The sequence below is a fragment of the Lutjanus erythropterus genome, chromosome 15 (genome assembly GCF_056507025.1).
Source record: "Lutjanus erythropterus isolate fLutEry1 chromosome 15, fLutEry1.hap2, whole genome shotgun sequence".
Lineage (NCBI taxonomy): Eukaryota > Metazoa > Chordata > Actinopteri > Lutjaniformes > Lutjanidae > Lutjanus > Lutjanus erythropterus.
This window is the reverse complement of record NC_139331.1, coordinates 2,921,809-3,210,166: the sequence shown is the minus strand read 5'-3', so window position 1 is coordinate 3,210,166 and position 288,358 is coordinate 2,921,809. Positions and strand designations below refer to the sequence as shown.

The 288,358-nt window shown below is 38.9% G+C and overlaps 8 protein-coding genes across 8 annotated transcripts in view; 3 read left to right on the top strand and 5 right to left on the bottom strand.

Moving 5' to 3' along the window:
• The first annotated feature begins 10,697 nt into the window (after nt 1-10,697).
• On the top strand, nt 10,698-27,273 carry ufl1 (UFM1-specific ligase 1). Its single transcript, XM_084737863.1, has 18 exons — nt 10,698-10,896; nt 11,123-11,268; nt 11,691-11,719; nt 11,881-11,978; nt 12,926-13,040; nt 13,245-13,375; nt 15,502-15,560; nt 16,317-16,463; nt 18,454-18,893; nt 19,011-19,137; nt 20,970-21,092; nt 21,317-21,437; nt 21,519-21,685; nt 23,529-23,659; nt 23,865-23,945; nt 24,037-24,122; nt 24,441-24,621; nt 26,670-27,273. Exons 1-18 carry the CDS (start codon nt 10,820-10,822, stop codon nt 26,886-26,888), a joined length of 2,478 nt encoding a protein of 825 aa, XP_084593989.1. The 5' UTR covers nt 10,698-10,819; the 3' UTR covers nt 26,889-27,273.
• A 30,258-nt stretch (nt 27,274-57,531) lies between these two features.
• gpr63 (G protein-coupled receptor 63) lies at nt 57,532-65,622 on the bottom strand. The gene is made up of 2 exons (XM_084738010.1): nt 65,138-65,622; nt 57,532-59,289 (listed from the first exon to the last, which is right to left on the bottom strand). Exon 2 carries the CDS (start codon nt 59,169-59,171, stop codon nt 57,939-57,941), a length of 1,233 nt encoding a protein of 410 aa, XP_084594136.1. The 5' UTR covers nt 59,172-59,289; nt 65,138-65,622; the 3' UTR covers nt 57,532-57,938.
• A 4,884-nt stretch (nt 65,623-70,506) lies between these two features.
• On the bottom strand, nt 70,507-75,328 carry ndufaf4 (NADH:ubiquinone oxidoreductase complex assembly factor 4). The gene is made up of 3 exons (XM_084737938.1): nt 75,089-75,328; nt 74,845-74,936; nt 70,507-71,064 (listed from the first exon to the last, which is right to left on the bottom strand). The coding sequence occupies exons 1-3, from the start codon at nt 75,222-75,224 to the stop codon at nt 70,759-70,761; spliced, it is 534 nt and encodes a 177-aa protein (XP_084594064.1). The 5' UTR covers nt 75,225-75,328; the 3' UTR covers nt 70,507-70,758.
• A 9,799-nt stretch (nt 75,329-85,127) lies between these two features.
• Nucleotides 85,128-123,883, bottom strand: dse (dermatan sulfate epimerase). The gene is made up of 6 exons (XM_084737932.1): nt 123,714-123,883; nt 117,346-117,808; nt 104,557-104,810; nt 91,245-91,484; nt 88,440-88,647; nt 85,128-87,113 (listed from the first exon to the last, which is right to left on the bottom strand). Exons 2-6 carry the CDS (start codon nt 117,762-117,764, stop codon nt 85,367-85,369), a joined length of 2,868 nt encoding a protein of 955 aa, XP_084594058.1. The 5' UTR covers nt 117,765-117,808; nt 123,714-123,883; the 3' UTR covers nt 85,128-85,366.
• Nucleotides 123,884-132,862: 8,979 nt separating this feature from the next.
• nt5dc1 (5'-nucleotidase domain containing 1) lies at nt 132,863-237,913 on the bottom strand. Its single transcript, XM_084737124.1, has 12 exons — nt 237,502-237,913; nt 234,253-234,344; nt 231,308-231,379; nt 231,079-231,188; nt 230,867-230,946; nt 230,702-230,783; nt 179,760-179,934; nt 174,428-174,525; nt 158,469-158,590; nt 146,948-147,121; nt 142,130-142,298; nt 132,863-133,396 (listed from the first exon to the last, which is right to left on the bottom strand). The coding sequence occupies exons 1-12, from the start codon at nt 237,592-237,594 to the stop codon at nt 133,284-133,286; spliced, it is 1,380 nt and encodes a 459-aa protein (XP_084593250.1). The 5' UTR covers nt 237,595-237,913; the 3' UTR covers nt 132,863-133,283.
• Nucleotides 224,291-230,591, top strand: col10a1b (collagen, type X, alpha 1b). Its single transcript, XM_084737123.1, has 3 exons — nt 224,291-224,439; nt 224,983-225,115; nt 228,180-230,591. Exons 2-3 carry the CDS (start codon nt 224,998-225,000, stop codon nt 230,036-230,038), a joined length of 1,977 nt encoding a protein of 658 aa, XP_084593249.1. The 5' UTR covers nt 224,291-224,439; nt 224,983-224,997; the 3' UTR covers nt 230,039-230,591.
• A 704-nt stretch (nt 237,914-238,617) lies between the features above and the next one.
• frk (fyn-related Src family tyrosine kinase) lies at nt 238,618-259,422 on the top strand. Its single transcript, XM_084736824.1, has 8 exons — nt 238,618-239,252; nt 243,473-243,594; nt 247,879-248,042; nt 248,186-248,354; nt 250,123-250,281; nt 255,826-256,007; nt 258,541-258,706; nt 258,895-259,422. The coding sequence occupies exons 1-8, from the start codon at nt 238,870-238,872 to the stop codon at nt 259,101-259,103; spliced, it is 1,554 nt and encodes a 517-aa protein (XP_084592950.1). The 5' UTR covers nt 238,618-238,869; the 3' UTR covers nt 259,104-259,422.
• A 28,456-nt stretch (nt 259,423-287,878) lies between these two features.
• Nucleotides 287,879-288,358, bottom strand: part of LOC146313875 (uncharacterized) — a 1,203-nt gene continuing 723 nt past the window's right edge. Inside the window, exon 1 of the mRNA XM_084738193.1 lies at nt 287,879-288,358. This exon is cut by the window's right edge and continues 723 nt beyond it. Within this exon, the coding sequence (XP_084594319.1) occupies nt 287,879-288,358 (480 nt within the window).

The following is a 288,358-nucleotide window of genomic DNA, read 5'->3' as shown; positions in this document are numbered from 1 at the left end:
TTAACCAAGTAGAGTTATCGCAAAAATATTAACAAGCTATTTCAATTGACAAGTTAACTGCAGGGGATGATGACTCCAATTCACATTTCTAATTCTTTTCATGAGGCTAAGCCGTTCTTGTTTTACACTTAAATAAATCAATCAATGCATCAATAAAATTGACATACAAAAATCTGTAACAGTTCAAGTTCAAGAATGGATCTATACAAGCTGTCAATAAAACTACTAGGTTAGAGTTCGGAAAAGATCATTGTTTGGGCTACCTATGTCATGTGACTGAAGTGACGTCACTCCCACTGTGATGTAGCTCAGGTGACATATAGTTTACATTGTAAAATGATCACAGTAAGGTTTGGTTTAGGCAATAAAACCAGGTGGTTAGGTTTCCGAAAAGATCAAGGTTTTGGTTAAAATATCTATGTTACATATTTCAAATGATGTAACTCACATGACACATGTAGTCTTAGTTAAATGTAAAATGGTTGCAGTTTGGTTAGCTTCAGGCACAAAAACTACTTGGTTAAGTGTAGGAAAATATTGTAGTTTGGGTCAACATAACTACATTATGTATGTCATGTGACCAAAATAACATCCATAACAAAATTTTAAGTTACTCAAAACTTTAAATAACTCTACTTTTTCTTCCACATGGAACTCAAACCCTGGTTTTCCTGGGTGAAAGTCCAGCACTTGTTTGAGCCATTCATCCACCCCCCATTTCATGTCATGTTCTCTGCATCCACTAGAGGGGCACCACCTAACAATAAACAGATATATCAGTCAGAATAAGCTGCTTGCATGTGTGGCCAACACACACATTTTTCTTGCAAGGATGGGTTGGTTTTACTATTTATTTTGTAGGGTAACCTTTTCAACCTGTGTGTTAGCATTTGGCACAGTTAATATGGTTACTCCCACAGACTAAGGCAATGTTGGACTAACGTTAATGTTGTAATAACAAGGGATCCGTCAAGAGAAACTGTGTGAATGTTAGGCCTCATTTGACACAACTAAATAACTAGAGTAACAATTTTTTCATGATGCTTTTTGTGGAAATTTATACTGCAGCGCTAACATGGACTCAGCTTGCATGAGTTAGCTTTGTTCTGCTCTGCAGTAAATTTACTTGATAGACATGCCCTGAATGTGATGATATAGCTATGTTTTAAAAAGACATTGTTAAAATGCAGGAACTGATTTGCTTGACAAAGTTGTCATTAACCCTGAAGTAATTTACAAAAACAAACCACATATCATGCAATGAAATCAATGTACCCAAAAATCTGACAGACTATACAACGGACTGTAACAATTCAAGCTCAAGGATGGATTGATACCAGCTGTCTGGGAACCGACTTTGGACCCAACCCAAATTTGGACACTCTTAAGTTTTGTCGTGTTTTATGTTGTTTTACCATTTGTTTTAAAGGTGAACCTGTTGAACTTATCGTTAGCATGTTGCATGGCTAATGTGGTTACTCCCAGAGGCTGGTGCAATATTGGATTAATGTTAATGTTGTAATATTGAGGGACAGTCAAGAGAAACTGTTTGAATGTTAAGCCTCATTTGAAGCCAACTAAATAACAAAAGCAGGAGGTTTGATGCCAGTTTTTTTATGTTGCTTCTTGTGGAAATTTATACTACAGTGCTGTGTTAACTCAGCTAGCTTTCGCTTTAAGCCTGCTCTGTTCTGCACCAGTATGGCTATGTGTGTGTTGCTGCTGTAAATTAATAAACATTCCCTAAAGGTAACAACATAGCTACGTGTGAAAAAGAAATCGTCAAACAGCAAGAAGAAATTTGCTTGGCAATGTTATGATTAGCACCCAGCAACTAGCCGGCTCACCCAAAATGTTATTTATATTAACATGTTGTCCTATTTCTGACATATCCTGACTTGTGAGTGTTTACCTACTGAATGTAACACCTTTTGCATGCATTTAAGAAAACAAAAAGGATTAATATTAACAAGCATGTTGCTTTTTGTTCACTGATATCTTCAAAGCAAATTCGCACACAATCAACAGTACAGTATCTTAAGTTCAGCTGTTTGAAGTCACAGGAGAGGAGTGTTCACCGCTGCTGAGACAAACGTGTTTACTTATGGACCTCGACTTGATTACAATTCAAAGAAGCAGTCTCACAATGCTTATTCACTGTGGAAATATGACCCAAATTTTTGTCAGGGAAGCGATGCTTTGAAGTTTGAAATTAGACTGGGGAACTTTTATTCTTCCTTTTAGAAGAAGGCGGCTTATCAAACACTTTTTTTCCATTTAATTCTCAGTATCAAAGCTTTTGAGGACTCAATTAGCCACATCTCTGGTCTTGTCATAAAGCCACTTTAGTGTTAGATTTAAGGGTCATAGGGAACAGAAGGGTAGACTGATATAACCAGGCTGTTAAGAGTTGTTTCTGGCTGATATCTTTTAGGATGCACACCAGTCTGTTTTGGGAATGGAGCGTGTTTGTAAAGTGTTACGGCTCTGTGAATGACATCATTCAGGATTCCCGGGGCCATCACACAGCAGCATAAACCGTGGAGCATCTGGTTGTTGGGTATGTGCATAAATCCAATCTGACTCCAATCTGTTGAAGAGAGCACTCTGCTTACACTGCTGCAAGACAGCGTGACAGAGAGCTGTGTAAGGCTCAAAAAATCATAATAGTTCTACAAATACATCCTTCAGAAATCTGTACATTTTTAAATAAATTGAAGAATCATGGATATTAAAACAAACATGTTTGCTTAAGTTTAAGTTTTATAAATGTACTTTTTGGAAATTGTACTAAAAAGGTAACCAGGTTGATTTGATTTCCATCTTATAGAGGCTTTGACAGCAGCTGAGTGTTTTGCACATTCGTGCACAAAGTTCATTTAAAAACTGGTCTCCGCTTCCTTCATAATATCCTGAGATACAACTGAAAATGTTGAGGATAAAAATGTAATAAAACCAAACATTTATTTCCACCACAGTTTTTGTTGGAGAGCTTAAATTCAAAAAGGGCAGTGCTTTATGTCAGACACGCAGTTGTGGAAAGATTACTGAATATCTGTACTCAAATACAAGTACTGTTACTAAAATATTACTCAATTACAAGTAAAAGTACTGGCATTAGAAAATTACTTAAGTACAAAGTATTCTTGTCAAAAACTACTCAGAGTATTAGTTACTTCTTAATCGCTGACATTTAATGAATAATCAAGCATCAGTCAATCAAATCTTCAGTCTAAATTACTCCCGACTCTCCTGCACTGTTCTGCTCACTGGTCACACTCACCTTTCAAACTAGGGCTAAAGATTTTGTGATCGTTGTAAAGACTAATAATCAATAATCATTTTTTCTGTTTTTTTGTCATTCTTCATTTTCCTTATTCAGCAAATGATGTGCAAATTATCATAATTTCCAGACAACTGATTAAATATTGATTAATACATTTTTAATTGGTCAAATTTCTAATGGCAATTAATCAGTGAATAATTGTTAACATTCTTATTCCAAACCTGTGTCTGCTGCAGTGTTCAGGAGGGTTTTCATCCACACGTCCTGATTTTAATAGGTCCGTTTGTGATCAGAGCACCTTATTGACTACAAAACAGCAGATGAACGGTTTGGATATTAATTCAAATTGTACTCAGTACTCATTTGTGATTTAAAAAATAATTAAGTAGATTACATAGTGTAATAAATACTTAAGGTACAAGTAAAAGTACAGACTTGAAAATCTACTCATAAAAGTACAAGTATCAAAAAAAAGAAAAAAATACTTATTTACAGTAATTTGAGTGTTTGTAATCAGTTACTTCCACCCCTGAAGATAAGACAGAGCCACACGTGAAATGTAAGGTAACAAAGTGCGTTTGAGTTTAGTTTATAATAATCATCATTATAATAATGATAACAATAGTAACATCATCAATAGCAGTAATCGAGCAGCATGCACAGCACCTCTATCTGTTGGGAGAGAAATCAGCAATGATAATAATTATTATTATTCTAATATTTAATCATAATGATACAGAGATAGTGACAATAATTAAATTACCTCAAACAGTATGCAAGTGCACTTAAATACAATTTTGGAGTCATTTTACTTTACTTTAGATGAATTTAGATGATGCTGTTATGCAAATTATTCCTCCACTACATTTATTCACAGCTGTAATTACTAGTTAGAGGAAGAAGATTTGACATACATACATCGCCTTTGATCTATGATTCACTGTAAATTTAAATTTATGGTAAAGTGTTGACACTCTCATCAGTAATAATAATCTAATTACATAATGTAGCCCATAACACTAGAACATTCACAGTGGTTATTAGTCTACATGTGCGTGTCATTTTGATATCTTTTGCTTAAATAAAATTGTGAATAGAAAGAGTTTGACATTGTCTACTTTAATTTAAAGACCTGATTACCACAGCCAACTGTACTAATTAGGTAACTAGGCTGATTTACTGTTGAATATAATTGCATTGAAATTGCTCTGCACCTTTGAACATTTGCTTTATTTCATGTGTATTTTTATTCTGGCACAAGTATACTAGTATGCATGAACCTATGTCACATACCACAGAGCTCAAGCTGTTTTGCAATGCCTGTCCCAAGAGGAACATATATGCACAACACAAACGCTGTTGCAGTCAAAATAATATATGAATACATAACTCATCCATTTACATTATATTTAAATCCTATGAGACACAATATAATATATATCTTTATGTCTGAAATGTATAAATGGCTGTGGTACCTATAATCATCTCATGTGGTCGTTGTAATTTTTGGTTGTCAGTCCAGTGTGAGATTATGAAAGAATTTGGGGGAAACTTTACGTCTAAATCCACATTATTTTATACTGGGATTAGACTCTAATTATGAAGGTATGCATAAATGCATTCTTAGAATCATTTTGTATGATGCAGCCTTTACAACATTACAAAAATGGTTAGACAAAGAGCGTGATATGAATGAATGATAAGATGGTTAAAATGAATAAGTATGGGGTAAAAATATAACACAATAAGGACATACAATTCACTTGTTGTAAACTCACCTGGTTGTGACTATTGCACTTTACTTTTTGTGTGGTTGTTGTTGTGTGTTTGTTCTTGTTTTGTGGTTGTCATTATATTTTGTCTTAAGTGTAGGTCTTTGTATTGTATCACTTCAGTATTAAAATGAAAAAACTTCGAAATAGAAAATTATTAACAAACTGCTTGAGGGATTTATCTGACAGTAATGAAGATAAACGCAAGACTGCAATCACCCAGAACCTAAAACTAAAATTATTTAGCCTAAAAATATAATGAAGCCAAAAGATTATTTTCGGTGCGGTTCTCATGAGGAAACTAAAAGATGGACGTTCAAGTCAGGAAAGACAGAGTAAAGAAAAACAAACTAAACAACTCTCTCTCAGATGATTCAGAAATCCTTGTGAACTGTTCCAGAGAACTGCAGCAGTGAATTGAAGTGTCTTTTTCCCACGGTAGTCCCAAATCTAAAACGAGCCTCAGTAATTGAGTAATTGTCTTGTTGCATAATTATGGCAGAGATATTAATTTACAGTTTTCTCAAATTTCCAAAGGGCCCCCAAAAAGACTTGACCTGATTTTGTTTTTAATAATAAAGAACCCTCCAGTGACACAAAGCTGCGGTCATTTACTTACAGATTCATACATCCTCACAGTCACAAACATTATTTTACTCATTATGGAATAAAAGTACATTTACTCAAGTATGGTACTTAAATACAAATTAGTTACTTGTACTTTCCCTCTCATACCACTTTATACCTCTACACCATTTAACTTATCTGACAGTTTTAGTTACTTACAAATTAAGATACTAACATATGAAAATATACAAATGCTATTTGTCAGTGGATCAACAGAAAACTAATTTGCAGTTATTTTGATAATAGTTTCAGCCACTTCTCATGCAAAACATTTCATGGTTCCACCTTCTCAAATGTGAGGATTCACTGATTTTCTTTTTAATTATCCTAATTACTGATTTTAATTTTCTTAATAATTTTGAGGTGTGTGCTGTTGGCTGGACAGAATAAGCATTGTGGAGGTGTCACTTTGGGCTCTGGGTAATTGTGATGGTTTTCTAACTATTACGAATCATAACAAACCAAACAATGAGATAATTATCAGCAGATGAATCCATATAAATTAATCTTTTAACCAAAACACTCAAAATGACCTCCACCCCAACCAATTACAGCAATAAAATCTAAATTAATGCACAAGTCACAATCATCTAATGATATCATATCACAGGGGACACTTTTCTGCATTAAGTACTTTTACTTTGAATAGTTGAAGTTTCGCCCATTCTTGAGAACTGAGACAAATCATGTTCTACTAAAAAAAGGTTTAAAAATTATAAATACTTTGGTAATTTAACACTGTGTTAAAAGACTGTAAAAACAGAAACTAACCATACCCTCTGATACCATAGGTGTACACTGTGCTATTATAATTATGCAAATCTTGGCACTTTAAATTTTGTCCCAGATTTTTGTTGGATTTTTCAAAAACATGATTTAATCAGGAATAAACAGGCTTAGCTATACCCTAAGGACCCCTGTTTCACTTCCTGGTTTAAAAAAAGACAGGAATACTGCTCAAACACTGGTAAACTTTCTATTTTTAGACAAATTCATTAAATAATATTTCTATCAGATGTGTCTCAGCCATAACATGTCGACTCTGTAGTCCTTCTAAATCAAAGATAAATAAGAATTATGGTTTTAAAATGTGTATTTTGATTAACATTAAGAGAACTCTAGGACACTTTAAAAAATAAAGCGGCTGCTCACTACAACTATATTGTTAAATGAAAAAATCTAGCATTTTGTCAACTGCATCAGATTTTTCCATCTGATGAAGAATAAAAATCAAAACCTGTAAAAATATGGTTTAGTTCTAATTCTCGAGAGTGAGTGACTTGCATACGTTTACTAAAGTAACATTTTCAGTGCAGGATTTTTAGTTAAAAGTATTTGTACAGTGTGTTATTAGTAGGCTACTTTTACTCAAGTGAAGGGTGTGACTTTCTCCACCACTGATTTTACACCAAGAATAAAGCGTGTAGAATGTGTAGGGCGCTGATGATTAACTGAATACCTTCATCTTTCCTCAGTTACGTGTGCCCTCTATGTGACCAGGTTTATGTTTGTTGGCTGCACTGAGGCGATGTAGTGGGATGCTTAATTATTAGCTGCCCACTTTGGGTCCAACACACTGCAACGTGTGTGGAAAATTCCATTAAAAGGCCCTAACGGGGGGAAATATGCACCATCCCACCTTTTTTGCTTTTTACAGATGATCTAATATTCAAAACGGGGGAGATCAGGACATTCCTCAGCTGCGTTTTCTCCATTTCCAGTGAAGATGTATCCCACCCACACAGTCCTCTGAAACCAGCCAAAACCCCTCCATAGTTTACTTTAATCTCATAATTTCCCTTTACCTTGACTGGTCATTTAAATCTGAGCTTCAAGGCAGGAATTACAGGGAGAGAATCATATAATATATCCTAAAGTTTGAACAAATCTACTTACAACTTTTCTCCTGATTCTCAAAACTTAGCTGGAGGCTACTGATTAGTTTCCTCTTTACTCTCGTGGAAAGTGTGTATTTCATCACCGTGGCTATACAGCCTCAGCATACACTGATGTGGAGGCAGGTGATGGAGAGAAGCTCCTCAGCAGCAGGTTATTAAAGCGTCCGCGGCTGTGAGACATAGTTCACTTTTGTCCGACACAGAGGGACAGTTTTCTCATTGAGATTGTGCTTTTTTAAAAATTAACTTGCTATTAATTACATATAGGCCTGCAGTGAATATGCATCTGACATATAATTACAGTATTTCACTCCTACCAGGTCTTTGCTGGCATGATGGAGTGCTTCATACAGTACAGCACCATCTGTTAAGCTCCATGGAAGCTGTTTAATAGCTTGTAGTCTACTGCTCCCTAGAGGTGACACAGGAGCACTGCAGTTTGTGTTTAAGACCAGGTTTCTGTGTATGGAGGCAGGGTGGACGGTTTGAGAGGGGGATTTCTAAATGTCTTCATGTCAGGGATTTTCAAATCAAAATTATTACAATATTAATCTGTAAACTGTATGTAAATCTGTTTTATTTTTTTCCTTGTTTAACCTTTGTTTAACCAGGAGTAACAGACTCATTGAGATTAAATTATCTTTTTCTGTCCTGGCAAAGAAAGGCAGCAGCACAAATAACACATATGCAAACGCAAGAGAAACCTAAAACTATATCTAAAGGGATCGTTCACCCCAAAAATGAAAATTCAGTCTGATTGAAGGTCAGGTTTAGTTTTTTAGTCCTCAAAACACGGCGGGAGTTTCACAGGAAAACGGTGTTACAGAATCTTCCAAACAGTGGAAGTGAATGGTGACCAGTTTTCAAATGGGGAAAAATAACAAACCAAAAAAACATAAAATGCCTCCATTCTGCTCGTCTGGTGTAATCCAAGAGTCCTAAAGCCTCACTTGTGTGTGCACACTGTCACACCACACACATACACACACACAGTTCAGACAGTGTGCATGTAAATGTGGCTCCAAGCTACAGATCTACAGTGAAGATTCAGGCTAAAAAACATGGTGTAAATGATATCTCTCAAGTCATCTTGTCATGTCAGGGATTTAGAAGACTTGGATTACACCAGACGAGGAGTATGGAGGCATTTTATGTTTTTATTCTGTCGTTTTTTTACTTTCATTGTTTGGGAGATTCTGCAACACTGTTTTCCTGTGAAACTCCAGCAGTGTTTTGTGGACTAAAAAACTAAACCTGACCTTCAATCTGCATGACGGTGAGCAGATAATGGCTGAATTTTCATTTCACTTAAGGGGACAGTTCACCCCAAAATCAAAAACAGGTATTTTTTCCCCTGGCCTGCAGTACTGTTTATCCATCCAGGTAGTTTTGGTGTGAGTTACAGAGTTTTGAAGATATCGGCTGTAGGGATGTCTGTCTTCTCTCCTATATAATGGAAGTAAATGGCATTCAGCTTGTGGTGCTCAAAGCACCAAAAAAATAAACTTGAAAAATTCAACACCAGTGTCTCTTTCTATTTATGTAGGAACTACTTTCTTTCAAATGTTTTTTCTATGTGTGCATTGTTATGGCCATATCTACTGCTCCTATTCTTCAGATAATGTATAAAAATAAATGCATTCATTAAAACACAAGTCATGTTACTTTGTCCTTTTGGTTTGGGGTTGTTACATGGATGATTTAGTGTTGTAGTGTCTTTGCATATAATAAAACTGTAAAATTCTGCATTATGATGAACATGAACACTTTTTCCCTTATGTTTTTTCTAATATGCGTGCATGTGTGTGTGTGTGTGTGTGTGTGTGTGTGTGTGTGTGTGTGTGTGTGTGTGTGTGTGTGTGTGTGTTTTCCCAAGGTGTTTCATTAACCACCTGACCTAATTTTTGAGGTCCTCTGGTTGGATGACTTTGACCTTTTCTCTTTGTTGGTAAAATGTCACATTGTTCTATTTTACACCTTATTTCACTTACACCTTACACCTTATTTAAACTCTGACCATGCAGAGACTTCTAACCCTCCACGCTGCTAAAATCAGTGCATGATTTAAGACTTAATTTACTGTAATTGTAACTCAACTTGCCTGTTTTCTGTGTTATGATGTGCACATAACTATGTCCATATTATTCCTCTTGTCTATTAGACATCTGCTGGATGATCTTTTTCACAACATGTGTCAATCAATTAATCAATGCCATCAATAAGAGTCCCTCTATGTAATTGTTCCAGAGAGTCGATGAAACAGTCAGTAAATGTTACAGTATATCTTTACATTAGATTTTTAGGTTACCTCAAACTTTTTAGCTTCTACAACTGTTTAAAGTCTTTTTACATGTAAAAAATAATAATAATAATAATAATAATAACCTTAGCATAAACAGTAAGGGTATAATGCCTCTTTTCCCTTTGTGGGTGTATAATCTATATTTAATAATATAATATAGTCTACAATTTATATTACATATATATATATGTATATATATATATATATATATATATATATATATATATATATATACACACACACACACACACACACACACACACACACAATGGGATAGACAGGGATGAATAAATGTAAAAAGGAAACTGAAATAAATATTTTTTAGGAATTAACAGGGGGAAATCTGAAGGGGAAATAAGAAGGAAAGAAAAAAATAAAATAAAATAAATTTAAATCTAATGGGTATGTAAATTAATTAATACTAAGGTGAATAAATACATAAGCGAATTAAACAAAAATATCAATTTATGCCAAATGTTATAGATAATTAATGCCTTACTTATTTTTAATATTTTTTGGTGCATTTAATGGAATAGTCATAGTATCGTTTATTTATTTATGAATAATATTGTCAGTATTGGTCCTCTGTACACTGGTTTGATACAGAGAATTGATCTGCTGGTCTCCAGCTTCAGTCTGTCCCATTTTAATATGGATTCTTTTAGAAAAAAAAAAACCTCAAATACCCACCAGGATCTGAAAACTCAAAGGCACCACGTTTTGAGTCAGTAAAATGTAGAGTCTCTGGTGAACTCAGTGCGCGAAAGGTTGAAGGAGGAGATTTGGTCCTCGCGGCTCTCCGTTTACGTCACTGTATGTTGACGTGTGTCTTCTTAGCAGCTAGCTGTACAGTAGCTTCTTGACAGTAGCAGGTTAACGAAAACACTGACTGACGGCTGACTGGTTTTGCCAACACAGAAACATTTAGTTAACAATGGCGGCGGACTGGGAAGAAATCCGCCGGCTGGCTGCGGACTTCCAGAGAGCTCAGTTTGCTGACACAGTGCAAAGGTAACTAAACGCACCACTGTATAACCAGTTGTTAGCTGCAGAGCTAATGTTAGCTGACATCAAAGTTTCATTTAGGTTAAAACTAACTAAAGCTAAAGCTGTTCAGCTGTGAATTGTCTCCTGTCTGTTAACAGCTGTCGTTAGCTACAGTAAGAAAAATACGTCAGTAAATTAACTTTTAGGGAAACGTCACTTGTGACACTCTTGTAATCCTCTGTTTCCACAGATTATCAGAGAGGAACTGCATCGAAATCATTTCTAAACTGGTCCAAGACAAGAAGCTGGATGTGGTGCACACCCTGGATGGGAAGGAGTACATCACTCCAGCTCAGATCAGCAGGGAGATCCGAGACGAGCTCTACGTCCATGGAGGTCAGTGTAACAGTCAATACAACATGAAACACATGAATCATACTGTGATCTATTGAGAAAGCTAACAAAGTAAGATGTGCACCATTCATGTATGTTCACTGGAATTTAATCTCTATTCCTGTACTCACTGCAAGGTCTGCATTTAACGATTATTTTTATAGTTGATAAATTGGTAGATTATTTTCTTGATCAATAGTTGTTTGCTTGTAAAATGTCAGAAAATAGTGAAAAATGTTGATCAGTGTTTCCCAAAGTCCAATATGACATCATCAATTACTTGTTTTGCCAAAAACCCCGAAATATTCAGTTTACTTTCAAAGTGGAGTACAGAAACCAGAAATGATGATTAATTATTGTCAGCTATAACAAATTGAGACATGGACATGCCAACAGTGAATTAATGGTGTTATTGTGTTTCACAGGGCGGATCAACATCGTGGACCTCCAGCAGGTGTGTACTATTAGCAGGGTGAAATACTGCTTTGAGCCCTGTGTGTGTGTGTGTGTGTGTGTGTCAACATCTGTGTGCTGTACCATATGTCACTAGGCAGGTGGGACACAGTACTCATGTTCTCTAAGTTTTGAATTATGTCTTGATCCTCTTTCTTTCAGATTATCAATGTGGACTGGGTCCATGTTGAAAACAGAGCGGGTGACATTGCAAAGTCTGATAAAGGGGTACAGCTTGTACTGGGGCAACTTATTGATGAGTGAGTATGATGTGACACACACTAATGATAGGGCCCAATCAATATTAGTCAGTCTGTCAACCTCTCTGTCCGCTCCGGCCAAATAAATTCTACATGACCCTGATATGGCATGTGTTGAGCAGAGAAGATCTACTCACCAAAAAGCTTGTGTTCAGTGTTGCGAGACTTTTTGAGCTCCAGGCTCTTCCCCAGACTGCTTATCATGTATACAGAGTCGCCATCTAAAATGCCAGTAATTCATCATATATCCACCATGTGGTACATATCCCATAAGTAAAACAAAACAAATCAGAAAAGTACTAATTTCTTAAAGAGATCCTTTCAAAAATGCATACATATTCAAAAAGTAGAGAATAACAGCCATTAGAATACTTATTGCACATACACCCATGTTGATCTATAAAACCTTGTAAGGCAAGTCTTAACTAGAGTTAAATCTTTTCAGAAGGATTTTAAAAATATATTAGATCTGTAAGAAATATGATCTCATACAGAATTCATGGTACATTTCCAGCAGTAGTTAGAAAAGTATCATCTACAGTAAATATAGATGTGTAAGATCTAAGCCTGTATAGAACCATACTATTAGAAGACATTTGGACTGTTTATTAGATCAGGATTACCCCGAAACATAAAATGATATAAGTATCTAAAGAACATAGTTAAACACTTAAAGGGACAGGCCAGATTGTTTGAAGTGTGGTTGTATGAGCTACTTCCTACACTGGTGCTCCTTCTGCTTCTGCAAACTGGGAGTGTGTCGACCTCCATCTACTGTAGCTAATACACTGATCATAGGTAAATACCTCATACAATCACACTTCATAAAACACAAACTGTGCCTTTAAGATTTAACCAGTTAATTTCCCTGAAAAAGATTCATTTAAGTGTAAAATGCAGATCTGAAATGAAAAGCAGACATGTTTATTATGTTGTGTTGTGAGCAGCACGTACCTGGACCGTCTGGCTGAGGAGGTGAATGACAAACTGCAGGAGGCTGGACTGATCAGTATTGCAGAGCTGTGTAAAAACTACGACCTCCCAGGAGATTTCTTATCTGAGGTGAGTCACGCTGTAGCCAGCTTTTATTTGCGTATGATAATCGATGAAATCTCATGAGAAACTGGACTTGTCCCATATTTGTATTTAGATGATTGATTTCTCTTGGCAGTCTACGATGATCTCAGCTTCTTTAATATGTTTTTACTTGCTGACTTCGCCGTTGATAAAAATCTGACAAAGTGTGTGTTTCCTGATACGTCTCAGGAGTTGTCGAAGCGCCTTGGGAAGCTGATCCAAGGAGAGATGGACCAGTACAACAGGGGCGTCATATTTACTCCAGCGTTCGTTGCTCGTCACAAAGCCAGGATACGAGGGCTTTTCAGCGCCATCACAAGGTAGATGTTGTTCAGCGGGCCTCATGCAAGAACCACTTAAACAAACAGATCTGTGGTGGGAATGCATGATATAAAACAGTGTTTCTCAACCCTGGTCCTCAGGGACCCCTGCCCTGTATGTTTTCCTGCTCCAGCCCACCTAATTCAAATGATCAGGGCCCCGTTTCCCAGAGCCTTCGTAGCGCTACGTGCGTCGTAAGTTGTATCTTAAACATACAACTTACAACACCTGTAGCACTACAACAGCTCTGGGAAACGGGGCCCAGGTTGTTATCAGGCTTCTGCAGAGGCTTGATGATGAGCTGATCATTTGAATCAGGTGTGTTGGAGCAGGGGAACATTTAGGGCAGGGGTCCCTGAGGACCAGGTTTTGAGAAACACTGATATAAAGGGACAGTTTGCCCCAAAATCAAAAATCTAGATGTCTATGACTGATATCTTCAAAACTCTGCAACTCGAGGTGGATAAAAAGCATGACAGGCCAGAGGAAAAAATATATCCCTTTATTTTTTTCTACAAACCAAGTCTCTGAGAGATCTGACCTGTCCAACCTGTTGCTATGTACACATAAACAAGGGATCCCACATGTTGTGTGATTTGAGAATTATATTAAACTAAATGCAAAATGCCCATTCTGTTCTCTAGATTATCATCCTAATGGTTTTTTTGTCATATTTCGGCACATTTACTAGAATATTCTCTCACTCCAACAGCTGCATCTCCATCTGTGCTCAGATCTCTGTGCAGCATCATCCTCTGTTCCACCCGACAGTCTAACATCACCTTCTGTAGGCTATAGTTTTCTCTATACGCCTCCTATCTTACAGCTTTGCTTTTGAAAGATAGTTTTAGCATCTAACTTCATGTTAAACTACTACTATTTATGTCTGTCACAACACAGCACTGCTCTGATTATGATATTTTATGTTGTTGACAGCTAAATTAATATTTTCTAAATGGCCTCCTAATACCAGTACTGATACGGCTAGTAGTGCTCTTCTCTTAACACTTTGGTATTTCATTTGTGAATGAAACTCATTCATAAGCAGGGCAGAGCGGGCAGCTTTATATGGCAATTTAAGGATGATCACCACATCTCACAAACATGCAATTACTCATGAGCAAGTGGCAATCATCAGGCTGAACCGAGTGATTTAGGACAAGTATGAGCAGTTCAGAGAGTCTGATGAATCTGACTTGAAACACTCGTATGCAGAGCCTGCCAATGCCAATACCTTTGTGATGACATCAATACCAAACTTTAGGCTGACTACACTGAACAAATAAGACACATTTCTTCTTTATTGGATTTTTCTATTAATATTTCTTATTATAATTTAAGATTACCTGTCGGTACCTGATAACTGGTCACATTGGAAAGTTATTTTCCTTAAACATTCTTGTCTTGTATAAAAAGCTCTACTAGATGCAGTGATTAATCGATTATTAAATTAGTCACCCAACGTGATGTGAATGTGACTATTTTTTGTTTTTTCTTTACTCCTCTGTGACAGTAAACTGAACATCTTTGTTTTGTTAGTAAAACGAGACATTTAGGGGCCTTTGGGCGGGGGGGGGGGGGTTCTACAATTTGTAGAATTGTAAAATTCAATAAAAAGAACTCTGAAAGAAAGAAAGTAAAACGAGACATTTTAGGACGTCATCTTAGGTTTTGGGAAACACTCTTTGATATTTTTTCACAGTTTTCTGACATTTTAAAACGAACACGTATTAATTGTTTCATCAAGAAAATAACTGACTGATTAATCAACTGTGAAAATAATAGTTAGTTGCAGCCCTAGTGCACAGAAAGATTGCACAGTCTGCAAATGAGTGTTTTATGTTGAGCCCTGTGCCAAAATACACACTGTCAGTTTTGTTTCATCTTGGTATAAAATTTAAATCGCTATGGGCACTATGATCTGTTGAATTGTGATTTTGTCACGTAAGCACACTGCATACACCGTGCATGTTCTCCAGCCTTTGCAACCTTTCAAAAACATCCATTGAAAACCCTGATATGAGCAAAAAAAGAGTGCAATTTACATCAAGAATACTAAATGGCCTAATGTCCTTCATAATAATCATATTGTTCTAATGGCCTCCTGTTTTCTTTTATTCTGCAGGCCGACACCCATCAGCAGCATGATTGGAGCGTTTGGATTTCAGGAGCATCTTCTCTACTGTAAGGAGATGTTTCATAGTTCTCTGTTTGACTGGTTGTTTCACGGTGTTGTTTGCTGTGATGCTGTTGATGCTGCCAGCTCTCAGCCGTGTCCTGCATTTCAAACCATACTTGAGTAAAAGCAAAGAAGTATTATTCACTAAATTTTCTTAGCATTAAAAGTAAAAGTATTTGCGTTATTAATAGTGATGTAACATTTTACTGTTCTAGTTACTTGAGGTGGAGTTAGATTGAACTATATTTTATATATTTAGCTCATTTAGTCCAAATCACAATTTTTTGAAAAATGAAAAATGTGTGAGAAAACAGCATTATAATGAGATACTGTAGCAGTGCATAGAAGCCCTGGCCTCAAAATCTTGTTCATCAGATGAAAGAAAACATGTTTGTTTGGTTCAGACCTCAGTGAATATTATATCATCATCATTTACATAGATTTTTTTTTCAGTGAACATGAAAATTGTAATGCAGAACTGATCACTAATCTCAATTTCAGTCAAAAAGGTTGGGGACCAGTGGCTTAATCTATAACAGTGTGTTGTACTTTAAAAGCTCATATATTCTTATGTTAAACCTTCACATAAAAAGTAACTAGTCACTAAACTTAACAAATAAATGTCGTGGAGTAAATGGTGCAGTATTTTCCTCTGAAAGGTCGTGGAGTAGAGGCATAAAATGGAAATGCTCAAGTACAAGACAGTGTACTTGTGAACAGTACTTTTGTAAATGTACTTAGTTACATTCTACTGTTGCCAGCTGTCTTGGAGGAGCTGGTGGACAGTGGACGCCTGAAGGGAAGCGTGGTTGGAGGTCGGCAGGACAAAGCTGTGTACATCCCTGATATCTACGCCAAAACACAGAACGCCTGGGTGGACTCCTTCCTCCAGCAGAATGGATATTTAGGTATGGACTTTTTAATTATCACCCTGTTTCTGTCACATCTTGTTTTCTTTCTTCGGTTCTGAACCTCATTTTTCTAACTGTGAAAATCGACACATATTACAAAACAATTGAATCCAAAACGTTGCTCTGTGAAGTGACTGTTCAGCCCTGTCTCTAAATGGACATTTCCCACCACTGTACTGTTTTAATCAATCAAGATAAAAGATGAACAGCAGATGAGAGTAATGACAAAATCACAACATTCATAGAAATGTTAAAAAAAAAAACCTTGAGTCTGCAGTATTGTTTAATCCCTGCAGATAATTCTTAGATTCTCCCTAAAATAATGCAATTAGAAGTTAGTCAAGTCTAGAAACAAACCATCTTACCTGCAAATACAATCAGGTTTAAAGGACTTTGTCCCCTGGAGGCGTCTTCTTATTCTTCTTTAAACCTTGACAAATTTAAAGTTGATTGCACTAAAGTTTTATATACAGTATATTATATATATTGATTACAAGCATGACAACTTTAGACGTTCTCAGAGAGCAGGTGGGTGTGTTTCCATGAGCGCATTTGAAGCTCTGATTTAATTTAAAATATACTAGAGGAAACTTTAATGTCCCTATGGGGACATTTGTCTATGATTCACAGACCTAAAACAATACGAAAGACGATGAAAAACAATTACAGGAAATAGTTACACAACTAGATTCAGTACCACATAAAACTGTACATGAATATAACACAAACCCAAGGACAGCTGCATTTTACATTTTACATTAAAGGGTAACTTCACCATTTTTCAACCTGGACCTTATTTTCCCATGTTTTTGTGTTAAAGTGAGTAATGGAAACAATATTTATTTTTAAGTTAGTCCTTTTCTGAGCAAAATTGCTGCAACATTCAGACATGAAAATGAATGATGTAATTCTTATAAACAACTGCACACGTCAGAGTCTGTCAGATTGTTATTCCAAGTGTCTGACAGCATTATGGACAGGATCCCCACAGAGACAGACCATTTTTTAAGAGTAAGATCTTTTTTTTTAACCAGAAGCAGTCAATTTATTGCTGTCGCCAAACGCACCAGATTCTGTTTACAAAAACAGTAATTTTATCATTGCCATCATCATCTCCTTTCAGACTTGACAGAAGCCAAAAAAAACTCACCAAAATCATCTTTGATCATCTTTTCACTGTTCCAACAATCATCAAATCTGCTTGTTTTGTCAAAGTAAACTCTTAACCGCCTTAGATGTGAAAATACCAGGAAAGAGCAAGAGGGAGGTTGGACATGAGTGAAGCAGCGGGAAATTACTATTTCTGTAAATGGAGTTTGGTGGCAGTTTGCATTTGCCCATAGCGATTATGTTGTAGCTCGTTTTACGGCTGACGGCTACAGCAGTCTTGTCTCAGTACTGAACCAGTTTCAAAATTGTTCACTCCATTAATCACTGGGACACAAAACATGGGAAAATAGGGCCCAGAATGAAAATGATCAAAGTTAACCATAAACATTACTTGACTTCCACTTTTTCTGAGCCTTCACCTCACCTGTGAAGTGTGAAGCACTTTGTAATGTGAATTTTGAAAAATGCTCTATAAATAAAGATTATTATTATTATTATTATTATTATTATTATTATTATTATTATTATTATTATTATTACCTGCTTAGGGTTACCTGAAGAGCACAAGTGAAAAGTGATTTTTCTTTTTAAACAATCAATGCAATTAATAAATATAGTTGGAACAAACAAAAAAAACAAAGATCACAAATTGCATTGCTATTTTCCAGTGAGTCTGACAAATTAAGTCATCTGACGTGTCTGATCACTAGCAGCTCTTGTGAAAACACTCAGCTCTTTGCTGATAATGGTTGAACTTTTTCAACTTGCCATCAAAGCGTGCACTGTGACCATGGCAACCACAGAAATCTGTATCAGTATGTGTGACTGTGGGGTTCCAGTAGCAGTGTGATGTAACAGTGTGTTGTAACTCCTGCAGAGTTTGATGCGTTGGTCAGACTGGGGATCCCCGACCCCAGCAGCTACATCAAGAAGCGCTTCAAGTCCAACAAGCTGCTGTTCCTCCGAGCGGCCTGCGTGGGTCAGGCTCTGGTGGACCAGGTAGAGGCGTCTGTGGAGGAGGCTGTCAGCTCCTCCACGTGGGCTGACTTACAGGTGCACACACAGCTCTGTCTTCAGTTACTATGTGTTAAAACTATGGAAGACTTCAGTTTCTCATTCTCACTTTGGCTGTTTCAGCCCATTCTGCCCAGCTGTCTGTCCACGGAGGACGTTGGGATATTGATTAACCAGGCTATGAGAAACACTAATGTCCAGTCCTCTGCCAGAGTGCTGGGAGGCACCGTCGTCGTCAGTGAGAAGTTCATCAGCAACTGCCTCTCTGTGTTTGATGAAGCCATGCAGCAGAAAGCTCAGAAGGTACCACAACTTCCTGTCACACATCTCCACTGAAAACTCCAGACTACAAGCAGTTAGATGTCAAAATGAAGTCTTAAAAACATAAAAAGTACTGTTTTTTTGCGGTGTGTCTCTCAGGAAGTGAAGAACAGTCCAGTGTTTCTGATATCTGAAGACGATCTGAAGCAGGCGTCCATGTTGACTGAGAGCTCAGCACCTTCCAAAAAGGAAAAGAGAGAAGCAGAGCGCAGGAAGAAGGCGACAGGTTGGTTAAATCCTCCCCACCTTACCACGAAACTACACACACACATACACACACATACACACACACACACACACACACACACACACGCACGCACACACATGCAGTGTCAAATCTAGTGGAGACTACAAGACTTTTGCCACAGACAGATGTCTCACATCTGAGGCAAAAACCCCCTCAGGTCAGCACTGTATTCACCCCGGTGCCCGTCACAATGGATTCTCTACTTCCAGACATGTCTCCAATTATTGTTATATACTGCTGGGAAATACTGCAGTATACTGAGGCTGATATGACAGAGAAGCAGGTATTAAACTGCATTCAGTGTGGTATTAAAAAGAAGCCCTGTGGACAGCAGCTCAGAGCGCAGCAGGTGAAGGTGGAAATGATTATAATACAGCTCATTTCTCACTAGAATAGTGAGCGCTAAATGCAGTCGCAAAATATTAAGAGCACAATTGCGATTCAAACCCTCAGCAATCAGTTTTTAGTTGTTATCTTATTATTCTGTTTTATTTCCATTGTTTCCTTGTGCTTTCTGTAAATTCATTCTGTGCTATTTTTATTATATTTTCTGTGCTACATACAGCACATGTATGGAGGGCCGTAAGTGCCAAAATCAAAAATAGATAAATGACTCACTAACGTTATGTGTCATTAAATGTGACAGATGTCTGTCAACCAATCAGGGAAAAGTTGACTTCATGATGACACAACAGTCCCCTCATTTGCATAATTAGGCAGAAATGTGTAAAGAAATGTACAAAGAAAATACAAAGAATGTCTATTTTTTTAGTTTTACTTGCTTTTTTAGTAAGTTTGGGAAAATAAATGGGGGGTAGAAATGCAAAGAGAAATAATAAACTTTAATTTAGTTATTAGTAGTGTAATTTTATTTTGCACAATTGCACAAAAATATATACACAAAAAAGGCAAAAAATGACAAATAATCTGCAGTACAGGGAGAAACAAAAAATCCAGAGGGCTTATTTGAAGCCTTCACCTAAATATTATTTATTATTAATCATTATAGTTATCAAGAACTTAAAAATACACAAAAATACAGAACAAAATAATAATACAAGTGATGGAAAACTAACAAAATATGTTTGATAGTAACAACAATAAATAACAGTGATAATTATATCCATTTAAAAGCAGAAAATGTGAGTAAGTGTAAGGGTGTGTGTGACTGTGAGCGTGCATTAGTGTACTCAGGCGTGTGTGTGTGTGTGTGTGTGTGTGTGTGTGTGTGTGTGTGTGTGTGTGTGTGTGTGTGTGTGTGTGTGTGTGTGTGTGTAAGTTCATTTGTTACTCTTGTTTGTTTTGGGTTTTGTTTTTCTACTTTCATATTTTATTTTAGCTTTTTAGCATGTTTGAAATAAAAGCTAATTGTTATATTTTGGCAATTAATTCCCATTTTTTGTATTAATTTTGTTGGATTTAATGGCATTTTCATTTATTTATTGAGTAAGTTATCATGTTTTTTGATATTATTTATTTTTATTTATTAGTAGTAGTAGGATGCATCACATCTCCACCTGAAAACAGCAACATTCTGGCTGTTTTCATTGAATGTCACATTGTAATTTCATTTCATTTCATTTAGTCTTGGATTTCTGCAAGCACAATAAAATGAAATCAGAAAACCAGGTCTGAGATCAGTTTTTTAGTTTGTTTCATCAGAACTTGTAACATCATAATTTTGAGACTTTAAAAGTCTTATAGTCTTTACTCAGCATTTAGTTTCACAAACTGTATCTGTGATATTTGATAAACTGAAGAAAGGTTTGGTTCTTGGATTCGGTATCATCTGTTAACCGTTTGTGTCCCAGAGGGCAGCGGCAGCGTGAAAGCGGGCGGAGGAGGCAACGCCAGAGAGATCCGGATCCGTAAAACCAAGAAGAAAGGGAGGAAAGACGAGGACAGCGATGAGGAAACCGGACCTTCACAGCAAAGTAAAGTCCCGGCCACAAAGCAGTTTTATCTTCATGGGGACATCGTGTCTCTGTATGCACATTAAGCCTGTTCAGTGAGGCATTTTACTGTAACAAGAGCGTAATGGCTGGTTGGCTAGAAATTTCTCCCCTGGGTTGTTAAGGGGTTTTTTTTATCCGTGGAAGACAAAGGTAACTGTAGCATCCCTGTGAGACTAATTAGCTTGTGTTTTACCTTTGCCAAGATCGCAGCAAACAGACTGCAGCCCCCTTTATGACCGAGGAGGAGATCGTAGCTGTTTTAGAGGAGAGAGTGAGCGACTGTCCCGAAGAAATCCTCTCTGAGCTGGCAGAGCACTTAGTAAGGTAATACACAGCTTTCTGTCTAAAGTTTTCCCTGCCAACAGTTAGAGAACAGCAAGTCCCTCACTGTTCATGTGTCTGCAGGCCTCTGAGTAAAACCTACCAGGAGGTGCTGCGGACAGTGTTCATGTCCTCCACCAGCTCCCCGTCAGGGGCCAACAAGAAGCAGAGCATGAAGGAACTACAGGAGGAGATCACCAACCTTTACAACAACATCCGACTCTTTGAAAAAGGAAGCAAGTTCTTCTCTGGTAAATCCTGTTTTAAATCACCAGTGATAGGTTCCTTGAAACCGTCAGGAAGATTTCAGTCTCCAAATCCGCCCCCCTTTTTCTCAAAGTCATAAATCAGACACATACTGCTGAAAATAGTGCGACACAATCCTTTCCAGTGATTGATGAAGATGTTTAAAAGTCATATCAAACACATCCTCCCTTTAACTTTGGATCTTGCCTTTCAATCATCATGAGCATCAATGTTCAAGAGTAATTTTTCCCATTTTTTGTGAATAAGTGGAGACAATAATTATCAAGTGTCTGACAAGATTATGGAAAAGGATCTACTGAGACAGACTGATTTATCTGTCTCGTCAAAGCCACTAAACTCTATTTACAGAAAGGGCCATTTTATCACCATACAACACACTTCATTCAAACCTGACAGAAACAAGAAAAAATCATCGTCTTTCCGCTGCTCCAGCGATCACCAGCTCTAGTTGTTTGATTAAAATAAACCTTTAATTCACCATGTCAGATGTGAAAATATTCTGGCTCTACAGGCTGTTTCTCCTCGCCGCTTCTCTGAGGTCCAACTGGCATCTCACTCCTCTGCGGATATTTTCACATCTAACACGGTTTATTAAGAGTTTAGTTCAACCAAACCAGAGTTGGTGATCGTTGGAGTTTCTATTAAGTATGAATGAAGATGACAATAACGATGATAAAATTCTGTTTTTGTACATGGAGTCTGGTGAATTTATTAGGAATAAACCAGTTTATTCTGGTTAAATGAAATGCATCTTACTCTTTAACAAAAAGGTCTATCTCTGTATGAATCCTTTCCATAAAGTTGCCAGACACTTAGAACAGTCAAAACCTGATGTCCCAATTAATAGGTTGAACACTAAAATACCCAGGTTGAAAAATACTGAAGTGACTGTTTAAAACCCTCAGAAAAGTTTGAAAAGTTGCCCCCTTTCTTCTGAGAGTCACAACTCTGTTAAATCAGACTCATACTGAATCCTTTTCAGTGATTCATAAAGCTGTTAAACTTAAGATCTTACCTCACAATCATCATTAGCGTCAAGGTTAAGCTGGATACGGAGCTTAAACAAAGTGTTACCTCACACATTGTTGATTAGGTCCACCCAGCTAAAGCTAATGCAGTCTAATTCAACAGTCCTACAGTAAATCCTCCCTTCATGAAGGTTCATTTTGTGTTTAAACTGTTTTAGAGCAGCACTGATTGATCATTCTAAAGGCTGTTGTATGTGTTGCTGTTTAACTGGTAGGATTTATTGCAGCTCAGTTGTGTTAGACTGCATTAGTGTTACTTAACCAATCAGAATAAACTGAGTGTGTGTGTACCACTTGTTATCACATGTCCAAAGTTCAACACATCGCTCATGACAACTGAGCAAACTGTGGGAAAAATACTGAGGGGATCTACTTGTTCAATTCTGTTTAGACTTGTTTAAAGCTGCAACGGCTAATTGATATAATTGTTAAATTAATGGCCAACTGAAAAAAGTCAAAATCCTCTCATTTCAGCTTCTTAAATGTGAATCTTTTTTGGTTTAACTCCTTTAGAACAGAAAGTGAAAAAAGTGAATATCTTTGGGTTGTGAACACAAACAAAATCTTAATCTTGGGCTTTGGGAAGCACTGATCAACATTTTTCATTATTTTTTGACTTCATTATTATTATTATCTACATTATCTAAAATACTCAACCCATTAATTGTTGTTGGTATTAAAAGTAGTAGTCCAGTTGAAAGTAAAATATATGGCATGTCTGTTACATGTGGAAACTGTCACAGATGTGTAAATAAAGAGGAAACAGCCTCAGATTCAAAGTGAATTTTTGATGGTGCAGATGAAACCCAGATCCACATCGCCAAGCACGTCTTGAAGACTCTGTGCACAGACGTCACCAACATCCTGGTCAACTTCCTGGCCACTGACCTGATGATGTCCGTGGAGAATCCCAGCACCATCAGCAACGAGGTGAGAGAAAGCTCCTGCTCTGTTTCTGTCTCTTCTCAGCAGTCTTAAATAACCGTATTCCAGGAAGAGAGCATCAGCCGGAGAGGCAAAATCACATTTAAATCAAGTTAGATTTAATTAGGACTGTGTGTCATCGTTTGAAATGCACTCTGGGACTTGTTAGAGTCTGGACTTCATCATGAATGTCTCTGATGTGTCGCCTCAGGTCAGAGTGAAGATTTTGGGCAAACTGTCAGAGGAGACCAAAGGACCTCTCATGAAGCTGCACAACTGCCTGAACGGCAAAGTAACTATGTTTCCTGCCGCTTACATCATCAGCTGGAGGATAAAACAGAAAATACAGACACAGAAACTTGCTCACTGCTTGTTCTCCACAGACTATTGAAGACTTCCTGACCAACCTAGAGACCTGTGCAGAGGTGTGTGGCTTCATGCTGAAGAAGGGAGACAAGAAAAAGGAGAGGTAATGACAACATTGATCTTTAATTTTGGATTGTTTGTTTCTGTGGAGGACTGTTATGGCCAGGAAGAAAAAGAAGAAATGAGAGGAGGAAGAATTTTTCTTTTAATTTTGCATTTCGACAATAAAGTTGAAATGTCAAGAATAGCGCTGAAGTGAATAAAGTCAGAGTATTGAGAATTGAGTCAAAGTGTCGAGAATAAATCAAAGTTGAAGTGTCGAGAATAAAATGTGTTGAGAATAAAGTTTAACTTGGAAGTGGAGTTCCATAAATAAAAACAGTTTTTGAGTTTTTGCGGTGTGTGAATGTGTGTCATCCAGACAGGCCCTGTTCTTGCACCGTCAGGCTCTCACTGAGCAGCTGAAGGAGACGGAGGATCCAGCTCTGGTCCTCCACCTGACCAGCGTGCTGCTGTTTCAGGCCAGCACCCACTGCATGCTGCACGCTCCCGGACGCTGCGTCCCTCAGATCATCGGCACCCTCACAGGCAAAATCCCCACGGTACGTCCGACGCTCACCGAGCGGTAGAAACCACACTCAGCGAAGTGGCATTGTCATTGTTAATTAGAGGAGGGATGGACTGCAAGACAGGACGAAGAGACGAGAGGCAGCTCCACAAGTTAAGGAGACGGAGCAGCTGTCTGTGTTGCCAAACAACAGTAAACTTTCCTCCGTTTTGGCTAACATTAGCTAGCAGCATACTGCTGTTAACAGACTGGCAGTTAAATCTCACCTCCTGTTCTGGCTGAGGAGTAAACAACCCATGTTGATGCATCTCCTCAGACATTTTCTCATCCAGACTTCTGCTTGTATTTACATGTCACTAGAAAATGTTACTCCAGCAAGTCATGATGTGTGGTTTACATCTGTTTCCACATGAGATCACATTCTCAAATGAGTTCACATGAGATCATGCTCCCACTGGCACTGTCATCTTATTAATGCCCTTTAAGTGTGTGATGTGTCAGTATTGTCAAGTCTTGTGCATAGAGAAAGAATAGAGGGAGAAATAGAGGAGAGGACATGAGAGGAGAGGGAAAGAAACTGAGAGAAGAGGGGAGATGAAAGATTGGAGAGAGAAAAAGGTGGAGAAGAAGAGAGGAAAGAGGAGGCCGTCAATTCAAGTTTTTAGAAAGAAAGAAAGAAAGAGATCGGAATCAGCAGGTCAGGCTTAAAAAAAAAAAACAGGAAATCAGAATCAGCCATCACTGACAATGAAATCACACTACACTGTAAACACAGTGAGACAGCAATACTCAAAAAAACTGAGACAATCGGTTCCCACAAATTTTGTGAGTTGATAAACTGAAAAGTCGGGGATTATCAGAGTTTAAATATAGTCAGTGTTACATGTGAACAATGAAATTAAAATGATTGATTAAGGCAACTCAAATATTTACAGTAACACTGTGAAAACAAAAAAGTTGAGAAAACTAATTTCAAGACAATTTGATTCAACAGATTTAGAGTTTTGAGCAAAACCCCAACTGAAAAAGTTTTGCCAACTAATAATGTTTTGTTTTCTTCTTTAGATAAACTTGTAGAGAGTAAAACTCTTTCAAGTGAAAGTGAATAATGGTTAATAATTTCATATTTTCACCTCCAACACCTCCAATTTTAAAGCACCCAAACAATGACAAATTAGGTTCATAATTCACGATACAAAGATTAATTTAATGTAAATAAGAAAAGTAAATTATCCCAACAAAAACTTACAGGCCAGTAAAACAGCAGTTTATTTCATAACTTTGAGTTTTGTGTTTGAATCAAAACTCTTAAGATCTGTTGACAGCAGTTGCCTTGAGTAGTTTTCTCAACTCTTTTTTGCAGAACTGATTAATTTTAAATATAAAAGGCATCATTGCATGTTCAGTAAAGTTTCTATTAATTGAAAATTCTGAGTTATAGTTTTACTTTTTGACTACTGATTAATTTGAGGATTTGGTTTTACAGTGTAGGAGGGGATCTCCTCTGGGCCAATAAGGGGGAACAACTGACTACTTTTTAATACATAAATGGGCAGGTGTTTTATGATAAACTTGATTTGTGTGTGTGTATGCACACACATACAATGAATATCAGCCAATATATCAGTTTCCTAATTTTTTTTTTCACCCTAGTAATGGGTATTGGCACCAGCCCCAAAAAATCCAGTATTAGTCTGTCTTTAATTTCAGCACATCACTGCAGAGGACTGCAGCAAAAAGATTGAACTAATTTAGTCAAACATCAAATATACACCTCCTCAGGAGTGTGGGGGGATTTCTTGTGTTGCAGCCTCAATTTGTGACGTACAGACAGTTGTGTATTTCTATGAAACCATATAATAGTGCAGCTTTAACTCATAATGGATGTATTTATGTGTGCTTCAGTGTGGTCTGAAAGCTTCAGCACATGTTGGCAACACGCTGCTTCATCTCAGGATTGTTTACATCCAGTTTTCAGACGCAGCAGCTGGAGGTAATCTCCATCTGCCGCGGTGTCAGTGTAACAGAGCGTTTGTTTGGTGAGTTAAACGGCTGAAATGTTTGCGTGTGTTGTCGCTGCAGGAGCAGCAGCAGCTGCTGTCTGCCTACCAGAGCCTGGTGGTGAAGCAGCTGGTGAGCCAGAGCCAGAGCAGGAAGCAGGAGGAGGCCGAGGGCGAGGCCGACAAAGCGGAGGAGCAGGACGAGGAGGCCAGGAGCGTCCGCACCCAGCTCATGGACCTCACACCAAAAGTCAAGGACCTGGTGCTGTCCCAGAAGAAGACGCCTGGTGCAGAGGACTGAATTCTTCAAAAGATAGAGAAATGAATGTCAGAAGTATAGAAGCCCTGAGAGGAAAGTGAGAAAAACAAATCTGCCTGAGTCTAGTTTCTCTGCTGTGTTTATGACTGAAGAACTGCTGGAAATTAAAGTTTGTCTGGATAGATAGATAGAAGTTTTTAATTTTTATTTTCTTCTGCAAAACAGGTAGAAAAAATTGGGAGACGAGAGAAATTGGGTCACGTAAAAAATATTTGACTTCAGACTTTTTTTCTCTGAGTTTTTTGGAGAATATCCTGAGAATTCTGACTTTAAATGCAGAATTAAAATTTCTTTAGAAGAACAAAGTCCGAATTATGAGCTTAAAGTCAGAATTCTGAATTTAAAGTTAGAATTTTGAGTTGTTAAATTAAGTCAGCATTACAAGTTTAAGGTCCAAATTATGAGTCCAAATTACAATTCAAACTTTTAAAGTCCAAATTCTGAGAATAAAGTCAGAATTTAGTCAGAATATCCAGTTTTAAAGTCCGAATTCTGTGATTAGGTCCATTGCAAGTTTGAAGTCATAATTCTGAGAAAAAAATCAGAATTCCAAATTTAAATTCAGAATTCAGGACTCAAATTTTCCATACGGCCTTAATCCTCTTCCATAGGAAAAAAGTCTTGAAAAGATATTTTGGTTTATTTTGTGGTGTAATTTTTCAGCTGTGAAAATGACAAAATGACAGTGACAAAAAGGGTTTGGACAGATGAAAAAAAAGAGAAAAAAGAGACTTAAACAAATGATCCTGGCAAAAAAAAAAAAAAATATTCATTTGTTAAAACTTTTTCACTGATGGAAACTTTTCGTCTGTTCTTCAGCCATGAACACAGGTGAGAAAATTTATATCAGACTGGATCACTAACATCTTTTTTTCCTCACTCTCCTCTCAGAGCTTCTGTACTGAACTGATCTGTGATGAATCTTTTTATGGTCTTACATGTTCAGATGAATACTTTTAACTCTGCGAGATCAGCTGTTAATAATGTATTTTTGTGTTATCCACGAGGACATTATTCTAAAAGGAAATTCCTGTGTGGGATGTCTCCCTGTAAACCCGATTAACATGAAAATCCTCAATGAGGTTCTGATTTTCATGCCGTCATTAAAGCTCTCCCCTTCCTCACATGTTGAGTTATTTCTTGTTAAAGGTTGCATGACTTCCTGTTCATTCATGCTCCTGCACAGACCTGAACAAAGCAGTAGGTTGGAACGTTCTGGCAACTGAATAAATGTTAGTCTTCTAAGGAAGATGTGATCTGGATGAAAGCACCAGAACGAGCAGGTAAAGGGACTATCAAGTGAGCTGAAACTGTGAGACTGTGGCCACAGTAGCGCCCTCTTGTGGAACTTCACATAACTGTTCCATATATGGTTTGTCTTTCCATGTGTAATTCTGCTTTGTAACACTGGGGGGCACCAAACACCAAAGTAACATTACAACAACCAGTTTAGAAGGCCAGAAAAAGATGCTCAGCCTGAATTTTTAACTCCAACCAAATTTAGATTACACCACAGTTATAGTATCAGCATTAAAGCTTCAGACACTAAACAGTCAAAAATGTGTGGACACAAACTCCTGTCTGCTGGGAAGGTCTCCCACAGGATTATGGGGCCTGGCTGCAGGGATAAACTCAGAAAATTGTTATCAGACTTCATCAGTTATCAGTTCTGCTAAGCTTTTTAGCATCTTTTAGCTCACTGCTTTGGTCTTCCATCCACTTTAATGTTGTGGTTCAGTGTCACTGCTCTCATCGGCCGTGTTTCCATCAGTAGCAGGAAGCTGTTGTCCTGTCTGGTGCAGGACAGACAGTTCACAGTGGGTTCAGTGGGTTCATTAAATGCAGACAGACAAAGTTAGCGTCCAGCTGGTGAACATGGTGGAGCATTTAGCACCACATGGACGACAAATGGAGGACAGGACTGCAAATAAATGTTGATGTTGCACTGTGTTTGCTAACACGCAAGCCATATCAACTCATCATGGAGATAATACATCAGTATTGTGTTTGCAGCTTGTTCAGTTGACTCCAAGTGGGCAAACAATCAGCTAATGCAGGTGAACTGCCTCAGTTATGTTACACAGCAGCATCTATCTAAAGTTAGCTTTCATTAGCAGTTACAAGGCTGACTTCAAATGGGGTTGTGTTTACTGTGTTCAAAAAAAGTCCATATTCAGTATTCACAACCTCTGAAGTGGAAATGTTGCTGTTTGCTGACGTAATCAGAACTGACAAAGACATGGAAGTTCATTTTTCAGTGTTAATATATTGTATTTTGGTTGAATAGAGTTTTTCTTTGTACTCTTATAATAATATGTCAGAACAAAAATGACGCTGATAGTTTTGCGTCTCCGTTGTTGATGCCATGCTGCTGTGATCTCACAACTTAACTTCAAATAGAGAAGTGAAGTCACGCCCCTTCCAGTGGACCACCATGGGATCTAACTTTGTAAAAAAAAAAAGTTATGCACTTTTTTTTGTGAAATTAATGCAGAGGTGATAGGTGCGGAAACTGACTTTTTTCCTTTGAAAAAAATAAATTATTGCAAGCATGACCATTCTCGGTTTCTGTATCTAACTCCTAGACTTTCACACTGTGGTCCTTGTACCACAGGTGGTACACAAGCTCCTTCTAGTGGTACGTGGAGGAATGTCAAATATTTTTTTAAATGAACACTATGAAAATACAATCTTTCTTTCTTTTTTTGTTTCAGTATAGTTTGCATAGCAACCATGCATGCATCATCCATGGTTACTGGTAATTGCAAACTGTACTGTAATTACATGATAGTAAGCGGAGATAAAATGAAGAGACAAATGATAAGAAAATGGCGCAAAACTGTAAGGTGGTACTTGGAGAGCTCAATATTCTGTGAGGTGGTACACAGTAAAAAGTTTTAGAAACACTGTTCTAACTCGTTCCTGGTTTATTAATATTTTGCACTTCAGGAAAGTCAGAAAAGAGGGAAACAATATGGGTCATTTCTACAAAATGATATACAAAATTAAATGTATTAAACAACTGAAAACTACCAGCAAATATACTGAATATGTACACTGTAGCACAATATGTTTTGCAAACTGATGAGAACTGATCAATCTGATCTGGAGAAGAGCTCAATGAAATCTAGTCACCTGCGCTGGGAACCAGGTTTAAATACAGAAGGAAACCTGAGCGATGAATCTCCTCGCTGCTACACCTGAGCTGCTGACTTTCTCCCGTGGATTCCTCACGTTTCAAACATCCAGTCCTCCTCTAAACCAGAGGCTGACATGTGACTGCACCATGTGCTGTGTGGAGGCAGACACACTGTCTGCATCCTGGCAGAGGAGGAGGCTGGCGAGGAGAATATGCATGTGTGAGGTCATCATACACACAAGCACATGCTCCACATCGCCATGGAAACAAGCATCTCCTCACCGGAGGCCGGATTCTTTTTCTCTTTTTTTTTTTGCTCGCTGTTTTCCACCAAGGCCTCAGGCTTTGGCAAGTGAGAGATGTCAAACGAGGAATTTCATTCTAAAAGCAGAGATTCAAAAACAGAACCTCCTACTCTCACCAGATGATTCATAGCAACACAAAATACTGATGCAGAAGAAATCCCTTTAGAATATAGAAAAATACACTCAGGGATAACATACATATTTCTGTTTTCTCTTTCCAGAATAACAGATACATATACAGTGCATGCAATGGTGGATTAAATATTATAATCTGTACTTAAATAAAACCAGCTGCACCACAATAGACCCTGCAAATATTATGAAACCAGCTGAACATATTAGATTAATGTTACTCCACAAAAAGAGAGGCATATTCTCTGTTTAAAACCAGTCCTTTGGGTTCATTAAAGTCTTCCTTGGGATTCTGTACGATTGCTTTTCTCCAACTTTTGCATTAAATGGTAGATGAAGCCATATTTTAAGACAACAATCTGTCCCAGTGTTACAGGAAGTTTTTTTCTTTATTATGATCCATTCCAAACCAGTATTGAGGTCATGGGAACCAAAGAAGACTTCATATTACACATCTGTTAAATGTCCCACCCATAAAATATTCAGAAGTTCTTCAGATGTCCTGGCTGTGATGCTGGTTACATGGGCAGATTAAAGGACCAGTGTGTAGGATTTAGTGGCACCTACCAGTGAGACTGCAGACAGCAAAAACCTTGTTTCACTCTCCTTTTCCAAGCGTGTAGGAGAGCCTACAGTTGTCATGAAACTCTTTATCTAGAGCTGGTGTTTGGCTTGTCCAGTCTGGGCTACTGTAGAAACCTGGCAGACCTGAAGGAGGGGGACCTGCACCCTCTGAAGATATTTAATGTCTCATTCTAATGCAGCGTTTCCCAAAAGATTTTTCTGAGGACACACTTTTTAAAAAAGACAAATCTCCACAACCTAAATCACAATACTTTTTGCATCATCTTATATTATCTTGATGTGTTATTGAAAACATAAGCATGTTAAATACTTTATAATTGAGAAATAAATGCATGTTTAATTAACAGGACATCTCATTGTTTTTATTGCTTCTCATCAGGAAAACAATATAGACCATTTTAGCCAAAATAAGTGTATTCAGGTGAAATTAGCAGGCTTTCATTTTTGCCTCATTAGTAAAACATTAACCCTCCTATTATCCTTGGGGTCAATTTGACCCCATTCAATGTTTATCATTAAAAAAATAATTATTTTTTTTGCTTTATATTTGATTACTTTTCCTAATTTGATGGGTACAATTGATTAAGCATAAAGTTATCATGATGATATTTTTTATAATGTGCTGAACACATATTACACGCATCAGTGTTCCTCTGGGGTCAATTTGACCCCAAGCTGTTTTAGCTGTGTAAAACTTGTTTGTCTGTGTGTGACCTAACATCCCCACACCTGCAGAGTTTGTCCCACCCAAAATGAGACCAGCATGACCTGTTCACTATGCAACAAATATGTCTGCAAGGAGCATTCACACACTCTGTGTAAAGTAGTGCACACTAGAAGCTTGACTGTGGGCATAAAGAACTGTTCCATGTTCTGGCTATCTGACTGATGTTCTCATTATGATTTTCTGTCCCACAAATGGGTGAATTTTCAAACATGTAAACCCCCTCACACACAGCAAAAAAACAAAAAAACAACCAAAAAAACAAAAAAAATCCTATCCCCCCCCCCCAAAATAAAAAAACAAAAAAAAAAACTCTTTTTGAAGAGATGACAATTTCAAATGTCGAGATGCAGCAAAAATATGAGGCTGATGTCAACACAGCCAGACAGCAGGCCGAGGCCCTCCGGCAAGAGCTTCTCACAAAGCTACAATTGCAGAGGGCCAGATTGTCATTGACAACATGAAGGCTGAGCAGGACCGCCGTTGCCAAGAGCTGGAGCAAGAACTCAACATCCTCAAGCAAAACGCCTCCGAGAAGGAAAAGTACTTTGAAAAGCAGCTGGAGGAACTGAAAGCTCAGCTCAACAGTCAGATCTTACTCAACCTTGATCTTTCTGCTGAGCATGAGGCTGACTGTTCTCCCCAAAATCATGAGGAGAAGAACCATTAACAGTGTCAGAAGGAGCAGCCCTGCTTGAATGTACCAGCCACTGAACATTCAGTGGAGTCTGAGTTCTCAGAAGAAGAGTCAAGCAAGCAGGAGGAACCCATACCAGTGGAACCCACCATCTCACCCCAGGCTGAGGCCCCAGAGAGAGTGCTTCCAACAACAACAAAGGCACCCTCATTATGGAAAAGAACACACCACTTCCTGGGACTGAGAAAGCCAGAGAGCTGGAAGAAAGAGAAAGAAAATTGAGGAGTGAAACACATCAGATTCAACTAAACCAATTCAAATCAAATCAAATCAATTCCATTCAAATCAATTAAATTCAAGTGACTGTAATTCAAATCAATTCAAATCAATTTAATTTAATTCAATTCAATTTAAATCAATTCCATTCAAAGAAATTCAATTCAAATCAAATACATTCCAATTGAATCAAACCAAATCGAACTGTTTCAATTCGATTTGATTCGATTCAATGTAATGCAGTTCAGTTCAATTTAATTCAATTCAATTCAAATAAATTTGATTCGATTTGATATGATTCAAGCCCAGCCCCCCCTCCCCCGCCCCCCCCCCCACCCCCTATCCATCCATCCCATTCAATTCAATTCAATAAATGCTTCAAATTTTATTCATGGTTGTGTTGTTTGTCTTGTATGTAATGTGTTGTATTTTGCTGTACAGCCAAGTGTTCTGGCATCCTATTAGGTTTTCAAGTATTTGATTACAATTTGTCATTTAGAAACAGGTTTAAAGTACAAGCTGATAATAATTGCACAGGACTGACATGAATGTCTGGTTGTGTAATGTGGTCAAATCAAAAAAAAAAAGGATAGTGAAAAAACATGTAACTAAAGAAAAATGAGTTAATAAGAGAATCATTTGTTTGAAGGGAACATTGTTAAGGTGCTGATGTTCTACTGTTACCTCTGGTGGTAATGATATTCTCTTACAGCACTTTTAATTGACCAACATTTATTATGTTTAATGCACTGACAGCATTAAGAGATTTTATTTAATACACATAAGGACAGTGAAAAATCCAAGCAAACATTTGTGTCAAGTTCTAAGAAATTCCCTCAAGGTGTCCCTGAGATATCATGTTCACAAGAATGAGATGGCCTGAAAACACAAAGGCATTAAAACAAGAATTTAATAAAGGGGTTTTCAAGGTTTCTTTTAAAGAATTCTGAATCACAGAGGTCCTTCAGCGTACAGCCACGAGTGCACAAAAAAAGAGGCCGATCGGTCCAGTAATATTTAAGATTAGCTCTGGCTAAGATGTACGTCCAGTGATTACACATCCATATGCACACACAAACAGAGAAATTAGTTAATAAGAGAAGTGTTTGTTTGAATTTATTATGTTTATTATATTTATTATTACATTTTATGCACTGACAGTATTAAAAGGTTTTATTGAATACACAGAAGGACAGTCAAAAATAGAATTACTGTCTCACAGTTGTTCGTGTGCAGCAAGCAGTCAAGTTACAGTTTACATCCATGTGTGTCCAGACTGATATGATGTCTGGAGTGAAGACTTGGAAGGCATTTTATATGGAACCCACCACTATATTGAATTTAATAAAAGATATTAAATGCTTTATACTGCAGATATAAATCCTCCATAATCTTTTATGTGATTCAAATAAAATTTCCTGCAACCAATTTGTGGGTCACGACCCAGTGGCAATGATTAATCCAAAACACAGTCATTCTTATTTTCAAGTTATTTTACACTAATGAAAATATACTTATGAATAATATTAATTTCTGCTGTACTCTACCGATAAATTCCCCCTAAGCCCCCCAGCCCCCCAAATCATACACAACTTTAAAGCTGGGCATACAATGTACAATTTGAGCCCATTTCTGACCCAATTTTTCAGCACTGGTTCAAGGTTGAATCCCATTTTAGCTTCGTCAGGTGTAGTCTGACCTTTCAGATATTTTTGGTCAGCTGTTGTCAGGCTCTCACACAGTTCAAGTGAGCCACAATTCGATTTCCTGAGGTCAGTGTCTTTTTTTCCTCACTAATAAGGACAGTTAAATGTAGCTAAATTACCTCCAGTTCCCTCTGCAAAATGGTCATACTGTCTAGCAAACAAACTTTTACCTGCCTCAGAACTTTTACACAATCTTTATTGACAGTTGTCAATAGTCAGAGTGGTCCACAGGGGCTATTATATTTTCTACACACTATAACAAAGGATGTGACTAGTCCACACAGTTTGGACAGTTCTTACTGTGACTGTACTGCCCTTGATTTCAGTCTTCAAACAGCTAATTAGTGAACTCTGGTGTGCTGTAGACTGGTTGGATCAAAAACCTGCAGCCACTCAGCCCTTTATGGAATAGTCACCACTGTCCAGCCCACATGGGGCTGGCGGAACAGGGTTCTCCTCTCTACCCTAACATAAACAAACTACAACCTAAACAACAGAAATAAAGCTACAAAAAGTGAACTAGTGGACTCACCAGGAACGCAAAAGACAGAGAAAAAAACCCAAAAGTAACTACTTGGGGTCACATGACAACCACTACCAAATCAACTGCTGCAGCAGCTGCTGCCAGGAGGCAGAACGAGAGTGAACTGCAGTCCCCTCCCCCTCTTTTTAAGTGCTCCAATTACTGAGCAGCCTCACCTGTTAGGACGGAGGCAGACAGAGTGAGACAGGATCAGGCTGATCAGCAAAAGGCGAGAGGCATGTAACAATGAGTACTCTTTTAATATTGCTAATAAAATGTACCTAAAGCTGAGATGAAATGAAAAATTCCTTCTTAACCCTGTCAGATCACATCCCTGGTCACACTGTGCAGCAATTTAACAATATATATTTTTTAAAACTAAAAGACATTTTTTTTAAATTCATTAATACATCAAAATCCAATCGTGCTTCCATCCTATAGAACAAAACATGATGTGTGCTTATGTAAGGTGGAACCAGCCAGTCCCATATCATGACATCCACCCACCAATCAACCTTCGACTCTTCACTAACCTAACAACCCAGATGAAGTCGTCCTTAGAAACTATTGGAAAAGGGAAGGCACTTTCAAAAAAAACAGTTGGCAGGTCTATCACGTCCATCCACCGTTTTCCTTCAACCAACCAGGGGCATGTTCAATCTGAAAACGTTTTGAATACATTTTCTCTCGTCTGCAGGGTGTGCCACAGGTGTTATCCAATCAGCAGCAATGTGGATGTAAACACTGGCGTATTAAAAATGTGTTGCAGTGCAGTGCACATGTGTGCACAGCAGGGTGTTTGTATGTATATTTTCGTTTGTCATGGCAGAACGCGGTCCTGATCATCACTTCCATGGACTATGATCTTGTGATCTCACAAATCCAACCGCCTTGCAAGGTAACATTTTAGCAGTACAGAGCCAAACTTCGAGACACAGACACGCCCATTTTTCAACATTTAAATTCCTCCCAACTTCATGTCCCACCTACCTGTCCTGTTTTACTCAGAGATACATCACTATATGGAAGCTAGATACTCTCAAAATACAGTAACAGTTCCTTTGTTGTTGCTGCTCCACTCATGTTGGGTCTGTGCATCACTCTTCTCTATGGAAGCTCATTGCATTCACTGGATTAAAAAAAAAAAAATAGACACCTTATCCTGTTCAGACTCCTCATCTTGACTTTCTCTTGCTGTCCTTAGTTTCTTTCGAAGTTTTTCAAGAAGGGACGTCCTTGAACTATTGTCTTTTTGTTTTTCTTTGTCCAGACAGTATCGCCTCAGAGCAGTCCTGTCCCCATAAACTGGTATATAGCGTGCAAGGTAGGCATCTTCTATTTCTCTGATAAACGATGAGTCAATCTGTGAAGAAACATTAAAAAATATAAGCTAACTTTAAATGAACTGCCAGTTAATGTGTACCTGAGTATCAGTATACTGTTATATACTACTAACTCCTCCTCTGCTTCTCTCCTGTTCCAGGACAGAGATGGTCTGATCTAAAATCATATTTGACATATATGACAGTTTACAGGATCTGTTTGGTACAGATCCCTGTATACATATATACTTCAATGATACATATTTCAATTTAATTTTACCCAAATCATATTACATTTTGAATATCAGTCAAAATAATTGCAATTAGATATATTTTGGTTTAAATTGTGCAGCCCTATTATATACCAAATAACCGCAATCATGACTTTTCCACACTTTTTTTTCAACATTGTCATTTCACAACTTTTACCAGCAAGAAATATTTAGCTACAGTAAGACACAATTAAGCTGTAAAACTACACAGTCCTGGATTATTAAGTTCTTCATTGTGTCAATACTTGTAGGCTGTAGAAGCCTTTGTAATCATACAGGAGAATTTCAGGTGTTCAGTAAAGCCTTTTTTTTCTATAACTCCAAATCTTCTCTCTCCATATTCAACAACTTCACCTCTTCACCTCAGGCTACAAAGAGTAATACACAGACTTTTAGTCCACAGACTTTGTCAACTCATAATTCAAATTAACTTGTTAATGGATAATAACGTTAATAACGCTAATATCTGGGTTCTTGCCATGAAAAGTGGAATTAACCTTATCTTGTCTTGTTGCATTCGGTCAATGTTTTCCTCAGGATCAGGATCTCGTAATTATGAGATAAGGTGTCTATTTTTTTTTATCCAGTGATGCGCTGCCGCAATGCGCTGCCGTACTTCTCATTTCTTTCACACGCAAGTTATTTAGTCCATCAGTTAAAGGAACAGTCCACCCAAATTCAAAAAATAAATAGTAAATGAATGAACAATTTCTGCAGACAGTCAGATAACTTATTTTAATTATTGATGTATCTGTTTATGGGGTTCTCAGTTAACTGATTAAATATTTAGTGTGCTGTTTAAAACATCAGAAAATAGTGACAAATGTTCGTCACAGTTTCCCATAGTCCAAGGTGATGTTCTTGAATGTCTTATTTTGTCCAACCAACAGTCCAAAACCTTCAGTTCATAGTGAAATAATACAGAAATAAATAACACATCCTCACATTTTAATCACTGGAACCAGAGAATTTTGGCATTTTTGTATTTAAAAACAATTAGCACTTTAATATTATGTCAGTAAACAAAAGTAATCATTGCAGCTCTGCTGTCAGTAATTTGAACAAATAACTGTACAAATAAATGAAATTCTATTTATTTATATTATATTTTGTAGTAATATTTCCAGATTAATTTATTGTTTGATTTATTTCTCTTTGCATTTCCTTGCTTGTGAGAAATAAACAAGGTTCTTATTTTGAGCTTACTGAAGTCAAATTAAAATCTTATTAAAGAAAACCAAGCTTTCTTTTAGATCTCACTGCTAATTATTTAAGAAAAATTTAAAATCAGTGCAGTGAGACAAAAAAAAAAGAGAGAACATATTACGATCTTTAATTGGGCTCAAATTAGTCTCAGGCAAAGGCCATTTCTCAGGAGCCGAGAACATATTGGTCTTAAATTGAGCTCATTTTAAATGCATCACATTAAAACCTGACCCCCCGACACATTGTATAATATGTGGACTGAGAAGGTATGGGAAATTTAGCAGATGGAACAGATAACGTACTTTGAGACTCAAAAAATATTAAAAAAAATGTATCTTTATCTTCCCAACCTGACTCACGTCTTGATACACTCATGCCACTGCACACACACATGCAGGATCCCTCCCTGATCTTTCCCTTTTTTCTTTAATTAATTAATTTATTTATTAACTTTTCCTCTCCTCTGGGTGGGTCCATTTTAATCCCATGTGGTCCCAGTGGGACTCAGGCATTAATGACAGCAGTTAGTCCCTCAGTCTCACCATGAACTCATACAGGAGTGTCTCATGCAGTCAGTATAATCCATGTTTATCCAGTCAATAGAATTGATGTTGTTTACATAAAACCCTAAAAGCTCCTCTAAATTCATCTTTGTTCTGCGAGTTCTAATGGTTTTTTAGGGACACTGGGTGACTGTGGTTCCCGCAGCAACATTATGTAGACAAGTGTTTGTAAAAATCCAGCATTAGCTGAGCAATCACAGCCCTTATATTGATTCAGGAGCTAATAGAGCATTGTTCAAGCAGCACAATCTTACATTTTCTTGACCTTTCAGTCCTGCCCTTGCGAGATCATTTGAATATTGCGCGACTGTCACCATGGGCAACAAGACGATGCCTCTCTAAACTGAAAATGTATTCCAAGGCATCTTCATCTCATGGAGAGTACGAGGACACGAGCCCACACAGAGGATTTAAGACTCTCAGAAGGAGCGAGCTCAAGGTTACCCAGACATCCCAGTCGCCTGTTCCTGTTAGAACAGCAGCTTCACGACACAGCAGGTGTGAAAGCAACAATCAGCTGCTTTTTGTGGAACATCACAGCCTCAGAGGACGACTCTTACCTCACTTTAAAGTGCTGCAATTGGCTGTGATATGACAGGAGAAACAAACATGGTGGTTAGTCTTCTCACCAGAGCAGCGTGCTGTGTCAACATCAGTTACCCCCTCAGTTTCATGTCAGTGTCATGAACTTACTTTGAATTTTGGAACAGCAACAATATCCATATTCTTAATATAGACATGTTTGAGGAAATGCACTGAATGTAAAAGTATATGTTGAATGGAAGCAGAGACAAAATTAAGGTTTTAGCCTTTAAATTCAAACAGATCAATGGAAAACAGACTAATAGATCAAAACCATACAGAACAGTAATACCTCGCTCTTATTTTTATGTTCAAAACCATAAAACACACAACTGGCATCAATGTTGGACGAGTAATCTGGCATCCATACATACAATCATGAGTTTGTGATGGTAATAGTAACCATTATTCATTTTCACTTTAATGACTTTACATAATAATTACAATCAATTCTAATTAAATACATAATTTTTTTGCATTTCAAAACTTAAAGGGACAATTTACTCCAAAATCAAAAAATACATATTTTTCCTCTGGCCTGCAGTGTTATTTGTCCAGCTGTACTGTTTTGGTGTCAGCTGCAGAGTTCTGGAGATGTTAGCTGTAGACATGTCTGCCTTTTCTCCAACATAATGGAACTAAATGGTAAAAGCCGTGTGTTGCTCCAAGCACCAAACAAATACATTTTAAAAATTCAAAATCAGTGTCTCTTTCCAAAAATCTGGATCTGTTTGCTGGAAATATTTCATAGACCTTGTTGTGAAGTAGTTAAACTGTGTTGGAGCTGTGTTGCTTTCTTTCTGCAGTAGAATCTACCAGAACTACTTGCTTTCTAGTCGCAAAAAAAGTAGTTCCTACATGAACAAGGTCTGTGATTTATCTTCAGTAACCAGGTCATGATTTCTGGAAAGAGACACTAGATTTGAATTTTTCAAAGGTTTTTTTTGTGTGTGTGCTTTGAGCACCACCAGCTGAGTGCCATTTAGTCCCATTGTATTGGAGAGAAGGCAGACCTCTCTACAGCCAATATCTCCAAAACTCTGCAGCTCACACCAAAACTATCCAGATGGATAAACAACACTACAGGCAAGGGGAAAAATAAGTATTTTTGATTTGGGGGTAAATTGTTCCTTTGAGTTTGATACAAACCTCCTTGAAATTATGTTTTTTTTCCCTGATGAAACCCTCACCTGTGATTCATTGTATGAGGGATAATCACTGATTATAAGACAGCTGCTGTCAATATTAATATAATTTGAGATTTATAGATCAAAGGTGCTTCAATTAAAAAATGTACTTCTCAGAACCTGCATGAGCAAGGTTTTTACGCTCAGTATCTTTAATAAATCAAACTTAAGCACATCATCCAAAACAATCTTAAAGGAATAGTTCACTCATAAATGAAATTCAGTCATTATCTACTCACCCTCAAGCTGACTGAAGGTCAGGTTTAGTGGACTTGAAAGATGTTATTTACACCATGTTTTTAGCCCAAATCTTCACTGTAGATCCTGAGCTTAGAGTCACATGCACATGCACACTGTCTGAACTGTGTGTGTGGTGGAACAGTGTGCACATGCAAGTGAACAGAATGTCTGGGCTTTAGGAGACTTGGGGTGCACCAATCAAGCAGTATGGAGGCATTTTATGTGTTTTTTCGGCTGTTTTTTACATTTGAAAACTGGACACCATTCACTTCCACTGTTTGGGAGTGTCAGGGACCCAGCAGTGAGGCAAAGTTTGTTGGAAAAAACTGGGTTATTCTTAACCTAAAAAAAATGCAAAACAAGAACTCAATAACTAGGCCTATAAAAGAGGTCAACAAAATAGAACTACACTCAAAATAGCAGCAACGCATCAAGGTGTTAACTGAACAAACTGAGACCTGAGGGAACACATACACTGGCTTGGGCAAACCAAATAACACAAGAGGGAAAAACAAAAATGGATGTTAACTAGAAATAAAACAAAGGAAAAACTAACTAAAGCCAAATTCCCCTCTAACATGGCAGCACATGGTACAGCCTGAGGAGCTGGCCACGAGATTGAAGAATCCTCTGCCCTTGGCCACACGTCATGCAAAGATAAAAGGAAAAAGAAAAGGACAAAAATGATTAATAGAACAGAAAATTGCTTGTTTTAACCTTACAATGTAAAAATGGGTGCACTCCATTTAAATAGTGTGAGGCTAAAAGCAAATAAAGACGTTACAAGTCAAACAAAATGTGTAATATTGACTTATGTGAATATGCCTAACATGAATATGAATTGGTGGTTGACTGCAAATAAAATTAACCAGTGTACTTAACAATGTAGTGAAGTGAGTGTGTGGACAATATGACCATTTCTGCGACACTGTTTTCCTGTGAAACTCCAGCAGTGTTGTGTGAGCTAAAAAAAACTAAATCCAATATTCAATCGGCGTGAGGGTGAGTAGATAATGACTATCATTTTTGGGGAACTATCCCTTTAAGACTAAGCATAAGGACAAATTTAAGACCATTTTGCCCATAACAGTCATATAGTTTTATGATGAACGGAGAATAGTTTAGGTCAAAGCTGTACTCTGCAGTAACACCTTTTATTTTTGCGTTCAAAAACACAAAACACGTCAATCACAATCTCACTGTTTGTGCTGCAGCTCTAAATCTTTATCCTGCATGAGTGATGATCACTGGTTTGACAATCATGGACTGAGCGACACTGTAATAAGAGCAGAGTGGGACACACACAGATGGATAACCACAAGTGCCTCTTTGACTGTATCTTATCTCCTCAGGTGAACATCACTCCATCCGCCGTCACCGTGCATCCTCCTGAGACATGTGCAAGTTCCTGTTGCTTAGTAATAGTGTTCAGTGCTATGATTAAAGTGAGCTTCAAAGCTCTGGGCACGCTCATTACTCACTGCTGGCTGCATAATGAATCCCAGGGAGGAAGCTGATTAAGAACGCCATCCTTTATAATCACAAGTCTGCAGTGGATCACACTCTTAGAAGAATGTGGAGCTGACCGGCTGCAGAGTATCTCAGAGGTCAGCGTGGGTCTCAGAGGCGTCTCAGCAGATGTGCTTTAAAAAAAAAACAGGCTGCTGACATTTTGTGGACGGGCGGTGTCTTCCACGTGACGCTCCCAGCAGCCAGCGGCCTCATTTGCTCCGCTTTGATGTCTCAGTCCGCACAGATTAACTTGTCTTTGATGTGTCTTTTGGGCTGACATTAAAGGTGGGCAGTTCTGAAAGGCGTTCAGTTTCAAATTAAACATTGACTTACAATCACATTCATGACACAAGGAACATGAGATGAGCAGGTAGCTGCACCAGTATCATATTACACAGTGGCACAGGCACTGGTGGAAAGTACTAGAGTACTGAAGATCTGTACTCAAGTGCAAGTACTGTTACACTGCTTAAATTTTACTCAATTACAAGTAAAAGTACTGGTGTTAGAAATATACTTAAGGATGTACCACTGGTTCAGTGGCCCATGTACAGAGGCTGTAAGTCCTCAGCAGCAGCCATGGGTTCGATTTCCTGAATTTTGTTCATTTCCTGTGTAATGCTGTTCTATCAATAAAGGCTAAAAAGCCCCAAAAAATAATCTGAAAGAGGAATATATATATACATAAGCTTAAGTAAAAGTACAAAGTATTGGTCTCAAAAACTACCCAGAGTGTTAGTTACTTTTAACCAGGGGTGGAAGTAACTAATTAAACTAATTAAACTAACTAAACTAATTAAAATTTGAAACCCTAGCTAAATGAATGGAGAGTAATTTGGGTGAAAACTCACGAATGACTGAGCTTCTCACTCTGTCCCTAAGGAAGATGCCAGCCACCCTCCTGAGAAAATCCATTTCAGCCGCTTGTATCTGTGACCTCATTCCTCATGACCACAGGTGAGAGTAGGAACAAAAACTGACCGGTAGATCAAGAGTTTTGCCTTCTGGCTAAACTCTGTTTTCATCACAATGGTGCGGTAAAGCGAACAACATACCACTCCTGCTGCTCCGATCACGCTCCATTGTCCCCTCACTCGAGAACGAAACTCCGAGATACTTCAACTCCCTCACTTGGGGTAAGGACTCTTTCCCTACTTGGAGTCGACAATTCTCCAGTACTGACCCTCATCACAGCTGCTTCACACTCAGATGCAAACCCATCCAGTGAATGCTGGAGGTCACAGACCGATCATCTGCAAAAAGCAGTTTCACAATCCTCAGCCCACCTAACTGCAAACCCTCCCTTCCATGACTACGCCTCAAGATCCTGTCGATGAATATCACAAACAGGATTACTGAAAAGGTGCAGCCCTGACGGTGGCCAACCCTCACCGGGACAGAGTCCAATTCATCAACCCCTATTTCTTTACTTTTTCTACATAATGACACCAACTGTTGATTGGTATAGACAGCATGATTGTACACCTGGATGTCCAAGGGATTTGGGCTGCTAATAGCTCAACAGTGAAGTGGTTTTCTTATCCTATGCACTTAAACTGGCAAAGACTTTGTCATTTATATTGACTGCAATCAAATTAGAGTGGTTGTTGAGCACTAATAAGGTATCTTAAATGTGTTGCAGTTATGTCCTGTCACAGCTTATAGCAAATACTGTCTGAACTCATTAATCCCTAAATGAGAAATCGCATTCAGTAGGACACTCGTAGCCAAATACTTGTCTGAATACATACTCTTGTTTTGTTTCCTATAAATATCAGTGTTTTCAGGTGATCACATTTGCCTCCTGAAGCTCTCTAACAAAGGCGATGTAGTGTTCGATAATGACGAAGCTCCTCATTATTAAAATCAGAGTGAGGTTTCATCTCTACAAAGAGCTTCTGGGGGTGGTAGATACTCAAGAGGCTTTTTGTGTAAACATCCAAGGTTAACAAGAGTGTGTGTGTTTCAGAGTCAAAGTGAGTGATGCAGAGTGCAGAGCTCAGACACACACCCTTTGAAACTGATTGTAACTCATGAGTGTGTGGATTATACATCAAGCTGATACACAAAGTAACCAGCTGTGTTTCTAGAAGTAATGCTGCTGTTTTTTAATGCTTTGTGCATCACATACAGGCTTCCATTTATCTCCACTGTACTGAGGTGGAGGCAGAAACTTCAGAGACAGATTCAACACACCCTGGACAAACAAGCCTCCTGCATGGCTTCAAGCTGTCATCAACGGTCTCTTCAAAGCCGGCAGACCTCTTTAAAAAACAGTCATTTTACCTCACAGATCACAGGAGTTGTTGGTCTACCACTACCTCGATGGGTTAGTCAGGCAGCAGTAGACCAACAACTCCTGTGTTCTGTGACATAAACTGACAAAAATGTGCCCCGTTGCCGAGTTGGCTCAGACAGCGGATGATGCTGGAGCAGAGATTTAAATGGGACAACTGACATTGTGGATTTTTTATGATTGGTTTGCAACATCAGTTGTGTAATTTTTGAAATAAATGTGTTAACATAAATACACCCAGTTCAAACTCAATATTGGTGTAAAATTTCATTTATTTTTTAAGATTTACTGTATTTTGTAGATTACCTTATTTTTCTCAGGTTTATTGACAGAGTTGTTATAATCTAATCAATGTAAATACATATAATATATGCTGCCTGGCCCAAAAAAGTCACACTGTACACTGCATGCCAAATTATTATGCAAGTGAACTTTTCTTGAAAATCTGGAAGGCTGCTGTTCGGACAAAATAGTGTTTTAGTATGATGTATTTTAGTATGATGTATTTAAGGCCTTGTGCTTTAACAAAACACTTTGTTTGAATCTACAAAGTTTTCTAATATCCTTTATCACAGACCATGTGTATATAAGTGTGCCACATTATTACGCAAGTCCTATTCAACTTTGACCATGGGCAAGAAAAGTGACCTGACCAAAGAGGAAAAGAGTCAAATTGTCAAGAGTCTGAGCAAGGGGGAATCTACAAATGATATAGCCAAGAAATTGCAGCATGACCACTGAACCATAAAAAGATATGTCCAAAATAGGATGGGAGAAAACCCAGAGCAGAAAAAGCTTGTCGAATATTATCAAGCTGAGAACTGTCAAGAGTCAAATGAGAGGTTGTTTAAAGACCCTTAGCTACCAGTAAGACAATTTTTTAAGCTGTGGGGCTTGATGATGTACCCAGGTCTACGCGATGTAGGATGCTAAGATGAGTGGCAAAGGTCCAAAAGGCAAAGACAAAGACCTCCACTGAAGAAAATACATCGGGAAAAATGATTGGAATGGGTTACAGTGTTTCTCAACCCTGGTCCTCTGGGCCCTGCATGTTTTAGATGTTTCCCTGCTCCAACACACCTAATTCAAATGATCAGGGCACCGTTTCCCAGAGCCTTTGTAGCGCTACGTGCTTCGTAAGTTGTATTTTAAGGTCGCCCTGGCTGTTTCCCAGAGTTGGCGTAAGCTTAAGGGAGACCTTAAGATACAACTTACGACGCACGTAGTGCTATGAAGGCTCTGGGAAACGGGGCCCAGGTTGTTGTCAGGCTTCTGCAGAGGTTTGATGATGAGCTGATCATTTGAATCAGGTGTGTTGGAGCAGGGAAACATCTAAAACATGCAGGGCAGGCATCCCTGAGGACCAGGGTTGAGAAACACTGGGCTAAACAATACATGAAGCCAACTTTCCTTGCATGGTGGAAAAGGCAATCAGCTAAAGTGAAGAAGGTGCTGGTGTTCATGCATGACAATGCACCGTCACATGCCTCATGTTATTCACAAGACTGGTTGGCATCTCAGGGCTTTAAAGATGATCACCTTATGAAGTGGCCTGCCTGCTCACCCGAATTCAACCCAACTGACAACTTTTGGTCAATAATAAAGAAGATGATTTATAGTGATGGCACACAATACAGCTCAAAACACCAGCTTTGGAAAGCCATAAAAGGGGCAGCACAGTGTCAGCAGAGAAGCCATCAGAAACCCAACTAAACCAGTTGACCAGCAACTTCTGACCCTCTGAAAAGAAAGGAAGTTATACTGGACATTATAGAAACACCTTATTTTTTAAAAAATATTTCAGACATTAAAAGTTTTATTTTGTAAACAATTTGTTGAACACAGTTGTAGAAAATATTTTTATTTTCAATCAATAAAACATTTAAAAGGTGCCTAGGTTTTATTTTTCATAAGTTATATGCTCTTATCACCAACACTGACTTAATTTGGCATACTAATTTCTACAGATTCTGCATTAATTTAAAAATACAGCCAACAACACTTTGATAAGCATAAAATTAACCACGCATTTGAAGAAATATATTCACTTTCTGACTTCTTAATAACTTTGAAAGTGACCATTAACATAGTTTTTAAAATATTCACAAAAATACAACTTGCATAATAATTTTATCACACAGTGTAATATTTCACTGGACTACCTTTAGCTGTGATTACAGTATTCATTCATAATGGCATCATTTTGATAAGCTTATACAATGTCACAACATTTATTTCTGTCCAGAGTTGCTTTAATTTTTCACCAAGATCATATATTGATGAGAGTTGGACCGCTGAGTAAAGTCTTCTCCAGCACATCCCAAAGATGCTCAGTGGGATCTCAGTGGGTCTGGACTCTGTGGTGGACAATCCATGTGTGAAAATGATGTCTCATGCTCCCTGAACCACTCTTTCATTATTTGAGCCTGATGAATCCTGACATTGTCATCTTGGAATATGTCTGTGCCATCAGCTTGTACAGTAGACACTAGGCATGATTCATTCATTCCATCACTCTAGAACAGGGTAAATCTGGACTCATCAGACCACATGACCTTTCTTTATTGTTCCACAGTCCAATCTTTATGCTCCCTAACAAACTGAAGCCTTTTTTTCTGATTATCCTCACTGATAAGTGGTTTTCTTAAGGCTCCACAGCTGTTTAGTCCCAAAACCTTGAGTTCTCTTCACATTGTTTGTGTAGAAATGCTCTTACTTTCACTATTAAACATAACTGTGAGTTCTACTGTTGATTTTCTATGATTTGATTTCACCAAACGTTTAAGTGACTTTTTCTGACCACATTTCTTCCTTGAAGATGATGTTTCACCACTATCCTTCCAGGTTTTAATAATGTGTTGGACAGACAATAATTTGACTCTTCTGAAACAGAGTAACATCTTTTCCACGACCACAGGATATGTCTTCTGACATGGTTGTTTAAGAAATGAGAAGCTGCTCACTGCATCAGTTAGAGTTCAATAACTTGTTACCAGCTGAAACATATTAATCACTGCAGTAATTATCCAATGGAAGGATCTTAAATATTTGACTAGTTAAATCCAGGTGGTGACTTTTTGTTGGCCAGGCAGTGTACATGTTGTATTCTGCACCTTCATTTAGATCAGTTACAACATAATGTGGTGCACCTGGCCTGCAGTGCTGGTTAAGATTGGCAGAATAACTGATATATCTCATTTGTGGTCAGTTTTCAGTTGTCTTACTGTTAAAGCTGACATTAAAGTGGACCAGGTTTAACAAATAAGGCTCTTGCTTTACTCACAGCCTGAAAGATGTTTGATTGAACTTGAAAAAGATTTAAATTCAGGGTGTTTCTCTTGTCATGATCAAAAAAGGATGAGCAGAATTTTTTTTTAAATAGTTTGATTTTCACTTTATATTTTGTATAAGTTTTTTTTCATATTCTGAGACCCTGGCTCGACAGCTTTTTAAAAAATGACTGTGAGATTTCTGCTGATGACAGGCCTTACTTTGTCATGTCCAAAATCATCTCAGAATTCCAAAGGCATTTTAGCCTGGACTGAAGCAATACCAGCCTTTTTTTTCCATTCTACTGAGTTTTTGTTATATGAAATAGAACATGAGAATACAATCATTTTTTAAATTGAGCTCATCCCTTTTCGACCATGAAAAAGAAGATCCTTCTGAAGGACAACTCAGATTTTTTTTAAGTGTGGTATTTATCAGTGTAGTCAGTCAGTGTATTACCTGCAGTAGATGGTGGCTGGTACACTGCCGGTTTAGAGAAGCAGCAGGAAGCTAAGCAATGTACTGCAGCGGACAGAGTCAGTATTGCTATATTACCACACATCACCACTATATAACCCAAATATTACTCTCTCCAAACCAACCAGACTCCTTTGGCCAAAACAGTCATTTTACCATGAAGAACACAAGAATTGCTGGTCTGCTGTTGCCTCAATTGGTTCGTTTGTTTCTGTGATTGTGTGACTTCTGTGAATCCAAACTAACCTTTTAAAACACAGAGGTCACACAATAACACAAGCAAACTAACCAACCGAGGGAGCAGTAGACCAGCAGCTCCAGTGTTTTGTGAGGTAAAATGAGCATGCGCCCCGTGTACTGAGGCTATTAGTCCTCAACTTCCACCCATTTACTGCATGTCATCCCCTCTCTTTCTTTCCTGTCATCTCTTTGCCTGTCACTGTTGAAAAAAAGGCAAAAGCCCAAAAAAATAATCTTAAAAAAAAGATACATGCTGCTGGCGATGTGCTGCTAAACTAGCTTCATAGCCAAAATACACAATTCTTTTTTTCAGTAAACTTCCAGCTGCTTGTGCTTTTCCAGCCCATAACCCCCTGCTTCTCCTTTTCCCACTGCAGCAGGCATGACGTTCCAGGTACTGGCAACAGGCAGGATTTAAGCCAACGCTGCACCGCTGGCGCCTGATGGTCATGAGCAAACCCACCATGCCACCAAGTCCCCTTTGCATCAGAACCTTCTCTTAGAGCACTTTTACATCTCCGCTTTCATGTTGGACTACAAACTCACTGGGCCTCATAAGGATTGATGCCACAACCTCAGAACTCCTGAGCAACTGGAACAGATAGTTGGACCTTGTTTCTTAGAGGTTTTGAGTCTTCTTCCGGGTGCTGCACTTCAGAACACATCAGACTGCTTGAGGATTGAACCCCTGACCTCAAAACTTTAGAACAGTTGTCTTACTTTTTGAACCATCCAGTCCAATAAGCATAAAATCCTTTTTTCAAGCTTTTTAATCTTTTCTTTAGACATCAGGCTATAAAACTTCAGTGAGTCACATGGAGATTGAATACTCAACCTCCGAGCAGTCCTCTATCATCCTGAGTAACTGGATCAGACAGTTGGACCTTGTTTCTTAGAGGTTTCATGTTTTCCTCTGGGTGTTGCACTTCAAAACTCAGATTGTTTAGAGATAAAACCTACAACCTTGAATCTTCTGAACAGTTCTTTTTCATCTTGATCCAATCAACCCAAGACACTTAAACTCTATCTTTCAATCCTTTCAGTCTTTTCTTTTAACATCAAACTTCAAAACTGTCTTAAACCCACAACCAAAGACACAGCAGCAGGCCTTTAACAGCCAGATACTTGGTCCTGTTTGAATTGTGCCAAGAATCACACCTATGATGTTTGTCCATTTAAAGGATCATTTTATATTTAAAGAAATTTACAGTTTGTCATAAGACTGTTGAAGTATGAGACCATGAAGAAAAAATTTGGACAGAAGTTTATTATTGGGTAGCCCCAATGAGATGAACCATCTCATTTTCAGTTGGAAAGACTACATACCCAGAAATCGCATAAGTGGCGTCATGACTTTCTCACTCTAAAAGCTAATTTTAGCTGCTGAAGCGTGTGTTTTCATACCGCAACAGATCAGAAGTGACCGGATAAAACACTTCAGGTAAGATAATGTTACAGAGACAGAAGGCTGGTGTTGATGGCTTATATTGTATATTTTTAAGTTAGGTCCCATGGAGCACACTGGAAGGGGTGTGACTTTGCCCCTCTATTCTTTTTTCTTGACAGCAATCCATAATGCCTTCGTTCTGACACACACGCCCTTTAAGTTGGGAAATGTGTGCTAGCCACCATGATAATGTCGGTTGGTGGGTCCATCATTTTGGTCCAGATTGAAGTATCTCATTAACTGTTGACCGGTTTGCCGTGAAATTTGGTAAATTTGGTATGTTTTCACCTATTCTGTGAAATATCTCAATGTATCTTATTAAAATGGAATGACTCTATATGTATTCATGTATCTATGTATGTTAGTATTTATATCTGTCTCTCCTTTAATTTTCTTCACACCTGGTGGGTGTACTTCTGAGGACCCAAGGGAGTGCTGTGTGGAATTTGATGCAATTTGGCCACATGGTGGCGCTATAACAACAGACTTTATGTTTTGGACACAACTATGGAACCACAAGCCTCAGAAACAACTTTTTGTTTTTTCTGTTTTTTTTTTTGTTTTTTTTTCCAACTCTATTTTTTTTTTACTACTTCTACTACAAATTCTGAGTAACTGTCACCAAAATTTAGTACAGAACATCTCTGGACCAAGCCAGAAAAAAAATTACCTTTTCAGATTTTTGAAAAGTTAAAAGTTTTTATTTATTATTAATAGAATTATTATTATTATTATGTTTACTCATACTCTAATTTATTGCTTTGTGAGTATGCAATCTTGCACTTCACTATACATATCTGATGTGCATGTGACAGATACAGGATTTAAAATCTTTGATTTTGCAGGACTGGAGAAACCTGCTTGGAAGCCCTGGAGGCAAATATTAGCTGCAGGGCACCTAAAAAGCCTGTTCCTCCCCGTCTCTTTGCATTTTGTACAGTACTCTTAAGATATTTGATGATTATTCCTGCATGGATCCAGGCTTGTTGTGCAGTAGTCTAATTAAACACAAATTCATTTATGAATATGTGCCATGTAAGCATAATACACCTACTGCCACACAATGAGCTTGGAGCTTTTGGGGGTCACTGGTGGTCTGGGATCTATGGACTTTGCCCAATTAGTAGACCAGCCTTGAAAATATAAAGTGCAAATTCACTTTAATCAAATTCTGAGTGAACATCTGTGGTGTAAGACAGAGCAAGCAGAAATCTGAGCTGAGGCTTTCTTTACAACAAACAGAGCTGTGAGACTGTAAACAGACTTGAGGCTGGTTGTCAGGCACTGCAGCTAACACTGCAGCTTCCTGCCATTTCTATTATCAGCTGCATTGCACAACACGCCGACGACGTCGACTCGCCTGCGAGGCGTTCGACTGGCAGGCCTGGTCAAAGTCAAAGCAGGCTTAGGGAAAATTGTTGTGTGGAGGAGTGATGCATGAATGCACCGCGGGCGTATGTTTCTCTCGCCAAAGCACTCAGCAGAGACGATGACAGGAAGTGGAGTCCCTGGGTGGATAGAGGAGACACAGGTGACGCATTGGGAGGAGGATAATTAACGCAGAGCTTATTCACATAAAAACACTATGCTCCCAAACCTGACACCTTACATATGACGTATGTATTTACATGTACAGAGCAGTGCAAATGTTATTATACACCAAACACAAATGAATCAAATATCTGACACAGTACTGATGAATTACATTATATGGAAGCCAGTTTCCACCAAAAGATCCTGTAAGTCATTATAATGAGAAATGTTCTAAAATTAAGACTTAATATCTCAAAATAATGATTAAGCACTTAAAAATAATGGCTTAGCATCTCAAATAATGACTAAGTATGTCAAATAATGACTTACCACTTAAAAATGATGACTTAAACCCTCAAAATAATGACTTAGCACTTGAAAATAATGACTAATAATGACAAACTATTTTGAGCTACTTATTCATCATTTCAAGAAAATCTGTCATGATAATGACTCACAGGATCTTTTTGTTTCATCACATTGGTGTGAAATATGTTTCTAGAATACTGGACACAAGGTCTCTTGGGAACTCAAACTCATCATAAATATCGGGGTGTGTGAATCCCACAGCCTCGTGACCTACTGTACACACATATAAGTGCCTCATGTTCAATCTGTGCCACAAATATGGATCATAAAGAGTGTGAAGTGTCTACATGCCTCAGTCTCTCAGCTTATAGGAACAGGGGTTTATCCACATATTTAGGTATCCAGAATAGCAACACATTAACATTCAGGTAAGGACATCCAGTGCTGTATGGAAGATTTACACAAGAAGATAAACATTTGCCTGGAACATGGGTTTACAAATTATAATACTACCTGCAGGCAGACATTCTTTGTCCTGACCTTGAGAAGCTTTTTCAGCTCTATTATTCACCTTAACAGCCAATACTTCACTGTAGTGAGCTTTCAAAGAAGGTACAAAATGTCTCTTCAACACCATGAACCAGGGGTTAAAACCTCTTACAGTATATGTCATATACTCAGCCTTTTTCAGAAGCAGATATTCTCATATAACGATAACGAAGGCACAGGTGTAAATACAAAATGAATGATGGCTGAATTTCATTTAGCTGCTTCAGTGTCAGATTATTCATGATGACATAACTTACAAGAACACATTGTTAATTTTATTGGTAACACCAGTGATTTTACTACTAGTACAGGTCAAAATGACTGCTGTGAATGAGACCTACTGAAAACTGTTGATAGTTAAATAACCATATGAGGATGTCTTTGACTAATTCAGTGAAGTAAATACCTGAGAGGGTCCATTTGTGAAAACTTACAATTAAAAAAAACCCACTAACACGTATCCAGTTGTATCCCTACAAATGCTTTTTTTGCATGCGCATTTTGAGATATTTGTGAGATTTTTACCTCCACCCCAATAAAACAACAGTGAATGTAGATTACAGTTCTCACAGCAGTGAAAAAATATTTCTATATTATACAGTGGATATTAAAAGTCTACACACCCCTGTTAAAATGCCAGGTTTTTGTGATGTAAAAAAAGAGACCAAGATAAATCATTTCAGAACTTTTTCCACCTTTAATGTGACCTATAACCTGTGCAACTCAATTGAAAAACAAACTGAAATCTTTTAGGGGAAAAAAGAATAAAAAACTTAGAATAACCTGGTTGCATTAATATGCACACCCTTAAACTAATAAAAAACTTGGTAATATTTGCCCACTCTTCTTTGAAAAAACGTTCTAAATCTGTCAGATTGTGAGGGCATCTCCTGTGCACAGCCCTCTTCAGATCACCCCACAGATTTTCAATTGGGTTCAGGTCTGGGCTCTAGCTGGGCCAAAACTTTAATCTTCTTCTGGTGAAGCCATTCTTTTGTTGATTTGGATGTGTGCTTTGGGTAGTTGTCGTGCTGAAAGTTCCTCTTCATCTTCAGCTTTCTAGCAGAAGCTTGAAGGTTTTGTGCCAACACTGACTGGTATTTGGAACTTCTCGTTTTTTCATCAATTTTGGAGGGACGTCCAGTTCTTGGTAATGTCACTCTTGTGCCATATTTTCTCCACTTGATGATGACTGTCTTCACTGTGTTCCATTGTATATCTAATGCCTTGGAAATTCTTTTGTTCCCTTCTCCTGACTGATACCTTTTAACAATGAGATCCTTCTGCTATTGCAAATAACTGTGCATGTCTAATTACAATGAGGTATTACATAAAATAGTAGCAATGTGCCCACTAATTTTCCATTATTACTGTGAATATGACAATATTCAGAATTTGACACGGGTCATGTAAACAGCACGTTCCAAATTAGGCCTTCTTCCAACAGTAGCATTTTCTGATGAAGACATATGGGATATATTACGTGGGATTCTTTGAACACGTTTACAGCGCATCTGAAATATGTTTCAATCTGTGTTTACGCCACAGTTTTCAAGGCTGGGGTAGAGCTGCACACACAAAGGAAAAAGCAAAAAAGAAAAAAGCAATATTAACTAGCTCAATAGGAATATAACCTTTTTCACAATAAGGGAAAAAAGGGATATTTTGTGCATCTAAAGGTGAGGTATTTCTTATAATAGTGACAATGAAATAAAGAAAGAAACTGGAATAAGAAACTCTACCCTCCTTTCTATCTCAGCCCACCAAGAGCCTGACTCTGCTCGAGTCCTCTGCCTGTTGAAAGGGACTTTTTCCTCACCACTATTGGCAAATGCTTGCTCATGGTGGGGCAAGTTCAGCCTCTGTAAACAATATAAGGAGTACAGTCTAGAACTGCTCTATGTAAAAAGTGCCCGGTCATTATTGATTATTGATTTGACTATACATCATCATGTCAGCCAACCAGTCCCTCCAGGATTTCACAGTCTGTTTTGGGGATTGTTGCGGCCTAAAAGGGTTGATTTAATGGCAGCTTTTCTTACAAAATTGTCATCCATGTTGCAGTGTTTTTAGGCATTTTTTGCAAAGAAATTGTGGAAATTCTTGAACTCAGTTAAAACACCACAAAATAATAAAATATTAAAGTGCACAGAGCATTGATAAATGTCAATAATACTGAGAAATGTTGTGTTCCATTTTAGTAAATATGATAAAATAAAATAAAAAAACTGAATAATTAAACAAAACATTGAGTTGACATTTGCACAGGGGCCTGCTATGATTGGTAGAACTCTTGGGAGGCAACAATGATCAGTCAAATTTGCTCTGTTGCAGAGCTTGGACAAAATTGCAATGTCGTGCAGAATTTACAGGGATTGGTTGAAATTGCGTAAATAGTTCCTGGAGGGCCTGGCCAACAAGGGATGACAACAAATAGAAACAAAAAAGCCATTTAAGACAGTTTACCAAGGTAAGAAATGTCTATTTCTTTATTACATTCAACAGTACAGTACACTGAAATTGCACATTTTCACCAGATATAGCAGCATTCTGACTGGCAAATGGACTAATCAATAGGCACATCCAAAACATTTAAATAGAAATACACACGTTCAAATGTGTCGCGGCCACTTTCGACCACGTTCAAATTCCATTTAAGCTGTTAATTTACATGCCTCATAAAACAGATTCTACGCAGCTAAAACACACTGTCCTTTCCCCACGACTCGTGATTCCAGTGGCAAGAAAAGACGTATGGTCAAGTCAAACCCAGCAGCGCCTGTCCTCTTAGAACAATATTATTAAAGGAAAAATTCACCCGTTTATTTTCTCACACAGTATGTGCCATTCAGTGCATTCCAGGAGTTATAAAGTGTTTTCATTTACTTCTATTGTTTCCTTCAGCTGACCACTTCACTTGAAAGGTTTGTTTTATTACCCAGAATGACACTGTATCACCCTCAGAGAAGAAGTGTGTGCTCTGGGTTGCCATAGCTATAGTGATAATAGCAAGAGAACAAGACAGCAAGTTTATCCAAGGTCATATTCTTAACAGGAAATGTCTTGTTGCTGCACTGCATTCTGGTCTGTTGGGTAGGGCTACCTTTTGTACCGAAAGCAATGTGTTGATAGAACTGACATTTAAAATCTGTCATGTATCAAAATCTGGCATTAAATATTCAGACATTTTTGTGATCTTGTTGACTTTTACCAGATAGTTCCTGACTTACACAATAATTTTGCCAATTTGACAGTGTTTAGGTAAAACTCTTGTGCGCTTGCTTGTGTTTCAACAACTCTGATACCAAATAAAGCATTATTCTGGTTTTGGTACCAAGACTCGGGTATTGTATCAACACTAATCAACAGTTTGTAAAAAAAATACACAGCCTGACTACTGTTAGTGGAGAGCAGTCTCTCCACTTCTTTTTTACAGGAGTTTTGGTAACACTTCATATTAAGGTGCAATAAGTGGTAGTTTATAGGTAATAGAGCCTTTATAAGATTCTTATTAAAATGAACATGTTAGACTAAGTGTTAATAATAGCATAATAAACCAGTATCAGATCTAGAGTGTGAACAAAGCTTATGATAGTTATGTAATCCTTTATTATGCACCTATTAATAGTTAATCATGATTTTATTTTCATTATTATAAATATTATTATCATTATTATTATTTTTTATTATTTTCAGGCTTTTTGGGCAGTGACACCTGCAGAGAGAAAGGAGAGGGGCGAGAGTAAGAGGACGTGTTCCAAGCTGGAATCCGTTTATTGTTTATTGTGCTATTTTTAATACTTACATAGTTTTATTAACACATAATAAAATTAATAAGCATCTTATGAGGGCCTTATTACCTATTGCCTAAATAAGCACCTTAATTATAAAGTGTTAGTGGATTTTTTTTTCCCCTGTACGATTGTTTATCTACAAGAACTAAATCAACAGAGATGATCTGATATCATTTTTTCCTCCCTTATTCCAATTCTGATATCTGAACTTTGAGCATTGGCCAATAGCAAGTACCAATCCAATGCCAGTGCCTTGAAAATACATATCTGTATATTGTTGTTATTTAACATCTGTATAGTACTAACCCTGTATGAATCTGATAAAATAGTTATCATTGTTGTATGGCCTGGCTCAGGTTTTTAAAAAAGGCATACAGGGAAATAAGAAGGTCCTGTTTCAGGGCTAAAAAATGATGTGATCTCAATTTGGTGCAACAGACTCACATGTCCTGTTGATACCTAATCCAGCATTTTAGGCTGTATCTGATGTATTCCTCTGGGGCTTTGAAGGCAACTGAACTTCCAGCGGTGACCACAAGACAAGCTAAGATTTTTTCCCCTGACAAAATGGGAGGCAAACACCAGAAACATCTTCCACACCGAGTCCAGCTGCCTTTTGCCAGTTTGATATCTCATGACCTATTCAGACAGTTCATACACACCCTCACTGAACCTCAGTGCTAAATAGAAAATCAGACCGACTTTGGCTTTGTAAAATGTAGCACACACTGGTAGAGGATTCTAACAGCGTAATTCTACTCTTTATCTTGCAATCATCGAGATTGAGGAGAAGAGGACTGCTGTGATAACTTTCCAGAGTAGGGCTGGGTATCAAACCTCAATACAGTCTAGTGCCAGCTATATTGTGTCTGTAGCACCGTTATCAAAATCTGTCAAGTACCTAAAGCTGACATTAATGTCTGATGAGATTCTTATTGTTATTTGGAGTTTTTAACCATTTTCCTAAGCCTGAACAGTGTTGGGGTTACAATCTCCCACCATATACAACCACCTGTTTTCATGTGACTTAAGTTCTGTGTACAGGTCGCACCTGAGCAAGTTCCATTACTAAAGAAGGCTGCGGCTTATGGTCAAAAAAACCCCAAAAAGCTAGTATATGATCTTTGAATCTAGAATATTTTTTCATAGACAAATTCCATTAAAATTGTGCTAATTTTTGCTGTAACTTATTTAAGTTCTTTGTATTTTATTTACTACTTGTCAAGTTTAGCTTCTTTTGTGAAATGAAATGAAATGAAACGAAACAATAGTTTTGTAGAAAAATTGTTTATATTCCTCAAGTAAGGAATCAAAAAAGTCCTATTTTTCCACTGAAACTATGGTACATTATTGGAACTAGTGTTGAAAAATTTGAAAGCATACCCAGCTTCATTCCAAAGTTGTATCCTGTTGAAAAGACTGCAGTGCACAGATGTTTCGTAACTGATAAGCCTTGAAATCTCATGGTTGTTTGACATAGTCTGGACTTCTTGGATTGTATTTTCTCAGTCATGTCAGATGGGAACCCCAGACCCACAACAGATCTCGCGAGAGTGATCATTTTAACCCAAATAATGATTGTTCCCTAACCTTAAACCTAAATATGTTTTTTTTGTCCCCAAATCTAAGTGTTGTCATATTAAAAAAGATAATTTGTTTGTACAATGTGACAATGTTTGAGTTTTGAAAATCTTGGGTTCCTATCTAGACATGACCTTTTGTCACTAGTACCTAGGGCTGAGTATCGGTACTCAACAACTTTAAGGTACTGAATGAAATAACCCAGTACCAAGTCGTATTAATTAAACGGTACCTGCATTCAATCTTCTTGGTACCCAGATCTAGAAAAAATCACTATAATATATGGTTTTGCTCCCAGCCAATGGCCTCAAGCATTCTTTATAAAAACCTTCGAAAAAAGGTATCCAATGAAGTAGTCCACTGGTATCAGTATCACCTTAAGGTAACTGGTATTAGTACTGGTATCGCAATTGTTTAAACGATACCCAACCCTTCTGGTACCTGGAGCAAAATGCCCCCACCAATGCAGTCTCTGGGCTTTTTTAATGCTGTGCTGTTTTACATATTTCTCAAAATCTCCAAAGAGAAGTCTACCACCAAACAACTAAACAGACCCAGAACTGCAAGATAGATTATATAAATATGTTTTTAACAGTGCTGAAGTGTTTGAGGGTGTATTTTTCCTTTAAACCACAGAGCGATGCTCTCCACACACGTACACTGCGCTGGGCTGTATGCGCCTCTTGGTGTTGCCTGGCAGCTGAGGAAGAAACTTGAAGTACTTAGGCATCAGATCAAGGCAGGCGTCACGGAACTTCTTGATCCGCCAGTAGTAAATGAGAGGGTTGAGGGCCGACTTGAGGTAGCACAACCACAGGACCCATGTGCTGATTTGAAAAAAGCTGTCTTTGTGGTAAAAGCCATCGCTGAAGGTGGCCACCAGACTGTAGGCAGTGAAGGGTGCCCAGCACACTGTAAACACGGAGAAGAGGATGAGGATGGTGGTGAAGGCACGGGTCTTGAAGCTCATGTCTATGTTCATTTGGAAGGGCCTCTGGAGGCTAAGCAGGCCCAGTTTGCTGGCCTGGCTCAGACAGATGCTGTCTGGGTGGCTGTGGATGCGGATGGCGTTGTGTCGGATGGTGTTCAGGATCCCCATGAATGTGTACAGCATGACCATGAAAGGTATGAAGAAGAAGACTAGCATTAGTATCAATACATAGGCGTGGTACCCAGGCTCAACGCTGTAGCCAAAGACACACTGAGGGGCCCTGGGAGGGATCTGTAGGGGAGGGGAACCGACAGCCAGGGGGAAAGAAAAAATGAAAGTGAGTCCCCATGTGACCACGATGAGAACTTTGGCTCTCTGTGGGCTCAGCTTATCCTGCTTCTGGACAATAATAAGAAAACGATCTATGCTTATTATAAGCAGTATAGCCACGCCCTCCATCACAAAGAACCAAAAGAGCATGGCTGAAACTCGACAGAAAGCGTCTCCAAAAATCCACTTGGTGGTCACAACAGTAACCAGAGCGAAGGGCATGTTCAGGATGGCCAGCATCATGTCTGCGAACGCCAGGCTCGCCAAGAGAATGTTGATGGCCGAGCGCATGGCAGATCTCTGGTACACCATCAGGCACACCACCACGTTTCCCAGCAGAGCCAGGAGCAGGATGGCGACCATGACGAAGCAGAAGAAGACCTGCAGAGGTAGGCCGACGCCTTGCGGGCCCCCCGGGGCCTCCGCCGTCGGCGTGGCCGGCTCCGAGGGCGACCGCGAGCCCAGGGAAACGTTCGCCATGGAGATGTTCGCCATCGACGGCCTCTCGGAAAGGTTCAGCAGCCCCGTAACGAGGCAGCAGAGACTGGCGTTAATGTCCCCTGCCTCTGGAGGGGGAACAGTCGTGGAGTGAACCATTCTTCCCCAGGGTGAACAGGCATCGTGGCTGGTGAGCTCAGGCTGAACATGGTGCCGCCGTAGATGCAGATATTCCCAGCTCAACACAACATGGCGGCATCCTCATGGCTGCAAAATCCTAAGGCGTACACAAAAATGTAGTGAGTGCCAAGTAAATTAAAAATGCCATGTGAAAGAGCATTATTGTGAAAGCAGCATCATTCCTATCAAATTTCCCCTTGGAATTGTAATGACAGTGACAGGGAGGTGTAATCCACTCCGGGTTATATGAGAGCATCTCCCCAATTAATTCACACCACCATCATATCTTCCAAACATGCAGTCAACCAGAATGAGACTAATTACTAGCACTGACACCAAAAGCAGGGTTCCTACACCTTTTCCAAACCAAGTTCAAGCACTTTTCAAGCATTTTTGAAGTGAATTTTCAAGCTTTTCCAGCACTTTCCAGCTCTGGTAGATGATTTATTTATATACATATAAATGCTCAAAATGATTACACCCCATTTCATTTCTTTGTTTTTCATTTCTTTAATTGTGGTATAAACAGAAGGGTGAGAGATTAAAGGAAAACACCACAAGTTTGATGCTACAAAATGTGTCACCTGTCTGTAAGTAGACTTGGCATCCAATATAACCTGGCTGAGCCAATAACAACAACAATAATAACAATGATAATAAATAATAATGCATTAATCAATAGTCTAGCAGTGGTAGTATTTGTGCCTCATTTGACATTGTTTTGTCTGGTGCAGCTATTTGTTCAATAAGGAAACTTAAAATAAGAAAAAATGTGAAAAATCTATTGGTTAAGGAAGAGGCACAAGCAACTGCTTGACAAATAACTTCAATTTCAATACAATCCTTTTCATTTTCTTTTCATTTTTCCTTTTCAAGCCAACCCTCATTGCAACAGCAACCTCCTTTTCATGCACATGGCAAAAGCAATAAGGCTCTCTAACTTATTTTTCTTTATTATCTAAAAGCAAACGACTCAGGCAAAGAGCAATTTATGATAAAAGTAAAGCAATTACAGTTTCAAGACGTTTCAAGCATATTATCCCGAATCAAGGCACTTTTAAAACCTTAGAAACATTACATTTAAATTCAAGTGTTTTCAAGGTTTCCAGCACATGTAAGAACCCTGCAAAAAAAACTCTTTAGCCTTCAGTCTTTAGATGCTAAAACTGGTTTCAGAGTGGGTGAATTTGCACTGCAGCCATTTCAAATTGATTTACATGCAAAGTACTTCCCTTCCTCTAACAGAAGCGAATCACATTTTATTCAATTTACAGCGACAATCAAAGCATGACAGACTCAATTACAGCGTTATGATTACAGGTGAAAATGAACCATGGAACCGGCACACTGAAGTCTTGTCTTTGTTTGTGTGGACTTTTCTAAAGCTCAGAACGTCAGAAAATATGTGCAGCTTGAATCAGTCTGGTGACCTGAACAAAGTCAAAATCAATATATTTCACAATCAATTATGTATGTCCTGTCTTTTTACTAATTTACGACAAACACATTTCCCATTCGTTTGATTTTTTAAAATGGGGACAATAAAGTCTAAAACTCTGCCGCGTCCTCTGGTCTTGTCTCCCTAGAACTAACGCTGTTACTCTGCTGCCACATCTGGATCAATCATCAATCTTCAGTAAACTTGCAGGAACACATAACATACTGACAGAACGCTCTGTCTGTGTATCTAACATCTGGCATAGATAACTCTTTAGAGGTAAGTCAGAAGAAGTCAGGTGATGGAATCAATTTTGAGAACATCTCTTGATACAACATGTTAATTTGTTAGACTTGTTGCTTGGCATATGGATGAACTTTGCCTTTTCTCTCTGCCTCCAGTCTTTATGCTAAGCTAGGCTAACCTGGTCCAGACTACAGCTCACTGCCCAACACACAGATCTTCTCATTTCATCTCGGGAAGAAAAATAATGACTGTACATTTCAAAATGCTGAATTACAATATGATCCAAAAAGAATATGAAACAAAATCCAACTGGAAAGCATTTGTCTAATAAAAAGAAATTTAAAAATATCTCCTGTTTGCCTGAAACGTGATAAGAAATCCTGTTAAAGTGCTTTTCTTAACCGCTGCCAGTAACCAACACCAGTGTTCAACTGGGGACAAGTCAAATACTGCAATAAAACCCTTATCACTTGTGTAAACATTGGACACTGTTATTTCAGACTGCCTGGTATCATTTACAATGGCGAAGCAGCAAACGCCAAATAATAAATGTGCAGTAGAAAGAAGAGTCCATTTGTAAGTCCTTAAAATGATTAATTTTCACACAAATGGAGCTTTTTCTTTTTTTTTTTTAACCTGTGTGGGTGTAAAATTCAAGCAAATACAATTAAAGGCAATTATTATGAGAACAGTACGTGTGAGCTTTTTATGTAGCCATGTTAAAGAACAGGTTGGATCCTTGTTTGATACCTGGATATGCAGCTATTTAACAGACAGTGTTATCACACGTCACCAAGACAGCCAAGAGAGAGAAAGCTGTTGTAAGGAGATAAACAGGCTGTCAGCAGTAGAGCTGGGGAGACTTTGCTTTATTCATGCGGTGATGACGAGCTTATTGTCTGCAACAATTACCCACTGCTTCATCACAATGAAGACCTGCTGAATGGGAGCAAATAAGAAACTGGTTTCATCTTGGCCTACTTCCTGCTCCGTTCACCTCACAGTGCATGTTCTGAGGACATTGGCCTTGTGGATCACAAATACCGAACACACTGAGCAGCAGTCTACCTCTACAGGGAAGGTAACGCCGCATCTCTTTTCCTTTCCTTCCTTTAGGGGCGGAGTGACCTAAAATGTTAAAATAGCCACTTGAGCCTCCAAGCAATCAAGTAAACCTGCAGTAAAGCACGGATGATCTGGTACTTGGTGTTCTAAAAAGACTGGGAAGTGTTCAAATGCTGCGCGTGGCAACACAATTATGCAACAGAGAAATGCAGAGAGAATGTGCTGAGAGCTTTGGAGCCACATCTTGAAAGCTTGAATTGTTAGGAAGTAGATTTAGGAGACAAAAGACATAGTGGAAACATGCCAACAAAGTCCACAATTAGCAAGATTTACTAGTTTATGGCAATAAGAACCTGTCAGTGTAACCTTATTTAATTCAGGTGGAATTATTAAACACTGATGTTGTGTCTGTGAGAGAAATACCTACTGAAATATACACACACATATATACATGTACATATAGAATCAATTGATTTTGTTATGTTCAGTGGAACTGGTTGATCAGTCTGTCTACTTGACAATCTCATTTGGCTGAAAATGACTGAAGTGAGATACACCAGACTGAAAACTTTATCAAGATGAAACAGATGATGTTTTTCTTCAGCGACATAATTTGCAGTAAGTAAATTGTAGTATAACACAATGTATGTTACAGCGCTGCAACAATTCATTGATTATCAATTGATTGTTGATAATCGATTGTTTGTTTTCAGTGATTTTTTTGAGAAAAAAAGTCAAAATTCTTTGACTTCAGTTTCTTAAATGTGAATTTTTTCTGCTTTCTTCAGTCCTCTCTGACAGTAAACTGAATATCTTGTCAGTAAAGTTGTAATTAAAACGACATTTGAGGACATCATCTTAGGCTTTGAGAAACTTTTTTTTCCCATTTCCTTATATTTTAAAACAAACAACTATTTATCGTTTAATTGAGAAAATAATCGACTCATTAATAGACTATGAAAATAATCATTCGTTGCAGCCCTAGTATGTCACCACAGTACTCTTACTATCCCAACTATGTTTAAAATCGCAATAATATCACATGGTGACATATGTATCTTGATAAAATCACATCATGGGGAGAGTCGCAGCCCTAGCAGTTATAGCAGATTGAATAATATAGTATCTGTGAGGAAAAAACACACTTTCAGAATGTAATACACTGAAGGTTAAAACTGCTGTAACACATTTATAGACATTTAGTCTAAACTAGTGACTCCAAAAGTGTGGGCCACAGCCCACTGATCAGCCATGGAGGCCTTGAGAGCTCATTAAAAACTCTATTATAGTCTTGACTGGACACAGAGAGCTGTGGACACAATGGACAGCTATTAGTTCTAATTCATTTCACTCACAGATGCAGAAAGCATAATACTAGCTTTACCGTAACCATAAGTAACTTCTAGCCCCAGGAACAACATTTCAAGTAACTAGAAGGTTCCTTCAACCTGTTGTCTGTTTCCACTGAGGTCTACAAATTAGACAAATTATTCTGCTGACGTGTGAAAACGTGACAGCCGTTTTTTGTTTTTGTGAGTGTCTGTACAACAATGATGATGCCGTCGTCTGTCTATCTGTCGTATGCTTTCTTCTGGAACTTAGTGTTGATGTGTCGAAGCAAAATGCAGAATGCAAAAACTGGTTTGCGGCTGCATTTTTTTTTATGGTTGCTGAATAAAATACTGCAAATACTTGAGCAATCAGAAATGTTCATTGATACAAGCCACCCTTTAAGTTTCTGTTCTTTTGGAAAGGACGACCCCCCAAGCAGGTACTACCTGAGGGGTAAAATAATGTCCTGGGAACTTAATTTAGACCCTGGTCCCTGTGGTGGAAACAGCATTTCTCCAAAGGTTCCTAGTCCCTGGGGACTAGAGGTGGAAACACGCAACATGACATAGTTGTTTATCCAGAAAGAGGTAATCCCGTTGCCTAACTAGACTGTTGTTCTCTTTGCTATCGCAAATTAGACCAAAATAAAAGCAGTGCTGAGCAGAAAATCATAACACCAAACCACGAGAGGTGACATTTTTAAAAAGTTGTACTTCAACTGCAAATCATCAGAGCCGTGTTAACTGGTTTAAGAAAGGCTGTGAGATAAGTTTAAATTTATTCAAACAAATTATGGTATTTGTTAAGATTCATTATTTCCAAGTTAAATTTTTTGAGAAATTTCACAGCCCTCATCACAACTTATTATGTAAAGTTTTTTTTCATTTTAAGTAGCATTTAATTTATAGCCATGAAATATTTGAATTTTTAATCTTGAATTTTGCTTCTGAAATTCAGTAAATCCAATATTACTTAATTTTTTTGAGTAACTGGACACATAAGCCTGTATTTTTCAATAACGCTGCAATGGTATGAGATTTTCACAGTATATATAATAACGTCTCAGAAAATATCACGGCTTCAGACATTTTACAAAATATTTTGCTCTAACAAACATGAAATTTGAAACAATTCTTAAAGGAAGTGTGTGTGAAGAGTCTCCGTTTGTAAGGCAAATGTATAATAGCCATAAATTTTCATAACACTGTGTACCAGGAAACTGGTAAACCACTGCAAACATATTGAATTTGTGGATCTTCTTCAAAGAATACTTAAAGTCATGTTTTTGAATTTGCTAAAGTGACCTTTTTGAATTTTTAGAGCGGGGAAATAAAAAAAACGTGTTTCAAAGTATAATATTTCAGTGTTATAAATTCAGTAGCATTTTAACTATTATTCAGTGGTGATTTAATTCCATCATTGGTTATTCAGTTGCACATCCGAGAATCTCAGCAGCTGATGGATAAATCTGGGAGATGAACTCAGAGGTGTCCTGAAAATTGAGCCCAGTGTTCTAGAAAATCAATGACAAACAGAATTACACCTCATTCACACTTTCACTCCATCGACCTGAAACAGGAGTAATTGAGGCCAAACTGAGCAGCAGCTCTCTGCTGCCTGTTTAATCTGACAGGGGATCAGCTTCTTTACAAATGATAGGAGCCTCGACTTGAGAACCAAAATGGTTGAGACGGCAAACTGGGAGATTCATGGAGAGTTCCATCTGAGGACGACGAGAACACAGCGGTGGGTGTTTGAACACAGAACCTAGCGTTACATTTACGTCTTCATGTCGAGATTTAACCAACAGAAATGAGGACTAGTGTGTGAATAGTGTTGTTGCTCGGGGTTCTATTCATATTACCTGCTTCATTCTCCCATGTTGGAGCTCCGGAGCGGCTCAAGTGCTGAAGCTCAGTCCACCAAATGGTGCATCTCGCCGCCCAAAATGCTCTGTCCTCCTCGGCGTAGTGAAAACAGTTATTCACCAAACCAACAGACCACTGATGCTTGTTATCACTGTGAGCTCTCAGCTGGTGTGATTTGAATCACCAGTGCGACAGACAGACAGCCGCTGGTGCCTCTGCCTACACAGCTGGAGCCGTTGGAGATGAAGTCAAATCCGCATTCGGTTATTCTGCCGCTTTGTTTCCAGAGGAGCTCAGAGAGGCTGAGCACTGATTAATATCCAGCTTTAATGGCGGCACTGAGTGTTTCCCAGCCTTCTTCTTCATCCTTCTCCTTCAGACAGATGTGAGGTGTTCGCGGCCCATCCTCCAGCACCAAATGTATCAGCTTGTGTTCTATATGTGGCCCAAATTATCACCACACTGTTACAAACTACACTCACTATGGGCTACCTGCGACAAGCTAGCGAGAGTTAGCTAACACCGCTTCCTGTCTGGACTTTCAAAATAAATGGCACGGAGGATGCAGACGAATTAGAACAAGAAATATTAGTTTAGTTTATTTTAGTGATCCTGGGGGAAATTGTTTGCATTACAGTCGAATAGAGGTATACATAAGCATACAGAAAATATTATATTATAAGAGCATATAAAATTAGGTGCATTCTATTACTACATACAACAATATAGAAAAAAGAAATAAGGGGAGTAAAAATATGTAAATAACGATGTATACAACAGTGGAACACTGTTATAAATAAGAGTAAAGGTTTGTCTAAACGCACAGTATAAATAAATAAATGCAGTAATAATGCCAGTGTGACCTGTGTTTTGCAAACAAAATAAAAGACCCATAAATAAGTGGTGATGTGTTTGGGTTTGGATGGTTTTTCAGACTTTTGCAGAGTAGGTTTTGCTTAATATTAGCAATTCCTTCTGATTATAGAAACAAAAGAAATAATGCATACTTGTTTTTATCACTTTTTGTGAGGTAATAAATTCAATACAGTGACACAAAGTGACAGTGGCATATCTTGGATAATATCACTGGGGCTATTTGGGGCTTTTATGACACACTTGGAATCTATATTTATATAGTATATGTATATAGAGTTTTTTTTTTTGTTTGTTTGTTTTTTTTTTTGCTTTTTTTGTGAAAATAACTGACAAATAACAATGGAATTGCATTTAATCAAAGGCAAATATTTTCCATGAATTACATGCCTGTCAGCATGGGGAAGGGTTTATGTAACATTTAGACGATAATGTAGAAAGATATGGTTTACTGAACTGTTTAATGATGTATTTTTATAATTTTACCCATGACCTCAGAAATGTCCAGATCCTGGCTATAATCTTGGCATATAAATAAACAAGCCATCTCAGTAAAAAAAAAAAAAGAAATAAAAAATCTATGTAAATTAACATTTGCATATAGCCAGTAAAGGCCAGGGCAGCAAGAATGTACTATACTTTCTGACTATTGTGCAAGTGAAGACTAGTAGACTAGAATACTTTATCACAGTGGTTCCCAACCTTTTTTGCTTGGAGCCCCCCTGCTTGTATCTAAAGAAAGATGAGCACCCCCAGCCTGGACGCAGAATTCTGTATAAATTGCAGGGTTCATAAAAAGGTGCTGGAAATCCACGAAAACACTTGAATTTTGAATTTCAAGGTTTGAAAAGTGTTTGGATTTTGGATAAAGTGCTTGAAAGGGCTTGAAATTGTAATCACATTACTTTCATAATGAATAGCTGCCTGACTGAATAAGTTAGTTAAATTTTATTTGCTGAACCAGATTGTAGAGGAAGTTAATGATTAATCATTTATGAATTAATTTCCAAATAAAAATTGAATAGATTAAACATGTATTTATTGCATTAACTGTGCCTCATTTGACATTGTTTTGTCTGGCAGACCCAGTCACTGCTTGAAATTGTCATCACATTACTTTCATTATATACATATATATACACATATCTTTTTTTTCCCATTTGGTTTTCTGGGTAGTTCTCTTCCGTGTGAAATGTCTCTTATTTTGAAGGCGAGCCAGCAGCGCTTCAGCCAGCGCTCGTGCTCTATGTCGTCACCTTGACGCAGCTTTGTGTTCAGTGATAACTGACACCTCCAGAAGCCAGTTGCATGGGCAAAAGTGGACTTTTTATTGGGCACGGCCCATCTCCAGCGAGGCCCAATAGAAAAGACGGACTAGTGCAAAGGGGCGTGGATTGGTCGGAGGAAGTGCTGTTTTTGGGCACGAGCAGGCTCCGTGAGGTAGGTGGTGAAGATGACAAATGGTCCCTGTGATTGCAAAAGTAAGATCAATGTTTTTAAAATGTTATTTTGTTCCAGCAGTGGTCAGATTGTTAATGAACACTTTTAGGTGGTCTGATGGTTTTTATTGTTATTAATTTTATTTGTTGTGTAATATGAACGCAATGATCGGCCTAGTGTTTGTTGTCCGTATGAGATCATGTGGTGGTAAATGAGTTTCCCCACCGGAGATTAATAAAACTGTCTAATCTGATCTGATTTACTGTGTTTATGCTGTGGCTCAGCTATTAAAATGATTTTACAGTACAGAAAAAGGAACTACTTTACACAACCCATAAAACTACTTTAAATCACTTATGCAACGCCTGAAATAACAGAAAAGACAAAATGATCTTTTATTTTAAAGAATTGTGCGTATGTAAAGCAAATCGGTTCAAGTGCCACAAGATGATTCTCATCATCCATCCATCATGTTGTTAAGTCACATGACTTCCTTTTAAAGTTTCCTTGAACTTTTGTGCATTGTCAAACACTGTGTACACTGGCTGCTTTTCAAACCCATCAGAATAAATACATAAACTCATGACTCAAAAAGTTCATCCATATGTACGACCTCAGTTGTTTGGAAAAAAGCTCCCAAACATTGTAGATGATGGGTTGATCATATGAGGAGTGTTCAAAGGATCCTGCTTTATGAGCTATAACAGACAATGCTTTTTCACCAGGTGTTTTTTAAATTCATGCAGAAAATAAGGTCTGTGTTTCACAAAAATAGCCACCGTATGTTAAAAAAAAAAAAAAGAAAAAAAAAAAAGAGTCCAGCAGTTCAACAAGAGTCTGTAAATTAAATGGGTATAAAAATAATCCTTTTCCTTGTTACTTTGAGAAACAACTTGCTTAAACCATAGATTGTGTATCAATCTATGGTTTAAGCAAGTTGTTTGTCATAAATTAACAAGCGATGAGTGATCCACTGCAAGTTGATCAGCTGTTTATAACTCTCACTTATTTGTCAAGATGAAGTTAAGCCTGCTATCCAGAGAACAAAAGCCCACTGCCCTGAAATAACACTCTAACACTGGACGATCACTGCCTGCCAAACTCCATTAACATTTTGTTCAGTTTAACAGTTATCAACATCTACTCCTTCTACAAGGTTATGAATGATTTATGACGACACATAGCCAGACTTTTACTCATTCAGCAAAAATTCTGCATTAATTGAAACTGATTAATGTGAAACAGATGAAATTTCAAGGGGGCATTCATGTCGAGTGAAGTGAGTATTTCAACTTAAAATGTTTCCTTGATCTCTGGTTACACATCGTAGCCATTTAATTTATTACAGTAAATATGTCACAGATTTCTCCTTTTATTGTGAGTTACAGCCTGATGGACTGAGGCTGATATTTGAGAGATATTAAAAAGAACATTTCAAGATATACACTGTATGTCCTTTTGTTAAGGAAACCTTACATTTGTTGTGATCAAACTGCTCAGCAGGATGTCTTTCACTTGTCTGAGCTCTCTGAGTGACAAAGTATGGAATAGGCCTTTTTTTCCCAGAAGATATTTTGATATTAAAAAAAAAAAAGCACAGGATGGCGGCTGAATTCCATTTAGCTGCTTCAGTTTCTGGGTATTGTTCATGCTGGCTCACTGTCACACTGGCATGACTGACTGGGGCGCTTGAATACACATGAATCACTGTTAAAGGTGCTATGAGAAATTCGTGGAATCCATGATAGCAGTTAGTCTTTGTTAGCCACAGACCTTATTTTCTGTCTTTATCTACATCCAGGTGAAGAATACGTATTAGAGATCTGCCATCAGAACCCTGAGTGGAGCAACAATAATGTTTGTGTCAGCCTACAAAAACACATCACTGCTGGACAGACACCAACTACCTTACTGGAATATTTCTCCCCTCTGCTACGTGCTAATATTTGCACTGTAATCAGAGGGTGCTTCGTTTTTAGGCTGACAATCAGACACTCACATATATGGTGAACAACCAAATATGAAAATGTAGTGAGAATCTGACACACCTCTACAACTCAAAAAGAAAGCTCAGTTGAATCAGTGGCTGACAAACATCATGCTAATGCTAACAGCTTCAAATTGAGAATATTTCATATCTTGGCTAAACAGTTAAGTATAAATTATACAGAATACAATTCTTCACTGGACAGAAAAACATAATGTCTATGGTTTTCTACACCATAAAGCAATAGTTCAACATTTTAGAAGGTACACTACTTGCTTTCTTTATGAGAATGAGCTGTGAAGAGTACGACCATATGGAGCTAGAGTCAGATGGTGGTTAGCCTAGCTTAGTATAAAGAGTGGAGGAAGGGGGGAACAGCTAGCCTGATGAAAACAAAACATCTCTAAAGCTCACTAATTAACATGTTGTCTCATTAGTTTAGTCTGATAGAACTGTAAAAACAACAATTTGCCATTTTAAAAGAAGTTCTGTATGTGGGTAGCATAGCTTAGCATAAAGAGTGGAACAAGGAGGAAACACTTAGCCTGATTCTCTAGAAAGTTTAAAAACCTCTAAAGCTAATTAACATGTTGCTGTATGAGTTGAATCTGACATAACCTAAAAACAATAATTTGTGGTTTTAGAGGAGGTTTGGTATGTGATTAGCCTATCTTAACATAAAGACTGGTAGCAAAGGGAAAACAGAAAGCCTGCTTCTGATCAAGGAAAAATTTTAGTTTCCCTGGTCCAACCCCAAAGTGTTGAAACTCTTTCTTCCTACCAGTCTTTCTGCTGAACTAGGCTAACTTTATCCTGGACACAGCTCTGTATTTAACATACAGACATGAGACTGGTGTCCATCTTCTCATCTCACTCTCAGAATGAAAGCTAATATGTATATTTCCCAAAATCTTGTACTATTCCTTTAAATCAGGGTTTCTCAACCCCTTTTTGGACCTCTGGCCCCACTTCAACATCCCCAAAATTTAACAAGAATTTGAGTATGAATTCTTTTAAATGTCATAGAGGGATCTTCAGATGGATTATAAAGACACTGTTCTTACATTAAATATTAGTTCTTATTTATTAATTTCATTTCTTTCACTTTTAGCATTCATTTTTTTCCCACAGATATCAATATATCAACATTATAGATATCCCATGATTCCGTCAATCCCCCATAAGGTCCAACCCCCAGGCTTGAGAAACTCTGTCTGATCAGGTGTCTGGTCACTTTTTCCAAAGCATTTTATTGATGTACATAAATAAATCAGGTCATATTTTGTCTCTTGTCTACCATCCACCCACACTCTGGTCCTAAGAAGCCTTTATCTGCTTGGCCTTTTCAGTCTTGGGTGGTATGATCTTAACCTGGAAGGGGATGAAGAACTCCAGGAGAGCTTTTGTGTCTTTTAAGTCCAGGGAATATTCCTGAGAGATCTTTTCTGGCGTCCATGTCTGAGGCTCGCGCTGGTGGCTGCCCATGGCCTTCAGAGCCTCAGTGATGGTCAGTTTGCCTTTAGGAACGTCTGTGAGCTCCACCAGGCCGTACTGGTCCCCCGGTAAACTATACTTCAATGGCCGCCGCTGCGCATCTTTACCCACCGTCACTTCTTTTGATGCCTGTTGGAATAATTAAGCAGAAGGAAGTGAGCCTTACAAAACAGTGACTGCTGTTTTTTTTTAACATTCACACTTGACTGGGAAGAGATTCCCCTGTGACCAACAAATTATATCAAAAACTAACTGCTGTATACCCATTAAATTCACTGTAGATATCTGTGGTCCTTTGTACCATTTCTTCTAATAACATCACCAGATTTTCTAAGTTTAAATAAAAATTATAAAGCTGCACTGATCAATATTTTTAAATCAACAATGGAGAAAACCAATAAATAATTATCAACCAAATCTGCAGATTCCCTCAATTCTATGGAGCGTTTTAGCTTCTTTCAGCTCTTTGTTGTGGTTTTCTGAACCACAACTTTACTTTTCTGGTTCAGTCTCATCATTTTCATCAACTTTTCTTCTACCAGAAGAAGCAGGCAGCTGTTTTTAACAAAATAGCTCTAAATAAACACACTGTACACAACCTGTCCAGCACCAAACAGCAGACTGACACAATTAACAACTAGCTGGTGAACATAATACGGATTCATGATAAATGATGGAACAGTTATATTATTATTTATCATTCCAATAAAAATTATAACTGATACACACTGGTTATTATAGTATCTGATATGACAGATTATGTCAAAGCATTTCATTAGAATTCTGCAAAATTCTGTACAAAATCACATTTGTGAATTTTTTTCGATGATCAGTACTCAACTTGGGCCTTCAATCAATAGACACTATCATATGTCCATTTAATCAGTCAATTCACAAAAAGCAACTAAGTTATGATTTGACAATTTTAAGACTGAACTCTTACACACATTTCACAAAAACATGCCATAGGAATTTCAAAATAAAAGTTCATCTTAAAGATGACAATATAAATCCATGATAAGACATTTTCACCCTGCACTGATAATACTGGATTGTCGAACATTGAATCGATGTATTCATCCCGATCTTTTTCTTTTTTTATTACTTTAATGCAATGATTAAAAGTTAATCATTCCAGACAACTGTTTCTGTTGTGTACATTGCAAACTTTTTTGTATAAATTAGATAAATTACAGGACAAAAATTAAATGACAAAACCAAACAAAAAAGAATACAAAAACAAAACAAAAATTGATTTGATTGATTCATCCCATTTGATGAATCATTACACACTTAATATTTCCCTGATAATGCTACACTGTGAAAAACAATGACATAATAGAAATGCATGTCAATTAATGTGTGATACACCAGATGTATCATCATATCTGAGTTGTCAGCGTTTCTCATAGTCACCAGTAAGGTGTAGTTATGTTACTTCAGTAAGACACAAAGTCTGTAGATAAACTCAGGATGCAGTATAATAGTTGCTGAAAGGCTGCGTGATGTGTTTGTTGCCACAGAAAAGAAGGTGCTCCAGACTTTTAAGTGAATTTAGCTAATAAGCTGCTATGAGTCAGACTAAAACAGCCTAAAACCAGACATCTGCCAAAACACAGTTCAGACCTGCAGAGCTTTAAAATGATGAAGAACTCAGTAACTCCTAGCTGCTAACTAACTCACTTTCACAACAGACAAACAACCCCGCTACACACACTGTCACACACACACAATCCACAAAGCTATCTTCACTGAAGGAGAAGGCTCAGCCAGCAACACACAACTGCAGGCAGGCTGTGGTTCTGCTAACAAGAGGTATTCAGGTCCATGACTAAGCAAAAATACACCAACTCCACTGTGAAAATACTCAACCACAAGTCAAAGTTCTGCACTCTGAACCTCACTACAGTAAAAGTATGCAAGCATTACAGAAAAATGTGCTTTAATATGAAAAGTTAAAGGAATCTCTGTGCAGTAAAATGTTAAGATCATTACATAGTTTAATACTATACTAGTGCTGTCAAAAATATCCACAGATCAATAATTATTGATACTGAATATTTCAAATGCCTTCGATATCCACAGTATCAATACTCTAGCTGCAGTTTTTTATTCTTTCTTCTCTCCAGCAGTGAGCTGACACACACACACACCGCTGCAGTTCCCACAAGTCCCATCTCCTCCAACTTAACTCTCAGTGCTCTCTTCTTCATGTCACTTGTCTCATTTTCTATATCCAGTGTCATGCTACATCCTTCTTACATTTACCTTTTAATAAAAATCTAAAATTTTATGCCCTCAACCTTGAGTCATGGTCCCCCATGGTATTGAAATTGGTATCAACTATTGATATATTTCAAAGTATTGTACTGAAACTAGAAATTCCAGTATCAGAAAACACAAATTTTATCAGGGATCCACTCAAACAACCGCCTGTGGGTCCTGGAGACTCACTACACTGAAAAACCTATCAACAGCACTGAATGCTAATGTTGCTCTGTGTCTGCTGGACGTGTTAACAGGCCACTGTTTGCTAACAAGCAGCTCTATCATTTCTATGAAGTCAAAATATGTCAAATGTGTGTGACTCGAGAGTAAATGTGCAGCAGAGCTTCAAATAACAGAAACTTGAGGAGCCTGATGTTTTTCCTGTAAGGCCTGCAAATGACCAAGAACACCACACTGTTGCATCATTCTCTCTCTCACTCACTCACACACACACACTCACACACACACACACACACACACACACACACACACACAGTTTTTAGTTTGTATTTCTTAGTTCTTTAGTAGACACAGACTTCGATGCTTTCTATAATTTCAACTATTTGGAAGTCATTTTAATTGTTTAGCATTAGAGGTGCAATAATTAATCAAGTAATTGATTATTAAATTAATGGTCAACTACTTTGATGATCAATTAAATGAGTACTTTCTAAAGAGAGAAATGTCCAAATTCTCTGATTTCAGCTTCTTAAATGTCAATATTTTCTGGTTTCTTTACTCCTCTCTGACAGTAAACTGAATATATTTGGGTTGGGGACAAAACAAGACATTTGAGGACGTCATCTTGGACTTTGGGAAACACTGATCAACATATTTCACCATTTTCTGACATTCTAGAGACAAACAGCTAGAGCACGAAAAGCAAAATCGATTCATGTCAATTAATCATTTTGTTTAGTTTTTTTAACCCAGCCATAGTTGGAAGTAATAATCCAGGGTGTGGCCCTAAGCAGACATGCTAAGTGTGTGTTGTGTGTAACCAACAGGCCCAACACACTTGACCCTTGCCCAGCCCTAGGGGCGCCTCTAATGATGGTGCCCACATCCACTACAATCCAGATTTTTTAAATTATCATTATTTTTTTAATTAATATTATTTATTTTGTTTCCTCCCACCCTCTCTCTCTTATCCACTACTTAATTGCTTCCTAATTTAACAACTTCATCCCTTAATCCTCCTTCTTACTTCTGTCTTGATCCATTTTGTTTTTACTCTGTGCCCCACCTATTTTACTTTGTTGTTGTCATCACAGCTTTTTTGGTGTGTGTTTTTTTTTGTACTAATATTTGTTTAACATTCAAATTAACTTCTTAATTTGATGTACAGAATGCAATATCCTATATAATACCACTCATGATATTGCTCGTTTTTTTCCTGATGTTACCTGTCAATAATGTCTTTATTGATAAGGTGACTTCTTCATTTGAACAGCAGGGACTCTGCTATAGACTCACTGAGCTCCTGTCCTCTGTCATGGCAGAGTCAGAGTGAGGACAGAGACAACAGAAGACTGACAGTGTTCACAATGACACTGTAGTCTATTAATAAGACAGTCTTATAATGCACATATCATCAGAGGGATAACTCAGGGACAGACAGTGTGTGTGTCCTGGTCTGACCTCTGCTGCTGCTGCAGGATCAGTGGACTCCACATACACAGACTTGAGGAGACTCAGCAGAGGGTCGTTCTTCTGATGCACTGACTCCACCGCTGAAACACACAACATGTCAGTCAACAGGGGAACAGTGTCCGAGGTTTCACTAAAAACTCAACCCGTCCACCCGGTGCTGAGGCTGAGCCTAACGTGACCCCGGAGCAGCACACAGTTACACAAGTTAGCGGGGTTTGTTTGCTACACTCACCTTCAGAGGAGGCGGCCGGCGGCGGGGAGCTGACCGTGTGTCGGGGCGCTGCTACCGGCTTTTCTTTTGATATTTCTCGCTGTACTCGGCTCTCCAGGTTGAAATTTCTGAACATACGCGCTACCCGTGCCCCCATGTTCGAGAAGTTACCAAACACTGCTGCCAATAAAGTTTATTCAAACTGTCGACGGAGAGCGTGGAGGGTCATTCCACAACCGAAAGGCGAACACGGAAGTTAGCAGCGACACCGTGTGGCTGGAAGGTACAAGGGTTCATTTGCAGGTCATTTTATAACATGAGGGGGTTGTATAACGAAATTCACCGTGTAATCATTCCACATTTCTTTATTTTCATTGTACAAAATTGCAAAAGAAATTTGAAAATGTCGGTTTATCTATTATAGAAGCACACAAACACAAACAAAACACAGAGAAGAGGTTAGAAAATAGGTCAATTAAAAAAAAAAAAAAATACAGTAAATGAAGGAAGACTATATGACACTAAGTCAAAACTGCAAGTCATTTGATTTGATTTGATGTGGATTTCCTTTAGCCATTGGTTTATCTGACAAGAGTTCACATAAAAAAGAGAAGAAAAATAAATAAATAAATAAAAATAAAAACAATTAAACATACAATAATATGTAATACTGCACAGAAAATCATATACATACATGCATAGACACACACATATTGCCTACGTACATTGGTACATTCTGTATACCACATATACTACATATGTACCCATTCATCCAAATGTCCAAAATATTAATTCACATAAAATACTGATACTCTACAAACCTACTGACAATACAATACTGTAACATTTAAAATTGAAAATCTTGCAATCAACAATCCAACTGCTGTACCACAGTCGAATAAGTTACTGTAATGAATTCCATAATTTAATAGTTCTGACAATGAAAGTCCACCTTCCCATTTCAGTTTTTATTTTTGTTAGTATAATGATTTTTTATCTCTTGTTGTTATGATAAGAGTCAGGATGCTGCTATTGTGCATGCTGGCTCACTGGAAAGACTCTACTACACTAAATGGAACAGGACCTTGACTTGATTACACTATTATTTCATATCAATATGGCTGCCATGGAACAAAGGTATATCTGTCTTTTTATCTATTAAATAATACAAGTAATACAAATTTTAACACACAGTAGACGGTAAGATGCTTTGTCAAAACTGCAAGTCATTATGAGTCATCAACAATATAAATTGTGAGGAAATTAGTAATATTTATAAGAGAATTTTATCAATATCAAGTCAAAACTGAGCTACGCCCTAAGGCTCAGAATGTATGCCACAGTTCTGACTCAATAACAAAATTATCGCAATATCTATGCAAAATGAGAAAAATAAACCTGATGTCTATTGGTGTAATATCCTTGAAACATCTGACTGTATTACTCTCAACTAAACACAGACAAATACAGTTTAATATCTTTAATAGAACCTATTATGTTCCACATAGACAGCACAAAACACACCACAGTGCTCCTCTCATTTCCCAGAGAAGTAAAACCTGTCATGGAGATTCACTTCCTATTCTTTAGAATTGCTCTTATCAGGAAGAATTTTGGAAATATGTCACTAGAATAACTTCAGATATTACAAAAAACAAAACTACATCTGACCCTGTACGACAGTGAAACTCAGCTTGTGGTCTCTGATTGGCTCAGATGACGTAGGACCAGACGGTGAGCTCTGCAGGGGAAGATGAAAAGGAGCAGAAGTTACAGAGAAAACTGAGGATAATTCTGATCCCATAAATGTGTATTTCATACTAAAAGAGCTGTAATATGCTGTTCATTCTGACCCTGGTTGGAGCAGATTATGTTTATAAATCATTCCAAGATTTCAGTGATTGCAGGATGATGTTCCAGCTGTTTGTTCTATAAACTTATTCAAATGTTACTAAAGCATTTATAACGAATCTGTCAATCAGCATTAAGTTACATTAGTTAAGAAGTTAATAAGTAAGTTAGTTTGATAATGTAGAATTTCAAATACATTTATTACTTATACCAGATAAATGTCACTATTAATGTGAACTAATAAAAAATACTTAATATTACTCACAGGCACTGTTCAGGAAAATCAATTGCATTAATTATAATAGTACATCTGAAAAAGAGCTTCAGTTGTGTTGGAGGAAACCAGATACATATGAAAAAATATGTGGCTCATTTCTGGTCTTACTGCCAGCATTACACCTCCATGACAAGTGAATTAGTCTGGACACTTGTCCTCCTGTGCTCCTGCTGTTTACTGAATGTTGTAATACATATTTGATTATCATATATTAGGACAGAATGAGTGAGGGGTGGTGGGGGCCGCTTTATTTATTTTTCTGTCTGTCTTTCTCAAGTGTATTTGTTATGGAAAATTGAAGCTATTTTGCTTTTTCGCTTCAATAAAAACATTTCATATTTTAAAAAAAGAAAAACCGTGGCAAAAGGCAGAATAAATAGATAAAATAAAATTAAAATCAATATGTCAAGATGTCTGGAATTCAAAAGACAGAAACATGTATGTAATACTTTGCTAGTGATTAAAAATCTAATCATCATCATGGCTTATTTTAATTATTTAGAATACCAGGGGAGAGCGGGGACAATTGTAACCTTTTTTTTAAACATTTTTTTTTTTTAACATAAGAAGCATATATATGTGCTCTAATTAACACAACTGATATAGTTTCACTAATAAGGACAAGACTATATTCACTTTAATGCAAGATGTCAAAGTGTTACACTTGCCCCCTTGGTAGGGGCAGTTGTAACGGTGAAAAAAAAAGTCATATTAACTCAGTGTACCTCAAATAAAAGCACACATCAAAATGATCACATTAAATCTGTAGTTTAAGATTATTTGTCGACCCTATATGGTTCAAATTCTTTGAGATGTCAGGTATCGTATGCATTAGGTGATGATTCTAGTGTTAATTAGATTTAATTATTTGAATCGTGAAATACTGTATGTTAACAAATGAGGTGCTGACACTGGACCATGTGGCTTATGGGTAATTGCAACACTGTGTTACAACTGCCCCTGACCTTGCAGGAATGATAAAATGCTAACTACCAACACCTATATTAGCATAGTTTGTACATGTTCAAAATAATTTCACAAGAAAACAACTGTATTCCGTGACTTTTTTTTTTTTTTTTTTTTTTTTTTTTTTTTTTTTTTGCATTGACCTGATTTATATGTATTTTGTTCTCAATCTACGTAATAAATCATTGGCTCCCAACCTGGGGTCCAGGTCCCTTTTAGGGGACCCAAAAGTCACAGGGGTCCCCAAGACTTTGTCTGTTCTGAGGTTGTCAAAATTAGATTTGCACATGTTAACTAAAATCACAATTTATATAAAGGTCTGTATACAAAACTTTCCTCACTAATAAATGGTAGGCTACTTAAGGGCTTTTCACACTGCTTTTAGCCCCAGGTTAAGAGAGCAGTTAGCCCCGGGCTAAGGGAGCTGTTAGCCCTCAGCTAAAAGAGCTTTCACGCCTGCACAATCCTGGCACGCTCCAAGGTGGGCTAACCCTGACTTTAGCCTAGGGCTAGTTGGCCCTGCTCTGGAGCAGAGTTAGCCCAGATTATCCCCTGTAGATCGACTAAACCCAGTACTAAAAGCTGCCGGTATGAAACAGGGCTAACACCTGTGTGGGTGTACAGAGGGTTTAACCCAGAGCTAGAAGAAGGGCAGTGTGACTCATACAGCACTGGGCTTAGCTTCACCCAGGGTTAACAATGTGTGTGTGAAAACGGGTTAAACCCAGGATTAACTCTTAGCCCAGGACTAAGGATATGCAGTGTGAAAAGCCCTTTAGTTGCTGTTAATGAATCATTATAATTCTTTTGGTAAGGATGAGTCAACTCTGTTGGGTTGTTAAAAGAAGAAATGTTCCACTTTTAGAAGAAAAAGAAGAAAATGGAAACAATTATAATTTCTGTTAAGTTTTGGGATGAATCATTTATTCTTTTGGTTTGTATGCTGTGTATGAACTGTGTAGGGGGCTTCAAGGAAAAAAGGTTGGGAACCACTGTTATAGATTATTCTTTTCATGAATGTAAAACATACATTTCTACAGTACAGTTTAAAACAAGAGGAGCTGTTGCGCTGCCAGCAGGTGGCAGCATTTCATATCACATTCCAAAAGGCCTCATGATAAAAAAAAACGTGGTTGGCCTCATTCTGAGGTTCATGTTTTATCAGCGCTGCTCTCACATACAAACAGTTCCTCAGCCTGTTTGTCACAGCGAGGCTTCATTTGTTAGAGAGACAGAGTAAATGAATCAGTTCTCACTTCCATCCATCTGAGCCGCAGGCCTGACATCAGAGGTCAGTCACTTTTTATATAAGGGACGCACATATGGAGCAGCACATCTGGAAATGATTATCTGCTCAATCATAACAAAACAAGCCACAGCATTTTTGTGAGGAGAGGGAGGAACGGAAAGATATTCTTTTCATTTCACTCACTCACTGACTCCTGAGCGAGGAGCTGATGAAAGTCAACAAAAGGCCAGAGGATCTCAGCCAATCACACTTCTCCATTACATCAGAGCTCAAAAACTGAGGAAGACAAAACAGCGGCAGACAGAAATGATTCAAAAAGAAAGAACACCAAATTTGTGCTGTGAAAATGAATTTATTCCACTGGTGACTAAACACAGCAGTGATCCCTGACAGGGTCTGTGCCTGGGAGTGTTTTTGATTACTGTTTATCATTTTAATCCGATGTTATTTACTGCGTGGAGCTCTGAGGGCACGTCGGTGCATGTGAGACTCGAAGGCCGAGGAGGAGCTGAGTGTCTAGACCGTGTAGACTCGCTGACTTACAACAGATGTGTATCAACATTGTCATTAAATAAATAAAAACCTTCCCCTGTTCGGGAATCCATCAGTGTTTACACAGACTTAGTGAATCACTCAGTACAATCTGTTTGTCTGCAAACACATTTTGTACATTTGTATTTTTTATAGAGCAGCACTGATTCCACCACCAAACACAGTTAAGGGTCTGTTTATAGATGATAAAACATTGCGTCAAAGCCAGTATGACTAAATGACTGCAGAGTTCTTCATAACCATATTAGTTTATGGCAGCGGTTCACAAACTTTTGCAGACATTCGCCCTGACAGACGCTGAAAAAAGTTCACGCCTTGGGGAAGCAACGGATAAACAAGGGTTCAAGTTGAATTTTAGTGAGATAAAGGTCAGCATCAGCAAACTCTTCTTTATTTTCCCTACATAAATCAAATTCATCATTCAGCTTTGTTTCACTCTGTATTTCTCCCCTGGTCTTATGCCCCCCCCCACTGCAGTGGCTTTACACCCCCTCCAGGGGGGACCCACCCCTCAGTTTGGGCACCACTGGCTTATAGAGAACCATTAGAAATGAGACTAAGTTGGCCAAGAGAGCTCAACACACTGCAAAGGATAGGTTGGGTCATATTCAATATTTTTTATTACATCGTTTTGTTAAATACTCGATTCTGATTGTTCAGTGACAACATTTTAAGGTCTGATTTTTCTGTATAGCAGACCGTTTTTGGTACATGACAACGTAATTAAGCAGAATAATGTGCAGTAAGCAGGTCGCTGTTGCAAAGTAAAACCACAAAACTATTTTAAAATTAATATTTTGTCTCAATTTCTTGATTTTTGGTACATAACCATATAACAAGCAGGATGATGTACAGTGAGCAGGTCATTATAGTGATTTACTACATGGCTTTATTGAATACTCAGTTTTGATTGGTTAATATCAGCATTCTAAGGACTATCATTATTATTATTATTACTATGTTATTTCTGTGTATGGACAGTTATGAGCATATACTCTGGAGGAACAACAAAGCCATTGTTAAATCACTAAAATCATTTTAAAATGAATATTTTGTGCCAAATCTTTGAGTTTTAACCATGTAACAAGCAGGATAATGTACAGTGAGATGGTCTTTATTGCAAAATAAAGCCCTAAAATAATTTTAAAATTAATATTTTGTGTCATATAAATGTGTGCCAAATATTTTTAACTTTCCTCTGGTAAGTAACCGTGTAATAAGTGTGATAATGTACAGTGAGCAGGTCATTATTGTGAAATAAACTCCTTCAGAATGATTCAAGACCTGTAGTCAAGTCCTGCATCATCCTGTCAGGATTTATTTCACAACAACCTGCCCACTGGACATTATCCCTTCATTAATAACCAGCAGTGAAAGTATCAAGTCTGATACATCTTCTTCCTCTGTGCCATAGAGCTCCATTGTTGTCCATTGCCCCTTCATTACCATGAACAGACACACTGTAGTGTATTTTCACTCAGTCTCAGACAGACACCATCCTGTCAACACAAATGCTCACTAGAGCAGTGTTTCCCACACTTTTTTTCTGGGAACCCACTTTTTACAAATGACAGACCATCGCGACCCAGTTTAGGCCCTAACAATAAATCTTGGGAGGAGTTCATTTGTGCATCAACAAACATTTATGGCCATTTCTGCATCACTTTGTATTATCTTGACAATATATGGGCCACCTTAGTATTTTATTTCCTAGAAAACAGAACATTTAAGCCTCCTTCATAAATGAGACAATATAAATGCATTTTGGCAGAATTAAGATTATTATTTTTTCCTCTTAAATCTGCTGAAAGTCCATTCTTTTATTTATTTATTTGATGACCCAAATAAAACCCACCTGTGGGTCCCGACCCAGTCTTTGGGAATGACTGCACTAGAGCACCAAATGTGGATTAATCCGCTGCTTAAAATAGTCCCTGACACATTCTGTATTTCCTCTTGTAATGGATATTTTCATGGGATTTGTTGACAAAAATTAAAATAAAAAATGAATGTCGACCTTATTCTTTAAGAAAATACAAGCAAATGCGGACGAGTTTGTCAGATTTTCCTCCAGAAATCTGATGTTGTTTTCTGTTGGACTTTTGCATTTGCTTATTTTCAAAGTTAATTTCTATTCAGCATTCATAAGCAGTATGCAAACATTTAATAAACACTTTATATCACACTATAATGTAGCTATAGGCAGCTATGTTTATTGATGTACAATATTTTTGAACAATTATCCTGTGAAGGAATATTTTATGAGATTTCAACTGTGTGTTGTTCATAATGTTGATACAGCAGCTCCACTTCTGGGTGTCCACATGAGGGGGTCACTGTTGACACTTTGCTATAAATGTTTGTATACTGCTTATAAATGCTAAACAGGGGGTTACCCAAAGGCACTGTAAAAACATTATAGATATTATGTACATAAGTTCAAATACCTCTGAAGTTTTGCACTAAACTTAAGCTTTTGCCACCTATAAGCTTTAGTTGAAATAATTTACTTTTCTTCTTTAGATAAACTTGCGAACCTGATTCATCTTTATTTATTGCCTGAAAAAGGAATTAGTTTTAACTGAAAATATAAAAATTTTAACATTTACTTTCACTTTTTTTTTAAAGAACAAAGTCAAAATTCCCAGATTTCAGCTTCTTAACTGTGAATATTTTGGTTCCTTCACTCCTCTCTGACAGTAAACTGAGTGTCTTTGGGTAGTGAGTAAAGCGGGACATTTGAGGACGTCATCTGAGGCTCTAGGAAACACTGATTGACATTTTTCACCATTCTCTGACATTTTAAAACAAACAACTATTAACTGATTAATCGAGAAAACAATCAAACGATTAATCGACTGTGAAAATAATCATTTGTCACAGCCCTGCTGAAGCTGCAGTGTGACTCTAACATATATTTTCTTTTATTTCCGAGTTCAGACATTCACTTGACACAACACACAGTGGATACACACCTATGCACGTAGTAATTTTATTTACAAATGGTAAAAAAGAGACCATAAAAATATATCTTGCTTTCACATATATACATTTAAATGTATTTCTATGAACTATGTCGACAGGACAAATCTCAAGTACACATGAGGCAACTGTATTATAGTGGCTAACCTTGAGATCTTCGATACAAGGCAGGACCTCTGAACACTACAAAGGACACACTTCACACAGACTCGGTTCTAAAGCTCCACAGAAGCTTATTACATCAGAGGTGGTCTGGTTTCATCTTGGCAATTCATCAATTCCTATTTGGAATCAGTTGTTTTTCCTGAACACCCGTTAGGTAGATCTAAAGGGAAAGTCAGAGCTCCTGTTAGGAAAACATCTGAGATTCAAAGAATAAAGGCATCAAATGTTAAAAGATTACAAGTCATAATGCTATGATAACAACAGTCACAATATTATCAGAATATAGTCGGAATTTATAGATTACTTTATAGATCCTGAAAGGATATATAAATTAAATTAACTACAAGAATCACAATATTATGAGAGTAAACCTGCAATTTTAAGGGAAAAAGAGATGAATGAAGGTCATATTTTGAGAATGAATGTCAAACTATTACGAGTATAAAGTCAGGCCTTCAAGGAAAAGTCAGAAAGTTTTAAAATTATGAGAATAAAAGTCAATATTCAAAGCACAAAACTCACCATGTTATGAGAAAAAAAAAGAAAATAAAACCGTAATTTTGAGGGCAAATAAAATTACGAGAATAAGGTCACACTATTATGAGTATGAAGTCATGTTTTAAGGAAAAAGTCAAAATGTTACAATAAAAGGTTTTAAAGTTAAGAAGAAAACAGTCACAGAATTCAGAAAATAAAAATCATAACATTACAAGATTCTACAAACAAAACTCATGTAATTTGTATTACATAATTTGAAGGAAAAAGTCATTTTACAAGAATAAAAGTCAGGGTCAGGATTGTAATTTTATGACAAAGTCTGCACAGATGAAGTAAAAATAAGTATTTCAACAAGCATCTCTGAGCTCTTTCTCATTTCATTTTGACTTAATCTCATAAAATTTAATTTTTTTTTCTAGAAAATTTACAACTTCATTCTGAAAATATCACGACTTTTCTGAAATAGTGTGACAAAAAGGCGGTCATTTATTGTTGTCAGCTATTACAGTTTTTCTCATTTGCTTTGGCTCAATTCTCAAATGAGATTCACGTTTCTCAAAACAGGCTGTTCAAATCTCTGAACAATTCACACCAGAGTGGAACTTCTCATTCATTCAAGCAAATTGAACACATTTTGACACGTGTGTGCAAAAGAGTAAGTACAACTGTCTACATTTTGGCTCAGTAACCACCTGCACCTGGCTGCTGATCAACACTGAGGAGCTGATTCTCAGTGAAACTGTCAAACTCCTCACAATTTCTAAACATCCTTTCAGTCACACATTTTGTGTTATGTTTTCTATATATGACTTTACATGGACAGTCATATATGTAAAAAGTAAATTTTCTGTTTGCAGTAAATGTAACCAGGGGTTACTCGGGGATAAACCAAAGTAAACTCAGATCATCACCTCTTTGAAATGAAGCTGAGACTTTACTCATCTATTTTCACATCAACTGGATCAATCAATGAGAGGTGGATAAACTACAGTTTCATACAAATGTGTATGAAGGTAGACTGAAATGTGTGTATCCCTTTTCTGTGTACTACAAACTGAAATTTGAGTCTAAAGAAACTACACAACAACATTCATAGACAAAGTTTACATTCTGCTGTTGTGTACACACAACTCAAACTTTAGACTATAAGTGAGCAGTTGGCGTCACAGAACCATTTCCAGGTTTGACCGTCACGGTGAAAAAAACATCTAAACATTTTGAGTAGTGCGGGTCACATGATGACGGAACAACTTTTCATTTTGGTGGCATTAACCCATTCACTGACACAAAAACTAGGTTTTGAAACATGAGCGAAAAGTTTTGGGTGCACTTACAGTTTAGAGAAAGTTAAGACTGTTGTGAGAAATGAGCCAAAAGGACTAAGAAAAACTGCAAAATAATCACCAACTATTGACAACTATAAAGAGTCATTTTTAAAGAATAAATGTCTGATTTCTCTGATTCCAGCTTCTATGACAGTAAACTGAGTATTTTATGTTACTCCGGGCTTTGGGAAACAGTGATCAATAATTTTCAGCTTTTTATGGTATTTTATGGAACAACTACTACTCAATTAATCAATAATGAAAATAATCATTAGTTGAAACCCTATCCCGTAATCTCAGATGTTTTTCTAAAGGCAGTCCTAACGCTCCGTCTTAAGATCTGGCTCAGACTGAGGTGTGGGGTGCATTTAGTTCACCGTCAATGTACAGCTCATTGGATCTGCAGTCGGATGACCCCTCACCCGCTCCTGATGTTAACACTGAGTTCGAGAGCATGAGGAGTAGAGGTACAGTAAGATGAAGCAGTCGATCAGGAGGATGGTGTAGAAACACCTCTGCGTGTGCAGGCTCCGAGCCCTCTGGAAGCGAGTCAGTATGACGGCCAGCAGCAGAAAGAAGGTGGCGGTGTTCAGGAGGAGGAAGAGCCTGATGTAGGAGGCCGTGCTGGAGAGACCCTCGCTCCCCGCCGTGGCCACCATGTGAACCTCCTTGAATTTACGGCCCTTGATGAAGGCCCCCTTTCTGTTTTTGCGGCCGTCTGGATAATCCATAAAGGCCCGCGAGTCTCCGTCTCCCTCCTCCGGACTGTCTTCATATGTCCGCTTTGAAGTCCTCTGTCTCTCCTTCTTCTCGTTCACCTCAATCTGTCCAAAAATGTCAGGTAGACTCTCCGAAAGCTTCTCTCCGAGGTTCACTTTCTTCCCCCCTTTGCTCTTGCCCTGTTTCTTCGACATCGCGAACATCTTTTCGATGACCTCCTCCGTCTTCTTCTTGTCGGAGAACTGGAGCAGGCGCTCTGCAGTCTTGCGGAAGCTGGCAGTGTTGAGAACTCGCCCCAGGATGTGTCTCTCCATCTGCTGGAAGACGGGCTTGACATGCTGGAGGTTGTCCTCCATCACGTTGACATATTCCTCGACTTCATCGGGCGAGCTTTCCACCACAGCTGCCGCCTTCTCAAAGACGATCTTCTTGTTGTCCAGCAGCACCATGGAGAACAGAGGCTTACTGGTGACCTCACCAGTCAGCAGGTAGATGGTGTAGGTGTGATCCTTGGTAGCCAGGTAGATATCCACCCTCTGGTCGTCGCCTCGCAGGCTGAAGCTCTGTACATCCACGCCTGGTCCAAAGAAGATGTAGGCCACCCTGGTGTGAGGGTACCTCAATGGCATTGTGACATTCACATAGTTTGATCCGTTGTATGGGTACCCTCGAGGGTAATTCCAGTACCCCACCACTCCTTTGTTACTGAAGCCTGTGTCATCCATCCAGAACATCTTATATTTATCCTCACCATGTGACACAAACGCTCCATGAACTCCGTCTATCTTTGTGCCCTGGAATGGAAGTTCTGTGTTGTGGAAGAAGGCGCTCATCGCCCTCGTTGGACTGTCCAGTTCCAGGTGGATGTGGTCCACGAGGAGCAGGAGCTGTGGGTGAAGAAGGAGCAGGTTCCTCTGGAAGTTCCTGATGTTCAGGTCTGGATGGTAAGCGAAACGTCCCTCGCCACGGATGAAGACCATCCCTTGTCTCTCTATGGCAGCTTCCACTCTGCCCTGGGTATCAGCCGCTAGACCCACCTTGTACTTCAACCACTTGGAGTCGCAGGCCTCCGTAACTTGTCCAGCCCATGGCTTAAAGCAACTCCCTGACATAACCCCGGAAAACAACACTGCGTTGTTCAGCAAAGTGTACTTGGGTCCATACAGTGCCTCGGTGATAAATGGGACACCGTTTGGTGCAAAAGTGAACGTGTTTTGATCAGGGTGCTCGTGTCCGGCGTTAAAGTTCCTCCACCCTTTGATCCACTCTTTGTATTTGTTCTTGTGGACGATGTCAAAGATGGCGCGTCCCCCCAGCTTCCCCGACTTGAAGGACAGGAAGGTGCGGTTGGTGTCTGCAGGTAGAGCGCTGCCGTACGTCACCACGCCCCAGTCCTCAAAGAAGTGGAGTTGGGATGTTCCAAAATCTGATGGAGGCTTGGGATACAAGCCTGGGTCATACCTGCAGGATATCAAGAGGACAGGTATCAGACGGATAAACAGCAACTACCAGAGGAAATCCTACAGTCTCATTTATATGTTCAGCACTGTTTTCTCAGAAATCCTTTTGAGAACCCTAACAGCACAGCACGCCGATCAAACATTCTCCAATAAACACACGTCTGTTTGGTGTTCCATGGCTGTTGGAGTTGTTTGGAGATGTTCGGTCAGATCTGACATGTTCACTCTGTGTCTGTTCGTATTTGATGAGGTTTGCCAAGCTTTCAAATTCTGTAGAGTTGTAGAGTCATGTGCAGTCACTCTGCTGTTATCCAAACTGAAGTTTTTCACTAATTACTGTATATTTCATTAGTACGAAGACATTTTGAGTTTGAAAAATAAACTGCACTTCAGAATTATATCGGCATTATCCTGTTTGACTGCATTTCAAATTATCACATAACTGTAAATTTACACATAAATCCTATCATCAGTAATTTAATGATGTATTATTACCTGCTGTCAGGTGTTTTGACTGTATATTTGCACATAAAGGTCGTCTAGGGGAACATCCTCACTTATTCTGTCTTCTCTCTCTGTGATGGAAACTTCCCCTCCTCCCCCTCCTCCCTCTGCAGTCATTTAACCATCTTGCTGTGGTGAGGCACTCGCCCATCTCAGTCTTTAGCAGGTCTTTTCATTCCACTGCTGACACTGTTAAAATGATGAACTTTCCTTTATGGATCTCTGAAAGCAGGACGCCAAAGTCCGATTTCTAAACTTCTTCTTTTTACTCTTTGATGCCATCTGTATGAATGAACACTTCCTGACGTGGACCAAGAAGCTTAGCCTTACATGGTGTTACTGTGGCTTTAATTATGCTAATTTAAATCTCATACACATGCAGTCAAACACATAAAGATGAATTATTTACACAGTATCACAAGACTTTGGTGAATCTGATGTGATGTGTTAGTATGAGCCCTTTGTACGAAAAAGTAAGAGAAATTTAGGATGAGAACACGAAAATGTTCTTGCATGGGGACCACTGTGATTCTCATTATTTTCTGACATTTTTGAGATTAAATGACTAACCCTAAAAAATAACTGACCATTCCATTATTGACTCATAAAAATAGTAGGTGCAGCCCAACAAGTTGTTTGACCATGGCAACTTATTGTATTTAACACATATAAGCCAACATGCAAGAAATGAAAAAATACAAGTTATTTAGATAGACTGAATGGTTTTTGGGTTGACTTGTCCTTTAAAATTAGCTCTGAACAGAAAAAAACTGTAGTCAGACATTTCCGGCCAAAAGTTGCGAAACTAAATTCAGCAGCTCACCAGATGAACTCTGTGTGGAGAGTACACCATCGCTGGCCTTTCCCAGCCTGCCCTGGCCCTTCTATCACCCTGTTTTGATGAATAAGATCTGCCAGCCAGTTTCCACTGCCATTACGCAACACGTAGCGGTCCAAGAACACCAGCTGGCTCTCCGGCCCGTAGAACCAGTTGTAGTTGGAATCTGCGATGGCTACAGTCCGCTGAAACCCTGGCGAGACGGAGAAACACAGAGAGGACAACTTCAGTGGTGGCTGTTCATCGAGGTGTCATGAAGAATTATTTGACACTGTAAATCATGGGCATGCATGACAAATAAAATGCTGATGTGCAGACAGATGTTGAAGCTTGTAGCACCAAAAATGCAGAAAAATATCACTTCAACCAAAATGTGAATTCTTTGTAAATTCTCACACAGAGCCCAGAAAAAAACTATCTGGCCTGTGGTCACGGATGTGTGACAAAAGTGGCCCCCCTGCATGAACCTCAGTCCCCTCTGCTGTGACCCAGCTCGGTCCCAAACCAGGCGCAAATTGTTCACGCTGTTTTGTTGTCTGTAATTATGTAAGAAAAGCTCGCACTCTGGTGGTGAGAGGGTTCTTAGAAAATACAGTATGTAATCACAGTCAATCATTTGTAAACCATAAGTGATCATAAACAAAAAGGACTACAGACAGACTGTCAAGTGAAGTGTCTGCACTTTTCCTATAGTATAAGTGTGACTGAACAATGAACAAATTCTTTAAATTGAGTTAATGTTATTGCAGGTTCAGAAATGGCCAGCTGCAGAGCAGTGTTGCTAAGAGCTAAGATGTTGTTTCCTGTGAGATACATGTGAACACAAAGATACACAGACAAAAGCAGTGAAAGGACAAGAGCTGACAATCCATTCAGTACTTATGTTGTAACTGACAGATTTTCACTGCCTCAAACTCCCTGAAAAGGAAAAAGAGAGCTTTTCTTCTAAACACATCACACATGCTGGAACATGGAATAGTTGCTGAAAACACTGAGAACTATGTAGTACTGAACTGTGGAGTTAGACTGTTATACTGATGTTCACGATCTCTGTGTTCAGGATTTTTTGGGCAGACCTGAAACATGGCTTGATGACGTGCCGGAGCCATGGTCGACACCGCCTCCCCACCCCTTCACCCCCTGTATCTGTCAGTTCCGAACAAATCAGCCAAGCATTTCACTTCAGCTCGCTTCAGTTCCAAAAACATTACCATCCCATCACTGTCCTCTGGCCCTGGTGGCACAAACATGCCTAGAAAGCATTTCAGAGCAGAGAAAATGTATTAATTATTCAAACTTTGTTTATTTGCAGTGACACTTGCCTTGCTTTCACTTGAACTGACTTACACATCAACTGAAATTTCAGCTCCTTTTTCGGTACTTACACTTACCAGTCCCTCCAGGACTTCACAGCCCTTTTTTCTGGATTTTGCGGCCTAAAGTGCCTGATTTCACAGCAGCTTTTCTAAAAAAGTTGTGATCCATGTTGTGTTGTTTTTAGGTGTCTTTTGCAATAAAATTGCAGGAGCAAATTGAATGAACTGAGAAGTTTTTTTGTATAATCCTTTAAAAACCATAAACAAAGAAGTGCACCTGGGGGATATTCTAGCATGAATAAAAATCTTCTTGGATCTCAAGCTCAGTTAAAACACCAAGCACAAAATGATCAAATATAAAAATGCACAGGGTATTGATAAATGTCAATAACAACAGTTTGTGTTCTTTTCAGTGCCTGTGACAGCATAAAAAAATAATAAAATGAAACATTGAGTGTGTTCATTGAGACACTCCTGTGTGACGTTTGCACAGGGGACTGCTAATTCGTACAGAATTCATTGGAATTGGTTGGAATTTGTGTCAACTGTCGCGATTGCAACATTGCAACTTCCTGAGGGACTGACTTACATCAACAATGTCACGCTCTTTTGACCATTGGCTTCCTGTCATCTGTCAGAGGAGAGCAATTATCCAACTAACATTTCATTCTCCTTTTAGTGCTTTAATGTAAGGAAATGCTGCTACACTTCAACTGACACTTGACCCGACATTAACTTCTTTGAGTTCTTCAACTTATCACTCACACTTACAACTGGCACATCAGCTCTATTGAGAAAATTTCACCTTTTCTAGTGTTGCTAACACTCTGATTAACAGTTGCTTTTTGTCAACTGTCTACAAACACGTACACAGCAAGAGGACAGCAATCAACTGTTCTGCTACAGGAGCAGTTTAGGAAAACCTGGCCATGGCTTCTTGTCTTGGGGCGGGGGAGGGGGGGGCTGCCACTGTGGCTCCTTCTCCACGGCTCTTCCTGGCTGATGTAATTAGAGGTGCTCTCTGAGTGCAGCGGCGCTGCTCGGCCTCAATACAGAAACTGTTGGCAGGGGGCTGTGAAATGTCCAGGCCTGACCTAGGGGCCCCTCCTCCGCTGCTGCCCTCCCCCTGACCTTCAGAGGAAACTTCCAGGACACCACAGATCCCTGCAGGTCTCAGCTTTGAAAGGCATCCAGGAAGGTAATAACTACACGCATGCATACCCCATATCAGCTCAGAGGAGAAGCTATGCTCCAATGTGGAGGCCTCAGGTTATTTTCACGTCTAATCTAATGTAACTTTTAGGATTGAGCATTCAAGTAAGGAGCCAAGCATTCATAGCTGAGTAAACACTTATACACGGATTGTTGACCTGCTGTAATATATCCATCGTAGAGAGAAGTGTATCACATAAATTTCACAGCTTTTTAAAAAGTAAACACATAGGCCAGCTGCAGCAGGTGTAGCGCCAGTTACCGGGCAGGATGGTTCTGTACAGGAAGGCGAAGTGCTTGAGGAGCCAGGGGTGGTCGAAGTGGCCGATGGCGAAGTGGCGCTGCACCAGGAACATGTACTGGAACAGAGAGCGGGTGGTGTAGGTCCCGTAGGCCACACCTTCATACAGCGAGCCGTCTGTCACGTCCTGCAGAAGGATCATGGACTTCTCCATGATGGACAGCACCTGCTTGGTCCACAGGTAGGCCTCCTGCAGGTAACCTGGAACACAGGAAGAGGTGGGTTCACAGGTGAGATACAGTCTGAGGTCCACACCCTTTTGGCTGAATGGTTGCACCAAAGTTTATGTATGCTTTTGTTGAGTTTTTTCCCCATATACTACAATGATGCAGACTTCACACCACTGATGACCATCTTCCAAAACACACTGTAGAGTTCTGGATGTGTGATTGTGTCGTTGTAATATGAAAATGAACTTGCAGAAAGTAGATTTTAAAGCATGGGTGCTGACATGTATTAATGAAGTATGAACAGATTATTATTAGAATATTTTTAAAATTGAAGGGCACTTGGAGAGCACAGATGTCTTGCAATGTTAGCTTAAGTGAAAAATAATTTGTGTATCCATCCCGTGATTCAGATCTGCTCTAAAATTTCATGGGTTCTTCCTTGGGCCTTGCAGCACCCTTCCATCAAGTTTAATGAAAATCGGGCCAGTAGTTTTTCCATAATCCTGCTGACAATCAGAGAAACAAACGGCACCGAAAACTAGAGGTACAACAATTGATCGAATGATCAATTATTAATTGATTATGAAATTAATCATCGACAATTTTGATAATTGATTAAATTGGTTTGAGCACTTTTTTAATGAAAAAAATTCTCTGATTTCAGTTTCTATTTTCAGGTTTCTTTACTCCTCTCTGATAACAAACTGAATATTTTTGGGTTGTGAGTAAAAGAAGACATTTGATTACGTTGTCTTAGGCTTTGAGAAACACTGATCAACATTTTCACAATTTCTTAACATTTTATAGACAGATGACTCAACAAAGAATTCAATCATTAGTTGCAGTCCTACCCAAAACACAACCTCCATGTTGGAGGTAATTGTGGCTCAACATCCCATTGTTCTGAAAGTAAAATGTTTGAAGTGCATCTTCAGCTGTGCAGCTTTTAGATAAATGTTGAGTTTGACCAGATGTTCCGTGTGTTGGACGTGTTGCCCTGTGTAAACCCACTTGTGACCGCTTTTGGCTCATCGTTTCCCTGACTCACTGTGAATCTGTGAGTGTCTTTCTCTCACACCCAGATGTGCTCTCAGATTGCTAAATTTGGCAAAGATTGATTTAACATTAAAAAGTAGGTTAAATTGCACAGTGTGGCACATGACTGTTAAAAATGATGTCAACAGCAGGTTAACTGCAAAAAGTCTCATCTACTCTGTTCAAGCTAGAGAAAACAACTGCATTTTTGTCACAAGCAGGAGCTACATTGTTTCTACATGGATCAATTTAATCTGATTAGTCCTTTTAATTTAATTGTTGACACTAAAAACCAAATTTCCACATATCAATGTTACCAAGCTCCTATGGTCCCAGGATACTAAATTCCCAAGGTCCTATGTTCCCAGGTTACGAAGGACCTATGTTCCAAGGGTAGTAATTTCCCAATGTCCCATGTTCCCAATGTCCAAAGTTCTTGGGGTCCTAAGTTACCAAGGACCTGTGTTCCCAAGGTCTTAAGTTATCAAGGACCTATGTTCCCAGGGTACTAAGTTCTCAAGGTCCTATGTTCCAAGGTCTTACGTTACCAAGGTCCTATGTTCCCGGGGTACTAAGTTCCCAAGGTCCTACGTTTCTGGGGTACTAAGTTCCCAGGGTACTAATTTTCCAAGGTCCTATTTTCCAGATGAGTCCTTTTTATATTAAAGAATCTTTCCAAGTAGCCCACCATGACATTAAAAACCTAATCCTCAAAACTGACTATCAGACAATTCTGACAGTCAGGAACACTGCAGAATGAAAGAAAAGTATTTTTCTATTGTTTTGCACAAAATGGGAGAGCAGTACTCCTCTTTGCAAGCAGGAGCCTTGTTTTAGAGTATGTGAGTGTCTGTTATGTCACAAATGGAATTAAGAAAAAAAAAAAAACAGCATTACAGCAAACAACGACCTCTCAGTCTGTTTCCTAAAGAAACCTTCCACACACAAGGTCCAGCTGCAGGTATGGAAAGCATGACACCACTATGGTACACTACACCATGTATACTCACTCACTCACACATACGCACGCACACACACACACACACACACACACACACACACACACACACACACACACACACACATAGACTTTACTATAAGAACAAGCGACCACATAAACACTGCAGCCACAGTTCTTTGAGGAATCCCGGGACCATCAGTGGTAACTGGCCGGCACCCGCCCAGCTGGCTGAGTCCGCCCACTGGAGCCGTCCCCGACACTGTTTGGTTTGGGACCGCTGGCCTGCACAGAGCAGGTATTTACCATCAAACAGGAACTCCTGGCACGCACAAAGACCATATTTACACAAACAGAGCTTCACCAGCGTTCACCGCCCACAGCCCCGCTTCAGACTCTTCGGTCACTTTCCTCAAAAGTAAAACATCAGATGAACATTTGAACGGATTAGGTTCAATTCTTATGACAGCTTTGTGGGAAAAATAAACACCACTTGTCAGTGTTCTGGACAAGCAGAGCCTGAGACGTGCTCAGCAATCTGGTCCAAGTTAATTAAATCATTTATTTAAAGCTGCATTCATTAATTTTATGGCCATTTGCAAGCAAATGAACAAGTTGAAATGACAAACTTTATTGCCTTTTAGGTTCTGGCTTCTGTTCTTGGCTAAAACAGCAGAGTTGGAGAAGCTAATTTGAAACTTGAACATTAGCTAGTGAAGCGACATTCTTAAGAATTGGGCTAAAACCGTATTTTGAGCAGGTTTTGATTTTTACTCCTCAAATATGCTGGAAAATAGATTTTAAAAGATCAAGCTCTTGGATATTAAACCTTGTAACAGGCCAACTTCCTAGTTATTAATTTTTTTTATTAATTATAGATGTCAGCTCCATCAGATGGAAAAGACAGACTTGATGTCTAACGGAGTTGATAAAATGTTATATTTTTTTCATTTCATTTTTTAGTCAGCAGCCATTTTATTTTTTGAAGTGTCTCAGAGTTCTCTTAATGCTAAACAAAATACACATTTTATGCCACAATTCTTATTTAGCTTTGATTAAGAAGGACTATGGAGCCGACGTGTTATGATTGAGATCTGATAGCAATATTATGAAATAAAATATATATTTTACCATTGCTTGAGGATAGGGATGTCCCAATCACATTTTTTTGCCCCCGAGTCCGAGTCATTTGATTTTGAGTATCTGCCGATACCGAGTCCGAATCCGATACTTCAGCAATGCATTAATAATAATAAGAAAAAAAGAGAACACATCCATATTTCCACCACGTGAAATGCCCAATTTGCACACATTACAAGTGGCTGTTGCACTGCCTTCACTGTCCAGTTTAAAATACCTCCAAACTGCTGACATTTTCGCTGTCCCGAGGTGACACGTTTGTCCTGCATTAGCCTACTAACTACCAGCTCACTACTATTATGTTGTCTGAATTTCCCACCTGCCGTAAATTGTGACGTTTACGGTGTTGTTTCCGTCTGTGCAACAATGAATATTGATGTTGCTGAACTTATTAAAATTAAAACTAAGCCATTGTCATTCCATTTGACAATCTCTTTGTACCTCAGGATGAATTTAAAATGTGAACATGGCCATGCTTGTTGTTTTGTAACGTTAAATCCAGTAATTTCCACCCGATTCCGATCATTTGAAAATCACGTGATCAGCCCCAATTTCCGATCACGTGATCAGATCGGCACATCCCTACTTGAGGACAATACCCTGCCTTTTTATAAACCAGGAAGTGAGACAGCGGTCCTTACGTTACAGCTAACCCTTTTTTATGCCTGACTTGAATCATGCTTTTGTAAAACTCTAACAGAGTTGATTGAAATTTGGGACACACCTTTAAAAGGCCAACATTTTCATAAAAAATATATTTTAAAATAAAGATGATTACAATAGCAAATTTTTATACCTATGTTATCAGTAGGTGTTGAAGACTTTTAATACGTTTTTAAATTGTTTGAAGTTGTGAATTCTTGACTGGGACAGGAGTGTTTTCTGTCACAGAGCCAGTTTAGAAATGAAAAACATTGAAGCAGCCGACCAAAACATTTCATAAATTACACATATAAATCCTAAAAGAATGAATTTTCACAATCCAAAATCGCAAAACAGCCCAATAAATCCTGGTGGGACTGTTTATTGTATTGACCAGTGGGAAAATTTCCTCACTGGCATCCCTGCATTGTTACACTGTAGCTGTAGCCACTCACAGAACTAGCAAACAGTTGCTATTTACACTTCTACTTAACACAGAACAACATTAGCATTCATGTGTAGTCACTGCCACATTAGGAATGTAAGTGAAATACTCTACTTTTACCTCAGTTTTGGTCTCCACCAACCCTGTAACACCTGGTTTTTTAGTTTGATAAATGTTGGGCTTCACTAGCTCGTTGTAACCTCTGCTGTTTGACAGTAGTAGTGTAGCTGTCTGGAAATGATACAGATAAGAACAGTGTTTGGGAGGCTGGAGAGCCAAAACAGTGAGGCAGAACAACTAAACACGCTGATGCAGCTGTTGAAAATTATATTACCACATCTTCCCCTGGAAAAAAGATAATTACGCATTTTTTGTTTTCAGCAGTAGCATCAACAGCTTGTTAGGGGGGAAAAGTAACCATTCAGTTACCATAACTGAACAGAGAAAACGACTGAACATACAGTAACATAATTGGACCACAGCGATTACTTAAAAACCAAAGATGTCAACAAAAAAAAAAGGAAAATTATCACATAAACCCACATAAAAGCTAAACACATACCAGACAAACTACATCACATGCATGTCGTGTACAGTAACTCTGTGATTCAGCTCAAACTTGTTCTGTTTTCCCAGAATCTGATAATGTGGCTGGTTTGCCTAATGACTAGCAGAGGGGATAATGCTGCTGTCAGGCCTGACTGTCTCCCGAGCTGTTAGCCGTGGCTCTGGGTCCGGACACAGTCTGACGGTTGGGAACTGAGCCTGTCTAACTCCTCACAGTACCGTCACCCTGCAGTTCAGACAGGACTGTGAGAGGTCAGGGAATTTGTTTCCAATAACGCTCTTGGACTCGCCCTCTGCTCCTCCAGTGTGTCCGCACAGTGGAACATCACACACGGCTGATGGAGCACAAATATAACTGACCAGATGGTAATTATTTCCTCATTTATTTCATAATAGGGGTGAGACTGAGTCAGAATCAGTAATGAAACACAATGTTTCCCACAGGCTGACAGCTCAATTGTTGGGGAGGTGTATTAATGTGATGTGGTGTACTGTAGGTTCACCTAATGTCTATCCTACTCAGACAAATTTGCCATTACCAAATTCTCATGAAGTTTAGATTATTTTTTGTCCCACCAGCTTCATTTTCCAAAGGCCTCTGTGGGCACAAATGATAATTATAGGATAATGGTAAATGCTAAGAAGTAGAGAGGAATCATTAAGTCAGAGAAATAAGCCAGGACTGTCCCTTATGCAGCAATATTTATTAAAAGTTTTCTACCATTAGACACCAACTCACACCACAAATTAATCTGTCGGCCTGCAGCACAGTTGCATACTTTTCCTGAATATGGCACAGAATTATTTTACACAATTAATAGATAAATTTGAGCTGCAGTTTCACTTCTCTCCTTCCGTCTGTATGCACACACTCTCTGTAGACTTAAATGACTTTCAAAGATCAATACTTGCAGTGTTTGCTTGCACTATGCTTCTACGTTGTGGTAAAAATGGCTTGTAACTGGAAACTAGTGCTGAACAATTCAAATCAAAATCTTATCGAAATCTCAATACGGTCTACTGCAATTTTCAAAACTAAGGAAGTGTAATATTTGATAAAACTCTATTTTTTTTTTCTTGGAATCTGTTGCTAATACCGACTTCATGCAGGCATGTGTCTGAGTGTGTGTGTGGCTGTGATGTTACTGTCTGTGTCTCTGTGTGCGTGACCTGACCATCGTGTGGAGTATGTGAGTGAATTATGACCGGTACAGAAACAGATATATGACACTGACCGGCCTTTCACCAGTCAGGGGCGGTCAGGGCCGGTCGGACCATCCACTGTGTAAACATGATTGACACAATGTGAGGTCATATCCATTTTCATTCTATAATGTGACAATTTCAGATGAAAACTAAGAATTTAGTGTGCAAAGGGCTTTACTCTCCTTTTTTTTAAGAAAAGATTTGTTTTGGCATAATTTTCTTTTATTGGAAAGTGACAGGTGAACAGGCAGGCAGGAAACAGGGAGAGAGAGAAGGGTATGACATGCATAACACACCAACCACTCAGCTGACACAGCGCCTCCTTATTTTCTTATTTAACTAGAAATGTTGGATGTGGGGCTTAACATTACAGTATAGTTTCTACGAGTGCATCACAAAATTCACAGTTTGGATTGTGTCACAGTTTTGAGTCACAGATCAGATCTTTTTTTTAGATCAGCAAAAAAGAAAAGAGGCGAGATTAGGGTTAAATTATTTTAAAAATGCACTAATAATAATACTAATAATAATTAGAATAATATTAATCATATATAATAAAAACTACACAATACTACTACTACTACTACTACTACTACTAATAACAATAATAATAATGATAAACTTTGAATACTATACTCTACTGTATTACACAGTACTGTACTCTATAGTACATATAATAGGTAATTATACACTGTTCAGTATAATACGGTATTACACTCTGTAGTCTGGCTCAATGTCCCGCCCACAGCATAATCTTATTGGTTAGAAGTCACCAGTAATAGCCAATCAACGCAGACACACTGTGTCACAAACAGGCAGACACAGAGCTGCACTGCTGATCTGAAAGGAGCACTGTAGAAAGTAAGACAGCAGATATCGCCAAAGTCTCAACAAATATCACAATCCTATGATCTGTTTCTATGACGACAGCATAGCTGCAGAGTAAAACACAGCACACATCTGTCCTGTCCTTCACTGCAACTCAGCATAGAAATTTCAGGTATTATTACTTCAATAAAAGTCATAGTAAACCTGTGTTTGACACTATGATGGTTACATCATCATCATCAGTCCACAGATCACATGCATGCCGAACTGTGAAAGGTGATCCGTACGGGACAACTGCGATCCATAGCACCCCTCATAGTAACCTGACTTTTCATATTTCAGTGTGCCAAGTTGTTCCATGATAAGCACCTGAGCTCACAGCATCACCTGCAACATTCCTTGTAAATCATGTGTCACTCTGGCAGACACTACAGGAGGGCTGCACTGTTAATCACAATTGCAATAAAATCGCAATATCGCCAAGTGCAAATCATAAATGTGTGAGAAAACAGCATCAAGTACTGTAGTGCTGCAGAGATGACCTGGCCTAAAAATCTGGTTCTCTAGATGAAAGAACATGTTTAGTGCAGATCTCAATAAATACAACATCAGTGAACATGGAAATTGTAATGCAAAACTGATCATTTCAATCGTATCACATAACACAATCACAATTAGGGTTGCAAATTGTAAGCTCTTTCCTTAATCGATCATTAGTAAAAGTAGTGATCAATTAATCAATTAATCATAGTTCTTCTATCTTCTAAATTTTTAAAATTTTGCATTTATCAAACAAAACCAAATTATTTTTTTCCCCTCAATCAGAGCTTCATTTCAACAGAAACTTGCTGCACACTGTCTGACAGCCCTTAGAAAGAAAGGTGCTAACTTGAACCACAGGAGAACCATTCTTGGTTCTTGTTTGAACTTTTTACAAAACTTGGAAACCTTTCAAAGTGTTCTACCTAGAACCCAACATAAAGGGTTATATCTAGAACCATTTTCGAAAGGTTTCACGTAGAACCCTCTGTGAGAGGTTCTACAGAGAACCCTTTTGGTGCAATGAGTCCACCTAGAAACCTCTCTGGAGGTTCTATCCAGAACCTTTCTACCTTTCCAAGGTTGCTAACAGGAATCCACCCAGGGGGATCTAACAAAAACCAAGGGTTTTGTCTAGAATCAACCCAGGGGGTTTCAACAATCCTTGAAGAACTCTTTCTTCTAAAAAAGGTTCTTTGGATGAAAAGAGTTGTTAATGGAACCCTTAGTCTTACAAAGAATCCTTGACAAACCCTTTCTTTCTTTCTTTGATCAAATTCTTAACAACCGACTTGCAGCCCTAATTAGAAATGTTGGACGTGAGGCGTGACATTACAGTATGGCAACATGACTTTTTATATTTCATGGTGCCGGGCTGTTTTCCGTGATCAGCACCTGAGCTCAAAGCATCTGCTGCGACATTCCTGCTAAGTCAGGCGTCACCCTGGCAGACACTACAGTGCGGGTGGCCAGTGTTCCCAGATGTAACAGACAGAGGAGATGGGCTTCACTATACATGAAGTGTGCACAGTTCTGTCCAATTAAACCTTCAGCTCCAAGGCACTAACAAGCAAACACATGCAGCTGGAATGCACCTCTCTGAGCTGCTGCTGCCTTCTTATCTGGTTATCTAAACTTAAGTCTGACAGAGCTCCACACACGTCATGCACATTTCTCATCTCACTGAGCAGCACATGAATTGTTCATTATAATGGCATGTTATTTTAGGGCACAAAATAAGGACAAAATAACAACTTTGTCTAAAATGTCAGCTTGTCAGACAACCAGTGAAGAAGAAGAGTTTGTTCTTTTTTTCTGGCAGTGCTTATTGGAAACTTTCCTTTTATTCACAGCCATCTTGACAGAATATTTGGACCTAATGTCCTCCTCTTCGCTCAGGAAATGAATGATGCATATACGATAATGGAATGCAGTCAGGCTCCTGCACAGTGTTACACGTGACACCTGAGTGAGGCCGCTGAACGGAGCAGCTGAAGCAAGAGGTGTTTTTTTTTTTGTTTTTTTTTTTATCATTGCAAATACATCATGTGTTTGCAATCTTTTGAGAGGTGTTTTTCTCACCCCCCTGCTAGGTATGAAACTATCATCTCTGCATGAGCTCAGCTGTAAAGCTGTAACTTTAACAAAGCGTCTGAGCAGTAGCTGAGCAGGATCTCTTCACAAGGTAAGACAAGGCAGGCAGAGCCGGAGGAAACTCACTTTTTCCTTCAACACAAAAAAATGACACAAAGCAAAAAAAAACAAAAAAAAAACAGGTCAGGCTGCGACTCTCCTGAGCATTCACAGAGCTTTGAGCCTGTTGTTGCCCTCTGCAAAAAAAGCCTCAAATAAAACCACTGTGACCACTGTGGTTCTCTGTAAGCCAGCTGTCATTTAGTTCACATCAGGACTGGATCTTTTGTACCAAAAATCAAATCCCTGTCCTAAGCAAAGCAAGCTGCACTGCAGGCATTCACCTCCTGATGGCCTTTCTCTTCAGTGCAGGATATTGAGGCTAAAAAGAAATATTAAGCGCAAAAGAATCATGTCAGGTCTCACAAGGGAAGTACTGGAGAGAATAAGGACTGAACCTTAATGCAGAATGTGACAGAGTTATGTGGAGAACCTCATCTGGAAAACAATTACAAAGGATTAAGTGCAGTTACGGCAGATAACCTCAGGCAGGTTAAACTGAAGCTCCAGTCAGTTTCTCTCATAAGCAAATTGATTTGCTTATGAGAGTTTGGCAAGTTTCACCAGTCAGTCAGTTACTAGGAGACAAAACATTAAAATATGTGAACCCTATTTTAACTAAAGAACAAAGAATGAAATAGTCCCGAAGTAGGGCATAGTAAATAGGCACATATCCATGTTCCAAAGGTCCTATATTTCCAGGGTCTTATGTTCCCGGGGTCTTAAGGCACCAAGGTCCTATATTCACAGGGTACTAAGTTCCCATGGTCCTATGTTGCCAGGACCTTAAGGTACCAAGGACCTGCGTTACTGGGGTACTAATTTCCCATGTTTCAATCTCTCCAGGGTCCTAGGTCACCAAGGTCCTCTGTTCCCCAGAGAATTTCATATACTAGTATGTGGACCTTGATTTAAGAGATTATTTTGGTTAAACTATTTACACATCTGCAAAAATTATGCAACATTTTAAAATAGTAAAAGGACCGAAATGAGTAAAATTAACATTTCCAGTTAAAAGTTATTAGTTGATTAAATAAATGTATAATCTATTTCCTAAACAATGAATAAATTATTATTTTTTTAAGCAAAAATGCTAAATATTTACAGGTTCCTGCTTCTCTTCAATGATTTTTTTCTGTTTCATATAATTCTCAACTTAATATGTTTGGGGTTTGGACTGTTGGCTGAAACAAAACATCTGGGAAACTGTGACATTTTTAACTAATTTCTGCTCTATTACAAGCTTTTTTAATGCAACCTGTCTATCTTAATCTACCAGTTATTTCACAAAGCTTTATGTATGTTGGTGTATGAACTGTGTCTTGTGAGTAAAATTGTGAAAAATTAGATAAAGTTAAACGTTCAATGAAATGTTTAATAAAACCCTCAGAATGCCACAGTGAGTACTATGGACAACCCTCCTCAAGCGAAGTAGCTAACATGGTCAGAAAAGAGTAGAATCTGTCACCAAGCTCCTTTACAGAGTTACTTAATCTGCTAAAAGATTTGCAACATCTGATGAGAAAGTATCTTGCAGGTGAATGAGTGTTTCTACAATAAAGCTACAATTATTACTCTGAAATATTAATCATCTCAAAATCTGGTGTTCTATGCCAAAAATGTCATTTTTCATTGTAATCCTTAGCAGGATGGAAATCCTCTGAATCAGCCTTTAGACCATGTGAGACTAAACCTCTACAGTGAAAACCGGACTAATGAAATTCCTTCAGTTGAGTGGAAGCTTGTTAACGCTCAGCAAAGTTTCTGTGCAGGTTTTAATTCCACAGAGCTGGAATGAATGAAGGAGGTCAAGAATCCTTTGTCACGTCATATCAGACAGTTAAAGGCAGCAGATATACAGACTTGATAAGAGACACAAAGGAAACTAAAACATCAAGTGTTTTTTTGGTCTAAAAAGGTCTAAAACCTCCTCCAGTGACCTGCACAGTCTACAGTAGCTGTGGGCACACAAACTATTCCAATTCAAGATTTCAGGTCAGCTCTTTATATGGGATGTGATTTAACATGGCCTGGTGGTCACACATGCAGAGGCATTTAATCAGAACATCTGTGTGACATGTGCAGAAGTGATGAAATCATCATGCATTCATCTTTGTCGTCCTCCTCCCATTACTTCCTCCATGCTTTTCAGATGGGAAACTGGTGTCAGATTCACTCTGCTGCTTTGGGATTCAGTAATAGTACTAGTTCTAGTTTGAGGCGGTCTTCAGTTTCTCCCAGCGGTTTTTAATTTGTTCAACACCTCGATCTATTGCAGCTTACTTCATTTTTTCAAGGACAAGAATAGTACATCAGTATTTCTTATTTTCCTGCCATCTCTAATAATATTTGAGTCTTTAAGAGTTTGTATCAGAAACAAATTCTCCTCAGACATTGAGCTCAGTTTGAAAGGCACAATTTTTAAGAAATCGAGAAAAGTCTGGCACCATGCATTCACGTCAGGACAGATGGCAAGCACAACAAGAGCAGAGTAAGAAAGTCATCAGGTTAAATTGTTTGCATGGTACGATTTTTCTTTTGATCGGTTTACCAAAAGGTTTAGGCCTATTTATTCTCATAGCAGTGTTAATATAGAGCATTTTTGTTCTGTTTGGGCTTTTAATTCAGTTATAAGAATATCAGAATATTAGGCTCCATGTAAAGGTAGATATCTAATGATACAAAAGTGTTGGAGTGGTGAACACTATACTGATGGTTTTGTCATTTTTTTAAAGTTCAGGTTCAGTCTGGAGGGGAACACTAAAGGGAAAGTCATGGAGTTTTCGGAAAGCAAAGCTTCCATCTTGTGTGGAGTAAGAATGAGGCTCAATGATTTTCAGGTTGTGCTGCACATCTGAATCAGATATTTCTGGCACACAATTGGGAATTTTGGTCACATGCTGCATTCACATGATTCAGGCAGACGGTAAACAGCAGACGAACAATACCTTCTTGACAGTGACAGTCCAATGGTATGACAGGACAGCAAAATGAAACACGCATGATGCTATGTTACTATGGTGACGTTGTATTGTTTAGAAAGAATGGAATAAAATATGCTAGATTGAAATAATTTCATTTTCTTATGTGACAAATCTATGAAACAACAGGTTGTAAATTCTGTTATGGTGGCTGGTCATATTTTAACTTTGGACAGAAATGCTGTCTGTCGATACTGTTGCTCTCTGTTGACTTCACCTAATTTTACCACACTGCTCTTGTCCACTAAAACAATATCTGGTTTTCAGTCTACTGTCTGCTTGAATCCATGGGAATGCAGCATTAAGGTGGTGCTAGATGAAAAGTTCAGGGATCACAGAAAACACTGGGAATCATCCTTTGCGTGGAGGTGTGGGAAAATATGTATAAAACAAATGCCATTCCAATTTTCATACTTCAAAAGAGAGCCATAAGAACTGTGAACAAAACTTCACACAGAGAACCAACAAACTCACTATTTATCAAGCTGACAGCTCTGAGATTTGAAGACTTGGTCGACTTTAAAATAACTCAAATTATGTAAAGCGCAAAAAAGTATCCAAAAGTTGTTTAAAAAGAAAGAAACTCAACACACTTTCAGACGTATTTTTATGTTAAAAAAAAACCGGTGAGGATCAGTGCAAACTTGTATCTCAGTTAAAGGAATGAATTTATGGAACAGTTTTTTGTTTGTTTTGTCTTATTTGATTTTTCCTTACTAATTATGACGTGCTGTTAAAAGTGTAGGCTGTGTTTTAAGCTGGAGCTTCAGCCTACACCTTTTTCAGTCTAAGTTATGTTAAATTACTTTACTGTGACATTTTTCCCTGCATAATTTAGTATCTGCCATTTTTCTGCAAGAGGCTATGCATTTATTGACATGAATTTGTGGATTATATATGATATTCTTATTTGTACTTGCAGACTGAAATCAATTCTAATTCTAATTCTGCTGACTATGAATATCTTTATCAAATTACATGACAAATTTACTGTTAACTGTTTGTAAAGATTTTTTGCTCTGGACCAAAGTGTTGAACAAACACAGGACATGAGTCTCTCTCCACTGACCTTGTGTCATGTAAACCAGGCTTCCTGTGAGCAGAGCCACACAGTTGGTGGGCTGGTGGTTGTGCAGGTACTGGAACCCCCAGCCTCGGACGTAGGACTTCTCGTACATCAGGCGCGACGCGTTGCCGATCACCTGCAGGAAACGCTCCTGCTGGCCCTTGTTCAAGTACTCGTACAGGAAGTCGTAAGCGGTGGCAAACCCGACCAAAGAGTGCGCCAAAGGAACCTCGTCCCAGGGAGCGTCTTTGACCAACCTGCGATACAAACAACACAAGGCATCACACATATGTGGAGCATGTGGAAAATAAGCATTCGATGCTAAGCAGGTGTGAAATTTTCACTCTTTAAATGAAATCCTGGCAAATGGTTTGTCATGAACAAGGAGCCTCTTTCTTTGCAAAGCCTTTTAATTATCTTTAACACAGCTGTAAAACATCTTTGCACTTTGAAAGCAAAATAAAGAAGTTAAGTAGCATTTTACACCACAATTACAGCTGCACCATCACTTACCAATAAAGTTTCACTTATAAAAAGACATTAAAAGTGTAGAATGTGCAAATTCTCTCCCAGTTAACAGGCACGAGAACGCTGACTTCTGTGAATTATAGGAGTGCAAAGTGTGTGTGCTGTTAAAAAAAGTGAAAGGTGTTCTGTAAGCATTCTGCTCACTTTAATTAAAGAGAAACAGACTTCAGATGTGGTGATAAAACCAAGCGCTGTATTCTAAACTGCCATGAGCTGACTCCATGAATCACGCTGAGAAATACACATGAATTCTGTTGAAAACTAACAGAGCTCTGAATCTCATGGCGTCATCTCCAGTCAGGGAGTTTAGCTTAGGTCAGACACCTTCTCAGCTGTTAGCTTGTATCTGCCTCAGCATTTGGTGTTAGAAGTTAAAATCTTTATGATCCTAACAAAGTGCAGCAGTGTGCGTAATATACGTCAACATGACGGTTTCTCCCACATTCATGATATCCATCCATCCAAGGCTGAACGAGTCTGAAAAATATCTAATTGTAGTTATTTTGACTGATATTGCAATTGCAATCTGATTTGAAATATTACAGGTAATGATAATTTTAACATCATCATTCTTATACTGATTGGAAAACACTTTAAAATGACTATGGTGTGATTTTTTTGCAGGAATCTGTACCAAATGAAGATGTTTTTTAAGACAGGACATCCCTGCCTCACTACACTCATTCAGTTAAAGTATTTTTGACAGATTTTTCCTTTAACAAATATTGCACCACCTGCGGTTTGAAAATTGCAGAAAGCCATATTGCGATTTAAATAAAATCTGATTAACTGCGCAGCCCTAATCCACACTCTTCCAAACTTTTAATTAGTTAATATCCTCTTCTGTAAAAACACCAGTCAGGAGGTGGAATGGGACACAAAAATTCATAGTTTGGTATGTACCTTGTTTTTGGAGTTACAGTTAAGTATGTTTTCAGTAAAGCACACCATTTATGTGGCTCATTGTCCATTATTCTTACTTACAGCTGCAACAATTAAATTACTAATTGATTCTTTAGTCATTATAAAATTAATCACCAGCTATTTCGACAATCGATTATTGTCATTTTTTAATGAAGAAATGTCAAAATTCTCTGATTTCAGTTTCTTAAATGTGAATATTTTCTGGTTTCTTTACTCCTCTATGACAATAACCTGAATATCTTTACACAGACTTTTTCCACATTTTTCACCATTACAGACCAAACCACTACTTGATTAATAATTGACTAATCCAGAAAAATAACCGATGGATTTACTGATGATGAAATTAATCATTAGTTGCAGCCCTTACTCAAATACTGAGACTGAGTCTGGTCACATATCAGCAGAGAGAAACACTCCTTTATCATTAGTGATTGTTTTGGAGTGGACGTGTAGTGAAAGGCTGCCTGATTGCTGTAACTTCCACTCTGTTTGTCTGGTTCTGCTGATTGAAACATTCAAGGGATGAAATCATAAATGGCATGTTTCCACGTGATTCTGCAGACAAACCCGACTTCAGCTGAACAATGTGGGCTCACAGTTTGACACTAATCTTTGTCCACTTTCACTGTAACAAACCAGGAAAGTGTAAAGCTCCCATACAGCGGAGCAGCAACTGCATGAGCTTGATTAATCGGCCTAACCGGGCTAAGCTGACTGGCTGACACACAACAGCTGGTGCACTGCCAAAATGTCTCAGCTAAAACTTGTGTTCTAAATGTTCTGTTCCACAGGTGTGAGCAGTAGATATAAAGAGACTGTTTTGACAGTTTGGGTCAAAGGGCGTACGGACCAAATAAGCCAGATACCAATCCAGACATCACACGAACACACACACAATTACACCCCTGATATTTGACATATGTTTGATCTTTGTTTAAAGGTTATCAAAAGCCTTTTTAATATATAGTACTCAGTAAGTCACTGGGATAACCTTTCAGGTACCGCTAGTGATTTTCACCATTCACTCATGCAGCTACATTCAGAGACGAAGATCTCCATCTTATGTCTTTCCACAAATGACATGTTGATGCCAGAAAAGATGGGGCAACCGAAGGAGAAGATGGAACGAGGCTGGATGTACACTGATGATTACATTAAGGAACACAAGGGGAAAAGAGCTGTTTGCGCTGGTGCTCTTGTGATGCATTTAATATTTTGCAAATTAGCGAGACAGTATGTTTTTTCACGATCAGCTTGAATCAGAAACACATGTTCGACACATTCAAAGAAACACTAAAAGAACGCTGCATGTCTGGAATCTTTGTGACTCCAGTGGAGTCGCTCCGTGTGAAAGTGTCTTTCGTCAGATGGACAAACAGTTACGTGCTTGTCTCCGCAATGTTACTGCTTTCATTCACAACACAGCTGTACCGACATTTTCCTGAAGCACTTCTTGGTCCTGGCGTGGGAAACCGGTGGTGCAGATTTCCGTGAATATTGATCCTGGCTCCTATTGACACGTGATCACGTGCAAGGAGTGTTCCTGAACATTTCCACTCAGGTGCAATTAAACCACTGCAGCAGAAAAAGGGGGAGCAATGAGATGATTAGAAGAGTGCCAAGGAAAACCCAAACGGTGGAAAATGTTGTGGAAATGTGACATTTCTGTTAGTTTCATTGTTCAGTTTCATGTCAGTGATTATGCAGGTGAATGGAAAATTTGATCAAGCGAAATTATTTAGCTCAAATACTCACAATCAGGTGATTATGTAATAACTGTGACATGGCTTGGTAATACATGGTTTCCACATGTGAACTGGCAGCTGAGGTTTATTTGAAAATCACTTCCTGTCTGGTCATGCAAATGCACACCAGATGGATTAAAAAGCCTCTTCATGCTGCAGTGTGCCCATGTGACTGTAATAAAAGAATGCCAAGTCACTGTTGGGCTGTAGGTTGAAGTACGCCAAAGCACATTAAACTACACTTCTGTATGTTTGCACAGACTGTGTAAAAAGCGAAAAGAGGGAGCAGGCACCAGTATGCCACAAAGCACCAGTTCTCCATCGGAACGTGGTTCCTGGAGTTGTCAGAGACATAATTGAAGGTCATGAATACCACAGCTGACTGATTCCTGGAGCCGCTCTGCACAAACCCTCAGAGGTTCAGTGACCATAATAAAAGTGCGGCCAAGGAGAAAACTCACAGTGTGCTCTTAAGATGTGAAAACACATGCTCAGTGGCTTCACGTTTCTGCACTGCGGCACACATCCTGAGATTGTGAAAAATGTCCTGCAAATTGCACTAATACCACGCAGCCTGAAGCCCCCGAGAACCGAGCTGCTGGAAAATCCCCTTCCTCCTGTTCAATGGCTGGAGGCAACGCAGCAGCCATGCAGCAAAATGAGAGGGATTAAGCTGCTACAAACACACACACACACACACACACACACACTGAGGATGAAGGAGGAGGGGGGTATCTGTAAGAGAGAGGGGACTGTCCCAGAGTTCAGTCAAACAGCAGAGCTCATTTAGTGATTTGTGTGATTTACTTTAGGATCAACACACCCATCCGTCCTTCTGCTGCTGTTATATTCAGTCTAACATGGGAACAAACAATATGTTTTATGACCTGTCAGCTGGTAGAAAAAAGTTAAAAAAACTGTTCATAGTGTGAGCAACATAACACATCACTCTCTCCTGACAACTGGGAACAAACTGTTAGACATTCCAACTGTATCTGTTCAGACTTTTGAGCAAAGTTCTATTCTGTTCCTCCAGACCAGAGGTGTCGAGGTCAGCAAAACTTTGTTTAGGCTATTTTAAACAGTTAAGAGTTGATTCAAGCAGCTGCCTTAAAATAATAACTTTTCTCAACTTTTACCGATTGAAGAAACACTTTTGGTCTGGAACAATGATAAATGAAAATTAAAACGTTGCCATTTCCATACAGTTCTTTGTCAAAGTCACAGGGAGCCACTGGAGAGGGGCAAAAGAGCCACATAGTGCCCCGGAGCTGCAGGCTGCAGACCCCTGCTCTAGACAGTCCCTCCAGGAAGTTGCGATTACAACAATTAACGAAATTCAACCACTGTGACTCTGCAATTTTGTCCAAACTCTGCAACTTTGACCAACAATTTGACCAAACTTTGTTGCTTCCTGTGAGTTCTACCAATCATCGCAGGCCGCCATACAAACATCACACATATACGTCTCAATAAACCGATATTTTGTTTTATTCTTCACTATTTTTTTTTTTTTTAGCATTTATATCTTTTTGTGTTGTCACAGGTACTGAGAAGAACAGAAGGTTTGTTTTTATTATCAACATTTATCAACACTCTGTGCACTTTTCTTTTAGAACTGCTGTTTTGCCTGAGTCTGAGCTCAAATAGATTTGTGGAACACATGTGCACCTCTTTGTCTACAAATAAAACACATTTTGTTTGAGTTTTTGTAATCCTGAGCCTTTTTGGTGAAGTTACTTAGTAAATCTCCCAGGAACAAAATGCCTTTGATTTGCATGAATTCTACAAAAAAATGCAACTTTCTTCTGCAATTTTCACTCGCTCCTGCAATTTTATTGCAAAAAAAAAAAAAAAGCCTAAAAACATCACAACGTGCATTGCAATTGTTTCTAGAAAAGCCATGAAATCAAGCATTTTAGGCTGCAACAATCCTAAAAACAGCCTGCAAAATCCTGAAGGGGCTGTTTTGAACTATTTTAGGACAGCCAAAGATTCTACTTGATTCTAATGATCTAATCTTTTTTAAAAAAAACCACTATTTTCTATAGCATCAATAATAAACTCTTGTAATCAGGATTAAGGAATAAAAAATGTCTCGATGTAGGTGAACTGTTCGAATAGAACAAAGAATATAGAATAGAGATGCATGATATAGATTTTTTTCCACCGATAACCAGTAAATACCTGCTTTAATGGACAATATTGATAAATACTGATAACTAATAATAACATTTTTGTATTTAAAGGAGTTAACATGTCATTTATGCACATCTGAGGTAACAAAGACTGAGTTACAGTGATCAAAGATGGATGATTTAATGTTCCATAACTCTGACAGAACCAAATCTAAATAAAGAACAGTTATGACAGTTCTTAAAATGTTCTTCTCTTTTAGTAAAGTTCATCAAAAAACTTCATAAATATTTTGCATGAGTTCAAATTTCAATGCTTCTGATATCACATGTAAAATCAGACACATCCTGTTGTTTTCTTCTGAAAGTGTAAAAAAAAACAAACAAACAAAAAAAAAACATCCACACCCTCACTGACACATTTGGCTTCAGTCTACACTGTACCAAGTCTCTGTACCAAGTTGACTGTTTCGGCTTGTTGTTGTGATACGATTGTTCCTGGCCTGTGAACAAATACATGTAAATGGGGTAAAGTTTTTTTTTCTAACTTACTCCAAATAGATCATGAACACTTGAGTATAACACAACTCATTGAGATTGGTTGAAAAATAAACCTTATAGTGATTTTATCCAGAAAAACAGCAGCTCCTCTTTTTACATGTTCTTGTTCATGGGTCTGTTTTAAAAGCACCAATACATCAGCCACTCTGACGCACAATCCACACACCAATGCAGGTTCTATGTACACGGGTCTACAGCAACAACAGTGTGTTGCACTTCTTCTTTTCTGTGGTCATTGATGGATCACAAACCAACTTTAAAGGTGCATAACTCCATCTACTGTATCATGTAGATGCTGCCATTGTTAAGTCAATTAAAGCAATTTGGCTTCATATTATCATCTCTATTCATCAGAGTAATATACAGTATTATCACCTCTATTTACTATTATCAGGATGATAATCTATGTGCATCCCTAATGTTCCTGAACACACAACAAAGGATGTATGTAGTCAGTGGATATCCACATTTAATCCTACAGTATATCAAACAACAGTCCATAATAGTATGATTAAGATAGTGTGAAAATATCTGTAGCTACAGATATATTGATTTATGCTGTCTGTGATTATCACAAATATAATAAAATACGGCCTAGCAGAGAGCACTGCCTTACAAAAAAAACACTATTACAGGACAATAGTGAAAGCTGAAAAAGAGAAAGTCCGACACCGGCCCCACAGGCCACTAAACCCCTAAATTTAGGTGGCCAAAGTAAAGTTTTGGTAGCCAAAATGTAAACTTAAGTAAAAACAATTCAGAAAAGGCAATTTAACTCAGCTTAACACGCGTTCCTTAACTGTTTCACTTGTGTTGTTGAAAAATGTCCTCAGATGTGTCAGATTCAACTTAAAGTCCTGCTTCCTTTTATTTCTAAATTTCTGTTGTTGTTCTGTTTTTTTCATAGTCCACCTTTTGTGTGTCTGGTTCTTCTGTGAGCATTGTGTTAGCAGTGTGACTAGGCTCACTAAAGCCAGACTTTGGTAGACCCGACATATCTGGGGAATATGGGATGTGTGTGAACCTGTAACACTGTGATGGTGAAGGCTCACAGTATGAGGATACAACTTGTTGGCCACAGGGGGCCACCTACGTGAAATATTGGGTGGCCACTGAGTCACCTTTTGTGGCCCCTGATAAAATAGTAGCATAACAGCAGCTCAAGCAGAGAAGATTTGTGAAGGCAAAGAACTGACTCACTGTCAGTTACAGAGCAATACATCTACCTGAAGTTAGTCTGCTAGCATTAGCTAACAACAACTAGCTAGTGAACAGAAATGATGTGAGATCATGTGATCATATGTGAATGAACAGTAGAGGGTTACCATGGACACCAAGGCTGGATGTAACTATTCTCCATGAATCATTTCTGAGCCCTTCAGTCCTTCAGTGTTTGAAATAAAAGCTGTGGAGAACAGGAAGCAGTGACTGGCTGTAAACCACTTCTCAGTTACTTTGCACTTCCCAGGCAGAACTAAAGTTCTTTGAACGTAATCAAATTGTTAGGGAAATAAGGAAGCACTGCTGATGGCTGCATCAAGTTCAGCCATGGTGGACTCTGAGAAAGCTGAGGAACATGAGCTGAAAGGTTGCATTCAGTTCCCTTATTGATCATACCTCTCACAGTATGAGGTATGATCAGGATGTTTCAACTGGTTCCCACAGAATATTAGTTTATCTGCATATAAATCTACAAAACTGCAGTGTTTCAGGCAAAAATATAGATCTTAACACACAATACTCTGTTCTGTTAACTGTAATTTGTTCCATTAGGACCTACTGTGCATATTACTGTGAAATAAAAGAAGGAGATTATGAGATAAAAAGTAATAATTATGAAATAAAAAGGCGTAATTATGAAATAGAAAGTCCAAAGTATGGAATAAAAAGTCCAAATTATGAGAAGAGTCAGATTTCTGCAATAAAAGTCAATTTTTTTATCTAATTTCTTTCCCATAGAAAATCCATTTCAAAAGTCACAATTCTGAGATAAAAACAGATAAAACATTGAAATTATGGGGTTAAAAAGTCAAAATTAAAAAAAAAAAAATCACAATTATGAGGTAAAGAGTCAAAATGAGACGACAAGTCAGAATTACAAGAAAAAATGTTGAAATTATGAGACAGTCAAATTTATGTGAAAGAAAATAATATCCCAGTTGTAAATCAAATTTATGGGATAAAAAGTCAAAATCATGAGATAAAAATTGAGATTAAGAGATAAAAAGAGATATTAAGTCATAATTATGAGATAAAACATTGGAAATTATAATATAACAAGTCAAACTTCTGAGATAAAATGTAAAAATTCTGAGATAAAAAGTCAAAATTCTGAGCTAAAAAGTTGAAATAATGAGCTACAAAGTCAAAACAAAAAAACAAACAAACAAAAAAAAACTGGGAATATTTTTGTCTGGAGGAATTGGGCTTCCATCGATGTGACCTTTGATTAGGAGCTAAATAAGATCATCTGCCACAGCCCACAGTTTCACCCTTGAGATGTTCAGACTGAGTAACTGGGTGTAATTTAACACACACACACACACACACACACACACACACACACACACACACACACACACACAGTTTGGGTGTCTGAATGTTACGTCTGAATGAATATTAATCTGAAAATCTGCACTTCAATTTCAATAACTTTCAATAAACTTTTTAATTAGAGATCAACTTTTTTTTTTAATCATTTCTTCTTTCAGACTTTTGTGTATCTGCTGATAGAGTGCCAAACTGATACAGTACATTTAAAATATATATTTATATTATTATTTTTAACCAGCTGAATATTACAAACCCTGTATGGATGTGATATGACTGCTATAGTTGTTGTCTGGCCTGAATTTGGTGTATGGGACACAGGGTCTTAATACATTCTGTGGTATCGACTGGGGCAAAGACTCAGTGTTGATTCTGGTATTTTTAGCGGAACAACCCTACTTTTAATATGAGAAAATATCAATGCATTTCCAAAGCTCAAACATCTTTAAAAAATAGTTTGAACGGTCTGGACTGTTTCCGAGGTCAAGAACAGACTTTTCAGCCAAGATGGATGAGAAGTGCTGAAGTGCTCAGAAAAACTGAAATTTAAACTTTTGATTGACTTCTGATGCGACTGAAAGTTCAACAACAGCTACTAAATGGAGCTTGTGGTGAAACTTCTTTGCCAGCAGTTTCTTTTTCTTTTCTCGCCAACAGACTCACAAGTTCCAGACAAAGGAAGCTGAAGTTGACATCACATTTACTAAGAATTGCTAAATGGTTTAGTCAGCCATGTGGAAACTGAGTTTACACAATTTCAGCCTACAACTGGAATTTTCTCCCCCCCCCCCCCGGTGATATCCATGGTATTTAGATAGTTTTGGCTTGATTCATCAACAGGTCAACAGAGCTGTGTGCCTGACAATCACAGAACTGAAAAATGACATCTAACAAAAGTCAGTTTCAAGAACCTACCCTGAATAACTCACACTTCCTCATTCACTAGTAGTAGTTTAATTTGGAACTACTCAAGAAATAGGAATGAATCCTATGAAAAATGCTGACAATGACCTGACTGTATTCTCCAAACCTGAGCAAGAAAAAAGTATCTCTGGGGATTGTTTGTCACTTGGGTCAAAAAGAACATTCCCAAACATCTGCATGCACTGGGTAGACTAACATCTTAAAAACTGTGGTGTCATGTTTGCACGAGTTCATAAATGATGTTGCATGCTGACATTTTTGAGGACAGCAGAGTCGGTGCAAGTTAGACATCTGCATCATCTGCTCTTTTCTTATTTCTCACTGTGCAGAGAAACAAAAGTCACTTGGTATGTTCACAACAAGACAATTAGACTCATGGCAGCAATTTATTCAACCACTTAAACACCAAACCTCAAAAATACAAACTTCCAACTTCCACATGAAGACACTTAATGTCCATGTCACACTAAAACTAACTGAGAGATTCAGTCAGTCATGACTGTAAACTGTAGTTAGTATTAGAACTGACCAATAGATCAATAATATATTGTGATTTAAGATTAGATATCATGATAGATTTTAGATATCCTGATATTGTGACATGATATAAGTATCGTCTTTTCCTGTTTTTAAAGGATGTGTTACTGTAAAGTGATGTTATTTACTGAACTTACAAGACTCTTGCCTTTGCTCACTTAGTCACTTAGTCTCCACCCACGCTAGTCAGCACGAGAAATATTAGTCATTTAAAATATCTATCAATACTTCATTCATGCATGATGCCAGTTATCTGTTGCCTCTAAGATTTTATGCAGCTGCCTGCCTCTAGTCGGGGCTGCGGCTCTGTCAGACGCCAGCCCATCTCGCCCAGCGTGTGGCGTGTGGATCGCCGTGGCAACCCCAGATGTTTATATCAGGAAAGTTGGACACATGAATGTAGACTGTGACAGAATAAGCTGATATATATTCACTCGACTGGAGAAACATGTGACCACATTAAGCACATACACAGACATAAACCTGCAAGCAGAGCTGCTGCTGCTACTAGCACTGCTAACGTTAGCCACACTGTGTGTCAGGCTGGCAGCTAATGTTAGCTCTGGGTCCTTTACCTGAAGACACTGTGACTCTCTTCAGTCTGAAAGGTGAAGCGTTTATTGAGTTGTTGTTATTTTTTGTACATTAATGTGTAAGGTTTGTATTGCACAGCACAAAGTAACGCGAATTTCAGCTGCATTTAAAGTACGATTTGGCGATTGTGATTAATACAATCTTAGTACACACAGTATTTTTTTCGGACAGAGTTTAACATTATAAATTAATAAATTCTGATATAATTTGCAATATTAGAGGGAATGCTAATTTTTACATCGTTATTCTCCTTCTCATTTCAAACATATCATTATGGTGCGATTTTTGCAAGGATCTGTACCAAACAAAGATATTTTTTCATAATTTAGTAAAAATGTGATGTGCAGACCAGGACATTCCTGCAACACGACGATGTTTAATTTAAAATGGTAGCTTGCTTGCCGTAGCCATATTGTGACTTCGATAAAATTTCAATTAATTGTTCAGCCCTATAAGAATCCATCTACACAGGCTGTAAGCTATGTACTTGTGTCCCAACAACACTGGTTTGGACCAATCAGGAAGTACAGGCAGCTACAGACATGGTTTATCGTAACTGTAGGTGTAACACAGCGAGAACCAACTGTTCAAAAACAATGGCGGCTCCTTTGCAGATGCTGTTATAGCATCAGTCACATCACAACTGGAGAGTATTAAATAAAAAAATTGTCTTTGCTTTTCTTCTGACTGTTTTTAGCATGACTTTGACTACGTCATATAGTTTGTTGATCTGATTGGTTGAAGTTTGCCCATGACAGACGGTGATAGACAGATGGTTCATCCATCCAATCATCTGCTCAGTGTTTTTTGACAGCACCTGCCCCTCCCAGATGATTTATCGTGTTAACTGTGGAGTAACTGATAAGCAATAACATGATCAATGGTCAACTGGTTGGGAGTGAGCATTACTACAGTGCAATATCAAATGTGATTATAAGGACCTTAAGGTGGCTATCTAGCTTGAATCTTTTCATCATTTCCCAGAGTAATCTTCGGCCAAAGACTGATGAGGAGAGAGAAGTGTAGCTCCTCTTTGGCATTTTATCAGCCTTAAATCCTGCATACATGCACGTGATAGCAGAGTACGGTATCAGCGAGTGGAAAACCATCCTCGCGATAGAGCATTTCTGCTCCGTCAGCACAAAGCTGTGACTAGCTACCCTCCCGACACACTCACAACTCCTCAAGACTCTGTAAGTGAATGAAAATTGTGGTTGATGTTTCCTCTCCTGTCTACAACTTTGATTAGACTCATAATTCCAAGTATGAGGGCAGAGTTTGAGGACAGAATGACAGCTTGTATCTCATCTGTTAATGTAAAGGTTCAGAGACCCAGAAATGGTATCCAGGACAGCCCTAAATAAAATGCTTCTTTTCCAAAAACTCCAGACGTTTTTGGAGACTACTAAAGGATGTGTGGGAACCCTGGTTTACATCATTTTGACAGTGAGAGCAGAGTGAGTCAATCTCTGTCTGCTCACCTGGACGCTGAGCTTCAGTCTCAGCCCGGGCCAATGTAGAGGGGCTATTCAGCTCACATCTGAACTTTTCATTTCCTTTCATGGGGGTTGGGGGGTTAGGGAGTTTGGGGGAGGGGGGGCATGCTCAGCAAACAGCTGCTAAACATATTTCCTGGACCACAGAAGACTTATCGGACCACAATGCTTCTTTACCGGAGCTCTGCCCACAGAGAAAAATGAGAACGCTCTGGAGACAGAGCGACTAGAAAGCCTCTCAGGGGGAGGACTGAGCCTTAAGACCCAGCTGATGCACACAGATATCAGGTACCAGCCGTAAACTCTGAACACATTTCTACTTTACTCTGCAATAACAAAAACAGACAAAAAGGAAGTAAATCCTGATCCCTTCTTATGTAGAATTTCTCACAATAAACAGGCTGAAATCTCATCGTGTCAAACAGAACTGCAACGATTAGCTGATTAATCGATTAGTTGTCAATTACTGAATTGATACCCAACTACTTTGATGATTGATTTTTTTTTATTTTAATTTTATTTTGAAGAGAAAAAAAATCCAAATTCTCTTATTTCAGCCACTAAAATGTGAATATTTTCTGGTTTCTTTACTCCTCTCTGACAGTAAACTGAATATCTTTGGGTTGTGGACAAAACAAGACATTTGAAGACATTGTCTTGGACTAAAGTAAATGGTGATCAACATTTTTCACCACATTTTATGAACCAAACAAATGATCAGTTGTTCATTAAATGGTATTTGCAACCCTAGTGTCAAAGGAAATAGATGAAATAATAAAAAGACAGAAAATGTACCAACTAGGCTGAGCCGCCATCCTCTCCATGTAGTCCTTGGCGAGTTCGAGGGCCCCAGCCCTGTGGGGGTACAGCAGGCAGAACATGGACAGCACGCCCAGGTTGTTCCCGTACACCTCGTTCCAGCGGGCGCTGAACTCCGCGGGGCTCCAGGGGGGCAGGTACTCCTCAGGGTGCTCCAGCATGGTTTCACCGGCCTCACGGATCCTCCTCGCCATGTCCCGGTGACTCCCCGTGGCCGCGTACTGCATCTCCTCCACGTCACCCCGGTTGAAGTACAGCATGGGATGACCATTGTAGTTGCCTCCCATGAAGGGGATTCCTCCACTGGGGTCCACTTCCGCCACCGCCGGAGCAAGCAGGGGCCACAGCAGATTTATGAAGAAGACTGTGGGGGCCCCGCGGGTGTGGGTTCTCATCGTCTCATAAGTAAAGGGACCGTGGCATAGCCGAAGGAGCTCAGCTGAGAGGGAGAAGTGGGGGGAAAAGAAGGATTTGAGAAAGCCAGCCCATATTCTGCACAGCCTTTTCTTACAAAAGCCCTGCATTCCTTGAATAATGAGATACAGCTGTAGTCCTGATGATGCAGGCTTTCCATACTGGTGTAGGTCATTATTGAGCTGCACAGTCAAAAAATAATCACAGTACAGTCCGACAATGAAGGAGTCATTCTTAGTTAAACTGAGTTTACATTTCCTGGTACGCTGTGTAAACCATAAATAAATACAGAATTCAACAATTTGCAGAAACTTTGATCTATATTCAGTTGAATAGAGTACAAAGACAAGACATTTAATGTTCAAACTAATTAACATTATCGTTTTTTGTAAATACACGTCGTGACACATCAGCTTTTCTTTAAACAACACTCAGTCTTTGTGAACTGATGACAATAATTGTTGAAGTTTTGAAAGTTGTCGTAGTTTGTGCTTCATAATGCACCACACATTTTCAATGGGAGACAGGTCTGGACTGCAGAGAGGTCAGTCTAGTACCTGAACTCTTTTACTACGAAGACACACTGTTGGAACTAGGGCTGCAGCTATCGAATATTTTAGTAATCGAGTATTCTACTGAAAATTACATCGATTAATCGAGTAATCGGATAAAACATATTTTTGTTTAGTTAAAGAGCAATTATAAATATACATGAGAAAATAAGACATTTCACCTAATAATGAACCATTGGTTTCCTTTTTTAGACAATCAATGTCTTTATTTTTAGATGCACATTGTTTAAAAACCCTGAACTTACACCAGCTGACCAAATTCACTGCCTTCACTCAAAAAACTAAGGATCTTACCAAGAAATTTTCTTATTTCTAACCTAAAAATGTCATTACACCTGATAACACACATCACTTAAAAGGTTAGGTGTTTTTCCCACGTGTTTCAATTGAACTTTCATTTGTGTCAAGCACATTTTAAGTTCTAGTTAAGTTTTAAGTTAAAGTCTTGATAAGATTTTGAGTTTTTGCAGTGCTCAAAATAAAATTATGATACCTGCTGTACTGGAGCACATTAGGCACCAGTGCTACTTGATGTTTTATCCATCAATGACTACTGAGCTAAAATTGAGAACTACCCAGTTAGCTTTATAATGTTTTTATTTTTCACCCTCATCACTCTACAGCGCTGTGTTTTTACAGATTAAATAAAGCCTGTATGAAAGGCACGTTAGCCACGCATCGACAGTAGTCATAATTAATAGAAACCTAGTCCTCCGCAGGGCTAACGTTATGTTAGCAAGGTACAGTAACGTTAATCTCATTAATTAATGCAACGTGTCCAGCTTGAAATGCTCCCACACTTTTGACATTTTCTGCCTTTTCTTTGTGCCTTTCTCTTCGCTTTCGTCGCCTTCTTCGTCGTTACCTCTACATCCATGGTTAAAACCGAACATATCCGCCGCCTCTTTCTTCTTCTTTTACGTGCGTGACGTCAGCGCGTTGTGCCGCATTAAAAGTAGTCCGGGCGAAATACCATGCTTTGAGCTGGCAAAATTAAACGATTCCTCGAGGCAGAGAAAATTCCTCGATCATTTTTTGTAATCGAGTTACTCGAATTATTCGAGGAATCGTTTCAGCCCTAGTTGGAACACGTGTCCAATGTGTCTTAGCATTGTCTCACTGAAATAAGCAAAGACGTCTCTGAAAAAGACGTCTGGATGGCAGTATATGTTGCTCTAAAATCTGTGTGTACCTTTCAGCATCAGTGCTGCAAGATGTTGGCATTTGAACTTTGCACTAGTGACAAACTGGATGCTCCATCTCCACTTTAACCCAGAGGACTAAACGTCCATGATTTGTGAAAACAATCTGACATGTGAACTCATTAGACTACAGCACACTTTTCCACTTTGTGTCAGTCCATCTCAGATGAGCTCAGGTCCAGAGAAGTCTGCAGTGTTCCTGGATGTTGTTGATATATGTCTTTCTCTTTGCATGGTAGAGTCTTAACTTGCATTTGTAGATGCAGAGTCAAACTGTGTTTACTGACAACGATTTTCCAAAGTGTTCCTGAGCTCATGTAGTATCCTTTATACAATGATGTGGGTTTTTAATGCAGTTTTAATGCAGTGCTTCCCCTTATGTGCTGAGATTTCTCTGGATTCTCTGAATCTTTTAATAATATTATAGATTGATGATGGTGAAATCTCTAAATTCCTGCAGTTTTGTTTTGAGAGACATCCTTAAATTGTTGGGACTATTTGCCCACGCAGTTTTTCAAAGGGGTGACCCTCACCCCATCTTTGCTTGCTATTGACTGAACCTTTTGAGGACACGCTTAATTTAAACTTCCACAGTCTTTCGTTGCTCCTATCCCAACTTTGTTTTAAAAGTGTTACAGGCATCAAATGCCCTCTGCTAATTCTACACTTACTATATCCACAGAACAGCCAAATGTGGAGGTTGTGTTGCACCTCTGCACACTGTGTTACCCAATATTCCCTTCCCAAGATTTATTTCTGAGTGGCTGTTGTCAGACAAGTCTAGCCATGCACACCCAGATGGCCAGACGAGCGAGCAGGCCTGGAGGTCATAAATGGCCCATTACTGCAGTAACATTACTCTGGTCTAGTGAAACAACCTCTAAACCAAAGTGCTGCGCTTCACAGAAACACAGGAGCTGGCCCAGCGGCTCCGCTCCGAACATGAGAGTAAATTCCATGACCTTAGTGGAGCTCTTGGCAAAGGCCTGGTGGAAAAGCCTTTGGTAGTGATTTAAACGGCGTCTAGACTGGAGTCCAGTCTGCAGCAGTGAGCTGTCCAGGGTGTGCATGTATTAAGAGTTGTGTTTGATTAACAAGGAAAAGCTCGAGTTGGTGAACAAAATGTTGCCTCTCTCCTGACGTGAAGTTTGACATTTGACCTGAGGAGGAGTCACATTCCTCTGAGGTGATGAAGATGAGGGCAGTGGCCAAGACAAAACCATCAAGACAACTTGGGACTAATTTATCACACTAGAGCTGGAAATGTATCAGCAGCCAAGGGACGCCTATAAGCCTGAATTAGACTGATAGGATAAGTTAGACTGACTTGCACTGAGCTATGTCTCTACATTCAGTGAATGACATTTGAGACAGCCCAGTATCTTGGCAGTTTGTGAAACAGTCACAAAATGTAATCTAGACATACCAGATTTCATATTGATTAAAGATTCGACACAAATTTTTCATGTTAATCAGCACGACTTTCAAAGTAAAAAGGATGAACGTATTATAAAGAGTGAGAAAGAGTGAAAAAGGGAGGAGACTGGGGTGGACTGGAGGGTCAAACACAGGACAAACCAGGGTACGGTTCCCCTGTGAGACCAAAAGTCAATATTGATCGTATAAAGGAAGTAGTTACTTTAACCCAAACTATGATCGTGTTCCTAAACCAAGTAGATTTGGTGCCTAAACCTACCCAAGACCTTTCTTTTGAAAGTCTAACAGAATGTTACACAGAGTAGTGTTTCCCAATGTTTATTTCTAAGGACACACTTTTTAAAAACGAAAAACCATCCTGACCCGATTCATTATAGGCCTTATAATAACCTAAGAAAAAAAAGAAAAGAAACAAACTATAAATAAGCTAAAAAAAAAAAAAATTGCTGATCTAGTTGGATAATTTACTTTTCTTCTTTGGAGTTTAGAAAAAACCATACACACTTTTAAAATACTTTATTATAGATGTACTTCACATAAATCTGCAGAATTTCCTCCATAGTCTTTTTTTTTAATTGGTGACCCAAATAAAATCTCCTGTGACCCAGGAAATGACTGACATAGAGTATTTTGGAAGTCACGCTGTCATGAAAAAAAATGGAAAATTCATTCCCATGTACACAAATCTAATAGATTTAATTTTGTGACTATTTCACAAACTTTTTTAGTCATCTATAATAGCATCACTGTAATGAGTTTTTATGAGTATTTATAGCCAAGGCTGTAGCTGACATTTCAGAAATACTACCATAATAATTTATTATTATGTAATGTGATGATTTATTATTACTCTGCAATAATTTATCACACAAAACTGCCAAACATGCAGGTTCCAGCCTTTCAAATGTGAGGATTTACTACTTTGCTCTGTTTTATCTCATTTGATATGAAATATCTTTGGGTTTCAGACTGTTGATCCAACACAAGAAGACTTTTAAGGTCATGTCTTTGGGCTCTGGAAAGTTTTGATGTTGTTTTTCTTTCCTACATATTTTCCTTTCATTTCATAGACTTAGTGATTGGTTAATCAATCAGTAGGACAGTTAACAGATTGGTGGAAAACAACTTTAAATTGCAGCCTTAAGATTATACATTTCAAACGAAAGGTGTAAATGTGGAGGTTTCAAAGCTGTCTCCACAAAGCCAGGAATAAAATTCTAGGGGATAAATTTTAATTCAAGGAGGATGGAGGATCAATGAGGATCAAGCCTCAATATTTTATAAGTATTACCTGTCATTTTAGATAACTGGCACTGGAACAATCCTAACAAGAAGTAAGGTGTTGTACAAGGAGCTCTAGTTCATTATTCACGGATTTTTTCATGTTTTTTAAATTTTTTCCTTCATGTTAGCTACTGATCGGTTTTAAATGTGTCTGTGCTAATCAGTTGCAGACATTACTCATGTTGTAGTACTTGTATTGTTACTGGTACTGAGTCATTTTATAGTATGTAGTATTACAGCTGGGGATGTAACAACAAGCCTATCAAGTATTGTGATGCCCCCCCCCCCCCAAAAAAAGGTACCTTGATTAGAGCTACAACAATTAATCGATTATTAAATTAACTGCCAACTACTTTGATAATCGATTAATCATTTAAGTCTTCTTTTTTTTAGGGCTGAACAATGAATTGAAATCACAGATGGTCTAAGGCAATTTTCAAATTGCAGGTGTTGCATTATTGTTAAAGGAGAAATATGGCACAAATTATCATTTTATTTTAAAGACTGTTGTGTTGTATGGCCTAAATTTGATATCACAGTATAGTTCAGACGGTGTTTTACGGACTAACAAAATAAACCTGACCCTCAATCTACATTAGGGACTGAATTTTCAGTTTTGGGTGAACTATCCCTTTAAGAAAACATATTTATTGGGCACAGATCCCTGTAATAATCACACCTTATTCATTTTTCTCAATGAAATTATTAAATCTCTAATATCACTAATCAAATTACAATTGTCAAAATAATCACAATTAGATATTTTTTTCAAAATCGTTCAGCCCTACGTTTTTTTTTTTTTTTGAAGTTGTCATTTTTCTCTATTTTTGTTGATTTTTTAGTGCTGTGGATTTTTTTGTACTTTGAATTTATGGTATCCTTATCCAGCATTGTCCTATTTTTGCAGGAACTTCTAATTTATAGCAAAAAAAGACTAAAAACTAATGTAAACTTAAAGTAAGATTTAGGCTCTTTACTAGCTACTTCTAAGTTCTGATAAAGTTACTTTAAAAAAATGAAGTTTTATTCAAATAAATGATAAATAAATGATCTGTAGGTCAAGCTTGTGTTATAAGAAGGTAGAGGTTTTACATTGTCAGTGTTGTAGCTCTTCCCACAGAAGGCAGTCCTCCCTCTGCTGACACTGATGACTCTTCTGCTAAATGAGAATAAGATCCTACTTTTACTTTTTCAGACTAACTTTTCTTTCATTAAGTCTCTGAACTTTATCAAGAAGTCTCCCAACACAAGTCTGCGTCTCTTCTACTTTCAGAAAGCTCCGTCCACCGAACCTTCCAGTAAATTCTAACAGTAATATCACTTATCGATGGTATTGATGATCCAAATCTGCGCACAAAAGTCGCCTTGTTCCTGTCGACCACCGAACAGACCTGAGAGCAGTGAAGGAGGTGGGCAATAAAAGCGTTTACGTTACCTGTCAGAAGTCCGTGTTCCCGCCGTCACAACCGTCATTTCTCCCCGTCAGGACAGAAGGCTTTGATAAAGATTATCAATGCTGCTGAAAAGTTGGTTTTAAAGACGAAACCAAGTCGGAGAGCGGAGGGAAAGAATGTGTGCGCGCGGAGGGAGCGTCATGCTGGCGAGTGAGGAGGGGCGGCTGGGAAAGAGAGGCTTAAAGGAGACCAGCTAATGAACCAAGTGGCTCAGTGCCCTCCTCCTCCTCCTCCTCCTCCTCCTCCTCCCACCAGGCTGGTTAGCAGGTACTCAACACACAGCTACAGACTGTCCACGCTGGAGACTAGAGCTGAACATTTCAAAATATACAACTTATTTTTTTTTACTGATGTATCAGTTGTGATATGATCATTTTTACATCATTATTCTAATTTTCATTGAAAGAAAGATGTGATTTTGTGCAGGGATAGAAGCAACTACTTACAAATACTCAAATTACTGTGATTAGGTAGTTTTTTTGGGGTACTTCTACTTTTATGAGTACATTTTCAAGTGTGTACTTTTACTTGTACCTAAGTATGCACTGCAACATGTAGTGTACTTAGTTACTTTTAAAATCATAGTTGAGTACTGAGTATAATTTGGATTAATGTCCAAATCTTTCATCTGCATTTTTGTAGCCAATCAGGTGATCTGATCACGAACAGGCCAATGAAAACAAAGAAAAACAACATATGACAACATACAAACACAAAGCAAACATCTGGAGTAAAGATGTTAACGGTTAAGCATTCATTGATTATTTGCTGTTAAGAATTTAACTCATCAGAATGTAAAAATTGCACCTCATCTGACATTGTTTTCTCCGACAGAGCTGTTTGCAGCTATTCTTAGACTTAAAATGAGGAAAAAATGACCCCCCACCCCCCCCCAAAAAAATTAAAAAAATAAAATTTATTAATGACAATTGATTAATAGTATTTTCAACTATCGGTGCAGGAAAACATACAAAATTTGCAGCCCTAGTCTGGAGAGGTGACTGTGACATCAACAGTTAAAAGTAACTAATACTCTGAGTAGTTTTTGTGCTGAATATTTTGTACTTTTACTTAAGTATATGTCTAACACCAGTGCTTTTACTTGTAATTGAGTAATATTTTACCAATGTAAACAGTACTTGCATTTGAGTACAGATTTTCAGGACTCCTTCCATCATTGTTTTTGTACCAGACCATGTAGAACTGCAATTATTTGTTGATTTATCAATTAATTGATTAGTTGACAACCACAGTTTGAATTATGGAGGAGCAAAGTGGAGCTCAGCTCCCCTGAAAAGGACATAAGCTGCCCTGAAAGTTTACTTTGAGACATTTAAGGGGAGCTCTAAAACATGATGTTCCTGAGATAAATAATATTAGTACAAATATGCCAATGTTGTGCGTTTATTCACTCTTTACATTACAATTTCTGAACATTGACATCATCTTGGGTTTTGTGAAACACTGATTAATATTTTTTCTGACAATTTATGGAGTAAACGAGTGACCCTTCTCTAAACCCCACCTCCAAACAGCAACTGTCCAATCATAGATCAGTGACTGTACCTGGGGTTGTCAAGCTTTTGATTTTTCTGCACGTTGGCGTCTTTTTCATTGTCTCTCAAAAACATGAAACACAAGAGCACATGTGTGGTGACTGGATTAAACTCTGTCTTCATCTGCTCTAATATAAGCTGTGAACATTAGCATGTCTGGCTAACTAACACTAGCTTACTAGCTACAGTAAATTCACCTCCAGACAAACTTGTTAGATCTCACTGCATCTGCATTTGTTCTGTGGGGGTTTGAGGAGGAGGATGTGGACTGATGAAGAATCAAAGTGGATCGACAACAATGCATCTCACTCTGGCTTGCTGTCTCAGGTCTAAGCCGAGTTAGCTTAGCTTATCCCAGCTGTTGTCCTGTGCCAATCGCAGTTCGGCTGTTCAGGCTGGGTGACCTGTCTCAAGGTCCACTGCACCAATTGAGTCCCTGCGCTTCATTTCCACATGTTAATGAGTGTATTTCTGTCATCTATCATGTAGATATACCTGCTTTAGCCTCAGTCTGTTAGCATTAACATTATATCATGTATGCAGCTGTCAGGTAACTTTACATTAACACTTTAACAGAGTTCTTGTTTTAAAACATGTCAGATGGAAACATTAAAACGTCAGCTGGAGACTTCTCAGCTGACTCAAGTTGAGTTAGCATTAGCATTAGCTTACATCAGCCAACTACACTTTTGACATCTGCTTGAGTCATTATTTTAGCCATCACAATCCACCGTCATCATCAGCTAGAAATGAGAAATGAGAATGTTTACTTCTCTAAAGAATCAGTGACCTCATGTTTCAAAAGTTAATCCCTTTTTCAATGTTAAATCTGCCACCTTTATCACTGTAAACTGCATAAATGCAGTGTGAGAATAAAAAGCATGGCAGCCATAGCAACAGTAACTAAGGAAGGCAGTGCTTAGCCAAGGGTCAACTAATCCATTAAAAATAAAAATGATTGACAGATTAATTGATAAATGACAGCACGTCTCTGCAGCAACACAATCAGTTTACACACAATTTGTTGTTGGGTTCTTATCAAATGTGGCATAGTAGTACTGGAGTTTTATATATGTATATGTGTGCATGTGTGTGTGTGTGTGTGTGTGTGTATGTGTGTGTGTGTGTGTGTGTGTGTGTGTGTGTGTAAATAAAAACATGAGATAAGAGAGAAGTAAATATATATTTTTGTGTAAATAATGAGATAATGGAGAAGGACTAGGATTTAAATAAGTGTTTGCTTCTTTATCCTTCTTCAGTGACCTTGTCCAGGTTTTCTGTTCTTTCTGTTTTTATGTTCTTATTCTTAACATAATTTTGATGTTTTAGTGTTTACTTTCTTTTTGACATGTTCAGAATTAAAGTCTATCTATCTGTCTTAAGCCATAAGACTGCTTCAAAAATCCACCAGCATCAATATTGGATCAGGTTATGTAGAGTAAGGAGTTTTGCTTGCTCCGCTAATTATGTTTCCGTAACTTATATATAAAACCTTTTTTTCTACTTAGTGAGTTTTAGTTAAGTAAAGTGAGCAGGTCACTTGACAGCGACAGTGTTTTGTTTTAATTTAAAACTTGAGTCTGACTCAATTTACCATTATCCAATCATTATTACATGTGGCCACAGCGAGCACTGTGCCAAAATAATTTAATAATGTATATTCTCTTTCACAGTGGCGGACTCAGACTGTCTGAGGGGCTGGGGCGAAAAAACTTAAAAAGGCCACCTGATAAATGTGAAGGGGCAACAGCACACCAAAACCTGATGCATTTAAGGTGAACCAGTTCTAATCCCTGGTTTAGATGAAACTTGTTTTATTACATGTCTTAAAGTACAATTACTATTTCTGTAATAAAACACAGAGAATGATAAAATATTAAACCATTTACAAGCATGTAGAAGCCAACTAATTTTCTAGCATGAAGGGCAGCCCTCTGTGTATGGCACTGCATGCATTTTATCTACCGAAAGGGCACCCTGAAGGGCACTTCATCATGTTTTATCTACCCAGGGGCAACTAAGAGGGGACTTTTGCTGTGTTTTGTGTCAAACATGGGGCTGTTTCTGTATATTTGTTCTTAATATCTGCCACCGGGACAGATTCTCTTTGAAATCAGATGAAACAAGCCTGTTTTTACTTTTTCCCAGGCAGAGTTACAGTGAGGACTACATTAGCCAGTTAAAAAAGGATTTTAAGAAATGTTGTCTGGTGGACAGAAAGGTTTTGTCTCTTTTTCTTGCTGGCTTTACTTAACTTTAAAAGTCCCATATGTCCTTGAACATGATGCAACATGTAAAATAAACAGAAAACTAGATCCTCAAAATTGAACCTGACTATCGAGGACAAATCACATATCACTCCCCTCTGATATAAACTCAGGTACCAGGTTAAAAGGTCCACCTATCTATAACTAATGCAGTCAACTCTCTTTAACTGTTTTAGAAAGGCGTTGATTCACCTTTATGCTCTTTCTGGAGGCTGTAGTTCATGGTGTTGTTGTAGACTAAGGACATGAAGAGGAAATATTGCAGAGTTGTATTAGGATGTATTATTTTGAGCTTTGTGAACGTGTAATAAAATGGCAACTGGGTGTAGTTCAGGATAAGAAGCCTCTCTTGAATGAGCCTCTGAGGGACTAAATATGGCAGCTCTGTTATCAGTTATTCTTGTAGCACGTCATTTTTGAGGGTTCTCAAAGGAGCCAAAATCATAAAACGTGAAGTAATAATGAATCAACACGCTCAACTCCCACATGCTTGTATGTGCGCTGAATCCTCAAAAACAAGCAAACAAACCACATCAGTGGGACTTCAGTCCAATTTTAGGATTAATTAATGCACAGATGTTTCAGTCTGACGTCCTCCCTCAGAGGACAACCTGGTACCAGTGTTTCAAACACATAAAGGTGTGTTCAGGGTTTGGTTACATGCTCTGGACAGGAACAATGTAACCAGAATAAAAATATTACTTATCTGTAGATAAGGCAGAACATTGTTTATACTGTATCATTGTCCATGATGTGTCTTCAAACAGTAATAAGGGTCAGAAAACCAGCCATGCAGGATCCTTTTAACATGAACATGTGTAAAATCTGTACAGGATACGATTGTTTTCACAAAAGTAAAGTAAGTAAGTAAAATAAAACATGAGTAAAATTAAACATAATACATATTTTAATTGTGAAAAATACAGTTTTGCTTATCGTCCCACTTACACAAATTTAACACAAATTTATTTAGCTAACAGGCTCAAACCTCAGTCACAACATCATGTGTTCCTTTTTCAAGGAGCTGTTATCACCTATTCTTGAGAACTGGGACAAATCATGTCCTATCAAAAAACTACTACTACTACTAACACTCTCATTTCTTTTCTTGGTGAAAATGTAATTTAGAAAATGTTTTGGTCTGCTTTAATTTTGTCTATTTCTAAATTTGCTCTGTGCGTCTGTGTGTCTTATCCCAGACAAGACTTCACAATTTGTTTGCAGTTATGAATTCTTTGTGTCCGCACCAGCGGCAGCACAGCCAATCAGTGTCCTCGCAGGGACTACTGGCAGCTACAGACGTGGTTTCAAGTGTCCATGGAAATGACTTGTCTCAAACAAGCAATGGCGGCTCCTGAAGAGGTTAGCATAGATACTGTGATAGCATCAGTTATATCAGAACTGGAGAGTATTTCTTCATTGAAAGAAGAGCAAGGAACAACACTGAAGTCTTTTATGGATAGAAAAGATGTTTTCTTCTTCCAGCCAGCTTTGGTTCAGTGAATAGGTCCAATTGGTTGAAGTTAGCCCGTGTTACACGTTACAGATAGCTCATCCAATCACCTGACAAGTGTTTTTCAGCAAGAGCGCCCACCCTTTTCCAAACAGTTTCTATGGACGGCCTCCCAGATGGTTCTGTGTAACAAACCATCTGACTTGTCAGGTTAACTCACTACGACTGTGCTGTGAAGTGAAAAACTTTAACACTGTGTCGACTCCGTAAGACGTCAACGTCTACATTCAATAAAAAATGTAGTCACTGAGAGGTTGGCCTGTTATAAGGTTTGATAGCCAAGAGTTTGATCTTTTAAAATATATTTTCCTAGCATGACTGAAGAATAAAAAATACAGTTTTGACCCAATTCTCATTTTAGTTTAAAATAGTCATTAATAAACTACATTTAAAGAAATTCTTGCCATTATGTTGGAGACTTCTATATTTTGTGTTGCAGATAACTACTAAAGTTATCATGCTTATCAACCAGCTAGCCTCAGTTCATAATGTCTCAGAATACTACTTAGTACCTCAAGAGGCATTAATGAGCCTCTGTAGTGTCCAGTTTGCCTTCAGTCCAACATGAGAGGATGAAGAAGTAGCACTCTCAGTGGGCAAGACACCACGTTTAGCTGCAAAGAAAGAAGTGATAGAAGTTGATGCAAAAAAGAGTTAACATTGGTGTTGCTTTCCATAAATGAAGACAGCTCTTGGTAAATAAAAGGATGAAGTCTGATGCTGGTAAACAAACAGATGTCACTGCTAACTTTGGGTATTTAGCGATGACTTTAAGGTAACTGTATAACGTTACAGTGTTAACATGTTTGCTAAGTTAGCTGTTTGTTGAAAGACGGAAAGACCTACTGACCTCTAGCTGTTTCCTGTGACAGCAGTCAACGCCCCAACTGTCTGGTGATATGTTGCCCCAAATTTGTTTGGAGTATGAATTTTGACAGGTGTTGAATTCTTACATGTAGATCCTTTAAACCTGTAGCCCAATGTGTGTACTGTACAGGTCTTAATGTGTTGTAGTTTGCAAAGAAAACTCACAGAGAGAAACTCATATTAAGAAAATTGTATAACATTTTATTTAATCGACAGTACTTCAACACTAGAACACAGAACTGAACTTTCCCTGTGTTCTCAAGAACTTAAGACCACAAATGAATCCAACATAAGGCAAATGTGCATGTCAAATTTTCCAGGTTGGATGAGAAAAGAAGAGTACAATCACAACAGCTGTATGCATAAAACACTTGCACACACAGCACAAGTAATAATTCACTTTGGATGACCAATCTCACATACATGCTGACACTTGTATGCTGCTCATTGTTGAGATATTCTCTCTTCATTAGTGAGATGATGGTCATCTTTAAGGAACACTTTTGACATTTGGGAAATCTTCTTGTTTGATCACTTACTCAGAGCCAGATAAGAGGATTGAAACCAGTGTCATCATTGTGTGGTTAGCATAGCTCCAGGATGTTTAGGCTAGCATAGCACAAAGACTAAAGCCCTGAATATACTCCCAGATGGACAGGGTCACAGACAGTCAGCTGCAGACACCGTGGAAATGCAGTAGTTCAGATTTCACCCTCTGATGATGAAATTTGCACCATGTGAACCCTCATGTACTCGCTGATGTCTTAAGTATGATTTCAGCTTGAAAGAAACAGGCTGGCAAACTACCGAGCCAAGAAGTTAGTCTGGCTCCATCAAAAGTACTCAAAGAGCTATTTGTGACTAACAGCACCCACATGCAGTAACCATACACAGTAGGGCTGATGCTTTTTCTTTGAAATTCAAGCTACAGGTCAGTGTGTAACTGTCTCTCTGAAACTATCATTCACAGTGCCTTAGTGCAAGAGGCCAACCTTGTACTCCAGTGGGAAGGCGTTTGTAAAATGCCCCTTAGCAAACAGGGCTACTGTTGTTCCCTTAGCTAACAAGATGGAGTAAACTAGCTAACTGTGCTGAACAGATGACACCAAAACATCTGTGAAGTAAAAAAAAAAAATGTATTTGGCACTGAAGAGTCATGGAAAAAGACTTTTGATCAAATTATTCAAACTAATTATTTGTTAGCTGTCATTTGTTTGAATTTGACTTTCTGAGAAAGTGACGCCCTACCATGTAGAATTTACATCTTAATCTTTGTGGCCAAATCCAAAACGGAAACCACTGAAGACCTCCCTAAACATAACTTATAAATCAATTTTCAAAATAAAGGAAGGAAGAACACGGAGGAAGTTCAAACTTGACCTGAACTTACCTGTAATTGGACCTGAGCCAAAATGCGCTGGAACTGACATACTGACATGCTGACCAAAGACCTGGAAATGGGACAGGACCACACCCACACTCAATAAGATAAATTTGGACCTGACTTTGGACCTGCTGTCAGTTACTATGAACCAACCCGACCAGGAAAGACCTCTAGTTTGCACACAGTCTAACTTTGCTGTCAAAACTTCAGTAACTCTTGATGTTGTTGCACCATGTCTGCCCAAGCTGATTCTACAGAATTTTACACATTCTACACATTTTTGACGGATTCTGCGTTAAGCTGCACAACGTAGATAGAGTGGGCAGGAAGCCAGACACAAAAAACCCACAGAGAAACCGTTCAATTTTCAAAATAAAAGACCCTGTGCAGATTCTCGATCATGACTACAGACAAAAAAGTAAGCTATTTAATGTTAATGTGGTGCTCTTATCCATAGAAGAAACACAAAAAGCATGCAAAGAGGACTAAATCTACAAAATCTGAACATGAAAATAATCGGTCGGGCAAAAGATTCAGCTGCTGAAACACTTCTGGACATGCAGCTGTATTGAGGACAGATTAAAACTGTGGTGCAGATGTGCCATCCCCAGTGAAATCAATGAGTTAAAGCCTGAATATACTTCCAAACTGATGTGCAAGCAGATGGCTGCAAACATCATGGCCACGTAGTAGTTATGTTTACATTACTTTTTGAAATCTGCTTACAGGAGCGCTTCACACATGCGCAGTAACTATTCTCAACAAATTGGAGGTATACAGATGTCTGCAAAAATATTGTGCTTAGATCCTCTCACATGAAACTGATGTTATCTGGACCGTGGCAGACGCTCGTGTAATTAAGTAAAAAAGTATAATTTCAGCTTTAGTTCTAAGCTAAGCTAAACATTTCCCAGATGCACAGAGATGAACAGGAAATCAATCTTCTTTGACTTGACAGGAACGAGGCAAACTTCCAAAGATTTCTCCCAAACCCAGTGTTCCTTAAATATTATGGCACAACTTGTCTATGCACACCGACAAAGTAACCATTCAGAGGTCGGCTAAAGCATATCTCAGTCTGGTACTGCATATGAATGAAGCACAAGTAGTCCACATTTTTACACAATCACTCAAAAAGCACATGTCACTGTTGCACCAAAAAATAATACAGAGAACATCTAGCATAGTCTTCATCATCCATTATTATTATCATTATTATTAGTAGTAGTATTATTAAGTGTTTCCCAAAGTTGTGTTATTTGAAACAGCCAACACAAAGGACAGCATTGTGCCAGTTCTTTAGCAACAATGACCTGAAGATTAACACCCTCTACGAAACTGACACGGGGGAAACATTAGACCTTAAACCTCATGTTAAGGTTACTAAAATGCATACAGTAAAACTATATTTTTTAAAAAAGTAGACTTCACAATAACAGTGTTATACAGAAATACTGACACAATGATTCCAAAGGGATTTCAGGGGGCAAAACACACTGTGACCATCTGGTGTATCACCATCTTGAGGTAATCACTTCAGGGGTAAAGAGACGGTAAAATGTTCACTTTATTTCGGAAAAGTTAGAAGAAACTGGATTTACTGTGGAAAATAATAAGGGGCCTCACACGTTAAACAATAAAAACACTACATTTCCTATTATTACTGTATGCAGACACACACACACGCACTTATTATGTCGTATTTCCACGTGTACAGTACACTAAACCACGAAACAACGTTCAAATGTAGGCGTTATTACAGAGAGATACTGTGGCTTACATTCACATGGTTTCTCTGAATGGGTGAGGAGTGTATGCTTCCTGTGCTCCACAGATGGCGGCGGGGTCAGGTGGGAAACTACAGGCAAAAATGGAGGCACATTCCTCTCCTGAGGCAGAGGGGTAAGGGAGGACTTTTTTTTTCTCAACTTTTTCCCTTCTTTTTTTTTTTTTTTTTTTTTTTCTTATGACAAACTCTCGCACCTCTTCAGCAAAGAATCCGGGGGCCGGGGGTAGTAGCCGGTGGTGCAGGGCTTGTCGGGAGAAAACCTGGGGAACTTGTAATCCAGAGGCAGATCTGAGAAGAGTCAAACCAAACAGGAAAATCAACAGCAAGCCTTCCAGTTCCATGTGTGTGTTTAATGCACCACTACTGCTCAAAAGCAACAGCAAATGCTCAAGAGTAATAATTCATGTTCGCTGGAAAAGCACGCTTTGTTCTAAACAGCAGGTAGTCATCACTCAGACCAGAGAATGTTGGACTCATTTGTGTTTGATCTTCTGTCTCCAAAGAGACAACTCTGGCCTAAAACAGTCATAAATTAACGACATGTGAACTCAAGCAGGATGAAAAAGTGAAGCAGAACCCTTTCTAGGGGCCCAGGGGCACCCACTCCCTAAAAATATTTATAATTTTAACATATAATTGAAGCAGTCTGGTTCACTCAGAGATGAAATCAGTTGTTTGTTCAGTTCAGTTTTGTATTATAGCATGACGGACATATTCACCCTCTTAGGCTGACAAACAACAAGTAATTCTGGATTATGTTACTAGTAGGAATGATAACGATTAACTGATGATCAATTAATCGTAGGGCTGAGCAATATATCAATATTATATCATATCGTGATTAAGGATGTGCGCTATTAGTTGGCTACATGATTAAATGTCACCACCCTCGCTAGTCGGCACCAGAAATACTAGTCAGTTAAACTATTTAATATTTTATTCATGTACAATGTAACTGTTACCTCTAAGGTGTTACTCTAAGATGCAGCTGACCGCCACTAGTCGGGGGTGTGGCCCCATCAGACAGCAGCCACACAATCCTGGATGTTTTTTTTTTTTTTTCAGCAAAGTCGGGCAGATGACGTTCGTAAAACCAGCGCGGTTTGTCAGTGTTTTAAACTAGAAGGTGAAATTAAGGTTGGGTGTAGACTGTGTCACAATAAACTGATATATAGCCACTTGACTGGACCAACATGTGACCACATTCAGCACAGACACGGACAGTAACCTGCAAGCAGAGCAGCTGCTGCTAGTACTGCTAACGTTAGCCACACTGGTTAGCAGGCTGGCAGCTAACGTTAGCTCTGGGTAATGATGTCGTCACATTCCACCAGCATTTCAAGTACGATTTGGTGATTGTAGACTATGATTAATGGCTTCAAATGGCTCTTAATACTTTATTCGGACATTGTTTAACATTATCAATTAATAAATTCTGCTCAGTTTTAACTGCTCTCTGAGTGTTTTCTTACTGTAATTATCAATACTGAGCAATATGAATATATCACCCAGGTCTGATTGATCGGTCATTAAGACATCAAGTAAAATTTAATCAATCTACTATAATGAAACGAGCTAAATGATGATCTGAAATGTAAGAGAGGTTATCTTTAGTGTGCTCCGCATGTTATCTGATATACAGAAATGAATTGTGTCTTGGAGGAGAGGAAACACCACCTTTCTTGGGAAATTTTGGAAGTTTTCTTGCCAGTTATCGACCCATGATAAGGATTTAAATGGACACAGCATGTTGATCAAATTCAAAATGAATCATCTTGGCTGTCGATTTATACTCATTAGGGCTGAAACTAACAATTATGGCATAGTCATAGTCAGTTGATTATTATCTTAAATAATTGTTTGTTTTAAGATGTCAGAAAATGTTGAATCAGTGTCTCAGTGTCAGTGTCTTCCAAAGGCTAAGATGCTGTCCTAAAAAGTCTTGTTTTACTCACAACCCAAAGATATTCAATCTAATGTCATGGAGGAGTAAAACAACCAAAAAATATTAACATTTAAGAAGCTGAAAAAAAAACCCTGACTTTTTTCTTAAAAAATTACTCAAACCGATTAATGGATTATCAAAATAGTTGGCGATTTATTTAATAATCAATTAATTGTTGCAGCTCCAATACCCATTAATATGTGATCTGTTAAATTTTAACCACATCATGTGGTTTGAGGAGCCTTACAATCATAATATTTTGTGTTTGTGTTCCCCATCTTCACTGTTATTTCCATACAGACCTGTCAACAGTGGTGCTGCTATTTCTGACAGTTATTTTGAATTTAGGACTGGCTCCATGCCATCCTAATTTAGGATTCCTTACTTAGGAAATTCTTCAGTGAAGACGCTTCTGTAATAGTTAAATTCCTGTCCTGAGATAAGATTGGATGTTTTCCTAAATGTAGGCAGGAAACAGGTTTCAGCACCAAACATCCTTAATGTCATCCTCAACTGAGATAAGAGAGGATTTCTGATTTTGGACGTTTCTGTAATGAGACCCCAGGATTTTTTTTAGTTGCAATTGTTGCTTTCCAGCCATGTGCCTTCTTCTTCAGACACGTGTCTTGGTTGCACTGCAGAGAGGCTGGTGGTGAATCAAAGGTCAGTATGCTTCAAATGATAAACATTCAGGATCATTGAACAGCATTTGACAGACCCTGCCCTCACGCCTCTCTGATGCTGGAACTGCACATATTTTTCTTAACTTTTCAAACCATCCAACTTTCACACACCCTTCATTCTTCAACCAGTCGTCGGCCAAGTATGTGGAGATAAGAAAGTATGCAGACTTTGAACTTTTCCTTCAAGCTCTCTTTTACTTTTTACATAACTACTTCCATCACTTTACTTGTATGACAGAGGCCAAAACCATGAATGCCTTTAAGGGACGACTGTCATAAAGTATGTGCTGTTATAACCATATTTAAATTGCGTCTTCTTAGTAATGACCTGCTTTTCGTTCGCACTAGTTAGATTCTAGAATAGTAGTATTTGGGATGCACAAATCCAGGAGGCAAATGTGATGAACTGCTGCTTTTCTGGAGAACTAACACATCTTTCGAAGCGCACCGAACAAACGCTGCGTCTCACTGGTTCTTCAGAGGCTGCCTATTGTTTGGTCCATTGTTTTGAAAACCTCAACAGTCTGAAAAATGTCCCATTGGATCAAAAGCCCATTTGTCTGACAGACCGTTATACCAAAAACAACTGGCCACTCCCCTTGTAGTTCGGTGACTGTCAACCCTGTCCTTGGTACTGAATCGGTTTATTAGGCTGTCTGTCTGGTCCTACACCAAGCAACATTTCAATCGATTTTACCCGAGTCAGTGGCCAGTTCAAGTCCAGCTTAGACCAAAAAGTAGCCACCTCCTGGGCACTGTCAATGTCAAGGCACCAAACCCCCAACTGCTCGGGACGCCTGTTTCTGGGCAGCATCCATCACTCTACCACCTCTCCCACAAAACTGCATGTTAGTATACAAGCCTATGAGCGTGTAAAATAATAAACAATGGAGTGGAAATAATTTGATTTCCCCCAGGGTAGACTAACAAAGGACATTCTTCTTCTAAAATTCAATGGGAGCTATCTTATTGGCAGTATTTTTGCTGTCTTTGCTTTTCCAATGAAATCACACAGGTTCTAGCTATTTTCAGAGCAATGGAACATTTTTTTTTTACTATTGGGGCTTGAAGCAAGGCATGGAACCAGGTCATCATCCTGACAATCCCACAATTGTTGTACAAAGTTACAGCCACTTTAAGTTTGCGGTTGAAAAATGATTTGAATGATGAACAGTGACATTCTGTTTGCACTTAGCTGACGTTACACAACATGACTCCTTGATATTGATTTGGCTTGCTGGTACTTTCATTTTTTAAATGGCAAGCTGTCAGGCACAGCTGCCAAAGTTTACTTTGCCGGTCTGCCAAACCAAACCTTCCAAAAATGAAGAAATGGCCTAAAGTGTTTTTTCAATAAGGCAATGATTAAAGGTGGTGAAACAGGAGGCTAAAAAGAGCTCAACTCATTGTTTTCAAACTGGCATGTCAGTCCAAATCTTTAAGCAGTTCAGCCAAAACAATATTTGGTTAGCTTGGTTAGCTGGTTACAGGTGCAGACCAAGAAACTATATCCCTTGAATAAAGGCCTCAGTTTACTTAAAATGAACTGCTTGTCGGATCTTTAAAGCATTTTTGCAACTTCCAAAAGCTGAGGACATGGAGCCAACTCGCTTCAGTGCACAGGATTTAAAGTTCTCTCTCAAGGTCTCTTATTTCATTTTTTAAACAACTAGTGCCCGTTCAAATGTGCCTGTTTGGATAGGAAGGACATTTCAAGCAAAAAGAGCTTTCAACTTAATAGCAAATGTGTGATAATCAACAGGCTGCTGTCATTGCTAACAGCTAGCTAATTGGACCAGGCTATTTCCGCTAACAAAAGCATCTATTCTGAAATTTACATCGCTGATGCTTGAAATGTCTGAGTTTGGCAGTGTCATAGGCCATCTACACCAAGATATATAACTAAAAAGTATACTGTTCTTAAACTGTTTCAACTCCAAGTGGATGGTGGTGTCCAGACTGCAGCTTTATTATAGTTATGGTGTGGAATTGTTTTTTCAGAAAGATTTTTTAACATAATGGTATACAATACAATACACTACACTACTCTGGTGGTAATAACAGACTACTAGTCTGACTCATTGGATGGTGGCTGTTAGAATAAGTCTGCCATGGGCAACCAATTGCAGACATTCAGTCATAATAATCTCCTCTCCTTCCGCTATCTGCGCGTTACCGTTTTCAAATTCCCCAACGACAACGACAACTTCCGAGTTCACACACTACATGCTAAAAATGGCAAATTACCCTAACTCTAACCTTGTTGTTAAATGTTGAGAACATAAACAAGCAAGCAACTGTTACCTTTTCCTGTGTGGGGATGTAGCTAATGTCAGGACTCGCTTCCCTGCATGCAATGTTCACCCTAAACACTATTTTGCAGGGGCAATGTTGCTGTATTCTGGGCTTTGTGCTGTCAAGGACGACTGTTATTCATTTAAAGAAATACCAACAAGCCGGAGTGCGTTTCAAGCCTGTGAATGATAATGTGTGGAGTGAGAACTTTCTCAAGCTCTGTGGAGATAAGTCTGGCTATGCAAACCAACATATTGTTGGCAAATATGTCGAATAGATCTTAAGAGCTCGTGCTCGACACTGCACTTCTTTCATCTGCACTGCAAGTGTGCTGTCAATCAGATGAAGGGTTGGTCAAGAAAATTGAAGGACAAACATACATATCGTTCATACAGACTGACTCCTTCCTGCTTTGAGAAAAATATGCACACAGTTCATTGTGTCGGGACTACAAAAAAAAAAGAGTTGGAGAGACATCAGGGGCAGTGGGATGCAGCTAGGATGAGGCTCTGAGGGCCGGCTTTACTGCCAACCTGTGAATGTGGCTTTTCAGAACACTTTTGCTTTAAACCTAGTTCTTTTGAAGCACACTGAACCCTTAAACTTTGTGAAACTGTGGTGTGGTTTGCGTGCAGTCAGCGCAATCTGTACCCCTGCAAGAACATCATGCACACATGTCATGTTAAAATCAATCAGGGCATTCTTGCCACTGTTACCAAGAAATCCAAGATGTCAAAATTTCCTGGCAATCCACTGTAGCAACCTGCACTCTGAGAGAAGCACTAAGCAAATGAATGGCAACAACAGCACACAAAGGTGAGAGCAGACCAACAGTGGACAATCTCACCCAAGTTCACACTCAAACCAATAATCCCAGTGTGAAAAGTGTCAAACCAGCCCTAAGCTCATTGTTATATCGCAGACAATAATACCATTCTCAGTGGAAGTGCTGTGCAGCAGTGGTTGTTGGAGTTCATTCTAACTTTGGCTCCACATCTGCATCTGGTTCAGCGTCTGATTTCATTCTTGTGAATGTTTCTGTGTTGAAACGATGGAGAGATTGTTTGATGTGGGAACAGAGATCTTTAACCACTGAAAGTTTAACACCGGATTGTTTTTTCCTGTTTTTAACATAATGATTCTGATTCTCATTTGGGCTCTGTGGACCATGTGTGTGCATTTACAGGAATACAATGGCAAACACATTTGCATTGCTTGTTTGAAGAGAACATGAGTTTTGTTTTTGTCACCATGTTTATAAGCTGGGGAAAGTCGATGTCAGTGGAATTTCTCCTTTATTTACTGTACAGCACAGAAAACCACAGGCTTCTGTGAGAGCTCTATTCCTGTCCAGCCATTTGTCTTGTCTTGTTCCCTGCTTTAGTATATCAGCAAGAAGTTGTCATCTTCTCTGCTTCACTCTCCTCCTCACTCCATTTCCGCTCTTAATGCATGCTTACCTGTTAGTCTTGATAAATTCAAATTTTTATATAATAGAATAGGTCTACAGGCTTTAATGTTCTTAAAACACATCATTTTTCTTAAACTAGCCATTTTTGCAGCCTTCTGTCTGAAACTCTTTGTTTTAGCTCCTGTGGGGCTCCTAAAAAGCCCAGTCTGCTCTGATTGGTCAGCTCCTTGCTCAGGACAGCAGGCTCTGCCCACTGTGATTCACTAAGTATTCAGTGGGCGGGACGCTCACCTGTCTAGAGGTTATGCTAAGCCCTTGATGACATCATCAGGGGAAGCAAATCTGACTGGCTCTGACATTTTCTGAAAGGGGGAGCGAGTAAAACAGAGAGAGGATGGCAGGTTCTCATATTTTGGGGGTCTTGAGAGAACCCATGGGAGGCATATTTCTGTTGAAAAACTATGAAAAAGTGTATTTTGTACAATATGACCTTCAATTCAATCTTGAAGGTCCAGGATGTAAGATTTCGGGGTTTTCGTAACCTTAGCATGACACGTTAATGTCTACAGCATGATCCTCTTCCAACCAAACACTGACTCTAGATGGGACCTTTTGCGTTTTTGTGGCCACTGGTGTTTCTTCTACTCTCTTGGAAGGGGAGAGTGAGGAGAGGTATTTGCAATCTACAAATGCTACTAAATCCTACTGGTCCTTTGAGTTACTGTCAATATAATGAAACTCAACCATTCCTGTATAGATGTTTTGTATTAAAACTTCACAGGAGGTCAACGTGCATACTCTCTGCCTTTTCTGGTACAATTTTAGATCCTTTTCAAATGCTAAAGTCCAAACCAAGGTTCATTTTTTTTGTCACATTGTCTACATTTGATGTGAACCCATTAGAAATGTATTGTGTGTTCATACACAAGCTAACAGGTACTCCTGATTTTTTGCTTTCATCAGCCTTGTTATTCTAGAAATTGCAGCAATTGCTCCCCATTATCCCACATTATTTTGTTTGCTGGAGCCATTTGTTGCATAAGTACAGGTAGATAAGAGCAGCCAAGTGAGAGCCTTACTGTTTTATTACTTTGTTAATTTAAATAGTTTGAGCTTCCTGGATTAATCTTTCAAATAACTGATATGCCAATAAAAATGTTTAAATTATAGCTACTACAAGGAACTTTAATATTGTGTTGATTTTGGAGGCCCCTTTGGACAAAAACCAGTTTCCATCATAATAACCCAAAAATACCCCAAAATCTCCTCCTGCTTCTTTTTAACTGGTTAAGGTACCACTCTCTGTGACTTTATCTTGTTACAGATGGTCTTGTTAACTGATGTTGGTCATAAAGGCGTATCACTGAGACTGTTTCATATCCTGTTAAAAACTCTTTGTAGTAGCTTTAAAATGAGAAAAAGACATATTTTGGATCTTATTCATTATTCAATGATAATCAATTATTGAGTGTTAACATTTTCAACTACTGGTTACAGAAAATGGTCAGAATCTTTGTTAGTTTTCTCCAACAGACTCTTTATGAAGTCGTCTGACCAAATGTCAGTTCAAATTTGGTCTCTTTCTCTCCTCATGTGTGACTGCAGCTTGTTCTGTTTTGTTCTGTTGGTTTAATAATAACCTACCAGAACTTCCTGTAACTGCGCCGAAAGTCCCAAACTGAAGTACACATTCTTTATTCAAGTAAAAGTACGGATACTTGTTTTAAAAAAAGGCTCTAGTTAAAAATAGAAGTACTGATTCAACAAGTGAAAAAGTACAGGCTCTGAAATATACTCAAAATATAAAAGTAAAAAGTTGTCATCTGAAGGATATTTCTACTGATTGTCTCTGTGCAAAGATGACTGAACCCCAGAGCAAGATAACTTTTTTAACAAGATGGTTAATCTTGGTTCATCTTGTTAAGTCTTTTCTGTCATTTTTTCATCTTGATACGTCTTTTTTTTTTTGGTCTAGTTTCGTCTTTTTCATCAAATGACATCATTTTTGGTCTTGTTAAATCTTTTACATAATTTTTTTGTCACATATTTTTCATCTGCTTGTGTCATTTCTTGTTTTGTTCCATCATGTTTGTCTTGTTACATTTTTTCTTTTAAATTATTTTCTTCTTGTTACATCTTTCTTGTCTTCTTACGTTGTTTTTGTCTCATTATGTCTTTTGTGCGTGATATGCACTGAATGATACACCAATGAATCATCTTTTCTGTGTGTTATTGTTCCATCTATTTAGGTATTAATCAGTATTGATGTTGGAAGGCGGTGCGCAACGATGCAAAATAAAAGTAATCAATAATTCTCCGCATTAAAGTAACAAGCCTGTTTTGAAAATGTAAGGAAAAGGAAGTACAGATGTTTGTGTTCAAATGTCAGGAGTAAAAGTAAAAATTGTCAGAAACATAAATACTCAAGTTAAGTACAGATACCTGAAAACTATACTCTAAGTATTTGTACTTAATGGTTCAGATTGATCGGTGTGACATCACCCCTTTCGGTTTGGACCAAGGTTGGGCTGTTTGGTCTGGACAGTGGTCAGGGGAGGTCTGACACATGTATTTCTGGATCTGAAAGTCTGGATCAAAGTGGTTGTGAAAGGCCTCTGAGAGCGCTGATTTCCACTGACAGCTGCTCAAGAAAAAAATGGTACGGTGTATCGCCTCCCTCCACATACCTGCTATGTGCTCCACACTGGGGATGGCCATAGTGCTGTATTTATGGATGCAGTGGCAGCACCAGGTCAGCTTCTGGCTCTCCTCATCCCCTCCTCCGCTTTTGTGTACGTCCACAAAGTAGGAGCCCCACTGATTGGACACGGCGGAGGGTGCCTTCATGCCCTGCTCCTGTCGAGACAGTCGACACACAAACCAAACTATGTAACTGTGTGTCAAGATTCATTTCCAGACGTGTGCAGACCTGATAAAAGGAGAAGGGAATTCTACCCAGAGCGTGGGGAGTACAGCGAGACTTCAAACTGGCCACAACCCAAGAAGCTATGAGGGTTATTTTGACTACTGCATGAATCATTATTTCCGAGAAACCCCAAGCTCGGTTACTCACAATCACTCATAGAACATCGATATTTTAATAGGCCGGAAGATATGATGAGCAGAAATCTTTGTGACAACAGGATGTGTGCTAACCAAGTGATAAACCAAATGATAAATTGCGCAATATGTCACCAGAAAGAGTTCTGAGAGAGGATTTAACAAAAAATCTGTAATCATTAAGTTGTCATGGAGATTTGTGCAAAATATTTCTAAATATAAATAACGAAAAGGAACCAAAAACAGAACAAAGTGGGGTGGCCTGGGGTATTTCTGAGGATGAGGAATTAATAGACTTCAGCGTGCTGAAGCACAAACCTCTGGTCTAATTCAACACAGATGACAGGGATCAAACTCATCCCAAAGATACTCAACGGTCCTGTAGCTAAATACTATATGTCCTATTATTCTGCCGACATAATCTACACTACCTCCTCTGCAGTAATGAGTGCATGCATGGGAATCAGACCACTGCAGTGTTGCTGCCACGCACCATTAGATTCTGATAAATGAAAAAGGGGGTGAGCCACAGGAAGAGGAAGTCATCTTTCTCACCAACATCAAGACTTTATCTGTGTCAGTAATGTTGTTTTCATCCGGCTCAGTCTAAAAGAGCTGATCTGCCAGATTATCAGGAGCTGATATAGGCACACTTTTATCTTCTTTAATGTCGTGGAACAAAATGGCTTCATTAAAGGACAAATCTGCATTATATTTATTGCAATAAATCATAATATGACCATGATATGTCATCAGAGATTAAGGAAACGTGTGGACTGCAGTGACGTTTTGAGTAGTTATGAGTCGTAAGAAATCATCAATAATCTTGTAGAAGGTGTAGATGTTTATATTTGTTAAATTGAGCAAAATATTAATGGTGTTTGGCAGCAGTGAGACAGGCAGCCTCTTATTCAAACTCCAGAGTGTGTTATTTCAGAGCAGAGGGCTTTTGTTTTCATGATAACAGGCTGAACTTTACATTGGCAGACAAATGACAGTTACAAACAGCTGATCATCTTACAGTGGAGGGGAAACAATTTGCTTCAACCAACAGGATTTCAACCTATTTAGTAAATCGTCTGTGGCTCTAACTCAGTGCTTAGACAGCAGTATTCCTTTTTGCATGTGCAGTTTCTACATATTGCTCCTTGCTAATTTTTTTCAAAATCCACTTTGTTAATGCTACACCAGCTGTCACTCTGGGGGTAAAAATGTTCCTTTGTGCTTCCTTAAAAACAAACTATTCCTGACATGCAGCAAAGTGCTGTCTGTTTACAGAATGAAACAAAATTACTTTCAGGATGACTCCACTTTATTACAGCTCCAACACTGCACTCATCAGGTTATTTGAGGTTATTGATCATTTGCTAAACCTCTCCTCCAAACAGTGACTATCAAATCATAAGCCGGGGGTTCCCAAGCTGCGGGGAGGGTCCCTGTGGGGGGTGTGGAGCCTCTGAAGGGGGGAGGGGGGACCAGGAGAAACATAAAGAATGAAACAAAGTTGATCTATCTAGGGGAAATAAACAAGTGTTTGGTAATTCTGTTGTGCTAACCTTTTTTTCATTGAAACTCAACTTTTGAATCCTTTTTTATCAGTTCCATCCACAATTATTGTTAATAATTGATAAAAAAAAATCGTGTGGTGGAGTGGTGCAAACTTTTTGCAGCTTCTGAAAGGGTGGCATGTCAGAAAAAAATTTAGGAACCGCTGTCATAAGCGGTGTTTTCATCAATGTATTTTTAGAAAAGATTGATGGAAACAAAATTCAATTTAAAAAAAAAAGTTTTTGCACCCACTTTAAGTGGTTTTTAATTAGTTCCTGCTTTTTCATTGGAGATAGAAAGATTTTTAAGTAAGTTCTGATGTAACTGATCAGCTGTTTCTGAAACTGTTTGTGCTGTCAGTGTCCATTATTATAATTTATTAAATGTATTAAATTAGTATTGAAAAAAATCCTGATGACCTCTCTTAATTTTTTCTCTACATGGCGACTGATTCTTCTTCTTCTATGTTTATTGGCAAAAAAAATGTTTTGTTTCCAGTTTGCAACCTGTACTTCTTCTACTCTGTTTATTAATGTCGCCTCCACCAGTGTCTGATGGAAATATACTTTGTTTAGCTTAATTTATTTGCTCCTGTTGTCACCAGCTGATGGAAACGTGCCTAATTCGCATTTGTCTTCCTTTTTTGTGACATTTCAAAAGTTTGCTTTAAATTCACTTGACACTTTTATGGAATCAGGTCTGTAGTTAAACAGCAGTAAGTGGACGTGGCAGGTCAGTCCTCTCCTCGTGTTGAAGTGGTGTGCTGGATCATACTTACAGAGCTGCTCAGTATACAGAGAGTTTGGAGAGTAGTGTCTTTTTTTTAAGTATCTCTGTCCTGCTTTTTGTTGGATTTGGGGAAGTTTAGACTTCAGCAACTCCAGCCAACGTTACATGAGACGTGTTACATTTGCCAAAGTCAGGGTTGGTTAATTCTCATCCCAAAAGCCTTTTCTCTTTTACTTCATCTAACTTTTGCTCCAAAACAAGCTCAGTCTCACCATTAAAAAGATGATTTTTCTCCTACTAAACCAGTGTCTATTATTCAGGAACATTTTAAACAATTGTGCGCTTTGAAAGGTCAACAGCAAATGAGGTCAAAGTTCAAATACTTTGAACGCAGCCAGCACAAAGCCATTTTACTGCTGATCATGAGTGCGGGCCTTTAGTTTCACAAAACATGATATGGATATATAGCAGTTAACGTACATTATTACAGGAATGAAAAAACACACCCTAATTAGTATAAATCCCCAAGAATGACTGCTGGTTGATGAGAGGAGCTGTCTGTAACTGTCTGTTATCTTGTTTGTTTCTTTAACATGATCTGCTCCAGGAATAACAGATTAGTGTGACAGTTATCTGGCCAAATTCCCCCAGGAAATGAGAAAGTCAAAATGGCACAGATAAAAGTTCAGAATTGGGGTGCATTCCCAATCAAGAATCCAGAACTACGCCACTAATTTACTATCTACAGAAAGTTAATCCGCCCATGGCTGCGTTCCCAGATTCCTGCAACTATTTTGATGAGAACAATGTTATCGTAACTGAAACTATGACAAAAAAAAAAAAAAAAAAGACAAAGTTGTAATTAACTGGAATTTAAAGACAAAGTGCAACAGCCTTGGGCAGTTCTCTGTATTCTGGGAGAAAAAAAAAAAAAGATCTGGTCCTGGTCCTAATGTTTTCCTGCCAAGAGATGTGCTGACTCATCACTTTTTGACCATGAGGATCACAACATCCTGCCGTTTAAAACCCTCATCTGCTCTGTGTGGACTGATATTATGTCCTCATTCGCAGCATTTCCTTAAAGGGCGACTACAGCTGTGTTCTTTGCCAGTTTTTTTTAAATGGAAACTCCCACACCGCCGCTGGCAGAAAGCAGTGATGTAGGTTACAGTGCTGATGTCATCTCCCTCAGCTCCCCTCCCCTCCCTTAGAGGTGCTGTAAGCAATTCTAGAAAAAGATGAAGGCGATGAATCTGAGACTGAAACCTGACAATCAACTATCTCTCTCCAGAATCACCTCCTACACCTTCAACCTTGAGGTGTGCAGAAATCATGAAATGCTAAAACATCCATACTTCAACCAAAATTTGATTGTTGATACCACTGGGAAGCTACAGAATGATACAAAAACACCCGAAACATGAAAAATAATAATAAAATAATGGATGCGCCCTTTAAAAGACTACTCCAAATCTTTCATTATTTATTATTACTTAATACTTTGTCATTGTTGTAGGCCTAAAGTGATTTTTACATTCTCCAATCATCAACTAAAATGTGTGTCACAGACTGTCTGTGGTTCAGCGACTTTTCCTCTGAATTTTGGCAGTGGCCAGTCATGTCTCCCTTGAGTAGCTATGGACGCCACATCCAAAAGAAGAAAAGTCTTTGAAGATGATGGAGACTTTAATAGTTGCTGCTCCAAAGAGATTTTTTTTTTTCCTTTTTCCGACCAAAACTGTCTCTTTTGATTGTAGAGGTTGCTGACTCCTGCTTTGGACCCACTGGATCCTTGAAAAAAAAGAATTTTGTTTCTCATACTTACAGTTTTACAGTGTGGCAAAACATAAATGTAGTTTTTAGAGCACCACCATCTGATGGTACATATTTTTGTCTGAGCTGTGGATGAGATTTCCAACCTATCTGTTGAGGTTGGTTCTGTAGCTGTTTAAGTTTTAGGGTATGATAATAATAATCCCACAGATATGATAGTAGACTAAAAAAAGGGGATGCAAAAGAACTTTCCAGTCGTTCATACAGTATGGTGGCATTAAGCCAGAGGAAGAGTCTCACAGAGTTGGGGGTTGGGGTTGGGGACTGAAGGGTGGCGGTTGGGTCGAGGCAGGGGAGCGGCTGCTAAACGGAAACAGCTGCTCCAGCGAACTTACCTCAAACTTTCCCTTTTTCTCCAGCGGCTCCACTTGGGCCTCGTTGGACATTGCGGCATTGCTCTTCGGGACGCCCTCTCCCTCCATTTCCTCCACGATCATCACCGTCTCCCACTTCCCGAAGCTGCTAGCGGGGAACATGTCCGACCTCATGCTATCTCCAAAGTACACAACCTGCAGGGTAAAGGGAACAGAAAAGAGGGTGACAGGGAGGACAGCTTGCTTACAATAGTTTAAGTGCTGCGGTAAACCTGCACTTAAACTCAATTCTTCTCCCTGCAGCAGTCAAAGTCAGATGGCATTTGTCTTATGGCCCCCCAGGGTGAACTCGACCAGACACAACGAGTCTGCAGAACTCATCACAATCTCCCTGACCATTGCATCTCTTTTGTCCTGCATGTCTGGAAAGACAAGCAAGCCGAGGCAGGATTTACTCAGACACATTCCTAAACTGGAGTGCAGGTGCATACCGCTCAAAGCTTTAAATCCCACTTCAACAAGCATTTATTTCTATTTCCTTCAAATGTGAGAGGAAAAGGAGTGAGGAGTGGAGATGCTTTGGATTAATATGACAAGACGCAGAAACATGCTGACACTGAACACAGAAAAAGGCTTTACAGTAAGAAGAGGCTAAAAAGTGAAAGGCCCACAAATTTACTGAAGACGACAGTGGAAGTGCTGCTGCGTCTTTCTGTTGGTCACAATACAGCTGCCCATTGGATCCTTCAGGTATTTTGTGCTTTTCCTTCAGTTGAGGGGCTCATTGCATGGGTCAAACAGTCTCAGTAAAAAATCTAAAATGCAAGTCTTCTCCAAGACTCCAAGATTTTATATACACATTGGTCATTTTAAACTCTTTTTGCCAGGTAAAATAAAGGTACTTTAATTCTATGCAGAGCATACAGTGTGCCTTGGAGTGTTATTGAAGGAGACTTGCAGTTTTACTTTTTTTTACTTTTACTGAGACTGTTTCACCCATGCAATGAGCTGTTGACCTGAAGAATAAGCACACAACTTTACTGTTTAGTTCACTGTCAACACTCTCATCAACCCAGTAATAACTCAGCTATAATCGCTTAACTACAAAAGCTCTATAATTGCAATTTTTGCTGACCATTTGTGTGCAAACCCAATGATTTACAAAAACTGTTCCACCTCTATTCATTTGAATACAGTAAAAAAAAAAAAGATATTTAATGTTTGAACTGATTAACTTTATGTGTTTTTGTAAATATGAACTAATTCTGAATTTGATGTCTGCAGCAAAGTTCTGACAGAAGCAACAAAAGACTGTGAATGCTCAAAAATACCTGTTAGGAACATTCCACAGGTAAACAGGTTAAGTATCAGTATTCTCAAGGCTCAGTCACTCACAAGCATGGATCTGGTGAGGTTCACCACTTTGTGAAAAACTGCAAATAGACCAACAATTTAAGAACAACGTTTGCCAACACAAAACTGCAGGAATTTTCACCTTCTACAATCCATAATATCATTAAGATTCATAGAATCCAGAGAACTCTTTACATGTAAGGGGCAAGGCTGAAAACCAACATTGAATGTCTGTGACCTTTGACCTTTCAGCACTGCATTAAAAACCCACATCATTGTATAAAGGATACTACATGGGCTCAGGAACACTTTGGAAAACTGTTGTCAGTAAACACAGTTTGTCTCTGCATCTACAAGTTAAGACTCTACCATGCAAAGAGAAAGACATACATCAACAACATCCAGAAACACTGAAGACTTCTCTGGACCAGAGTTCATCTGAGATGGACTCTTGTCAATATGTCAGACTGTTTTCACAAATCATGGACGTTGTGTCCTCCAGGCTAAAGAGGAAAAGGACCATCCAGATTGTGCACTAACTAACTTCAAAAGACAGCAGCTGTGATGGTATGGGAGTGTGTTAGTGCCCATGGCATCATGGGTAACTGTCACATCTGTGAGGGCCTCATTAATGCTTAAAGGTACATACAGGTTTTGAAGCGACACATGCTGCCATCCAGACGTCTTTTTCAGAGACGTCCCTGCTTATTTCAGTGAGACAGTGTCAAGCCACATTGTGCACGTGTTCCAACGGTGTGTCTTCATAGTAAAAGAGTTCAGGTACTAGACTGACCTGCCTGCAGTCCAGACCTGTCCCCCATTGAAAATGTGTGGTGCATTATGAAGCACAAGACCCCGAACTGTTGAGTACCTGAAGTCGTATATCAAGCAAGAATGAGAAAGAAATTCGCTTTCAAAACTTCAACAATTAGTGTCCTCAGTTCACAAACACTGACTGACTGTTGATAAAATATGATAAAAATAAGTCTGTTTAAATAGACTCAGGTTTACCTATCATAGAACACTATGAGACTGTTAAGACAGCTACAACTGCTAGGTGTAGTGTGATTTTGTTTTGTGGGCAAGAAAACCAAATATTGAACTAAAAGAAGCTAAAACACTTTGCAAAGATGATGGGAACTGCAATGTTGGTCAATTTTGTTTCACTAAGAGTGACCCACATCACACAGAGCCATTTCAGCCCAGCTAAAAGAAAGCTAAACAAATGTTAACCAAGCCAGTAAAACTCAAATAAATGAACAATAGCATGTTCAAAAGCATACCCCATTTTAAAATAAGACCTTCATTATGTCAGAGATATATGATCAAAGTTTGATCTCTCTTGCCGCCTGGTTCTCATATTCAGCTTGTAGCTCAAGGGTGGAAATTTTAATATTTCTGTCTTTTTTTCTCCAACCAAAGCTAATATCCCATCTTAATGAAATCTGAAGACCTGAATCTTGGATTAAGCCTCACTAATGTGAGAACTGAGCTGTGTGGGAGAGCCGTCAGTGAGAATCTTTATCATCAGCTGAAAACTTGATAACACAGAAAACAAAACAAAACAAAAAATAAGCAAGATGCATCAAGTAAACTGATGCAGACACACACAATAAGGATGACACCCAGTGCCTGTTGGTGTAACTAAATCAAATGTCTCTACAGGAGTCAGAAGGCCATAAAGAGGATGTTAAGGCATTCCAGTAGCTGTGTCTTGTCCCTCCCCCTCACAGAGCTGGGCTGCGTCTCAGGCCAGCCCTTCCACATGTAAACAAACAGACGCGTTAATCGGGGCTGCTGCGGGCCGGGCCCTGTGGGGACGGGCTGCAGGAATCACATTTCCACCAGACTTTCCCAGAACTGCCCACAGCTGAACTTCGAACCCCCCGAAAAGTTCTGGACCTCTCAATGCTTCAGCCAGAGTGGTGGGATCACTATGAAAAATATTTAGGACACAGAGGATTCCTGCATAGAGGGGAGGTATTACAGAAGAGAGTTATTGTGGACGGATAGAGGCTGACCCAGACTGAGCTCTGCATGAGGGACAGCACCATGGAGTGAATCAGACTGCAGGACAGACGCTGCTGTGTTACTTTAAAACATCTCCATGCTGGAAAACTCTGATCATTGGTTGTAAAGGAAGCCTTTAGTCGGCATCTCAGTCAGGCCCTCCAGGAAGTTTCAATCATAACAATTCACGCAATTTCAACCATTCCCTGTGAATTCTGCATGGCCTTGCAATTTTATCCGAACTCTGCAGCTTTTTCACAAATTTGACCAATCATTGTTGCTTCCCACCGTTCCACCAATCAGAGCAGTCCCTCGCACAAACATCATACATGTTCATCTCAATGAACTAACACGTTTTGTTTTATTATTCACTAGATTTTTTTTATTTTATCACAGAGAATAAGACAATTTCTGTCATTGTAGTGCACTTTTATTTTATAATTTTGTGTGTGAGCTCCAAAAAATTGTTCTTTTGTGGAATACCCCCCAGGTGCACTTCTTCATCTACAAATAAAGGATATTTTGTTTCTTTTTGTAACCCTGAGTGTCTTTTTTCTCCCTAGAACAAGTTGCCTTTGATTTTAATGCATTATACAAGAAAAATTGCAACTTTCTTTTGTAATTTTATCTTGCACCTGCAATTTCATTGCAAAAAGTGCATAAAAAGATTGCAAAATGCGTGACAATTTTGTAGAAAAGCTGCCATGAAAACAGACATTTTGGGCCACAACAATCCCCAAAACACCCTGCAAAATCCTGGAGGGACTGCAAAACGGAAAAGGGTAAGAAAACTGTTATGTTGTTAAAACGCTCTTCAACAGCCTCATGCTAGACAACCACAAAGAAAAAAATAAAGTTCTGAGTGTTCTGCATTTCCATTTACTGAACAGAATGGAGAATTTTAAGTCCTCCCAATGTCAATTTTATGCTGTGCAGATTTTTCTTGGAACTTTAATGTACTTTAGAATTAAGTCAAATGATCTGTCTACTGAAGAAATTGATAAACTTGAGATTTGACTCTCAAAAGACTTTTTAAACTTGAAAAAAGCAGAAGAATAGTGTATCAAATGTGACAGTCATAGATTATCTATTAGGCCAACACATTCAAAAGGACAGAAGTTTCAGTTGTACTGTATAAATGAAGTCCTTTTCACACATACACTGCAACCCTGAACTTATCTAGACACTACCTGGAATGAAAATGTCTGCATCATTTGGACTGACCATTAAGAGTCCATGTCCATGAATGGAGCAGCTCCTTGTCTGGAGAATTTATCATGAGCCAGTGGGCGTGTTGATGACGTGTTGAAGGTGTGTTGAGTGCAGCTGCTCTGAACTCTTTTCTGCTTGCCTCTTATTGCTTTCCACTCTTTTAAGTCTCAATAGATGTAGCACTGATATGAATGCAAAAACATCAGTAGGGTCATTATGTCCTGCCTCCTGCATGCTCTGTCCAGGCACCACCACTCAACTGAGAACATGTCTGACACAGACGTGCATGTGCATGGTACGGCTCAGCTTAACTTGACTTTACTCACTTCTTTTTGGTTTTCCATTGTCAAAAATTGTGGATAGTACCTGGTACTTTTTTTAGCATCACTTTGGTCGAAGTTCCAACTGAACGGTGGAGTAAAAACACTGCAGACCACTGATTGGGTGGAGCGTCTTCACTAGAATGTCACTTACATGACGTAGAGCTACCAGAGATGTCTTTTCTGACGTTGGATTTCCCAAACTCTCCTGCTCCTCCTCCTTCTCAGCCCCAGTTAAAGAGGTACCATTTGCAGTGGGAAACAAAATCACTAAAAGTAACTGGTACCAAAATTGAGTCAAATCAACTAAAGCTGAACCATAAAATGCAGTGGAAACATGCATGTTCAAATTCTGATCTGACAGACAAAAGCTCACTACTCACAGTGTGTTTAAGAGTGTACTTCCTGTGTCCTCTTGCCATCAGAAACAGCTCACTGCAGCTTTAAGATGACATGGAAGTGTGTGCCTGCGGAGCCTCGTCTCTTATCAGCTCATCAGTCAGAGGAGCGGTTGAAGCTAAAGCCGGGGCCCAGGTAAACAGAGCTGCAGGCATGCACAGGGGCCTTAATGAGCCCATTGTACTGCACACTGTGTGGGGCCTGGAGCTCAGAGAGAGGAGGGGGCCAACAAGACATCAGGGCAAAACCCCAGTTTGTCATTTAGTCTCATATTCAGTCGCAAAGTGTTATACTCCTCTTGAGCTGTGGAACATTCTGCATTACAGATGTTTTCAATGCAGAATAAGGCCTAGTGACTGAAATAAAATGAAAAGTTATTTGCATTAAACACAAGTTAAATTTAGTCATTACTTTGAGATCTTTTGACTTGTTTATTTAAATAAGATCAATAGTAAAATGACTAGATAAGTGATGAAATGGGGTATTATATTAGACTGTGGCACTTGAGATTTTAAGGATATCCCAGGGCCAGTATGTCATTATGTTTAATCTAGTGCAAAATTATATGGATATGGAAAGGATTAAATCTAAAATTTGGGTATTTCAAAACCAGGAGATGTGATCCTGACCTCACAAAATTGGATTTAGTAATTCTATCCTACCCAGAAACCAGTGCAAATGTTGTTTTTTGGTATTTGAAATGAAATGTTACTTTGACCAACGATACAAAGACTGCTAATCTAGATTCTGTAATCCTGATCTTGTGGTATCTGGATCAGAAATTTCTTTGAAATACCAGGATAAAATCTACCAGATTAGTTTTATCTCGGATAGAAAAAAGGGATACAAAATCTGGATCATTCTGATCTAGATTAAGAGTTTTAGGCTGGGCTTTCAATGTATTTATAAAGAAATCATAACCTGTTGAGCAAAGCTTCACCTGCCTTTTCATTGGCTTACTAAAGGAATTTGGAAATTTGGTCATCAACAGTAATAACCTGCATCCTAACTCTATTACTAATAAAAACAGCGCTGACCTTAGAATGATCCCAACTGGCCTTTTCAGGCCTGAATCTCTACGAACTTGTCTTATCAGCTCCACCTGACCCCATCAGGTTCAGCGCTGTGCAGAGAGGGAATTGTAATCTTCCCTGAATGCCTCCATTCAGCCCACCTGCATTAAGTCCCGTCAGGTGAAAGTGGAGAGAAGTGAAAACACAGAGTGCCTCAGGTCACCCCGGAGGAGTGTTTAGAGCAGCTATAAGTGCAGGTTGACACTGGATTCCGCGAGAGCTTTCTCCACGTGGCTGAGGAACAGAGGGGGCATTGAGCCGAGGGCTGGGAGGAAGGGGAGAGGAGACGGGGACGATGACGGGTGCTGCTGGGTGGACTGATCTGTACAGTCTGTTTCCTTCTTTTATTAGTTAGTCCTGTGGGAAACTACAATACCCACAAGATTCACACTATTTTGAAATGTCACTGTTGCCAGAAATATTACCTGCTGCAAACCTTTGCATGGCTGCTGGATAAACCAAAGTGTAGTAACATTCACTGGCAACTCCTTGGCCACGTACATGGTCGCACCAGTAAGTGGCACAGTAAAAATGATTTAGCATGTCCAAGAAAAATAGGTGGTGCTGGAAGCTTGGTTTGTTGTGGGCGTAGATAACAAGCCACTGTGGCTGTCAAGCCAGTGGTAACATACTAGCTTCATTAGTCATGTCTCCTTGCACAATCTGAAGTATCACATTAGGTAAGGTTGATGGGAAAATTCCGAAAAATTTGAGGTTGTTTTCACTTTTTCAGCTTCTTTTTTTCTAAAGAACTAGAAGTAAAGAAGTCTGGCCCACTTTATTCACTCCAAACCAGCTGATGGAAATGTGCCTAATTTCTTTTCTGCAACATTTCCAAAAGTTGCTTCAGATCCACTAGATTCATATGTAGATAGAGGGAAACCTGGCTGTTCTTGGACAAAAAGAGAAAAACGGAGGAGGAACTGAATGTGCATTTTTCAGAGGAAGAGCAGCTGGAAATGAATGAAGGTCTAAATGAAACTAAAGCTTATCGTGTATTATTGTATTACATCAGGAAATCAATCGCTTATCAGCAACAACTAAATGTTAGCGACACTGTGGAGAAACAGATGTTAGCTGTTGCCTCTGGTCCTGCAGAGTTCACGTCCTTTTGGAAAAACAACTACAAAGACACTGAGCTATTATCGGTTTGTACTATCCATATTTTTATACTTCTGAGGAAGAGAGAAAGAAAGAAAGATTCTATGTATATTAATGGTACTATGGGGAATTTCTGGAAAATGTATGATGTGACATTCACAAGACATAATGTGATTGACCAGCATCATGAAAAGTAAAGTCAGGCTTGTGTTGTGTTGTCATTTGTTGACACTGCAGACTTCATTTCTAAGCTAACGTCAGCTAGTGTTGCACTCTGTTGCTGCTGTAGGGGAGCTGAAGAGAGGGAACCCACTTGGGAACACGATTAAACATCACATCCTCTGGATTTTTCCACAGTCCTCTGCACAACAATCAGTCCACAGGCTGTTATAGGCAACCAAGAAAGTTACATTACAATCTGTTCACACACTGGCAATACAACACAATTAACACATGTAAGTTGCCTCAAATACTGCCTTTAAATTGGATGTGGTGTGACACAGCTAATATTGCAGCTTCCTCCATTTTAGACTTCCTCATGCTCAGTTCCCGTAATAGTAAGTAATATGGGGACTGATATATGGCACAATTTTGCATGTTATATTTAAGAGTTATTTCACAACTGCCAGTGAATCTACTGATCACAACAAGCAGAGTCCTGCACGGGTCCAGTTTACAAACCGACCTGCCCCCTCAAAGCTGAGAACCAGAACTGACCCACGATTATCTTAAAGCAAAATCTGCGTTGAGACCTGCGTTGAAACCTGTGAGTTTCTATAAGAAATATAATATTATTAATGAAATATTTTTATACCTCTTACACAACATTTTTGTGGGTTACCCAGGACTCTGTAATATGGTGCCCTGTGGCTCAGGGATTAAAAGACCTCCCATGAAGTTCAAATTCAGCTAGAAATTTTTATGCTCCAGCTCTGTCCCTCACTGCCTGTCACCTCTGTGATGTTTCTATCTAACAAAGGCGTAAAATGCTCCCAAAATAGAAAGGTATTATAGGAAAAGAAAACAATTGAACTGAAAGCTGGTTAAACCCGCCTGTTTGTTGTTTTTGTGATGATAGATGAACTAAGCATTTTGTTTCAGTGACTGATGGTGGATCATAATGGCTTATAAGTCAGACATGAAGTCATTCTTTGGGGTTTAGAAGAAGACAGTGGGAAGAGTTTAAAGTATTACAAATCAGTAGTCACTTTTATATTTCACGAGGTGTCACCAAATTGTGATATTTGCATCATCTGACACACTCCTGTTGGACTGTGGACCAGCCGTCCAGATGAGGCATCCCACTGGGGGACAGAGAGCTCCCCCTCCCCAGAAAAAGCTGGAAGCCAAGTAGCTTTCAGTCGACTGTCTAATGTGAGTCTGAGTGTCTGGCTTGAACTCACGCTGCTGAGGGCTCAGATGATTCAGCCAGTTTTCAACTCTATTCATTCTGACATGTCTTTGCCCTTCTGTTTGTTTGTATCCTGTCTTTAGCTGCACGGTTTATTTTACTATGTTTATTGACAAATTCTTAGAAAATGTCAAAGTTGGTGTGGACACTAATGCTGTGTTGCAAACAAAAACCTCAAATATTCTCTGAGTTTATAAAGTCTAATTTGCAAGAAAAAAAATCAGAAATTCTCTGAGATTGAAGTCACGAATTTCTGAGGAAAAAGAACACACGTTGCTTTACTTCTTTTTTTTTTCTTACAAATTTCTGACTATAATCTCAGAGGATAACAATATAATACAATAAAAATATTTAGGGATTTTCTCTCTGAAATTTACAACTTAAATCTCAGAAATTTCAAACTGAGTTTGTTCAAAACTCTTCAAGACTTTTTCTTGCAAATTTATTATTATAATCTCAGAGAGTATTTGTTCTCATATATTTGGGAGGTTTTTTTTTTGTAAATTTACTACTTTAATCTCTGAGTTAATTCTGAGAATATTACCATGATCTGTCTACTCCATTTTTTTCACCTATAATGGTCCTAATACATCTGTCTGATATTGATATGTCTCAAAATGTGGAATAAAAATGTGTTTAATGTCAATGTCAAAGTTTTAATTAATTTAGTTAATCCTATTCGAAGAAACTGGAGAAAGTAGAGCTGACAAATCTTGCAGGCCCTCTGACCAAGATTAAAGAGGTAAACTTTCAAGAAAAAAACAAAAAAATGTTTTGACCAACCTCATCATATCACACAGTAAAATTCTGGCATATATAATATATGATTATAATCTCAGAGAATATCTGAGTTGTTTCTTGTAAAATTTAAATCTACTTCTGTCTGCTCCACATTGTCTTTCACCTACAGTGGTCCTAATACATTTCTGATTTTAGAATGTCTCAAAATGTTAAATAAATCAGTATGTCATGTAAATTTACCAAAGTTATTTTTATCTAATGTCAAGAAACCAGGCAAGAAAAAAGTTAAACAAATCTTACAGTCCCTCTAGCAAGTGTCACCAACTTTTAGAGAATTTTATTAAACTGGAAATTTGTGTGAAATCTGTCTCATTTGTGTTGCTTTCCTTACTGAACTTCACTGTGAAGCTAGAATGTTTGTTAAAATGAAAAAAACTTGGTGCAGCCTGCCACGGTGTATTAGAGCCACTGGTAAAAAAAAATAGAATGGAGCCAGGAGAGAGGAGTAATATTGCAAGAAAAAACTTAATTTCCAAGATTTAAGTGATAAATTTAAAGGGGAAAAAAACCCCACATCGCTGCACTTTGCAAGGCTGGATCAACCTCATCACATCAAACTGTAAAATTTCTGAGATTCTGAGATTTCTCACTAATTTATGATCTCAGAGAATATCCAAGTTTTTTTTTCCTGTAAATTTACTACTTTAATCTTGGAAATTTCAAACTGATTGTGTTCTCAGAATATTATCCTGAACCATCTGCTTTGTTTTATTTTGTTTTTGTTTCACCTACTATGGTTCTCATACGTCGAGTTTGGCAGGTCTCAAAATGCTAAATCTGAAAAGTTTCAAGCCTGCCAGGTCCCCAGAGGAGACAAACACTGACAGGAACGTTTGCTAAAATGAGAAAAAAAAACAGGATCCAGGCTAGAAGAAAAGTTTTTCCCTTTTTGTTTTTACCAAGCTCAGTCCTCTTGAGGTAAACAGAATGTTTTTTATGTGTGTAGATTGTCTTTATATGAATGGGTTGCATTGTGTAGAATGAAGAATGAACTGAGCTGGCTTCACTGTCACGATGAATTAGAGCCATTGAAAAAAAAAAATTAAAAAAATGATGGAGCCAGGAGAGGGGAGTGATATTACAAGAATTTCAAAGATTTATGTGATAAATTTAAAAGAAACTACAATGGTCTAATATGTTGTTATATTTCTGATTTAGTACATCTCAAATGAAATAAAAATGTATTTAATGTAAATTCTGCATTTTTTAAAATGTATTTAATGTAAATTCAGCATTTTTTAAAATCGTATGTGAAGAAACAGCAAGAAAGTAGAGCTGAACAAATCTTGCCGTCACTCTGGCCTAGATTAAAATGGTACATTTACAAGAAAAAACTCAGGAATTTATTAGAAACAAAACTCAAATATTCTCTGAGATTAAAGTCACACATTTACAAAAAAAGTGCATCACTGAAAAGTTCCAGATGAGGAAGTTGGTGACAGATAACTGTAAAGAATACTTTCTAAAATGAGAAAAACAGGACCCAGGCTGTAAAAAGAAAGTTTTTCTTTTTTTTTTTTTTTTTAGCTAAATTCAAAAAGAGCTCTTTGATGTGTACAGATTGTCCCTATAAGAATGGGCTGCATTGTACACACAGTAGGTATGAGAGCTGGCCTGTTTTATCAGTGAACGTCCAGCATGCTGGCACACAGCAGACCTGTCGACAGTCGTGCCAAAGGGCCACGTTCCTCCTCTCCATCACACCAGTGTGAATCTCCCCGCAGCCCTCGTCTCTTTCAGTCGCTGCCAAAAAGCTGAAGTTGGAGTCAACCTCAAAGCGAGCCTGAGATGTTGTTCAGCCAGAGGTCTGACTGATCTCTACAATAATATGTGGTACGAGGCGTACGAGGCGGCTGGCCTACCTTGGGCTCCGGTTTCCCCGTCATGGTCTTGAGCAGCTCGTGGAGGTGCGGCCAGTTGCCCTGGGAGTACCAGCCGGGTTTTTCCAGCGACGGCAGCCCCTCGCTCTCCTCCACGTCGCTGACTGCAGGAGAGGAAAGAGGATCAGACACCACAAGTTTGACCAAAACAGCCCGCTGTGACATGACCGCACAGCGTCCAGTCCTCCAGCACCAAAACCTTGTGAGCTAAAACCTCACCGCAGCGCTCAGCAGCAGGCCCACGAGGAAACAGAGGAGCAGAGGCAGACTGTGAATTATACAGACTGTCAATCAGCTGAGACTAGTGCAGCGCTTCCCAACCTGAGGGTCAGGGCCTCCCCAAATGAAACTGTCAGTGTTAGCATGCTGTATGATAGAGGCACAAAAAGTAGAGTTTTGCAACACAGAAGAAGTCTTTCTTTCCCTGGCTTTGCTCTAATTCTTCTTGAATTACCAGATAATTAATTTATTTTTAAATAAAAAATACTGTTTGATCAACTCTTCACAACTCGTAGACATATGCAAACTATGACATGAGCCAGAAACTGGCGTTGCTTCATTTGAAAAATGAATTACTCTTGATGGCCACTTTGGTCACTTTAAATTGTCTAAAACGTTATATTTAAAATCATTTAAAAATCGTAACAACTGTTAGCGACAAAAAGAAAAAAAAGAAAAAAGTAGCATTTGAAAAACAAAAAATTAAAAACTAAATGATACTGTGAAAGACTGACAAATGCTCAAATAAGAAATACTGTCTTCAGTTCATCTCACTGATCCCAGCTGTGGAACTTTATAAGTGGGTTTTTCATTCGAGTGATTATATTTACGATCATGTTTATTTGTTTTTCACCTCAGATTTGATTTTTATTTCTTATCTATTTCTATGATGGCATATTACAGCCATTGTAGGTGAAAAAAAAATAATAATAAGAAGCCTGGGGATGTGGGTAATATTACAAGAAAAACCTACAGCAGCAGATTTGCAAGAAAAACCTCACCAATTTATTAAGAAAAACTCTAATATTCTCTGATATTATAAAGTCATACATTTGTGAGAAAATACACACAGTGCTGCACTTTACAAGGTTTTTCTCTGAAATCTCAGAGAATATCCAGGAAACGTTTGCTTGTGCATTTACTAATTTAATCTTTTGAAACTCAACGTGTTTAATGTAAATTTAGCTAATTTTCTTTCGATATGTTCAGAAACTGGGCAAGAAAGGCATCCTGGGCATCCTACTTTTACAGAATTTTGTTAAACTGTAAATTTGTGTGAAACCTGTCTGATAATTAGGGGGCCAAGCCCGCGGGGACTGGGGAACGCGGATGCAAGCATACGCGTTTCCCAGTACCAGCGGTGCTGGGAACCCTATTGTAATTGTTCAGATTTTTATACTTCTTATTAGGGGGCCAAGCCCGCGGGGCCTGGGGACCGCGAATGCAAGCATACGCGGTTCCCAGGACCAGCGGTGCTGGGAACCCTATTGTTTTTGTTCTGATTTTTATTTTCCTTATTATTATTAGGGGGCCAAGCCCGCGGGGCCTGGGGACCGCGAATGCAAGGCATACGCGGTTCCCAGGACCAGCGGTGCTGGGAACCCTATTGTTTTTGTTCAGATTTTTATTCTTATTATTATTTTCCTCCTCTATTTTTATTCTTCCGTTGATAAAACTCATGCTGCAGGCTAAACCGTGCAAGGTAGGGCGGTGCAATTTGGCGGGCTGGCCTACACCCCCGCACGTACCTCAGACGCAAAAAACTGCACACGTCCGCCTGTAGGGGGCGCTATAACCAAGGACAACGCGTTTTGGCCTATAACTCCCACACCCTATGTCGCACATTCAAAAACCTTATATCTGCCAATTCCTTGAATGGAGCTGAGTCACTTTGTAATTGGCCACGCCCACTTCCGCCTAAATAATTTTTTCGCAAAATCGCGAAAACTGGAAAACCTGCTTTTTCGAACTCCTCCTAGGGATTTTGTCCAATGTGCACGAAAATTGGCCCGGACACTCTTCTCATCCTCATGAGCTAAAGTTATCAAAAGATTTTTTTTGGGTTGAAAATTCCGCGAATTATTAACGAAGAAATTTCCGTAGCTAGCCTTAAAAATGGAAAATGTTGCATATCTCGGTCAAAGTAAATGCTATCGACACCAAATCAGAGATCCTTGGTTGGCATGACACTGGGAGCCTATTACCTGAATTTGGCGAATGTTGGCTCCTAGGGGGCGCTAGAGATATGGGAAGTTTATATCTCTAGAACGGCTGCACCGATTTCTACGAAATTTGGTCCGTACGATGTAGGGGCAGTCCTGAGGCCATATCTTCAAGGGGGTCTTGACAGGTCGATGTGGGCGGGGCTTATTACAAGATAAACAAAAAATAATAATTTCTGCCAAAGTATAACACTTAGGGCTTTGAAATTTTATGGGTACATGTAGAGTAGGACTCAGATCCTGCCTAGCGAAAATCGCGCGTGTGCTCCACTAGAGGGCGCTATAACGCATTTTTGCCTATAACTTTCACATTTTAAATGACACGTTGAAAAATCTCATATTGCCGTGTTCCCTGAATAACGCTGGATTTTCTGACGTAGGCCCCGCCCACTTTCGCCGAAAATTCTCGTCGCTAAGACGCCGCATGTCCGAAACCTACTTTTTCGAACTCCTCCTACAGTTTAAGCGCCATCTGCGCCAAACTTTGCACATACGATGCCTAGACGTGTCTGATCTAAAGTTATCAAAAGAATTGTGGTAGGACAAAAAATGCGCTAATTATAACCGAACTATTTTTTGGCTAGCTTAAAAAACGCATGTTGTGTCATATTTCGGTCAAACTAAAGTCTTTTGACTTCAACCTTGACACGGTGGTTCCAGAGGTCATCCGCACACTCTGTGCCAAGTTTGGTGCGGATCGGCCAATAGGGGGCGCTACAAACCCAAAAACATCGAGTTTCCGAAAAGTTGCTCGGATTCCTACGAAATTCGCTGTGCATGATGTGGACTCGCTCCTGATGCCAACCGCCAACTTACGTAATGATTGGTCAAAGTGGGCGGGATTTATTACAACAAATCAAAATCACCACGCATTCTGCCTTTGGCACTAACAGCGCACAATCACTACAGTGAATACTGCAGCTCAGCATCGGCCTGTGTCCTGACAATTGCCCTGAACTGGAAGACCGCGGCTCGGACGACGGCGCGCGTCCCCGCGATCGCCCCGAGCCCCGCGTCCCTCGGGGCCCGCGGCGGCGGGTTTCGAGGGCCGCGGGGACCGGCTCGCGCGGGGAGGCTTGGCCCCCGTTCATAACTGCTTGCAGTTCTAGTTATTATTTTCTATTTTTATTCTTCCGCCACTAAAACTCCTGCTGCAGGCTAAACCGTGCAAGGTAGGGCGGTGCAATTTGGAGGGCTGGCCCACACCCCCGCACGTACCTCAGACGCAAAAAACTGCACACGTCCGCCTGCAGGGGGCGCTATAAACAAGGACAACGCGTTTTGGCCTATAACTCCCACACCGTATGTCGCACATTCAAAAACCTTATATCCCCACATTCCTTCAATGGAGCTGAGTCACTTTGTAATTGGCCACGCCCACTTCCGCCTAAATAATTTTTTCGCAAAATCGCGAAAACTGGCAAACCTGCTTTTTCGAACTCCTCCTAGGGATTTTGTAAGATCTGCACGAAAATTGGCCCGGACACTCTTCTGCTGGTCATGAGCTAAAGTTATCAAAAGATTTTTTTTGGGTTGAAAATTGCGCGAATTATTAACGAACAAATTTCCGTAGCTAGCTGTAAAAATGGAAAATGTTGCATATCTCGGTCAAATTAAATGCTATCGACACCAAATCAGAGATCCTTGGTTGGCATGAGACTGGGAGCGTATGAGCTGAATTTGGCGAATGTCGGCGCCTAGGGGGCGCTAGAGATATGGGAAGTTTATATCTCTAGAACGGCTGCACCGATTTCTACCAAATTTGGTCCGTACGATGTAGGGCCAGCCCTGAGGCCAAAACTTCAAGGGGGTCATGACAGGTCAATGTGGGCGGGGCTTATTACAAGATAAACAAAAAAAATTAATTTCTGCCAAAGTATAATACTTAGGGCTTTGAAATTTTATGGGTACATGTAGAATAGGACTCGGATCCCGCCTACCGAAAATCGCGTTTGTGCTCCACTAGGGGGCGCTATAACGCATTTTGGCCTATAACGTCCACATTTGAAATGACACGTTGAAAAATCTTACATTGCCGTATTCCCCGAATAGCGCTGGATTTTCTGACGTAGGCCCCGCCCACTTTCGCCGAAAATTCCCGTCGCTAAGTCGCCGCGTGTCCGAAACCTACTTTTTCGAACTCCTCCTACAGTTTAAGCGCTATCTGCGCCAAACTTTGCACATACGATGTCTGGACGTGTCTGATCTAAAGTTATCAAAAGAATTGTTGCACAACAAAAAATGCGTTAATTATAACCGAACAATTTTTTGGCTAGCTTAAAAAACACATGTTGTGTCATATTTCGGTCAAACTACAGTCTTTTGACTTCAAACTTAAGACGCTCGTTCCAGAGGTCATCGGCAGACTCTGTGCCAAATTTGGTACGGATCGGCCGATAGGGGGCGCTACAAACCCAAAAACATCAAGTTGCTCAGATTTGTATTAAATTCGCTGTGCATGATGTGGGTTCCCTCCATTTTTGCCTATAACTTTCACATTTTAAATGAGACGTTGAAAAATCTCCCATTGCCTTGTTCCCTGAAAAGCGCTGGATTTTCTGACGTAGGCCACGCCCACTTTTGCCGCAAATTGCCGTCGCTAAGTCACCACATGTCCAAAACCTACTTTTTCGAACTCCTCCTACAGTTTAAGCGCCATCTGCGCCAAACTTTGCACATACGATGTCTAAACGTGTCTGACGAAAAGTTATCAAAAGAATTGTTGCACACCAAAATATGCGCTAATTATAACCGAACGATTTTTTTGGCTAGCTCAAAAAACGCATGTTGTGTCATATTTCGGTCAAACTACAGTCATTTGACTTCAAACTTAACACGGTCGTTCCAGAGGTCATCCACAGACTCTGTGCCAAATTTGGTGCGGATCGGCCGATAGGGGGCGCTACAAACCCAAAAACATCGAGTTTCCGAAAAGTTGCTCGGATTCCTACGAAATTCGCTGCGCATGATGTGGACTCCCTCCTGATGCCAACCGCCAACTAACGTAATGGTTGGTCAAAGTGGGCGGGATTTATTACAACAAATCAAAATCACCACGCATTCTGCCTTTGGCACTAACAGTGCACACCCACTACAGTGAATACTGCAGCTCAGCATCGGCCTGTGTCCTGACAATTGCCCTGAACTGGAATGCCGCGGCTCGGACGACGGCGCGCGTTCCCGCGATCGCCCCGAGACCCGCGTCCCTCGGGGCCCGCGGCCGCGGGTTCCGAGGGCCGCGGGGAACGGCTCGCGCGGGGAGGCTTGGCCCCCGTTCATAACTGCTTGCAGTTCTAGTTTGTGTTGCTTTCCTGACTGCCAGCTGCCAGGTCCCCACACAAAAGATGGACAAACGCACAGGTGAAAAATTTACTGTCTTCATGCTAAATCTTACTCAACAGCTTGAATGCATCTGTGGAGTAATAAACTGTATGGTCCTGATTGGTACAACCACCCAAAATATCTCTTCTTCAGAAGCTGATATTGCTGTTTGACCTGCTGCTCTGATAAGCAGCTTCTTGCATTTTTAGTAATATTATCTCTCAGTAATGTTAGCTAACATTGCCGGTTCTAGTTGAGAATGAAGGAATTGATTTATGGGCAAAATTCATCCAGAATTTCAGACAACAAAAGAGGTGGATCAAACCCCCAAAACACAACAGCAACTTTAAAAAGCTCAGCTAACAAAAGTTTATTACACTGTAATAAGCAGCATCAGACATTTTTCACAATGTAATGTCTCTGTATGTTACGTTAGTTAACTTCAGTGGTTCTAACAAAGAATTATGTGGACTAAATTCATCCACACTTCCACAGATAACACCTGCCTGTGCATCACTGCATGATAGCACTTTGCAGAGCTTTAAATGAAGGACTATAACTGCTCCTCATCTTATTTGTTGTTAAGCCGTGCATGAAATAACATAAAAGGCATATAAATTTGCAGATCTAGGGTTTCCTCTTGGACACAAGTGTGTGTGTGTGTGTGTGTGTGTGTGTGTGTGTGTTGGGGGGGGGGGGGGGGTTCAAATTAGCTAACATGCATAACTCATGCATCAAGCTAAACAAATTGGTTTCTGCAACATAACAACACAAGTTAAACCAGAATTCTCTCTAAGCACATTTCTATCTCAACACACTATCTCTGCTGAAGAAAGTGCAAATAAATAATGTCGAATAACCTTCATATATGATGAAAAAATCAGAATGAAACACTTAGATTCTGTGTGTTGACTAGATGTAGGGTAGTGCCTCTCTGTACAAAGATGTCTGAGCTGTTATTGATGCCTTCTATATAAGCAGCAGTCATCAGCTCAGCTCAGCAGTGGAGAGGAAGTGAGCGTGAGTGAAAGCAGAGCAGTGGTGGCTGGTCTGTTTAGATCCAGCCATGCCCCTCTTGTCCTAGCACAACCCCACTCTCTTCCACGTGTCAGCCAGGAACACTTCCAAAACCTCAGATTTACCCTCTGAAAATGCTGTAGCCATGCGTTCAGCCATGCAAAAACACCCAGGCTGCCTGAGCTCATGAATAATGACTGAGGATTTTCCACTTGCTGGCTACAAGTTTTATGTTTCCTTATAAGAAAGAGTCATTCAGTGAAATGAGGCCAAAAAAGTCCAACTGAGAATAAGATTGCAGTTTCTTGTGGCGTTACTGTTTATGCAATTTACAAGCAAACAGTGATTTAAGTAAGTGAAAGTAATGTACAGTGGTAGAACAGTGACATAGTATGATAAAACTCATGTGGAAGAATTATTCTAAACAGATTTACTCAATTTGACAATAAATAGACCTAAATTAAACAGTAAAAAAATGTGTGTACAAGACTAATAGTCGGTTATGTTCAGTGAGGATGAATTCAAAGCAGTGTTTTGAGCTAAATGCTTATGTCAGCATGCTAACATACAGTGAAAATGAAAATGATATTGTAAAATCCTGATTTTAGCGGGCGATGTTTACTACGGTTGCCACCTTAGGTTAGTGTGTTAGCATGTTAGGATATAGTATTTAGCACGAAACACAAAGTGCAACTGAGACCAAGACCAAAGACTAAAGTATTGAGCCAGCTGAAAATATGACCTGCTGCTGGCACTGTTGGAAAAGTCAGGTTATCACTAACATCAGTGTTTCCACTGCAGGTACGTTCCCCCCAGGGGCTAGGAACCTTTGGAGGCATGTCCACCGCAGGGACCATGGCCTAAATTAAGTCCCAGGGACATTATTTCAGCCCCCAAAAAGTCACTACTTTGGTATAGTACTGGGGCTGGCAGTGCTCAACATTTCTGATTGGTTGAGTAGTCTCAGCATTTCATTTCAGCCACCCTTTTCAAAAATATGCAACCGCAAACCACTTTCACTGTGCTTCAACACATCATCATGGAGTTACAGAAGAAAGCATATGACAGATGGACCGACATCAAAGCCCAGGTATTACTAAGGACTTTTGCTGAGGCCAAAAAACAGCAGGCAACCCATGTTGTATAGTTGCGCATAAGAATAACATGTACAAACAGTCATCGCTTTTCAACAGACTAATGTGCATCATCTTCTTGGGTCTTTAGACCGCAGTGGAAATGTAGACAACTGTTCCTCTTGGGTAAGATTCATCCTTTGGGGACTTTAACTTTCTGGACCAAATGTCATGGCAACAACCAATTAAGGTCTGGTACTAGTGTGGCTAGAATGTTTAACTTACAAAGTCAATTTAGACCTAAAATACATTTTTCTGGGAAACTTGGGGGCAACAAAACAACAAAACTGAATCACAGCAACATCTGGTAAAGAGTGGGACAGACAGCCCATCTGACTAAGGCATTATTTAATGGTTGCGCTGCTGTCAGACAAAATTAGCATAAATACAGGCTAGTGACAACAGCTCTGTTGTGTGATCGGTTATATCAGCATTTAAAGTGAGTGACCATGGGGAAAGTTAAGCCATGTTTTCACCAAAGGAATTTTTGCCAGACTCTTGGAACCTTTGGAGGAACTCCAAGGGACCAAGGTTTAAATTAAGTTCTATGGACATTATTTTACCCTCCAAAAAGTCCCTGCTTCAGTCGTAGTACTTTCCACAAGTACAGGAACTTTGTACATGTGTTTTTAATGGTTGAGTATTCCCAGCATTGTATTTCAGCCTCAGTTTTTAAAAATCTGCAGCCGCAAACTAGTTCGTTTTTTGTTCATTGCACTTTGACACATCAACAGGCCCTTTTCCACCAAACTAGCTCTGGTTTCTGAAGCTTCCTGGAGCCTTGGTGTTATCTAGGAACCTGCCCGCGTTTCCACCAGTTTTGGTTAGAACTTTTCAGGTTCCAAAACAATTTATTTTTGGCAGAAATAGTAAGAACGTTTCAAAATTAGATGAACAAACGGGAACTGGGCTTGTTCTGTGTTGGTGGAAAAGGCCTAGACATGGAACAAAAACATTCTACAGATGCACCGACAATGAATAACTGACATTGATGTTGTATAGTCGTGCAAAAATGAAGTGTAAAAACAGCCGTCACTTCTTTATAAGTTAGTGGACTAATTTGCCTTATCTTCTCAGGCTGAAATACAGATAACTGGCTGAAGGAACATTCAGTCCCTTAAAAACTAGTTCCTGGGACAAAAAGTTCTTGGCACTTTGGGTGGAGACATGGCTTTAGAGACAATAGAAAGTTGTTCTTGTAACGTCAGAGCTAAATATACAGCAGGGTACTCTGCTGACTGTCAGTCTGTTACTACATGACTTCATGTTGCAACAACACAAAGTGCAGAAAAAGTGACGAGAGCTGCATACTTTCTAAAGACGGTGTACATGAAGAGTAGGTGACAGATTTTGTTTGAGGTTTAGTTTACTGTTGAAGGACATCTGTCAGTGGAGTGTTGATCATATCATTTATCAAGCACACACAAAGAGAGTAGCTGCTTTTCTCTGCAGTCTGACTTAATGTAGATGTACAACAGAATCCAGTCAGTGTTCCCTTCCACTGACCAGACAGGCCACTCAATATGAATTATTACAGCTCTAAACCAAAGTTATACAGTTGAGATTGTTCACTCAAGGCGGTGCAGAACCATGACTGTATAAGGCCTTCTGAAACTCTCAAACGTCTAAACAGAAGGAGCTGAGCTGTGGACTCGCAAGATCTCAATATAAAACAAATGGTCATTTATTACACAGACAAATATAAGGCTTTTATGAGCCTGTTTCTACAGTGGTTGTGTTTATGTCTATATAAATGGATTATGTGTGGGATACTACAATGTTTTGTTCTTCAGATGATGACTGCAAAAATCTGTAAAACCAAAAATATCAACAATCGACCCACCAGAGGTTCCAAGTCAGGACAGAGTCAATTCCCAAGTCCTAAACTTTGAGTTTTGAGTCCTAAACAAATCATAATGTGCTCTTCAACAAATGGAATGACAACTCAACAACAGAGCTTTGACTCACCGTTCTTTGTGCAACTTCCAATATTGAACAAAGTCTCCGTCTGTAATTTCAGACCTGCAGGTTTTGCAAACTGCAATTTATTTTTTGTTGACCACCATGTAGTTTTTGTACACAAATGAAATCATCTTTGGTATCATTTTTTCCCACTGGAGCTCAGTAATGTAAAGTTACTTCTTCATAGTTCTCTCCTACAGAAGACTCAAGTCCAAGTGAAGTCACAAGTCAGTGTTTAAATCAAGGTCCAGTTGCAAGTCTTTTTTAATTTTGTCGAGTCTAAAGTCAATGAATTTGTGTCTCAAGTCCAATTCCAAATCATATGACTCAAGCCCAAACCTCTGCAATCAGCTGATAAAACAATTATGATGGCTCTAATTAGTCTGCACTTATTTTTCTATGAATTCACAAACTGTTGGAACTTTTTGTCCTGAGATTTTATGGTTATTCAGTATTCCTATAATTTTCAAGTTGTCAGTGAAGCGTTGACAACTGGGAACATGAGCGGTTTATTTATGAGGCTGGCACAGGCAGGTCTGCAGGCGCTCTGGATTGGGATGTTCTGGTTTGATGGGCTGCTTTTAGCATCAAACTGCAGCTTATTTCAAAGGGCATGTCAAACAGCACTGAGATAAGACAAGACAAGATCCTGACGCACAGATTACACATGTAATTGCTGTAATTACAATGGAAACTGTGAGTAGAAATTCGGTCATGATTTTGCTTAAAGGGACAGTTCGGCCCCAAGATCAAAACTACATATTTTACCCCGGCCTGTAGCGCTATTTATCTATCTAGACTTTTTTGTGTGAGTTGCAGAGTTTTGGAGATATCAGCTGTGGAGATGTCTGCCTTCTGTCCAATATGATGGCACTAAAAACAAATCAGTGTCTCTTTCCAGAAATAATGACCCAGTTACTCACAAAAATCCACACACCTTGTTGTGAGCAGTTTCATCTACTTGAATCAGAATTTACCAGAACTAGTACCTTGTTGTGAGCAGTTTCATGTAGGAACTACTTTATTTCTACCAGAAAGAAAGTAGTTCCTACATGAAACTGCTCACAACAAGGTCTGTGGATTATCTTGAGTCATCATTTTTGAATTATATTTTTTGGAGGTACCACAGAGTTTTATTTGTAGTGGTTTTTGGGAGACCTACTGTTTTCGTCAGGGAAGTGCAAATTCTGCAATATTGGATGCTGCACTTGGCCACGTTGAGACGGTTCTTAGAAAGAAAGACAGTCAGAACCAGGAGGTCAGACTCTTAAAGTCAGAAAACTGAACTGGCTGAGAAAATTGTTCCCGGTGCGTCTCTAATGAGTAGTCTTTTAAACGTGGTATGCTGTTATCTAGAAATCAATGGAGCAGCTTCTTTGAAGTATGTAAGTGCTCTTCTGGACAGGCGGTGGTCTTTAACTTGACTGACTGGTGTTTAAGTGCAGTGGCACACAGAAGATCCTCACTCTCACTGACAAAACCCTACAGAGTACAGGCCGCCACAGGTTCAAACTGAGGTTAAATATGCTATAAATATTGTGACAGGAGAGAGTGAAAGAACAGGGATGAGCACCTGCACATGTGGGAGTGTACGCACACACAGTTGTGGTAACAGCTGTGAGGAGACTGGACCTGAGACACAGAGGAATGAGAGGTATGTGGTCTGGAGAAGTGCTAACTGTGCAGCGGCTCCCATGACGCCCTGCGGTGTTTCCACTGAAATAAAAGATGATGAGGATGTACAATATCTCCTGCAGCCTGAGGTCATCAAGTGATTTATGTAACACCTCTCTCTGACATGTTATGTGCTGATTACAGCACATTTTCAATGACAGTTGTCAAAGTTTGGCACAGTGATATTTGTTTTAGCCATAGGTTTACCTAAAAAGAAAGTCCTTGTTTCACATTTTTATGCATTAACCCTGTTATTTTTAGTATTTCTGTATTATATAATGTACTGTAAAAGGCCATCGAGTGCAAATTTAAGAAACATTTACAGGGTTCTCCTTTTTTAAAGATGGAATTTCCAACCTACCAACCAACCGACCGAGCTATGAAGATATGCTAGCAGCAGTTGTAGTTTCAGCCAGCTAAGAACTTTTTTTTCTATTCATTCAGAGCTTTATTTTAACTTGGAAATACATTGAGGTAGAGACCTCATTTATAATACATCAGATTAATCTCTGTTACCGTTGTCATGTAAACTGCATCTGGTCTGTGCCACAAGACAGACACAGGTGTGCAGGACTAGGTGAAAGGACATAATCAGCAAGAACGCTGACTGTGTTTCATCACTAGATTAGCTAGTTCTTGAACTGGTTCCATTAAAGACTCTTGGTGCTATCTGGCTAACCAGCAAGTGTTATCAACCGAGGGCAATAACCAAACCACAGAAACAGAACCAAATCACAAGTTTTGAAAAGGGAAAAATGTTTGACAAAACAGTGTTACACTGAGGTACTGTAGTGCTGCAGAGGTGACCTGGATGATAAATCTTGTTTCTGAAAGACAAGTTTGTTTGGTACAGACCTAAATATCACCTCATCACAATTTTAATAGATTTTTTAGGGCTGCAGCAATTAATTGATTCTAAAATTAACTATTCATGTCAACTATTTTGATAATCGATTAATCATTCTGAGTCAGTTTTTAATAAAAAATGTCTAAATTTTCTGATTTCGGCTGCTTTGATGTGTATATTTTCTGGTTTCTTTACTCTGTGACAGTCAACTGAAAATCTTGGCTTGTGGAAAAAACAAGACATTTGAGGACATGACCTTTCACAATTTTTTTTAACCCTTTTCTGACATTTATGGGCCAAACAATTATTAATCAAGAAAATAACTGACAGCTTAATTGATAATGGAAATAATCACTGCAGCCCCGGATTTTTCTTTTTAGAAAAAAAAAAGAAAATTGTAATGCAGAACTGATCAATCCCACTGATTGCATCACATATCGTAATTTTTTTTTACCATATCATTCAAGCCTAGACTCTGTTGCAGCATGCATGTTGCTTGGTTGAGTAGTTGTGTGAGCTGCTTTATTGTTAATGATATTAGCTTCAGTGTTGTATGTACAACGTGTGCAGCTTAGTTGATTTCCTTGACTTTCATCCATGAGATCTTGTACATTGTGTATTGAATCTGTGTAAAACTTTAGCACAAGACTAGAGCATCAGCTGCAGGGGGACCCCTGACTGCCACTGTCACACACTGATGGAGACCTGACCTGTAGAATATGACATGCCCATTTTGGTTCTCACTTCAGGTCAAGGCAAACCTGCTATTTTTTGGTTGCAAATGGGAACCAACATTTAAGATTTAGAACAAATTCATTTTCGGTTGAAATGCTCTGAACTATGCCAGTACCATGGTGGAAAAGGCCTCTGAGAAATGTGTTAAATGTATTGTGAAAAGCCTCGTTTTTACTGGTTGGCTTCTGGAGCCAAAGTCGGGTCTGGCAATGAACTGGGGGTTTGTGAGTGTGTACTTCACCACACAATTTTCAACTTGACATTTTTGACTTTTTCATATATCCTTTTACTATCTTAACCCAGATTACTGGGTGCTTGGCACTGGTTTTGAGGCGGGGTACACATGGACAGGCTGCCATTGTATCCCAGAGCAACACATTCACACAATTTAATACAAGGTGTAAAAGGGTTCATTTACACCTGATATTAAAATTCAATACCTTCTCCCGATTGCTGTGTGGATTGCATTTAGACCTGCCTAAGGTCCAAAAACAATGCAAGTCAAACCACCTCCAGATGTGGGCGTGTTCTCTCATCTCATCATCTGGATGAAGATCACATTTTAATACCAGGTGTAAACGGGTTGTTAGAGGTACTCATTCACCTAACGTGCATGTCTTTGGACTGAAGGAGGAAACCCTCACAAACACGGACAGAACCTGTAAACTGCACACAGAAAAGGCTCCAAATAATGATTCAATAAGAAGTGGAAGTTTTCCTAAATAATTTATGAGCTGATAATTAGCTCTATATACTGCAGTTCATCTCTACAAATGCTTGGAAAGTGTTAAACCATCTGTCTTAAAGCGAATACTTTTGAGTGTCAAATTCTGTAAATAAACTTTATAAGCTAATAAATTAAAAAGAAAAGTTTAAGAGTGCACAATAACAAGTGGTGTTTCCAACTAAAAAAGGAGTGGTCAGTGTGTGTGGAGGCCAGAGGAAGAGCAGATGCTGATGATTCTCCTGCCAACGTGGCAAAACTCAGGAAGAGCGAGAGAGCTGGAGAGCAGGGAATATTTCAGAGAGTGGATCATCCTGTCTTCACACATAATGCATCCCCAGTGTTATTGCTGGCAGGGAGACGATCCAGATGAGGGGAGCATTCCAGCAGGCTGCCCCTGCCAGTGAACACCTCCAACATGGAGCATCCAGGATCAGATGCCTGGGCTAATGAGGGAGGGAAGACAGCTCAGGAAGGTGACTGGACTTATGTGGAGCGCTGATGACAAGGATCAGAGCCAATGAAATGTTGGCAGCTGATATGAATCTCACTAACATGACTAACAGCTGTTTAAATTTAGAGTTTGAGGACATCACTGCTGGAATGACCTCACTTTTCCTGCAATATTCTCCTATGATGATACTAAGGGAAATACAGTATTTCAAATGTCTAAAAAAATGATATCTGTGTGTGAAATTTCTTTCTGTATGTCTTCTACGTCTATAAAACAGAGGTGAATGAAATTTAATTTGTGCTGCTAAAAGCTCTAAAGAGATGTGTACTTGAGCTCCGGGAAATTGTGTTGGGAGGTTTTCAGATTTCATAGATGTAGAACAGAGGTTATTTCTGATTAGATTTGAGCAAAACTACGGTTAAAATAAATTAATCCAGATTTTAAAGAGTGACATTAATTGGAAATTAATCAGAGCTCAGAGTGCCATTAAAAGTTGATCTCTGTGTAGTAAAGTTTATTAATGTAAATGAGTTTTAATCAATATGGAGATGCTTGCTTAACCAAATTAAAATAAATAAATAAGTTCAAGTGCTGTCGGGACCAAGATGTGGGTGGTAGCATTCTGGCTGTTCTGTATTCCTTAAGAAAACTCTTCATTGTTAGCTAACTAGCTAATAAATTAAAGAAATATTAGATGGTTTTCTTCCTAAAAAGTTAACAAATATTACATTGTTTGCTTGACAGCTAAAAATTTAGCAAACCATCATATTGTTGAATTGATTTTTTTGATATAGCTCAATGCTAACATATGGAAATTCCCACTGGTGTGCTAAAGGAAATTAGCATCACGATTGTGGTGACATTATCTTAACAAATGAATCCACTTTACTTCCCATGCTAAACATAAAACAACATGTGTGCTCATATTTCAATGAATATATTTCCTCTGCTCTGTGGAAACAAACTAGAAGCTGCTGACTTCACACTGTTAACTCAGTCTGTTACTCTGGCTTCAACACTCCACACTGACCGGCAACGACATCCACAAAGCAAAAACTTCAAAACTTTAACTCAAACCGCTTTGCATGTTTGTTTGTTTTTTTAAATATATATTATTTTCCTATGGAACTAGCTTGCTGATTAGTAAATAATTCAAAAAGTGTTTTTTACTACTTTCAGTATAGAAATGATGGTGCTGAAATAAAACTCAATAAGACTGACTGACATGTAATGTGAATTGTTGTTGTAAATATCAGCTAGATATATAGTCTCTAGAAGTGTATGATTCAACTTTTCCCATGGTCTAGAAACAACAACCTAAAGTTGCAATAAATTGTAATATTGAATTGCAATACTTAAGAATCCCAATTATCATGATAGTATCACATCAGGATTTAAGTGTATCATTCCAGTCCTATTGTTTGCTAGCTAGCTACAAAGATGGTTAGCCTAGTTAGCCTTCAACTCCTTTGAGAAAAATCAATGGAGCAATATGGCTAAATAATGGACAGCACAAAAAAGTAAAAAGAGACCGTCTCGCAGTAACAGGCGTTTTAATGCAGTGGTTCTCCACCTTTTCAAGTCGTGACCCCCAAAATAATCAGGCTGGTGTTCACAATCCAACCCTGTCTGCCTGAGACTGTTCAGGGTTTAGTGTTTGTGCTAATGCTGAATGTCTTTTACGGGCTGCGGTGTAAAGAGTGGTTTAAATTTAATCTTTCTTCATTTTAAGCTGGTTTTACAGGTTGCTACAACATAACCTTAAGTTAAACCATGACTTAAAAAAGGTTCCTTGCTGGTTCAACCTGGCCTAAAAGACTGAAGTGCAGTCGGTCACTGGCCTGTTACTCACCAAGGGTCCTAAAGGGCCTCTGCTGAGGCACCAAGGAGAAGAAACCAGGCTTCAGGGCGTTTGTGATGATAACGTCAAACAGCTCTTCAAAATCCTTCCTGTAACAACAAGAGAAACAACATTAACCTCTGTGATGGGCGTCCATCTGGCCACTGCGTGAAGGACAATGCCTGGACAGCATCCAAACACACCGAGTTACACAAGCACAAATATCTCAGTGAAGCTAAACCGTCTGTTCAGATGATGGAAAACATGAAGCAATAAACAGTGTCCACATACAGCGCTGTGGAGGGAATACTTAGACTATTAAAGTAAACACTGTGAGAGGGCAGTATACACTCCCACACAGCTACAGTTATGAAGTGATCGTGAGCATGCTGAGAGCTGGATGGTGTCTCCGAGGAGACCTTCAAGTACTATATATATATATGTACAGTGTTATGTAAGGACAATCTCTATAGAATCTGCCATATAAGGCAAGAAACAAAAAGCAGGCTTATGAAACAGGAAGAACTTCTGGGAACTTATAAACATGAAAATCAATCAGTTTGATGTATGAAAGTGTGGATGTGCAAACTGTGTGGTGAGCTGCTTTATCACAGACACTACCGGTCAAAAGTTTTAGAACACCCCAATTTTTCCATTTTTTTATAGAATTGTGCAGTTCAATGTCTCATTGTACTCGGAAATGAAAACATCGATCAAATAAATCTCATCGTCCACCCCGCCCGTCTTGTTACCATGGGGAGCAGAGCATTCAGCCGCTCTGCTCCCCAGCTCTGGAACTCACTCCCATACATATACATATACATACATACATACATATATAAATATTCTATTTTATTTATTTTGCAATTTCTGGGTTTTTTTTGTCTTTGTAAAATGCTTTGTAACTAGTTTTTGAAAAGTGCTACATACACTACACTATGTTCTTCTTATTATTATTATTATTATTACAACAGACAATATTTGTGACATCATGATGCAGTAGATTAAAAGATATTTTGACTGGTAAAAATGTGTTTGGAAATAAGTTGACTCATCAATCTCAAATTTTGGATTGTTACTAGGGGTCTAAATCACATGTACGATATAATATTGATTCTTGGGCACCATCACAATATTAGCTGATATTACATGCTGTCACCATACAATTTCCATTTGATTCAATACAGGGGCCTGTGATTAATATGGGATGATGTCATACCCGTTTAATCCAATCAGTTACAGAAGAGGCTGCCACCCCTTTCTTCTCTGCTGACTCACCGCTGGTTAAAGTCCTAGCATTTCCCAATGGAAGACCAAATGTGTCTGCACGCACGTTTATTCATCCTGACATTGATGAAACAGAGCAGTTAATATTGCAGTAGAGAGAGCACCAAGTTAGCAGACTGCTGAGTGAGATGTCTGACTGGTATGGTATGTGCTTTTGTCTGTTGACCCATCCGTTTCTCCGAAATCTACAATATTTCCACACTGCTGATTTATTCCCAAGAAGGGAGTAAACATCCTCATGTCTTTTTCTTGGCTGCTCGCCACTAACTGCCTGGGGCCGGCCCTGTTGACGTGCCATGTGAATTTCAAAATAAAGATAATGGATCAATGTTTTCACTTTACATCTACGACATTGATTTGTTCATCATTAAACTCAATCAGATTGATCGCTACAGCTCTAATTGTTATTGCTGTTGAAGATGACTTCACACAGTTGGAGAATATCCATGTCTCTGTGTGGACCAACAGACATCCAGAACATCAGACAACTTCACAACAACTAACCAATCGATAAACTATGCAGAGCTCCATCAATAAATGTCTCTATCTGGTCGTGCCAAGTAGTAACAGGAGCTCCTCTGGACAGCTTGTTGGGTTTGGGCCAGTAGCCTCCTGTCAGACAGCTTTGGCCTTGTTGTGCTACTTCTGACAGCTGACTGTCACTGGCCTCTAGCTGGTTCACCGCACTGCAGCAGCCGAAGGCCAGTGACGGTTTTCTTTGGAAAAGAACTACTGTGTAGGAGAGCCGCCTTTCACAACAAAGTGCTTTCTCAACAGTCAAGTGCTGACCTGATGACTTGCTGGTCTTGTGCTGCATGGATTTTAAGTGTCTCCTGGAAATGAAGGTGGGTACAGAAACTTTGGGTGTGGGGGAAAACAGGAAGGATATTAAAGCAGGCCAACCCAACGTGTGAACAAAGCACACTTCTCCACAAATAACCTCTGGCCTCACTTCCTCTTGTAGCTATCACAACATAAATCTGCACCCCCCGACGTTGTAAAGCAGTGACTTGAACATGATTCTAAACGCACACACATGCTTGATACACAGCTGGGGCTCTGACTGCTCGACTTGGGAGGCGACACATGCTGCAGTTCTGGAGGTCAAAGGCACGAGGGGAGTGGGGGGGGGGGCAGTGAAACAGCATGGGGGAGCAGGGGAAAGGGGTGAGGAACAACAGGAATGACCAGGCTGCGTGCTGCTTAACAGGAAATAGTGAGAGGGGGGTGGGGTGGAGGGTAGGCCTGGGCCACTGAGGCCCCATGAGACAAACTGGCATCCAGAGCAAAACAGCTTTACCTCGACCTGCTTTCTGCGTCTGCTGGCCCACAGAGAACAATCAGCCCTGAGCATGGAAAGTGGAAAAGCAGACCACCTAACCAGGCGAGTGCAGTGTGAGATAACAACGCCTTACAAAGAACAAGAAGGGCTTATGTTTGTTAAAGCACAGCAGCAACACGGACATTGTGTTTTTTCAAGGCTCTCTTGCTGTTTGATCGAGTGTATAACAGGGCTTAGGCTGCAAAAATAAGCCGAAACCACAGTGTGCCGTGCAAACAGAGGGAGGCCAGTAATGCACGAAGCCAGTCTTACACTACAACAAGCTGGCTAAGACAATAAGCCCTTCGGCTGCACACCTACAACTATAAAATTTAGAGCTGAGTGTTACTTTTTACACGATTAATTGATTGATTTCGGCAACAAGGTATCAACTGAAGAAGCTCTGTTTTGGTCTCCACCAACTCTCTTTGGTTGCTAGAGGGTGACAAAATATTCTTGAATCAAGGTCCACTTAGTAGCCTTTTCTGAACTTTAAAGCTAGCTAGCTTAAAAGTTGTAAAAAGGGGTAAAGAATATTTTCTTTCATATTTCAATATTTGAACTTTCATACTCAAAGAATTTGGGTGATGATCCATTGTTAAAATAAAAAATAGTCTCAAGTCAAGGTACATTTACTAGATTTTGTTACCTTTTACTAGCTTCTAGAGTTTTAAAGCTAAAAAGCTTTAAACCACTTACTAGCGTAGAAGCTAGTAATTAGACCTTGAGTTAATCATTTTGTCTCCATGGAACTTAAGAGGATCAGGGCCACTTGCCTCACCCTTCCCTTCCAAGCATGTAGGAAAAAGTGAGAAATTGCAAAACTCGAAAGAAACATGAAAGCCATATCTAGACTCAGTGTTTGATTTGTCTGTTCTGTGGAAACATGGTGGTGCAGCATGGCGGCCTCCATGGGAGACGACCTGCTTCCTCTAAGATTCTTATTTTCAGGTGATCATACACTAATAATAACATACTTGTGAATATTATATTCAATTTTTGCGATATTCTTTCGATAGATCCCTTTAAATTTTACACACTGGACTTTTAACTTTAGCAGTAGTTGAAAATCAACTTTTAAGCTAGTAAATAAAATTCTCAAACTCCTACATCCTAAGAAAAGAATGAAATATGACGTTACATTTGTGTTGAGCTAAAACAACCCTGTCCTTACAAAATGCATTGACAAGAGGAGCAACTTTCTACTGACACCATGAGCAGCTGTGCTTGCAATTATTTTTCTTAATGGTGTCACCTCAAGCTGACCAGTTAATTATTTTGTTATAACGAGATAATGTCATTATCAACCCGTTATCATGCAAAAACAAGAGGTCGTTTCCTCTAATTATTTCTGTTCATTAGAGATCAGGAATGCCATGCCAGCATGCTTATGTGGCATCTTGACTTCAGCAACTTATTTTTTAGATGAAAATGACAGATAAATGAGTACTTTTACACATGGGGGAATGAGGACACTAGCCAGATTACATATCTTTCCCCCTAGCTTGTAGTGCTATTTATCCATCTATACTTTATTGGTGTGAGTTGCAGAGTTTTGGACGTATCGGCCGCACAGATGTCTGCCTTCTCTCAAATATGATGGGACTAAATGGTTAAAGTCCTGTGTGAGCACCAAAAGAATACATTTGAAAAATTCAAAACCACTGTATCTTTCCAAAAATCATGACCCAGTTACTCAAAATAATCCACAGACTTTGTTGTGAGCAGTTTCATGGAGGAACTACTTTCTCTCTGCAGCAGAATCTATCAGAACTATTTTTTTTCTACTAGAAAAAAAAAGATTTTTGGAAAGAGACACTGCTTTTGAATTTTAAATTTGTACTTTTTTGGTGCTTGGTGCACAGACCATTTAGTCCCACTGTACTGGAGAAAAGCAGACATCTCTACAGCTGATATCTCCAAAATGCTGCAACTCGCGCCAAAAAAATCTACATGAATAAATGGCACTACAGGCCAGGGGAAAAATATGTATTTTTGATTTTAGGGTGAACTGTCCCTTTAAGGTCGGGTGCTTCCTGTTGCTGGTACTTTCCAACAGTCACTGTCAATCAGTCCATTCTGTCATTTAGGTATAAGGACATGTTGAAATTTAATGTGGAACACCTATAGGTGGAAGAATTTGGAAAGGTATTTTTTGGTACAAAAACAGAACAAGAAAAGAGAAAGGAAAAGGGCTTTTTCTTGTCTTTAACTGCTTAAGTTTTGTTGTTATGATTTTGTTAATAATTATTAAGGCCTTGTTAACCTTGTTAGCAAGGTAAGAGGGTGATCATAGCTCAAAGTGTGTGGATTTTGTTTTTAATTGCTGCTTTTTTCTCTTAAGAATTTACGTTTGACAGATAAATGCAGTCTTGTTGTTGAGGAATGTGTATACTTTTTCAAATCTGCTAAGTTAGAGAAAGAAGAAAGGAAAAGGGTAGTCTCATGTTCAGTGTTGCCTGCTGAGGGCTGCTGGGATATGTGTGAGTGTAGCATATGTATGTGATGATGATGGTAACTCGAGGCGGACATGTGAGCCAGCGCTGACTAAAGGAATGACTGATGGCATGTGAGAGCTGTAAGGAATGTAGTGAGTAGAGGAAAAAAACCAAAAAACTGCCAGGCCGGACTGAGCAGAGAGTCTCAGGTTATAAATCCCATGGGGGCTGTTACGGTAAGCACTGCAGACCAGGACCTGGTCTTTATTAAGGGAGGGGGGCCAGTCTGTGGTCTTACCCCAGGATGTGTTCACAGATAAGCCTGCAGTAGTCACTATGGGAGCTGGTGATGAGGAGGAGGACCTTCCCAGCGTTCTTCATGCTGCGTAGCCAGGTCTTGACCGAGTCGGAGCAGGGCTGCAGGTACCGGCCCGGGTCCCTCTTCACACTGGGGAAGTACGTCCCTGCATCGTCTGTACAGAGACACAAACAGTCAGGTTTTCAACTTAACATATTAACTATGATAAATCATGAAATGGTGTGAGAGATCAAGGAAACATATTAAGTTGAAATACTCCAACTTGACATGAACACTACAGCCATGGTGACCCCCCTTCCATTCCAAAAAACTGTTCTGTATGTCCATTTCACATTAATTACAGTTCAAACTGATTATGAATTTTTGCAGAATGATCAAGTGTCTGTATATGACTCGCAAAAAATCATTAATAATCTTGTAGAAGGTGTAGATGTTTTTAACTGTTAAATGGAGCAAAATGTTAATGGAGTTTGGCAGCCAGTGAGACAGTCATCATCCAGATTGTGTTATTTCTGAGCAGTGGGCTTTTGTTTTCAGGATAACAGACTGAACTTCACACTGACAGACAGCTGACAGTTATAAACAAATGATCAGCTTACAGTGGAGGACTCGTTGTCGCTTATTATTGTCAATTTACAAGATTTCACGCATCCTGCGCTCCTGCAGAGCTCCTGCAGGGCTCCTGCAGAGCTCCTGCAGAGCTCCTGCAGCCTGCCTGTCTCTGCCTCTGGGAGGAGGGGGCAGAGGAAACAACATGCTTCAACGATACATCATGTATTAGACAGGATTACAACCTATTCAACATTCCATATATAGCTCCAACTTGCTATTTGGACTGCTGCACTCATTTCTGCACATTCAGTAGCTACATACTGCTCTTTTAAAGACACAATACAGATGAGACTACAAAGGTCTCTAACGTACAAAAAATAAGTTGCTTTGTAAAGTATAAAATTACATTTAAAACAATGATTTGTTTGTCAAATATGGCACATAAAAGTCTTTGCACCAGTGATTCAGGAAGTCAGTATGTGAGAGAAAAATGGTCTGCATTGCATTTATCTCAAGATACATCAAAACACAAAAATAAACAGTGATACATGGTTGAAAATGCACATCAAACATTCTGATATTGAAATGGACATCTTGGAGTCTCTGGACACGGTGAAATATAAACCAGTAACAATGGATTAGCATCTTCAAAGAACCAGCCTCACAAAAGTTAACAAGAACAAGCAATGGCTTTTTTTTTGCAGACAGTCATCAAAGAACACATGCTTCCATTTCTCTCAACAACAAACTAAACATTTACAGATTGAGCCAAGGGTGAACGATGGCTAAATTAGGCTTTTTACAGGAGCTGCTGAGTTTGTGCCAAACAGGCCCCGAGTGGATGGATCCTGCTTCCAGATCACTACATTGGAGGTCTGCATGGTCAACATTCTCACACTATTTTAAAGCTAGGAACCAGTGAATGGCTGATGGTTTCTTTATGTTCTGCTTAATCCTCTGCATTTGTATTCACTGAGGCGCTCAGGTTCATGCATCCCACTTCTGAGGCACCGTCAGTGGGCTTTCCTCACTTTGAAGCCCCCCGGCCGCCCTCCAGTACATCCTGTCGGCCTACTGTACAGAGCTAAATATGGCAGCAGCGCTATGATCTGTGTTACACAATCTCAGTACATCACAGAATATAACTGTCGGCCTAATGTTCTCAGCAAAGGCCCATGAATACAAAATACCCACAAAAAAAACAGAATCTATATGGAGTAGAAGCCTTTGATGCTGATTGCTTATGTGTTTATACTGGGTTATGAAATAGAGCATTCTTTTTAATGAGAGGAAATGTGATAAAATTGTATCTTGAGGGTTTGTAACTGCAGAAAATAATACTTTTTTAGAGAAGAGGCACTAATTGCAATTACTTTTAAATGGCATGATCTAATGATCTGAAGCACAAAGCCAAGTTTAATTGAAAATTAAAACATGTGAAACCTTAATAAAAGAGAAAAATTAGGTGACCTACATGTGGTATTTGCGCTGGAGCTAAAGAAGGTAACCTATAAGTGAGAAGTGGTGTTGCTTCTTTCAGAAGCAGGAGAAAAGAGGTCTTAGGAAAACAGGGCAGGGTGTGGATGAGTGGTGTGTTTTCATGAGCTTAGGTGTTTACCCTGGCAGAGAGCGCCGGCCTCTCAGGAGCATCACTGGGCCCTCAGAGCGACACAGACACGGTCTCTGTTTACACTGGGGCCCAGAGTGTTCAAATTCGTTTTTTCGCTTGACACATGACACAGTTATGATGTTTTCTTATCAGTGTGAATGGGAAAAACCTCCATGGAGCTGCATTTTAGTGGCAAAACAAGAATCCAAAACTGAAATTTTGCTTAGCTGCAGTGAAAAGTTTAAATCCCAAAGAACATGCTACAGTGTCATTACTGTGGTCTGAGACTTCTAACAGTCGAGCAAAAAAAAAGGTTTGTTGAAGGTGGCACAAGAGGAAAGGTCATTGGGTCACTAAAATCAAATGCATTTATCTTCTTAGGTGCATGACAGATATCTGTTCCATTCCAGATCTGTGATCTTTAGTGAGCTTTCCTGTACCACCGTTCTGAAATTGAGACTTGGTTGGAAAACTGAGGTAAAACCTTTTCACACATGAGAAGCTAAAAACCGGCAGAGGTGGTGGTTCAACCGATTTGCGGCTGTTCTGAGTGTTGCCACAACACTCAGAAACAATCGTGGATATTGTTCTCCCTGGTACTCTGTCAGTGGCATGGGAAAACCTCTTCGCTCGGAAAAAGTCAAAAAGTAGTAGAAGCGGTTGAGGTTCAACCATTTGGTTCAAACACTTCTTGCCGTAGAAAAGACTGGACAACCAGAGGTCAGTGGGGCTGCTGTGCTATGAATGAAACCCTGACTGAGAGTCAAGTCACCTGCAAGGATTTAGCACCAAGTTCTCCACAAACGTGGTGCAAGATAGACCGACTGGCCACACCCCAGGCCTGTCCTCAATGCCCCTACTCACCAAGCCAACCCAAAACAATAAGGAAATCTTCATGGCAGCATATATCACAGAATGTCCTCTGGAGATCATGAATATTCAGACCACATTTCATGGCAACTAGTAGAGACTCTTGACACCTATTAACAGGGCAAGACATGAGAGCCAGTGGTACCTGATCTAATATAGTAATACATTTGTAGATGCAGAGACAAACTGTGTTTACTGACAACGGTTTTCCAAAGTTTTCCTGAGCCCATGTAGTATCCTTTATACAATAATGTGGGTTTTTAATGCAGTGCTGCCTGAGGGGGTCAAAGGTCACAGACATTCAATGTTCATGCAGATCTTTCTCTGGATTCTCTAAATCTTTTCATGATATTATGGATTGTAGATGGTGAAATCTCTAAATTCTCACAGTTTTGTGTAGATCAAGGTTGTTCTTAAACTGTTGGCCTATTTGCCCACGCAGTTTTTCACAGTGGTGAACCTCACCAATCATGATACTGTCACATAACAGGTGTTTCTTTAGCACTCCACAGCTGTCCCAGTATGTTGTTGCCCCAACTTTTTTGAAACGTGTTGCAGGCATCAAATTCAGATTGAGATTTTGTCACAAAGACAATAAAGTTAATCACAAATGTCTGTCTTTTTACTATATGTAGCTAAACACAGATTGAAAATGACTCACAAATCATTGCATTCTCTTTGTATTTACATTTTAAACACCTTTTTGGAAGTGGGGTTGTACATTTAATTTCATTCACCACAATCATCACCACAGCAGCCAGGCAGAGGACGGCTCAGCAATGAAGGGTGAAAGGGAAGGCTGAATTTCTTTTCGGCAGAAGCTTCAATTTAGTCAGAATGTGAAGGAAAAGGCTTTGAATTCAGCCAAGAACTTCTGTCAGCGTTCCTTTTTGCAATCCTTTGTGTGTTTCTTAACTCAACTGTAAAGTCAGGGTTTCCAAAAGATGTTCAAAATGGAGGTCATCCTTAGAAACTGTTGGGAAAAAGGCAGGCACTTTCAAAAAAAAACAAAACAAAAAAAAACTTGGCAGGTGATTGGATGAACCATCTGTCTATCATGTCTAACACTGGCTAACTTCAACCAATCAAATAAATGAACCAAATAGCGTAGTAGGAAAGTTATCTTGCAAAGCAGCTGGATTCACAAGATCACAAGATCAAGCAAGAATCCTTCAGTCCTGTGTAACAAACTGTCTGACGTGTCAGGTTACTACCAGCAGAGCCAGTTGGCAAGTTGAACTCATGCCGAAGCCAGTTGGGAGAAGAGCGAAAAACATCTTTTCCATCCATAAAAGCCTTCAGTGTCTTTCTTTGCTCTTCTTTCAATGAAGAAATACTCCAGTTCTGATATGACTGATGCTATCACAGTATCTGTGCTAACTTCTTCAGAAGCCACCATTGTTATCACAACTAAAACCACTGCCGTAGCTGCCAGTAGTCCCTCCTAGGACGCTGATTTGCAAAAGATGAATTCTTGTGTGATCTCATCCAGGTGCTTTGCAAGGTAAACCATTTGAAGCATGTCAATCAAGCAAACATGCTTGAAAACAGATTTCTCCTAAATGCTTAAAACTTCTTAAAAAACAATGTTTCTTCAAGTTTAACACTGACCACTGAGCCCAACTTAATGTGGGAAAACTTTGGAGACTTTGGGTTGTTGGATTACCTACACTTTGTATTGATTCTCCATTAGTGGGATTGTATCTTAAGGCACCTCTGCTTGATGCTTTCAGTCCTTGTGATAGCTTCTGAATGAATCTGAACTAAGGCTGATTGTATCTTGTTACTCAGGTCTTGAGTGTGAGGTAAATGTGGATGATGGCTTGAGACAGCTCATGAAAGTCCTGGAGTGAGAGTTAGAAAAGTTTGGACATGCTGCCCTCCTGTGGTGGAACCAAGGACTAGCTTGAGGAGGAGGGGGGGGGGGCTCTTTTAGGTTCTAAAAAAGCAGTAGAAGGTTCTAACCAGAAGATGACGACAAACACAAACAAGCAAAAGCTCAGATACCAATCAGGAGCCCAAGACTCACACTTTTGAAAATGTCCCAGATGTAAACAACTGGTTCTGATTTTCAATATCTTTCTTCAGGAGTTTTAATTGTATCCACAGACCATTACAACTTCAGTTAAACAGAAAAGGGAGTTTGGAACATTAACGCTTGACCCTCAGTTTGTGCGGCTGTTCTTCCTCTGGGACCCTGCAGTAAAGCACCCGTCTTGCCTCATTACCCACAGGCAGGGAGGTCAGCTGAGGGAGGTTAAAAGAGCTCCCCTGCCAGCAAAATCCCATGTCGCACTTCAGTGTGTGAGAGGATAAACAACAAACTGACCTCGGCTACTGTTCTTTTTGTTGTATTTGATGCTGGAGAGATCAGAAGCTGTTCCACAGGGATCTGAAATTTACCACCCAAGTGTACTGAAACAAGGGCCAGGGAGATGGTCTGCTCATGCTGTAATGTATCAGAGCAGGACGTGGATTTTGACATTGGCAGAATGTGGAATCATACCCTCCAAATTGCAAGGCTGTGACATTCAATCCACATGTAGCATCCATTGTTCAATTTAATAAGCCCTCATCAGTTTTGCTTCTTAGATACTGGCAAAATATCTTCATCAGTAAATTCCACCTCTGTCCACTTAGCAGTTGTAGATTACTTATCCTAAAATGGTCTTAGTGGTAATTAATGAATAATTCTGTAAATTAAGACTTAAAGAAAAGTGGGCATTTGTTTTTATCTTGGATCAGTGACCACAGCAACCACTTGCAAACCTGAAGAGACAAGGGATGGAGATTTTTTGGCCTGCCTTTAAACTGGAGCAGCAAGTACCAAGGATACTGTACACTCTAGACAATTGGTTCCCAACCTCGGGTTTGGGTCCTCCTTAGAAAGGCAGCAAAAATCACAGGGCCTCCCCATGGTTTTGTCTGCTCTGAGGTTGTCAAAATGAGATTTGCACAACTAAAATCACAATTTACACATAAGCCTGTATACAAAATTTTTACTACAAAACATCTGTCCACACTCAAAAAATTATTCTTCTTAGCAGACCACAGCACTGTGAACTCTCACATTCTGTGATAATCAATCATTATTATGCTTTTGGTAAGGATTGAGCATGTATAACAGAAAAATGTTAAGCTTATACTAGAACCCTTACAGAAAAAAAAACATGAATTTCCCATGTTTTCCACGTGTGGCCACGTGATTACATGTAGGAAACATGTTAACACATGTGGTATGTATTTCACATGGGAATATACATATTACACCATGAAGACGTTCCAAAGCCACGTTTCCCATGTGCTATATATCATGTTTTACATGTGAAAAACACGTTCCATATATTTCACATGTGATTTTCATGTTTTTTTCTGTAATGGAAAACATACATTTACCAAAGTTAATGCTTATAAGAATGGAAACAATTATTACTGATGTTAATGTTTGATAGTAAAGCATTTATTCTTTTGGTGTGGGTGCAGGCAGGTTGGGGGCACTCCAAGGAAAAAATTGTTCTAGACCACAAGGCTAACAGGAAACCCTGAAGGATGTTTCTAATTGTGTACGCCTGATGGACAGTTCTCTCAGCCTGTCACAGTCTGCAGTGTTGATTACTAACTAAACAAAGCAATCTCACATAATTTATATTTCTTTATTACATGGTTTTGTTAAATACTTGATTCTGATTGGTGAAATACAACATTCTGAGGTCTGTTATTTCCGCATAGCAGGCAGTTACTATGTATAACAGACCACTGTTATGAAGAACTGACCGTTGCTATGGCCACAGTTCTGATCGACTCTGGAGGAACAATAAAATCATTGTTAAGTCACTAAAATCAGTTTAAAATTAATATTTTGTGTCTCATAAATGTGTGCCATTTTTTTGTTAAGTAACCAACCATTACTAGTAGCGAACTTCTATCAATTACACCTCTCATATAGAATAAAACAATGATAGTCATTTTGTCAACACTTAACCACACACACTTAGTGGCCATTTCATTAGGTACACACACACTGTTTAATGCAATCCAATGCAAATGCTCTGCCATAAAGCTTTTTATGCCTACAGTGTAATGTTCGATTTTTTCGACACTAACTGAACACAACACATGGCCTGCAGACTTAACTTCGCTATGATAAACAGCAGGGCTACAGCTATGCACTGGTACACCCCCACAGACTGGGAGAGCCTCTCCTAGTAGAGCTGCTAACCCAGCTGAAACACCACACAGGCATTTTTTTTTTCAAAAAGACATGGTGAGTGTCAAATCTCCACCAGTCTTAGCTGCTCCTGGTCTGCACCACAGTTTCACAAGTCACTATCCATACACTGACCTGTGGTCAGTTGGACTGGGTATCAGTACTCAATACCTTTAAGGTATCAACTGAAATAACACAGTACCAAATAGTTTAGAAACTTCTCCAGTCAAATGATATCTGCATGTGATCCTTTTTTTGCCCAAACCTAGAAAAAAAAGACTAAATTTGCATAATTTTGCTCACAGCCAATCACTGCAAACATTCTTTGTTTTTATGCAACATGTGATTGGCCCACTACCGCAGCATCCACCACCCGTATACTCTGTGGTGTGGTGAAGTCTAGCATGGTGTATTTAATGGAGTCAGCAGTTCAGTGTCCCAAGATGCCACCAAAAAGTGTGGCTATACTGTGGTATGATGCAATAAAAAATAAATGCATAAAATGCAGAAGGATTTTTTCAGGAATACTTCCATTAAAAGGACGGTTCAGCCCAAACTCAAAAATACAGATTTTCTGCCTGGCCTGCAGTGCTGTTTATCCATCTGGATAGTTTTGGTGTGAGTTGCAGAGTTTTGGAGATATCAGCTGTAGAGAGGTCTGCCTTCTATCCAATATAATTGGACTTGGCTTGTGGTGCTCAAAGCGTCATAAAAATAGGTTTGAATAATCCAAAACCAGTGTCTCTTGCAAAAATCATGATCTGGTTATCCAAGATAATCCACAGACCTTGTTATGAGCAGTTTCTTTCTACTATCTTAAGGGCTTTTCACACTGCATTTAGCCCCAGATTAAGAGAACAGTTAGTCCCAGGCTACAGGAGCTGTTAGCCTCGGGATAAAAGAGTTTTCACATTGGCACAATCCTGGAACATTCCAAAGTGGGCTAACCCTGATCTTAGACTAGGGCTAGTTGGCCCTGCTCTGGAGCAGCTGCCAGTGTGAAACAGGGATAAAAGATAAGAAGAAAATAATGAGCCAGGTTAACAGAAAACACCTGTGTGGGTGTAACCCTGGTTAACAATGTGTGTGTGAAAAGAGGCTAAGTTATCGCAGTGTGTGGTGTGTGGTGATGTGGTTTAAAACATCTTATGCTTAATTTGGTGTTGGAGAAGGTTCGCTATGTTACAAGAGGTTGTGCTCAGAAATAAAAACTTTTGAATTTTCTGTATATTTTTCTTATACGCATTTTTTTCTCTTTATTTTGTCATGCCCATTATTTCTATCACACTGAATGTATTTAGGGTTCTAACCCCGAAGGGGTAGAACCCTTCTAAGATTGTACCGGTTTATTATTATTATTATTATTATTATTATTATTATTTTTTGTTGTCTGCCGCTTGAGCTAAAATTCCCGTGAGCTGGAATGAGCCAGAAACCTGAAAATTGGCCCAATGATTGGAAATGATGTGCATCAACTTTTATTAAAATATGAGCCCAGTCGGCCACATGGTGGCGCTGTAATTAAGGCTTAAAAATGACTTTTTGGGGAGGCCACGCCCCTCACACCATAAGTCTGATTGACTTGAAATTTGACACACAGGTCCAGCTCAATGTCCTCTAAAAAAAAGCCTCTAGGACCATGAAGGTCCGTCATACTAGATTTTTTGCTAATTTGCATAATTTGAAAAACAGTAAAATGACATAAACTTTTACAATTTTGACTCCATCAACACCAAATTTGGTACAGAGCTTTGGGGGATGACCAGACACATTTCTATTACAAATGAGGCAGATTGACCAAAAAACACGGCCGCCACGGACCAATGAATCTTCGCTGTGGGCGGAGCTTAGAATTGATTGGCCATAACTCCCACACCCTTTGACCTATCATCACCAAACTCGGTGGATAGGTCCACAATGAGACTTGGCAGCTGCCTACCAAAGCATTTTGAGCTCAGCCTATAGGGGGCGCTATAAAGCCACACATCTGTATCTCAAAGACCGTTGGATGGAATTTCACCAAATTTGGTATGCATGCTCTAGGGGTGGCTATTAACTAATATCTTGAGTGCTATGTTGATAGGTGCAAGTGGGCGTGGCCTATACGTCATTAACCGTCCGGAAGGACCTAGGGACATGAAACTTGGTACATGGACTATAAATGACATCCAAATATTGCTCAAAAAAATTGGTCCCAATCGGCCTCATGGGGGCGCTATAACATAGAGTTTAAGTTTGAAAGGCTCTGCCCGCCGCACCGCAAGTGCTATTGACTTGAAATTTTACACACATGTCCTCCTGATTATCCTCTACAAAAAAGCCTCTTGCACCATGAATGCCGCCCTTACAGAATTTTTGCTAATTTCAATAATGTTAAAAACAGTAAAATGAATAAACTTTTACAGTTTTGACTCCATCAACACCAAATTTGGTACACGGCTTTGGGGGATGACGAGACGCATTTCTATTATAAATGAGCCAGATTGGTCAAAAAACGCGGCCGCCACGGACCGATGAATCTTTGCTGTGGGCGGAGCTTAGAATCGATCGGCCATAACTCCAACACCCTTTGACCTATCGTCACCAATCTTGGTGGGTAGGTCCACAATGAGACTTGGAAGCATACCCTAAAAAAGATTTTGAGCTCAGCCTATAGGGGGCGCCACCACCATTCCCAGATATTCCCGTTTTTTCCCAAACCGTTTTTCCCATTGAAAATGAATGAGGGGATCTTCAAAAATCACAACATTTCACCTTTTTTCAAACGGTAACTACCGTTTCATACTTTCAGCTAGAAACTCCATTCAAACTGGAAAATGTTCAGCAATTCCTTGACTTTTTACATGTGATTCAACTTTTCAATACCATTCAAACTTTCCAAAATATTCAGTGTTTTCTGACACTTGGTTATAATGGAAGTGGATGAGAAAATCCTTCAAACTCACTCATCTTCACCCACACTTCACCAACTCATACATTCACGTAGAAACTCCATTCCAACTCTGAAACGTTGACATTGCTGTCGACTTTCAGTGACCGATTCATTTTTTCCATATCTCTTTTAGTTTTTCTACACCAGCTGTTTAAAAATCATGAAATTTTCAGCCCTTCTCAGAATTTATAATGGGTGTGTATTGCGTGGAATGTTGCCACTTAGAGTGGGTGATGTCATCGCTAGAGTGCACAGCACCTCTGAAATCATCAAGAAATTTTCTCTTAAACTCGCTGGTGCGGCCGCATCGTTCACTCTACATACACAAATTGTACACCAAATTGTAGGAAAAACCGTTCCGGTCGCAGAGGTGCGACTGCTGAAGAAAACGGATTTAGGGTTTTGGCTGCAGGCGGTCTGAAACGACAACAAGTCCGACCACCTGCCCCATTCGCTCCCATGTTAAGTGAGAGCCAAAATTTCTGGAAGAAAGCAGACCCTTCCAGTTATGTCCATCGTGTCTCTGGCCTCATTTTTCACCCCACAGAAATGAAATTTACACCTTTGCGATCCGCATCCCGTCCTCTCGCCGACGGTGTGATTTTTGTAGCTGTAGCACTTACGGTTTTTCATTAAACAGTTGGAGTTTGAGAGGAACTTTTGGCTCAGTTTCTGCCTTTTCTCAGTGTATTTAAATATGACTGTGCCATTGCCGACCGGCGATTGGCTGAATCGACTCCAGCCCTTTCGGCCAATTGTCTGCGTGTCACAGCACAGTTTAAACAGTTGGAGTTTGAGAGGAACTTTTGGCTCAGTTTCTGCCTTTTCTCGGTGTATTTAAATTTGACCGTGCTGTGACACACAGACGATTGGCCGAACGGCTGGAGTTGATTCAGCCAATCGCCGGTTGGCAATGGCACGGTCAAATTTAAATAATGGAGGTATACTTAAGTAAAGAGATGGTCTTCCTGTCTGAACTTTCACTTACCTTCATTTAGGTCAAATCATAATAGTACACTCACATCTGTGTCTTTATTTTACAGCCTCTCCCATACACAACCATTATTATCTCCACATTTCTCCCAAAATGATCATGATCGTGGAACTGTGATTGCTTAAACATTAAAATACCCATTGAAACTTTGAAATACACATCAATAGGTGTATGTTTTGATGTTCAAATGGAATCTCTGTGTGAAAGTATACCACAAATGTCATTAGCGTGCAGGCTGGCTGAAAAGCCGATTTCAAGAAACGTGTGACTTGGAAAGAGTATGTGTTGCTTGGAGCTTTCGGGGACAGGGTGGGGAACGTCTTGCACTACGGCAGATGAGGGTCACGCTGGGTGGTGAGGGTCACGGTGGCTGGTTTGGGGCGGAACAGGTTAGAACCCGCAAATTGCCGCTTGCGGCTATATTTATATTTATTAATGCAATTGTTTATGAATGGCACAGCAATATTGATATAGTATACACTGTCTCTCCAGGTTTATCTGTGATTTACTGCATTTTGTATGGGTTTAAATCACAATAAAAAAGCAAAAAAGCAACTCCATCTTCCCAGTTAAAATGAAACGCACCATGCCTCCAGCCCTGACGTGGCCTCCATGTCACCTCCCAAAGACAACTCAGCATAAGTGCTCACCTGTTATCTCCTCTGTCTGGCATTAGACTGAGAGTAGAGAGGCCAGGCTAATTTCATGGAGCATTTACCGACAGGGCAACATGTGATCAATCTGTCCCCGGAGAGAAGAGCATATTTAAACTCAGCAGGCCGTCGCCAGTGCCAGCTTACTACAGCGTGTGTGCGGTGGAGTAAAACGTGCCTCTGCAGGCTCTGGCTGTGAATGTAGGACTGGAGTGCCCCGAGGGCCCGTAGGCCTGTGGCCGGGCACCGTGCCATGCAGGCCGGGCGCCGGGCCTGGATGGCTGGAGAGCTGCCCAGCGTCAGAGGGAGAACCGCGACCGGCAGCAGCTCAATCTCTCTCACACATCAAAGGGGCCTAACAGGATACACAAATCAACAGTTGCAGTGTAAATTAGAGCCAAGCACGGGAGCGTTTCGCAAACAGTCACACCAAATATGATGAGGGGACAGAATCTGCAGAGAAACGTTCATTCTCTTTATCACCCAGTTAATGAGAAGGGAAGGTAAATGCTATCAAAACACATATGAAAAAGACACATTGGTGCATTTCCTCATTATCCTTAATGAGCATCGGGCTCTGTATATATAAGGCACATGAGAGAGAAACTCTAAAGGCAAGCTATAATCTCAAGTGTTTTCTCTTAAAAAAGCATCCAGACAAACTGTGTTTTCCGGCACCTGTTGGAACCACGTGGAAAACACTGGCCGGGCCATTTTGTCTGTGGACTTTCCATTTTTAGCAGGCTGACCGCAAATTGCTGCATCATGTTCCTCATGCTGCACAGTTTTTCTATGCCGTTGGTCTGTGACAGAGGAGGAGAATCTCGAGATGACACCAAAAATGCAATAAAACTAAAAATAAACCCTGGTCAAAGGGGACCTTCTAAGTCTGTGAAATTGCCGTTCTGTGATATCAGAACACAAAGTGTGATATTTTCATATCCAGATATGTGTACTATACATGTTTCTTTAACAGTACATAGGTAGAAGGTGATTTTTAAAGTATAATATCAAATGTTTAGAGCTGATCGACACAAATGTTGGCATCATGATCAAGGTAGGTGTTTTCTCTTATGGAGGGCTTGCAATTTTGCCCTAACCAATCAACAGTGGGTGGTGTGTGCAATGTTATTTAAAAAATGTAACTATTTTCTTGTTACTTATACCTAACTCAAAAAGTAATTCCCCCAAATCACTGAAATGCCCCTGCAAGGTCACTGTTTGAGGTGTAGTAATATGTTGGCAGTCTCTTAGGTCTTTATGTGATTTGGTAAAATTTTACATTCTTACAATTTCATGTTGCAGACGCTTTCATCCAAAGTGATGTACATCTGAGAGCTGATACAACACAAACAAGGATTTAGTCATGAGTGAAGTTAGTTAGCGTTACAAGGCAAAGATCAAGTCTGACAGGACGAGGTGCCTATGCTATCATCAATTCTGCTTGTCAGCTGTTAGCTAGCTTAGCTAACACACTTAGTTAGCCTGCGTTAGCTAGCATCTCCAAAATGGACAACAAAGAGAAACAAAAAGTGTGTTTATGTTGTTCACACAATCATAAGTAAATTTAACCAAGCAACCAGAAGAAATACACACAAGCAGAAGATGCAAGAAGTGACTGTGAAATGAATCAAAATCTGAAAATATTACTGTGACAACAAAAAGGAGACAGACATCGACAAAACTATGAAACTGCTGAAATGTAATTTAAAGTTCTGACTTTCCAGTAATATGTTTGTTTCAATGTCAGACTGTCACGCTCATACACATAACTAATCAGCCTAATTGTGTTGGTAGTAAGTTACTGCTTTACTGTGAAGGCGATGTGACCACTACTGTAGTACCATAGTACTGTAGAACTAACAGTTTCTGAGGTGGTAATTGGTATAAAACATTTGACAAACACTGCTTTAAGGGGATAGTTGCTCTTCACTTTTGTGCACACACCATCATAACACACACATCCAGTTCAGACACTTTGCTCGTGCACGTGAACATGGCTCCAGCCAAAAGGATCTTCAGTGGAGATTTAGACTAAAAACATGGTGTAAATGATGTCTTTTAAGTCAACTTGGCCTGTCTGGGCTTGGATTACACCAGATGAGCAGTATAGAGGCTTTTTGGTTGTTTTTTTACATTTGAAAACTGGTCACCATTCAATTCCATTGTTTGGGAGATTCTGCAACACTGTTTTCCTGTGAAACTCCAGCAGTGTTTTGTGGACTAAAAAACTAAACCTGACCTTCAATCAGCATGAGAGTGAGTAGATAATGACTGAATTTTCATTTTTGGGTGAACTATCCCTTTAATGAATCGACCAAAATAACCTAGTATCAAGTAGTACTGAAACCTTTCTGGTCAAACGATATCTGCATTGGAAAAGAATGACTATTTGTATGGTTTTGCTTGCAGCCAATCACAGCAGGCGTTGGATTTAATTTGACACGATTGGCCCACTACAACATCAGCTACAACCCATACAGTCTGTGACGTGGTGAAGTCGAGCACGGAGTTGGCAGCTCAGCATGCAGAGATGCCACGACAACGTGCGAAAGTGTGGCTATACTGCACGCCTGCGGTGTCTGATAAAAATAAATGCATAAAATGCTGAAGGCTCGTTTCAGGAATGCTTCCATTCACATGATGGACATCAGCCACATCACAGTACAACATGTTCTGTACATGTTCTGCCTGTACAGCCTCATAACTCTCAGTTCTCGTGTGTTTGGCCTACCTTTATTCCGAAAAACACTCCGATTTCTGCAGCTTTAACCGCTGCTTTAATTACACCTTTACTTCACCATTGCTGTTGTTCTCTGTGCAGATGTTGCTTTAGGGTCCTACTCCTACCGCACGCACGTTTAGGCTGCATGTATAATAGGCACAGCAATTTCACTATATTTTATACTGAGGTAATCCAAAAGTAATGGAAAGTAATCAAGTTACAGTATTTCTATATTGTGATACTTGTATTACGTTACTGAATACATTAGTAACTGTATCAGAATACATTTTTAAAGTATCCCACCCAGCTCTGTTTTCTGGGTACATAAAGTGGTGACAAAATGTTTCTCACTGATTTCTAAAGACCAAGACAACAGCCTCAAAAGTCTTGTTTCATCCACAACAAGAAAACAGAAAATATTCATATCTGAGGGTCTGGAATCAGAGATTTGGATTTTTTTTTCTTAAAAAATGGCTCAGAGAGATTCATTGATTGAAAAAGTTAGCAATTAATTAAATACTTGACAACCAATTTCAGTTTTATTACTGGTGAATTACTGAGCAGTTTAAACAAGTCTGTCATCAAACAGTTACCCCATGATTATAAAAATTGCCTAAAAAGTTTTTAAATGGAGAACTTTACTGGATCAGTATCATTTTAAAGGTACTGTTGTTGTGATTTTTTTAAACCAAACACAGCCCTACCCACCAGACTGATAACTATTTACCAGTGTAACAAAGGTTTCCTACCATGTGAAGACACACTACTGAAGCAGATAGAAAAGGCGACACAAAGAACAATGGCAAATGAGAAAAAAAAAAAGAAAAAAAAAAGGGACAGTGGTTTCTGGACACCCATGTGCAGATCACTGTGGGGGACAGTGACGCCAGTTGCACAGTCACTCTCCCCTCAGAGAAAACGTGAGGGACACTGCAATCTGTCATTACACCAAACCACGGCTATATTTAGCCAGAGCTATCTTAAGAAAACTGTGAGGATTCATACATTAAGGTCTGATCTCAGGAGGATCATCATCATCTTTAAGCATAAATCCTTACATTCACTTCTGCACCTTCACAGGAACAGAAGCATCAAAAATATGGAGAAAAATCGCTGATTCAAAAACACCCCTGCACGTTTTACACAGGAATTTATCACAGAAGTTCAGATTAAAGCCCTTCAGATTAAAAGTCTTTAAGGATATCTATCTGTGCTGACTCAAAGAGGAACAATAAAGGAAGCAGAGAAAGCAAAATGTGTAAAAGCCTTGAGCATGTCAGGCCAGGTTCGTTTTAATCATAGGGGGTTTATGGCACTTGCGTGATGAATGATCCTCCCATCTCAAGGTGCAATCTCCCAAAACAATAGCTTACCATGAGGCCACCAGGAGCATGCTGGGATTCATCTTTATACTTGACTCTCAGCAGACAATACATGTGGGAAGAAGGAATTTTATATTCCTGCTTCCCGACAGCCCTGTTTTGTTGCTGGTTTTTGTGAAGCAGTGACAGTTCATTCATTTATAATCCCATTCTTGAGAACCGGAACAAATCATGTCCAAAAACAAAATGAAAACTGTAAATGTTGTTAATACCAACACTCTAATTTAATTAATTCTTTATTTATTTTTTGTGAAAATATTTGTTAATTAAATTAATTATAATAACATAATAAATATTTCTAAAATGTTTGGGTTTTTTTCATAAATTTTTTAAATTTCTAAACTGTACAATGAAAGCTGTGTCCCAGATTTCCGTCACCTTCATCAGATTTTTACAAAAACCTCATTTAATCAGGCATAAAAAGGGTTTGCTACACACTAAGGACCCCTGTCTCACTCCCTGGTTTAAAAAAAGACAAGAATACTGCTCAGGCACTGGGAAACTTTCTATTTTTGACAAATTCATTAATCAGATGTGTCAGCTCTGCAACCCTGTGTATTCTGAATAACAATAAGAACTTGGAGCAACATTAAAAAATATAATGGTTGCTCACTAGAATTAAGCTGTGAAATGAAAAAACTGAACATTTTTGTTGGCTCTGTAAGACATTAAATAAAACTTTTAATCACAAGGAGGTCGGCCTGTTACAAGGTTTAATAGCCAAGAGTTTGACCTTTTAAAATATATTCTCCAGCAAAACTGAAGAGTAAAAGTCAAATCCCGTTCAAAATATGGTTTTGTCCCATGTCCCATCTTAACATCATTCAAATAATATAGTTTTATCTAATTAATTTTACAGTGTGTGCTTGTTAGCCTAATTGTTAAATTGTCTTTTTCATCTTTACTCTGTTTTTTTTTAGGTTGTGAGTTCACATATTTTTTTGGAGAAATGGCTTTCTGATTGTTTAATACCCCAACAAACACTTCCATATCCAGTCCAGATGTACAGTTTACAGGCGTCTCACAGCCACAGTGACCACGTCTGTCAGTGTGACGTAGCACACCGCTGCAGGCCGGGGCTGCTGCAGGACGTGTGATGAAGTGGAGGGAGGGAGCGCTCTCACATGCTGTATGTGGAGTCACTTATAGAAACCTTATAGAAAGAAAGCCTTGCTGATGCAATTGTACTCGCCTGAAAATGGTTTCCTATGACAGCCAAGATAAAAAGATTTTTGGAAGCTTTTGCTATATTTTAGCAGCAGTGACACAGGACTCATGCTTCAGCTTCAGATTATACAGGACCAGACCAGACAGATATCAGAAAAAAGACACTGTCCTGGTCAAGTTTGGCCCTGATCCTGATCTGAGCATTTTAAGTATTGATTATCTGTCAGTACAGAGTCCAATCCAATACTTAAATTTATCTCTCCAAGCCTCTGGTCAGCGCTGTCAAAATAAATTACAGCTGGTTGATGGCCCAAGTCACACATGTCAAAGTCAGAGTTGAACTCTGATCGCAGCAATCCTGCTGAAATGAATAGAGTTTGTTCTTAAATAGAGATGTAGCCATTAGATTAATCGAGTTGTAAGCTTTTTTGATAATGGATTCAGTCATTTTACAAGCAAAAATGTCAAACATTTGCTGATTCCAGCTTCTTAAGTGTCAGGACTTCTTGCTTTTCTTTGTGATTTATGGCAGTAAATGAAGAGTCTTTGGGTTTTGGACTGTTGGTTGGACAAAAGAACATAATCTAAAGATCACTTTGGCCCTGGGGATATTGTGATGAGCATCTCCCAAAATTTTGGGATGTTTCATAGACTACTGAATTACAGTTACAAAACAGTTTTAGTTGAGAACTGGTTCCAAATTGTCCAATAAATTGGAATCGTGTGTCTCCGAGCTTTTCAATTCATTTTATCCATGCAGGCATGTTTTTCTGCCATGGCAAACATGACATGACTCTGGCAAATTGCAAATGTCAAACTCATGTTTCTTCGTGCTGGAGATGGTGAAGCGTGAGAAACTGTCAACACATTAAATAGTTTAATATTCTTTTTAACAACTTGCCCAGTCGGGCAAGTGAGTTGCCAGATTCTCTTGCGCGGCATGGCATTTTACTTGGCTGGGTAAGTGGGCAAGCCTTGATGTGGAGCCCTGATTGGGAAGAAAAACAATGGTATCAGAACATCTGTAGATATTAGTGCCACACAGGCAGACAGGCTTACCAGATTTTTTTTCTTGACTAAGAAAAATGAATCCTGTACAAACATTCTCTCATTTTATGCATTTTAGAAAATGAATGACTAACTGCTGCTAAAGCTAACTGGCTACAGCCAGCTCAGAAATTAATAACCAAATTGATAAAGAATTGGACTGATAAGAAGAATTGATAATGGCATCAAAAAACTGTATTAATTCACATGTTGACATGATCTAGTTCAACATGGTAACTACCTCACAGATGAACTGTGCTGTTCCCAACCACAGAAACAGTGACGCAGGCTTTTAAAGGCTAATTAAACTGACTGCAGCTTCTGTCTTCTAACAAATACGAGCATATTAAAGTCTGTGTAAGGGAAAAGGGGAGTTTTTCTTCTAAACACATTATACATGTTAGAAAAAAGTTGCTTAAAACATGCTGAAACACTGAGAACAATGGAGTACTGAACTGTGAGTTAAACCAGTCGACTGTTCTTCGTGATTTCTGTGATCAGGATTTTTTGGGCGGACCTAAATATGGCTCGGTCGCATGCTGGAGCCATGAACCCCCAACACTATATATAAGCCCCAGTGAACCAACACAGGAGCAACCGCCTCCCTGTGCCCTCACTCTCTCTAACAGTCAGTTATGAACATACCTTGAGCGACTCTCTCAGTCCAAATCAGCCTAGCAGTTCACCTCAGCTCACTTTAGTTCCAACAACCCGACACAGAAGAAAAAAAATACCATCCTGTCACCATCCTCTGGCTCTGGTGGCTTAAACATGTCTGTCCAGTAAAGCCACTGGTCAGAGCGTCCGTGTTTCAGGTTGTTTTCAGGTCATAGCAGTGTTTGACACTGAGACAGTGGAGCGGACACGCCCCCCAGCATTTCAGAGCCAAGAAAACAGCTCTTTTTTCACGAGTTTGAGACCTAATTTTATATACTTTGTGATTTTTTTTAATCATTCAAATTTAGCTGAGTGGTTAATAACATGTTTCTGTGGTGTGACAAACTCAGAACACATTTATTGCTGCTTTACAAGATCTTTAAATAAAGTCTTTGGTGTTACCAGCTTTGTTACAGCACAGTTCAGTCTTGATTATGGTTGCTTTTACGATTCTCTAACAGGGAGAGGAGATTGGAGTGCAGTAAGCTCTAATGTTCCTCACTCCTGAGGACTGAAATCTCTAACAGTCTCTAACATCCAACCATATGATTAATCACGCTCGCATGTCTTTTCTTGAGCGTGATACAACCGTACCATCCAGCCTCCACAGGGTAAATCTGCTGTGAACCAACCCGCCAGTTCATTAGGGGTGTATTGTTTATTGTATTGTATATTTTCTGTTTGTACAAACAAGCTTCAACTGTAATTGTTGCATGTGAAATAGATCTGAAATTGATCTTATCTTGGAGCAAACAGTGGCCAGATCAAAGCACAGGCGTTGCTAAGACATCATTTAGCAAGTCAGACATAACAGTGTACATCCCCACCCTGATGTGTGACGTCATGGGACATATGTAGCCATTTGTTACAAAGCTGTAAGGGACTCAGTCAGGGACAAAGGTACTCAAACAGCAAACAGATCATTTGATACATGAAAATAGGTTGCCACTGATCCTAACAGAGGAGAAGTGGCATTTAAATTTCACTTGCGGAGTTGTGGTGTTTACATGCAGCCCTGTCCTCAGAGACAGACAGCAGAGACAGGAGGGGTGAAGGTAAATATTGCCTTTCCTGAACACACATATTGAGCACATCGGGAGCAGCAAATTGTAAACAGAAAAACATCTAGCTCCATCATGTCTCACCATTCGTCAGAGACCAGACAGATATCAAGTTGCACCACTTTTGTCTTACACGTCTCACTTGTCTAAAAGGCTGAAAGGACTGATTCACCCAAATCACAAAAAGGGACAGTTCAGTCATCTTTGATCAGTAGCACACATCAACAAAGGACTTTCCACTGCAGACTTTGCTTTTGAGCTGTCTGTCACACTGAGTTTTAAAGACAGTCAATAGAGCAATGTAGTGGGTGTCAATGGGCGAAATCTGAAGCTGTCCAATGAGTCAAATTCTCTGCCATAGATATCTTTGGCTGGACTGTTAATACCCCCATGCATCAACTATAAATCCAGCTTAACAATGACGTTGAATTATTTAAAAACGTACTGCACGCCTGACTTGTGTTTTTTGAGCACAAAATGAAGACAAAATGTCACGGATATCGGGACGTCGGGTCGTGGTGGCAGCAGGCTAAGCAGGGTACTCCAGATGTCCCTCTCCCAGCAACACTTTCCAGCTCTGCCTATGGGATCCCAAAATGTTCCCAAGCCAGATGACATATGTAATCCCTCCAGTGGGTTCTGGGTCTACCCCGGGGTCTCCTCCCAGTGGGATGTACCCGGAAAACCTCAGGATGGAGGCGTCCAGGAGGCCAGCCACCTTACAAAGGAAGCTAATTTCGACTGCTTGCATCTGTGATCTCATGCTTCCAGTCACTACTGAAAGTTCATGACCATAGCAGAACACAGACAGACTGTAAAACTGAAATCTTTGTCTTCTCCACAACAGCTCCTGGGTGGACCTTGATGTGGCATTATTTTGTCAACTAATTTGCAAATGCTGAAATTCCTTTCACCTTAATTGCATTCAAGTAGAGGCAGAAATCTTAGAGACAGATGAAGGTTGGTGATGGCTGACAGCCATCGACCACCAAGCCAGTTAGCCATCGTAAAATTGTGATTTAAAAGCCATCTGTATTTGAGCAACCTCAGGGTTGTCAAAGAGCTCAGTTTTTGACACATGGGATAGAACTTAAAAAGACACAGTTGCTCCTGTTCATTGCACTATTACAGACATGTGGTGCCAGGAAAGCAACCCTTTTAAACCCAGCAACGATATCATTATCGATTGAGATGTTTCACTGTGGACATATGCCAATTTGGTAGACATCATCCAACTCTAAGATAGATATCTTAAAACTAATTTAATAAAAATAGAATAAAACAAATTTGCATGGACACTTGACAGATATCAGTTTTGGTCAAATTTGGTGAATTTACAATCATGGCAATGAAAGATCACACTTTTGATATTATGCATACGGATACAGATGGAGTCTTCTGTCTGTACTCTACACTCATTTCGTCCGTACTTCTGCATGTTTTCTGAAAGCTTACGGATATGGACCAAACAGAGCAGCACCTTTAGTAGTCGTGGAGGCCGTGTAATAGCCTAGCCTGTAGGTCAGGTGTGACACAACCACAGGACATGACAAGGAATTTGACAAGGAAATGCAGTGGTATTTTAATGGCGCATTTAATGGCGCACAGACCACCTCCGTCTAAAACACTGCCTCCGCTTTTGCCTCCTATCAAGAGGTACACCATCATAGCCTCCTCCAAGATCACCATTTTTACTGTTGTCAGAAATTTTTGACTCTTCTTCCTTGGGGTTGACTCTGAGCGGTGCCCTCTAGTGGATGTATTGCTTAACATCCATGACGATGTAAAGGACGCATGAAAATATGTTGGCATTGGCGGTTATAACATTTAAAAAGTACGTGTCTATTTTCGTAGGTAAGGGGAGCATGAATGAGTCTTAAAAGGTAAGCATGGCGCTGTCTGTGTGCTCCCCAGGCCTCTAGGATGAGAACAAGGAAATAAGTTTCCCAAATATTTCAGGTACCAGTGCTTGACATTAACCATGACCCAACAGCCTGTAGCCACAAAAAGTTTCTGTGTTTTAAGTTTTTGTCTCCATGCTGCAAGCCGACACTATTTACAGTTCCACAAAAATCATAATTCCTTCACGACTTCACGTTTCTATAAAAACAGCGAGCAGTACTTGTCCAAATTTAGGGGCTTAAAATTATTCAGGTTTATCCCTAACATATGGTGATCATTCATCCCTCCATACATGAAACACCTCAAGAAGAGAGTGTTCCTCTTCTTTCAAAGCCACATTTAAAATGCAAACAAAGACATCAAATTAACTCCACTTGCCACTTTCCACACTAATTTGGGCTGAAGGCTTGTGGCATGGATGACTTCATTGTCTAACTTAAATCTTTATGAATGCTGTAAAAACATGGATACAGTTGCTATGTCAACATACAAGTGGCACGCGTATATGCTCCTTTCTTGGCAAGGTCATTTAAGACAACAGTATGTTTAATGTATAGAAGAACATCCACAGTGACAAAAGTAGAGTCACCATGCAGATGCATGATTCACAGTAATGAAGTGGTGACTGATTTCAATACCAGACTGTGAGGGTATATAACTGTACAGACTGATAATCCCTATAAGAAAGGGATTTGGGGAAAATTGAAAAAGGAGTTTACTGTGCAAGAGGAGAATCAAACAACAAACCACAGCTTTATGGTTCAAGGAGCCTCCGTTGGACCCAGAAGGCAGCCAGGCTATCAGACAACTCAGGACATTGACTCAGTGTGGAGCTAAACAAATTCAGCAGTCAATTTAGTGGTGGATGCTGAGGTGAATGAGTGGTCGGAGACGCGGTAGATTTGATGAGAGCATTTTGGTATTTTTGCAGCTTAATACCATGTTTGAAATGAAACTGCTGACTTTAAAGCCATCTTATTTTGGATTTGCTGGATTACCATAAAAACCAGTGCACATGCCCCTTTACCAAGGCTCCCCTAGTTTACTGAGAAAATTAGGCATTACTTTTCCTCAGTTGCTCCACCTATATACTGGGAGATGTTCACTGACTTCAAATTAACAACTGAATCACACATGTGCATATTGCAAATAAAATGCTTTTATACTTTTCAGTTCTTGCAACAAAAATCAAAGCAGTTTGAAAAATGTTAGCAATAAAGTTCCTTTCACTGTTCCCTATCACCCTCAGCAGCAGCTACTTAATCTTTCCCTTTAAGTATGCATCACATCAAGTGTGTGTTGTCCACAAAGTCAGTGGTCCAAAAAATTTGTTTTGATTTTCTTTCTCAAAAGTGAATGTGGCTTTAATGTCCTCCCAGTAATTACAGTGTAGAGGAGGGGTGGCTGAGGTCACGAAACCAGTGGTCATTACAGCTCTGCAGGCAGCCCCCCATGTGATACATGTGACCGAGTCAAATCCTCCATGGGACTGACCGGCATTTCAACAAATGATGCAAGAAAAATATTTATATAGGACGTAGTTCAATGACCTTCACATCAACTGAAGACAGTTTCAAAGCAGGGTTCAAGGTTTTTAATGTGTTTTTTTCTCTTGCCCAGTCCAGCTAGTAGGTCCAAATTCGACTTGCCTGGGGCCATTTTTGCTTTCCCTGTACAAATTGTTGGTTTTTTTTATTAGCAGTTATCCAATAACAACAAAGACCAAAGTTCTATATAATCTATATGTTAGTTAGTCCAAGGTGATGTCTCTAAATGTCTCATTTTCTAAGTCTGAAATCCAAAGATATTCTGTTTAATATGATAAAAACTGGAGAAAAATGAGAAATCTCCACAGCTAAAGATTGAAAGCTGCATTTTCTGCCATTTCACATAAAAGCAGTTTAATAGTTAAATTCTTTTTTATCACTTGCCCGGTCGGGCTAGCTGGCTTGCTAAGTACTAGCCACGACGCTAAGCAAAGCTAGGTGTCCTGCTGAGTGCTAGATACAATACTACACCAAGCAAGCTGGCTTGTTAAATGCTAGCTGATATTAAGCGAAGCTAGCTGGCTTGCTGGCTGCCAGTGAGCAAGCTATTTAGTTGTTGTATGCACTCAGTAATATTTCAACAGTGCTCACCAAAGTGTAGTTATGTATGCAAGTCAAAATAAAACAGATTTGAAGCGTAATTGTACAATTTAACTTTCATTCACATGGCAGACAAATTAATTTAAAGTTTTTATTTGTGTCCCGGCACTGAAGGACACTTTTCGGTTTTCAGTCGAGGCCTAAAAAGATGCTTCAGGTCTCAGCTGTGCACCTCGAGCACCAGTAAACACAAACTGTGACACTAGTGGTGTAGGATAGGGCTGCACAATTAATTGATATTTCATAAGAATGACAACATGGTTTTCTGTGATTTTCAAATTGCAGGAGGTGCAATATTTGTTAAAGGCAAAATGTGTGTCAAAAAATGTGTAAAGTAATGAATGTGGTGAGGCAGAGACGTCCTGTCCTACACATCAGATTCTATAGATTCATTTGATACAGATTCCTGCTAAGAAAATCACACCATAGTCATTTTCATGTTTTTCAATCAAAATAAGAATAATGATGTAAAAAGTTATCCTTACCTCTAAGATCACAAATCATATTGCAATTGCATTTAGATATTTTTCCAAAATCGTTCAGCCCTAGAGTAGGGAGCTGCTAGTTAGCTGGATAGCTACCTGGACAATCATTTTACACGGTTTATTCATGAAACAGGCTGTGTCCTTACCAGCAACTCTCTCATAATTGACTAGAAATAATGCAGCTTTTCTTCAGATTTTTTTTTTTTTATACGATATTGCAGTGGAGCAATTTTCAGTACAAAATTGGACCAGGAAATTTGGATTTTCCTCAAAGGTTGGCACTTTCAAAATAGCTTGCGGTTGCTCAGCTACTTGAATTTGTCAATGTCAAAGATTACAAAACTTTGACGCTACCTAAAGCCTTGTTGGCAACTGCCAGTTAATCCTTGTTGGTGACTGCCAGTTAATCTACAGACCTGTGAAATGTTGCTTTCATAAAGGCTGGTGTAACTTAGTATCCTTAATATAGAGTGCGTCTACTTGCACACAATGTGTGTGGGAGTAAGCCAGGATTTGAACTTCTTTCTGAAATTATCTTTTCAACTTACTGGCAACCATGTACTGCCATGTAATGCCTTTGAAGAGTGAGTGAAAGTGTGAGCTCTTACCATGATCTATAAAATTCATTGCATTGAGCCTATAGACATAGTAAGACACTGATTCTTGGAGAGAGATTAGGGAAGCAGTGTGATGGAGCCGGGAGGAACCTATGATGACAAGCTTTTCACCCCGCCTTGAAATGTGGCCATTCAGAACTGGTATAAACACCCTTATGTTTAGACGTGGTTGAACGACACATCATACCAACTAGCTCATTTCAAGCATACTGAAGCCTTAATCTCCAGCCTCAGTCTTAGTTCTACAGCATAAAAAAGTGCCTGTTCAGCCTTTTTTTCTTAACCAAATTGATCTTTCTTCCACTTTGACTGTTTTCTACTAAAGCACATCAATTATACTAAGTGTTGGTGTCAACACCGTAAGATTCAAGGTCATAAAACTGTCCGGCAGTAACTTTTGGAAACATGAAGCCCCCATTTTGGGAAGAGCAGGAACCTTCAGACTTTGTTTACATGTCTCAACACAGCCGAAAGACTGCGGTGCCTTAGATTTGTATCATTCCTCCCCGGCCTCACTGCGCTCTTTGTCAAGCATCCCTATAAACAATACATACTTTGATGTTGTTTTTCAGTTTTTGAACAGTTTAGCTGACTGCAGCCAAGAGCTACAAAAGGAGTCTGAAACTATTTGACATATTTCACAAGAATACTGATAAATCAGATCCATTCAGATTCTGACCACTATTCAGGAAAGTTTGCAGTATGCAGATTTACTTTAAGAATACATATTAAGTCTTATTTAAGCCACTCTAATGGATTTAATGGCTTTTACTACATCCAAATGTATGCCCATTTGTACTATCTATTCATCAGCTGTGGTAAAAATGAAACCGGAGATATTTATACTGCTTGTGAGATAAAAGCTATTCGTGACTTGCTCCTTATTCATTTCCACTGAGGGATGCTGGGTTTCTTTGGACTGAAGGGAAAAAAACGAGCCAAGGGCTTCTGAACTTCCTTACGCATTCTTCCCACCGTACTAAGAATGGTTCTCAGGGATCCTTCCCAGCCCAACACCTAAAATAAAATCTAAACCGACAAAAACAACAACAGACCTGAGCTAGGGGAGCAGCCCGGCAAAGGAAATCCACACAGATTTCAGTATATTTAGGACACAGGCCACCAGGGCTGATAAGCACTGGTTTCACAGTACCATAAAGACCTCTTCGGGCACATATTTGTGCACCAGGACCTGAGTTCATCTGTAGTACGTTAATTAAAAATAAACATCCAGCAGGTGATGGGTTCGGGTGCGACTATTTATGGAGATGAAAAGGCTGAGTCCTGTATTAAAAAGATTCCTTGCTGCCACAATAACATTAAGTCAGTTTTATTTATATAGTCCTAAATCACAAATTAGTCTCAGAGGACTTTACAAACTGTACACTTGATGTTCTTTAAGGAACGAAGAACTTCACACAACAATCCTGTCAAGCCCATCATCTATCCAGACCATTCACTTTCACTAAGCTCCGCCCTCCTTAGTCACTGTTGCTATGCCTGTCAAACTCTCCATTCTCATGCTGGTAGATTGAACATTGAAAATAGGAGTAACTGCTGAAACACAGGGAAGTTAAACAAAAGCACTGTGGATTTTGTCACTTGTGTAGCTGGCTAAGTAAGGGATAATGTAGAGCGAGTGGGTCACTATAGAGAAATAAACCATCACGCTGTGTGCATGATATAATGTTTATGCTAAAAAACCGAAGCTAAAGCTAAATCCCAGCCAACACCATTCGGACGATGAAATCTGGTACTCGTATGATAAATGACAGTAATACACTCACTAATGTGGGAAAATAAAGTGCAGGATTAGGTTAGTGCAGCAGACCTTGAAATGGTCACCCAGCCAGACCAGATGGACCATGATTGGGCTAGCAAGAGAGCCGGCATAAGAGCTAAGACAACCTGGCTTAGACCTAAGAGCTAGCCAGGAAGAATTGCAAGATTTGGCTACCTTTTAAATTCAGTCCATACAAATGGGGGGGCAGCACATCACCAGCATAGTCAACTGCTTTGCTAACCGTAGCTGCCATTAGCTACAACGGTCCTAGAATGGTGTAGCAGAACTGGAACACCAAACCGGGTTCAGCGGACTTGATTCTGGGGACAACAATGACAAGGTGGGTTTAGAAGAGGTGTCACGCGAGAAAAATCAGGCATGAGAGAAGTGGCAGGAAGCCAGAATATTTTCACATCTAACTCAGTAAATTAAGGGTTCACTTTAATCAAACCAGAGTTTGTGATTGCTGGAAAATTGGAAAGACTAACCAAATAGTTTTGGTTAAGTGTTTGAATTAAGTGTCTTTTATGTTGAGTTCACAAGTTAAGTTTGTATAAGTTCAGTAAAAGGAAGAAATTGAATTTAGCAGGTGTGCAGTTGTAGTTTTCTGTTTAATAATGAAAAGGTGCATTTATTTCATTAATTTCTTAGACTAAAAAAGCTGAAAGAGCTTGTGTAATGTAGCTAACTCACCGCTAACACACGTCTCCCAGCAGAAACTACACAGGGAGGCCTAGTGGAAGTATGAGACAGGACAAGTTGGGGCTAGGTTCTTAGCATGCTAACTTTGGTAGATATCTCTACAACACAATACACAGACATCTTTGACTTAACATAAAAACTGTTCTTCACCTTTCAATGATAATTTTAGTTATTTTTGAATGTTTTAAACTGATATTCTTACATTTACCTTTAAACCACAAGAAATTTGACTGGAAGCCTAAAAAGACACATTTATGCCCCTAAATTGCGAGTAAGTACTGAAAATAGGCAGTACCAAACTGTATCTGTTCTGTCAGGGAGATCTATGACAAAAGACACATTTGCTGTAGACAGGGGAAGCCACAGAGAAACCATGTGTATCAACACAACGTTTGGCTTTGCATCAAAATTCATGAAAAAATCATGACATGAAAACTGTTCCTGTCCAAAAACTTGTTTTTAAGCATATGTAGAGTGGACAAACATGACATGAGTAGGTGTGTCCAACACCTCTGCATTTGGTGTTTCATCAGTCTGTGTGGAGGAAGAAAAACACAGCAGAACCAACACACTCAGGATTTCTGGCCAACAGGTAATCACTAGGTTTGAGAATGTCTTTTCTGGACAAGCGTGAAGTTCATGACATCTTAACCCTGAGTATGGTCAGTGATTTTGTTAGAAACAGATACATAACAAGATATTCTGCCTGTTCATCCTGCTTTGATCAAAATGTTCACCCCTGAAATAATCAATTCTCAATCTTTCTGAAAAGATGAATGCTTCCTCTACAAGATCAACAAACATTTACTGGCATTTCCTTTTGGACCAGTTTGGCCTATTTCAGCAATATGCTACTGGTCTATTAAACCACTGGCTTTGAAGCATAGAGACATCAAGTGTCTTTCTGATGAAATGCACCATTTGAGGATACATATTTATAGTTGCTTACGTCTGTCAAGCTTCTCACTCTGTGCTGTTCAAAGTGATTACAGTGGCAGATTTAACATCAAAATTGGGAGTAATTGTTGAACCACAAGGTCTTTGACTGCACAGAGAAGTAAACTGTAGCAAACTTAAAGTAAACTGAATTTCTAGTTGACAATTATGGATTTTGCCGGCTAAAATGTCGACTTAGCAGATTCTATAAGTGTAGCTGGCTAATTTAAGCTAATACTCACACTTAAACTCCTTGAGTGAGTTGAGAAGTTATTCTCCAGCTGACTTTTTAATGTTTCCACCTGACACATTTTAAAACACTAACCACGTAAAGTATGTGAAGTTACTCAACGGCTGTGTACATGATATAGGCCTAACGTTAACGTTAAAAGACTAAGGCTAAAGCTACATCCCAGCCAGAAATAGATGGATGGCAATGACAGAAATACGCTCATCACTATTGGAAAAGGAAGTGCAGGGATCAGATTAGTACAGCAGATCTTGAGGCGGTCACTAAGCCAGACCAACTGGACCACAACTGCCACAGGAAGAGAACTGGGATAAGAGCACTGACTCTGCACCAGCCCACATCCTCCTCCTAAAACCCCCAATATAACTAATCTTAATGTTGCCCCTGTGAGGAATAAACCATTTAGACACCAACCAGTTTGGTGTCTAACACAGGTTTGGTTGGAGGCAACGTTAATGCAGCTAGTAAGCTAGCTGGACACGCTAACATTTGCAGCTTATGTTAGAGCAGGTAAAGACAGTTTAAGTTGCATTCCCCACATGTCCGCTCTTGTGTTACATTTTTGAAAGACTACAAAAAAAGTTGCCATTGTATTTCTTGTCTTAGAGTCCCATGTACAATGTCTCTGTTTGGAGCTTCACAGGCCTGCAGTGCCGTAGTTACAGTCACTACTCTATGACTGGACAATTTCTGTTCAAAGAAGGGGCTTAGCAAAGGGTCAGTTAACATAGACTGTGCCTGAACACGTTAAAGAACGTTGTGGGCCACATAAGACTGGTTCATGTCAATATGATATGATATGATTATTGTCGTTATGATATGAATTTTTCATATACCGCCATAACGGTGAATAGCCCAAACAATGTCCGGAACATGCGTGGCGGGAAAGTGTTTCAGCTGGGACCCATTTGCTGCTGCTGCACATCAACACCGACGACTAATTTCCCTGTCTGTTTACAGTTTCTGAAAAAAATACTGTGTATTAAGAGTAGGGATGGGCATTTTCGACAAACTTTTTGATCGATAATCATGAGAATTAACGATCAATTATCGATTTAATCATTAAGAAATGTCTGATAGAAAAAATGATTAAAAATACCACAGGCAGTCTGATTTTTCTCAATTTAATCCAACAATACTCTTGCACAATTTAGGCTACAGTTTAAATGTGCAACTGTTAAACAAAACACCTCGAGGCGTCGGGCTGAAACTCCTCACAAAATAAAAGCCAGTGACAGTACTATTTTCTCAAACAAAATACAATTCCGCCTCTTTTAGACAGAATAAAAAATCATAATAAATAATAATAATTTAAGGAGAACTTTAATCCACGTCTTGCGCAATTTACAATTTAAATGTTCAACTGTTAAACAATAGAAATATACCTACGCGGAGGCGTCGGGACTCGGGATCTTAACAAAATAAGAGCCAGTAGGCTATTCTCTAAAACAAAATAAATAGGCTACATTTCGCCTCTTTTAAACACAAAAATAAAACATCATATTATTAACTAATAGTCATTTAATCAAAGAACAAAGTAGACTCGCAGCTGACCTTTTTTTTTTTTTATTTTGCCAGAAGGCACGACTGAGAGAGGGAGGTCCCACATAACAATAACACATTATAGGCCTATAGATTTACATGAAGGCTACGGTGGTAACTGTCCTGGGCTATAGCTTACTTAACCTACTTGTTTTTGTTCGCCGTGCACGCTTCATGTTTACTACCTTCAGATACGGCGGCAGGGCAGAAGTCAGCTCACAGGCGGTTTTCTCTGCTATATCGCCCCCCGCTGGTGGGATATTTTACTACTGCCACATAATGAAATTCATTACATTGCTTTCTCGACGCACACTACATGAACTCTGTTTAACACTGTCGAAAAATCGAAAAAAAATTACGTGATCGACAAAATTCTTAATGATCAATTATTGATCATCGTGCCCATCCCTAATTAAGAGCCCCTTAAAGCCATTAATCACAGTCTACAATCGACAAATCGTACTTAAAATGCCGCTGAAATGCACACTACTTCGTGCTGTGCAATACAAACATTACACATTAATGAACAAAACATGACAACAACTCAATAACGCTTCACCTTTTCAGACAGAAGAGGGTCACAGTGTCTGCGGGTAAAGGACCCAGAGCTAACGTTAGCTGCCACCCTGACACACAGTGTGGCTAACGTTAGCAGTGCTAGTAGCAGCAGCAGCTCCGCTTGTAGGTTTATGTCTGTATATGTGCTTAATGTGGTCACATGTTTATCCAGTCAAGTGAATATATATCAGCTTATTCTGTCACAGTCTACATTCATCTGTCCGACTTTCCTGATATAAACATCCAGGGTTGCCGTGGCGATCGGTTCATACACGCTGGGTGAGAGTGCCACAGCCCCGACTAGTGGCGAGCAGCTGCATAAAATCTTAGAGGCAACAGATAACTGGCATCGTGCATGAATGAAATATTGATAAATATTTTAAACTACTAGTATTTCTGGTGCCGACTCGCGTGGATGGGGACGTTTAATCATATTGTCGTCCCCACCATGTGATGGTAACCATACTTTGAAGGGGTCATGCTTTTACCTGTGTCTGGACATGAAAAAAAAAACATGGGCTATTTAAAGCCAATCAACTGAAGTAATTATTTTCTCATTAGAAGAAAATGTGGGTAAGAACACTGTTGCATGAAAAAAAAAAATACCGTCAAATACCGTGAAACCGATATCAGTTTTAAAAAAAACGTGATATGAAAATTTTGTCATACCGCACAGCCCTACTCAAGGATTTCTTGAGATATTACGTTCACAAAGAACAGGATGACCCAAAAACATAATGCCTGTGGCCATGGCCGTAGCTGACATTAGCTGCAGACACGCTGCAGGTCCGTTGGTGACAAACGAACACACTCACGCACACAGGCGTGCACACGATCACATGATTCCCTCCACTACTGCACCTGCTTTTTAAACAAAAGGTCATGGTTAAATTCCACCAGGCACGGCTGCGTGACGTTACGGTCACGCCGCAACAGCCAAAGCCAATTGTGGCCTTTCTACACAATGCTTGTTATTCCGTCAGCAGCACCTTGGAGTCAATTATAGATGGATGCTGCATCAATCAAATGATCGGACAGGAAGTCAGACACAGAAAAAGTAGAGGAAATTTCAGTTTTCAAAATAAAAGACCCCATGCAGACTCACGACTGACAGAAAATAAACTATTTAACTACATAGTGTACTAATCCATGGCAGAGGACCTAATCAACAAAATCTAAGCAAGTAAACATAATCACCACCACAAACGTCTCTGAAATGCTACTGGTGAGGGCTGCAGACGTGTGAAGGATGGATTAAAACCTGTGCTGAGTGGAATTAACTGATTTTGCTTAGATATGAGTGTATAACATGGCCTGAATTTATAAAATGAATTCAAATTCAGTTTGAATTTTGAACTGATTTTGTTAGGCCAGCTGTTGTATGCCGTATGAGTACACCTTTGCTCTGAGTTTTGAGATTTAAGTCGTGAGCCTTTTAAACATACAGTAAATTGAGGATGATATACAATATATGTTCATCTACATTTATTTTCAGTTGATTTTAATGAGAGTACATTTGTGGCAGCAGGCTGATGATCCATTTGCCTTCATTTGAATTCAGAGAAAGGTCTGGAGACAGTGGACTTTCTCAAGTGAACAACATGTGTTGGACTTGTCACCTTAGGTTCAGTCGGCACAGTCAAAGAGGAATGTAAAAGGAATGTAAAAGGAATCTGAAAACAACACAACAACAGCTCCATCAAATGTGTCCTTTCTGTGGCAGGTCAGTATGTCCCCACCCTTGAACCAAAGATTGACTCCATCACATTTTCCCTGTCTATGTCTCAGTTCAAGTTTCCATAGTGTCTCAAAATCAATGAAAAACTGTAAATGACACTTAAATGTTTTCTGTCTGCAGGAGCTGCCAGCGTTGCTTTCTCTATTTTTGTCTTTGTGCACCATAATTATTTTGAGTAAACACCGGGGCTCCTTCCCGAAAAACGTCGGAGCTTTTTAAGACGTTGGGTTTGGCCGCCAACACCTTTTCTCACCACTAACACCACCTCCACAGTCAGTCAGTCAGTCAGTCAGTCAGTCAGTCAGTCAGTCAGTCAGTCAGTCAATCAGTGGGCCTGAGTCCTCTGTGCTACCCAGACACACTGGAGGACCAGGGACTGGAAAAGGCAGGAGGAACATACCAAAGGCAAATGAAAAAGAAGGAAGGGTCATTACGTCACTGCGTAGGGCGTGAACGCACGCTGGTGCCACACTTGAAAGCTCTCGGCGCAGTTAGCAAAGTGGCGAGCAGGCAGACCAGTCCTTCTTCTCTCCCCTCTCAGTGTCACAGGTTATCAGTCTGGGTGATGGAGGCACCGGTGTTTTGGTGTGTTGGTGTTTAGCTAATGATTCATGTGTTTTTAAGGTACACTTCGCTTGATTTGTATATTCATTCATTTATTTGCATGCAAGTTACATTAATGCTGATGCCAGATTTATAACAGACTGGAGATTCTTTTACTTATTCTTGAGAATTAGGACAAAACTTTTTTTTTTTTTTTTTTTTTTTTTTTTTTTTTCAATTATGCTGGAAAATATATTTTAAACTCCATCACATTATCAAGATAGTCCATCATCAGTTAAAGTCTTACGAAGCTGAAAAAATGTTCCACTTTTCATTTCACAGCAGCGTCATAGTGAGCAGCCATTTTATTTTTTAAAGTGTCTCAGAGTCTCTTAATGTTACTCAAAATACACATTTTTAAACCATAATTCTTATTTAGCTTTGATTTAGGACTACAGAGTTGACATGTTATGGTTGAAACACATCTGATATAAATATTTCATTTTCTTTGTTGAAAAGCAGGACGTTTACCAGTCCTTGAGCAGTATTCTTACACTTAACACTTCTTATGCCTGATTAAATCATGTTTTTATAAAAATCTGACAGAAATCTGGGACCAACATTTTAACAAAAACTCTATTTTAAAACAAAGATGATTTTAATTGCACCTATGTTATCAGTATGTTTTGTTAGTTTTTATTACATTTTTAAATTGTTTGAAGTTGTGAATTCTTGTCTGAGACAAGGCTGTTTTCTGACACAGCAAGTTTAGAAATTTAAAAAGCAAACTAAAACAATTCATTAATTACAGATATTTCATATATATAAATCCTTAAAGAACATATTTTCACACACACACAAAAATGGAATTAGAGTCATTAATCATTTTAAAGTTACTTTTGGTAGGACAGTTTTTGTCTACATTCTCAAGAATGGCTAATATGTAACAGAATAATGTTAATAAGTCTCTTAAAATACCCTAACTAAATTATCTCTCCCTATAGCCGCAATTACTAAATTAAACTATTTTGATGATCGATTAATCGCTTTGAGTACTTTTTAATGAAAAACAAACAAAATTCTCTGATTCCAGCTGGACATTGTAACATAGACTTGTTTCTGATCTCGGAGCAGTCTGACAGGACGCAGCGGTCAGCAAACCTTCAGTGTGGAAACATGTCACTTCTCATTGTAAAACTGCAAGAATGTTAAAGAAGAATGTCATAGAAGAAATACGCCAATCATCTCAGAATACACAAGCAAATAGGATGATGAGGAGCTCTGAAACTGCCAAATGTTGCCAAAGGTCCATTTATTTTGGTCTTGACGTACATTTAGTCATTTATATGCTTTTTCCACATAAAACATTTCCTTGTCCTCAACACATTTCTAATTTTCTAAATGCTTATATGATAACAAGATGGGCATGTCCATGCCTGTCCAGTGCAATGATTGAATCAGGGTGACGTTTTGTGTGTGTGTGTGTGTGTGTGTGTGTGTGTGTGTGTGTGTGTGTGTGTGTGTGTGTGTGTGTGTTCAATGGAGCAACTGACAGACTCATTGAGGAACACACTGGGCACCAGCCTTTAAAGGGACAGTTCACCCCCAAAGCAAAACACACATTTTTCTGGCCTGTAGTTCTGTTCATCCATCTAGACTTTTTTTGGTGTGAGTTGCAGAGTTTTGGAGATATCAACCGTGTAGATGTCTGTCTTCTCTACAATATAATGGGACTAAATGGCACTCTGTTTGTCACCACGTCCACCCGACATCTCTCTCTGCTGCTCACCCATACACTGCTCCTTATATAACAAACACTCAATAGTTTTCTCTACAGTGAGCAGTAAATTGAGTTTTCTGACACTTAGTAATCATCATCACAAGCAATTTTTGCTTCCATAAAATACATTTTTCCAACCTCACGCTCACGTACATCCCTCAAACTGAATTTGATTAATTTACTGTTTAGCAGACCACAAATGAGACAAGAGTTAGTTAACGTTCTATTTCCTGTGTGTTCAGTGGTTCAGTGGGTGTCTGCTGTTGAATAATGGAAACACTAACTCATCAAAGGTTTTGTCAGACAGGAGGGAGCATGGTAGGTTGGAAAAAACAATGGACGTACCCATGCCTCGTCTATCAACACGGTAGTATGACAAAAGCCTCAATGGCTGTATTCCCATGAAAACCGCACTTATGCGGGTCCTGCAAACTGAATTTAATAAATTTATTGTTTCAGCGGGATGCACCGCCACCGACTACCCCAGGAGGAGAGGAGGAGAGCGAGGGTAACCCATGCTAACCCAAATTGAATTCAAGTCTGCTTCTGGACAATGTCTAGATGGGAAAATGAAACAGACAAATTGGGACGGTTGTGCCACATCTTACAGCAACCTGCTCCTGATCAAGGTGTCGCACTTGACAGGCGGGCCATGCTCCGAGCTGACAGGATGCAACATGGAATGACTCCAGATGTGTTTACATCAGTGATCCAGCTGATGGACAATAAATCCCAGATGTCAAACTTTTAATGTGACGATGTCGACCCTATTATCATCGCCATCTTGTTTCGATGTATATTCAATTTGACCCAAATCCAAAAAAATGCACTACAGAACTATTTCCTGGGAGTATACATAGCATGAAGGGACTAAAACTTTCTTTTCATTGTGCAACCCTGTGTTGCATAATAATAATAAATTACGTGGATACCTTGAAGAATTTGCAAGCTAGCGTTCTGCTTCCTAGCTGCATGTTCACTGGGTGCCTGGTGTTCAGTAATATGAAACATTAATTGTGAGGAACTTGGCTATGAGTTAACAGTTTGGGTCAAGCATAGAAGACGGCTGCCAAGGCTTTTGTCATACAGAGGTGGTTGCAGTTTTATTTAAAGTAGGTTGGAAAAACGATGGACCATGCCACACTTTTTGTGTTCCATTTCATCCCATGTGAGGGCACTGTACACTAAATACATCTATCACTCATTCTCCAGAACTGGGACAAAATCGTCATTTGAGAGGGTTTGATATTTACTCTTCGATTATAAAATATATTTAAAAGATCCAACTCTTGGCGATTAAATCTTGTAATGGGCCATCCTCCTGATTACATTTTTTATTAAATAACATTTAGGTGAGGACTTGAATTTTATCAACTCCATCAAACACAATCATAGTATCATAATATAAAAGATCATCTTGAAGGGAATATTTAATGATGTATCATGAATTTTTATGTTGATGCAAACATATTGTCTAAAAGCTTATGAACATATATTTAATGAGTTAAACAAAAACACTCTTCTTTAACTTCTCTATGCAGGGAGTTGACAGCCAACTGATGGAGCTGACACCACATACAGGGGTAGAACTGAAGGTTATGTCACCTCAATATATATGTGTGTGTATATATATATATATATATATATATATATATATATATATATATATATATATATATATATATATATACACATATATTTTTTGGTAGGATAATTCACTAAAGAATGGCTGCTATACAATTGTAGAAATTCTAAATTTGGACACTCAAATAAAATAGTGCACAGTAAATGTAGTGTTTTCTATGGTAAGCAGTGAAAAACTTCATCCACAGCCCACACTTCTATTTTCATTATCTTTATCTCCACCTCAAGTGCATGTCTGTTGTCTTCATCAGGCACCACAACAGAAATAAGTTATGGACTTTATTGTGTTTCCTTGACAATTTGTAAATGTGTGATTTAATGTCCGGCTTCTCATAATGACAAACTAACTAAACTCAAAACCTCAGAGTTGCGTTGGCCTGTCACATAACATGATTTAGCTTCTGTAACAAGTTTCACTAGAAAAATTAGCTAGTGAAGCTAAACTTTTCTCTTTTTTTCAAATGACTGAAGCTTAAATAAAAAAAGTCTATTTTTGTTTTTTCCACTTCTGTTATAGTTATTTAACTTTTTTCCATTTAATGATGTAATGAGTTATATTTTTGACTCATCTGATAATGTTTCACTGCCTTTTGTCAGTACTTATCTCCCCCAGGCCAGATTAAATACATGCATCATATTATAACATATCAAAGAGCAAACTGTGCTCTTGTGTAAGAGCCCTGAAGATCCTCTTCAGCTGCTGGGACAGACAGATTGCAACAGCACCTCTGAAAAAGCTGCTGATTACGAGCTGGTGAGGGAGGTACGGTAAAAATGAAAAGTACTGGTCATTATAGCACTTACTCAGCTTTGATTAAGATAATTGGCTTTAAAGTAAGCCATTACCTGCTCCTAAAATAAAGCCTAAAATGAGAGCACAATCTGATTTCAAATTCTGCGTCTCTGGCTTTAATTCGACTATGCCATGAAACCAACCTTTCCATAATTTCATAATGACTCGGGCAAGATGTTGTCAAGACAAAAAAAAAAAAGAAAAAAAAAAAGAAAAGAAAATCCAGAGGGATGCAGTGAGGGCTTTTGGTTGCTATTCTGAATTACAGATGGTCAAACTTCCAACCATGATTTTTGTCTTTGGGTGCCTGTAATTGCAGCTAACACTCAGCCAGGAGGTCCAGCTTCAGTCCTTCCATTCATAAAGCTCTAAGTGCCTCTTAGTGGCATATTTGGTTTATTAAAACGTTAAATCTGAGGCACCGTCACTTCCCAGCTCAAACACTCTATCTTTAGATCCTGCTTTCCACTCTTCCCTGCTGGCACAGGCACATCAACCTGCAATTATTTTCTCCTTTCTCCGAAGCTCCATGTCATCCTCAAATCTCTGGGACCAGACAAGACACTCCAAAAACCAAAATATATATGAAGCAAGGTGTACAAATACAGATAAGAGGATCTATACTGTACATCCCAACTAGAAACAAAACAGTAACATTAGAGTTATGTTGTTCTTAGACCACAAGGTTATCAAGACACTCAGAATATACAGCTCTTTCAGGTGTTTCCTTTTATACATTATGTTTTCATACAGGAACAATTCATGTATGGATTCCTATATTTTGTTTTATTGTCAGAGTTGTGTCAATCTTGACCTATAACAGGGGTCTGCAACCTGCGGCTCCTGAGCCACATGTAGCTCTTCTTCAGTGGCATTTGACAAAAAATTACACTGAAATAAATAAGTTATTAAACATTTTCATTTTTATTTATCATTGTTGTAGGCCTAAAGTGATTCTTAATTCTCCAATTATTTGCTAAACCCCACCTCCAAATAGTACCTGTCCAATCATAGGTTAGCAACCATAACTAGGCTTGTTAGCTTTGCATTTCTCTCCATGTTGAAGGTGTGCAGGAGGCTCTGATCAGATCAGATCAGACCAGCCACACTTACGAAATCTGTTTGTGAGTCATTATTTTAACCAACAAAATCCACTGCTGTCAGCTAGAAACGAGAAGCTGCTTTTTGTTTACGTCTCATACATAAAGTTATTTTTAGAAGCTTTGATATTTCGTCAAAAATAAAATGTGAATTATACCCATCTTGGTGCCTTTTTAAATGTATCAGTGGCTAGTCATAAAGTCCCTCTAAGGTAGCTATGTATGCCCAATCCAAAAAAGAAAAGTCTCAGAGAAAGATAGAGACTTTAATATTTCTGGCTCCAGACAGATTATTATTTTTTGGCTGCAGACCCCTGAACTTTAACCTTGTCACTCGGACAGATTATGCATTAGAGAGCAATTTTAAAAGTCATTGTTTCCAGCAGTTGAGTGCAAAATAACAATTATTATTCAGGCATGAGATAAAAATATAGAAAATGCAATATGATCCAGAAAAATGTACATGAATATGTGTCATGAATAAAGCTATCTCAGTTCAATACTACCATGATACTTGTGCCAAATTGATATTTATCGCGATTCTTAACTTTTTAACTTTTAGCCCTTCTTTTCAAACTTTTTTTTAAATCGCCCTTCTGTGATTTAATATAATGATTTATTTTGTTTGCTTTTTAACACTAGACCACGGGGAGTTGAATCATACACTTCTAGAGACTGTATATAATGATTTATATTCATGAGTTTTATATCTGCAACATTAATGCTCTTCTGCATACAAAGTAAAAAAATAAAGAAATGAAGTTGTTCCTGCTCATCGAGCTGGTGCCATAAGAAAATAAAATATCAATAATAAAATAAGATGTTGAGCCAAAATTAATAGAGGCCCTGAAAACTGCACACAGCACAATGTGAGCATTTAAAGTAACATTCCTCACATATGAAATTGAAAACTGTGCTTTCAAAACCCTGGACTGGAATGCATATGAAAGTGGTAAAGAACATTTACAACAGAATGACTGAAAAGTATATACTTTTTGAAGTAAAGTGTTACAACTAGCTATTCCTGTTCATCAAGAAGTGTCGATAAATGAATTATAGAATATAGGTATAGGTCCAGCCCTCTCTTGGCAAATAAAGAGAGTCTGAGTTGAAATCAGCAGCTTTTACTTTGTTTCAACAGATCAGAGTGGCGGCAGGTATGTTTTTTTTCTCTGTCTTCAGATTAATTAGAAGAGGCATTCAACTAGGTTACACCAGCAGAACTTATCTGACAGTGGCTGCAGTCTGCAGGTGCACTTCAGTTTTACATGGACTGTTCAACAATTTTGAAGACAGTTGCTAAACAGAGCTTTTTTTGAAGTTGGGCAGTAATTAGTGGATGATGAGTCTCTTGCTGATAATGACAGCTGAACAAAAGAAGGTAAGAATTAGCAAACTCCATGAACTCTACAGCATGTTCGTTCTGTAGATGTTTTAACAAATATCTTGTGTCGAAAACGGCTACTTTTTGTGCCGTTGTATCTGGTGTGGTGGTATCGGAGTGCCCAATACCCCATGCTGGCCAAGATGGGTTAAAAACAGACTGGGGCTCAGTTCCTGTGTGAGATCTATAGTCAGTGTTGATTTGTTTAAAAGAAGTAGTTATTTTACCCAAACCAAGACTGCTTTTTAAGGTCAATAAACTTAACGAAACTGCGACTTTGACCTGGAATGTCAGTCTCGGCAAGCTTTATTTTGAAAGTGTAAAAAGGTGTTGCCTGTTTACTTTTGCTAACTTGACCATGGAATGAGAACGGCAGTGGATAATACGTCAGTTTGAATTCAGCCTGTCTAAGTAACTGAAATATTATCGAAATCGCAATATGGCCAAGTGCAATATCAAAAAAGGAAAAGTGTGTGAGAAAACATCATCATGATGAGGTACTTTGGTGCTGCAGAGATGAGTTGTTCTCCAGATGAAAGCGATCATGTTTGTTTGGTGCAGACTAAAAATCACATCCTCATGATTTTAATAGGGTTTTCTTTTCAATAAAAATGAAAATTGTAATGCAAAATCACCAATCACCAATCATATGGCATATTGCAATTTCAGTCAATATAATCGCAATATAACTTTTTTACCACATTGTGCAGCTCTAGTTTAAATAGCATCATGAGTGTTAGGAAAAATGGAAAATTCATGTACATGAAACTACAGATTCAATTTTGTGACAATTTCATGAGTTGAAAACACAGTTCAGTTCAGAAAACAAAGGTCATGTTTGAGCTTCTCTCCATGGATGAGCAGGGTACAAAATACATTCCTTCAGAATCATTTAGACCAGGCCTCTTCAACAGGGGGTCTGGGATGTCCTAAATCAGGGGTGGGCAATTATTTTTCATTAGGGGCCACATAAGAAATTGATCAGGCTGCCATAGACCAGACATGAATGATATAAGGTCCTAATAATGACCAAATCTCTAATAATGAGATGGTCAGAAGTTTTCTATATATGGCACTTCTTCTGAATTACCATGTGATGAACTGCAGGCTAATATTTTGTTGGCCATGTCCAAAACTTGTTGTTTTACAGTGTAGCATTCATGCTGCATACAGGCTGCAACAACAGAACAGCATTTGGATTTTGCACTTGGCCATATTGTGATTTTATTGTAATTGCGATCAATTGTGCAGCCCTTTCTACAATTGGTTGTTTTGTAACTTCACAAGCAAGAGACTTTGACATACCCACCACCTCAAAAACCAGAGGTGAAACCAACAATAGCCATGCTTCCACTGCTCCTGACTTAGCAGCTACTACTGGGCAGCCCTTAAAAAAAAGACTTTAAATTATTCAATGCAATATATGTAGTTAGGGGTCCCTGCTCCATCTCTCTATCAGCTAAGGGGTCCCCGGCCTGAAAAACACTTAAGACCCCTGAGTTAGACACACATATGTCTTTAGCACATTGTTTCAATAATGTGGAAAACAGAGGCTGTGCATGTTGGGGGACAATCCCTGTCATCACCAGAGTTAATTAAAGCCACTGAAGGAGTATTAAGTCACGTCTGGGGTGCAGCAGCACGGTATGTTTGGAGGGGGCAAAACAATGGTTACTGCAGACCCTTCCCAGAAATACCACCCACCCTGCCATCAGGAAGTGTCTGAATACACTGTGAAGAACTCTATATCATGCTCTGTCTGTACTGTTTTCCATAGAGTCCATTATAATTACATGTTTATACACTGTGACTGCGTTTTGCCAAACACAGTGCGAGATTACCCCGAAACGGCATGGATCTAAGTGGCCCTTTACATTAAACCTCACAAAGGCCAGATTTAGATACGCAGGCATTAATTCTGACACACCAAAAAAGAAGAAAAAAAACACGAGATCCAAATGAATTAAAAAGCAGCCGTGCCTCACTGTGGTCACAGCCACTTTCATGGTGAGATGCAGTGGCATATCTGCAACTTAGAAAGTTGTTAAATGTCAACTCCACCCCCGCACTACTCTGTCATTTAATTCAAAGAGTTTAGCAAAGATGCCCACGGCTCACTGAGCACTCATCTGAGGCCACTGAGACATTGGCAGTTTAATTGATACGGGCAAAGGGAAGGGAAGGAAAGGCTCGTCCAAAACCAGAGATATATTACACCCTAGCTTGGCCAATCGGGGCTGTTATATACTGTAGACGTGAGGTTGATGAGGATCACCACGTTAAATCCTTTTTGCAATGCAAAAGCAATTTGATCTCACATTCAGACATCAAGACTTATTTTCAAGATTCCTTTCAAACTTTATTGCTGTTTTCTAATAATGTTTCAGTTATTTTGTTTCTTGGTGCTCTAACCAGTTTCTGTTGCTGCTGTGACGTGTGAATTTCTCTCCTGGGAATTAAGACGGTCTTTTGAAACAAGTTGATTTGTATCAGACATGTGGAGTATTCTGTAACATGTTATTTGAAGGGGTGTGCATGAGACTGACATGACATCATCATAACCATGACACGACACGTATCATAAAGATGAAACAATATTTGTGAATGTTTCAATGCAAAGCTGAGAATGTCTTTGAATCCTACATTAAAAAAGATATAATTGACATAAAGACTCCGACAGGTGTCAAGTCATGGTTATGCCAATGTCATGTCAGTGTTATACACACCTCCTCATATGAAACAAATATCCTCATCCTATAGGTGGATTTCTTTTTAATCATAATAATAAAAAAAAACCTTAAGACAAAGATTTTGCAGTGTGTAATGTGATGTTAACACATGAAGCTAAATAGTTTCTTTAAGTTTGATAATTAGTCCTATAGAATCTTTATGACAGGTTATGTTGTCTTGGTTAATGTCAAGTTGTCATAACAAAGAAAGTGTTGTCTTTGTTAATGCCAAGCTGTCATAGACATTGCTGTCTTGGTTAATGTAAAGTTGACATAATGAAGACATTGTATGCTGGTTAATGTCAAGTTGTCATAACAAAGACATTGTTGTCTTTTCTAATGTTACATCATTATACCCATTGTTGTCTTGGTTAACGTCAGGCTGTCATAGATATTATTGTCTTGGTTAAAGTCAAGTTATCATAACAAAGACATTGTTATCTTGGTTAATGTCACGTCTTAGATGTTGTTGTCTTGCTTAATGTCAAGTTGTCATAGACATTGTTGTCTTGGCTAATGTCAAGTTGTCACCACAAAGACATCATTGTATTGGATAATGCCAAGTTGCCATAACAAAGACATTGTTGCACTGATTGATGTCAAGTTGTAATAACACAGACATTACTGTCTAAATTAATGTAAAGTTTCATAACAAAGACCTGTGTCAACTTTGCACTAGAAATGACCAAATGGCACAAAAAAACATGACATTCATAAAGAGCCCTTATTGTTCATGACAGGTGTCATGTCACAGTTATAACACTGTCATGTCAGTCTTATGCACACCCCTAAAACTCTCAATTATCAATACTGATATCAATCAAATCATTATTTTATAATAATATAATTCTAGTGAAAGATGACACATTCTGATATTTATGTCTGAAAGTGACAAAGTGAGAAATGTTTGTATCCCATGTAAACACACGACTACGTTAGCTTTTATATTTCAGCTCTGTTTACTACTGAAGCATATAAAAATACTTGCTGGAGATTTTTAAAGCCCTTGATGAGAGGGTGACGTGCTGTCACACATTAACTGTCAGTCTTCCAGTGCATCGTCCCATGCTTCTCTACTGCTGCTGCAACTGAGTGAGTCTCAGCTGCAGAGCAGAGGCTCCTCAGAGTGAGGATGAAGCAGGTAGCAGCTCAGAACCAAACCTCACTCCTGCCTCCTGGTGTCTCAAAACTGTACTGTGCATCCCTGCGGCAAACCACACACCAGTTTGTAAAAATCACAGAGACAATACGCAGACACCAACCTGCCAGCATCATGATAGGCTTTGTCATGTGAAATGTAAATCTGAACATAAATCAAGCTGGTGGTGAGTTTAAATAAGCGTCTAAATTTCACTCAAGTCTATCACACCCAGAAATTAGAGATAAAAATGAATTTCCGTAACTTTCCAGCAGCCATTGAAATCTGAGTGTAATTTTAGATTTAACCAAACTGACAGAAAATAGCTGTCTGGCACATGTATCCTTTCCCATCCTAACCAATTTAAAGAGTCTTCAGACAGGATGAAAATATTGTCAGACGTGCGCAGTCTTTACTTTTCCAGAAAAACATCCTGTCACAAGCCACTTAGTCAATAACATGATGTTTTTAGCTATAAACTCCTGTGTTTGTGCAGCAGCAGGTGCAAATCCAGGCTAAAAACGGACACTAAGACGGGGAGTCTAACCATCCTGAGTCATCTGTCAGAAAGCCCAAACACAGTGCATGTGAATGTTAACTTCAAGAGGTGCACAACCACGTGCCATAAATATAACTGCACATCATCCAAGAAATAAATCAAGAAACTAAGTTATGGAAATGTCACCCTTAAGGGAATCTGACAGGATTCCCCTTGCTGCTGCTCCGTACAGACAGAGGGAACCAGATGAAGAGACAGAGAGGCAGGACCGTCACCCTGAAGTGACAAGCCTCCTGAGGACATGGCACCCGTCATTAAAGATGACATCAGAGCAGGGAGGGCCCTCCACGTGAGGTAGATCCCTCCACGATGCTGGAGCCCTTCTCAGTATAAATACCTTGAGCCCAGCGCCCTGGGAAGCAGCGGCTGCCACTCAGACAGGCAGACTCCACAACTAAGGATATAACAGCGCAGCGGCCAGGACAGCAACTCTCCCGACACCCCCTTGTTTCTTTGGAGCGTAAACCTTCCCGGTAAGGTGGCTTTTTTTTTTTTTTTTCCTGATTTCAGGTTAGTGCACGCACAGAGTGCAGCCTTTGCTGTCACTGAGGGGAGGACTGCTGATGGAGCACTGACGGCTGCCGGCACTGCAGTGTAGAGTAATGAGCCATGTGGTTTACTCTGGGAGAGATTTTGTTTGTTTTTAGATTAAACGAGAGAGCTTGCTTGATTCCATTGCCTAAGAACTTTGGGGGAAGACTGCAACAAGTTTTTGATTACACAGAAACAAAAAATCTTTTGTTACAGGTGGATATTTGCACAGCTTTCACTTCAGGAAAAATTGAGAGAAAAGTATGATCTGCCAGTTTAGAAATGAAAAAATCAGATGTATTTGCAGCTATCTCCTCTCTCTAACTGTTAGATGAACTGATGCACCAACAGCACTGCATTTGACTGTCAGTGTCAAGTGTCAGCACAGGTGCTGTGCCACCCTCAGACTGGTCCTCTGGTCTTTCTGTTTGCTGATTGCCGTTGCAACGATGCTTCATCTCATGACCGGATTCTGTCTTTTGCAGGTTTAGCTTCACAAGATGGACCTGAGGGTAACAAGTGTTCTCCTCATCCTCCTCGCTCTCGCCGAGGCCACCCCTGATAGGTACTACCACGTGCCAAAAGTCGCCAAGACTCCCTACCCCACCAAGAGTCATGGTGAGTCATGTGTGTCTTTTCTCACAGAGGTAGTTCACAGAAAAAAAAATCTATCTTGCGATGAGGTGAAATTAGCACAAATACAGATGGTTCCAATTCATCTGGGGAAAATAAGCAGGAATAGAAAAGATGCCTGCATCTATTTATGTAGTTTGATAGAATAATGCAGCTCCAGCCAGGCCCATTGTTAATTTCAAATCAGTGCAGACTGCAGAGTAAAACTGCTCTCAGACTGTATCGGCCCCCATAATCCATCTGTTTTGTTCAACAATTAAAACAAATTTAGACAAATGAAACTGCAAAATAGCACCAGATGATGCCTCAAGTTACACTTCTGTTTGGATTTCTAGGACATATGCTTACAGAGTTTTTAATTAGAAGTCGTGATGCTGAAAAAGCAAAGGAGCAGGCACACGGCGAATATGTTTTAGAACCAAAACAAACCCACAGGAAAAGCCTACAACTGATCTGAAAATCATAACCTGCAAATCCAGGAAATATGGCAGCTTACTCCATCATTTAAAGAACCTGACGAATAAGACACATGACTCTTTTGCAAACTGGCAGACTGTTGACTGATACACATCTGTTAAAAACGCTGCCCTCCTTCATTAACCATCATCAAGGTGCTCAATCCAAGACCAGCAGGGCCAGTGCAACGTCTCATTGGCTTAGAGCAGAAGGCTGTGGTTGACCTGGCTCAACTTGTGAATGTGTGTAACTGTATATAACTGTGAGGTGGGGTATAGCTGTAAAAGAGCACTTGTGCTCTGGATGAATAAAGGTTAAAGAAGGAAACTGTCACTTTTGCATGTGTCATAAAATAACCCCAAAACAGCGGTGGTGATGTAACTCACCAGGATGATGTATAACACTATATTTTATATCCCAGCTAAACAATGATTCAAATGCGGCGTTTGACAGTTGAGAATTTATTTGTTTTTGAGGAGCCTCTGATGTGGTTTGACTGCGCGGCTCCACATAAAAATAGAAGAAAGAAAAAAGTTGAAAATGAGAGTTCAAATTTGACAAATCTCCAAAACAGATGTTGTTACCACGTTGCAGGCACGCCCTACCAAACTGCATTGTGGTATTAAAATCACACCACACAATTAGAATGAAAAAAACAACACAGGCTGCAGAGAAACAACCTCACAAGTTCAAACGGTAAATCTAACAAATAAAAACCGCTGCAAATTCACTGAAGCATCACTCTGTAGCCGAGATAATTCTGCCAGTGTCTCCATTAGAGAGGACAGGGAGTAAGAGAAGAATTACAGAATAAACTCCAGCTTAAGGGGTGTTTATCAAAGGAAATAAAATTAGGAATGGACATACAGGAGGTGCAACACTGCATATACACAGAGTAGTACTCTGCAGTGTGAACAGGTCACACATGGTTCATCTCCTGGGTCAGCTACTACGGCCAGCATCATCACCTCCACTTTGTGGTGGTTCTGGCTGCCACAAAGTCCAGTTCTGGCGCAAATATGCCTCGTGGGGTTTCAGGCACGGCTTCATGTGGCTTTAAAATGACAGGCCTGTCAAAACACTTTTCTTCTCTAAACACAACAAACGATTGAGAAGAGAAGCCAACACTGCTGGATTGGATTCTTTGCAGGTCATCCTCTTCTGGCAATGATGCATCCAGAATTATAATGCATACGGGAAGGAAGTGTGATGGCTATTTCATCACAGATGCTCTTTGCGCACAGTTCCTGGACTTTATTGTTGATGCCTTTTTAATGTTAGAGCCAGAGACAGATGAGTTTTTTGTTTGATTTTTTAAATATTTTTATTGCAATATCTAAAAGGTACCTATATTCTTAATATAGTTACCGATTTATCTTAAATAGGTCAGCTTGGAAATGAATAAATAATATCTAAGATTTCTATTGTGACCTTAAGCTGAAATAAGACATGCATTTAATTTCACATTTGTGCTATGCAAGTCGCATTTAACCTAAGTAGTAGAAGATATAAAATGGCAGCATTTATGTTGCATTTCATAGGCTTTCATAAATAAAGAGAGAAGACAACTACAATGGTGTGTTGGGTCCAAGTTGGCCTATGTGTTTGGGTACTGAGTTCCCTGGACTCCGGCCTTGATCTCTTTGACCACTTATTTTCTGTTATCTCTCTACTCTTAAATATCAATAAAAGCATACAAGAGACAGAAAAAGCAATGTCTCCACTGCCACATGTTGGTTTTACAGGGTAGGTTCATTCTTATATTGGCATAAGTAAAATAACAAACTGACCTTATACAACAATTTAATGCATATACATGCACTCATTTGACCTTTCCCATAAACTTTATGCTATGTGGCAGGAAACACTGCAATGTGATGTTGACAACTTGCAGACCACTAACTATACATTCACAGCCCATGGCCAATGCAGGAAATTGAGGGGTGCAGTATAGTGCGGGCGAATCAAACTGAGATGCATAGGAAGGTTGTGTGACAGGTCCCATGCCAGCAGACGGAAGCCTGGTGAGAACATCACCTCAGACCAGTGGTGCTGTGATGACTATCCTGGGAAAAAAGGGAGTGCTGTCCCCACAAGCCACCCTACAATCATAGGGAGTAGTCTTTTATGTCAGGTTGTGGTCTTATTGAGAGTACCAAACCTTGGGTTATTCAAGGACCAAGGCAGCATCTTACCTTATGCATTGCAAAGCCACAAACAGTCAAAGAATGTGGGGAGAAACTCTTCAAAGTGAAGCAATGTATTGTTCGTGTGCACTCTTTCAGTTAGTGATCTCTTTGCAGAGAACTATGAACATTCTTGTCTGTAACAAATGTATGCTTGTATATGTATTTCCTATATGCATCTTCAACATCATATGCAATACTGTGCAGTACCTTTTTGCATTCAAGCTCATGAATTAGTGCAACAGACTGATAGTTCACTATGTCCACTACACACATCTCTCTGAACCAAAGTGATCTAACAAAGGTACCTGTGACATCATGATGTGTGCATCGTATGTCCTGAGTAATTCCATCACCTGTTTCTGTCTTTATGTATTTATGTACTTATGTATCTATGTATTCCACAGCTGTTGCAGGAGCACCCGGTGCTCAAGGTCCTCCAGGTGAGCCAGGACCAATGGGACCACCTGGACCTCCTGGAAAGAGCGGTGTAGGACATAGTGGACCCCAAGGCCCCCCAGGACCTCCCGGACCCCCTGGCTATACTCAAGCAGGTAAACCTGGTGCCCCAGGTGGCCCTGGAAAACCAGGTGCCCCTGGTATCCCAGGTGAGAGAGGTGCTACTGGCGCAACTGGACCAATGGGTCACAGAGGTGCACCTGGTACACCTGGAATACCTGGACCTGCTGGACTTTCTTCTGTTGGAAAACCTGGACCATCTGGCATCCCTGGAGCAATGGGACCAAGAGGAGAGCCTGGTCTGAAGGGACATCCTGGTGTTCCCGGTATTCCTGGCCTGAAAGGAGAGAGAGGTATTGGAGTTCCAGGGGTTCAAGGAGCACCAGGTGCAGTTGGACCAATGGGCCCAGCTGGTATGCCAGGCAAACCTGGAGTTGGTAAATCTGGTGCCCCTGGTTATCCTGGAGAACCTGGCAAAGCTGGCATTCCAGGAAGAGATGGTAGTCCCGGCGCAATGGGCATGCCTGGAGCAAAGGGTCACACTGGTGCTCCAGGCACAGGAGCACCAGGAAAACCAGGCCAAAATGGTACCCCAGGTGTGCCTGGACCTATGGGACCTAAAGGTCCACAGGGTCCTGCAGGTCAGCCAGGTTCCCCTGGCATGCCAGGTGTTGGCAAAACAGGTGAGCCTGGAATTCCAGGCACCAGAGGATCCCCCGGTACTTCAGGAACCACTGGTCAGAAAGGAGAGCCAGGCCCAACTGGTTTTACTGGTCAGCCAGGTGCTCCTGGTCCTATAGGTCCAGCTGGTCCACAGGGTGCAAGAGGATTCCAGGGTGAGGGAGGCCCAGCAGGACCCAAAGGTGATACTGGTATGGTAGGTGCCCCAGGCCCAAGAGGAACCAAAGGTGAGCAGGGAGCTCAGGGCTTCACTGGAAAACCAGGTACCCCTGGAGCAGTGGGTCCTCCAGGAATTCCAGGTCATAATGGTGTTCAAGGTCCAAAGGGTTCCCCAGGTCCCACTGGTGTCCCAGGAATTCCAGGTGCAAGTGGCGCCCCAGGACTCAAAGGACACACAGGCAGCCCAGGAGCACCAGGAAAAAGTGGTGAAAGCGGAAGACCAGGACCCATGGGACCATCTGGTCCCCCTGGTCCAGCAGGCCCCCAAGGTTTTAAGGGCCACCCAGGTCTTCCAGGCCCACCTGGCCCAGCTGGCTTGACAGCTAAGGGAATTTCTGGTCCTCAGGGTCCACCTGGAATTCCAGGTGCCAGAGGTCAAGATGGTCTCCCAGGTCCCGTCGGTCCTCCTGGTCCACCTGGCCCACCAGGAGAGGTGGTTTACCACCACCATGAGAAGAGCATGCCCATCAAGTCCCATGAGGTTTACATGTCCCATGAGATGGTGAAGGCCCCAATGTCCGCCTTCAGTGCTGTGCTGACCACAGCCTACCCTCCAGCTGCAACCCCTCTTGTGTTCAGCCAGGTCCTGTACAATGGGGAGAACCATTATGATGCCAGCAGTGGTGTGTTCACCTGCCAGATCGCAGGTCTCTACTACTTTAGCTATCATATGCATGTCAACGGTGCCAATGCCCTGGTGGCCCTCTACAAAAATGAGGAGCCAGTCGTTTTCACCTATGATGAGTACAACAAGGGCTTCCTGGATCAGATGTCTGGCAGTGCTGTTCTTATGCTGCAACCCGGTGACAGAGTCTATGTCCAGGTCCCTGATGAGGAGAGTAATGGTATATTTGCAGCAGATAATGTTCACTGCTCTTTCTCTGGGTTCTTGATTGCCTCAACGTGATTTCACAAATCCAAAAAAACCTCAAAACCATACAAACATTGAACTATTCAGAGAAACAGATCAGTTTACAAAAAATCAAATTGAGAATGTAAAGTGAATTAAAAATATGTAATTTTTGTAAGTTTAACTGCCTCATTGGAATCTCTGCTATAATAAAATCTGCTAAGAAATTATTTGAATGACAGAAGTATAAATGCGTAGTAAATTGTCAAAATGTATTCAAATGGATCTCTTTCCCCAGTTCACCATGTGTGCCTTTGCAATTTTAAGAAACATGAAACAACATTGGAAGATATCTTAAGTGGTGCTTCACAACTGCCTGTAACATTTACAGCATGTCTTTATTTGTGTTTGTTTTTATTAATGTCTGTTGTTTAAGAATTTTCCTGTAATATACATACAAGACACGCAAAACTGTTGTACTATATGTTATTAGAGATCAGCACATTCGCACAAGCACTGTGATCAGCAAAACAACACAGAATGAGAAATTCAAACAGCATTTTGACCTGACCAAAACACAGAATAAAAGTTCTAGTTTGAAAAAGAAAAATATCCTCTGTGTATTGTTTGTGTGTGTGTTGTTCTTCTTTACACTATGGGTTCTTGACAAAAAGACATTAGAGATAAACTAAAATGCGTGCTGCTTTGGAAAAAGCGTACCTTTGAATGCAGATGTGTTGTAATTGTGGTCAATGGCAGCAACCATGTCTTTCCAGAAGTCGGAATTCACCTCATTTCCTCGCTATTCACAAAAACAAAGTCACATTTTAATATGCGAAAATGTGAAAATCTCAACTAAAACAAAACCATACTTTCAGATATTACCTTATGCAACATGTCCACAACTCTCCCACAGAGCAGAGCCCCAGGTAGGTCAAAGTAGTTGTCATAGAAATAGTATTTTGCTGCAAAGGCCAAAACAAAAGATACAATTAACTCTAATGACAGGTAATGTGAAAAAAAAATCACAGATAATGCACATTATCTTAATTATGAGCCTACAGTGTAGGTAATAAAGATGGATATAAACATTATACCAGATCTTGTGAAGGAGGTATTGAGGCTGTTGAAGTGCTTCCACTCCCTTTTTGGACCATAATGTTTGATGATCTCTTCTGTGCTGAGGTCATTGGTTCCATGTGTCGCTCTATTAAGGAAAGAAATAAAACATATTTTATCATTCCATTTTAAAGGTCTGTGAAAACAAAGAGAGCTTGCGACGTTTTGGGAAGCAGATCAAAATTGATTCATGCAGCAAGAGCATACCGCAAGACAGTTCCATCTTCAGCCAGCTTCACAAGGTTTCCATCATCCAGGTCCACCACTAGCCCTTTAAAACTGGACACACAGTTCACAGTTTATGAAGGCAGTATGAACAGGCATTGGCTAGCTGAGTCACTGCAGATCATTTTGGCTGACATAAAATGTGAAAATCAACATTTTTACTAGTACATCTATCCAAAATCCAGTTGAGAATACCAGTTTCATCACAGTGTGCAGCACAGATGGACATGTTTAACCCTAACTTAGCACAAAAACTGATAGCCTGCGGGTAGCTCCAATGAAAGAGAAGAAATAAACCTCTCAAACAACTCCAAAGCTATGTTTACATGTTTTTATTGGTAAATCGATATTTGGATTAAATTTGGAGGATATAAGCTGTGTGTGGACTACAGAATATCCACACTTTCAGATGAGCAGAACGTTACAAGGTCTAAGCAGCCTGCCAAAGAAAGGCATGTGTATCGGGTGAATTAGGATTGATTAATTGACTATGATTTTGAGGGTGGGGGGTTGGGGAGGGGTACATTAACCCTGTAGGAAGGGGATGACCAGGTGACACCCAAACTAGAAGAAACTACTTGTTTATGGTCTGTTTTTTACATGTCTTGGTCTCGGCCATGTACGATATTTTTGGGGGCATTGACCCCTTCACCCAACATCGTGCATGAGTCAAATATTCTTTAATGGTGACCGTTGCTCTGTATTAGAATTGTAACATATTTTGTTTATTTTTGACCCATATTTAACTGAATCCAGAACAAGGACACAAGATTGAATGTTCAAACTGATAAACATTATTGTTTTTGGTAAATATACACAGACTTTAAATTTGACGCCAGCAATGCTTTCCAAAAACGTTGGGACAGGAGCATGTTTACACTAACTGTTCAAGTATTTGAAGTGAAATTCTTTCTTATTCTTGTTTGATATTCAGCATCAGTTGCTGAACAGCCCGGGTGTCCATCATCGTATTCTGCGGTTCACAATGCACCACACATCTTCAACAGGAGAAGCCTAAATCTTTTACTACAAAGCCATGCAGTTGTAACATGTGCATTATGTGTCTAGGCATTGTCTTGCTGAAATAAGCCAGGACATCCCTGAAAAAGATGTCTGGATGGCAGCATATGTTGCTCCAAAATCTGTACATATATTTCAGCAGAGACATATAACAGAACACTTATAGGCTACATGTGCACATATATAAATACTGCATAATACATAATACTGCATCTGCATTGATATACAGAGATATGGTCTTGCTTGCTTCTTAGGGAAAATATATGCATTTCCTAAAAAGCAAGCCAAACTTTACATCTGTTTATCAAGGTTTTGGAGATACAGTATTATGTATTATGTAGTAATAACATGTCACTAATTCTTGAGAATTGGGACAAAAACATCTTTAGAAGGGGTTTTGATTTTTGCTCTTTAACTATGCTGGAAAATATATTTTAAAAGATCAAACTCTTGCTATTAAACCTCACAATGGGTCAACATCTTAGTGATTACACTTTTTAATAAATGTAAACAGAAGCTCCGTCAGATGGAAAATCTGACAGAGTTGACAAAATGTTAAATTTTTTTATTGACACCATAGTCGTAGTGAGCAGCTTTTTATTATTTTTTAGCGTTGCTAGGTTTACCAGTGCTTGAGCAGTATTCCCATCTTATTTTAAACCAGGAACTGAGACAGGGGTCCTTAGGGTGTAGCTAACCTTTTTAGTGCCTGATTAAATCATGTTTTTATAAAAATCTGATGATGTTCACAGAAATGCAACACAACTATTAAGGGCCAACATTTTCATGAAAAAATATATTTTAAAACGAAGATGATTATAATAACACATTTTTATACCTATGTTATCAGCGGGTATTGTTAGTTTTAGATTTTGAAAGCTTTTAACACATTTTTAAGTTGTTTGAAGTTGTGAATTCTTGTCTGGGACAAGGCTGCTTTCTAGCACAGAGCAAATTTAGAAATTAAAAAAAAAAAATTAAAGTAAACCAAAATGCATTTAACACAATTTAAAATTAAAAAAATAAAATGAAGTTGTGAATTCATTGTGAAAACATTTTATAAATAACATATAAATAATAATATATTTACAGAATTAATCTCATTCTTTTACTTGTACTTATTTATATTGTCATTGCGTGATGTTGTCTTATTTCATTCCTTTTATTTTTTCATATTGACTAGACAACATCATGTAATGTCTCTGTATTCTCCTCACTCTATTTTCACTTATTCTTATTATCATGTTTTTCTTATTTTCCTCTTCTGTTTTGTCTTATTTTACTATGTGTTAGTGTCTTTTGCTTGTGTCGTAGTTTTACTTTAGTTTTAGCCTAATGTTTTCTTGCTCCTGTTTTACCTTGTTGTGTTGCCTTCTGTTGCTATTTTGCTTCCCGGGAATGCTGCTCTTTTGCTTTGTGTGTAAAAGCACTTTTTAAACTCTGTTTTAAAAGAGACTATATAAAAATAATATTATCATTATTATTATTATTAAAGAATACATTTTAAACCAAAAAAATGAATTAGAGTGATGGTATTATCCATTTTTCACATTTGTCCTAATTCTCACAAATATTCTCTAATATGTCTCTGTGTACTAAAAGTTTGTAAGTAAGAATATTAAAATGACAGAGACAGATTTCAGGAGTGCTGATGGAGCCACATTACAGTGTGAATATTGATTTTACTTGGATTTGGGTTGTGTAATGGCCCACTGACACATTTAGCAGTGATGAAGTAGAGGCTGGTACACTGTGATTCAAAGGCTGTATTTATAACCACCAGCATCATCATGAATATAATCTTAACATCCCTGAAAGATGATCTGATATTCATCATTACACCTCTTTATTATAGTTTTCCTCTAGGCTGGCTGGGAGAACTGCTGCTGCTGCTGCTGCTGACTCACCAGAAATCCCAGGTAGCGGGGGTTAGGTGCAGCAGGTCCTTGTCATAGCCTTTATGCTCCACCAGGTACCTGGCAAAGCTCTCATAGATCAGCTGCAAACACACAATGAGGAGATGAAATCACTTACTGCAACAAGGACAACAACCATGTGTTAATAAATGCCAAGAATAGACAGGTTTTTCTTCCAACTAAACACTGCACACAGGGTGACTTTCCCTGTCATTTCCTCTTGCTCTGGTTGAAGGTGTAATCACCAGTAACATCAGGACTGGACAATATTTCATATTATTATATCATGATATGGCATATGTGTTTTCCTTTTCTGGTTGTAAAGGCTGCACAACAGCAAAGAGATGTACAGTATTTTTTGAAGTTAGCAGAATGTTCACGCTCTTCTATTGTATACTTTTACTAACTTACTAATGATTATATCCACATTACTGACGATTATTTAGCAAACATCTCTCAGTTAATATTTTCTGAAAGCACCAACAGTCATCCCTAAAATATTGCTGCAATATCGAGGTATTTGGTCAAATGTATTGTGAGATTTGATTCTGTCCATATTGAGCAGCCTTCCTTAGAGGCAGTGCAGACCTGCTAACAATCCCAGCATCCATCTGTTTTGTTGCTTCTCCCCGAAAACTAGTGCTGCACAATTTGGTAAAAAAAAAAAAAAAGTCATATTGCAATTATTTTGACTGAAATTGCAATTGTGATATGCGATACGATTAGTGGAAATGATCAGTTTTGCATTACAATTCATGTTCGCTGAAAAAAAAAAAAACTTGTGATGATGAGAAATTTATTGAGGTTTGAACTAAACAAACGTGTTTTCCTTCATCTGGAGAAAAAGGTTTTTAGACCAGGGCATCTGTGCAGCACTACAGTACCTCATTATAATGTTGTTTTCTCACACATTTTTCCTTTTTCAAAAAATTGTGATTCGGCTCTGGTTCTGCAATTTCGCCATATTGCAGTTCTAATGCAACTGTGATTAATTGTGCTGCCCTAATGGAAACTTCTGTAATTTACATGGCTCTTAAATTTCATACGAACAGTCATCATAGAGGGAAACACAGGGAGAAGTTCTGTAGGTTTGTCCAACATCACTCAAATTGACAAATTGTTTATGAAACACAATCTACACATACTAGGTACGATTTCAATCCATCTGTCACTGCAACCTGACAACCCACAACCTGATTTAAAGGGTGCATACTGCTCTCTGTGCATGCAGGCAGGCGAGTTAACTTAGAGTTCACCCACAAAAGAAAATTCAGTCATTATCTTCTCACCCTCATGCCGACTGAAGGTCAGGTTTAGTCCACAAAACACTGCAGGAGTTTCACAGGAAAACAGTGTTGCAGAATCTCCCAAATAATAGAAGTGAATGGTGACCAGTTTTCAAACAAAAAAAACACTCGAAAAACAAAACACAAAATGCCTCCATACTGCTCGTCTCTTTTTAACTCTGTTTCATTCCTCTCAAACTCTTAAATAAGATAGTCCCAACTTTGTGTTCTGGTTTATCAGAGCTTGGGTTTTTTTTTTAAATGCGGTTGTTTGAGGCACTTATTCATAGTCAGTGTACTACCTAGCAGCAATCTCAACAAAACATTATTAGATGGTAAAAAGTTTTTAAATCTTAAAGGGATAGTTCACCCAAAAATAAAAATTCAGTCATCATCTACTCCCCCTCATGCAAATTGAGGGTCAAGTTTATTTTGTTAGTCTGCAAAACGCTGCTGGAGCTTCACAGGAAAACAGTGTTGCAGAATCTCCCAAACAATGAAAGTGAATGGTGATCAGTTTTCAAATGTTAAAAACAACTGGAAACAAAACATAAAATGCCTCCATACTGCTTGTCTGGCGTAATCCAAGTCTCGTAAAGCCCCAACATGCTGTTTGCACACCGTCATAATACACACATCCAGTTCAGACAGTGTGCACATGCATGTGAACATGAAGATTCAGGCTGAAAACATGGTGTAAATAACATTTTTTTTAGTCAACTTGGCATGTTGGAGCTTTAGAAGACTTGGATTACAGCAAACAAGCAGTATGAAGGCATTTTATGTTTTTATTCTGTTGTGTTTTTCCCATTTGAAAACTGGTCACCATTCACTTCCATTTTTGGGTGTTTGTCTTAGGAGTTTTCCTGTGAAACTCCAGCAGTGTTTTGTGGACTAAAAAACTAAACCCGACCTTCAATCGGCATGAGGGTGAGTAGTTAATAAATGGATGTTCATTTTTTGGTGAACTATCCCTTTAAGGGTTTGAGTCAGGCTCAAAACTCAAAAACTAAGTTGCCTTAAAATTTTAAATTTTCCCAACTTTTTCCTTTTTACAATGTATACCAAAAATGTTCACATTTCATCAACTAAAACATGCCTCATACCGTACATCTACAAATCGGCACCTTTTCCTCTAAATTTTGTGGCTAGTCTTGAGTCTCCCTCAGCTTGCTATAGATCCCAAACCTCTGCAGACCTCTGATCTAGGTCTTTAATACACACTGGATTTTAAGAGAAACAATTTGCATGAGTGCATCTGCACAGGGACAAGTCTTTTTTCCAATGACATCGACCAATTAGTCAAATAAATCCTGTCATCAGAGGCAATCAACTGAGAATTTCTTCATTGTGGCTCCATATTCCAGACTACATGTGACATGCGAGGGAGAGAAGATCACAAATGAACTCAAGGCCTGTAAAAGCCCTGATGATTGGCTGGGATTCAGCAGTCATGTATGTGTTGTCACTCAGTGTCACAGAATCCAGCTGTGCCCTGTGAGTCTGCGGTGATTGCAGATGTTCACAGTAACACATGCACTGTGATGTGAGCAGATGCTGTTCGCCAAAATAGGCCTCGCGGAGGATTTTAAGACATGTATGATCATCACCGCCGACGTCCAACCTGTGAGTCACGCAGAGTGACTGCAGCAGCATCAGGAGCATCGCATCACCTCACACACACATACACACATACACACACACACACGCACACACACACACACACATCACATCTCTCTGTTGAAGCACGACCCACACCAACAGGCGTTATAACCACTGTGCCTTTGTGCAGAGGAGACAGAATAGAATGGAGCGTATTGACGGCTCCGTGCTATTTTTAATCCAGATGTGTTGCGGATCGAAGCGTCACGGCCACCGTATGATTCAGTACTGAAGCTAGCTGCTCTCACACACACATACACACACACACACACACACACACACACACACTCACCCTGGAGGTCTCCTTCAGATGGTAGCGGCAGAGCGTGTGGTCCAGGTCGAAACCGATAACATCACACTCCGACAGGCTGAAGTACTCGCTCATGGTGGCTGAAGCTTGGGGAACCGCAGGGGCAGCAGTCCGGTTACTGTACACACATTAACTCGTGCACGGTGTGCAGCACAACACCAGCGGTAACGTTACCGACTGTCACTGTGTGACGGACGGACGGCGGGGGACCGGACTGCGGGCTGTACAAGCGCTGCTTCACTAACGGTACCGCCGGAAGAATTCACCGAGTCCGTTTACCCTGAAATTACTAACAGTGAACGGTTAACGTCAGTAAGTTACACATATAGAGGCAGAAGTTAAACTCCTGTGTGCCAGAAGAAGGCGGCAGAGAGTCGAGTGCGGCGGGAGCGTGCGCTGCTTCCGGGTGTGGAACCAAACCGTAACACACAACGTAGAAGCGCAGCAGAATTTTGAAAGCGCATTCGGTCATGCAGAGCAGGATAAAACTGGAGGACATGGGAGAAAATTAGCTGCTGGGCCTCTATTAAAGGGATAGTTCACCCGAAAATGAAAACTCAGTCATTATTTACTCACCCTGATGACGGTTGAAGATCGAGTTTCACAGGAAAACAGTGTTGCAGAATCATCCAAACAATGGAAGTGAATGGGGACCAGTTTTCAAATAGAAAAAACATAAAATCCCTCCATACTGCTCATCTGGTGTACTCCAAGTCCCCTAAAGCCCTCACGTTGTTCACTTGCATGTGCACACCATCACACCGCACACATCCAATTCAGACAGTGTGCAAGTGCATGTGCAAGCTAATCTATAGTGAAGATTCAGGCCAAACACATGGCGTAAATGATGTCTTTCAAGTCAACTCAAGTTATTCTCTAATATATATAATCACGACACATCTTTTTTTCTTTTTTTTCTCGAACATATATAATTACGACACATCTCTTTGTTTATTTATTTATTTATTTATTTTCTTGAATATATATAATCACGACATACATCTTCCACTCGTCCTGGGAATATGACGTCATGGCCGTTGAGGCGCTCGAGCCGCTCCCCATACCTGAGCAGGTGCAGGTGATTGGCAGCAGACTGGAACGTGAACCGTGAACTCCCGACGGAGTCCAGACCAGGAAACTTCACATTTAAGCGGCTGTCTCACACACACTTCCCTCAGTGTGTTTAGTTAGCTGGGTGTGTGTGAGGTCAAAGACCACCTGTTGGGATTATTCAAATGACTTTAATCGTTATATGATGGAATTATGAGCGGAGAGGAAAAAAGGATTCCCTCAAACTGCTTCCTCTTTATTCTTGACTCAGAATGAGCTGCAGTGATTAACGACCGAACCATGGAGATCCAGAAGAGGCTTTCTACGTGTTGGCAGAGATTTACTGCGTGTTTTAAAAAGACGAACCAGCCTGGAGATGAGCCCAGGCCTGAGAACACTCCCGTGGTTATTAAAAATGTCGGTGCAAAGTCAGAACCGGACGCTCCTTCAGCACCTGTCCCGCCGTCTACAGTGAGACCCGGGGTGTATTATATCGCCCAGTATGACTACAACGCTCGCACCGAGGAGGACCTGAGCTTTAACGCCGGGGACACTTTAGAGGCTCTGGATAAAAGTGCTGGGGAATGGTGGTTCGCCAGAGCCCTCACCGGAGTCTCAGCCTCTAAACAGGGATACATCCCGGCTAATTATGTGGCCCCTGTGGAGAGCATTGATGCAGAACCGTGAGTATCATCTCACCATCATCCCTTTATGTAGAACTGTAAAAAACACAATTCCAACCTGAGATTTTTGTTCTCCAATTTCAAACATTATTATCTGAGACTGTCAGCACTGGAGTTCCTACTGATATCATTTAAGAACCGGAGGTAAAACGCTGTAAATTATTCTAGAACATTCATTCCCAAAGGCTGGGTTAGGACCCACAAAAGGGTCACAAGAGATTTTATTTAGGTCCCCAAGAAAGTAGAGGAAATTCTGCAGTACCCCTTTTTATAAAGCATTTAAATGTGTATATTGTTTTACTTATGAGAGGAAAAAAGAGCCTGCTAATTCCATCTACATGCACTTATTTTGTCTCCTTTATGAAATAGGCTAAAATGTCCTCTATTGTTCTCCTTATAAGAGAAAATAAAAACAATGAGAGGACCTGTTCTGTTAACTCAGCCTAAATCAATGTATTTCTCATTTATTAAGTTTTTATGTGTTTTCAATAAAAAGTATCAAGATTATAATGAGTGATAGAAAAAAAGGCATTAAAAATGGTCAGTAGTGTTAATTTATGCACATGTGACCTATTACCTGAATTTATTGATAAGGCTTATTGTGACTTGGGTTGCAGTGGTTTGTCATTTTAAAAAAACTGGGTCATCAGGAAAAAAGTTTGGGAAACTGTTTGAGGAGCTCATGTTTTTTGTCAGTAGCGCTGGATAATGTCCTCACAGAGTGAGGTTTTAGGTTAATGATTGTCTGTGACCAGGAAATGCAGACTTACAGGTTAATAATTCCCATGAAGGAAAGGTTCAAAAACAAAAGAACCTGAACAGCGCACCAAAATACCGTTCCTGGCATGTCATGGACAATAAACGTACTGTTCAGCTACTACATCAGTCTGGAGAAACTGGTTTTGCAACAAATTACAGGTAGCTACTTCACTATGCCATGAAATGCTTTGACATGGTCACATAACCCATCCAGACATGGTTTTCAGTGATTAAAAAATCAGGGGTCGACAGATATATTTTTTCAATACCATTACAGACAACCAATATTTGGATTAATATATGGATGATTAATATGGATATTGATTAATCGATTAATAGTTGTTTTCAAATGTCAGATGGTCAAAATAACATGTCAATCAGTGTTTCCCAAAGTCCAAGATGATGTCTTCAAATGTCTCGTTTTACTCACAACCCCAAAATATTCAGATTACTGTCTTAGAAGAGTAAAGAAACCAAAAAAACAGAGAAAACTGCCCTTTTTTTCCATTTAAAAAAATCCTCAAACTGATTAGCAAAATAGTTGTCGATTAATTTAATAATTAATTAATCAATTGACCATAGCAGACCGATACTGGATTTTTGAAATGGTAAACTTTCACTGGTATTTTTAATGATCATAAAGTCTTATGAAAAGGAAACATTTGAATAAAATAAAAATGTTTCCTATAAATAAAAAAAACAACTTGAATCAAGAAAATGTGTCATATATAGTTAAAATTCTGCTAATTGTGAAAACAAACAAACAAACAAAAGAAACCCCATCTGCACTACATAAATAAATAAAATCAAACTAATACCAATCCAGACCAATATAGCTTAGCTAGGCCAATATCAGGCCGATAAGATCGGCTAACTGATATATCTGTCTGCCTCTACTCATAACCAAAATCATAAATGACATTGAGTGAGACCACAGAATGAATCTTGTCAATCGTGATTGGATTTAAAAAAACAAAACAACAAAAAAAAAAAACAGATTCTGATCATCATAAAAATGATGAATATCAAATCTGATAATTGGTCAACCCCTAATAAAAACAATAAAGAAGAAGTGCTGTTTTCTTTAGCAGCTGTGAGTAGCTGAACTGTTGGGAAAAGTAATGTCACCGACAGGTCCAAACTCTGTTTGTGACACATTCTCAGCCTACTTGGCATCTCTGTGAAAGAAACTGGTTTCTTCTCCTCTCAGCTGTTCTCTGGTTATTCCTGTTTGGTTTCCAGGTATAAAAATAGCTCTGATTCCTTGATTAGTCAGGGCACCATTTGTGTCATAGTTTCACTACATTACAAACTTGATGGACAGGATGTGAGACCAGACAGAATTAGTTGCATAATGCTTCATGAAATCATGCTGCTTAGTCTATCATACAGACTTCTGGGGACAGCAGCAAACTTCAGTCTGTGGGGGGACTCAGTTCAGTGTTTGAGAGTAGAGAATCCCAATTTTCTTTCTCAGCCAAGGACCCCTTACTAGATATAAAATATACTGGGGACACCCTCATGTAAGTCCCTTGGAATAATTTGACGTTACTGTTTTATACTTCTATTTAGATCTGTGAAAGAACAACACAAGTGAGAAATGTATTCAACTGTTCAGCTGTTACTACATACATAAAATAATATGCACAATCTGATTGTTTTAAATAGAACATGTATATAAAATATGAATAATAAAAATTATAAAATAGGCCTGATAGAAAACATGCAAAGAACAATAACAGTCTGGTTCTTGAGTATGAGAGAGAGCTGGTTTCCATCATTAGTGGGTGATGCATGTTTGTTCTGGCATACATATACATATTGGACCCCCTGGCAGTGTCATGGACCCCTGGGAGTCCTCGGAACCCTATTTGAGAACCACTATTTTCACGGACCAGTTTGTAGGGTTTAGTGGCACGAAAGACCTTCGATAGAGCTAGTGAAGAGAGGTCGCTCCCTCTGTAGATATTTGATTGACAGAGATACAGTTCATATTTTCAGGTAATTATACACTGATTAAAACATACTTATGAATATTCTATTCCAATATTCTGCCAGTAAACCTCTTACTCACTGCACTTTTAATGACTGTTGTGGTTTTGCCTTTCCATTTTACCTCTACTGATAAATATAATGCTGACCATTTCCTCATACATCAGTACGTCATATTTCCATTCAAGTGCTGGCTCACCTCTGATAAGTTTGACCAGGTTAATAATTAACATTTCAGGATTGTTGTTAAATGTCACTGGTTGTATTAGAGCCACGGAAACAATCATTATGCATTATGATAAAGTCAATGTTATTTCAACTTTGTTGACATGTCTCTATTCTCAACACTTTGTCTTTATTCTCCACATTTGTTTTTTATTCTTGACACTTCGTCTTTATTCTCAACATTTCTACTTCATTCTTGACATTCCGTCTTTACTCTACACCGTCTCCATTCTTGACATTTCATCTTTATTCTCAGCACTTTGTCTTTATTGTTGACACTTCTACATCATCCTCAACATTCTGTCTTTAATCTTGACACTTCGTCTTTATGTCTCAACATTTCTACTTTGTTCTTGACATTTCAACTGTATTTAGTCTAGAGGCTGTCTAGGCAGGGACATATTGTCATCCTTGGACAGATGCAACAAAGTCACTCTTAAAAGAGAAGAAAAGAAGTTATTGAGTTTGTTTATAAGCATGCTGGACATAATAAAAAGAGAAGAGAATATCAGTATTAGCAATGTTTACTACATTGTCAGGTATTATAATATAGTATAAACCATGCAACACAGCAGTTAGAAGACAAGACAAATAAAGCAAAAAAAAAAAAAAAAAAGAAAGAAAATGTTGTACAACTTTATTAGACACTAATTGCCACATTTAAAGCAAAAGAGTGGACTAAAAAGTACACACAGCATATACTTTTATTGAGTCCCTACTTATGAAGTAGTATTAATTTGTAACTAGTTTGTGTTAATTTGATTGAGCATGAAATTATTCAAGGTAATGTGTCATGTAAGATCAATATAGACTGAAATAATAAAGGCAAGTATTATTCTGTATCTTTCTTATCGTCAACCAATGTGATGATAAGGCCAAACCAACAATAATTAATCAATCTCTCAATACTTTCCCACAACAGTGTGGCTCATTGATGTGTTTTTTTAAGTTGTGGTACAGTAATGTATAGCTCTATGGACAAAGCAGGGACATATCCATATATTCACACACAGTACTTGTGTTGGTTTGGGATTTTTAAGTGACTTTTTGAAAAAATGAAAAATGTAGCGTGTCAACAGACAGCACTATGGTTTAAAACAGTTTGATAAGGTAAAACTTTGGTGTAATATTGTGCATTGATGCAGACAGTAGTAATAAGCCAATCTGACAGTTGGTGGTTTTTTAGATTATTATGTGTATTCAGATATTTTTGTTATGTTTGACCATTACATTGTGATTTGTAGATGGTATTTTCCTGACACCAAGAGGCTGGATGCAGAAAAGATGCTGTTGGCAGGAGGGAACCAGCATGGCGCCTTCCTCATCAGAAACTGTGAAAGTCAGAAAGGGGAGCTCTCCCTCTCAGGTAAGATCAGATAAAAATGTCTCAGCTGTTATGAAAATGAACCTTTTTGACTGTCACCATGGGTTCAGTTTAGTTGACCTTAGTTGGCAACAAGAAAAAGTCTCAACTCGACACCATTAGGGTTTACAAAAAAATGCCATGTTGGTGCATTGGAAGCTGTTTCTCCTGCAAGACGTAAGGGGGTTTTAATAGTGATTTTTATGGTGGTTAATGTTAGGAAGATTCATATAGATAGTAAGAGATGTAACTCAGTCAGTTCATTGAGTGGGGTAGGGTCTTATAATACATGCTGCAGACTGCTAAAGGAATGTTACTAGAAAAGGAACTGAAACTGTAAGTAACTGAAGCACACTGTTACTGAAACAAATACTGTTACTGAAACACACTGTTATGGAAACACATACTGTTACTGAAACATACTGTTACTGAAACATACTGTTACTGAAACAAATACTGTTACTGAAACACACTGTTATGGAAACACATACTGTTACTGAAACATACTGTTACTGAAACATACTGTTACTGAAACAAATACTGTTACTGAAACATACTGTTATGGAAACACATACTGTTACTGAAACATACTGTTATGGAAACACATACTGTTACTGAAACATACTGTTATGGAAACACATACTGTTACTGAAACATACTGTTACTGAAACACATACTGTTACTGAAACAAATACTTTTACTGAAACATACTGTTACTGAAACACATACTGTTATTGAAACATACTGTTATGGAAACACATACTGTTACTGAAACACATACTGTTATGGAAACACATACTGTTACTGAAACATACTGTTATGTAAACACATACTGTTACTGAAACATACTGTTATGGAAACACATAGTGTTACTGAAACATACTGTTATGGAAACAGATACTATTACGGAAACATACTTTTAGGGAAACAAATACTGTTACTGAAACAAATACTGTTACTGAAACAAATACTGTTACAGAAACACATACTGTTACTGAAACACATACTGTTATGGAAACACATACTGTTACTGAAACATACTGTTATGGAAACGCATACTGTTACTGAAACACATACTGTTACTGAAACATACTGTTATGGAAACACATACTGTTACTGAAACACATACTGTTATGGAAACACATACTGTTACTGAAACATACTGTTATGGAAACACATACTGTTACTGAAACATACTGTTATGGAAACACATACTGTTACTGAAACATACTGTTATGGAAAGAGATACTATTACGGAAACATACTTTTAGGGAAACAAATACTGTTACTGAAACAAATACTGTTACTGAAACAAATACTATTATGGAAACACATACTGTTACTGAAACATACTGTTATGGAAACAGATACTATTACGGAAACATACTTTTAGGGAAACAAATACTGTTACTGAAACAAATACTGTTACTGAAACAAATACTGTTATGGAAACAAATACTGTTACTGAAACACATACTGTTACTGAAACATACTGTTATGGAAACAAATACTGTTACAGAAACATACTTTTAGGGAAACAAATACTGTTACTGAAACATACTGTTATTAAAATATACTGTTTCTGAAAGGAATACTCAAACAAATACCATTAAGTAACTGAAACTGTAAGTTGCTTAAACAGTTATTGTAGCTGTAACTATGTTACTTTATATACTGAGCTAAAAATTTGAAAACCTACAATGACATGTTCTTTTTTATATTTGTTTTTCATTCTGGTATTGTTGTGTCAATTCTCTAGTTGTTATACTGTTGACAATATTCAGCACTTACGGTATCTCATAATTGCGGATATTGTCCACTGTAAAGCAAAAGTCTGCTACTGAAGTTTGTTTAAACATTAATGACATTTAGGAGAAAACGTAAACATTAAAGTTAGTTAAACTGAGTTAGTTTACTAGTTAATTTTTACAATCTGTACAGCTAAAAATAGAGCAAATAAAGAATAATTATAAGCATGTAATGGCTGATTGTGCCATAACATCTCAATAACATTGGTAGAGCAATCAGAGTGCCAATAAATGTAAATTGTGCTGGTTCATGATTACTCTTGGTCAATATTATTTTCTCTTTCTGATGAAGTCACGCTTGTCAGCTACAAAGCACACATTTCCAAACAACACAAGCATTGTTGGGTGACTCGCTCATCTCTCGATTGACTCAAATGATTAATGTATTCAAGGCCATCAAGTTAAATAAATAAAAGGTCTCTGCTCCCATAAAAACAGTGAGATAACTTTATCTCCCTGTTCTAATCAGTTTTTCCTTTCTAGCCCAGTGTTTTCCATTATGATAAAATCCTTTCAAATGTCATTCATTAAACTTTGATGATATAATTCATGTCACAGCCACTAACCCCAGGTTAATTCATTGTGTGGTTCAGGTGAAAATGTATTTACCCCATGCTGATTTTACTGGTTTTAATTATAAGGAATCTAAGGAAAAATGGCAACAATTTACTTAATGACCTCTCCATCACTGTGTGTGTGAAAATGCAGAGAGGCGCCATTTCAAGCATCTTGTCCTATCTGATTTCTTAAAATGGCCTGTATAGAAATTAACTAAAAATTAATATTAACCTCAATACAAAAAAATGGATTCATAATGGCAGTGGTGCTGAGCCAAATGCCCAGTTTGATGAATGTGGTAAAATCTAGTCACAGCACAGTTTTTGTTTGGTAACACTTCAATTTCCAGGTCCCATAATTTCATGGCAAACAGGTGGTAATTACCAAGTCATAAATTTGAGATCTCTTCACAATCTCACAAGTGTCATTTTCATGCATACTTACCATGAAATTTGCGGGTAAATTCAGGGAACTTTCAAACATGTTGTTTTGTAATTACCACCAACTACATGAAGATGCTACTTGCTAAGTATCACATACTTAACTATGAAATGGTTACCAGCTGGGAGTAATTTGGTAGTAATTTCTAAGAAATTTCAACTATATTACTTGGTAATTACCATATTATTTGGAAAGGTGGTCCTTAGAATTTTTTTTTACCAATCAGAAGTAGATCAGAATCAGAAGCCTTAAGTTAAAAAGGTTGAGAAGCCCCGCCCCAGTGAGTATATTCTTCTAGTTAATGTTATGTCTTTATGGCTGTAATGAACATTCAGTACCAACTACTTAACCTTTAAAGTTGTGCAAATCATTTTTTCCATATTTGAACACTGGATCAAAGTTCTGTGAAAGGTATCAACAATGAAGCTACAGCTTACCAAACTCTGTAGTCTACAGGTCTTTTTTTGCATCTCTTTGTTTTGATTTTAGTGGCTGCAACTTTCGGTTTTTATTCAGTTTCACTGCTTTCATCAACCTCATTTACAACTGCAGCCAGGAGCTGTTTTCATAGAGAAAACTGTAATAAATTCAGTGTCGAGTACCTGCAGTGCCCAGCACGCAACAACAGACAGACAGGTTAGCAACTAGCTGGTGAACATAGTGGAACAAGGTAGAACTTAATACTGATTCAAACCACAGTCAACCACAGTTAATCCAAACATAATGACTGTAATGACAAGAGCAAATCAAAGGATTACTAAATTCATGGAAAGTAAATGAAAATGAAAGCTTCTCTGCACATTGAGCCTGTCGGAATGCCTGATGTTGGATTTATAAGCAAAATGTTCAACTTGTTTCAAGAAACAAATGAAGAGCTATTAATCTCTAAATGGTTTCAGATTAACAAACTCTCTCAGTATAAATAAATCTAATTTTATAATATTCTGTAACAAAATAATTCATTGATAAGTCATTCTTGTATTTGAACTTTTTAATCCATCTTAATTTATCCTTATATTATGTATTGTTATAGTGTGTGAGCTGCCACATGTCCCACTTTTCTTAGTAAGATTTTGCAAATCCATAAATGTTTTTTAGTATGATCAGCTTTGCTAAAAGATCCGATCATCTGCTCCTCTTTTCAGAAAATACAAACTGCTCTCAGTTTTTGATGTGAACATCTATGAGATATGAGATGTGTTTATATATAAAGTTTTTCTCTGACACTCGCTTATATTATACAAGACATTCTAAAGATTTTCATCCTCCATATACAGAGGAGCCTCTCACTTTTATCATTGTTCAAAAAACATCTGAAAAAAAGTCTTTAATGAGCAAAGATTTATAGTACTTTTTGGATCTCACTCTCATCTTAACTTACACAGTGTTTCCCCTATCCTGGTCCTCAGAGCTCACTGCCCTGCATGTTTTAGATGTTTCCCTTGTTTGTTCAGTTCTTGACTCTTGGCTTGTCTTTCAGTGCTGGACAGTGGGAGGGTGAAGCACTACAAACTGAAAAAACTGGAGAATGGTCACTACTTTGTGTCAAGGACCAGATACTTTGCAACACTGCATGAGTTGGTGGCACATTACTCCAAACAGGCAGATGGTCTGTGTGTGCGTCTGGGTGAACCATGCAAAAAGGTAAAGCACGTTGTACAGTACAACATGAGCCAGAGACATCCTGTTTATCTTCTAAATTCCACTGTTGTTTTCAGTCATTAAATGCACTCTTCTAAACAGCATCAAGTCATATCAGTAAACAGTAGCTCTTCCTGTCTGTGTAGATTGAGGCCCCACAGACTTATGGTCTGTCATATAACACTGTGGACCAATGGGAGATTGACCGCAAATCCATCAAGCTGCTGAGGAAGCTGGGAGCCGGTCAGTTTGGAGAAGTGTTCGAGGGCCTGTGGAACGAAACCACAGCAGTCGCAGTGAAGACACTCAAACCTGGTACTGGAATGCTCTCTTTTCTCTGACTAACGATGTTAACCCAGAAACAAACTATTAAGAAATGAAGTTTAGTTTGAGTGTAAGTTTTTTTTACTGATCATGTCAACAGTACAGTACATGATCAGTAACTAGTGTTGTATTGTCATTTTAACTACAGTAGTTATGGAAAGGAGATCACATCTAAATGTATGTGATTTGGTTAAAGAGATAGCTCAGACATAGACAGTTTTCCACTTTACAAGCGTCTAATAAATGCTTTTAAACATATCTTTCTTTATGTATTTGGTGTTGTTTGAAGTTATATCAAACAGCAATATTAGTCTGTCTTGCTGCAGTTGTTGATGGGATCAAATTGATTTTACAGGCATGAATGAACGGCTTTTAAAAAGAAAAGATAAGGAGACCAAAGTTAGAGCGTTGAGTGACCTCATGTAAGCCAAAATGAGAACTTTCCTTATCTGCAAGGCCACCAGTCTTGTCACAATATTGGAATTTCTAATTTCGATACAATACCTTGAAAAATTCAATATAATAATAGATTTTCAATACCTTGGGGAAAAACTGACTCAGCATTTTTGCATGAAATTTTAAATTTGAAGAAGGCTATAACAAGACGTTGGATATGGTAAGTGAAAGGAGGCGGGACTATGTGAGCACTGCAGTGGCATGTGTCCATCTGCTGTCAGAGAGGAGAGAGAGTGACAAGGTACAGCTGGTAACTGCTGCTTTCAATGCTTTTTTTTTAGATGTTTTTATTCCAAGTGCCTGTCACTGGCCCTCTTAAGAATTAAGTAAAATTCTGTATTAAGAATATCTTTCAGTGAAGTTACGATTGTACACAGCCATAGTTCCTGGAATATGAACTGGATAGTCAGCATGAACAGTGTCAGCCTTTTTGGCTTACCAGATTAAAATTAAACAACAAAAACAATTTTAATCAACAGAAAATCTTTGTAAGAGCAAGTATACAAACATTACACCACATGCTGTGTATCACCCAAGATATCACTGACCTACAAACCAATCACATGTGTGGTTCTGATCAAGGTGTCTGTCTAGCAACAGGAAGTTTTCCTCTCCACTGTCGTCGTAGTTTTTGCTCATGGTGGGAACTAGGGAGTATGGTGGAGACCTGCTCTATACGAAAAGAGGGTAAACACTTCATTTTCCAGGTCTCATAATTTCATGGCAAATATGTGGTTATTACCAAGCAGTATAGTTTAAGTTTCTTAGGTATTTTTTTTATAAATTGGGGTAATTTCTAAGAAATTTCAGTTATGATATTTGCTAATTATCATATATTTACCATGAATTTAGGGTAAATTTGCAGTTAATGTCAAAGAAAGTTCAAATATGTAAAATGGTAATTACCACCTACTTGCATGAAAATGATACTTGCAAATTATCACATACTTGAAAACTGAAACTGGGGGGTAATTTGCGGTTAAATTCAGAGAAATTTCAAATATGTTGCTTTGTACTTGCCTCCAACTACATGAAAATGATACTTGATAATTATCACATAATTAACCAAAACTTTGGGAATAATTTTGTATGTAATTTCTAAATAATTTCAAATATATTACTATAATTACCACCTATTTACCATGAAATTATGGGACCTGGAAATTGAAGCGTTAGTGAAAAGTACTCTGAGATAACTTCTGTTATGACTTGGCACTGTATAATTAAAACTGACTTCACTTGACATGTTAAAGTATGACTTATATATGGTGACTTATATACCATCACTGAACACCTCTCCCAGGTACCATGGACCCTGAGGACTTCCTGAGAGAGGCTCAGCTCATGAAGAGGCTGCGGCATCCCAAGCTGATCCAGCTGTACGCCGTCTGCACCATGGAGGAGCCCATCTACATCATCACAGAGCTGATGAAGCATGGCAGCCTGCTGGAGTACCTCCAGAGTAAGACGAGTTCACCTGTCATCTACATGTGATTATGAGTAACTGCTATTTTATGACAGGATCAGAGTCCAACGCTGCTGTTGTTCTTTGGAAAAACAATGTACAAACCTGTGGCAAGGTCAGGCTATGATCCACAACTGTTTTATATCCTGCAATCTTTAATTGTGAACTCTATCCACCCACACATACTTCTCAGACTCCAGGAGCTTTTAAATCAATTTCCTTGTGTGCAAGGAAACTGCGCACCGACTCAGGTTGCTGGTCTTCCCACTTTCTGATTGAGTTAATCTTTAGGCCAGATTGGATTGAATGCTTACAAATTATACATTATAAAAAAGCAAGAACCTGGATAAAGTTGAGGCTCTATAGTACTGATTTCTGTCTGACTTTTAGTCTGATCATTTTGCTAACATTAATGTTAAGGAAGTATACGACAGATCAAACCCTGAGCCTGACTTGAGATATTAAGGTGTTTTCACACCTGCTCCATTTGGTCTGATTAAAAGTGACTATGTTTCGTTTGCCTGTTTAATCTGGTTCATCTGAGCTGGTTTGAAAGCTGTCGGTTGAACCCTGGTGTGGACCAAAGAGCCTGACCCAGCCTGCCTAAAAAGGAGGTTCAAGGTGCAGTTTGTTTTGTGGTGTAAAGGCTAACAAACCAACCACAGGATTTTATGATAGCAGATATGATTTTAGCACATTCCCAAAAGCTTAACTGCTAATAAATCCATCTGCTGATCATTAAATCAGTTCTGAAGGCAATCATATAATTGATAAGACATGTATAGTCTACATTTATGAAATTCATTTAGCAACAGGTATGCAGGGATTCTCTCTGTGTGCTGGTGTGTGACAGCGATCCCACAGTAATATAACTGTATGTCACACGCCTGAAAAAGTTGGATGAAGGGCAGATGCGTCCCTCCTCCCTCGCTGTCTTGCCATCTCTCTCTCTCTCTCTCTCTCTCTCTCTCTCTCTCTCTCTCTCTCTCTCTCTCTCTCTCCCTCCCTCTCTGAACAAGGATAAACAAACATCCCTGTGCTTTCTTCTCATTCTTTCCTCCTCCTCCTAACACTTCTGTAAACTCAATATATAAAGATTTATAGTCAGGCTGTCAGATGCAGCACTGTAGTGAGCTGTCTCTGTGGACATTACACCCATACAAGCCACAGCAGGTCAGTGAGGTGCACACAGGTGTGCAGTGTCCTGTGAGCTACAAGACAACTCATTTTTATCCTCTTTCTATCTGTCAGTCATTATTCATAACAAGCCATGATGTGTTAAACAATGCTGGTTATAACTGGCATGTAAGGGTTGAGCATAAATATACACATCTGAATCATTAAAGTGCTGCGTAAATCTCCATCAGTCAGGAGAATCTGATCTTTCCACACAGGTCCTGATGATGCATGGATGAGGCAGGATGAGAATCACTGAAACTGTCCAATCAACAAGTTACCTGTCAGTCTAGAAAAGTTCATGTTTCCTCCTCTTGGTTCGTTTGTAAAAAATCAGTGTGAACACAAACCACACCAGGACTAAAATGCAATAATTTTCTTTTTTTCTGTTGGTCCAGATCAAATGAACAAACCTACAAGTATGAAAACACCCTTATTTAGTGCTAAGCTCCCTGGCTGCAGGAGTCCAGGATTTCCTCATTGTGCTCTGTGGTGAAAAGATGCAGGCACACACTAATATTTAACTGGTTTTATCTGCTGGCATCAAGCCAGCACGGCATGACAGAATGAGGAGGAGACTGGGTTCACCTGCTTTTATTTACAGCAGATTAGTCTGAGTCATCTTAGGTCTGTAGGCACGTGTTTACATGTTCATTGTGTTCAATCTTCATAAACATACATTACAGGTTAATTTAATAGAGAAATTCTGGTCTAAAAATATATCAAGGTATATTGGGAACTGTAGTTCCAAAAGTTAAAGCATGATTATCACCCAAACAGAAGTGAGACAAAGAATAATTATTGGAGCAACAAAATGAATATGAACTTTGGTCATATTGATTTCATTTTCTTCTTTTGGGATCTTGTACTCACTTGAACATGACATGACATACTACAAGATAGTGTGAGAGATGTAGTGTCACTTCTGTTTAGAGTGGAGTTCACTCTGAGGAGTGCTCATGTGGAATTGATGTCTGCAGCCCTGAGACGGTCTGTGTGGTGACCCACATCAACAATAATTCACCATACATACACTCTGCTACTGTAACCTGTCATGGCTGGGACATGTTCAAAGTCACACAAGTATGAAATATAACACTCAATCTACTATGTAGCTGCTGTTAATTCATTTTCTTTTTCAATGCCTGCAGACTTCCTTCATTTTTCTCATAAATGGTCAAGGCGATAGGTTTTGATTTGTTTCTTCTTAAGGTTATTGGCACTTGTCAAACAACTGGTTTTGTTTCTGGTTCATGAAGCTATGGCCAGAGGCTAGGGCTGGGTGTCGTTCAAAAATGTTCAGTACCAGTACAGATGCTTTTAACCTGACACGCCAGATGGTTTGTTACACAGAACCATCTGGGAGGTCATCCATAGAAACTATGGAAGGAAAGGGCAGGTACTTGTTGTAAAAACACTTTTTTGATCCATCTGTCATGTTTAACACAGGCTAACTTCAACCAATTAGATCAACTTACCAAAGCCAGCCAAAAGAAGAGAAAAAACATTCATGAAAGCCTTTAGTCCCATTCTTTGCTCTTCTTTCAATGAAGAAATACTCTCCAGTTCTGATAGAACTGAAGCTATCACAGTATCTATGCTAACTTTTTTTTTTTTTTTTAAGAAAATAATATTACACATTACAGTACAATTACTCACTTTAAAGAAAGAGGCTGTTCAAAGACCTGGAGAAACTGAGCACTTTACCCAACCTGTATAACTGGATGAATATAAAGAAACAGTTGGACTATCTGTACAGTATTGGACTATATGAATAATATAAATGACTATCAAAACTCCTTAGGTATCAACATGTGGTATTGAATGACAGGACATTTTCCGATACTCAATAGTACTGAAGAAATCCAGTCAGTGTCATAAAAGTATAAAAGTAGTTTGATACCCAGCCCTAGCAGAGACGTGCTTTCAGGTCAGCCCATTCTGGTAAACACAGTATCTCAGGAACGCCTTCAGGAAATTTGTTCAAACTTGGCACTTGGATTCAAAGAACTGATTAGAATTTGGCTGTCAGGCAGTCAGTGTCCTCACTAAACACATTTTTGGCCATAAATCAAGAATTCATGTGCTAATGTGACTATTTTAGACAAATATCTCCAAGAATAAAATGATGATGTGATAACATTTTATATCCAAAAAGTCGAGGACAACTTCACTGTGACATCATGATGTTCAGCTCTCTATCAGTCCTCTGTCCTCCTCTGTAAAAATAGTCTCTGAGTGAAGTTTCTACCTGGAAATTATTCACTGAACTAACTTCCAATTTGCCAAAAAATACACTTAATACCTTTTATTGAATTCTTTCAAAGTCACAGGTCAGTTTAGTGGTAAGTTCCATATCGACTTCCTTCAAATTCTTCACTACAGACATAATATGAGTTTGGACAGATATGGACATAAACTGCAACTGGGTGGCAGAGGGACACAACTGCAAGGCAGTCACTCTATTCATTCTGCAGCAATATGTATAAGCAGTGGTGAACTGTGGCTATTGGAGCTGTTACTTCAGTTCAGCCAGAACTTAGGAAGAAACACCAAAAATACAGCAAAATGGACAAAGATTTTGCTGGAATAAATGGCAGGCAGCAGGTTGCTTGTGACATGTTTTTATCATTCTTATTTCTCTGTTTCATTACCATACATGTAGTGTAGATGTCCAGTTATATTATTTCAGTCTACCAACACAGCTCTGTCTGTGCTGCACTGTTTGAAGTCGCTTTATAAGAGAAGATTCAAGTATCTGAAAATTATTTTCTAACAGAATCGGGGACGAGCACAATTTCAGTATTCTATATAACACAGTCCTTTGTATATCCTTTGCTATGCTGTGAAAGTCTGCCTTGAAAAAGGCAGCACTATCAAGTTAGCCACCAAGAAGCAGCGCCAGTCTCAACTGCTTCATCTTGAGCAGGATATCTGTCCTTCAGGAAGGCTTAAGGAGATTATTTTTGGTCCCACTCATGGTAAATCAAAATGTGATTGGTTAATTCACCCGTCACTTTCAAAACAAGGCTGTGACAACAAAAAAATCAGATTGGATAACTCTGTTTAGTTGTTTTCAGGACAATTGCCCTTTCATTTCTGAAGCAAAGTTGATAGAAAATGAGGTTAAAGTTAGAATTAGAAGAGAACAGCCTAACAATTACATGCAATAAATCACATAAAATAATAAACATGACTAAATGTAATGTGAATAAATCCTAAACACATTACCTTGTCCATGAACATGATTCATGTCAGATTTTCATCTGTAATGCTTGTTGTTTAACAACAAAGACAACAGCTCCCACAATCCCACACTACTTCAAAACATCATCAAACTATGTCTATTGTTATTTATTGTTTTAACGTAAGAGACCCCTCATGGCAGAACTGTGCGGTTAAGTCTGAGTATCTGTTTGCAATTTGAACTTCACTTCTAATTAAATAAGTGGTAAACTGAAATTAATCATTTTCAAACATAACCATGGCATTCAGAAGAAGTAATATACACTCAGTTGCCAGCTTATACCAATAAACAGGAATTAAATCCTCCCTTCATGAAGGTTGTAATGTTCAGTTTGTGTTGAAACTTAAAACCAGAGGTTGTGATTTACCTGTAGGAGCAGTTTGAAGGCTTCTGTCTGTGGTGCTGTTGTGGTGCATTATACTGAGAGCTTTAGCTGTTATTTAACCCACCCTCATTGATGTAAATGGGGTTTACAAAATAACAGACAGTCAGTCTGTCTGTCATACAGTTAATACAGTTGAATTAACACCTCTCTCAAGGAGTTTCATCAAAAACTCAACATTATCCTTATCCAGATCTCTTTTTAAACCTCATAATAATAGTGTTGTTCTTAAGTTGAGTTCATAGTGCAGATGGCAGCATGCAACAGCCAAGAGCTGCATTTCATTTTGGCCCTTAAAACAGAATTGTGGTCAAGCCACAGTTGAGTAAATCTGCTCAGCTGTCATTTTATTTGACAAAGCTGATGGCTTGTTAAGACATAAACACAAGTTATGGGCTATGATGTAATTTAAGTGAGTGCAATTTATTAAAAATCTTTATTTATTCCTGTTTAATTTGATTTCCAATTTGAGAGAGAAATATTTAACCCTGATTTGATTTGTAAAAGTGCCACATTTGGTGCAAAGGCTAGAGGGAGTCATCTGTCACTAGCTTCAGGGATTGGCCAAAAGGTTGAAATAAATTATTTGCCACAATTGAAGAGTTGAATAAAAGCTCTCCAGAGTAAATTCAGTTGGCAGGATTATTTTCTTTTAGGAAAAAAAAAATATCACCTGTCTTTCTCTGCCTATTATAACATATATGACTGATTCTGTGCCTCTCCACCTTGATTCCAGAGGATAAGGGTGCCACGCTGGGTATCTCTGACCAGATCGAGATGGCTGCCCAGGTGGCAGCAGGCATGGCCTTCCTGGAGCTCCAGAACTACATTCACAGGGACCTGGCAGCCAGGAACGTCCTGGTGGGCGAGAACAACATCTGCAAGGTGGCTGACTTTGGTCTCGCCAGGGTCTTCATGGTGGGTTTGACATTTATAGCTGTATTTTGTCCCCTATGTAGTAAGTGTCAGAGTTCTTCTTACTAATCAGAGATGTAATTGTACACTACACTTGTAAATGAACAGCTTCCTTGAAATAAGACCAAAACAGGCCCACATTCTCCACTAATTACACATGCTGCACTCATTTACTGGCATGCATACTTGTTTGACAGGTTGGTTATGAGTGGCAGGTAGCAGCTGGGCCTGGTGTTACCAGCCTATAAAATCTATAAAGCTCATAGGTCCAAGTCCAATCCAGATCCTACACACACCCACTCCCTGATGAGTGGAACCTCATGTGGAGTCACACTCACAGCTGTGCATGGTCACATAAATAAATGGGGGAAGGGTATGTATACTGCACACCAGTCAAGTTTGGGATGCTGTCACCTTTCTCTGATATTTATGTAAAAAATAATCGTATACACTGCACTGACAAGGATTGATGTGTTATGAGCAATGGCATGACAGTCATTCCATTTATGGCATAATAAGCCCGTGAAAGGAAAATTATCAAAATGTCAACAAGATCCAGGAAGAATTGCTTGGTAGAGTTAGTCAGGCAACCATGGGAAATAAACAGGCATGTTATCTTCTAGTGAAATAATATGAATTTATTTTTCAAGAAAAGGCAAACAAACAGACCGAGTCCGACCCTGATGAAGACTATCTATAGAGTTGATTTGTGAAGGTCTGTTTGTTTGCCTTTGCAACTGTTGGACCAGCCATCTGAGCAGAGCTTCTGTCTCTCATTATGAACTCTTGAGGGGAAAAAATCAGTTGAATAATTAAAAAAAACCTATTCTTGTGCTTTTTTGGCTGCATTTTTGTTGAACATATTTTCATTTGTCATTTTTAATCTGATTAGGTGACAGACCCCTGAAACACAAGCAATCAAATCAAATCTGTTTTTAGTTTGTCAAAACAATAAATAAATACTGTTTTCACAACGGCATGATCAACTAAGAAAGGTTACATATTACTGATCCTTTGAAAATAACCACACCTCGGATGGAACCAATTTTTGTGGCGTTTCCTCCGTCATGGAGACAACAGAGGTGCTGCACATGAGATGAGTGTGGATTGTGAGCCTGCATCGATGCAGCCTCACTGTTGGACAGCTTTTTAACCTGCTCACCCTTTAGGCTGACTGACTCCGTCCTGCAGGCACCCCTCTGGATATGTGGCAGTCTTAGTTCCTCTTCTGTTCCCTTTGTTTATTTTCTGCACTTTACAACACTCACAAACCGTTCTCACTCCCCATGCACACTTCTGATGTATACATAACTCTGCACATAACAGATGTTCTGTTATGTGCAGAGTTTAGTACCTCCTGTGATATATGAGTAGCACCTTATGTCAGTAGCCAACAATGTTGTCTGCACTTGGGGTGGAATAGCCAATGTGGGAGCATATAGCTGAGAATGGCAGAGACAACCACCTAGATGTCTGTAGCATTTTTCTTTTTTTTCAATTGCATATTGTTTCGAGCTTTAACTTTAAACCTTTAAACTTATGGAGATGTAGTGCAGACATGGAGACCTTTTTAAACCCATCATGGGGATCTATATCAGACACGTGCCTGGTAGGGATGTGAGAATTTATCTGCCTGCTCCCTTCACTGGAAAGTTTTCTCAGCTGATTGAGGAAGCTTGAGATTGCAGTCAGAGCAATAGCTATGGGACAGCTTAAAAAACAAACAAACTAATAAGTCCTCACCCATGGGCGATCTGTCATTGTCAACATCTTCATATTTTGCTAGACATCAACCAGCGCTACCAAATGTGAATAGCATGGCAGAGATAAACCATGGTCTTTTCCTAAGCCTTTGCTTAAACTTAATCAAACTGTAGCTGAAAATTGAAAACTATGATAGTACTAAAAAAGGCGGATGCTGTTAGCACTCTGGTGCCATAGCCACCAATGCTATAACAGCCAGTGTGACTATTTACACATTGCAGCGACAACCCATTATCTTTTTCTAAAACATAGTTTTGGTGCCTAAATTAAACCAAACTGTCACTGAAAACTGAAAATAATAATAATCATAATGCAAGAAGGCAGATTGTATTAGCACCCAGGTGCCAGTAAACAATGCTATTTGCCCCCGGGATCGAATGGCCAGTGTGACTATTTATACCTGGGTGTATATAGCCTAGCATGACCAACAGTTCTCTTCACACTGTTGCAAACAGCATTGTAACAGTGGGTGTAAATAGTTTTGTTGCCCCATGAACCCTACTAAAACCTCACCCCGGCTAAACTATGGAGGTAGGTGGAAATAACCAAATAGCAGCTGTGTGACTATTTTCCCCAGGTGCACATAGATACTCTATACAATCTTTGAAACCAGAGCCAGTATGTGACACATTATACAACCTAATAAATACTATTGGTGTGTGAAATACACCTCTAAAATCCAGTTTTATCTGGCCAAAGAGTTTGGATCTTTACACTGAAGCTGACCACCTGAAAGTAAACATCTGTATTGTGTGGCTTGTTTTGTTTCTAGAAAGAGAATGAAAATGTGTACGAAGCCAAAGAAGGATCAAAATTCCCTGTGAAGTGGACTGCTCCAGAGGCCATCCACGACAACAAGTTCAGTATCAAGTCTGATGTCTGGTCCTTTGGAATCCTGCTGCATGAGATCATGACATTTGGACAGATGCCCTACCAGGGTGAGCCTTTGATCGACCGTGCTATAAATCATTCATACATTTCACAGAGATTTACAAAAAATAATGATGATGATTCTGAATATTCTGTGCTTTTGTTCAATGATTCACTGAGCTATCAAATGTCAGGGGAAAATTTAATGCAAAAATCCTGCAAGTGAAGTTCTAATGTTCTTGTGTGATTCTTCCAGCCATGACAAACTTCCAGGTGGTCCAGAGGGTTCCTCAGGGCTACAGGATGCCGTGCCCCCCCAGGTGTCCCAAAATCCTGTATGACATAATGATGGACTGCTGGAAGGAGAACGCACAGGAACGGCCCACATTTGAGACTCTACAGTGGAAGCTGGAGGAGTTCTTCGACCAGGACGTGACCTCGTACGACGACGCCAGCCGTTACTGACCAGAAAAAACATTTTCATTCAGCAGAGACACAAAATCAAACTCATCTGAATCCAAATGAACGTACATGGATGTTTTTATGACGTAACAGATTCAACTTTAATTTAACATTCCACCCACTGCAGCCAAATGAAGGATCTGAAAAGTTTGACCTGCGTGTGACAGAATGCTGTGACTGTAACTGACATGCAGTGACAAAAGCTTTTACTGCAGCAACATGCCTGGCCTCGCTTTGTGTCACAACTGAATGCACTTTCAGACGACTGCATATGCGTCTCTTAAAGCTGGGAGAGGCGTCTGTCAGCAGAGACAGAAAGCTGCTATCTCCAGCTCCAGTCCATCATGATGAACCAGTTCTTCTTGCACTCAGCATAGCTCACATTCTTTCCACTGGTTACCTGCCGAGCTATTACCAGAAGCTACCAGAGAGGATTTATGAGTCATGTTCACTCGCAAGCTCATGTTTGGCTTCGTGCCTTAGAGAGTGAGAGGCAGGTACTATCATCTGAGCTCATTCCTACATGCACGACCACGAGTGATTTAACATAATTTAAAGGTAGGTGACTGTTGCCCACTGAATGAAAGATTATCTGCTTATTATGGAAGGCCATTTTTGTCAATATAATGGAGAAAAACAAGACCCTGTAAGTCACAATGCAAAACTTTCAAAATAATGACTAAGTCATTGAATTGTTTTCCATCACATCCGAGGAAATAGGCCTCCATACTTTATTAACAAACTACCTGCTTGCTTTTCATACATAAAAACAATTTCAATATAATTTCACGCCCTCCATTACATGATCACATTGTTTCCCTTCAGGTTATTCTCTTCTGTCACTGTAATAACTGCTACAACAGTGCTAAAACCAAAAGGGTGTGGTCAGGTTTGTACGGTGTCCTGCAGGTGTCATCAAGGAAAAAACAAACTCATGCGCACATATTTAAAAAAAATCCTGTTTACCATAAGCTGTGCCTGAAAATCAATCATATGTACACACAACTGACCAGAACGTAACACTTAATGATTTTGACATTCATATTTAAAGGTGCATTCCAAACTGTGTCATTAGGAGCAGAAGGTTGTTGTCTTCTCCAGTCAAGGAAGTAGTGTTAGCAGCAGGCTAGCAGACGTGTTCCCATATAATTCCTTCATAATAATGTTTTTAGGTTATTCTATTGATACATGTGTCCTTGTCCCATCAATATTTTTTGTTACATTACATCATTTTAGCATTAGCCTATTGATAGCTTTGGCTGCTATTAGCTGGCTGAACGCATACCACTGTGTAGCCTTTAGTGTATAGCTGCCAGGTCATGGATCAGAGTCCTGCAGGGGTCCAGTTTTGCAAACCAGCCCGCAGAGCTGAGAACGAGAACTGGCCCATTACCCGCAATTATTTCCAAGTTAAATCCGCACCCGCCCAGAACCATTAGTATAAGCCCCAAGACCTGAACCGCACCTGCGATTAAACGTACAATAGACAGTCGCTCACTTTGTTCTCAACTGGTGCAGCTCCTGTGTTCCTGTAGCTGTTGATCCATTTCCATAGTGACGACAATCCTAGCTCGCCGCTATCAAAAGCTACAACTTTTTGAAAGCAGCAAAGCCACTAATACCATTATTCTCACAGTCATGTCATGTTATGCATGTGTCCTTGTTCTGTCAATACTATTTGTGATTTCATTGTACATCATTTTAGCATTAGCCTATTGATAGCTTTGGTTGCTATTAGTTGGCTGAACATACACCACTGTGTTGCCTTTAAAAATAAAGGCCATGGTTAATCTATTATACTTCAGTTCACCTACTTTTTTAATGGTTTAGTTTTAATGGAGATACATGTCCATATGTCAGTTTTTACCCAAACATTGTTATCTTTGTCATCACTCAAACATGTCCAACATGGTCTCACTCTCAACTCATCATCTGCAGCAGAATGGTCAGTGACCCTGCATGTCAAACTGTGACACTCTCTCACCCTCTATCATCAGTTTTTCATGTGCAGGCTTCTGCAGTCAAGTTGGCAATAACGAATATTCAACATCCCAGTAGACTTTCAAACTAAAAACACAAACTATTAGATCAGGTTCAGGAAAAGATCATGGTTTGGGTTAAAATAAGTATGTTAGTTAGGTAAGTTACATAGTTACATAAGTTGCATAACATGTGATGTTACATGACTTAAAAATAAGTAGAAAAAGCACTGACTGTTGGTTTCACACAGGACACAAACCACAGTCTGCTGATTCAAGTCCTCCATTTGCAGAAATGAGGCCATATATTTATTAATTATGGTTTATTTGAAGGGGACAGACACATTTTACATACTCAAGGCACATAATGCAAATAGCAAGTAGCAAATGCTAATTTGCAACACCCGTCCCCACAGTGTCATAGTTTGAAGCACAGGGGACTGACCAAGCTGCCACGTTTGACACGCTGAGAGTGAGAATACGCTGATGTATGTTGAAGATGGCTTGTTATGTTCTGTTAAACTGTGAACACAACTAAAGAAATTTGAGAGCACAAAATCATTATTTTGAGTGCACACAAGAATTAATTTATTTGTCCTGTATACCTGTCAGGCTCCTCGTTTTGGGTCCAGGTGTCCAATGCCATTTTTATATTTGTTTTTCTAGGGGCCCCAAATCTTCTAGTCCTGGTGCCTACATTTTATCCATACTCACATGGTACTGACCAGTATAATGGCTCAATGACTGAACAATGTCACACTGGACTTTATCTCTTCTTTTTAAATGGTTTTTGATAAAAGCTGCTCTAGCTACGATCTTTCTGACCATCAGTAGCCACGGCATTAAAGAGACAGCACGTCTGACTGCTTGGCACATATTAAAGTGGTTGGACCTGGTGGATTATCTCTTGCTCTGATGATTTTGTATGATGTTTTTATTGTCATGAACAAATTCTTGTTAATTATATGTTATAACCATGACAGTGTTTATATAATCATACTGTATTTTAACATAATTATCATTTATGCATTAACATAATTAAATTACTTATATTTACTATGATCTTTGTTGGGTTGTTGGCTTTGATTTGCAGTAAAACTGCAGTTGTGAACATGTTTCAAAGATCAACAGATCTGTAAAAGCAGGTTGAGGTTCCTGCCACAATGTCACCTACCTCCACTGTTTACAGAGGAAACTCCAGAAGCACCTGCAGTATGTCCAACAACTTTATTCTCAGACCAACACATTTTTTTTTTTTTTTGACTAAATCGTGGTCATCCTTTAAAAAAGACAGGGTGCAATTTTGGTGCTCATTGTGGTGCCAGAGATCTGGACCTGTGTTCACAAACATTCTGAGAAAACTCTCAGAGAGCTCCTAACCTAGCCAAAAAATTCTAGCAGGAGTCAGGAGTCCAAGCAGGAGTCCAAGCTTAGGAGTTTGATATTAACAGGGAGGCCTGCTGTGTCCATGAATGTCCTGAGAGTCTGCTGTGCGTGGACATCCAGTGGAAATGAAATGAACTGCGTTTCAATATGAGACTGAATGAGCTGTAACTGTTTGCGTGATTGGTCTGCTGATGAACGTTGTGATAGACACAAATCATCACTGCTGTTCTGTTGAATTTTTCCAGACATCTTATATCACTTTCATTTCTGGCCTTACTGCATAGGTCAGAGGAGTTATCGCCTTTTTTTTTTTTTTTTTAAATTTGATTTATTCATTTAATTTAAAAAATAACGTAACGAAAAAAAACAATACAAAATAGAACTTCATTTTTCATTCAATCATTGTTAAAAGTGATATTTAAATAAAGTTTATTATTGTTATATTAGTGCATCTTTAACGAGATCATCCACAAACATGATCCCTGCAGGATTTAACCTGCGGTGTGTCATTACCTCACTGCCACTCAGCGTTTAGAGGATGTTTCTACACCTCTTTGTCTCTCCACCATTCTCTCCTCTGCTTAAGAAACTCTTGAGGCTATTAAAAGTCCTTTACCTTAGGAGCTCTATTAAGGGCTGTGAATAACTTTTACCTTTCCTAGGATTTAGTCTTAACTTTGAGAGAAAATGTTTATATAACGTATGAAAAGTCTTCTGATTTTATCTGCAGGAACAACTCTGTCAACAACTGTCTTTTGAAATTAGTGCTGGTAACAATCTGGATGGTCCTTTTCCTCTTTAGCCTGGAGGACACAACGTCCATGATTTGTGAAAACAATCTGAAATGTGGACTCATCGGACCACAGCACTACTTTGCGTCAGTCCATCTCAGATGAGCTCAGGTCCAGAGAAGTCTGCAGTGTTTCTGGATGTTGTTGATATATGTCTTTCTCTTTGCATGGTAGAGTCTTAACTTGTAGATGCAGAGACAAACTGTGTTTATTGACAACGGTTTTCCAAAGTGTTCCTGAGCCCATGTAGTATCCTTTATACCAGGGGTGTCAAACTCATTTTCACAGAGGGCCACATCAGCATAATGGTTGCCCTCAAAGGGCCAGATGTAACTGTCAGACAGTATAAATGTAGCTAAATGTAACTAAATGTAATGTAAAATAAATGCAACTACTCCTTAATGTTAAATAACTGAAGTTTTTGCTTATTCAACTTACAAATATTACATACATATATTTGCATAGATGTAAAAAAATATATGTTTGCTTGTTGCTCTGTTATAACATTAATCCTTTTAATTTGTCAGGTTATGAAACCCACATTACTCCATCAATCAACGATCAAACTATCCAAGTGAATAAGGAAAAATAACAAGTTATGACATGATATTAACCTTCCCATCTTTCTTGAAACAGCCTTCCATCAGCATCAATTTTTCTCTTCCTGGACATTTTGGGATCATTGTTTGTATTTCTCAGTTCCACTTGTTCAGAAAATGGCATTGATGTGGAAACACTGCAATCTGCAGATGTAAATGTAGTTTATGGTCAATGCACCCTTTTGACTTATTTATTATAAGACAATCAGACCTTTTAAGCTCTCATGGGCCACATAAAATGACGTGGCGGGCCACATTTGGCCCGCGGGCCTTGAGTTTGACACATGTGCTTTATACAATGATGTGGGTTTTTAATGCAGTGTTGCCTGAGGGGTCAAAAGTCACAGACATTCAGTTTTGGTTTTCAGTCTTCCTCCTTATGCGCAGAGATTTCTCTGGATTCTCTGAATCTTTAATGATATCATGGATTATAGATGGTGAAATCACTAAATTCCTGCAGTTTTGTTTTGGGAATCGTTATTCTGAAACTGTTGGACTATTTGCAGTTTTTCACAAAGTAGTGAACCTCACCACATCCATGCTTGTGAGCGACTGAGCCTGTCAAGGACGGCCCTTTAATATCCAATCATGAAACTGTCACCTGTCATGTTCCAACAGGTGTTTTTGGAGCATTCAGCAACTTTCAGTCTTTTGTTGCGTCTGTCCCAACCTTTTTGAAACGTGTTATGGGCATCAAATTAAATAAAGAAAGAAAAACAACAAAGAGTTTGTGAAACCTGACACTCAAGGAACAAATCCTCAGCCCAGATCTGCACAACTATAAGCTCATTCTCAGCCTCACACTTTTCTACATTAGACACAGAAATCTTTACATGATGTCACTAGTTTGTCCTTTCAAAGCTCCGCCTTTCAAAACACCAAGCATATAACCATTTGGTCAATCATGGCTGTAAGGTGTACAGACACTCAGGTGCTCAACTGTAAACTGCAACTCTTCAGTACAATATTTTGACACGGGCTTTCAATGTTTGACACAAAGCCTGTCCTGTGACATTTTACATGCATGTTGATTGGTCTACAGTCTGTGATATGGATAAAGAGCTTTGGCCAGGTCCAGCTAAGCAAAATACACAATGCTTAGTATTTTTGTAATTTATGTTTTCTTTTTTGCCTCCACAATTGTTTTTGCTATGTCAGTTTACTATTTTATATTTAGAATCTGTTCTGCTTTAAAAGCAAAAGTCAACCTTTGGAAATGCATGGATTTATTGGTTGATTTTATATTGTGACGAGAAATAATTATTTGGATCACTGTGTGTTGTGTTTGGTCAATATATTCATGGACTTTACTCTAACAATGTCTCTGAAAACATCAAACCCTGACAATAAGAAAAGTAGAAATATTAAAAGTGTTTTAGACTGAGCTCAGTTATGGTTAACTGGTTCAAACAGAATGTGAAAGTGTTTCATTTGTCGAAGATCTAAGGTGTTCTACTTGTATTTGTTGTCATTTTTTTTAACAAAATGAACCATTGTACTGAACCATTCTGCAAATCAGTTTTCATTCAAATATTATAAAAAAAAAGTTTCATTTTAATCTCATAATTTACTCTTACATTATTTCAAATTTAAACCCTGTTTCAAATGCACCACATTTAAAAGCGGCTTAAAGGAGTTTTCTTGTCAGTGAGACATTTAACATCTTACATGTAATGTCTTAATGTGGCCACACAGTGGTGCTCACACCCTCCTGCACATTCAAGCCTCACGCCTCCTCCTGTCTCTGTACTGTAGCAGCAGATTCAGTTAACATTCCCCAAAGCAGAAGCAGTCGTGTGTGACAGTTTAACCTGCAGCCTTTTGTGCCGACGTAACTGTTAGAGTTTTAGTGTCTGCACTAAAATCCCTCTGATATGTATTCCTTCTGCTTGACTCTGTCAGGGCGTGTGTGTGTGTATGTGTGTGTGTGTGTGTGTGTGAGCAGAGTGAAATGAGTTGATGGTCACAGGAGGCTGTGACTCTGGTGAGATTTGCTGTAAATATCTTGGCTGATAACTTTTGGGTCACAGTCACCTGGAATTAAAATGTGATCTGTATCTGGATCAGTTATCAGATAAGGAAAAACATGTTAATGCAGGTGTGAACGCTATGTGACCAGAATGTGATCAGATCTGCCTGACAACATCTGGATGTAGTCTGGCTTGCATTTTGTTCAGATCTTACACCCCGTTTACACCTGGAATTAAAATATGATCTTTATCCAGATAGGTTACCTAGATTCTTGATTGACTACCTTGATTGCGTTCACACCAACCTAAGACCTGAATCCAGTGCGAGCCAGGCTACTTCCAGATGTGGTCAGACAGATCTGATCATGTAGCATTTACACTTTGCATTAACATGCACTTTTTCTTATCTGGATACAGCTCACCTTTTAATACCAGGTGTAAATGGGGTGAGAACAGGCATCTGTTGTAGACTTTCGAAAATGCTGCCTATAAAAGTAAAAAACAGATAAAAAAAAACATTTGGATTATACTCCGTATAAGCGAAAAGCTTTTCATCTTTGTGTTTATCGGACAACATGCAATACTGATCACAGACAGACAAAGGCTAATAAAATCAGACGTCCATGTACTCATTTTTGGTCCTTTACACTCACACAGCACATCCTCAGTTATGGTGCAACACTTTGGAAAGAGGCAGGACTCTGAGGAAACTATGAGTAGAGTTTTAATTTGTCACATGACTCTCTGGAGGTCATGTTGGACCCTTCCTCACATGGTTCAGCTCCATCATCCCTCACTTTAAAAACAGTCTGAAAAAGTATTTTTATTTTGTCATTTTACAATGAATTCACATTAATCGATGAGTACAGTTTTATTTAAATTTATGTTTAATGTTCTATAATTAAAGGGTAATGATTAAGTCATGGAAAACTGTTCAACTGTTAATGTTTCCTTGAAGTAACACTAAATCATTATGGATTAATTTAGGTTTATAATTGTACAATATAAGACAGGCTGTACATGCTTTGACAACTATTTTATTTTATTTTAACTTATAAGCAATAAGTCAAAGATGGGAGCAACACAACAACATATCATCTGTCAGGAAAGACACACACCCAGGAAACTGAACACAAGTATTACATGTAACACAATGATCAAACACTTAAATGTGTTATTCTGAATAACACTATATTCCTACTAAACTGTTTACATGACTAATGAAAATGAATATTACTTTAATAATCATGTTTACATGTAGAAGTACATACTCTGATTATGGATGTTTTTTTTCTGTCAGAATTGTTTTTTTTTTTCAGTTTTCCACTGGTGTGTGTGAACTCAGCCTCCCTCTTTAATCACCTTCTTGAAAAGGTCAGCATTGTGATATTTCTGCATATCGAAAAATAAGTTCATCAAATGTTTCAAATAATGTAAAAAAAGAGAGAGAGAGGAAAAAAAAGTAGGTGTGTTTCTCCATTCGATCTCAAATTTGGGATTTTGTTTTGTGCAGGCATCTCTACCAGAGTCCATATTCTGAGTTTTCTGTTTAGATGTCCAAAGACAGCCATAGCAGCATGTCCCACATGTCCATGTTCAGAATATCCAACCAGAATATACTGTTTACATGACTTGTATTAAATTCAGAATATAGCCAGATTCTGAATATTAGTGGAAAACTAGTGTACATGTACATGTAGTCATTTTTGAGGAGGGTTGTGCTAGTTTGGTTTGACAGATTGTTGATTTATGCTGAACTCTTCCTACATTCATTCTTTACCACATTCATTCCTACGGTACAATGTTGCCTGAAGGTAACATCTAAACCGACAAACTTATGAAAAGAGTCTTTGATTTAATGTTTTTCCATTTCAAATGGTATAAGTTTTAAACTGGTGATGCAGCTGACTTTTTACCACGAGTATTGTAATAGTTTTATTTACATTTTATACAACAGCTCTTTTTTCATTCCTTACCATTATGGTACAATGCTGCTTTAAGGTATCACACTCTCAGTGGACTCTAAAAATATATTTTTGCAAAATTTCTTACTTGGTCTATTTTATGATTTTTTTTTAATTCATTTTTTTTAACCAGCTGGCATCATAATGCGATGAAATGACAATTATTCACACTTTCAGTATTCTTGAAATGTGTCCATATAATATCTACTGGACGGTTCACTGGTTGGCTAAATGAAGATATCATCTTGATTGATTTGCTGCTCTTCCCTCCACAAACTGGAGCCTCCTCCGTGTTTGTCCAGCAGCCAGTAAGTCATGTCTAGACACACGCTGTCTGAAACTTTACCAGTTGAGTGGAGGAGCGAAGGCCACAGAACACAGCTTTTTTTAAATAAGAAAATGTGTCTGAGCCTTTCGTCTCCTCTTGACTCTGTGAAAAACACAACTCTACAGTGTTTATTTATACCTGCTCTGAATGGTAACACTTGAAGTGAAGTGAAGTGAAAAGCCTGCTGTCATAGAGAGAGGTCGTGGCTCCATGAATTGAACAAATAGAGATAACACAGTGCACTTTCCAACAGGCTCTCCTCAGAGGACTTCATGTTGCTGCACTCAGCTGTACACACACAAATCCTGTCCTCCTGACTCTCACACCCCTGTACACCTGCCCAGTCACTGCATAGAGTGGACATGTTTGTCAGAATTGTTGGACACGCCAGAGGTTCTGCTGTGTTAGCATACGCTAGCATGTTAACATGCAAACATATAGCCACAGCTGTCCATCCTGTCTACTGTCAGCTCACTCCTCATATTAACATGCAGAAATGCTAATGTAAGCATGTAAACATGCTAATGTTTAATACATGTGTCAGGTGACCTTTGCGAGCACACACACACACACACACACACACACACACACAGAGGACCACAACCTGCGGGGGGGTGTAGATGACCAGGGGAGAAATATAAAGTGAATCAAAGTTAAATGAATATGATTTATGTGTGAAATAAACAAAACAAGCTGATGCTTTCATTTATTTCACTAAAATTCAACTTGAATCCTTCTTCATTAGTTGTTTCTCGAGTTATTGTGTGGAGAGGTTGTGAACATTTTCTGCTTTTGGGGGGTGGGGGGGGGTGGGGGCTGCACCAGAAAATGACAGAACCACTGGCATACACAGTATATATAGTATACACAGTCATGTTACATTATGGGTTAACTGGACATGACATGTTGCTAACTGAGTAAGACCCTGACAGAGCTGCTAGACTGTTATTTGCAATGGCAGAAAGTAACTAGGATTGAATCCATTAAATAAAAATGATCACATTGGAAATTCTATACTGCTGTAACACAGTCCTGCTCATACATGTAGATGTGCAACATGACCTTCAATAGTCAAACAGAGATACAGAGATATTAAAGGGAGAGCTACATCATTATAAAGGAGACACTGTAGTAGAGTCTGATCATTTTAAGGCAGGGGTCCGTCAGACAAAGCTTAGAAAAAGGCAGCCCCCTCCTAGTTTGCTCAGTTTCTGCTCAATTCCTGGATATTTATGAGATCATAATCATGTTGTTTTATCAATACCTGAGCACCAATAGCATTATATTGCTGTTTGCTATAACTTCAAACTACACTGAATACATAAAAAGGTTCTGTTCAAAGACATTTATTGATTTCTAACTCTGGGAAAAATTCCCCAAAAGTGCATCTCTGAACTATCTCTAAATTCCTCCCCTGAAACAGTTTGGGCCACCCCTGTGGAGACCACCTCCCACTTTGGAAACCTCTGTTTTAAGGTGTATATCATAATATCACTAACAACCCTCACCCTCAGCATCATCGGAGGCGTCTGCAGAGTCTTGCAGAGGTGGATCTGTGTATTCGGAACACTAAAAATGTCCAAATGAGCAGTGCTCTTTAAGTTACTCACAAAATGTAAGTTACTGTTTCCTTATTACTCCTTTAGAAAGTAATAATATTACTTTTATGATTACTTTTGTACCTTGTTGGCAGCCTTGTTGTGCTTCAAAGTTGAGCTCTTGATCTAGTGAACTATTAAAGGAGTAAAAAAAAGCAATTGCACATGCAAAAAGAGTACAGTGCTCTAAATTGTGAGTTGGAGCCACAGACGGTACATTAAATAGTTTGAATCCTATTTAATATATGATCTATGGTTGAAGCGAGTCGCCCAGTTCAGGCAGGCTGCAGGAGCTTTTCAGGAGAGCAGGATGTGCACAACATCGTAAACTGACTATAACAAGCAACAACTAGTCCTCCGTTGTAAGTTGATCAGCTGTTATAACTTCTGTCTGTCAATGTAAAGTTCAGCCTGTTATCCTGAAAACAAACACTCACTGCTCTGAAATAACACACTCTGTATGATGAGTTCAGTGGCTGCCTGTCTCACTGCTGCCAAACTCCACTGATACTTTGCTCAATTTAACAGTTTTAAACATCTACAACTTCTACAAGATTAATGATTTCTTACAACTCATAAACAGACACTTACTCAGCAAATATTCAGCATTAATTTGAACTCTGATTAATGTGAAATAGGCAAACTAAAAGTTATTCTGGACTGGAGTACAAATTCAGTTGCAAAGTGGTACATTGCTGCTTGCAGTGTTGAAGCCAGTATTTCAACTTAAACATGATTCCTTGATCTCCTCCATTCTTTTTGGCTAACAGCTGACTGACCTGTCCTGACCTGATGAACATACATGTCATCATAACATAGTCTACCTCGGACAAAAAGTAACTCAGTAACTCAGTAATTACTGTTTTGGAAATTGTAAACCTACATCACTCGTTATGGGGTAAAGTGATAATACTACATATTACTGTGTATTACATTACTGCCCAACACTGCATATGAGTATGATATTTCTATCAATACTGATATCAAAATTATACAGCATTAATCTGCCATGCATATTAGTCATTTTAATAGCAAGTAAGTAGCTTCATCATGTTTCATTTATGCTTCTTCATTATCCAGTTTGTTGAGTCATATGCAAACTGCTAGGGATGCATCAGTACTGATAACTGCATCATGTATTGGTCTGATACTGTCCTCATGTACTTGTATTCATAAATCTACTACTCTGATAGCTCACACCCAACACCACATCATGAAAAATTGCCACTTGACACAAGCAAACATCCAAGGAGTTTGCTGATGTTTACCTTCTTTTCCTGGTCGTGCTGTCGTTGTCAGAGACTTTCTGTTCTCAACATCTTCTCAACTGTTACACAAACAGCATCACACTCATACCTGTCCCACCGAAACAATGACAGGTAGGAACTAATTAGCTCTTAGCCAAGAGGGATGATAAGGAAGAAACTAAAATACTACATGTGTCATTAAAATACTAGTGCTGTAAATGATAATGAAATAATTATCATATATAACACCATTTGTAACAGCCAACTTAATTCTACAGGTTAATAATCATGTTGTGAAATTATTATACTGAAATATATCATGTACACAGTAAACTGCAGCTTAACAAAGAACATAAAATCAGTAAAGTAACTTACTACAAATAACCTAAAAATGTCATGTGAACAGTAACTATGGTTACACTTTTAGCAGGAAACAGTCACAATGATTTGTTACATTTAGAAAGTGAGGAAGATCTGATGAAAATACAATGTTTTTAAAGTTAGTGTAAGAACTTAAATGACATCAGTGCATCCCTATTCATACTAGTATTCTGGTTATTATCCAGTTTTGTGTTGCATCACTCATTCTTTACAACTGGGACAAAAACTAAGTTTATTTGTTTATTTATTTTAAATATATTTTTACTCTCAGTTATGCTGGAAAATACATTTTAAAAGATCAAACTTTTGACTATTAAACCTCTCTTCAATTCAAATTGTATTTTTTGTTTGCAGCTGATCGTCGTTTTAACCCAAGAACACACATTAGGTGTGCCATGAAATTTTTTTTGCTGATGTGGACTCATTTTATAATTCAGTATACCACACACTTAATGAATATAACAGAAAAACTTCTCTTTAACTTCTCTATGACAGAGTTTACAGCCAACTGACAGAGTTGATGTCACATGCAGGGACGTTTCCAGACCTTTCTTTACCGTGGGGCCCTTATGTATTTATTTATTTATTTTATTTTATTTTATTTATAAGAGAACTAATTTCACATTATTTAATTACTGCAGAGAACTGAGAGTTATGTCAGAGTTGACGAAATGTTCCACTTTTTCATTTCACAGTCATAGTGAGCAGCCATTTAATTTTTAAAGTGTCTCAGTCTCTTAATGTTAATCAAAATATACATTTTAAAACCATAATTCTTATTTATCTTTGATTTAGAAGAACTACAGAGTCGACATGTTATGGTTGAGACACATCTGATAGAATTATTATTTCATGAATGTGTCTAAAAATAGAAAGTTTAGCAGTGTTTGAGCAGTATTCCTGTCTTTTTAAACCAGGAAGTGAGACAGGGGTCCTTAGAGTATAGCTAAACCTTATTTATTTATTCCTGATTAAATCATGTTTTTGTAAAAATCTGACAGAGGTGACAGAAATCTGGGACACAACTTTTCATAAAACAAATATTCTAAAACAAAGATGATTAAAAACTAACAATACCTAATGATAGGTATAAAAATGTGCCATTATAGATTTCAAAGGCTTTAAACACATTTTTAGACTGTTGTGAATTCTTGTCTGGTACAAGGCTGATTTCTGACACAGAGCACATTTATAGATTGAAAAAGTAAGCAAACCAAAATATTTCATAAGTTACATATATGTCATACAAACAAATCCTTAAATAATTTTTCAACTCCCAAACAATGGAATTAGAGTGTTAAAGTATTTTGGTAGACCATGATTTGGTCATATAAAGGTGATATAAACATTATCTCCTGGTTTTAGAAACCTTAATCCCTGTTTTGAGAAACCCAGATATACACCTGCAGTACTCAGATAGATACCAAGATACTGCGTCATGTAAACACCTGATCCTGGTGTCTGAAAATCCTCTGCTGTTATAGAACACAGTGACTCAGATGGTGAGAAATCAATACACATCTACACACAGGTGATCACAAGCCTGGATACTGTTAGAATCAAGTGTTCAGAAATATGAATGAGCAGGTTGTAAACATCACCTGAATCAGATCATAATCAGACACAATATTGATGAAATATGGAGACAGCAGCTCACAGGTCCAGACAGTCTCTCCTGGAAGACACAGTTGTGCTCAGTTTAATGAATTGAAAGTGACAGAAAAACACTGTGTGAAGAATGAAAAGCTAGAGAGCATAAGCAGCCTGAATGTTTTCAGCAAACGTTTAACTTACTACTTAGTGAGAAATTTAGTCCTATTTGCACATAACTAATTCGTCATTGTGTTCATTCTGTTCTGGAAACTTGTTTTTGTTGCTGATATAAAACAGAAACCTGCTTCGCAAAGGTGTGTGATCAGGATGGGCTCTGCATGCTGATAGACACTCAGCTTTAATGTGCAGCACAAATGTTAAAGCTGCTGACTGAACACAGGCAGGAGATGTGCTGCATTAACCAACATACAAGTGGTTGTTGAGAATTATGGATCTGACACCAAATCCACACAGTAGAGCTTTTTTCACAGCAGATATTTAGACATGGAACAGTAAAGCACACAGGTGATGTTATGAAGGTTTTGTTCCATTCAGGTCAAACAGAGTCAGAGTGCTGCTATTGTGCATGTTGTCTACACTAAATGGAATGAGACCTTGATTAGTATCATGGGTAGCACCTGCTAACACTGTTGTTTCATGTCAAAATGGCTGCCACGGGGGAAAAATGTCTATAATCATGCACAGGCGTACAAAACAATCCATAAAAGCAGCCTGTGAGGCAGGACACATGACAAACATCCTGCACAGGTCTGATCAACCCTGTTTTTTGAGACAGTTCTATTTTTTAATTTGCTCCATTTGCCATTTGTACCTTTGTTATAGCTAGTCTGCTCTCAATGTTATTTTTATAAAACACACTATAAAGTATTAAAATTTTATTATAATGGAAAGTAAACTTGTGGTTTGTGCAAGTAATTAATCAGGTAGTTTTTAAAATTTTATTTGAAGGAGAAATCTGTAACAAATTTACGTTAAATCATAAAATGACCATGATGTATCATCAGAGATTAAGGAAACATGTTAAGTTGAAATACTGGCTCCACTCCAGCTGCAGTGTCCTTTGAAATTTCTATTTTAGACCAGATTAACCTGTTTTTGTTTGCTGTTTCACATTAGTTAGAGTTCAAATTAATGCTGAATGTTCACAGAATGAATAAGTGTCTGATTATGAGTCATAAGAAATCATTAATAATCTTGTAGAAGGTGTAGATGTTTATATTTGTTAAACTAAGTAAAATGTTAATGGAGTTTGGCAGCAGTGAGCCAGGCAGTCACTGAACTCATCATACAGAGTGTGTTATTTCAGAGCAGTGGAGTTTTCAGGACAACAGGCTGAACTTTACATTCACGGAGAACTGACAGTTATAAACAGCTGGTCAACTTACAGTAGAGGACTCGTCCTCGCTTGTTATTGCAAATTTACGATGTTGTACTTGTCTTGTGCTGCTGGGAGTCCCAGAGTCTGGGGAGGAAGGAGCAGGGGGAAATAAGTCACTTCAACCATAGACTGTATACACAGTATATTAAACAGGATCTCAACCTATGTAATATACACTCCATGGCTCCAACTCACTGTTTGGACTGCTGGACTCATTTTTGCAGGTGGAATGGTTACATAATGCTTATTTGAGTAAGGTTCTCAAATGGTCATTTTCAATTTTACTTGAGTTGTTTTTTCAAGGAATCAGTTGTACTTTTACTTGAATAAAGATTTTCAGTGATCTGCCCACCACTGGATCTCACTTAACAGAATGTTATTCAGAAATTTGTCTTGCATCCCAAAACACACTGTTTTACATAAATTACAATTACAAAACACAACATTTAACATTGCTGCTGCAGCAACAAAGGCAAAATGCCCCCCCCCCCCAAAAAAAAACAAACTCCAGGAAGTTAGCAAATTTTCTGCAAATTTGATCAATCATTTTAACTTCCTGTGATTTCCACCAATCATAGAGGCTGTCCACATTGGCATTGCTATTGACATCAATGCTCTGTGCACTTTTATATTGTAGAATTTTGTTTTTGACTGAGTCTGAGCTCCAAAAAGTGCAAATTAAGTGTATTCTGTTTCCAGTAAGAGGCTAGTTAGCACACTCAGAACAGAATGTGGTCTTATTCTCCCTGAAACGAGCAGATTTTTGAATTATACAAAAAAGGCAAATATTTTTGGTTGTCATTTTCACTTATTCCAGGAATTTAATTGTAAAAAAGTTCTTATAAAAGTTGCAGTGAAAATAGGCATTTTAGGCATTTTTTATTTGAAACAAAAAACTCAACTTAATTACAGTAACTTGAGTATTTGTAATTAGTTAATTCCATCCCTGCTGACCTGTGATTGGCCAGTCTCCCGTTATTGGTTGGATTTTCTAAAGCCTGAAAACAGAGCCAAGAGGACAAGCTAGTCACGTTTTCTCTCAGAACGCTTGAATTATATTACACTTTAAAGGTTTTTTTTTTCTTCTTTTTACTGACAATCAGCAACATAGGTTGCCAAATATTCAATGCTAATCAAGACAGCAGAATAAAACAAAGGTAAATATTGTGGGGTATTGCGTGGAGTAGAAAAATGAAAACAGAAATGAAAGAAAAACACATTCCCTCGCCAGGATCCACGCCACAAGCCACAGGTGAAGGAGAACAGAATGGGGAGGAAGGTAGCAACTTTTTCGCTGCTGTAAAGCTGTTAATAGCGCATGTTTAAAGGTTATTCACCAACAAAGACCACGCCTACAAAGATATGCATTTGAACATTTTTTTGTTAATTAAGGATGGAGGAGAGCTTGGATGATGAGGTAGGGGTCTGGTGGGGGGATGCAGGATGGAGGGAGGGAGGGAGGGAGGGAGGGAAGGGGTTAAGGTTTGAGGGATGGAGAGATGAGAGTAAAGGGATGTGGGATGGAGGGAGAGGGAGGAGGAGTGTAGGATGAGGGATGTACGGGAGGGGACGATATGGGGGAGGGGATGTAGGGTTTGAGGTACTGGGTGGATGGATGGGAACAGTCAGGGTTCAGACTCTGGGTTGGGGTACAGTCTCCTGCAGTCTTCTGGTGTTCAGAGCCCTGATGTGAAAACAGAGACAAAGAATCAGGAAACGGATTAGGTGTGTTTAAGTACTTGTTGTACAGAAATTAATCCATCTGAGGTGGTCTTTCTTCCTGAATTATAAAACTTCATATATGGAACTTTTGCCCAATGGTGGCAAAAATAAATTGAGTACTCCAGCTTTAAGATCTTAATAATTCTCTATCTGACCAACACAATGATTTCTGGAAAGCTTTCAAGGACCCACCTGCTGAAGAAAAATACCCAAACAAAGCTGCATGAAAACGTTCCACTACATTTGAGCTGCACTTATCCGCTCTGTGACTGGAGATGCTTGCAAGCGCTCAATAATAATTTCCCTCAAACATGTTGAAAGTGATTGCAGCTATCGGCCTTATTATGTCACAAGGCTAACCACACGCAGCACTGTAAGCTCACTGACTGATAATCAAGTTGTTCAGAGCCACAGTCCAACAAGCACAAGTCTTGATGCATCTCAATTCAGCGGTGAGGCTCTGCTGGAATGTTCAAAAAGCTTTTTAAAAAGATTTCACAGTGATAAATTATTTGCATAATTTGGATAATGAATAAGTAGCAGTGCAAAAATAATCCATCTTCCTTTTAGAGTCTCAGAAACACAGAAGGCCGAGGATCCACCTTGGAAAGCACCTGTCTTTTTCCATTAAAAAGTGTATTTTTCCCCATTTACCATAATGCTTCACAATAACAAGAATGCGTTCTAATGCAACCCTGTAAAACCACGGCAGATTCGCCCGCGGTCATAAATTACAAGCAGACAACGGGTGATTGCCTCTCAAAGGGAAAACAAGTGGATGAGACAGGTTTAGTGAGAATTATTCAAATGAATTGCTCTTGTTTGCATAGAGAAAAGGGGATTTTGAAAAGATGGGGTGCCTAGAATGGGATGGGTAATTCCTTTTGCAGCCAACATATTTATGAGCACAGAGTTAATTCCCCTATTCGCAGAGACATGTCCAAACTCTCCTCCTCTTCCTCACGTCTGCAGGCGTCTGCGTATGATTGACTGTGACTAAATTCAAGAATATATGGAGAACGTCGAGCGTGTTCGGAGCAGTGTTGAATACACTGTTTAATTCAAAAGCTGTGTGATTTACCTGTTGTGGGCCAGCAGTACGACGCCTTTATATCATAAAAGCTGTGAGAGACAATAAAACTGTGACAGATGTGAGAGTCCCTGTCATGGAGTTCTGGGGTTATTTGGGGGACAAATAGTTTTTTGTTTGCTATTAAAAACAAGATGCTCTCAGTTTGAACTCACATTATCTGCTGCTCCATTTAGTCCTGCTTAGACCAGTCAGTTGTTCCCGATTTCACGATTTCTGTGTTCAAGATTTTTCTGGAGGACCTGAAACATAGTCAAAGCCATGGTCCCCCAATGCTATATAATGACACACGAACAACCACCTCCCCCTCCTCTCACCCTACCTGACAGTCAGTTACAAACATAACTTCAGTGACTCTCTGAGTCCAAATCAGCCCAGCAATTCACTTCAGCTCACCTCAGTTCTAACAAACTGACACAGAAGAAAAAAAAATACCATCCTATCACTGTCCTCTGGCTCTGGTGGCTCAAACATTTCTGGACATGTCCATTAAAGCTGCTAGACATCCATGTTTCAGGTGGTTTTCAGGTTGTAGTGGTGTTTGACACTGAGACAGCAGAGTGGACACATCCCAGGTGTTTCAGAGCATGTGTCGTGATTTTGAGACCTAATTTTATAAACTTGGTTAAAGTGTCTGGTCTCTCTGGTGTGACAAACTCAGAACACACACATTTATTGTTGTTGTTTTTTATTCACACATGATTGTATGTCAACAGTATGAGAAACAATCTTTCTTTATCAGCAAGTCAGAGACAGGCTATTTCTTCATGCTCACTGTCAAAGATTAAACGGAATAGATAAGTGTCAAGTAATGTAGGCTAATAATCCCCCTCTGATGCTGTGTTATATCGCTCTAATGCACTTTGAGTGATGTGACAGACAGCCTACTTACAGACAGGAAGGACATGTGTCTGTATGTATCTTGTGTTCTCTTGTCATATCTTCCATTCTGTTAGAAATCACAGGTGGTGTTGACATACAGTGGAAATCTATCATCATCATGTGTCACAGTCCTTACCCCATCCTGCTGAGAGTGTACTCAACAAATGTGCAGGTCAATACCTAATCTGCTGTGCATGTACTGATCTAGTGTTTGATTGAGTTGAAAATGGCCGTGAACAGCCTGCTGCTGACTCTCTCATAACCGCCTTGGGAACAATCAATCAGAGGCGACAAAGCTGGTGGATCATTAGAATTGTTTTGTTTATATCAATTTAAAGCAGTTATTCCCAATCACTTGTACTCCAGGGGGTACTTTGCAGGTGCCAGAGAGTATGTGGTCAGACTGCAGAGTCACTCAACAAATTTGGCAAAATGGAAATTATAGTTTGATTAAAAAAATATAGCTACAGTCAGCTAATACCTGGACACTATATGTTGAAATTGTGAGTGTGTGAAAAAATAATGGATAAATGGTTGAAATAGACAGATACTGTATGTGTAATTAATAAATGGTTCACATAGTTAATAGTTGAAATAGCTAAATGTGACTGATAAATGTTTATTTAGAGAGGTAAAAGTAATGCATAAATGGTTGAAAAAGTAGAATAAGAGGTAGTAAGTGGTTCATATAAAAAGTAAAAAGTAATCTACTGGAAAAAACTGAATGATGAAAAGTTAGCTAGTAAGTTAATGGGAAAATGTTGATATAACTCGCTAAAAACAATGAATGTTGTCAAAATACAAAGCCAAAAGTAATGGATAATAGTTGAAATAGCTAGCTAAACTTAATGGATTATTAGGTGAAATAGTTAGCATGAATAGATAGATAGCTAAAATTAACATATAGAGAGGTAAAAGTAATACATAAACGTTTAAAAAATTATAGCTAAATGGATGATATAGAGTGAAAAGCAGGCTGAATGATGAAAAATGGTGCGTTCATTGTGTTCAGTTCACAATCTTCTATTCACAACTACTGTGTCGTAATTCCGAGTTCACAAGTTCTACTTGAATGCAGCAAAAGATTGCTAAAAGTATTAGGTAAACGGTTGATAGAAAGCAAAAAGTTGATTACTGACAAGATGGGAGACAAGAAGTCCCATGTCAAGACTGACAAGTCATAATGTAACAAGGAGTTTCAAGCCTCACTGATTTACAATTTAGCTGCTGAGCTAACATTAGCTAAACATTAGCTTTCTAACAATGTTAATCTTAGCTTTGACTTGCTGTTCTTTGTTCAATTGATCAATGAAGTTGGAAGTTGTTGTATCTGCATACTGCAGTGTATTTTTTTCACCTCATATGTTTGTATGAGAATGAAATTATCTTTGGGATCCTTTGTTTCAGCTTGAGCTCAATAACGTAATGATAGTTCTTCATGGTTCTCTCCTGCAACTTGATTGGGTGCTGTCAAATTGCTTTATACAAAGTGGATCTGGGGAATTAAGTCTTGACTTGCTGAGAATGAATAACGTTAAAGTAGGCTATCATACGGTGGCCGACAAGTGCAAACGCGCTGCATATACAGACAGGCGTTGCAAATACAGAAACGCGCTGCATATAAGAAAACAGATGCAAAAGGAAAACGCTGCAAATACAGAAACGCGCTGCATAAACAGAAACGTGCTGCAAATACAGAAACGCGCTGCATATAGGAAAACAGATGCAAAACGAAAACGCTGCAAATACAGAAACGCGCTGCAAATGAGAAAACAAATGCAAAAAGAAAACGCCGCATATACAGAAACGTGCTGCAAATGAGAAAACAAATGCAAAACGAAAACGCCGCATATACAGTCACACAACGGAAGTGCTCCAGGCCTCTAGGGGCAGTGCTGAGCTTTCCCCCGAGAGACAGACAACGGACGAATCAACCTGCGGAGGAGAGGAATAGGCCTACGTGAAAATATTATGGCACATATTGCTAGATAAAATCCTCACTGTCTGTTATGTATTATGCACTCCCTGTACTTTACTGTTGTTTTATGTATGAGTGTTGTCATGTTGCTTATATAATGTCATGTTTCTTTGTATGTCTTCAACATGACAATAAAGTTTGTTTAAAAAAATAATAAAATAAAATAAAATAAAAATCCCGAAAGGGGAAACGTAATTATGAAGAATAAACATCCCGTAACTGTTTTTTAAACTAAAAAAAAAAAAAGGAATAGGCCTATGTGAGAAGTAGAAAGTTATTGGTGAGAGGAAAATTGGAGGTGGGAGAGGCTACATGAAAAAGTAGGTTTTTTTTTTTCTTTTTCTTTCTTTCTTTCTTTTTTCCACATGTGGCCCTCATCTTTTACTGTATTATGAAAGTGCAGCTGATTTACATTTTTACATTTTTGTTTGTTTGTCGGATTTACATTTTCTGATTTTTTGCCTCTCCCGCCTCCAATTTTCCTCTCACCAATAACTTTCTACTTCTCACGTAGGCCTATTCCTCTCCTCCGCAGGTTGATTCGTCCGTTGTCTGTCTCTCGGGGGAAAGCTCAGCACTGCCCCTAGAGGCCTGGAGCACTTCCGTTGTGTGACTGTATATGCGGCGTTTTCGTTTTGCATTTGTTTTCTCATTTGCAGTGCGTTTCTGTATATGCGGCGTTTTCTTTTTGCATTTGTTTTCTCATTTGCAGCGCGTTTCTGTATTTGCAGCGATTTCGTTTTGCATCTGTTTTCTTATATGCAGCGCGTTTCTGTATTTGCAGCGATTTCGTTTTGCATCTGTTTTCCTATATGCAGCGCGTTTCTGTATTTGCAGCACGTTTCTGTTTATGCAGCGCGTTTCTGTATTTGCAGCGATTTCGTTTTGCATCTGTTTTCCTATATGCAGCGCGTTTCTGTATTTGCAGCACATTTCTGTTTATGCAGCGCGTTTCTGTATTTGCAGCGATTTCGTTTTGCATCTGTTTTCCTATATGCAGCGCGTTTCTGTATTTGCAGCACGTTTCTGTTTATGCAGCGCGTTTCTGTATTTGCAGTGTTTTCCTTTTGCATCTGTTTTCTTATATGCAGCGCGTTTCTGTATTTGCAGCACGTTTCTGTTTATGCAGCGCGTTTCTGTATTTGCAGTGTTTTCCTTTTGCATCTGTTTTCCTATATGCAGCGCGTTTCTGTATTTGCAGTGTTTTCCTTTTGCATCTGTTTTCCTATATGCAGCGCGTTTCTGTATTTGCAGCACGTTTCTGTTTATGCAGCGCGTTTCTGTATTTGCAGTGTTTTCCTTTTGCATCTGTTTTCTTATGTGCAGCGCGTTTCTGTATTTGCAGCACCTGTCTGTATATGCAGCGCGTTTGCACTTGTCGGCCACCGTACTATCAAGTATTTTAAAGTCAAAAGGCTGAAGAACAAGTGAAGACACAAGTCTTTGGTGTTACAGTCCAAGTCAAGTTGCAAGTCCTTTTCTATCAAGTTGAGTCCAAAGTCATCATTGTGTCTGGAGTCATCTGATTCCAAGTCAAGTAAGTAATAGATAAACGGTTGATATAGAAAGTGAAAAGTATCTTATTGGGTGAATGGTTGAAATAAATTGCTAAAAGTAAATGGTTAACTGGTTTATGGTTTGAAGCTTGAAGTTTCTGGCACTCCAAGTTAACCTGACATGCCAGATGGTTTGTTTCATAGAGACATTTGGGAAGTTGTCCCTAGAAACTGTTTGGAAAAGGGCAGGCACTTTGCAGGTGACTGGATAAACCATCTGTCTATCATGTCTAACACGGGCTAACTTCAACCAGTCAGATCAAACTGTTGCCGAAGCCGGTTGGGAGAAGAGCCGCCCATAGCTGCCAGTAGTCCTTCGTAGGACACTGATTGGCTGCACCACTTTTAGTGCAGACACAAATAGATAACTTGAAGCCTGGCAAGATGGAGTCTCATGCGATCTCGAAAATCCAGCTGACTCAGAAGGTAAACTCCACACAGTAGTAGGAATGTAAGATTGACCAAACTGGCCTAAACCCTGACAGTTCAACTGTGTGCAAAAGAATATTGTGACAATTTCAGATATACCTGCCCCTGAGACCGGATGACCCAAGAAGCTTAGCTGCTGTGACAGACTGCCTCAATGACATATACTGTTGGATGGCCCAGAACTTTCTTCAACTTAACAACTCTTAATCAGAAGTAATACTGTTCAGTCCACCAAATTCCATCATTCCCATCACAAATAGCCTCGGTCCCCTGTCCACAAATCTTACTTCCACTGCCAGAAATCTCGGAGTAATTTTTCATTCAGATCTCAGTTTCCAAACACACATCAATAAAGTTGTCCTGTTTTCTCCATCTATGTACCATTTCAAGAATCAAACCACTGCTCCCACACTCTGACCTGGAAACAGTCAACCACTCCCGCCTCCAACTGGTCCAGAACACAGCAGCTAGGTTTCTTACTGGCTTTAACAGATGACATCACATCACCTGAATCCTGGCTTCCCTCCACTGGCTTCCCGTACGTTTTAGAATTGATTTAAAGATTTTACTGATCACTTTTAAAGCCTGCCTGGGTCTGGCCCCTAGCTACATAGCTGAAATGTTAACTCCCTACGAGCCAGTACGCAGCCTTAGATCCTCGGACAGAGGTCTCCTAGTTGTTCCAAAGTCGAGGCTTAAATCTAAAGGTGACCATGCTTTCTCCATCAGGGCCCCTCGATCAGGCTTGCAGATTAAGTGACATTTATTAAATCACTTCTTAAAACCCGTTTTTATAGACTTGCTTTTATGTGATGTCGTTGTCTCTTTTTTAATGTATTTAATTATTAAAAATCTGTTATTTGCACTCATTTATACTGACATTACATGGTGTTGTCTTACTCCATTCCTTTATTATTTATATTGACTTGACAACATCATGTTATGTCTCTGTAATCTCTGCCCTCTTCATTTTAACTTAATTTCTTAGTGTCATGTTTTTCTAGTTTTACTGTTCTTATTTCTTTTATTGTGTTTTATTGTTTTTCTGTGTTTTAGTGTCTTTGCTTGTGTCTTGTTTTACTTCAGTCTTAGTTTATTCCTGTTTGGCCCTCTGTTGTTATTTTGCTTCCTTGGTATCCTGCTCTTGTGCTCTTTTACTTTGTCAAAGCACTTTATAAACTTTGTGTAAACTTGAAGGTGCTATATAAATAAAGTTATTATTATTATTATTATTATTATTATTATTATTAATAATAATAATAATAATAATAATAATAATAATAATAATAATTCAATTTTCACTTTTACATGATTAAGAGTGTTCAATGAGATCAAGTGAGCACATTTGATCAATGAATGGGAACTTGATTCATGTGACAGAGCTGTGGGAGATCATCAGACAACAAAGCCACTGATCTGAAAGAGCTTTTTAATAGTTGAAGACGGCCTAGAGCCAGTTGTATGCAGAACATTTCAAATCTCCAGCTCTCCTTCATTTGTCCTTCTGGAGAGAACCTGCAAAGATGCTTGGAGCCCCACTGGCTGGGAGATGAGCGTGTCCTCAGGGTCAGTTTAGTGTAAGGAGGCTGAAACAGAGTGTAATTATATTTGTGGCATGGGGTTAGGTGAGGTTCAGGAAGCCAGCTCCGTTGGGGTTGAAGTGTGCTGCTGTGTGGGTGACATGATGGATGGACTCCTCCCCGGCCGCTCACATTGATCCCTCAAACTGTAATGGCCCAGGGAGAGGGGCCGGTCAGGAGGCATCTTCTCAGAGATGAATGACCCTTACCTGGAGTCCTGAGCTCCTTCTTTCTAGGCCTGGACCATCACATCTTCATCATGCATCGATTGGTGGTGGCGATAAATGCCTCGCTGCGGCTGCTGTTAGATGAGCGTGGAAAACGAAGCAGGCTCCTAAAGCAGAAGCCTGGAATTCATTTGCAAAGCTGCAGTGGCTCTGACCTGACATACATGGCTCTATATCTAATTATCTCCAGTTAGTAGAGGTGCAGAATTGGCTTAATTATGCATTGCATTTTGTTCATGTAAAACCATGACTACAGGACAGGGCAGGACCTGGTATGATCAAAAGGTTCAAATAAAGACTGCTGGACATCTGTTATAACTGTCATGGCAGAAGAACAGCTGTACTAACTCCATATTATTAGCTTTGGCTTCATCATTCTGCAAAATGAGCCTTTCTGAATGTTATATGGTTATATAGGTCTATGCACAGTATGATATTATTGTATTATTATTACTGATGAACTGTAGCAGCAATAGCAGCTTTTAATATTGTTGATGTAATGTTTTTTAAATTTTATTAGGGGAGACTAGGGACAGTTGTAATACTTGTGGCAGTTTTACCAGTAAACCACAAAACATTTATTTTGGCTTTTCTATATTATAAACTTAAATGTGTCAACTGCTGAAACTGTGTATTAAAGTGGTTTTATGAAATATGTGCAGGTTGTACATATTGATTTGAAAGAAAAAAAAAGACTTAAATGCAGTCACTCCACATGTCAGGGACAGTTGTAACATGTCTAAAATGGACATAATTATTCAAATACAATTGGATAAATGTTGGAAAAGATAGCTAAAAAGTAATGGGAAGGCTTAAATGGTGATATAGCGAGCTACATGTAATGGTTACTAGCTGACATTGTTTGCTAAAAGTTATAGATAAATGTCGAAATCGATAGAAGTAGCCGAACAGTTTAAATGGTTGATACAGAAGTGAAAAGTAACCTATTAGAATGATGCAAAAGTTAGCTAGTTAGTAATGCATAAATGGCTGAAAATGCGAAAAGCAATAAGTAACTACTTTGATAAATGTTTAAAACAGATAAAAAAGGATAATTGTTGAACTAGCTAGCTAGTACTGGATAAATGTTGAGATAGACAGCTAAGAGTAAATGTTGGAAAAGAAGTCAACATTTCTGCAGTACAAAATCATCATCGTTATTTGGGGGACAAATAGAAAAGAGATGCTCTCAGTTTGAATTCAAATTATCTACTGCTCCATTTAGTCCTGCTTAGACCAGTGAGTTGTTCCCAAACTTTTTTGCCATTCCCCTCTTTGGAAGCCGAAAAAATTTCAGCTTCCCCCAAACTGACAATTATTATCAATTATTAACAATAATTTGGGATGCAACTGATTACAAAAATGATTCAAGTTGAATTTTAGCAAAATAAATGTCAGCATTGTTATAACTTATACTTTTGTTATACTCTATATTTCTTCCCTGAAATATAGAGTGGTCACTGCTTCTTCAGACATGTGGCAGACTCAAATGTGACACACCTATTGTAATGTTAAAGGTGATCCAAGACTGACTGTATGTGAAAGTAAGCTGCATGTTACAACAGTATCTGTGTTTGTAAAATCTCTCTTTAGCCTTAGATATAACATTTGTATGCATTCATAAAAACGATGATTTGTATTTTCAAACATAATTTCAAGTAATATATTTTTGAAAAAAAAAGATCAAACAAAAATTTGGAGGCTTCCCGCAGTAACTGAAGACACCCTAGGGGTCACACTCATCACTCAGGGTGACCGCTGGGTTAATGCATTAAGTGCAGTATTGTTTAAATGTAACAAGAGCAGGTCTTAGAAATAAAAGTGCTAACAAGAACCATAAATGGTTCTTCAGCTTGGCCTCATAGGAGAACTCTTTTTGCCTCCTGGTGAAACCTTTTATAAAGGTTCTACTTGGAAACCTATCGGAGAGTTCTTCAAATAACCCGACATAAAGGGTTATACCGAGAACCATCCATGAAAGGTTTCACCCAGAGCCCCAACTAGAGGGTCTAATAGGGGGACCCCTTCTTGGGAGTAATGGTCCCACCCAGAACCCAAACTTGGGGTTCTATGCAGAACCATATTTGCCTGTTGAGTTTGCTGTATAGGTTTATTGAACTCTATTTGTTTGTTTGTTTTTATTTATTTCTATTGTTTTATTTCTTTTTCTTTCATTTTTTTTTACATGTTTGAAATAAAGAATTTTAATTCTTTCATTCCAATATGAAATGTTTGTACCGTTTCATGTCTAGACACATGTGGACTACATGGACACAATGTATGTGTTATTTCTGTATAGCAGACCGTTGCTAAGACTAACAGACCGTTGTTATGAAAAACAGACTGTTGCTATGGATACAGTTCTAATCATAGACTCTGCAGGAAAAATAGAGTCACTGTTAAATTACCAAAATCACTTTGAAATGAATATTTTGTGTCAATTTTTAAAAAATTTTTTTTGTGAATAACCATTTATCAAGCAGGATAATGTACAGTGAGCAGGTGGTTATTGTGAAATAAATCATGACAGTATGATGCAGAACCCTGCAGGATCCCTTACATAGCAGTGTTTCCCAAACTTTGTTCCTTAGGATCCACTTTTTAAAAAAGATAAACCATCAAGAAACAATCCACAATAGGCCTTATCAACACATTTTGGTAAAAGTTAATATGTGCATAAATGAATGGCCGTGACCAGTTTTACTGTCATTTCCAGATCGTCTTATATTATGTTGACCTGTGTTCTCGAGAACATATTAAGTATTTAAGTTCTTTAAATCAGAAATAAATGCATTTAGGCTGTGTAACAATATAGGACCTTTTAGCCTAATATATAAACCGGACAAAATAAGTGAATTTAAGCAGAATTAACAGGCTCTCATTTTTTCCTGTCATCAAAAAAACAATATGTACACATTGATCTTTTTAAAAGGTTTACTACAGATATAAATCTTAAATTTGCATTAATTCTTCAATGGTCTTTAATGTATTTGATGACCCAAATAAAATCTTCCGTGAGTTACTGGGAATGACTTATTTGCTGATTTGTAGTGTAGTTTCAGTTGGGAGGCAGCTTTCCCAAACCATAAACTCTTATTTCAACAACATATATTTTATTTAAAATCATGAGGCTGTATGTGAAAAAAAGTCCCACATTCTCATGTCACTACCAAAGCAGTGTAAGGTCCCATCATTTTAAAGTACATGTAGTATTTTTTTTAAATCAGGGTGTAAATTTAGGAAATGTCACAACCAAACCACCATTGTTCAAACCATTGTTTTCTGCAATCAAGCAACCTTTTTCGGGTGTTATGGCAGATCTTTTAGCATGTATGTGTGTACAGAACTGTTCAGAACTGTAACTGACCATGTGCTGATGAGCATCTTTGAGATCTAGTCAACAAAACTGACCGATCACTGTTTGTCCCTGATTTATTCATCAAACAAACCATTTAATATCAAATGTGACACACAGTGCAACTTTAAATTGTAAAAAACAAATGACCAAGAAACATGACATTATTTTATTTTATTTTTTTTTATTTTTTTGATGTACAAAAGTGATGTTCATTCATGTGGCTGATGGTGTTTAAATGTGTCTTGCAGATCCAGCTCAGGAAGAGGCGCCCAGCCCAAGCTCTCCAAGAAGACAAGGAAAAACTCCCCACGAAGAGTTCTTAAGACACAGGGGAAGAAACCTCGGGAAAGGCAATTCAAAGAGAGATCCCCCTCTTCACGGACGGCTGGGAGTATATATGTGAGTATGTGCAATTTTCTTTCTTTTTGTTTTTAGCGTGGGGAAACCAGAGCTCCTGGAGGAAACCCACGTAATCACGGGGAAAACATCTGAACTCCATGCAGAAAGACCCTGATCCAAGTGGGTTTAAGATTCAGGATCTTTCTGCTGTGAGGGGGGCAGTGCTGACCACCGTGCTGCACGAACGTAAAGTCTTGACCCTCAAACAGCCGTTTTCAAAGTGCTGTTTGGGGGTTAAAACTGATTAATACTCACAAATACCTGTGTTTGTGTAAGTCCCTGTCCCTGAGCTGGAAGTCTGTGTGTGGGCTGTAGATGATCTTCAGACGCCACACATGAGTACACGGTACCACTTCTTCTTCTTTTTCTTCTTGGCTAGCTGACTCTCTAGAGCTGTCAGCTGGGAGTTCAGGGAGAACTCTTTCTTCTTCCACTCCTGCTCCTTTTCCTGGAGAGTCTTCCTGAGGTCTTCTGTGGCCTGAAGGAGGGATGATTTTTCCTTCTGCCACTCGTTATGATGAGTTTCCAGCTGCTGCTCAACCTTCTGCAGAGCATCTGCAAGAGTTTTGTTTTCTTGTTTCTGCTCTTCAAGTTGAGCCCCAAAGAAAGTCTTTGATTTTTCTGTTTCTTCCACCTTCTGCTGCCAGCTGCGACGCTGAGTCTCCAGCAGATCCTCTGCCTTTTTCAGGGCAGAAGAAATCTTCCTGGTCTCTGCTTTTTGTTCCTCCAGTTGGGCTTGATGGGAAGCCTTGACTCGTTCCAGTGTCTTTTTTGCATCCTCCTTCTGTTTAGCGAGACTCTC

Coding starts and splice junctions, on each gene's coding strand:
- nt5dc1 (XM_084737124.1), bottom strand. CDS start 237,594: ATGAGCGAGTACTTCAGCCTGTCGGAGTGTGATGTTATCGGTTTCGAC. Junction 158,591..174,427: donor GAGGCCCTTTAGGACCCTTG/GTGAGTAACAGG, acceptor CCTCTCCTGCAG/TCAGCGACGTGGAGGAGAGC. Junction 142,299..146,947: donor AGAAAAAGGGAAAGTTTGAG/GTAAGTTCGCTG, acceptor CTGTCTCGACAG/GAGCAGGGCATGAAGGCACC.
- col10a1b (XM_084737123.1), top strand. CDS start 224,998: ATGGACCTGAGGGTAACAAGTGTTCTCCTCATCCTCCTCGCTCTCGCC. Junction 225,116..228,179: donor CTACCCCACCAAGAGTCATG/GTGAGTCATGTG, acceptor TGTATTCCACAG/CTGTTGCAGGAGCACCCGGT.
- ndufaf4 (XM_084737938.1), bottom strand. CDS start 75,224: ATGGGGGCACGGGTAGCGCGTATGTTCAGAAATTTCAACCTGGAGAGC. Junction 74,937..75,088: donor GCCGGCCGCCTCCTCTGAAG/GTGAGTGTAGCA, acceptor TGTGTGTTTCAG/CGGTGGAGTCAGTGCATCAG. Junction 71,065..74,844: donor ATCCTGCAGCAGCAGCAGAG/GTCAGACCAGGA, acceptor TTATTCCAACAG/GCATCAAAAGAAGTGACGGT.
- dse (XM_084737932.1), bottom strand. CDS start 117,764: ATGAGAACCCACACCCGCGGGGCCCCCACAGTCTTCTTCATAAATCTG. Junction 104,811..117,345: donor ATGGCGGCTCAGCCTAGTTG/GTACATTTTCTG, acceptor TTTGTATCGCAG/GTTGGTCAAAGACGCTCCCT. Junction 91,485..104,556: donor CCTGGTTTACATGACACAAG/GTCAGTGGAGAG, acceptor CCTGTGTTCCAG/GTTACCTGCAGGAGGCCTAC.
- frk (XM_084736824.1), top strand. CDS start 238,870: ATGGAGATCCAGAAGAGGCTTTCTACGTGTTGGCAGAGATTTACTGCG. Junction 243,595..247,878: donor AGGGGAGCTCTCCCTCTCAG/GTAAGATCAGAT, acceptor CTTGTCTTTCAG/TGCTGGACAGTGGGAGGGTG. Junction 256,008..258,540: donor GTCTCGCCAGGGTCTTCATG/GTGGGTTTGACA, acceptor TTTTGTTTCTAG/AAAGAGAATGAAAATGTGTA.
- gpr63 (XM_084738010.1), bottom strand. CDS start 59,171: ATGGTTCACTCCACGACTGTTCCCCCTCCAGAGGCAGGGGACATTAAC.
- ufl1 (XM_084737863.1), top strand. CDS start 10,820: ATGGCGGCGGACTGGGAAGAAATCCGCCGGCTGGCTGCGGACTTCCAG. Junction 11,269..11,690: donor CGAGCTCTACGTCCATGGAG/GTCAGTGTAACA, acceptor TGTGTTTCACAG/GGCGGATCAACATCGTGGAC. Junction 13,376..15,501: donor CTTTTCAGCGCCATCACAAG/GTAGATGTTGTT, acceptor TTTATTCTGCAG/GCCGACACCCATCAGCAGCA.